The sequence below is a fragment of the Narcine bancroftii genome, chromosome 1, assembly GCF_036971445.1.
Source record: "Narcine bancroftii isolate sNarBan1 chromosome 1, sNarBan1.hap1, whole genome shotgun sequence".
In the NCBI taxonomy this organism is placed as follows: domain Eukaryota; kingdom Metazoa; phylum Chordata; class Chondrichthyes; order Torpediniformes; family Narcinidae; genus Narcine; species Narcine bancroftii.
The window spans coordinates 159119964-159362156 of NC_091469.1; the positions used below are offsets into that span (position 1 = coordinate 159119964).

The 242193-nt window shown below is 44.6% G+C and overlaps 3 protein-coding genes across 21 annotated transcripts in view; 1 reads left to right on the top strand and 2 right to left on the bottom strand.

The window, feature by feature from the left end:
* hmgcs1 (3-hydroxy-3-methylglutaryl-CoA synthase 1 (soluble)) overlaps nt 1-31386 on the bottom strand; it is a 43330-nt gene extending 11944 nt beyond the window's left edge. Inside the window, exons 1-2 of one of the 2 annotated variants that reach the window (XM_069942464.1) lie at nt 31363-31386; nt 1832-2289 (exon numbers count right to left, since the gene is read on the bottom strand). In XM_069942464.1, the coding sequence (XP_069798565.1) occupies nt 1832-2279 (448 nt within the window). In that variant the 5' untranslated portion in view covers nt 2280-2289; nt 31363-31386. Of the gene's footprint in view, nt 1-1831; nt 2290-11683; nt 11872-31362 lie in introns of those variants that run through there. The other variant, XM_069942457.1, reaches the window with a different exon arrangement.
* Nucleotides 31387-74413: 43027 nt separating this feature from the next.
* On the top strand, nt 74414-128872 carry LOC138765529 (zinc finger protein 131-like). 5 transcript variants are annotated; one of them, XM_069942589.1, is made up of 9 exons: nt 74647-74942; nt 86493-86628; nt 98711-98812; nt 101950-102094; nt 107310-108034; nt 112109-112239; nt 114346-114588; nt 127282-127323; nt 128832-128872. In XM_069942589.1, exons 1-8 carry the CDS (start codon nt 74880-74882, stop codon nt 127294-127296), a joined length of 1560 nt encoding a protein of 519 aa, XP_069798690.1. In that variant the 5' UTR covers nt 74647-74879; the 3' UTR covers nt 127297-127323; nt 128832-128872. The 5 variants fall into 5 exon arrangements, with proteins under 5 accessions (XP_069798676.1, XP_069798690.1, XP_069798663.1 ...); XM_069942575.1 differs by lacking the exons at nt 74647-74942; nt 127282-127323; nt 128832-128872 and adding exons at nt 74414-74525; nt 115103-116750; XM_069942562.1 differs by lacking the exons at nt 127282-127323; nt 128832-128872 and adding an exon at nt 115103-116750.
* Nucleotides 128873-133597: 4725 nt separating this feature from the next.
* LOC138765441 (uncharacterized) lies at nt 133598-218006 on the bottom strand. Of its 14 annotated transcripts, XM_069942522.1 has the most exons (16): nt 217904-218006; nt 216153-216545; nt 207024-207419; nt 191518-191607; nt 186263-186302; nt 184433-184494; nt 181855-181902; nt 181422-181490; nt 179898-179948; nt 177951-177998; nt 174889-174936; nt 174456-174524; nt 172930-172980; nt 170996-171043; nt 138633-138735; nt 133598-133707 (listed from the first exon to the last, which is right to left on the bottom strand). In XM_069942522.1, exons 1-16 carry the CDS (start codon nt 217962-217964, stop codon nt 133701-133703), a joined length of 1584 nt encoding a protein of 527 aa, XP_069798623.1. In that variant the 5' UTR covers nt 217965-218006; the 3' UTR covers nt 133598-133700. The 14 variants fall into 14 exon arrangements, with proteins under 14 accessions (XP_069798623.1, XP_069798591.1, XP_069798597.1 ...); XM_069942490.1 differs by lacking the exon at nt 133598-133707 and having other exon boundaries at nt 136790-138735; nt 181855-181899; XM_069942496.1 differs by lacking the exon at nt 133598-133707 and having other exon boundaries at nt 136790-138735; nt 174889-174933.
* Between the last annotated feature and the right edge of the window lie 24187 nt (nt 218007-242193).

Below are 242193 nucleotides of genomic sequence, written 5' to 3' on the forward strand. Positions count from 1 at the left end.
AGCAAAAATAAAATCAAGGAAAATGCATTTTAAAATTTGAAATAACTATAAATAAAATAATAGGTTGAAAAATTTAAATTGTAAAAGTAAATATTCTCTGAAGCAACACAAACAGTTGGTGAAGATGGGAGCAAATATTCAGCCAGTGGAGGGCCTTGGTCGAGCTTTGCTTGTAGCAGCTGTTTAATAAAGTTGTGTGAAACAGCAATGGCGTCGGTCAGGTTGGAGCTGGTTGATGCTGCTGGCCGTTGGGGCGACTCTCTTAAAGTGACTCCTATCCCTGCTTAGTAAGATTCACCCTGGTCAGAGGCCTCATCTGTAAACTTGGGGGTGGGAAAGGGGGTTAGTTAATTATAATGTTATTGTCATCTCTCGGGCAGCTCCGTGGAGGGGGAGGAACCTGCAGATCCAGCAATGGTTAAATGTTTTCAAAGAGCACGACTGAAAATAAAGTAAAATGCTTTAAGGTTTATATTCATGCAAGTGAAGTTTGTTCAGTTTAAGTACAGTAGAGTACTTTTTAAACTATTTATTGTAAGGCATTTTAAGAGTAAGTTTCAAGCAACCAGAAAATACACTTACCCGGCATCTACCTAGCCCCATAGGTACCAGATACCAGGGGGTTCTCATGTATACCAATATAAATAAAATAAACCCTACCTACTTCAAAACCCCATTTTTCTTCCATCCATTGCCTAAGAATCTTTTAAATGTCCCTATTTTACCTTCCTCCACCAGCACCCTCGGCAAGGCATCCCAGGCACCCACAACACTCTGTGCAAAAAAAAAATGTACCCCTGACGTCTCCCCTAAACTTCCCTCCCTTCACTTTGTACACAGGTCCTCTGGTGTTTGCTGATCCTGCCCTGGGAAGCAGGTGCTGACTGTCCACCCTATCTATGCCTCTCAGAATCTTGTAGACCTCTATTAAGTCTCCTCTCACCCTGTGTAAGGCAGACAGAGTTATCATGAGAATTGCCTAGCGATTAGGGAAAGAGAAGCAAGAGAGTCCCTTCAGAGTCATCGAGGGTCAGTGGATTCAACTCCAGTGCTCCTCCAGCTGCATGGACTCCTGTTCAAACCAGTCCCACCCCAAATTATCGGCACGGCCTAAGATTCCATTTCACCCCCTCCTTCCTATGCTCATCCTTGTGACAGACAACAAATTAGGACATAGAGTGTTCCACGCAGAACATGCAAACTAAGAGAGCAGGCCCTCCGGCCCACAATGTGGTCCCGATCCATTTAAATCTACTCCACAGGAATCTACCCCTACCCTTAAAGCCATAATCCTCCATTTTACTTACAACCATGTGCCTATCTAAGAGTCTAAGTAATCAACAGAGAACATTACATGACAGTACAGGCCCTTCAGCCTGTGCTACCTTACTCCACAACAATCTAAACCTTCCCTATGTCACACCAGTAACTTACTTTTCCATGTGCCTATCCAAGAGTCTTTGGAATGTCCCTGTTGTACCAACCTCTATCACTACCCCCGGCAATGCATTCCACGCACTCTGTCCTCCACTCACCTTATTCAGGTGTCCTCTGGTGTTTGCTACTGTCACCCTAGGGAAAACAGGGGCTGGCTGCCTACCCTATCTATGCCTCTCAATCTTATAGACCTCTATTAAGTCACCCCTCATCCTTCTTGCAGGCACAATAGGTCAGACGGCTGAATAATTCTCCCATTCCGTACGCGTTTAGGATGTCCCAACAGTTTGGAATAGGAGGATCGTCCCACTTTGCCCATTGCTTGGGCCCATGAGGGAGCAGAGCTGATCCAGGGCCTGATAGAAATGGGCAGCACCCAGGGTGATGGACTCACCGTCCCAGGAGCTGGACTCTACCCAGTTGACAGAGTTAAAGAGGGCGGCTGTCCCTCCATAGCAGGCATTGGTGGTGTCGATGCCCTCGATGTCTGTGTTGCCCGACTCTTCGAAGAGCTGCATCAGCACGGTCTTGACGGACTTGGACTTGTCGATGATGGTCTCAGTGCCCACTTCCAGTCGCCCAATACTCTCATACGACAGGGAGTTGCGCTCCAGCAGCCGCTGCACTGCGGTCAGGCAGAGCGAGTTGATGTCCTCGCGGTCTGAGCAGAAGCCCATCCGCGACTGCCCCAAGCCCACTGTGTACTTGCCAGCGTCCACCCCATCAAACTTCTCCAGCTCTGTCTGCTCCACAAACTGTGCCGGGAAGTAGATCTCCATGGCAATGATGCCCACATCCTTGGGCCAGCAGGACTCAGCGACAGCAGGAAGGGATCCAGGCATCGTGGAAAGACTGTAGGCAGTAAGGGAAAAAAAAGTTCATCTGACTGTACGTACAACGTTACTCTGGACCACAGTGCGCGTGTACACACATGCACACAGAAGTAGCAGGTATAATATTTACATGTATATAACTTTTACACATACACATATATATACATTTAAAATCACACACAAATATAAAACGTGTGTGTAAAACAAACTGCATATAGATATGTACACACACACAGTACACTTTTACCAATTACGTACATGCGGTACACCTGTACCAACTACACACACAGTACACTTGTACCAATTACGTACATGCGGTGCACCTGTACCAACTACACACAGTACACTTGTACCAACTACATACATGCGGTACACCTGTACCAACTACACACACAGTACACTTGTACCAATTACGTACATGTGGTACACCTGTACCAACTACACACACAGCTCACTTGTACCAATTACGTACATGTGGTACACCTGTACCAACTACACAGAGTTCACTTGTACCAATTACGTACATGTGGTACACCTGTACCAAATACACACAGTACACTTGTACCAATTACGTACATGTAACCATATAACCACTTACAGCACAGAACAGGCCAGTTCGGCCCTACTAGTCCATGCCGTAACAAATTCCCACCCCCCTAGTCCTACTGACCAGCACCCGGTCCATACCCCTCTAGTCCCCTCCTATCCATGTAACTATCTAGTCTTTCCTTAAATGTAACCAATGATCCCGCCTCGACCATGTCTGTCGGAAGCTCATTCCACATCCCCACCACCCTTTGCGTAAAGAAATTTCCCCTCATGTTCCCCTTATAATTTTCCCCCTTCAATCTTAAACCATGTCCTCTAGTTTGAATCTCCCCCACACTTAATTGAAAAAGCCTATCCACATTTACTCTGTCCATTTTAAAATCTTAAACACCTCTATCAAGTCCCCTCTCAATCTTCTACGCTCCAGAGAAAAAAGCCCCAGACTGCACAACCTTTCCCTGTAACTCAGACCCTGAAATCCTGTCAACATTCTCGTGAACCTTCTCTGCACTCTCTCTATTTTGTTTATATCTTTCCTATAATTTGGTGACCAAAACTGTACACAGTACTCCAAATTTGGCCTCACCAATGCCTTGTACAATTTCATCATAACCTCCCTACTCTTGAATTCAATACTCCGATTTATGAAGGCCAACATTCCAAATGCCTTCTTCACCACACCATCTACCTGAGTATCAGCCTTGAGGGTACTATTTACCATAACTCCCAAATCCCTTTGTTGCTCTGCACTCCTCAACAGCCTACCATTCAATGTATATGACCTATTTAGATTTGCCTTTCCAAAATGTAACACCTCACACTTATCTGTAATAAATTCCATCAGCCATTTCTCAGCCCACACCTCCAGCCTTCCTAAATCACCTTTTAATCTATGGTAATCTACCTCACTGTCCACAACACCACCAATCTTTATATCATCCGCAAACTTGCTTATCCAATTCTCCACCCCTACTTCCAGATCGTTAATATATATAACAAACAATAGTGGACCCAGGACCGAACCCTGAGGAACTCCACTAGTCACCGGCCTCCAATTGGACAAACAATTTTCTACCACTACTCTCTGACACCTCCCATCCAACCACTGCTGAATCCATTTCACTACCTCCTTATTTATACCTAATGCCTCCACCTTTTTTCCTAACCTCCTGTGGGGAACTTTGTCAAAAGCTTTACTAAGTCCAAATAGACAACATCCACAGCTTTCCCTTCATCAACCTTTTTTGTAACCCCCTCGAAGAACTCAATCAGGTTTGTCAAGCATGATCTACCCCTGACAAAACCATGCTGATTACTCCCTATCAATCCTTGAACCTCCAAAAATTTGTAAATACCATCCCTCAGAACACTTTCCATCAACTTGCCCACCACAGACATTAGACTTACAGGCCTATAATTCCCAGGTTTGCATTTGGACCCTTTCTTAAACAGAGGAACCACGTGCGCCACCCTCCAATCCTTTGGCACTACCCCTGTGGCCAGTGACATCCTAAATATCTCTGTTAATGGCCCCACTAACTGTCCACTAGCCTCCCTGAGTGTCCTAGGGAATATTTTGACCGGTCCGGGAGATTTATCCACCTTTATCTTTTTCAACACAGCCATCACTACCTCCTCGGTTATCCTTATATGCTTCATGACCTCCCCCCTATTTTTCTTTACTTCAACTGGTTCAACATTTTTTTTCCCTAGTGAATACCGAGGCAAAGAAATCATTCAAAATTTCCCCCATTTCCTCTGACTTCTCACTCAGCCTACCCTCCCTATCTACAAGGGGTCCAATTTTATCCCTCACTAATCTTTTACTTTTAATGTACCTATAGAAACCCTTTGGATTTATTTTTACTCTGTCAGCCAAAGCCTCTTCGTGCCTTTTTTTGGCCTTTCTAATTTCTTTCTTAAGATTCCTTCTGCACTCCTTGTAGTCCTCCTTCAAATTCTCAGCTCCCTGCTATTTATATCTCTTGTACACCTCCCTTTTTCTCCTAACCAAATTTCCAATATTCCTCGAAAACCAAGCCTCCCTATGATTTCCAGCCGTTCCTTTGATCCTCACTGGGACATATCTACTCTGTACCCTCAAAATTTCTTTTTTGAATATCCTCCATTTTTCATTTACATCCTTACCTGAAAATATCCTGTCCCACTCAATACTTCTTATTCCTTCAAAATTTGCTCTTCTCCAATCTAGAACCTCAACTTTAGGCCCCTCCTTGCTCTTCCCTAAAACTACCCGAAAACACCTGTACCAACTACACACACACACACACACACACACACACACACACACACACAGTACACTTGTACCAATTATGTACATGTGGTACACCTGTACCAACTACACACACACAGTACACTTGTACCAATTAAGTACATGTGGTACACCTGTACCAACTACACACACAGTACACTTGTACCAATTATGTACATGTGGTACACCTGTACCAACTACACACACAGTACACTTGTACCAATTAAGTACATGTGGTACACCTGTACCAACTACACACACAGTACACTTGTACCAATTACGTACATGTGGTACACCTGTACCAACTTCACACACGGTACACTTGTACCAATTACGTACATGTGGTACACCTGTACCAACTACACACACACAGTACACTTGTACCAATTACGTACATGTGGTACACCTGTACCAACTACACACACACAGTTCTCTTTTCTCTTTGGCTTGGCTTCGCGGACGAAGATTTATGGAGGGGGTAAAAAGTCCACGTCAGCTGCAGGCTCGTTTGTGGCTGACAAGTCCGATGCGGGACAGGCAGACACGATTGCAGCGGTTGCAGGGGAAAATTGGTTGGTTGGGGTTGGGTGTTGGGTTTTTCCTCCTTTGCCTTTTGTCAATGAGGTGGGCTCTGCGGTCTTCTTCAAAGGAGGTTTCTGCCCGCCAAACTGTGAGGCGCCAAGATGCACGGTTTGAGGCGTTGTCAGCCCACTGGCGGTGGTCAATGTGGCAGGCACCAAGAGATTTCTTTAGGCAGTCCTTGTACCTTTTCTTTGGTGCACCTCTCTCACGGTGGCCAGTGGAGAGCTCGCCATATAACACGATCAACAACAGTACACTTGTACCAATTATGTACATGTGGTACACCTGTACCAACTACACACACAGTACACTTGTACCAATTATGTACATGTGGTACACCTGTACCAACTACACACACAGTACACTTGTACCAATTAAGTACATGTGGTACACCTGTACCAACTGCACACACACAGTACACTTGTACCAATTAAGTACATGTGGTACACCAGTACCAACTATACACACACAGTACACTTGTACCAATTACGTACATGTGGTACACCTGTACCAACTACACACACAGTACACTTGTACCAATTATGTACATGTGGTACACCTGTACCAACTACACACACAGTACACTTGTACCAATTACATACTTGTGGTACACCTGTACCAACTACACACACACAGTTCACTTATACCAATTATGTACATGTGGTACACTTGTACCAAATACACACACACAGTTACACTTAAAATAATTATACATATTCTGGAATTATTAACAAACCAAAGGGTGCACAAAGGTGTGTGTCTATTGAAAGGTCGATATGTTTAAAGAAGATAATTGAGTTATGGCGTGAAGTTTTGGGGAGCAGGGGTCCATGCCCCGTGGTGGTGGTGCGGATGGCCGGGATGCCCTGGAGTCTGTGGCTTGCGGGGGGGTGGGGGGGGAGAAAAGAGGGGGCAGTGGAGATAAATCAGGGCCTGTGTCCTCAGGGATCAGTGAACACCTCGGGGGGGGGGGGGGGGGGGGGTCCATGCCTTGGGGTATGTGAACACCTCCAGGTTTGTGTCCTGGGGTCTGCACCTTGAATGACCACACCTCTGAGATGTGCCAAAACGTCGTCCACTCTATCGATTTCCATTCTCTGCAGCACCAGGCACTGGAGTGATTAAACGGAGTCCAGTGCAACTCTCTCATAAATAAAGCCAGGAAATGCTCTGAATATTTTGTGGAGACAGTGAGCTAACACTTCAGAGCAAAGGCTGTCCCAACCACCCCATAGATGCCGGGAAGGGGCGTGAACACAGACTGCTCACAGTCTCCTCTCATTCCCAAAGGAGAGGCATGATGAATGAACAGGGGAGTGTCCGTGGCTTTACATCTTCTGGCACTCAGGTTAATCCAATGGCTGGGAAGTCACAAAGAAACAAGATTGTTTCACCCCAGACTACCAGCACAAGTATGTTCCTTCTGCACTGGCACCCTCTGGGCATCTCGTCTTACCCTCTCCTCTCATCTGACCAGCAGGCAGGGGCCCTGCACTCTCTGCTCTGAGCCAGACTGGACGCATTCAGAGGGACACTGCTGAGCCCTCGGTGCGGGGAACAGCCCCGGGACACGTGGCCTTGGTCAGTGCAGCTCCACTGCTGCGTCCACCCAGCGTGGCGCAGCAGCACTTGACCTTGGTGGGAGAGGTTCAGAGTCTGGATGCTGGACAGCGCTATCTCTGGTGCCCAGGGATAGTGGCGTAATCTGAGCAGCCAGATGATGGGGACGGGTGAGTTCTGGAGGATCGTGTCCATGCTGCAGGCAGAGGGGGCAGAGACCGAGCGGGGCAGCAGCAAAAGCTGCATGACAGAGATTTAGAGCAACAAGATACCACTTAGAACACACTCCAAGTACAATCCCTGACTCATCCATACCCACATCTCCATTTCCTTACTGTCACGGCGATCCCATTCTCTCAGAATCAGTGGGGATGTGAAAGGAAACCCCAGAAATGTCTCAAATTCCCAGCAAGCAAATCATCACAAACGTCAATCAGACCATGGTGCTTCCTCGCCCGCCAGTTACCAGAGGTTTGTTTCTGGCTTGTACATCAGTGGACGGGTCATTCTGCACCCCAGTACTCCCCCCCCACCCCCACAAACGGTCGCCTCCTCCTGTCGCCTGCTCACGCAAGGCACGGTGCCTGCAGGGTGCGAGAGTGGTGTGGTACCTAACAACATCAATGGGAAAAGCAGCAGCCACTCCGTGGGCAGGCAGCTGCGCATTCCTGGCTCTCCCACTGCATCAGGCCAGCACAGTGTGCTGACTGAGCCCTGGCCAATCAGCTCCCACTCCCGGCATGACGCAGCAGCTTCAGCTCACCGGCAGGAAGGGGGAGGGGGGTGTGGAAGCCACGTGGGCAGTCGATGTATGGGGAGCACCAACGACCCGGGATTCAAATCCAGCTCTGTCTGTCCCCGAGACCTGCGTGGATTCCCCCCCGGGTGCTCCTGTTTCCTCTCCCCTCCCCCCAAAGCGTTGTAGGTTAATCGGGTTTCAATGGCCGAAATCGGGCTCTACCGTGTTGTAAATAAAATTAAAAATTTTATTTCGGGAGTATTTAAACGAGAAATAGACAAGTATCTCATTAGTGAGGGTACCAAGGGATATGGGGAGAAGGCCGGAAAGTGGAACTAGTGTAGAGTAGCTTAGCACAGATTTACGGAACAGACTCGATGGGCCGAGTGGCCTGCTTCTGTTCCTTTGACTTTTGTGAATCTTGTGCGTGAATGAGCAGAGCAAGGAATGAAGGGTAGGAGTGAGGGAATGGGGAGAAACTCAGCAGGTCATGCTGCATCCGGGGAGGTGTAGGGCTCCTTACTTCGTCAGTTACCTGACGAAGGGCCCTAATCGAAACGCCGGTTACCCTTTACCTGTGTGACGTGCCGAGTTTCTCCCGCACGGTTGTGCACTGCACTTGACCCAGCGCTGCAGATTTTCTCATGTAACCTCATCCCTTGCCCACTCCCTGCAGGGAATCTGATCAAATGCAAGTAAATCCTACATCTGGCGTTAAGCAGTAAAAATTCAAGCCCTGCAAATTTTAGATGCAAGCCATCTATTAACTTTGCATGAAACAGCAATCTACGAGGGGAACTCAGCGGGTGTTTTGGACCATTTCTGACACTTCTCTGCCCTTTCTAGATCTCTCTGCCTCCATCTCAGGGGACAAGTTATCTCTTCACTCTTCCTCCAGCAGATAGTTCACTGCTCCCAAGTCTCTCATCGTCTCCACCTTGGTCTGGACCCTTTCCTAGTTCAACGCTGCCCTGTGTGCTTTTCATGAAAATACTATTGACAATCCCTAAGCAGTCTTCATCTTTCCATGTGCATGTTAATCCTATCCATGTTCTTGATTATGAGGGGAACATCTCGTACCAAATGTGGCGGGGAGACGGGATTGCTGGGGGACAAGTGGATAAAGGGAGTACACAGTGTTGGATATAGGTGCAGTGAACTGATTGCTCCAGGTGGGCCAAAAGGAAAACAAAATTCTGGGGGAACACTGTGAGTTAGCATCTGATGGGGTTGGAACCACAGCAACAGAGAAGGTTCAGAGCAGGAAGGCATGGCCTTGGCAGTTTGGGACGAGGGAAAGGGGCTAATCTGAAAAGCTCTGAAAATAACGCAGACTTCCCCTCCGCGGACTCCACCTACATCTCAGCGGCCGACACACTGAAGGACCCATCATTCTCTTCTCCCTCCTCCCGTCGGGGAGAAGGCTCAGAAGTGTAAAACCGAACATCAATAAGTTTGAGCCTTCAGGCTCCTGAATGAACCCCACAACGGTGCTACCATGCTACCCTTGCTTGGTGTTAAATGATTTGTTATCATTGTTAACTCAATAATCTGAATTGCGCTCATGATCTACTATATAAGCCTGTATGAATCCAAGAATTCGGAACTGGAATCTGCTGGACATTGCTGTCAGAAACGTTCCCCAAGGCCTCCAACCCACTGCCTTCTATGGTGAGCAGCTCGCTATCTTTATAGCACAAGACCATAAGATACAAGAGCAGAAATTGGCCATTCAGCCCATCGAGTCTGCCCCACCATTTAGTCATGAGCTGATCATTCTTCCACTCAGCTCCACTGCCCAGCCTTCTCCCCATAACCTTTGATGTTCTGGCTAATTAAGAACCTATCAATCTCAGTCTTAAATACACCCTTGGCCTCCTCAATTGCCTGTCACAACAAATTCAACAGATTCTCCACCCTTCAGCAAAAAAATCCCTCCGCATCTCTGTTCTAAGCGGATGCCCTTTGATCTTGATATCGTGTCCTCTGGCCCTAGACTCTCTCATAGGAGAACTAACCTTTCGACATCAACTCTGCCCATGCCTTTCAACATTCAAAATGTTTCAATGAGATATCCCCCCCCCCCCCGTTCTCCTAAATTCCAAGTGCAGGACAAGAGCTGTCAAATGCTCCTCATCAATTAACCCTTTCATTCCCGGAACTATCCTTGTGAACCCCCTCTGAATCCTCTCCGACATCCTTTCTCAAATCAGGAGCCCAAATCTCATAGGGCAGGCTAGTACACAGCACCTGATGGGATGTCCCAGAGCACTGCACATGCAGTCACCTAAGGTAGTGAAGACAGCTTGGCTGTCAAGCTGAACGAAGCAATATTTCAAAGAATATAGTCCTCAGGTGTCATAAAGGCTCTATTCCACTCCTAACCCTTCAGCCGATATTTTCTTCAGTCAGAAAAGTCCTTCATCTATAGTACCCACATCACATAGGTTTTCCATATCAAGCAACATTCTTTAATTACACTACCGTAATAGTAGAGTTTAGAGGACCAAATTATTGGGTCAAACTTGGAGGGGGGGGGAGGGGGGGTTAAACTCTTACTCAGACTGTGGGCAAGTACCTGCATTGTTCAAGGCGTCGGGAGCTCGAATGGCTGGAACTAGGTTGTAAGACCATGTTCAGGGCACCAAGTGCTCAAATGGGGCGAATGTCCACAGCCAGGGAGGGGGGGGTGGAGTCATGAGCACAGATGGGCAGGGGGGCCCAGGAACTCGGATGGGCGTGGGGGTGCTGGGGTGGCAGGAGCATGAGTGGATGGTCAGGGCGTCAGGATCCTGGATGGGCAGAGAGCCTGGGCCATAAAGGGAGTCAATAATTATATGGGTATATATGGAAATAGAATCTAGATGGTATCCAGTCATTAAAGACAAAGAAACATATTTATTACTAGCTTGAAGAACACTTTAATAATGTACGGGAGAATATGAGTAAAGTCGGATTTTGCAAGTGGGCTATTCCAGGGAGCCCTGTACATTAGAACATGGAATGGCCCTTCGGTCCACAATGTTGTGTTGACCCATATAACCTACTCCACAGTGGTTTTCAAACTTTTCTTTCCACTCAAATCTCACTAAGTATTCCCTGTGCCATCGGGGCTCTGTGATTAGTGAGGGATTGCTGAAGGTGGGATGTGAGTGGGAAGGGAAGGTTGAGAATCACTGCTCTAGATTTGGCTTGAGAAAAATGGTCATTGGCCCATTTCCTTTGGAGTTGTGAAAACCTGCACATAACGAGTCAATGAGGGACAATTAAAACCGTGATTTTCAACCTTTTTCTTTTCACCCACATCCCACCTTAAGCAATCCCTTACTAATCACAGAGCACCGATGGCATAGGGAATATTTAAGGTGGTATGAAAGTGGAAAGAAAAAGGTTGAAAACCACTGATCTAACCCTTCTCTCCCTTAGCCATAAACTGCATTTTTCTTACATTAAACATGATGCGGATGAAGTGTTGTTGGTGAGATCTCACTGCCCTTCGAAATGTCATGGGATTTTAGGTCCATGTGTCCTGAAGGGTGGCAGCAGAGGGTGCAACACTCTGTCAGAACCCCAGCCAGAGGATTAGCCAAGGATACGTGCCAAATCCCTGGAGAACGGGAACTGTTGCTACGTGGCTGAAGCAATTATCTGAGACCACCCACCCCAACCCCCCATCCCCCCCTCCCAACCTCTACTGCTGCAAAAACCTACCTCCTCAGGGCCGGGTACCTGACAGAAACCGTCACCTGCAGCAAAGCTGTGGAAGTGATGCGCGTGCTGTGCCCAATCCCCACACCCTCGGAGCACAGGAGGCGGCCGAGTCTGCCGATGGCACGGTACATGTCGCTCGTGTCCACCCGTGTGCACGGCAGAGACCAGCTGGGAGGTGAGACTGAGCATCCTGCGTTGCAGCCTGCATTTTATACAGTGACTGTGAGGGTGGGGGGGGGGGGGGGGGCAGTTTCACTACTGGTACATTCTGTGCACAATCATATCAAAGGTCAACAGACACCAGCCAACACAGCAACCAAATGAATCATTTACTCCAGGGACTTGGTAAGCATCCCACTGATTACTGCATGTCCTAACCTTTCCCCTACTTTCCACAAGTTATTCACCAGAATAACAACTTTGAAAATAAGTTGAATCTACCAACTCAGTTGTACTTGCTTTGCTTGGTAACCCTCTCGCCGCTGCTCCCCACACTCCCCAATCATAGAACATTATAGGGAAGTACAGGCCCTTCAGCCCTCAAAACCCTTGTGCCAACTCATATAGTCCTTCCCAAAAAAAAGTACTAAAATCTTCCTGCCTCATAACCCTCTATTTTCCTTTCATCTATGTGTCCCCTCCAAGAGTCTTTTAAAAACATGAGGGGAATAGATAGAGTAGATGCGAATAGGCTCTTCCCCTTGAGGGAAGATAAGATTGGAACGAGGGGTCACAAGCTAAGGGTTAGGCGGCAAAAGTTTAGAAGCAACATGAGAGGAGCTTCTTCACTCAGAGAGTGGTGGCTGAGTGGAATGACCTTCCGGAAGAGGTGGTTGCAGCAGGGTCAATTTTGTCATTTAAGAGGAGGATGGATAATTGATTGGATGTGAGGGGATTGGAGAGTCATGGACAGGGAGGTGAGATTAGAGGAATCACTTAAATCAGTGCGGTCTAGAGGGGCTGAGATGACCTGTTTCCATACTGTGATTATTATATGGTTATATAAAAGTCCACTCATAATCTTTAGACCTTCTTTGCTCCAAAGACAAAAGACTGAGCTCTGTAAACCTTGCTTCATAAGACACATTCTCCAAATGCCCCTAATGTTTCAGCCTCCACCACGATCTCTGGCAAGGCATTTCAGGCACTCACAACTCTGTAAAAAAAAAACTTGCCCCTGTTGTCTCCCCTAAACTTCCCTCCCTTCACCTTGTACACATGTCCTCTGGAGTTTGCTATTCCTTGGTCAATCTCCTCTGCACACTCTCCATAGCTTCTACATCCTTCCTATAATGAGGTGACCCCTTTGACTATTTCTGAACGCTGGTGTAATCTCTAATTCAATCCTGAATTATGCAGCTTCACAACCTTAAAATAGTTCCTCCAGCCTTTCTGTATAATCACATTGTCACTGACCAGACCAGACGATCCATTCGCAACAACTTCTCTCTATCGCCTTCTGCCTATTTACTTTGCATTCGTAATGCTTGCTATCAAATTAATCTTTTTTTGCTTTAATCTCCATCACCTTTATCAAGTGTTTGGGAATGCAGGAGTTGTGGGGAGGAAATGTCATCTCCACTGATACTGTCACAACTTGCACTTACAACGTTTCCCCCTCATTGACAATCTTTCTTTTTTTTCTTTTCTTTCTTTCTTTCTTTTGGCTTGGCTTCGCGGGCGAAGATTTATGGAGGGGTAAATGTCCACGTCAGCTGCAGGCTCGTTTGTGGCTGACAAGTCCGATGCGGGACAGGCAGACACGGTTGCAGCGGTTGCAAGGGAAAATTGGTGGGTTGGGGTTGGGTGTTGGGTTTTTCCTCCTTTGTCTTTTGTCAGTGAGGTGGGCTCTGCGGTCTTCTTCAAAGGAGCTTGCTGCCCGCCGAACTGTGAGGCGCCAAGATGCACGGTTGGAGGTGAGATCAGCCCACTGGTGGTGGTTGATGGGGCAGGCACCAAGAGATTTCTTTAGGCAGTCCTTGTACCTCTTCTTTGGTGCACCTCTGTCACGGTGGCCAGTGGAGAGCTCACCATATAACACGATCTTGGGAAGGCGATGGTCCTCCATTCTGGAGACGTGACCTAACCAGCACAGTTGGATCTTCAGCAGCGTGGGTTCGATGCTGTCAGCCTCTGCCATCTCGAGTACTTCGACGTTAGGGATGAAGTCGCTCCAATGAATGTTGAGGATGGAGCGGAGACAACGCTGGTGGAAGCGTTCTAGGAGTCGTAGGTGATGCCGGTAGAGGACCCATGATTCGGAGCCGAACAGGAGTGTGGGTATGACAACGGCTCTGTGTACGCTAATCTTTGTGAGGTTTTTCAGTTGGTTGTTTTTCCGGACTCTTTTGTGTAGTCTTCCAAAGGCGCTATTTGCCTTGGCGAGTCTGTTGTCTATCTCATTGTCGATCCTTGCATCCGATGAAATGGTGCAGCCGAGATAGGTAAACTGGTTGACCGTTTTGAGTTTTGTGTGCCCGATGGAGATGTAGGGGGGCTGGTAGTCACGGTGGGGAGCTGGCTGATGGAGGACCTCAGTTTTCTTCAGGCTGACTTCCAGGCCAAACATTTTGGCAGTTTCCGCAAAACAGGACATCAAGCGCTGAAGAGCTGGCTCTGAATGGGCAACTAAAGCGGCATCGTCTGCAAAGAGTAGTTCACGGACAAGTTGCTCTTGTGTCTTGGTGTGAGCTTGCAGGCGCCTCAGATTGAAGAGACTGCCATCTGTGCGGTACTGGATGTAAACAGCGTCTTCATTGTTGAGGTCTTTCATGGCTTGGTTCAGCATCATGCTGAAGAAGATTGAAAAGAGGGTTGGTGCGAGAACGCAGCCTTGCTTCATGCCATTGTTAATGGAGACAATCAACACAGGCATAAAAACACATATTAGGCCTTTTCAAGCTGCAGCACCCGGGTCGGCCTCAGAGGACCTGGGTGAGGTTACCAGGTCGTTAGCGCCTCCCAATCCTTCCGAACTGCAGGCCAACTTACTCGCTAAATCGATAAGGGGGATCCTGCCCCTGCAATGACAGGGTGAGTGATGCATCATGCACTCACCGGAAGTCAAATCGCGCAGTTCTAATGGCGGACAGAAGGGTTGTACAGATGCTGGCCCTGCAACTACATGGTGCAATAACAAAGCAGGCAAGTATTTTGAACATCGTTGTCAGTTGTATGCTGCATGCAATGGAGGAACAACAGCGTGTATACGCTGAGTGAATGAAGAAATGGATGGAGGAGGACAGGCAGGCCAAGGTGATCAGTCGCAGACGTAGGCAACTGGTTTATGTGCGCTTCTTTCAATGCCCAATGATGCCTTGGTGACGTATCGCTGACGTCACCAGGTTTACAGGGGAAGCCATTTTGTCCTTTCAAAGCAGCAGGGGAGGATGCCCTGGCAAGTTTTCATGGATTCCCAGACCACCTCGGAGGTAGATCTGGGACCTGGGTGGGTTTTGACTGGGCTTGCCCGGTTAGGACCTTTCAAACTGCCTGATCCCCAGGATCATTAACCGGGTAAATTGCCCAGTTAACCCCGTTTTACAGAGCAATTTGAAAGGGCTTACATGATAGGCTGCAGACGCCATGATTGTAGTAAGAAACACCAAAATGCTGGTCTTTTCAGCATCTGTAGGAGGACCAAAGATATATTGGCAACTTTTTCGGGGCCTGAGCCCTTCTTCAAGGGGGGAAAAAAAAACAATCAGAAAAGCAGGATATCAGAAAGGTCTCAGAATTCAATGGGGGGAGGGAATCGAGGGACCAACATAGTGGATATAACCTCACTTTCTCTTCTTTTCCACTCATTGATGTTTTTTAAAGTAATTTATAGCAATTTTTCAATCTGTAATGCTGACACAAGATGGAAGCTGCTCAGCTCAAGATGGAACAAGCTGCAGAAGGCAGAGAATGCAGTTCAGAACATCACACAAACTTCCCTCCCTTCTGCAGACCCCATCTACTGCCAAGGGCAGACAGGACAGCGTACTGAAGGAAGCCACCGCACCCCAGACCCATCTACATCTCGTGTTGCCAAGGACAAAAACCCAGCAGGATCCAGCCACGTTGTTTGCAACGCCAGTGGACCAGGGGTCGAATCCAGCTCTGCCTGTAAGGAGTTTGTGGGTTTCCTCCAGGTGCTCCAGTATCCTCCCACATTCCAAAGACTTACGGGGTTGTAGGTTTTTGAGCATGGGCCAGAAGGGCGCGTTTACTGTGCTGTACATCTAAATTAATACATTGAAACTAAAACAGTCCACATAAAAAGTCATAGATGCTGCGTGACCTGCTGAGTTGCTCCAGCGTATTTTGTGTACTGTGCTCGACTCCAATATCCGTAGAATTTTTTGTAAACTACAATTACAGTAGATCAGTCATTGATGTGAACCCCCTGGGCAAAGTGTGCAGAGTTTTGGTTTCTGCATCCAAAAAAGATATACTTGCAAATAGATGCAAAAGGTTTACTGGATTGACTCCTGGGAGGGAAGGATTTTTGTTCAGGGAGTGGCTGAGGCTAAACGTTGAAGAGCGCGAAGCAACTTGGAACACGGGGCACCGACGGGGGACTTCTCAGGCTGGATGGTAAGGGTGTGCTCTTGGGGGGTCCGTTTCGGAAGATAGGGCCACCCCGTTCTGACAAAGATGAAAAAGTTCTTTACAGAAGGACAATGGTCCTTCTGCAGGAGGCAAACCAGAGAATAGATTAAAGGTCAATAGGTTTTGAGTTCTGCAGGGGGAGTCTGTAGGTCGAGAGGGTGTCTAGGACAATGAGGGCTCCTGCAGGGCCTCGGCCACTGAAGGGCTTCCTGATGGGGTCAGTGATTTGGATCTGGAGCTCGGGCGGCCGATGGACCGAACAGGAGTGTGCAGCTGCAGGAGGTGAATCCACGGGACACTCGATCACTCTTAAGGGACTCTCTTTTGATTCTCTTTCTCGTATTGTTATGGGCGCTGGGCAATGTTTCATGACAACTCTTTGTTTACCTTACGGCAGAGAAAGCTTAATCATGGATGATGGGATAATAAAATGACCTTGAACCTTGAGTGAGGGAGTTGTGGGGAACAGGGTTTCAGGCACAATGCGGCTAACCTCTGCTTATGTTCTTAATCACAGAACTCTACGTCCCACTATGACGGTTTGCAGTCCTGCAAGGATAGATTTAGGTCCAAGGTAAATAAAAACACAAATGCTGGAGGAAGTCAGCTGGTCTCGCAGCGTCCATAGGAGATAAAGATACATAGCCGATGTTTCAGACCCAAACCCTTCTTCGAGGTATGAATGAAAAGCAGGCAGGCGGGAGACCCGAAACATCAGTTCTACATCTTTACCTCCTATGGACGCCGTGAGACCAGCCGAGTTCCTCCAGCATTTGTGTTTTGACTACCATCACAGCATCCGCAGACTTTCGTGTTTCACTCATAAGTAAGCGATTAGAAAGATCATCAGCTGCATATCTGACCCCTTGATTAAGTGACGTCCATCTGGAGGAGTTGGAAACTGCTGGGAGTCTCGGCAGACACTTTTGCACCTGATCTGCTGAGCCAAGACACCTCCAGCTCACTGCACCTCATGGACGTCTAACGTAAGGAGAAAATGATGGCCGATTTCAAGACTCCTCCAGCTCACTGCACCTCATGGACGTCTAACGCAAGGAGAAAAATGATGGCCGATTTCAAGACACCTCCAGCTTACTGCACCTCATGGACGACTAACGTAAGGAGAAAATGATGGCCGATTTCAAGACTCCTCCAGCTCACTGCACCTCGTGGACGTCTAACGTCAGGAGAAAAGGATGGCCGATTTCAAGACTCCTCCAGTTCACTGCACCTCGTGGACGTCTAAAGTCAGGAGAAAAGGATGGCCGATTTCAAGACACCTCCAGCTCACTGCACCTCGTGGACGTCTAACGTAAGGAGAAAAATGATGGCCGATTTCAAGACTCCTCCAGCTCACTGCACCTCATGGACGTCTAACATAAGGAGAAAATGATGGCCGATTTCAAGACTCCTCCAGCTCACTGCACCTCGTGGACGTCTAACGTCAGGAGAAAAGGATGGGCCGATTTCAAGACACCTCCAGCTCACTGCACCTCGTGGACGTCTAACGTCAGGAGAAAAGGGATGGCTGATTTCAGCTGCCTGACAAAAGTTGGGGCGAAGCATCTTCCTTCCTACAGGATGCGTGGTTATGATCTGGAATACGCTGCAGGTGAATGAGGACAGAAACGTGCACTTAGGCGCACCGTGCTGGCCATGATGCCGACCTAATTAATCCCATCTGCCTGCACAAGGTCTGTTAACCTCATGCTCGTCAATCCATCTAACTGCTTTCACCACCTCCCCCGGCAGGGTAATGCCACACATCTAGCACCATTTTTAAAAAAAAAAAACTGGACTCAAAATTCCCTTCAAACTTTCCCCACTCACCTTAAAGCTCAGCCTCTATATGTCATTTCCACCCAGGGAGACAGACTGCTTCTTATAATTTGATACATTTCCATCCAGTTGAAGGTGGTTTAATGAAGAGGGAGGGGAGAAACCCTCTCAACTACCATCCGTCATTTGCTTAGATGTCTCCAAACAATAACATCCGAGAGTTTAAACTCTACACTGATCCCCAGCCAGTAATCTGGCTGTTTGAGATGTTCACTGTCTAATGTTTACACTCTCCTGGATGTGACTGGCCACTGCTAGGCTTGAGAGGCTGGGACTCGTCTTCCTGGAGCTTAGGAGGAGTGACTTTAGAGAGGTTTATAAAATCATGAAAGACGTAGATAAGGTGAATAGCCGTGTCTTTTTTTCCAGGGTAGGGGAGCCTCAAAACTAGAGGTGAAAGATTTACAGGGGACTTGAGGGGCACTTTTCTCACAAAGGGAGAAGTGGGTCAACAGAACGAGCTGCCAGTGGGAGAAGTTTTTAAATGTTTAGATACACAGCAAGGTAAAAGGCCCTCTGGACCATGAGCATGTGCCCCCAAAATACACCAATTAACCTCCAATCACTGGCATTTTTGAAGGGTGAGAGGAAACCCGGAGGAAACTCAGACACGTGGAGAACATCCAAAACTCCTTACAGACAGCACCAGATTCGAACCAGGGTTTGCTGGCGCTATAATTGCATTGCGGTAACCAGGAGGCAGATAGAACTATGTTTAAAAGACATTCGGATAGGTATATAGATAGGAAAGGTTCAGGGGCATGAGCCAATCACAGGCAAATCGGACAAATCCAATGGCTCTCAACCTTTTCCTTTCCACTCACATCCCACTTTAAGTAATTTTCTATGCCATCGGTTCTCTGTGATCAGTAAGGGATTGCTTAAGATGGGATTGTGAGTGGGAAGGGAAGGTTAAGAATCACTGCTCTAGATCCAATTGTTACTGAAATATTTTGCTTGAGAAAAATGGTCACTGACCCATTACCTTTTGACTTGTTATGTGCAGTTTCAGAACTCCAATGAGGGGCAATTAAAACAGGAATCTTCAAACTTTTTTCTTTCCATCCACATACCACCTTAAGCAATCTCTTACTGATCACAGAGTACTGATGGCACAGTGAATACTTATGGTGAGTGGAAAGAAAAATGTTTGAAAAATCACAAGTCTACACCAGCCCTTTCTCAACCTTTTTTTGGCTAGTGCCCCCTTCAGACTCTGCTCAAAGTTTCCGGGCCCCTTCCCTGTGAAGCAGTCAAGTTTAGTTGATTTCTTCCATACTTCTTTCCTACCAACTACACATAAAAAACGTTATTATTTCAGTCCACGGCCCCCGCTTAAGTGTTTAAGTGTGCTGTGGCCCTTGTTGAGAATGGCTGGGTCTACACCATTTTAGGCCGAAGGGTTGGTATCTGTGCTGTAAACCTAGAGGGAATGATCTTCTGCTCGTTCTGCATGTACCCTAGCCCCACAGGCCCAGTAACGGTTGCCAGAGGTCTGTGCCTGCCCTGCTGTATATTGTGGACACTGGTTACCCGAGACAGGGAGATATCCTAAAAATACACAGAGATGCTGGAGGAACTCATCCTATCTTGCAGCGTCCTCCGGAGAGTCAGGATATATCACCATTTCAGGGCTGAGCCCTTCAAGGTATGAGCAAAGAACAGGAAGGCTCAGGATAAAGACAGTGCTGGGCTGAGGGTGGGGGTCCAAGCCAACAGAAGGGCATTTGGGGGGGGGGGGGGGGGGGGAGAGAGAGAGAGAGGAGAGAGAGAGAGGAGAGAGAGAGAGGAGAGAGAGAGGAGAGAGAGAGAGGAGAGAGAGAGAGGAGAGAGAGAGAGGAGAGAGAGAGAGGAGAGAGAGAGAGAGGAGAGAGAGAGAGGAGAGAGAGAGAGAGGAGAGAGAGAGAGAGAGAGAGAGAGGAGGAGAGAGAGAGGAGAGAGAGAGAGGAGAGAGAGAGAGGAGAGAGAGGAGAGAGAGAGAGGAGAGAGAGGAGAGGAGAGGAGAGAGAGGAGAGAGAGAGAGGGAGAGAGAGAGGAGAGGAGGAGAGGAGGAGGGAGAGAGGAGAGAGAGAGGAGAGAGGAGAGGAGAGAGAGAGGAGAGAGAGAGGAGAGAGAGAGGAGAGGAGAGAGGAGAGAGAGGAGAGAGAGAGGAGAGAGAGAGAGGGAGAGAGAGAGGAGGAGAGAGAGAGGAGAGAGAGAGAGGAGAGAGAGAGAGAGAGAGAGGAGGAGAGAGAGAGAGAGGAGAGAGAGAGAGAGACAGACCACACTGGGGAAAGGCGACGGCGGGGAAGAAAAGTGGGGTGTTTGACAAAAAGCCAGAGAACTCTCCGTTAATCCCATTCGGTTGCAAGGTTCCTGGTCGGAAGATAACGTGCTGTTTCTCCAATTTGTGGCGATCTCAGTCCTGGCGGAGCATGAGGACCATGGACAGTCATGTCAGCAAGAGAATGGGATGGGGAATTGAAATGGGGTGGCTCAGGCCCGAAACGTCGGCAATGTATTTTTTACCTCCTATGGACGCTACAAGACACGGCTGAGCTCCTCCTCCAGCATTTTGTGTGTGTTTTAACTACAATCACAGCATCTGCAGACTTTCATGTTTCACTCAGGAAGATGACCTGCCTCTTTGTGGAGTCCGCTTCATGGTCACCCACAGAGCGAGCAAGTTAGCACCTAATCAACAGCCTTGCACTATTTTCAATTACCAGCTCACAGCCCATGCACTTCCTGCAGTATTTACCCAGTTTATCAACAGATAAAAGTTACAAAGTTTGCAATAACAGCAAGCTGTCCACACAAAGCTGTTTACTTTGGACCATTCCACTTATAATGATCCCAGAGGAGGCAGACCAAAAAGTAGGTGAAAGGATGACTGAAGGCTTAGGCAATACCACTTTACAGTCACAATTTAGAGTGGATATTTAGATTCATTTATTATCGTCAGAGACACAGTGAAAGAATTTCTTTAGAGTAGCCTTCAAAGGCTGGCAGTGTCACCTGGCAAGCATGAGGTTTGGAGGAGTCTTTCTATCAGAGTGATGTCTTAACCATCTGTCCCCTTTCCCTTAGAATATTAAAGATCCTATTAGCAGGCAACATGCAGAAACTCTCTGTGATCTGGCTATCACTCCCATCTCAGAAGCACCACATAACAAAAGGCTCACAGTTCTGTTTTTTCCACATCCCTCCAAAACTGGAGAGAGATCCACAAGACTATAGATCAGCCATTCTCAATGCCAGCCCACGGCACATTTAAGACCTTAAGGCTGGAGCAAACCATCGAGTTTTCCTTGTCATTGAATCACGAGCAGATCCATTTCCCCCACTCAGCCCCACTGCCCAGGCTCTCCTCATAACCTTTGAGGCCCTGGGCTAATCAAGAACTTATCAATCTCTGCCTTAAATGCACCCAATGACCTGGCCTCCACAACCACCTGTGGTAATAAATTCCACAGATTCACTACCCTCTGGCTGAAGAAATCCCTCTGGCTGAAGAAATTCCTCTGCATCTTTGTTCTGAACGGACACGCTTCAATCCATAAGGTTGGGGGGGGGGGGGGGGGCACGGACTGAAACCCTACATAGTTTGTAGATTTCTTATTTCGTTGGTAGGAGAGAGAAGTACGGCAGAAAACCAACTAAATGACTGCTTCACAGGTAAGGGGCCCAAGGTGGGGAGCGGGGAGGCGGGGGGGGGAATCATATCTTAAAAAAAAGGTTGAGAATGGCTGGTGTCGATGTGGAAATCTGGAGCAAACAATCTGCTGGAGGAACTCTGGGTCGAGCAGCATCCGTGGGAGAAAATAAAACGGTCAGACCCTTCAAGGCGGGATGAAGAGACCGACTTCTCCCACAGATGCAGTTTGAGACATAAGGAGTTTTCTCCAGCCAATGTTTTTTGTTTTGCACTTCCAAAAACTACTGTTATGACAAGAATACTGTTGGATGTGGGATGAACGCAGAAGGTAGCAAACCCAGCCAGGTCCATCACAGGCTCCGATCTCCCGTCCGTTGCAGACATCTACGTGCGGCACAGCCTCAAGAAGGCAGCCAACATCAGAAAAGGACCCCCCATCAGCCCTGGTCACAGCCTCTGCTCCTTGCTCCCCTCGAAGACCAGTACCTCTTGGCTCAAGAGCAGTTTCTGGCTATCAGGCTCTTAAACGGCCCCTTGTTACATCCATCCTACTATTCAACACCATAACGAACCGGTCCTATACTACCGCAACACTATTTTTTTTCATTACACAATGATAACTCAATATTATCGATCTTTTGTATATATCTCTTTTTAATTTAATGTATAATATAGAATTTGATTTTTTTTTACAAAGTATCTGCTTTGAAGATAAAAGATTTATCGTCATTATTGAGATCAATCAAAACATTAAAAGGAACTTCTTCAAAGCACCAGCCATTAATTTTCACCTTTTTTAAAAAAAATAAATAAACTTGGAGTACCGTGTTCAGTTTGTCACCTCATTATAGAGGGATGTGGAAGCTTTGTCAAATTTATTGCCATCTGACTGCACAAGTCCAACAGGATGAAGAGGAGATTTACCAGATGTCTTATGGGACAAGAGCTGGCCTTTTCTCTTTGGAATAAATAAGAATGAGAGGTGTTAATAGACATCTACAAGATTATGATGGGCGGTCAGCACCTTTCCCACCCCCCAGTGCAAGACAAACACCAGAGGGCATCTGAACAAAGCGAGAGGAGGAATGTTGGAGGCGTCAGGAGCAAGTCTTTTGCACAGAGTAGTGGGTGCCTGGAATGCATTAAAATAGAGGGCATGTGTGTAAGCTGGGGAAGGTTTAGTTTATTGAATCGGTCTCTAGCAATCGTGGGCCAAAGAGTCTGTTCTGTGCTGGAATATTCTATGTATTCTTATCCAAATGGTGTGACCTCAGATAATCCAGTTCCCTCAGTTGTTCTCATAGGCACCACCTCAAGATTCAGGGGAGTCGGTTCAGGACAGAGGTGAGCAGGAACTACTTTTTCCCAGAGAGTGGTGAATCTGAGGAATTCTCTGCCCAAGGAAGCTGTAGAAGTTGCCTCATTGACTGCATTTAAGGTGCAGTTGGATAAGTTTATACATAGGAGGGCACAGTTAGCACAACAACGGCAGCAATCGAAGTTCAAATCCGCTGTAAGGCATTTGGATGCTCTCATACCTTGATGAAGGGCTCAGACCCGAAAAGTTGGTTAAATATCTTAGCTTCCTATGGATACTAGTGTGACCTAGAACCATAGAACACTACAGCACAGAAACAGACCACTTCAGCCCTTCTAGTCCGTGCCAAACCATTTTTTTTTGCATAATCCCACTGATCTGCTCCCAGCCCATAGCCCTCTACTTCTCTCCGATCCATAAATGTTAAAATTCACCACCTGAGCTTGCAGCTCATTCTATACTCCCACCACTCTGTGTGGGAAGAAGTTCCCCCTCATGTTCCTCCAAACCTTTCCCCTTTCACCCTTAATCCATGTCCCCGGTTTGTATCTTGCCTACCCTCAATGAAAAAAACCTATCTACATTTACTCTGTTTAGCCCCCTCAATTTTAAATACCTCTATCAAACTCCCTCATTCTTCTACACTCCCGGAAATAAAATCCTAACCTGCTGAGTTTTAAAAAAATGTAGACAGGCCATTTCGTTTCCCCCCCCCCGCCGAGTCTGAGCCGCCCAATTACACCCCATTAACATACAACCCCCCGGACATTCGAACAATGGGAGGTAACCAGAGTCCCCAGTGAAAACCCACACAAACCTGAGGAGGAACATACAAACTCCTTACAGGCAGCACAGGATTTGAATCCCAGTCTCTATTGCTGACGCTGTACAAACATTGCTCAAACCGCTGCACCAACCCAAGAGCCTTGGTATATTAAACTACAATCACAGCATCTGTTTCTTCCAAGTTCTCCAGTTTTCTCCCACCCTCCAAAACATATGGGGCTGGTAGGTCACCCTCACACTGAACTGGAGTGGAGGGGCACTCATTCCAGATACTGACTATGCCTCGTGCGAATAGTTTACCCCTCAGATCCTCTTCAAACGTCTTCCCCCTCTCCTAGTAGTAAATATACCTACTGTGGAAAACAGATTCTGGCCGTCAACTCTTTCTGCACCTATCAGTTTTCTACACCTTGTCACGCCATCCCTCAGCTTCCTTTGGTCCAGAGAAGTTGAGGCCAGGATGGTGCAGACCAGTCTCCTTCACACTCCAACCATCCCCATGCTCCAACCGTTTATCCAGGCCCAGCACACCAACCCCCTCAAAAAAAAAACATGCTCCCAGCAGGCCCACCCTGCAGGCCCCAATGTTCCCAGCAGCCCCCACCCCCACCCCCGTTCCTCGGTGTGCATGCAAAGGATGACTTATCCTGGACTCACACACCTCCTCGTTAGTCAGGAAAGCCCAGCAGTGCCTACACTTCCTCAGGAGGCTGAGGAGGGCAAGGTAACTGGCCACCATCTTTATTACCTTTTACAGGAGCATGATTGAGTGTCCTGTCTGGTTGCATCACTATGGGGGAAGGTGACTGCAAAACATTGGACTAGAAGGCAACACAGAGGACTATTAAAACAGTGAAGAACAATGGGGTCTCCTTGGTCTACTGATGAAATTTACCAAGAATGATGTTGAAAGAGGGTTCAAGTAATTATTGAGAACTCTTTCGATTCAGCACACAGTACATTTGACCCATGACCATCAGGAAGGAAGACAAAAATCAGGCCAGTCAGGCTGGCAAATAGCTTCTTCCTGCAGGCGGGGAGATTGATGAACAGGGAAGTGATACATATTTTGGGTGACACGATATTTTAACTCTGGTTCTCAACCTTTTTCTTTCCACTCACATCCCATTTTAAGTCATCCTTCTGCCATCGGTGCTCTGTGATCAGTAAGGGATTGCTTCAGGTGGGATGTGGGTGGGAAGGGAAGGTTAAGAATCTCTGCTCTAGACCCAATTGTTACTGAAATATTTTGCTTGAGAAAAACTGTCATTGGTCCATTTCTTTTAGAGTTATGAAACCGAGCACATAACGAGTCAATGAGGAACGATTATAACAGTGGGTTTCAAACTTTTTCTTCCCACCCACATCCCACCTGAACCAATCCCTTACTGATCACAGAGCACCAATGGCAGAGGGATGACTTAAAATGGGATGTGAGCGGAAAGAAAAAGGTTAATCTGTTTTAACTTGTATCTTTATGTATAGATGTGATTATGTACTGTGTATTGTGTGTGCACAGTGGTCTGGAAAAATGCTGTTGGGTTCGATGTGTACAGTCAGAGGATGATAAACTTGAACTACGACCGAGGTCTAACTGGGCTGCCCGCAAAACAACCTCCCTCGCTGCGTCTTGATTCAAATGGCAATAAATGTGAGTGTGGGTGATCACATCAGGAGTGACCAAAAAGGAAACAAAGGATTAAAGAAGTGAGGTAAAGCTAAACAGGAAAGTGTGCAGATGCTGTTAAGTGCAACATACAAAAGAGCAGGTCACATATCCCTTGGATGGAAAGCCTCATGCACTGCCTAACCAAGGCTACCTGCAACCTGGAGGAACCGCTAATATTCTGCCTGGGCACTCTCTAACCTCCCTCTCTCCTTTCCTTGATATTGGCTTTGTCTAAAGATACTCCACCCTACTTGTATAACATATGGAGATGATTTTCCCACTGGCCAGTTAGAGGTGGTTTAATTCTGTTAAGTCCTGTATTGGCATAACACTTGACTAGTCCATGTCGAGGGAATATCACACCAGCTGTCATCTCCCAGCCTTTTTCTCTTCTACCTTCCTATCCATATCTCACCTGTTCATCTGTGCCCCTGCCCCCAGCCTGTCAGCTTTTGGCTCGTACTCTGACGAAGGGCCCAGGCCCGAAACATTGGCCACCCTTTACTTCCCATGGCTGCTGCGTGACCTGCTGAGCTTCTCCAACACGTTTGTTTGCTGTGAGTGAGGCAACCTGGCCAGATGTATTGTTGCAGCTATTATGTGTTTTAATTTACTACGGTAACAGGCCCTTCCTCTGCAGCCCAATCAACCCATGACCCTGATATGTTTTTGAAGGGTGGGAGAAAACCCTTACAGAAACAGGGAGAACGCATAAACTCCTCACGACGGCGCCAGATTCAGCAGGAGAAAGGACGCTGGGGCTGTAACAGCGTTGTGCTAACCGCTACACTAACCCAATGAGAATAAATGTTTCGTGATCTCACATTGCAGAGCATGCAATGAAATCGGTTCCCAAACTGAAACGTAATCTGCAGAAGTTTGCTTTGACCTGCAGGAACAGCAAACTGAATGGGCGTTTGTGAACTGATCACAAACCAGGCCCGAACCTTCAGCGCATTTCATCCACCTCAGCAGAAATTTGGCCTTTGCTCCCTCTAGAGAGGAGCTGCGTCGCCTGCCTGTCAGCTTCCACTTGACCAGTGTGGCAGATCTCCAAATGGAAAAAGACGGCTTCGCATTGAAACAGTGTTGTTGCAATAAACAAGGCAGTGCAGCTGGTGGAATCGTTGCCTCACAGTTCCAACGACCCAAGGTCTGAGTCTGACCTCGGGTACTGCATTTGCGAAGTTTGCACGCTCTCCTCGAGACTGTCCCGAGTTTCCTCAAGGTGCTCTCTTCGCACATCCCTCACCATGGAGGGGTGGATATGTTGGCCATTATAAGTAGTCCCACGTGCGTCGGGGGGGGGGGGTTTGGATTCGTAAGAGTTAAATGGGAATTCAGTCAGAATTTGAGCACAGAAAAAGGCACATCTTTACGGTCTTCCTGAGTTTGTTCCACCTGCCTGTGTTTACCCCTTACCCTCTAAACCAGCCATTCTCATCCTTTTCTTGGCTATGGCCCGCCCCCACCCCAGAACTGAAAGTTAAATAAATGGGACCCAACAGTGTCAGACAGATGTTTTCGCTGTAAGGAGGAAACGGGAACAACAGGACATGCAATTAGGGCATGTGAGAAAGTGGAAAAGTTTTGGGAAGATATAAACCAGATATTAAATAAAATCACAAAAAGCTACATACCAAAAAATCCAGAGATCTTTCTTCTAAGTAACATAAGAAGTAAAGAACTTAGCCTCAATTTGGATGGAGCACAAAAAAGATTTATTATGATAGCCTTAGCTGTAGCAAAAAAATGTATTATGTCAACTTGGAAATCAGAAGAGAGCCTGAGAATACAGCAATGGTACCTGGAAATGAATAAATGTATTCCATTGGAAAAAAATAACATAATTTAAAAAATAAAGTCACATTATTTGAACAAATTTGGGAACCGTACATGGAACATAACAGAGAGGGCCTACCGCGGACCTCCACCCCCTAAAATGACAGAATGAGAAGACAAAATGACCTGATCCAGTGTGTAAAAGTAGATGACACCATTTTTTTATTGTGTGATATTGTTTATTGGGTTTATTGTACTGTATATGTTAAATGTTTAATGGGTTTGGAGGGGGATGGGAAGGAGGGAGGGGGGAAAAATGGGGAGAAAATGCCACCGTTCAAGAGGGAAATGTTTGTGTGTATTTTGATTATATGGTTGATAGTGTGAAAAATAAAATTAAAAACAACACAGGTACTTTCTGCGGACAAAAGTAAGACCCGTGTAAAAGTCAACCACACCACCCCACACAAATTTGACTAAAGAAAAACTGGTCCCAAAAGATTCAACGATGATGTGAGTATATACAGTATGTTAGAAAAATAGAAAATTACAGCATAGAAACAGGCCCCTTCAGCCCTTCTAGTCTGTGCCAAACCTTTTTTTTTTTGCTTAGTGCCACCGAACTGGACCCAGTCCATAGCCCTCCCATCCAAATTCCTCTTAAATGTTAAAATTGCATTCACCACCTCAGCTTGTTCCACACCCCCACCACTCTCTGTGTAAAGAAGTTCCCCTAAACTTTTCCCCTTTTACCCTTAATCTATGTAGTCTGGTTTGTATCTCACCTACCCTCAGTGGAAAAAGCCCACCTACATTTACTCTGTCAATCCCCCTGAATCTTAAATACCTCAGTCAAATCTCCCCTCATTCTTCTGTACCTCAGGGAATAAAGTCCGAACCTGTTATGTGAGGTGAAAAGATTTTTTACGTGCTGTGGCCCCCAGGAGGCCCGTAGGGATCCATTGAGAATGGCTGCTGTAAACCATTCCTTTCTTTGAACCGATTTGAGAATGGCTGCTGTAAACCATTCCTTTCTTTGAACCGATCCAAATGACATTTAAACACAACCTCTTCCTCTTCCACTAGCAGCTTGTTCCACAGACCCATCACCCTCTGTGCAGAAACTCTTGTCCCCCAGGATCCTTTTAAATCTTTTCACTTTCAACCTATGCCCTTTCAGATTTATTGTCCGAGAACATACATGACATCACATACCTTTTTCCTGCGGGCCAGGCAGAATTACCACTTATTGGCGGTGCAAAAAAAACTATACACATCAACATGTAAACAAACAAAAACTGTAAACAGATAATGAACGTAAACAAACTGCAATACAGAGGGAACAAAAGAAAATCAATAAAGTGCACAAGTACGAGTCCTTAAATGAGTCCCTGATTGAATTTGTGGTTGAGGAGTCTGATGGCAGAGGGGTAGCGGCTGTTCCTGAACCTGGTGGTGCGAGTCTTGAGAGACCTCTTCCCTGATGGCAGCAGCGAGAACAGAGCGTGTGGTGGGTGGTGAGGGTCTTTGATGACTATTGCACCTCTCCAATGGCATCATTTCTCGCAGATGTACTCATGAGTGGGGAGGGTTTTGCCTGTGATGTCCTGGGCTGCATCTGTAACCTTTTGATGGGCTTTACACTTGGGTATATTGGTGTCCCCATACTAGACAATGATGCAGCCAGTCAGCATATCCTGGGATAAAGACTGTGACCATACTCATGCCCTTTATCATTTTATAAACATTTATGACTGCCACTCCAGGATAAGTTCCAGGCTTTCTTATAACTCAAATCCTTGGGTCCCTCCAAAATCCCTGCAAATCTTTCCTGTACCCTCTCAAGTTTAACCACTTCCCTCCTTTAGTAGGAGGACTAGAACTATTTATGGTATTCCAGGTGTGGACTCATTGGCCTCTTCACTCTGCTACCATCGGGAAAAAGGTACAGGAGCCTAAAGACAAACAATCAGTGGCACAAGGACAGCTTCTTCCCACTGCCATCTGATTCCTGAATAATCAATGAACCAACGACACTGCCTGACTTTGACTGTTGCTTCTTGTACTATTTTATTTACTTATTTTGCAAGTAAACATTTGCACAGTGAGGCTGCCGCAAGACAGAGAATTTTGCGACATGTTCATGACAGTAGATTTTGAAATTCTAATCTTTCATTCCCACTCATCAACACACAACTATCCCATCATCCCTGTTCAAAACTATGACTGGCCAAAGTCAAACTCATTGCCAACAGTTATAGGCCAACCTAACATATTAACAGGAGGAGGGGGGGGTGGAGGAGGAGGGGGGGTGGAGGTGGGAGGGGGGGTGGAGGTGGGAGGAGGGGGAGGTGGGAGGAGGGGGAGGTGGGAGGAGGGGGAGGTGGGAGGAGGGGGAGGTGGGAGGAGGGGGAGGTGGGAGGAGGGGGAGGTGGGAGGAGGGGGAGGTGGGAGGAGGGGGAGGTGGGAGGAGGGGGAGGTGGGAGGAGGGGGAGGTGGGAGGAGGGGGAGGTGGGAGGAGGGGGAGGTGGGAGGAGGGGGAGGTGGGAGGAGGGGGAGGTGGGAGGAGGGGGAGGTGGGAGGAGGGGGAGGTGGGAGGAGGGGGAGGTGGGAGGAGGGGGAGGTGGGAGGAGGGGAGGTGGGAGGAGGGGGAGGTGGGAGGAGGGGGAGGTGGGAGGAGGGGGAGGAGGGAGGAGGGGGAGGAGGAGGAGGGGGAGGAGGGAGGAGGGGGAGGAGGGAGGAGGGGGAGGAGGAGGAGGGGGAGGAGGGAGGAGGGGGAGGAGGGAGGAGGGGAGGAGGGAGGAGGGGGAGGAGGGAGGAGGGGGAGGTGGGAGGAGGGGGAGGTGGGAGGAGGGGGAGGTGGGAGGAGGGGGAGGTGGGAGGAGGGGGAGGTGGGAGGAGGGGGAGGTGGGAGGAGGGGGAGGTGGGAGGAGGGGGAGGTGGGAGGAGGGGGAGGTGGGAGGAGGGGGAGGTGGGAGGAGGGGGAGGTGGGAGGAGGGGGAGGTGGGAGGAGGGGGAGGTGGGAGGAGGGGGAGGTGGGAGGAGGGGGAGGTGGGAGGAGGGGGAGGTGGGAGGAGGGGGAGGTGGGAGGAGGGGGGAGGTGGGAGGAGGGGGAGGTGGGAGGAGGGGGAGGTGGGAGGAGGGGGAGGTGGGAGGAGGGGGAGGTGGGAGGAGGGGGAGGTGGGAGGAGGGGGAGGTGGGAGGAGGGGGAGGTGGGAGGAGGGGGAGGTGGGAGGAGGGGGAGGTGGGAGGAGGGGGAGGTGGGAGGAGGGGGAGGTGGGAGGAGGGGGAGGTGGGAGGAGGGGGAGGTGGGAGGAGGGGGAGGTGGGAGGAGGGGAGGTGGAGGAGGGGGAGGTGGGAGGAGGGGGAGGTGGGAGGAGGGGGAGGTGGGAGGAGGGGGAGGTGGGAGGAGGGGGGAGGTGGGAGGAGGGGGAGGTGGGAGGAGGGGGAGGTGGGAGGAGGGGGAGGTGGGAGGAGGGGGAGGTGGGAGGAGGGGGAGGTGGGAGGAGGGGGAGGTGGGAGGAGGGGGAGGTGGGAGGAGGGGGAGGTGGGAGGAGGGGGAGGTGGGAGGAGGGGGAGGTGGGAGGAGGGGGAGGTGGGAGGAGGGGGAGGTGGGAGGAGGGGGAGGTGGGAGGAGGGGGAGGTGGGAGGAGGGGGAGGTGGGAGGAGGGGGAGGTGGGAGGAGGGGGAGGTGGGAGGAGGGGGAGGTGGGAGGAGGGGGAGGTGGGAGGAGGGGGAGGTGGGAGGAGGGGGAGGTGGGAGGAGGGGGAGGTGGGAGGAGGGGGAGGTGGGAGGAGGGGGAGGTGGGAGGAGGGGGAGGTGGGAGGAGGGGGAGGTGGGAGGAGGGGGAGGTGGGAGGAGGGGGAGGTGGGAGGAGGGGGAGGTGGGAGGAGGGGGAGGTGGGAGGAGGGGGAGGTGGGAGGAGGGGGAGGTGGGAGGGGTCCCGGCCCGGCTTCCTGTCCCCAAGGGAGCTGCGGCCTAACCCCCCCCCCCCCCACTCCCCCATCCCCCCCTCACCTCGGCCCCGTCCCTGGGCGCCCGCTGACGCTCACCCGCCGGCTCCTTCAACCCCGACGGGCCGCTCACTCGGGCCCCGCCGCCCGCGACCTCCGACTGCTCGCACTGGGCGCCGCCATCTTCGGGAGGAGGGGGGAAGAACTGCGCGTGCGCCAACCCACACACCCCCTGCAGGAGCGGACGGGGTAGAGCGAGGAGCGGCACCACCAGCAGGGGAAAGGGTCCCAGCAGAGCAAACCAGCGGGGGAGACCCACTCCAGCAGGAAGGGGAGCAGCAATTAATTCCTGCAGGATGCTGGGGAATAGAGAAAGACTTCCAGCAGAGAAAAATTCCAGGATAAAAATATCAGCTGATAAAACCAGCAGGAGTAAGAATACAAATGGGCTTGGGGGGAAATTCCAGGAGAAAATACCAGCAGGAGCATTGCTCAGCTGGTCATTTCCATGTGGGTACAGTGAAAGGTTACACGAGAAAGTCTGAAGGCGCTGGGATCAAGCACAACACACAAAATGTGCTGGAGAAACTCAGCAAGTCACACAGCATCCATGGGAGGTAAAGGGGAACTAGTGTTTGGGGGGCCCGAGCCCTTCATCAAGTACAAGCTAAAAGCAGGCAGGTCCCTGAGTGAAAAGGGTGGTGGGGAAGGAAGAGGTAGGAGGGGAGGGAGGGATATAGGTAAGAGGTCACAAGGGTGGGAAAGTCGAGGAGAAAAAAAGCTGATGGTTGGAGGGGGTAGACTCTGCTCGGTGCAGGAAGGGGCTAAGAAGTTGGAGGAAAGGAGACAGAGGGATGGGGAAAGGGAGAGAGACGGGGGACGGTGTTAATAGAAATCAGAAGTCGATGATAATTGACCAGGCCAATTATCGGGACAAAGGTACAGAAGCTGGCAGATGAGCACTCAGGGGCACAAGGACAGCTTCTTCCCACTGCCATCAGTTTCCTGAATGATCAATTAACCAAAGACATTACCTTACCTTTCGTAATTTTAATTTTTTTTATTTTAATGTCATAAGATGGTTATGTTTGCTCTATGATGCTGCCATAAAACACCAAATGCCATAACTTGTTCATGACAATAAATCTGGATTGGGGGTGGGGTGTAGTCAGTTTGGGGGTGGGGTGTAGTCAGTCCCACTTTCGAATCACGCGCTGTCTGTAATGTAATGGGCTCAGAGGACCCCAAAACCCAGCACCAATAGAAATTCACCAAGACAAATAGTTACTTAAACAGTTCATTTTAATCATCTTTAAAGATGAAACCAGGATCAAACTATCAAACTTTAACATTACTATTAACTTAACCCCCTTCAAATTCTGTGTGTGTGGTGTGTGTGTGTGCGCGCAACTTCAAAAAAAGTTCTTTGATTCACTGTCCAATCTCACTTCTCACTCCTCTAAGTTCACCAGAATCAAGCAATTCTTATACTGTGCACAGAATTTTACATCTATCAAGTTCACCAGGCTTTGGTGCTTAAAGTTAAATTGTTACCGCTCAGGAAGGTTCTTGTTGGTTTTCAAAGGGAGATTTGTTGCTTGTTGGACACACACAACTGATTCTTTCCGATCAGCCACTTCAGTGTTTTGCTGAAGAAACTTGCCCCATCGGGGTTTTCTAAATGTTAACTTCTTCTGCAGGTCACCACAAAGTTCCTTTTGTTTCCCTTATTTTGGGTGAATTCAGGAGTAGGGAGGTCATGTTGCAACTGTATAAGGTACTGGTGAGACCGCACCTGGAGTACTGTGTCCAGTTCTGGTCTCCATATTTGAGGAAGGATATACTGGCTTTGGAGATGGTCCAGAGGAGGTTTACTAGGTTGATCCCTGGGATGAAGGGGTTGACTTATGATGAAAGATTAAATCGTCTAGGATTGTATTCGCTCAAGTTCAGAAGAATGAGAGGAGATCTTATAGAAACATATAGGATTATGAAGGGTATGGATAGGATAGATGTAGGAAGGTTTTTTGAGCTGGCCGGGGAAACTAAAACGAGAGGACACAGTCTCAAGATTCAGGGTAGTAGATTTAGGACAGAGATGAGGAAAAATAGTTTTTTCCCAGAGAGTAGTGAATGTTTGGAATTCTCTAACCAGGGAAGTGGTTGAGGCTGCCTCATTAAACATATTTAAATTTCGGTTAGGTAAATTTCTACATGATAGAGGAATTAGGGGATATGGGGAGAAGGCAGGTAGGTGGAGTTAGGTGATAAATTAGATCAACCATGATCATATTGAATGGCGGAGCAGGCTCGATGGGCCATTTTTGGCCGACTCCTGTTCCTACTTCCTATGTTCCTACTGACCCAAGGAAGGGGGAGAAAAAATACCAGCAGAGACAAAGGGCCTGAAGGACAAGTAACAACATCAGCAGGGAGAGGTGGAAATCCAGATGGAGGAGGCAAACCAGTCGGAGGAATAGTTCCTCCTGAAACAGAGAGCAGGAGAGACCAAGTCCAGCATATTATCTATTTACTTTTTAAAAATTTAGACGTACAGCATGGTAACAGACCCTTTTGGTCCACGAGCCTCTGGTGCCCACTTACACCCGAATGACCTACAACCCCAGTACACATTTCAGATTTATTGTCAAGTGCTTGACATCACACACAACCCAGAGATTCCTTTATCCTGCGGGCCCGGCAAAATTACCACTAATTGGCAGTGCAAAATGTAAATGTGCACATGTAAACAAATAAACAAATGTAAACAACTGTACAATACAGAGAGGGAAAGAAGTCCTTAAATGAGTCCCTGATGGAGTTTGTCGCTGAGTCTGATGGTGGAAGGGTAGTGGCTGTTCCTGAACCTGGTAGTGAAAGTCTTGTGACACTGAATCCGCTTTCCTGACGGCAGCAGTGAGAAAAGAGGAAGGTCATGGGGAGAGCTTGCAAATTCATTGCAGACAGCGCTGGGTCCAAACCTGGGTCACGACTGCTGTAGTAGTGTTGTGCTAATCAAGCCTGCGAGCTTTTTTCCCCAGGGCAGCAACGGCCAACATACCAGAGAACAGGTGTTCTGCACAAGGTGAGGAGAGGAAAGTTTAAGGGAGATGTTAGAGCTAAGTGTTTTCTTTTTACAGTGGTAAGTGCCTGGGACGCATCACCTGGGATGGTGGTGGAAGCTAGTACAGTAGGGGCATTCAAAGACTCGAAGGCATCTGGATGCAAGGAAAAGAGCAGGTTATGGGGGTGAGGGAAGGGGAAGATTAGATTGATGTGGTTTAATTTGAGCAGTATGGTTGGCACGACACTATTTCCCGGGTTTGAATCCGTTCCTGTCTTAAGGAGTTTGTACGCTCTCCCTGGGATCTGCGTGGGGTTTCCTCCTGGTGCTCCAGCTTCCTCCCAGCCTCCAAAAACATATAGGGTTAATTGGTTGGCTGCAGACTTCGTAGACCAAAATCTGTTTCTGGGCTGAAGGGCCCACACTGTGTTGTAGTGTTCCATATTCAGTCTAACATAGGGATCTCCAAAGTGGGGGGGGGGGGTTGTTGACGGAACTATCCAAGGCTTCTCAAAATGCCGGGGGAGGAGGGGGGGGATAGTCGATAAATACTGGGGGGAGGTTGATTGAACGTTTTGGGGGGTGGGTCGAAAGAATTGTAGAGCCTGACGGCACCGCACCCGATGTTGAGAATAGAGTCACCGTGGCTGATGCTGAAGACTTGGACCCTGCTCCTTTTAGCATTTTCCCGGCCAGAAGCAACAGTGTTGTTTTTTAAATATAAACTGTTATTGTCATCATTTGCTTGCTTAATTTACAGATCTGTCACCTGGCAATGGGGGTGCATTGTAAGAAAGCTTGGGTTGTTGCTGTGGGGGCCCGGGCACCGTGCTGTGGGGGCCCGGGCACCGTGCTGTGGGGGCCCGGGCACCGTGCTGTGGGGGCCCGGGCACCGTGCTGTGGGGGCCCGGGCACCGTGCTGTGGGGGAAGGCAGTTCCCCTCACTAATGCACATGGAAACTGCACGTCTATTTATTTAGTTATTTGTACGTGCCTGGGGGTCTATGAGGGATCAAGGATTCTATGAAGGGGTTGATGGTCTAAAAGGTCAATTCCAACACTCATGCAGATATAGCGAACAAAAGAACAATTACAGAAGCCCCCTTCACACTTGTGTCCCACTAAACTGGCCGTTCGGTGCCCCGGGATAGGAATGGGGTGGGGGGGTGTTTGGCTTTTCACACCTGACCACTCCTAACTGGGACACTGAATGCTTCAGACTTGCAACCTGGGGTTAATACTGTTCTACCTTCTACCGGCGACATCATGACACATCGAGCAATGGTGGACCTGCCCTAAATCCTAATCAGTATATCTTATATTTGAACAAAATAAATCATGCCTAATTAAACTTTATGTACAGCCCAGTATGAGCCCTTTAGCCCCTGTTGTTGTTGTGCCGACCTGTGAGAACGGAACTGTGAGAAAGTGCTCGCAATAAATAGCAATAGCGAACAATTTTTAAACAAGGTGGGAAAGTTGGTAGCTCTATAGCATTCAATTTATAAATAATGTAGGAAAAAGCAATGGCGAACCTGCCCTCCCAGAATTCCATGCAGCAGAGAAAGGGCTGTATGCCCAAATGCATACATGGAGCTTCAATGGAGGGGTTTCTTGGCCGCACAGCATTCTGGGTAGTCAGTTCTGCTATTACTCCCCCCCCCACAGTCTTTATGAATTGTGCGCTATAGTGCTACCAATTTTCCCTCACTGTTTAAAAATTGTCCGCTGTTGCTATTTATTTCCTCTCTCTCTCACACAGCGACATCCCATGACAAAGTTTATACCTTTATTTTAGTCTTTACTTCCTGCACTCATGAAAAATCGGAGATCATTTCAATCCCATACTGCAATTACCCGTTTCACACTTGCCTGATCGCAACGCTGGCGTCTGCAGAGGCCGGGGATTGTACCAGGGGCTGAGGCCGTCAATCCCCGGTGTGAGATGACATCATCTGACGCTGGCGTCGAGCTGATTTTGCTTTCACACTTGTCACTTTAAAGGCAGATTGGAGTTTGATTCCTGGCAAGTGTGAAAGGGGCTGGAGAATAATGTTACACTGCAAAAAAAACTTTGAAAAAAAGTTTGATTTGTACCGACAGGGACAGGAGAGTGATAGATGCAAGCAAGGCACGTACCAAAAACAGTACTGGGGGTTATCTGCAGGCAGACCAGTTAGATATCTCATACATAGTACAAGCGTGACACAGTACAAAGTACAGAGTCAGAGAGGGATCAGTTTTAATCGTGTGAAATTCTAAAATTTAAACATACAGTACAGTAACAGGCCATTTCGGTCCACGAGTCCGTGCCACCCAATTAACCAACAACTCCCGGTACGTTGAAGGGTGGGAGTAAACTGGAGCCCCCAGGGAAACCCCACACAGACACAGGGAGGATGTACAAACTCCTCACAGACAGCGTGGGATTCGACCTCCGGTCCCAGTCACTGGCACTGTAATGGCGGAGTGGGAACCACTACTCTAAGTGGGCTGCCCGTACATTCATTCAGGAGTCTGATAACAGAGGGAAGAAAACGGTCTTTGAATCTGGTGGCTGTGTCCCCTAGTTCTCGACGCACCCACCAGTGGAAACAACCACCCCTACTTTTATCTGACCTGTCCCTTCCATTGTTAGATGTCTCTATAATATCCCCCAACTCCATCCTTTTGAACTCCAACGAGTAGCCCCAGGCTACTCTCCATAAGCCCTCACCTCCAGAAACAACCTGGTGAACCTCCTCCAAAGCCCTTTTCTCAAGTAAGAAGACCTCAGTACTTCAGGTGCGGCTTCACCAGAGCCCAGTACAGTTGCAGCAAAACCTCCCTGTGTGGCGGCCCGCAAATGCGGAGATCGGGCTGGCACATTGCGCGGCAGCAGATGGGGGTCAGAGATTGCTAAAGCGACTCCCAGGACAATGAACCAGCCGGGGCAGAAGCCGGGGCAGAAGCCGGGGCAGAAGCCGGGGCAGAAGCCGGGGCAGAAGCCGGGGCAGAAGCCGGGGCAGAAGCCGGGGCAGAAGCCGGGGCAGAAGCCGGGGCAGAAGCCGGGGCAGAAGCCGGGGCAGAAGCCGGGGCAGAAGCCGGGGCAGAAGCCGGGGCAGAAGCCGGGGCAGAAGCCGGGGCAGAAGCCGGGGCAGAAGCCGGGGCAGAAGCCGGGGCAGAAGCCGGGGCAGAAGCCGGGGCAGAAGCCGGGGCAGAAGCCGGGGCAGAAGCCGGGGCAGAAGCCGGGGCAGAAGCCGGGGCAGAAGCCGGGGCAGAAGCCGGGGCAGAAGCCGGGGCAGAAGCCGGGGCAGAAGCCGGGGCAGAAGCCGGGGCAGAAGCCGGGGCAGAAGCCGGGGCAGAAGCCGGGGCAGAAGCCGGGGCAGAAGCCGGGGCAGAAGCCGGGGCAGAAGCCGGGGCAGAAGCCGGGGCAGAAGCCGGGGCAGAAGCCGGGGCAGAAGCCGGGGCAGAAGCCGGGGCAGAAGCCGGGGCAGAAGCCGGGGCAGAAGCCGGGGCAGAAGCCGGGGCAGAAGCCGGGGCAGAAGCCGGGGCAGAAGCCGGGGCAGAAGCCGGGGCAGAAGCCGGGGCAGAAGCCGGGGCAGAAGCCGGGGCAGAAGCCGGGGCAGAAGCCGGGGCAGAAGCCGGGGCAGAAGCCGGGGCAGAAGCCGGGGCAGAAGCCGGGGCAGAAGCCGGGGCAGAAGCCGGGGCAGAAGCCGGGGCAGAAGCCGGGGCAGAAGCCGGGGCAGAAGCCGGGGCAGAAGCCGGGGCAGAAGCCGGGGCAGAAGCCGGGGCAGAAGCCGGGGCAGAAGCCGGGGCAGAAGCCGGGGCAGAAGCCGGGGCAGAAGCCGGGGCAGAAGCCGGGGCAGAAGCCGGGGCAGAAGCCGGGGCAGAAGCCGGGGCAGAAGCCGGGGCAGAAGCCGGGGCAGAAGCCGGGGCAGAAGCCGGGGCAGAAGCCGGGGCAGAAGCCGGGGCAGAAGCCGGGGCAGAAGCCGGGGCAGAAGCCGGGGCAGAAGCCGGGGCAGAAGCCGGGGCAGAAGCCGGGGCAGAAGCCGGGGCAGAAGCCGGGGCAGAAGCCGGGGCAGAAGCCGGGGCAGAAGCCGGGGCAGAAGCCGGGGCAGAAGCCGGGGCAGAAGCCGGGGCAGAAGCCGGGGCAGAAGCCGGGGCAGAAGCCGGGGCAGAAGCCGGGGCAGAAGCCGGGGCAGAAGCCGGGGCAGAAGCCGGGGCAGAAGCCGGGGCAGAAGCCGGGGCAGAAGCCGGGGCAGAAGCCGGGGCAGAAGCCGGGGCAGAAGCCGGGGCAGAAGCCGGGGCAGAAGCCGGGGCAGAAGCCGGGGCAGAAGCCGGGGCAGAAGCCGGGGCAGAAGCCGGGGCAGAAGCCGGGGCAGAAGCCGGGGCAGAAGCCGGGGCAGAAGCCGGGGCAGAAGCCGGGGCAGAAGCCGGGGCAGAAGCCGGGGCAGAAGCCGGGGCAGAAGCCGGGGCAGAAGCCGGGGCAGAAGCCGGGGCAGAAGCCGGGGCAGAAGCCGGGGCAGAAGCCGGGGCAGAAGAACATTGAAAAGAGGGTTGGTGCGAGAACACAGCCTTGCTTCACGCCATTGTTAATGGAGAAGGGTTCAGAGAGCTCATTGCTGTATCTGACCCGACCTTGTTGGTTTTCGTGCAGTTGGATAATCATGTTGAGGAACTAATCAAAGAGCACCGATGGCAGAGGGATTACTTAGTGGGATGTGAGTGGAAAGAAAAAGGTTGAGAACCACTGATGTAAGTGATCTTTATGACTCTCCTTTTAATTTAAGCAGGACGCTGCAATCAAAACCCAACCAAAAAAACATTGAGCTGCTCAATAAAAGAGCTGAGTTTTCATGAGAATAAGAAAATAAACACAAACTGTAAAGAGAGAAAAACCTTTGTCAAGGGCTGGCATGGCAGAAGGAAAAAAAAGGCCTCAAACCCAGAACCAAGTCAAGGCCTGGGCCCACGCCCTACTGCGATATTCTCTTCTTTTGCATTAAATTATTGATTTTTTATTTAAAAATGTAATTTATGGAGATTTTTGCACCTGTGACGCTGTCACAAAACAACGAATATCTTGCCACGTTAATGACAATAAATTCTGATTCTGACAAGATGCAAGAGATCATTTTTGTCATGAGCTGGCACTGAAGAAAATCGCGATGGGGAGAATTTTCTGGAAGAGAGAACGCCTCCATAATGCAGAGGTGTCCTGCTTAAATTAAAAGGAGAGTCATAAAGATCACTTCGATCAGTGGTTCTCAACCTTTTTCTTTCCACTCACATCCCACTGTAAGTAATCCCTCTGCCATCGGTGCACTTTGATTAGTAAGGGATTGCTTCAGGTGAAATGTGGATGGAAAGAAAAATTTTGAAAACCACTGTTTTAATCATTCCAAATTGACTTGTTATGTGCACCGTTTCAGAACTCCAAAGGAAGTGGGCCAATGACCATTTTTCTCAAGCAAAATATTTCAGTAACAATTGGGTCTAGAGCAGTGATTCTCAACCTTCCCTCCCACCCACATCCCACCTTCAGCAATCCCTTACTAATCACAGAGCACTGATGGCAGAGGGATTACTTAAATGGGATGTGAGTGGAAAGAAAAAGGTTGAGAACCATTGATGGAAACAAAGAACTGTGAACAGATAATGAATGTAAACAAACTGACTGTGCAATTTAGAGAGAATAAAAATCTATAAAGTACAAATGTAAGAGACCTTAAATGAGTCCCTAATTGAGTTTGCCATTGAGGAGTCTGATGGTGGAAGGGTAGCAGCTGTTCCTGAACCTGGTGGTGCGAGTTTTGTGGCACCGACACCCCTTTCCTAATGGCAGTAGTGAGAACAGAGCATGTGCTGGGTGGTGTGGGTCTTTGATAATTGCTGCTGCTCTCCAAAGGCAGCATTCCCTGTAATAATGAGGGTTTTGCCTGTGATGTCCTGGGCTGTGTCCACTACCTTTTGGAGGGCTTTACGCTCAGGGATATTGATGTTCCCCATACCAGACAGTGATGCAGCCGGTCAGCACACTTTCCACCACACACCTGCAGAAATTTGCTAGAATTTCCGGTGTCATGCCAAACCCCCCACAAACTCCTGAGGAAGTAGAGGCTCTGATGTGCTTTCTTCAGAATGCCATTGGAGTGTTGGTGCCAGGAAGGATCCTCCAAGAACTTAAATTTGGTCACACCTCGGATCCCCCAATAATTACAGGGAAGGGGGCCCATAAACTTTGAACAGAGTCCCTGGGGTGGGGCCAGAGCCAAAAAAAATTTATGAGAATGGCTGGCCTGGAGGGAGTCATGTGATGAGGTAGTGGCCGGTAGGAAAATACCAGTACTCTTCAGAAAAGAAGAAATAAAGGAAGAAAATACAAAGTTCAATATAACAAATAAAAGATAAAGTAGAGAAAAGAAAGAAAATGACACCCAAGAAGGAAAAAGAAGCCAGAAGAGAAAGGAGAAGGCCTTACCTGCATAAAGAAAGAGGGAGTCATCGTGGAGAAGAAAGCCCGTTCTCCGAGGTTGGTGACGACCCCGCAGAGTCGCGACCCCTCGACCGCTGGACTGCAAAAAAATGGCTCTCGGAACCAAACAAAAGGACCAACAGCAAGAAGCCAAACAAGAAGAAGCCCAGCAAAGTGAGACAAGCAACTCATCAGGAAAGTCAGAAGAGACATAGATACAAGGAAGAGAAGTAGAAGACAAACACAGGTGCAGACACAGAAGAGGAAGAAGAAGACCAAGATCTACACAGAGAAATAGAGGGTAAAACAGATGGACAGAATATAGATAAAGCTTTTTTCCAAGAACAAATGAGAACATTAAAAGAATGGTTGACATTAGAATTTAGTGAAATTAAAAGAAAAATGAAAAGAACAGAAGATAAAATGCAGAGATTAGAACTGGTCATGACAGAAATAGGGAAAAGATTAGAAAATGTGGAAGAACGAGAAACGGCTGTAGAAATGGAAGTGAACGACTTAAGAAAATTGGAAGAAAGTGATAAAAGAGTCACAGGAGTTGTTAGCTCAGAAAATTGATATGTTGGAAAATTATAGTAGATCATAAAATTATAGGAAGATGAAGAAGGCACAGATATGAAGGAATTTATAAAAGAATGGATCCCAAAGGTCCTGGGAATGCCAGAAATCCAGGAAGGAATAGAAATAGAAAGGGCACAGAGAACATTAGCCCCGAAACCACAGACACATCAAAAACCAAGATCCGTTTTTGTAAAATTTTTGAGATACACGACAAGAGAAAATATATTGGAGCAGGCAATGAATAAAATTAGAGAAGAGAATAAACCATTGGAATACAAGGGTCAAAACATATTTTTTTACCCAGACATAAGTTTTGAACTCTTAAAGAGGAAGGAGTTTAACACAGCAAAATCGATCCTATGGAAAAAAGGTGATAAATTTATGTTAGGATATCCAGCTGTGCTTAAAATATTTATCCCTGGGGAGCAAAACGGACTGTTCTCGGATCTGGAGGAAGCACGAGAATTTGCAGAAAGCCTGCAGGACAGGAGAGATGAAGAGATGTAACAAGAATGAAGAACGGCGATAAAATACATATAAAGATATTAAAATAAGGTATATGTAAGAACTAAAGAAGGGAAAGAGAAGGGAAGAAAGGAAGTAAGGGGAGAAAAAAAAGGATGAGCTTTGTTATGTGTTAAAAAATGTCCTACATTGAGTTTAAAAAGGGAAAACAGATGAAAATGGGGAAAAGGGGGATGGTGGTGGTGAGGAAGCAGAAATGACATGTAAACAGGGTATGAGATGGCCATGTTGAATTATATGACTATAAATATTAATGGAATACATAACCAAATTAAACGGAGGAGGCTATTAAATTTACTGAAGAAAAAATAGACATAGCGTTTGTGCAGGAACCGCATCTAACTGAAGTGGAACACAATAAATGAAGGAGAGACTGGGTAGGGCACGTAACAGTAGCATCATATAATTCAAAAGCCAGAGGTGTAGCTATATTAATCAATAAAAATGTACCAATCAAAATAGAGGAGGAAATAATAGATCCAGCAGGGAGGTATGTAATGATAAAGTGTCAGATATATTCAGAACTCTGGAATTTGGTCAATATATATGCACCTAATGAAGAGGATCAAAAGTTTATGCAAGATATTTTTTGAAGATTGTAGTAACGCGGGGGAATATATCAATAGGAGGAGACTTTAACCTTAATTTGAATCCAATGTTGGATAAAACCGGACAAAAGACGAGCAAAAAGAATAAAGTGGCCAAATTTATGGTTAAATCAATGCAGGAAATGAAACTTATGGATATATGGAGGAGGCAGCACCCAAGAGAGAAGGAATATTCATATTATTCAAGTAGGCATAAAACATACTTGTGATAGTCCAGATTCTATCACCAATGTGTCTATGTACAGATGATCGTGTAGGATGACTGTGACTGGCTGAGAGTGTAGCCACACCTACTGGCAGGTCTTAAAGGTTTGCTCCAAACCAGACCAGGTCATTCTGCACTGGTCGACCTACTTGTGATATGCTCCAGTCTTTTAGTTAATAAAAGCCTTGGTTTGGATCGACAAGTCTTTGGTTCTTTCGACGCACATTACAATACTCAAGGATTGATATGTTTTTGTTGTCGGCCCATATTCAAGGGAGAGTTAGGAAAACTGAGCATAAAGCTAGATTACTATCAGATCATTCACTCCTGTTATTAGCCATAGAACTGGAGGACATCCCACCAAGAACATATCCCACCAAGAACATATCCCACCAAGAACATATCCCACCAAGAACATATCCCACCAAGAACATATCCCACCAAGAACATATCCCACCAAGAACATATCCCACCAAGAACATATCCCACCAAGAACATATCCCACCAAGAACATATCCCACCAAGAACATATCCCACCAAGAACATATCCCACCAAGAACATATCCCACCAAGAACATATCCCACCAAGAACATATCCCACCAAGAACATATCCCACCAAGAACATATCCCACCAAGAACATATCCCACCAAGAACATATCCCACCAAGAACATATCCCACCAAGAACATATCCCACCAAGAACATATCCCACCAAGAACATATCCCACCAAGAACATATCCCACCAAGAACATATCCCACCAAGAACATATCCCACCAAGAACATATCCCACCAAGAACATATCCCACCAAGAACATATCCCACCAAGAACATATCCCACCAAGAACATATCCCACCAAGAACATATCCCACCAAGAACATATCCCACCAAGAACATATCCCACCAAGAACATATCCCACCAAGAACATATCCCACCAAGAACATATCCCACCAAGAACATATCCCACCAAGAACATATCCCACCAAGAACATATCCCACCAAGAACATATCCCACCAAGAACATATCCCACCAAGAACATATCCCACCAAGAACATATCCCACCAAGAACATATCCCACCAAGAACATATCCCACCAAGAACATATCCCACCAAGAACATAAGATGGAGATTAAACTCCATGCTACTTAAAAGGCAGGAATTTAGAGAGTTTATTGAACGCCAAATTAAAATGTACTTTGAAATAAACACAGAATCAGTGAAAGACAAATTTATTCTATGGGATGCAATGAAAGCTTTCATTAGGGGGCAGATAACAAGTTATGTAACTAAGATGAAAAAGGACTACAATCGGGAAATAGAACAGCTGGAAAGGGAGATAGTAAGTACAGAAAAGGAACTAGCAACAAGGGAAGATACAACAAAAAGAGAATTGGCGGACAATAAAAATAAAATACGAAACATTACAAATGTATAAAGTGGAGAAGAACATAATGAAAATAAAGCAAAAGTATTATGAGCTAGGGGGGAAAAAAAAGCACATAAAATACTAGCCTGGCAACTTAAAACAGAACAAGCTAAAAGAACTGTATTGGCATCAAGGAAAATGGAGATTAATGAAAACTTTAAGGAATTTTATGAATAATTACACCAAACTGAGAATGAGGGGAAAGATGATAAAATAGAAGAGTTTTTAGCTAAAATTGAACTGCCGAAATTGCAAGAAGAGGAGCAAAACAAACTGATAAAACCATTTGAAACAGGATATATTAAAAAAGCTGTTGAACAATAAAACGCCTGGAGAGGTTGGATTACCAATAGAATTCTATAAAACATTTAAAGTGTTATTAATTCCTCCTCTCTTGGAAGTAATGAACCAGATAGAAGAAACACAAAACTTGCCAGATTCATGTAAGACAGCAATAATTACAGTAATACCAAAGACGGGGAAGGATCCACCAACACCAGCATCAAATAGACCAATATCTCTACTTAGAATATAAGATAATAGCAAAATTATTAGCAAACAGATTGGCCGACTGTGTATCAAAAATAGTAAAACAAGATCAAACTGGATTTATTAAGAAAAAACAAACAGCGGATGATGTCTGTAAATTTATTAATCTAATTCATGCAGTTCAAGGAAATAAGAAGCCAACAGTGGCTGTTGCTTTAGACACAGAAAAAGCTTTTGAGAATGGCTGGCCTGGAGGATAAGGTGAGGGAGAAGTTTAAATTTAAATTTTTAATTTAGACGTACAGAACAGTAACAGGACCTTTTAGGCCCACGATCCCATGCCATCCAATTTACACCCAATTAACTTACATGCCTTCTACATTTTGGAGGGTGGGAGGAAACCAGAGCGCCTGGGGAAAATCCACAGGGAGAACGTACAAACTCCTTACAGTCAGCGCAGGATTCTAACCTCAGTCCCAACTGGCGCAGTAACAGCGTTGCGCTAACCATGCCATGTGTGGGCCAAGTTTTTTTTTAAATACACAGAGAACAAGCTGCCTGGGGTAGTGGTGGAAGCAGATGTGACAGTAGCATTTAGGAAACTTCAAGATGGACTGTACAACAGTACATGCAATTTGGGAATGTGAAAAAGTGAAAAAGTTTTGGGAAGATCTAAATCAGGTATTAAATAAAATCACAAAAAGCAACAAACCAAAAAATCCAGAGATCTTCCTTCTAAGAAATACAAGAAGTAAAGAATTAGGCCTCAAACTGGATGAAGTGCAAAAAAGATTTATTATGATAGCCTCAGCTGTAGCAAAAAAATGTATAATGTCAACCTGGAAATCAGAAGAGAGCCTGAGAATACAGCAATGGTACATGGAAATGAATAAATGGATTCCATTGGAAAAAATAATTTAAAAATTAAAGTCACAGTATTTGAACAAGTTTGGGAACCGTACATGGAACACATCAGAGAGGGCTTGCCTCGGACCTCCACCCCCTAAAATGATAGAATGAGAAGAAGACTAAATGAACCGACCCAGTGTGTAAAAGTAGATGACACAATTTTCTTGTTTATTTTCATTGTGTGATGACATTGTTTACTGGTTTTATTGTACTGTATATGTTGAATGTATAATGGGTGTGGAGGGGGGTGGGAAGGAGGGAGGCAAGGTAGGGAAGGAAAAAAGGGGAGAAAATGCCACTGTATATTTAAGAGGGAAATGTTTGTATGTATTTTGATTGATTATGGTTCATAGTGTGAAAAATTTAAAAAAATTTTAAAAATGGACTGTGAGGGAATTGTTATTATTAATGTTTTGTTATAAAATGTATCTTTTTAGAAAAGTTATTTTTGTGGGTTTGGACACAGGGAAGCTGTTACCAGAGGCCAGAGGACTCCAAAACCCAGCAGCAATAGATATTCACCAAGACAAATGGTTACTTAAACAAAAGTTGCTCTTAATTATGTTTAAACGTGAAAATAGAATCAAACTTTAACTTATCACTATTAAGTTATTTAACCTAACTTAACCCCCTTCTATTTCTAAGTGCACATGTATATAATGTGTGTGTAAGTTCAGAAGAGTTCTTTGGTTCACAGTCCAATCTCACTTCTCATTCCTCCAAGTTCACTGGTTGCAGGTAATTGTTAGACTGTGCACAGAATTTAACATTTATAAAGTTCACCAGACTTTGGTGCTTGAAAGGTAAATGGTTACCGCTCAGGAAGGTTCTTGTCTGTTTTCAGAGAGAGTTTTGTTGTTCACTGGACATCCACAACTGATGTACTTCCATCAGCCACTCCAGTGTCTTGTTGATGAAACTTGTCCCCTCAGGGTTCTCCAGATGATCACCTCTTTCTTTCAGGTCACCACAGAGTTCCTTCTGGTTTCCCTTATTCCAAGTGAAGCATTAGACAGCCAATCCTCTCCTCTTGCATGAACCACAAGGGCTTTGACCAGACTGTCTTCCAAGTAGGCTTGCCAGCTTGTCCTGTTCCAGTCCCAGCTGCTGTCTGCAACACTGTACAAATCGTCGGTGTCCGTCGGTGTCCGAAAGCCTATCTGACTCTCTCTGCTTGCAAAACCACATGAAGTTCCCTTCCAGACAGCAGTGGCTCCAACAATCTCTCATCTGTTGCCTTTTGCAAACAACAATCCATTAATGAAGTCTCTTGAGCAGTCTTCAAAGATCTTGCAAAAGCTCTGGAGCCGATATGTCTAGCATGGGGCAAAGCTCCAGTATTTTAAATAAGATCTGTTTTAAAGTATTTGTATGTATCCTACTCTAACAAATCTTTCCCAATTTATCTCCCAAAGACATAATCTATATACTTTGTCACAACACAGAATTACACTTAGAGAGAAGCCATTTTCGGAGTTGGAAAATGTGGTAAGAAACCACAATAAAAAACTAGAACTGTTTGTTCATTGGATTATCTCAAAGAATAGGGTTGCTCAAGGAGGCCATCTAATTAAACAAAAGGCTCTTGGCTTGTTTACCGATGTTGTTAGAATGGAAACTCAAATGGCAGCTGTGTATACAAGGCTGCTTTTCAGATGGCTGTTCAGCAGACAATGCAAAGCCACATCCACCCATAAACCTTTGGAATTTAAACTTCAAAGACAAGAATTATGAGAGAGAGAGCATTCTCCTGATCACGGGAGATACACAAACTCAGTAGCCATGAAGAAGAGCCACTTCACCATTGTTCTGCAAAAGAGGGTGGTTCTATTGTGTCCATTTCTACATGGGCACTTCATGTTACCGTTGCCTGAGTTTGTGAAATCATCGCAGAAGAAAAACAAGCATTGAAACTCCCATGCAAGGGGGGGGGGGGGGCGCAATCATTCGTATGAAGAAACAATTCTCTGAAAACTACTCGACAAGAACTTTGTGAGTTTTGATAAGTCTGATGCTGCACACCTACTCCATAATTGCTGTTGAACAACAATTTAAAGAATCAGTTTCAAAACAAAACAATGAATTTTAAAATCATCTCCAGAATTTTGCCTGAGCTGCAATGGTTTTTCTTTAGACACACAGACACACCCACCCCCACTATGCGCATGTGCGTGTAAGTTAGCGTAAAGTGAGAAGTGAGAAGACTCTGATCGCTCAGTGGTTAGACCACTGGGTCGCGAATTTATTCCTCACTGGGGCCTCATTTCGGTGAGGGGCACCGAACAAAGTGGCGACTCTCTGTCTTCCTTACATTAGACAAAAAGTTAAAGAATTTCATCTATGTTACATTCTAAATGTAGAACTATGTGACAATAATGGAACCTTTATGTTATTAATAATTGTCTTGGTGAATTTCCATCGCTGCTGGTCTTGTACGAAACATGGGCATAGAGGGTCATGGATATCTAGTTTAACATGGGCATCAGAGCACATACTAGTGGCCCGAAGGGCCTATTCCTGTGCAGAACTGCTTCCCATCCCATACAGGTTGCTGAATTTCTTCTCCAAACATTTGGTTGATTGATAGGTATCTGAACTGTCAGGGTATCAAAGGTTATGGGGAGAAAGCAGAGGAGTGGGAGAATGGTGGAGTGGACTGACAGGCCAAATGGCCCACTTCTGCTCCTACCTTGCGGCTTTAACACAGGAAGGTTTCGTTAGCAGAGACAGGAAATGGATTCCCTCTGCCCACCCCCCCTCAGCCACAACGAAAACACGTGTCCAGGCTGACAGAGGGATAGTCTCACCGAAGGAGGGTGGAATGGCCAGGCACCCGGCCATCCAGCACCTCGTGGAGGAGAATTATTTGAGCGCGAGGACAAAGGCGAGAGGGCGCAGCCTCAGGACCGGAGGGGGCCCGTTTAAAACAGAGGTGCGGAGGAATTCCTTCAGCCGGAGTGCGGTGGACCGCTGGAATTTCCTACTGCGGGCGGCCGGGTGCTGGGGCCCAAGTCGCTGGGGCCCAAGTCGCTGGGGCCCAAGTGGCTGGGGCCCAAGTGGCTGGGGCCCAAGTGGCTGGGGCCCAAGTGGCTGGGGCCCAAGTGGCTGGGGCCCAAGTGGCTGGGGCCCAAGTGGCTGGGGCCCAAGTGGCTGGGGCCCAAGTGGCTGGGGCCCAAGTGGCTGGGGCCCAAGTGGCTGGGGCCCAAGTGGCTGGGGCCCAAGTGGCTGGGGCCCAAGTGGCTGGGGCCCAAGTGGCTGGGGCCCAAGTGGCTGGGGCCCAAGTCGCTGGGGCCCAAGTCGCTGGGGCCCAAGTCGCTGGGGCCCAAGTCGCTGGGGCCCAAGTCGCTGGGGCCCAAGTCGCTGGGGCCCAAGTCGCTGGGGCCCAAGTCGCTGGGGCCCAAGTCGCTGGGGCCCAAGTCGCTGGGGCCCAAGTCGCTGGGGCCCAAGTCGCTGGGGCCCAAGTCGCTGGGGCCCAAGTCGCTGGGGCCCAAGTCGCTGGGGCCCAAGTCGCTGGGGCCCAAGTCGCTGGGGCCCAAGTCGCTGGGGCCCAAGTCGCTGGGGCCCAAGTCGCTGGGGCCCAAGTCGCTGGGGCCCAAGTCGCTGGGGCCCAAGTCGCTGGGTGAATTTAAGGCAGAGATGGATGGGTATCAAAAGAGGGGGGGGGGGAAAAGAAGAGGATGAATGATGGAACAGGGGAGCAGACCTTGATGGGCTGAATGGCCTTCTGTACTGTACCTTACTGCAGGCAATGTACATTTAACACTTCTTCCCACATTCTGGACTGGGCAAACCTCTGAGAAAATACAGAAGAGTCTGCCCTTTATTCAAAAGTTACATAAATCCTAAAATTGCAATCTCCACAGCAAGAAAGCTGCCAATTCATTCATTTCTGATAAAGACTGAATAAAATAATAGATTGGACCCTCACAATGAAGATAAAACGAAACCAATGAAAAGGCATTTAAATGCATGTGAACTTGACATCCTGGATTAAAATACTTTTGCAAAATTTCTAAATAACTTATTCATTTACGGAGTGCAATGCATGCGAATTAACAGCTTGGAAACTATTGCCTCTTTGTCAAAGAAGGGTTTGTGCACGTACCTGAGTGAGAGTCTGGGCGCAGTCAGCTCAACTCAGCCTGCGATCCACTCGCGACTCCAGCGGCAACCCGCCACCTAGCTTTATAGACCACAAGCAAACTTGCTGCCTGCGGAATGGGTGTCAATCCGCCGGAGCGACGGGCGGACCGTCCAATGGAAAGGCGGATGGCCCGGCTGGCGCGATGGGTAGCGCGCGGGGGGCTGCGGCCAATCGACGCCTGCCCGCCCGCTTTGTGAATGGGCCGGCGATGGTGTGAGCGAGGCCGTCATCTGGTGAGAGGGGACGGCGGCCAATCGGAGAGCCGGGCTTCCCGGTCTTCCCGCCCGCCGTTCCAGCGTTCGGGGCTGGCGGTCGCCCCTGGAGATGGTTGCCCTGGTGACAAGATGAGGCCTGCCATTCAAAGCACCCCACCTCAGCCCAGACCAAAGGACCATTGATGCAGGGGCTGATGTGTATATTAATGCAGTGCAGGGGTGTCAAATGTTCCCCTTTTACTCAGAAATTGTTATGGAGCCTCTCCCCTCCCTTTAGCAGCAGTTTCCTGCCGCACTGGGGTCTGACTCCCTCCCGACACAACCTTGGCCATCCCTGAACCAACACGTTAAGTTGATTGTCGTCTGATTGCACAAAGATCAGAAAAGAGTTTATAAACAAGTCACGAAATTCAAAGTTCGCTGTTTTGTGGCAGCATCACAGGGCCAACATTCATATAAACCTCCTTACGACAATCAATAAAAAGAGGGCACAAAAAGTCAATGGAAGGCCGTGTCCTTGGTTCATTGATCATTCAGGAATCTGATGACGGAGGGGAAGAAGCTGTCCTTGTGCCGCTGAATCCTCGTCTTTAGTCTCCTCTACCTTTTTCCCGATGGTAGCAGAGTGAAGAAGGCATGCCCTGGGGGATGGGGGTCTTTAAGGATAGAGGCTGCTATTTTAAGACACCATCTCATGTCGAAGTCCTCGATGGAGTGAAGTCTGGCACCTGTGATGTCGCAGGCCGAGTGAACAACCCTCTGGAGTTTATTCTGGACATACTGAATGTCCTCAAACACCCCACAAAGTATAGCCACTGGCGAGCCTTCTTTGTGATTGCGTCGACATGCAGGACAACCCGACAAAGCAGCGTTCTCCGGTCCTCTGTGCAAAACATGCAGACACACAACCCAACATAACAGTAAGGACAAGTATTCATCTTTACAAATACATAAATATTGTTTCATGAATCTTCCAGTCATCTGTTGCCAGCTCCTCTAGAACACAGAACATTCAGCTCAGTACAGTCCCTTCGGCCCATGATGTTGTGCCAGCCCATATATTCCTACCAAAATAAATACTATCCCCCTTCCTACCTCTTAATCTCTTTTTCTTTCATCCATGTGCCTGTCTATGAGCCTCTTAAATCCCCCTAATGTTCCACCCTCCACCAGCACTCCTGGCAAGGCATTCCAGGCACTCACAACTCTGTGTAAAAACACTTACCCCTGATGTCTCCCCTAAACTTTCTTCCCTTCACTTTGTGCAGATGTGCTCTGGTGTTTGCTATTCCTGCCCTGGGAAACAGGCACTGGCTGTCCACCTCTCTGAATTTTGTAGACCTCTATGAAGTCTCCTCTCATCCTTCTACGCTCCAAACAGAAAAGTCTTCACTCTGCTAACCTTGCCGAATAAGACTTATTTTTCAACACAGACAATATCATGGTAAAACTCCTCTCCAGAGCTTCCACATCCTTCCTGTAATGAGGTGACCAAAATTGAGTGTGGTCTCACCAGGGATTTCTAGAGTTGCAACATGACCTTTCGACTCTTGAACTCAATCCCCCATTATTGAAACCCAGTATCTCCTAGGCCTTCTTAACTATCATATCAACCTGTGAGTCAACCCTGAGGAATGTATGGATTTGGACCCCAAGGTCCCTCTGTTCATCCACACTCTTAAGTAACCAACCATTAACCCTGTACTCAGCCTTCTGGTTTGTCCTTCCAAAACACATCACCTAACACTTAGCCAGACTGAACTCCATCTGACACTTTTCCACCCAACCCGGTATCCTGCCTATATCCTTTTGTAACCTACGACAACCTTCAGCATCATCCACAACTCCTCCAACCTTTGTATCATCCATAAACTTACCAACCCATCCTTCCGCCTCTTTATCCAGGTCCTTGATAAAAATCACAAAGAGCAGGCGTCCCAGAGCAGATCCCTGTGGATCTCCACTGGCCACTGACCTACAGGCAGGATACCTTCCGCCCACTACTGGATGGAAAGTGGCAGCATATTGGTACAGTACGCGGGATACTGAGGTTCAATAAGGAGTCTGCAGGTGCTGGAGATGTGGAGCGACACACAAACCTGTGTGAGGAACTCAGCGGGTGGCACCGCATCCGTGGCAGCCAGCGTTGCGGGGCTGAGCCCTTCTGCACCTTCATGTTCAAGGCCAATTGGTAGGCAACACTCCGAGGGGCACTGACAGAGTTTATCAGGATGTGAATTTATTTTCATGAACACGCCACGACATTTGTTGTTTTGTGGCAGCATTGCAGTGCAAGCCCTTGTACAAAATAAATAAAAACAGCACAAGATAAAGTCAAAGTGAGGCTGTGTCTGTGGCTCATTGTCCGTTCAGGAATCTCATGACAGAGGGGAAGAAGCTGTCCTTGTGCCATTGGGTGCTTGACTTCAGGCTCCTGGACCTCCTCCCTGACGGTGGCAGTGAGAAGAGGGCACAGCCTGGGTGGTGGGGGTCCTCGAGGATAGAGGCTGCTTTCTTGAGGCACCACCTCTTGTAGACGTCCTCGGTGGAGTGAAGACTGGTGCCCGTGATGTCGCTGGCGGGGTTAGCAGAGCCCGCTATTGAACAAGAAGATAGAGTACAAAGGTACCCAGTGGCAGAAAGATACTTGGCACGGTGGAAAGGCAACGTGATTTTAACATTCAGGAGACTGATAACAGTGGGAAAGAAACTGTCCTTCAGTCTGGTGATGTGTGATAGAGCCATGGAACACTGCAGCACAGAAAGGGGCCCTTCAGCCCTTCTAGTCTACGCCAAACTATTATATTGTCTCGTCCCATTGACCCAGACCAAGCGTAAAACTGTTATAGCACCACAAGGGCTCGAATCCCATGCCGTCCGTAAGGAGAACTGTATGTTCTCCCCGAGTCTGCATGGGTTTACTCCAAGGCGCTCCAGTTTCTTCCCACCCTTCAAAACATATGGGTGGGGGGGTGGGTTTGTAGGTTAATTGGGGTATTTGGGCAGTACGAGCTTGAAAGCTCTCATGACTGGAGGGAGAACAAATGCTTTTATTAGCTTATAACTAAGAGTAGGGTCTCACAAGAGTCTTCGGAAGGGTTCTGAGTTTAGGCAAGAAACCAGGATTATATGTGAGCAGATGGGGACGGAGCCAGCGATCAGCACAACACACGACCAGTGAATCCCAGTTGACTACTGAGTTCATGCACTGGAAGGGCCTGTTACCGTGCTGTATGCCTAAAACTTTTAATTTATACCTCTCTCATCCATGTACCTGTCCAAATTTTTCCTCAATGTCAAAATCGAGCCTGCATTCACCACTTCAGCTGGCAGCTCGTTAAACACCCCCACCACTCTCTGTGTGAAAATGTTCTCCCTAAACTTTTTCCCCTTTCACTTGAATCCACATCCTCTCATTTTTTCCCTAACCTCAGAAAAAACCTGCTTGCATTTACTCTCTCGTGATCTCATACTCGTGAATCTTCCTAACGGAATGGGGAGGGGCCAGAGTAAGTGGTTGGGCCATGGAGACTTTTACTATGTTGGCTGCTTTTCCAAGTTACCGTGCTGCCAAGAGGACCTCCTTCAGATTAATGGGCACATGTTAAACTAATTTGTCTCTGTCTCTGTAGCTCTTCTGCCTTAGACCTCTGAGTCTAGTGGTGGGCCTCAGGGGACAGTGCTGGGACCATTGTTGTTTGATATCAATGTTCTGGATGATAATGTGGTAAACTGGATCAGCAAATTTGCATATGGCTCTATGGTGCACACAATAATCACACTGACATGATGAGGTGATTAAATGGCTTTAATTATCAAACACCTGAGCATTACTGAATCACTACTTGGCCAGGTTTCAGATGCAGGAACAAGTGGGGACAAGTTCGTGCACGCCAGCCTTTACTGGGAAATCCGGGGAGATGCCAAGGGAGGGGTTAGGGAAGTGGGTGGGCGCTGTGTCGATTGACCGTCTGGTTCTTATTTGGTCACCTGATCAGTGTTAGTGTATCCTGCCCAGGCCTTGTACTGACACCATGTCCTCCCTCCCGTCCTGGTACCGCAAAAATGCATATTGTGGGTTCATGTGTACCAGATGCACTTTTTCCACCAGGGGATCTATCTTATGGGGTCTATTATGTCTGTAAAGAAGTACCGGCCCCGTGTCGTCAGCCAGACTGGCATAGTGGTTCCGAATGCTGACCTCCTGGGAAAAGAAGAGTCTCTCATGGGGGGTGGCATTAGTAGCCGTGTACAGCAGGGACCTGGTAGCATGCAGCATGTCTGGTAGTGCCTCTTGCCACTGGGAGATGGGCATCCCTTTTGATGTGAGGGCCAGCAGGATTGCTCTCCAGATTGTACCATTCTCCCTCTCCACTTGCCCATTCCTGCAGGGGTTCTAGCTAGTAGTTTTGCTCATGGCTATCCCCACCGCCTGGCGCAGTTCCTGACTCATGAAGGAGGAACCCCTGTCACTGTATGTAGCCAAACATAGTGAATATGGTGCGGAGTGCTTTGATGACCGTGACTCCAGTCATGTCCAAACAAGGGATAACAAACGGGAAGCGGGAGTACTCATCCACTACATTCAGGAAATAGAGATTCCTGTTATTGGATGGGAGGGGACCTTTGAAGTCCACACTAAGATGTTCGAAGTGACAGGTTGCCTTAATCAGTTGGGCTGTATCTGGTCTGTAAAAATGCAACCTGCATTTGGCACAGACTGAGCAGTTATGGGACATTTCTTGAAACTCCTCAGCTGAGTAGGGTGAATTTCTGGCCCTCACAAAGTGATACAGGCTTGTGACCCCAGGGTGGCAGAGCTTGTCATGCAGGATCTGCTTGTGTGCTGGCACACGTTCCCTGGGACAGAGCATTGGGTGGCTCATTTAGCTTCCCGAGCCGGTATAGGATCTCCACCACATGATCTAATCATTTTTTATTTTATCCCACTGCTTGTTGTTAAACTTAAATGTGATGGCCCTCTGGTCTGTCAGCAGGGTAAATGGTCTCCCAGCCAAATAATACCTCCAGTGGCGCACAGCTTCCACTATGGCCTGGGTCTCTTTCTCAACTGCCAAGTGCTTGAGGTCTGGGCCCTGGAGAAAAATGTCACTGGCTTACCTGCCTGATTCCGTGTGGCTGCTAGGGCAACATCCGAGGCATCACTTTCCACTTGGAATGGGATGGATTCATCAATGGCCTGCATCGCCGCCTTGGTGCCCTCAAAGGATTTACGAGCCTCCACTGATGGGGAAAAGTCTATTGTCTTCACTAATGGCCGGGCCTTGTCTATGTAATTGGGGGACCCATTAGGCATAACAGGAAAAGAGCCCGAAGCACCTTGTCAGGGCTTTGAGGTTCTGGGGCAATAAGGGGACGCATTCTCTCGGGGTCTGGGGACATGATCCCTCCCTCCACCACATACCCTAGTATCGCCAGCCGTGATGCGGACCACGCACTTCTTCTGATTGTACGTCAGGTTTAAAGCTCGCAGAGGGGTCTGGACCAGCTGGAAAAATGGCAAATGGAATTTAATGCAGACAAGTGTGAGGTGTTGCATTTTGGAAGGACAAACCAAGAAAGAACATACACAATGTATGGCAGGGCACTGAGGAGTGCGGTAGAACAGAGGGATCTGGGAATCTAGAGACAGATAGATAGGTCACAGGTGGATAGGGTTGTCAAGAGACCTTTTGGCATCTTGGCCTTCATAAATCCAAGTATTGAGTACAGGAGTTGGGATGTTATGGTAAAGTTGCATAAGACATTGTTGAGGCCAAATTTGGAGTATTGTGTGCAGTTTTGGTCACCTAATTACAGGAATGATATCAATAAGATAGAAAGACGGGAGGAGTCACGTGATGGAGTAGTGGCCGGTCAAGGAATCCAGCCCTCTCCCGAAAAGTTAAAAAAAACACACAAAGCACAAAGGTACAAGATTAAAATTTATAATAAAGTAAAAATAAAGGTAAGAAGAAAACGGCAGCAAAGAGAGAAAAGTCGAAAACAACGGGAAGAAAAGAGGAAGAAAGAATGTTGGAAGAAGAAGGTGAAGGCCTTACCTGTCCGAAGAGGCCCGCCGCAGAGAGAGAAGACCGCTCCCTCAGGTCAGTGGAAGTCCCGGGCTCGGGACTACAAAAATGGCTCGCAGAACCGAATAAAAGTGCGCAACCGCGCATGCGCAAGGAGTCGCTAACCCAGGTGCAGAACACAGACAATAACGACAACAAGAAAGAAGAAGGTAAAAAGAAAACAAGGAAACAACAGATGGTCAATCCAGAGGAAGAAGAAGAACAGAAAGAAGTGGAAGAAGAAAAGAAAGGCAAGACAATGGATGTATCTTTTTTTTAAAGAATATATGGAATCAGTGAAAGAATGGCAATGAGATAAAAAGAAGAATTAAGAATGCAGAAGAAAAAATGAATAAAATGGAAATGGCCATATCAGAGATAGGAAAAAGAGTGGAAAATATGGAAAATATGGAAGAACGAGAAACAATTGTAGAAATGGAAGTAGAGGAATTAAAAGAGAAATTAGAAGAATCTAATAAAAAAGTTAAAGAGGCACATGAGCTGTTAGCTCAGAAGATAGATATAATAGAAAACTATAATAGAAGAAATAATATAAAGATAATGGGCCTTAAGGAAGATGAAGAAGGCAAGAATATGAGAGAATTTATAAAAGATTGGATCCCCAGGGTCCTAGGAAGACCAGAATTACAGGAAGAAATGGAAATAGAGAGGGCACATAGAACTTTAGCCCCGAAACTACAACCGCAGCAAAAACCAAGATCCATTTTAGTAAAATTCTTAAGATATACAACAAGAGAAAATATATTGGAGAAAGCAATGAAGAAAGTAAGAGAAGACAAAAAGCCACTGGAATATAAAGGTCAAAAAATTTTTTTCTATCCAGACATAAGTTTTGAACTCCTGAAGAAGAGGAAGGAGTTCAATACAGCAAAAATGATCTTATGAAAAAAAAGATATAAATTTATGTTAAAGTACCCAGCGGTACTTAAAATAGTTATTCCAGGGCAACAAAACAGACTATTCTCGGATCCAGAGGAAGCAAGGAAATTTGCAGAACAACTACAAAACAAGCAGAGAGATGAAGACATGTAATGAGAGTAAAAATTGACCACGAACTATATGTATGTGTGTAAAGGGGTATATGTGTATATATATATATATATATATATATATATATTAGTCTGTATACATGAATGTATCCGTATTTAGAGGAAAATATATAGAGTATAGACAAGAATTAATAAGGGAGGGAAAGGGAATAGAGGGAATAAGGAGAGAATTAAAAGAGTGACCTTTGTTACATATGAAAATTGAAATCTTTTCTGGGGGGGGCTGGGTGGGGAGGAGTTACGGTCACTACAAAATCAGTTGACGTTTGCGAGTGAATTCGCAAATCCAAATGGAGAGGGGAGATGTGGTTGCCCGACAAGGGATAAAGGGCAACTCAGGAGGGTGAGGGGAGAATGGGGTGAAAGAAGTTTTAAATAGGAGAATAAGGAAAATGTTTGATGTTTTAGAAATGTTGTCTTATAAAGTGCTCAAAACAAGAAAGCAGAAATGGATAAGAAGGAAAGGTGATGATGGAGAAACAGAAAGGGAAGATAAACAAAGTATGAAATGGCTACGCTGAACTATATGACTTTAAATATTAATGGAATACATAACCAAATTAAAAGGAAGAAACTGCTAAATTTACTGAAAAAAGAAAAAATTGATATAGCATTTGTGCAAGAAACACATTTAACTGAATTGGAGCACAAGAAATTAAAGAGAGATTGGGTAGGACATGTAACAGCAGCGTCGTATAATTCAAAAGCAAGAGTAGCAGCTATATTAATTAGTAAAAATGTGCCAATTAAAATAGAAGAGGAAATAATAGATCCAGCAGGGAGATATGTAATGATAAAATGTCAGATATATTCGGAGTTTTGGAATCTACTCAATGTATATTCACCTAACAAAGAATATCAAAAGTTTATGCAAGATATTTTTTTGAAGATAGCAGATACGCAAGGGAACATATTAATAGGAGGGGATTTCAACCTGAATTTGGATTCAAATATGGACAAAACTGGGAAAAAAATTAACAGAAAGAATAAAGTAACCAAATTTATAATTAAATCGATGGAAGAAATGCAACTTTTGGATATATGGTGGAAACAACACCCAAATGAAAAGGAATATTCATATTACTCGGGTAGACATAAAACATACTCAAGAATAGACCTATTTTGTTATCAGCTCGTATGCAAGATAGAGTTAAAAAAACAGAATATAAAGCTAGAATATTATCGGACCATTCACCCTTAATATTGACAATAGAGTTAGAGGACATCCCTCCAAGAATGTATAGATGGAGATTAAACTCCATGCTACTCAAAAGGCAGGATTTTAGAGAATTAATTGAAAGACAAATTAAAATGTATTTTGAAATAAATACGGAATCAGTGAAAGATAAGTTTATACTATGGGATGCAATGAAAGTGTTCATTAGAAGGCAAATAATAAGTTATGTAACCAAGATGAAGGACTATAATCAGGAAAAAGAGCAGTTGGAAAGGGAAATAGTAAATATAGAAAAAGAATTAGCAATGAAGGAAGATACAACTAAAAGAAGAGAATTGGCAGATAAAAAAATAAAATATGAAACATTACAAACATATAAGGTAGAGAAGAATATAATGAAGACAAAACAGAAATATTATGAACTAGGGGAAAAAACGCACAAAATTCTAGCATGGCAGCTTAAGACAGAACAAGCTAAGAAAATGGTATTGGCATCAAGAAAAAAAGAGAAACAAATCACATATAATCCAAAGGAGATCAAGAAAAATTTTAGAGAATTCTATGAACAATTATACCAAACTGAAAACGAAGGGAAAGAAGGGAAAATAGATGAATTTTTAACTAAAATTGAACTACCAAAATTACAAATAGAGGAACAAAATAAATTAACAGAACCATTTGAAATAGTAGAAATACAAGAGATAATAAAAAAATTACCAAATAATAAAACACCAGGAGAGGATGGATTCTCAATAGAAGTCTCTAAAACATTTAAAGATTTATTAATTCCTCCCCTCCTGGAAATAATCAACCAGATTGATAAAACACAAAGCTTACCAGATTCATGTAAAACAGCAATAATTACAGTAATACTAAAGCAAGGGAAAGATCCACTCGCACCAGCGTCATATAGACCAATATCATTACTTAACACAGATTATAAGATAATAGCTAAACTATTAGCAAACAGATTAGCAGAACAGGTACCGAAAATGGTAAATTTAGACCAAACTGGATTTATCAAAAAAAGACGCACAACAGACAATATTTGTAAATTTATTAACTTAATTCATGCAGTAGTAGGAAATAAAGCACCTGCAGTAGCAGTTGCTTTAGACGCAGAGAAGGCCTTTGACAGAGTAGAATGGAATTATTTGTTCAAAGTATTGCAAAAATTCAGTTTACCAGAGAAGTATATTAATTGGATTAAAGCATTATATAAGGGGCCATTGGCGAAAGTGACAGTAAATGGATATATATCAAAGCAATTTAACTTAAGCAGGTCAACACAGCAGGGATGCCCACTATCACCCTTATTGTTCACGTTAGCTATAGAACCACTAGCAGAATTGATAAGAACAGAAAATAATATAAAAGGGATAAAAATGAAAGACAAGGAATATAAAATCAGTTTATTTGCGGATGATGTTATAGTATACTTAACAGAACCAGAACTATCAATAAAAGAATTATATAAGAAATTGAAGGAATATGGAGAAGTGTCGGGTTACAAGATTAACGTAAATAAAAGTGAAGCAATGCCAATGAATAATGCGGATTTCTCAAAATTTAAGAAGGAATCACCATTCAGATGGCAAATACAAGCAATAAGATACCTCGGTATACAAATAAATAAAACTCTCGGCCATCTATATAAACTCAATTATTATCCACTAATGAAAAAATTACAGGACGATTTAGAGCATTGGAAAGATTTACCATTAACACTAATAGGAAGGATAAACTGTATTAAAATGAACATTTTCCCAAGGATATTATACCTATTTCAGGCATTGCCAATACACTTGACAGAGAAATTCTTCAAGGAGTTAAAGAAAATAATAAGGAAATTTTTATGGAAAGGGGGGAAACCGAGGATAGCACTAGATAAATTAACAGAATGGTATAAACAAGGAGGCTTACAACTGCCAAACTTTAAAAATTATTATAGAGCCGCACAATTAAGATACCTATCAGATTTTTATCAAACAAGGGAAAAGCCAGATTGGACTAGATTAGAATGAGATAAAATAGGGGAAAAGATACCTGAACACATATTATATAAATGGGATGAAAAATTGGTACAACGTAGGAGTTCTCCAGTATTACATCATCTACTCAATATTTGGAAAAAGATTCATGTAGAAAGGAATAAAACAAATTATCAATTACCAAAACTAATATTGACGCAAATAAGTTACTCCCTTTTACAATCGATAACCTTTCCTTTAGAGAATGGGAGAAAAAAGGGATCAAAAGAATAGAAAATTGTTTTTCAGGAAATAGATTATTATCCTTTGAACAAATGAAAGATAAATACAATATAACTCAAGATACAGTGCTGGCATATTACCAATTGAGATCCTACTTGAAGGACAAATTAGGAAGCAGTCTGAGGTTACCAGAGGGAAGTAACTTTGAATATGTGATTACAGATACAATGATAATCAAAAGATTTATAACAAACATGTATATTAAACTGCAAGAAAAGGAGAATGAGGAAACAAATGGTAAAACTAAACAAAAATGGGAACAAGATTTAAATATAAAGATAAAAAAGGAAACATGGGAGAAGTTATGTTCTGGAACAATGAGAAATACAATAAATACGAGGTTACATATGATACAATATAACTGGATACACAGGCTATACATTACACCTCAAAAGTTAAATAAATAGGACCCAACAGCATCTGATAGATGTTTTCGATGTAAAAAAGAAATGGGAACAACAATTCATGCAATCTGGACATGTGAGAAAGTAGAAAAATTTTGGGAAGATCTAAACCAAATATTAAATAAAATTACAGAAAACAATATACCAAAAAAACCAGAGATCTTCCTCCTAAGTAACATAAAAAACAAAGAATTTGGACTTGATTTGGAGGATGCACAAAAAAGATTTGTTAGGATAGCCCTAGCCGTAGCAAAAAAATGTATTATGTCAACCTGGAAATTGGAAGATAATTTGAAAATACAACAATGGTATATAGAAATGAATAAATGTATTCCATTAGAAAAAATAACATATAGTTTAAGAAATAATATTGAAATATTTGAACAAATATGGGAGCCTTACATGAAACACAATAGAAAAAACCTACCGGGGACATTCACTACCTAAATTAACGAAAGGAGAAGGAAATGAAAAGAATTGACTCAGTGGGATTTCTTGTTTATTTTTATTGAATGACATTGTTTGACTGGTTTAATGTATCCTAGATTTTGTACTTTAAATGGATGGGGGGGGGGAGGTAGGGAGGGTGGGATGGGAGGAGGGAGGGGGGGGAGAAAATGGCACTGTATATATTTGAAAAGGAAAATGTATGTATCATGGTCAATGTGGTTTATGATGTGAAAAATAAAAAATAAAAAAAAGATAGAAAGACTTCAGAGAAGATTTACTAGGGGGTTGCCTGGACTTCAGGAACTGAGTTACAGGGAAAGGTTAAACAGGTAAGGAGTTTATTCCCTGGAGTGTAGAAGAATGAGGGGAGATTTGATAGAGGTATTTAAAATTATGAGGGGGACAGACAGAGTAAATGTAGGTCGGCTTTTTCCACTGAGGGTGGGTGAGATACAAACCAGAGGACATGGGTTAAGGGTGAAATGAGAAAAGTTTAGGGGGAACCTCTTCACACAGAGAGTGGTGGGAGTGTGGAACAAGCTGCCACCTGAAGTGGGGAATGTGGGCTCAATTTTAACATTTAAGAAGAATTTGGACAGGTACATGGATGAGAGAGGTCTGGAGGGCTATGGTCAGTGGGACGAGGCAGAAAAATGGTTCGACACAGACTAGAAAGGCCGAATGGTTTTAAAGAAGATAAATGCAATGTGAGAATTTTGAAAGGACTAAAATACAGAGGTAAAGATCTAATGATGGGGCTTTATGTGCTATAGGGCAGTTTTGGGCTCTATATCTAAGGAAGGATGTGCTGGCATTGAAGAGGGTGCAGAGAAGGTTTCTGGAAATGATCCTGGGGATAAGAGGATTAACGTACAAGGAGCATTTGATTGCTCTGTGCCTGGATGAGGGGGTGGAACGCATTGAAACATGCAAAATATTGGGGCTGGATAGAGTGGACGTGGAAAAGATACTTTCAGTTGTGGGAGTGACCAGGACCAGAGGGCACAGACTCAGAATAAAAGGATGTCCCTTTTGAACAGAGGTTTTTTAGCCAGAGAGCGGTGAATTTGTGGAATTCGTTGCCACAGGCAGCATTGGAGGCCAGGTCATTGGGTAGATTTAAAGTGGAGGTTGATAGGTTCTTGCTTTGATAGGTTATGGGGTGAAGGCAGGAGAATGGGATTGAAATGATAAATAGATCAGCCATGATCTAAATGGCAGAGACTTGATGGGCCAGTTGACCAAATTCTGCTCCTTTCTCTTGCAGCCTTGATGGCGAGATGTGCGCTACACTGATACTGTTATTTGCTCCAGATTTGAGCATCTGACCCCACACCCAGAAGAGCGATGAACAGAGACACCGCATTGCTCCTCAGGGTTTTGCCGTCTGGTCTTTATGCCGGTGGGTCAGCATAGACTTTAAATGGCCTGTTATAGGAGCTGACGGCATTTTTAATTAAAATCCTGCATCTTCTGTGGGGCCTGTGCCCAAGGTGGCAGCATCTGTGCTAGGTAGAGTACCACAAGGATTTTCAGACTCAGGTTGTGGGGTGGGGGGGGGGGGGTGTGGAGTGGTCCAGTGCAGGGAGGGAGTGTCATGTTTGTTCTTTCAAGATGAACGTGGGTTTAACACTTAACTGACTTTACTTTCCTTGAGCTGCTTCAACTGGCTTCCAGGGACACCACCCGTGACTCCTGTCATATACCACTACTGCTTTCTGGCCAACTGTGCACATTGCATGCTGGGAATTATAATTCTTATTTACGTGCATAATAACACACTTTAAAAAAACAAAAACACAATACTCTGTCTGCATAACAAAAGTATCTACATCCGTGGCCAATCTCCTTCAACTCAGCAGCTTTCAATCAGTAGGCCATTTCAAATTGCTGTGTAAAAATGGGGCTAACTGGGCCCGGTTAGCCTCCCCAGTTATGCAGCAGTTAGATAGGGTTCGACCCAATCAACCCTGTCAGAATCCAACTGGGTCCCTGACTTTCCTAGGTCGTGTCCACAGGCGATTTGGTAAATGGCCGACCCACTTATTCCGATGATGTCAGCGCTTGCGTATGTGCGTCACCAGGCAGCTAACAACTGAAAAAGTGCATTGCAGCGGCGCGATCCCCCTTAAATCTCTGGGTTGGTGATTTAATAGGTCGATCCCCCTGCAGTTTAAAAAGATGCTTCCAGCACTTTTATCCTAGTAATCACATCCAGGCCCCAGGAGGGCGACCCAGGTGCTGCAATTTAAAAGGGGCTTGTCTCTGAGGTTGTTTAAGAGTCCTTTTTGGTCTTGTATGTGTTTCCACAGGTGGTACCACTTGCATTTGCTGTGTTAGACGGTGTCTTTCTGTGAACTCTGGACAACTTGTTCTTTTTCTTCCTGTGCTGGACCCTTTTGTACACTGACAGTGACAGGTCACAACTATGGTGTTGTAGCATGAATAAAAGCTCGCAATAACAATATAACAATATAACAATTACAGCACGGAAACAGGCCATTAGGCCATTCTAGTCCGCACCGAACCAAACACCCCTTTCTAGTCCCACCTCCCTGCACAATGCCCATCACCCTCCATCTTCTTCTCATCCATATACCTGTCCAACCTTTTCTTAAATAATACAATTGACTCCGCCGCCACTATTTCTCCCGGAAGATCATTCCACACGGCTACCACTCTCTGAGTAAAGAAGTTCCCCCTCATGTTACCTCTAAACCTCTGCCCCTTAATTCTTAACTCATGTCCTCTTGTTTTAATCTTTCCTCCACTTAACGGAAATAGTCTATCCACATCCATTCTGTCTATCCCTTTCATAATCTTAAATACTTCTATCAAATCCCCTCTCAACCTTCTACGCTCCAAAGAATAAAGACCCAATCTGTCCAATCTCTCTCCATACTCCAGATGCTTAAACCCAGGCAACATTCTGGTAAACCTTCTCTGCACTCTCTCCACTCTGTTTATATCCTTCCTATAATTAGGCGACCAGAACTGCACACAGAACTCCAAATTAGGCCGCACCAACGTCTTATACAATCTCAACATCACCTCCCAACTCCTATATTCCATGCAATGATTGATAAAGGCCAGCATACTAAAAGCCTTCTTCACCACCCTATTCACGTGAGTTTCTACCTTCAGGGAACGATGTACCGTTACTCCTAAATCTTTCTGCTCTTCTGTATTCCTCAATGCTCTCCCATTTACCATGTATGTCCTATTCTGATTCTTCTTACCAAAATGAAGCACCTCACACTTATCAGCATTAAATACCATCTGCCATTTTTCAGCCCACTTTTCTAAGCAGCCCAAATCCCTCTGCAATCCTTGAAAACCTTCTTCATTATCCACTATTCCACCTATCTTAGTATCGTCTGCATATTTACTAATCCAATTCACCACCCCATCATCTAGATCATTAATGTATATAACGAACAACAATGGGCCCAATACAGATCCTTGAGGCACACCACTGGTCACCGGCCTCCAACCTGACAGACAATTATCCACTACCACCCTTTGGCCTCTCCCTTTAGGCCAATGTTCAATCCATTTGACTATCTTAAAATTTATACCTAAAGACTGCACCTTCCTAACTAACCTTCCATGTGGTACCTTATCGAAGGCCTTACTGAAGTCCATATAGACAACATCCACTGCGCTACCCTCATCCACATTCCTAGTCACCTCTTCAAAAAATTCAATCAGATTGGTCAAACATGACCTTCCTCCCACAAATCCATGTTGAGTGCTCCTGATCAGACCCTGTCTATCCAGATGTTTATAAGTACTATCTTTAAGAATTTTCTCCATTAATTTACCTACCACAGACGTCAAACTTACAGGCCGATAGTTGCCAGGCTTCCTCCTTGAACCCTTTCACAACTGGAGGGAGAGCAAATGCTTATATTAGCATATAACTGAGGGTAGGGTCTTCAGAAGGGTTCTGGGTTTAGGCGGGAAAGCAGATGAAGCGGAGCCAGCCATCAGCACAATGTACTACCAGTGAATTCCAGTTCATTGCAGGGATGGAGCTTGTGGTCGTAGATCCACGCGGTTCCTTCTCAGAGGTGTCACTCCCTCTGGGAGGATCTATTAGGAACGTAGATCTATTTCTCAGATTCACACTGGAACTCCAGGCTTCAGAACTGGTCAGCTTTTCATGATATTGTTTCTGTTTTACTTTCTCTTCCACTTTAGCCTGTTTGACTTTGTGTTGCTCCTTTAGGCGCCAACAGATTTTCATGCATTGGAAGGTTGGTCCGTATGTGTCGACCTATCAGCATTTGGGCAGAAGAAAGGCCATTCTGTAGTGGTGGACTTCTGTGAATCCTTAAACTTCTGTGGAAATTCTCTCATCCATCAGGTGCTTTCTTTATGAGGCTCTTCACCACCCTGACAGAACTCTCTGCAAGGCCATTAGACCCTGGGTGATGTGGGCTTGAAGTTATATGTCGAAACCCCAAGTATTGGCAAAGGACTCAAATTTACTGCTCAAAAATTGTAGACCATTGTCTGATACGACTTCACAAGGAACTCCATGTCTCGCAAACACACTTTTTGTCAAAGTGATAACTGCTTTGCTGAATGTTGATTGCAGTGTTGCTCCCTCGGGGTAATTAGAAAAATAGTCTTACTACTATATGACTCTTCCCATTACACTCAAACAAATGTACACTAACTGTGAAGTTCGGCCTGTCTGGTACAGAATGTGGTGTAAGCTGTTCTGCTTGCTGCTTTGGTCTATAGGTAAGGTATATTTCACATGAAGCAGTGGTCTTGCTTTTGCCTTGCTTCATTCTTGGCCAGTACATCACCTCTCGAGCTCTATGTTTGCCTTTTTCCTCACCAAAATGTCCTTTGTATATCTTCTGGAGCATTTTCTGTGTAGCAACATTGGAATCACAAACCTGTTCCCTTTGAAGACCATATCTTTCACAACTGTCAGTTCATCTCTGCATGCCCAGTAATCCCGCATACCCATTGGGCAGTCATTCTTAGCTGCTGGCCATCCTTTCTGTATTGTACCTTTGAACTCTTTCATTGTTTCATCTGTCTCTGTTGCTTTCCTGGTCTGCTCTGTTCTATCCTGGGATACTGAAAATGAGGGGATAACCATGTCAACATTAACCTCTTGGTCACACTTCTCCTTCGTGTCAACTGCTTGAGACAGAGCATCGACTGCAAATATGTCTTTTCCTGCCGTGTCGGTCATTTTCACATCGTATTTCTGCAACCTTATCAATATACACTGTAGTCTCATGGAACAGTCATTGAGTGGTTTGGACATAAATGAGACCAGTGGTTTATGGTCTGTGTCCACTTCGAGAGTTTGTCCATAAATATACCGATGGAACCTTTTGCAGAAGCTCTTTTTCGATCTGTGCATAGTTGGCAAGTGCACTTGTTGAAGCCCTTGATATTTTGGCCACAGGTGTCCTCAGGCTGCTGCTGTAGTAAACTGCTCCAAGGCCACGTTGGGATGCATCAACCGAGATCCTGGTGTGCATCTTTGGATCATAAATTTAGTACAGGCTCTTCTGTTAGGACTTTTTTTTTGAGAGCCTGGAAGCACACCTCTTGTTCATTTTTCTGCCCAAGGAGTGATCTAAATGGTGCTGACACGGTCGACAGGCGAGGGATGAAATTAGCCAGGTTCATCTCCAAGAAGCGTCTCACCTCCTCTTTGGTTTGGGGCCTCACAAAATTCTCGATGGCTGATGTCTTTCTTGGATCAGGCTTCACTCCCTGTTCAGATATGACATCTCCTATGAAGGTCAGTATTTTTACGCCAAACTCACATTTTTCTTTATACGTTCTGTGTCATGTCAAGCACTTGCCTTAGTCATGTATCATGTTCATTCTTGGTGGACCCCCATACAATGATGTCATCCATCATGGACTCAAAGATCATATGGATGGTTTTATGGTAGACTTCTGGTGCAGAAAAGATCCCATATGGTAGCCGAAGAGAGCGGTATCTTCTTTGTGGAGTATTGAAAGTCTTGAATTTACCTCATTGAACTTCATCTGCCAAAACCCCTATGAGGCATTGAGCTTGCTAAACCACTTGACTCCTACAAATCGGGACATAATTTCCTCCCCTGTTGACAATTTAAAGTGCTCTCTCTTGATGGCTTTATTGAGATCTCTTGGGTCCAGACATGGAGCAATGGTCCATTTTTCTTATAACAAGATAAAGGAACATTCGGCCCATCGAGTCTTCTCCGCAAATCCATCCTGAGCTAACCTGTTGTCATATCTAGTTCCTAATTCTGGCCTTTCCCCATATCCCTTGATACCCTGACTAATTAGATACCTATCAATATCCCCCTTAAACTCCAGTGACTGAGCCTCCAAAGCTGTACATGGTAACAAATTCCACATATCCATGACCCTCTGATGAAATAAATTTCTCCTCATCTGTTTGAAATGGGTCCCTTCTAATTCTAAGACTGTGCCCTCTTGTCCTAGATTCACTCACCAAGGGAAACAAATTATTCATGACTCTGTCCATTCCTTTCAACATTCAAAATGTTCCTATGAGATCCTCTCTCATTCTTCTATACTCCTTTTGGACGATGACCAGTAAGCTGACCCAATCTACAGATTCGTCCAGTTTCAAGATGACATTCATCCATTCCATGTGCAGTAGTTCTTGTTTAAGTGTGTCTCTAAGCGGAAATAGAACTGTCCTGCATATATGAACAGGAGCCACTCTTTCATCTACGTGGATGTTGTATACACCAGATCCTGCAGTGAACTGGGATTCACTGGGAGAGTGCTGTATTGATGACTGGCTTCCGGCTCCACCCCCGTTTACCCATATATTACCCTGGTTTCCTGCCTACACCTAGAACACCTCCAAAGCCTACTAGTGAACACTACCTGTTGTTGAAAGCTAATAAGTGTTTGTTCTCCCTCCAGTCATGTGAGAGCTTTTATCTAGGCTACAATTTTATTAGCTTTCAAAACAGTCCCCCGACATGGCTGAGGAGTTTGCATATTGGCTAGACTGCTTCCAGACCTACCTGGATGCAGCCAGGGATGTCTTCCACACAGACAAACTCCAGAGGTTGGCACTCATCTCCAGGGTAGGAATGAAGGGGTATGCAGTCACCAGAGACTGCCAGACATATGAAGCTGCCATCAAGGCACTGAAGACTCGCTACATGAAGGCCATGAACGAGGTCCTAGCGAGGCACCGACTCACTCTACGTCGCCAATGGCCCGGAGAGTCGGTCGATGACTACCTGCTGGATCTGTGGATGGTTGCTAAGAAGTGCAGGTAGGAAGCGGCTTTGGGCCACATCCGAGAAGACGAGCAGATCTGGAACACTCTGGTCACAGGAGTCCACACGAGGTATGTGAGGTAGCAACTACTTGAGTGAGGAAAGAGGGACCTCAAACTGGCCAAATCACTGGAACAGGCCAGGCTCGAAAATGGCAATCTCAATGCCAGTGAACTCACTTTCAGGTGAGCACCTCCAAGGACCGGCTGCTTCCATTATGGCTACCCCTGCTCTAACGGCTGTCGCTTCCTGCGCCAGCGAGGCACAAAAGGTCAACACCTCCAAGCTGATGCCCCGCTAAAGACTCAGCATGCTCCAGCTGCAGAAAGAAGGGACATTGGGCGAGGGTCTGCTGTGCAATGGGAGGTCCATGGAAGTCCACAGCCTGCACTGCTCCTGGATCCAATTCCAGCCCCAAGCTGTCTGTCCTGAACTCGCCTGAGTTTGCCTTCTGTGCAAACCGCCACGTTCGGAAATGGCGTAAAATGGCTGGGCGGCCATCTTGCAGTGGCCCGAATTCAAATTCGGCACTATAAGGTCGGCACCATTTTATCTGCACAGGTCGACTCAGGACAGAGGGGGCCATGTGAGAGAGGAACAAAGCATCTCCGGTGAACTGGCATTGCTGGTCCTCGACCAGAACAGACCTCACCAGCTCAGTAACTCTATGGTAACGGTGAAGGTAAATGGACATTCTACCAAGTGCCTAATCGACACGGGCTCCACGGAAAGTTTTATAGACTCATGGTCTGTACTAAAGTATAACTTAAAAATGTATCCTTCTAATTATTGAATCTTCCTCGCATCTCAGTCCCATTAGGCACGTGTACAAAAACATTGTATAGTTTATTTATCATTCGAGGGGGGAATATTGTAAATTTGGTCTGTATATTTTGTATGAGTTGTGTGCTCCAGTACTGTTGGGTCAAGACTTCCTGTGAACCCTTAAAAGCGTGACCTTGGAGTTTTCTGGACCCCTCCCTCCGGTAGTGGATCGCAACACAGGGCCTTCAAAATCAGGACCCACTTGTAGTCTCTCCACATTGAACATCGACCCTCCCCCTCTATTCCCAAACCTGTCTGCTGACTGTGAGCCCATCGCCACCAAGAGCAGGAGGTACAGCTTGGCAGACAGGGAGATTATAAAAACAGAGACCCAGTGCCTGCAGGAGGAGGGGATCATTGACCCCAGAACCAGCCCATGGAGAGTGCAACTGGTGGTTGTAAAGGATGAAAACAAGTTCAGGCTAGTAATTGACTATAGCCAAACTATTAACTGATACTCACTCCTGGACTCATACCCCCAACTCGCATTTTGGATATGGTGAATGATATCGCGCTGTATTGGGTCTATTCGACTATCGACCTGAAAGCTGCCTATCACTAGCTGCCAATACATTCCCAGGATGGCCCGACCCTGGCATTTGATATGACTATCAGTTCTGGAGGGTCCCTTTCGGTATTACCAATGGCAGATGGACAGGATGGTGGACGAGTATGGGTTGAAGGCTACCTTTCCCTATCTCAATAATGTCACCATCTGTGGCCACACTGTGGAAGACCATGACACCAATCTCCAGAGCTTTCTCCGTGCTGCGAGAGGCCTGAACCTCACTTACAATTCTGACAAGTGTGTATTCAGGACTACACAACTGGCTATCCTTGGCTTCGTGGTGGAGAATGGCGTCATTGGCCCCGATAGCGTGCGCCCCATGTTAGAGCTCCCCCTCATTGGGACCACAAAGACTTTGAGGAGATGCCTGGGTTTTTTGTCATATTACGCCCAGTGGTTCCCTCAATACGCCAACAACATTTGCCCACTGTCAAAGGCCACTAATTTCCCCCTCTTGGCTGAAGCCCAGACAGCTTTCAAAGACCTCCAAAGCCACATTGCGAAAGCTGCCATGCACTCAGTGGATAAGAATGTACCTTTCCAAGTGGAAAGTGACGCTTTGGACATAGCCCTAGATGCTACCCTCAATCAGGCAGGCAGGCTGGTTGCATTTTTTTCACGGACGTTACAAGGCCATGAGCTCCAGAACCCGTCAGTGGAAAAGGAAACTCAGGTCATTGTAGAAGGCAGAAGGCACTACCTGGCTGGTAAAAGATTTATGCTCCTCATGGACCAGCGCTGTCACATTCATGTTCAGCAATGTCAAGAGGGGAAAAATCAAGAATGACAAAATTGCTAGGTGGAGGATTGAACTCTCCACCTACAATTATTACATAGCCTATCGGTCAGGAGCACTTAATGACCCTCCAGATGCCTTGTCCAGGGGATGCCGTGCCTCTGAGCACAATGGCCAACTGCGGACCATACATAATGAACTCTGCCATCCAGGGGTCACCTGCATGGCTTATTTTGTCAAGCCCCTTCTCGTCATTTTCCCTACTCGGTAGATGTCAGGAACATGACCAGGTCATGCCAGGTCTGCGCTGAGTGCAAGCTGCACTTTTATTGACCTGGAAAAGTGCACCGGATCACGTCATTCAGGCCATTTGAATGGCTCAGCATCAATTTTAAGGGACCTCCACCTCCACAAACAGGAATCTTCTTTCTCTCGGTCATCGATGAGTACTCCCACTTCCTGTGCCCAGACACATCTTCCTCATCAATTATAAAGGCCCTAGACTCCATTTTCACCCTGTTCGGGTATCTCAGCTATATTCATAGTAACCGGGGCTCATCCTTCATGAGCTACGAGCTGCACCAGTACCTGCTGGTGAGAGGCATCACGTCCAACAGGACTACCAGTTACAACCCCCAGGGAAATGGGCAGATTGTAAAAGAGAAAACCACAATCTGAAAGACTATTAAACTCACCCTGAAGCAAAGAGGCCTTCCAGACTCACGCTGGCAGGATGTCTTCCCTATCACACTCCACTCCATTCGGTTGCTACTCTGTACTGCATCCAATGCTACTCCTCATGAGCTACTGGTCACGTTCGACAGAAGGTCAGCATTGGAGACTACACTCCCAGCCTGGCTCACTAGTCCTGGTCTGATCCTTCTTAAGAAGCACGCGAGGAGAAGCAAGACCGGCCTCCTGGTGGAGAGGGTGAAACTGCTCCAAGCCAATCCCACATACACCTATGTGGAGTACCCAGACGGCAGGGAGGACACCATCTCCATCAGGGACCTGGCACCCACCAGAACAGAGGTTCCGTTGCCTCAGGAGCTCCATGAACTACCAAGCGCTTTCTCTCCACCCCACTCAGGGCCTCAGGGGACCAGATTCAGGAGGAGAGTGAACCCCCCTCCATCGTCGAGCCAGAGTCCCAGCCCACTACTCCTCCATCACAGGGAGACCAGGAGTCCCAAGGAGCCAAAGGCTCCCTGGTGCTAAAATGCTCCACCAGGATCTCTCAGACCCCCTAAATTTGTAAATGGTGTATGTACTGTATATTCTTTTTTTTACTGCTGGCTTGTGATTCCATGTTCTCTTAATTCTGTAGGAAGAGGTGAATGCATTGAACTGGGATTCAATGAGAGGGTGCTGTATTGATGACTGGCCTTGCCTCTCGGATCCACCCATTTACCCTGGTTTCCTGCCTAAACCCGAACCTCTCTGAAGCCTACTTGTGAACCCTACCTATTGTTGAAAGCTAATAAAAGTGTTTGTTCTCCCTCCAGTTGTGTGAGAGCTTTTATCTATGCTATGTCCCTCAAAGAAATTTGCGTAATCTTCTATGAGTGTTGTGTGCTTATCTTCAGTCTGTGAAGCCACTATGACAACTCTTTTCACCAGGTCGAGCATTTCACTTGCTCTCAGACCTAATATTGGCCATACTCTCCTTTCTACAATCAGTAGCTGTGACTTTAGATGCCACACTTTGCGATTGAAGGTCCCCAAACGGCCCCCTTTTACTGTAAAGATCTCTCCAGTGTAGCCTGTCACTTTTAATTTCACAGGATAAATCTTGCTCTTTACAGTGAGGGTCTTGTAATCATCCATAGATAACAGAATCACCTGGGCTCCGGTGTTGAAGTTAAATGGAATTACCACCTCATTCACAGTCACTGGAATGATCCTTTCTGGTTGGCCAGCAGCAGTGTAGTGAATCCATGAAGTATTCCTCCATTTCTTCGTCCACTGTGTGTACCTTCCTATTAGTATCCCCTGCTTTGCAGCACTTTGCAAAATGATTCTTCTTCCCACATTTATAGAAGGACTTTCCATAGTCAGGATACATCTTTGGACTACGTCTACCTCCACACCTGCTTGAGTTTACCACTTTGCTTTGTTGTTGCTTTGGAAAACTCCTGGTGCTGTTTATGTTTTCACCGCATGCACTATTGTGTCTGATCTGTGCAGCTCCTTAGATTGTGCTCGTGTGGTCTCTGCTGCCCTACGCATATTCACAACCTTTTCCAGAGTAAAATCTTTTTCACGCCAGTCTTTCTCTAAGCCCATTATCTGAGACACTGCAAACTATTCTGCCTTTAATGAGTGAATCTTTCAAATCTCCAACTTCACCAGACTTATTCCGTGTGTGAAGCTTGGCTAAGGGGAGATAACCCTATATGACGGTGACCACAGCAGCGGACCAGCGGCTGAGGGACCCACACAGGCTGCGGGCGACTTGCTGTTGGGGAAACCGCAAGGGCTGCTGGAGACTGGCTCATGGGAACCAGGTATCAGACCCAGGATTTGAGAGGGTGCTGAGGTTTAGTAAGGGCTCCCGAAGGGCATCGGGTGCCAAAGACTTCCTGATTGGAGGTTTAGGTCTGGAACTCGGGTTGTCAGCTAAACAAACAGTCTGTGGGACTGCAGAGGCCGTGGGAGGACTGGAGGCGAATCAAACAGGAGTCTGTGGGATGGCAGAGGCTGTGGGAGTGCTGGAGGTGAATCAAACAGGAGTCTGTGGGACTGCAGAGGCTGTGGGAGGGCTGGAGGTGAATCAAACAGGAGTATGTGGGACGGCAGAGGCTGCAGGAGGGCTGGAGTCAAATCTACAGACACTCAGTGACTCTGAAGGGACTTTCATTTGCTATTCTTTCTCCCTTACTGTAAGGCAGTGGTTCTCAACCTTTTTCTTTCCACCCACGTACCACCTGAGGCAATCCTTTATAATCACAGAGCACCGATGGCACAGGATTTACTTAAAGTGGGATGTGAATGGGAAGTAAAAGGTTGATCTAAGGGGTGCCAGACAACTGATCACTGATCTAAGGGGTGCCAGACAACACTAATGGCGACCCTTTGCCTTATGGCAGGGAGATGACAATATCATGTTCTGTACTATGTCCACCTCACTGACAAAAGACAAAGGAGGAAAAACCCAACACCCAACCCCAACCCACCAATTTTCCCTCACAACCGCTGCAACCGTATCTGCCTGTCCCGCATCGGACTCATCAGCCACCAATGAGCCTGCAGCTGACGTGGACTTTTACCCCCTCCATAAATCTTCGTCCGCGAAGCCAAGCCAAAGAAAGAAACTATGTCATAGCAGTAAAGGGACTCTCTTTTGCTTCCCCTTCTATCGTTAGGGATGCCGGGCAATGTTCATGGCAACTCTTTGTTCACTGGACGACAGGAATCTCGAAGCATCCTTGTGAATCTTTTCTACAGCCTTTCCAACTCCCTTCTTGCAGCCAGGTAACCAGAACTGCTGCACATTGCAAACTCCTCTCCCATTGCTGCTGACAATAAGCAACCATTGCCTTGGTTTGGCTTTCTCTTCAGGCTCTAGGGTCTCTACCATCAATACTAGGCCGTGTTGCCATGACGACCAACCGCGTCTCTCTGTCTCTCTCCCTCGCTTCCTCCGCGGCCGAGGTGAAAGGTCAGCGGCGCGCGCAGGGGCTGACGGGAAAGCGTGGCCTCCTCCTTGTCACACGGGATCGGCGGCGGCCGGGGGAGACGCAAAGAGCGGAGGGCGCCCCGGCAACAGGTCAGGTCCTGGGAGCCCGCAACCGGGCGAGGCAAATGATGGCGGCGGCGGCGGCGGTCCGGCGTCGAGGGGAGAGCGAAATGCGCGATATGATGACGTAACGGGTGTCGCCGCCGCCATGAGGCGCCGCCAGCCCCACCGCGGCACATTCCCGCCGCATTGCCCTCCCCTCCGGGGTTGCTCAACCCGGGGATGGGCGAGGGAGAACCTTTCACGTCGAACAACGGCGTCGGCTGCGTTTACTCTAAACGTTTCTCCGTGATAATCATCTGGTTATCAGACCCGGGTGAAACCCCAGAAGTAGGCCTTCCGATGCCGCGGTGGCGTTAGCCCCGCCCTCCTGATCGGAAGCCAATGGTTACTGGTCAAATGAGGGCAGTCTTGGTCCGTTATTGGCTCGTTGATTTGAGATCGAAGGTGGGTTAAGAGGATGATTGACATCAGGCTCTTGTCTGCAGTTGGCTGATTCATCATTGATTGATGGAAGGGCTTGGATTGCCATTGGTGAGTTCGGAGGATGATTGGCACTGTTGGCTGATTGAACTGATTCATAGAAGCATAGAAAATAGGTGTAGGAGGAGGCCATTTGGCCCTTCATGCCTTTACCGCCATTCATTTTGATCATGGCTGATCATCCACTCAGTGCCCTGTTCCAGCTCTCTCTCCATACCCCTTAGTCACAAGTACTAAATCTAACTCTCTTAAATATAGACGTGGAACCAGCCTCCATCACTTCCTGTGGCAGAGAATTCCATAAATTCACCACCCTCTGAGTGAAAAAATTCTTCCTCACCTCAGTCCTAAAGGACTTCCCCTTTATCCTTAAACTGTGACCCCTGGTTCTAGACTTGCTCAGCATCTAGCCTGTCAAATCCCTTAAGAATTTTGAATGTTTCTATTAAATCTCCTCCTAATCGTCTCAACTCCAGCGAGTACAAACCCGGTCGTTCTAGCCTTTCTTCATATGCAACTCCCGCCATCCCTGGTATCAATCTGGTCAACCTCTTCTGCACTCTCTCCATGGCAATGATGTCCTTCCTCAGATAAGGAGACCAAAACTGAACACAATACTCCCTTTTTCCTGCCAAAATGGATAACCTCACATTTGCCAACATTGGACTTCACCTGCCAGACCCTTGCCCACTCACTTAACCTATCAATATCTCTCTGCAGACTCTCCAGATCCTCTGCACTTGGTGTTTTTGGGGTTGCCATTGGTGGATTAGGGCACCAACCATGGGACGTAGACCAGAGAATTTATCAATGGGAATGATGAAGTGAAAGAAATGAGGCACATTTTTAGACTGGTTACTTGTGTGATACAAGATTTTGTGTTCAATGACATTTGTATCATTTTATATTTACATTCTCTCCCAGTTATACAAATGGAGGGTACAATAGTTCGGACTGGAACCATTCAAGATTCAATTTATTGTCGTGCTATAAAAATAATGTCATAGTCCACAAAATTGCCTTTTGTTGGCTTTAAGGCGGACAGATTTGCCATCAGCAGAAATTGCCTGAAGCGCTTCTTACAGCCAGAGAAAAGAGAAGCAAAGGAGAGCCCCCCCCCACTTCCCCAGAGACACTGAGTGTCTGTGGATTTGCCTTCAGCGCTTCCTCAGCCTGAGCTCCAGATCCGATCCTCCGACACTGTCAGGAACACTTTAGCGCCCCATCGCGTCCCGGTTCCTATACCTGGTATGACGCTTAAACAGCGGGAGCTACAAAAGGGATGATGGAGAGATTGGCCAGGGTAGACTGGGAACAACAGCTATATGCAGGACTTTCAGACATTTTTCACGCTGCTCAACCAAAGTATATTCCAGTTAAAAGCAAAAAGAGGAAGGGTGGGGACAGCCAGCCCTAGATAACTAAGGAGATCAAGGAAGGAGTCAGTTTATAAACCTGAGCATTCAAAGTTGCCAGAAGCAGTGGGGAAACTACAAGATTGAGAAACCTTTAAGAAACACGAAGCGAGTCTTAAAGAGAGAAGAGGATCACAAAATATAAAAATGGGCAGAAAATGTTTTTATTATATAAAGTGAAAAAGGGAGTCCAAAATGATCCTTGGAGGATGAGAAGAGGGAGTTGCTATTGGTTAATGAGGAAATGGCTGAGGCTTTGAATGACTATTTTGTGTCGGTGTTCACGGTGGAGGACACGTTGAACGTGCCAAAGACATATGTTATGGATGTGATGGGAGGTCAGGATCTGGATGTAATAGCTACGTACTCAAAAAAACTTGAGGGTCTAAATATGGATAAATCCACTTGTCCTGATGGAAAGCATCCCAGGGTACTTAAAGAAATGGCAGAAGATATAGGGCTTTGTTGATAATTTACCAAAATTCTCTGGACTTTGGGCAGGTCTCAGTATGTTTAAAGATGGCAGCTGCCACTCTCCTGTTCAAAAAACTGATGTAGGCAAAAGGCAGGGAACTGCAGGCCAGTTAGTTTAACATCTTTCTTTGGGGAAATGCCTCAAACTCATTAAAGAAGGAAGAGTGAGGCATCTGGAGCAAAATGGATCCATCAAGCAGACGCAGCGGAGATTATGTTGGACAAATTGGTCTGGCAGGTGGAGTCCAATGTTGGCAAATGTGAGGTTATCCATTTTGGAAGGAAAAAGGGAAGATCAGGTTATTATTTAAATGGCAAGTGATTGCAGCTTGTTGCCGTGCAGAAGGACCTGGGAGGGCTTGTGCATGAATCACAAAATGTTGGTTTGCAGGTGCAGCAGGTTATCAAGTAGGCAAATGGAATGTTGGTCTTCATTGTGAGAGGGATGACATTTAAGAGCAGGGAGGTTATGCTGGAACTGTACAAGGAACTGATGTGGCTGCATCTAGAGAACTGTATGCAGATCGGTCTTCTTTCTTGAGGGAGGTGGTGCAGAGGTTCACTTGGTGAATTCCAGAGATGAGGGGGTTAGCCTATGAGGAGAGATTGAGTCATCTGGGGATGTACTCGCTGGAATTTAGAAGAATGAGAGGGGATCTTGTAGAAGCATAAAATTATGAAAGGCATAGATAATTTGGGGGTGGAACAGCAGTTGATTGAGGAGGAGAATTGGAGAGCATTCAAGAGTGAGATTTTTAGAGTACAGAAAGGCAAGGCCACATGTTCAAGGGAGCCATGGTTTTCTAGAGAGATAAGAGGGAGGCCTACGTTAAATACAAGAAGCAAAGGATGGATGAGATGTTTGAACGATACATAGATTGTAGAAGGAAACTCAAGAGGGACATTAGAAAGGCAAAAAGAAGGTACGAGGGGGCTATAGCAAATAGTGTGAAAGCAAATCCGAAGGGTTTCACAGATATGTGAACAGCAAAAGGAAAGTTAAGGATAGAGTAAGTCCACTGTAAAATTAGAGCGGTGGAATGTCTGAGGAACCATATGAGATGGGGGAAATTGAATAAATTCTTCTCGTCGGTGTTCACGAGGGAAAGGGATATTGAATTGTGTAAGATAAGCGAGACAAAAGGGTGAGTTTTGGAAAAGATAGGGATTAGTAAAGAGGGGATATTTGAACTCTGGGGTGTATAAAGGTAGATAAGTCTCCTGGTCCTGATGGGATTTTTTTCCAGGACCTTAAGAGAGGTCAGGAAGGAAATAGCAGAGGCTCTGATAGTGATTTTTCAACGGTCACTGGAGGAGGGTATAGTTTCACAGGATTGGCGGGTTGCAAAAATGGTTCCGTTGGTTAAAAAAGGCGCAAGGTGTAGGACAAACAATTATTGGCCAGTAAGTTTGACAATGATGGTGGGGAAACTAATGGAAGGAATTCTTAGGAATAATATGTATAAATATCTGGATAGGCAAGGATTGATCAGGGACACCCAACATGGGTTTGTGATGGGAAAGTTGTGTTTGACGAATCTTGTTGAAGTTTTTGAAGAGGTGACCAGAAAGGTTGATGAAGGTCGAGCAGTTGATGTGGTCTATTTGGATTTTAGTAAGGCATTCGATAAGGTTCCACATGAAAGGTTAGTGAGGAAGGTTCAGTCTCTGGGGATTAATATAAAGATAGTCAGATGGGTTCAGCAGTGGCTGAATGATAGGCACCAGAGAGTCATGGTGGACAACTGTCTGTCAGGATGGAGGCCAGTGACGAGCGGTGTGCCTCAGGGATCGGTGTTAGGTCTTTTGTTGTTCGTCATTTATATTAATGATTTGGATGACGGGTGGTAAATTGGGTGAGTTAATATGCAGATAATACAAAAATAGGGGGAGTTGTGGATAGTGAGGATGGTTTTCATGGACTACAGAAGGATCTGGACTGTTTGGAAAGGTGGCAGATGGAGTTTAATGTAGATAAGTGTGAGGTGCTTCTTTTTGGGAGGAATAACCAAAATAGGGCACATGCAGTGAAGGGGAGGGGATTGAGCAATGCAGAGGAACAGAGGGATCTTGGAATAATGGTTCAGCGTTCCTCGAAGGTGGATTCCCATGTAGATAGGGTGGTGAAGAAGGCTTTTGGTATGCTGGCCTTTATAAATCATAGCATAGAATATAGGAGGGGGATGATGGTGAGACTGTTTAAGGCTTTGGTGAGACCAAGTTGCCCTATTGCCCTGCTGAGTTTCTCCAGCATTGCGTTTTTAATTTAAGGTGAGAGATGTAAAAGGGGCCTGAGGGGCAACGTTTGCTTCAGGGGGTGGTTCGAATCTGGAATGACCTGCCAGAGGAAGGTGTAGAAGTGTTCAAAAGGATAAAATATGCTGAATGATGTGGACCAATGTTTGGGTAGATATATGGATAAGAAAGATTTAGATATTTGGATAAGCAACATTTGGGAGGATGTGAACCAAATGTAGGTAAATGGGTTTAGCCCAGAATGCCAACCTGGCTAGCATGGCCAAGTTGGGCTGAAGGGTCTGTTCCATGCTGTTTAATTCCATGACTGAAGGACGTTAGCTTTTTTTATTTATTGCAAAGTTGATCATCTTGTTCCTGCCTCTCATTTTATTGGCAAATGCACAGAGTGGGTGGTGAAACCACTGATTTATTTTCAGCTGCTGAAGTCATTGGGAGTCACATTTTATTCTCAAATCAACCTTGTGCAATATAGCAAATCTCTTACTCCTGTTCCTGCATCAATATTATTTCTTTTTCCAACTGTAGCACAATGTGCTTTGCCATTCTGCTTTTCCAGTCCAGCTGTAATCAAATAACACAGATCGGTTTCTTCATCCAAAAATGATTCATCCGTTTCCTTCAGTAGCATAGAACATTGAAAACAGAGCAGCACAAGAACAGGTCCTTCAATCCACGTGTCTGAGTCAAACACCATGTCGAAATCAAACTGAACCTCTGCTGCTTGCATGTGCCCTTCTTGTGGTTTATCCAGAAGCTTCTTCAGCATGACAACTGTTCACCATTCCTGGCAGCCAGTATCAGGCCCCCACATAGAATCATAGAACATTACAGCACTGAACCAGGCCCCTTGGCTCTTCTAGTCTGTGCTGAACCATTTTTCTGCCTAGTCTCACTGACTAGTCCATAGCCCTCCATTACCCCTCCCATCCATGTATCTTTCCAAATTCTTCTTCAGTGTTAAAATTGAGCCCACATTCACCACCTCAGCTGGCAGTTCATTCCACACTCCCACCACTTTCTGTGTGAAGAAGTTCCCCCTAGACTTTTCCACTTTCACCCTTACCCCATGTCCTCTGGTTTGTATCTCACCTACCCCCAGTAGGAAAAAGCCTATTTACATTTAATCTGCCTGTTCCCCTCATAATTTTAAATACCTCTATTAAATCTCCCCTTATTCTTCTACGCTCCAGGGAATAAAGTCCTGACCTGTTTACCCTTTCCTGAAGTCCGGGCAATGTCCTAGTAAATCTTCTCTGCCCTCTTTCCATCTTATTGATATCTCCCCTTATTCTTCTATGCTCCCTGGAACTTTCTCCCCCTCACCTTAAACCCTATCCTTTTGTGTTTGACGTTTTCACCCTGGGAGGGGAAAAAGATTCTGATTGCGCACCCTATCAATTTAAATTTAATTTTAAAGGTAGACTTACACGATGGTAACAGGAACACAAGCCCTTGCCCACCCAAGTATCCCAATTGGATTGCAAACCCCAAACGCTTTTGAAGGGTGGGAGGAAACCCATGTCGACATGCGGAGAACATACACATTCAAACCCAGGTCACTGGCGCTGTAATATCGCCGCACTAACCTTGCATCTCATGATCTTATAAACCTCTTATCAAGTCGTCCCTCAGCCTCCTGAGATCCAGAGAAAACAACCCAAATTTTTCCAATCTTTCGCCATAATCCATTCCCCTTGAACCAGGCAACACTCTGCAAATTTTGTCTGTACCTTTTTCAAAGTCTCCACATGGAGCGAGCAGAATTGCATGAAGGGCAACGTCTCACATCTGCCCTTTCCTCCCTCCTCTCCTCCCTCCACCTTTTTATTCAGACCCCTGCTCATACCTTGATGAAGGGCCCAGACTTGAAACTGGCCTTTTGCGTTGTTCCACCGAGACCACAATTTGGAGGAGCAGCACCTGATTCTCCTTCTGGGCACTCTCCAGCCTGCTGGCATTCACATCGACTTCTCCGGTTTCTACTAACCTGCTCTCCTCTTTCCTCCCCACCCCCCCCTTACCCTATCCAGTTCTCCTCCCTCCCATCCCCTAGCCATCCCTCCTCCCCTTGATCGCTACGGTCCCTTCCCTCCCATCTCCATCTATCACCTCCTGCCTTTGTGATCACCCCTCTCCTCCCCCCCACCCATTCTTTTGTTCGGACGCCTGCTGTCATTGTTCAAAACCTTGATGAAGGGCTCAAGCCCGAAACGTCGGTTATGTATTTTTACCTTTATTGTTTGACCTGCTGAGTTTCTCCAGCTTTGTGTTTTTACTAGAAAAATTGGTTACCCTTTACTTCCTATAGACACTGCATGACCTGCCGCATTTAATTTCTTCAAAATTAGTCGTACAGCTCGGTAACAGGCCCTTCCAGCCCACGAGCCTGTGCCACCCAAATTACCTTGGCTGTTTTTAAAGGAAACCGGAGCGCCCGGAAGAAATCCGTGCAGATATGGGGCGAATGTACAAAGTCCTCACAGGCAGCGGGGGATTCGAACCCGGGTTTCTGGCACAGTAACAGCGTCGTGCTAACCTCTACACTAACCATGCCATTTCTCCAGCACATTTGGGTATTGCACATGACCCCATCGTCTACAGCAGTGGTTCACAACCTTTTTCTTTCCACTCACATCCCACTTTAAGTAATCCCTATGCTATCGGTGCTCTCTGATTAGTAAGGGATTGCTTCAGGTGAAATGTGGATGGAAAGAAAAATTTTGAAAACTACTGTTTTAATCATCCCTCATTGACTCATTATGTGCAGGGTTTCAGAACTCCAAAGGAAATGGGCCAATGACAATTTTTCTCATGCCAAATATTTCAGTAACAATTGTGTTTTTAACAAAAGAAATGGTCAAACTGGAAAGTTGGAGTTAATCAGGAAAATCTGTACAGTAGTGATTGTCAACCTTTTTCTTCCCACTCACATCCCACCTTAAGCAATCCCTTACTTATCACAGAGCACCAAGGGTATAGGGAAAGTGAGTGGAAAGACCTAATTGTCACTGAAATATTTGGCTTGAGAAAAATAGTCACTGTCAAATTTCCTTTGGAGTTCTGAAACCGTGCACATAACGAGTCAATGAGGGACAATTAAAATAGTGGTTTTAAACCTTCCCTTCCCACCCACACACCACCTTAAGAAATCCCTTACTAATCACAGAGCACCGATTGCAGAGGGATTACTTAAAGCGGGATGTGAGTGGAAAGAAAAAGGTTGACAATCACTACTGTACAGATTTTCCTGATTAACTCCACATTTCCAGTTTGACCATTTCTTTTGTTAAAAACACAATGTCCCCAATCCCACCAGGAGAGTTATCCCACGTGTTTCCCTGCCCTTGTGCCCACCACCACCTACATCGATCGCTCCACCCTTGGTAGCCTGGACCTGGATGCACTCTTTACAGCTCTTTACTCTTCTCACCTGCTGCTAAAAACTACCTTTGGCCAATATCGCCACCTCCTGTCCAATACATCCACCTTAGCCTTGATATCATCTGGTTTTCAGTTACTCTGCTTTGAGGGGCCTGGAATTATTAATTGCATAAAAATTGTAAGCCGTTGGTGTAATTGATGGCAAAAGGGGGCCATTTAGCCACGTCTCCATTCAGCGATATGGTGGGTGGTCTGTAGCCCCGGACTCCAGTTACCCATCTGAAGTCCATCAATCTCACTAGATCACAAGGGGCACAGCCTCTTTCCCAGGGTGGGGGTGTCTAAAACTAGAGGGTACAAGTTAGAGGGGGGCATGGTTGGCGTAGCAGTTAACACAACACCTTTACAGCACCAGCGATTTGGACTGGGGGTTCAAATCCCACGCTGTCTGAAAGGGGTTTGTTCGCCCAATTTATAACCTATTAACCTACATTCCTGGTATGTTTTTGAACAGTGGGAGGAAACCGGAGCCCCCGGAGAAAACCTACGCAGTACCCTCCGACAATAACTTTGAACTTTTACAATTAAAAAAAAAATTAGACAGGCCATTTTGGCCCATGAGTTCGTGCCGGCCAATTACACCCAATTAACTTACATCCCTGTTACATTTTGAATGGTGGGAGGAAACCGGAGCCCCCAAGGAAAACTCACGCCGACACAGGAAGAAACAGTATCAGATTCGAATCCTGGTCCAGATCGCTGGTGCTGTAAAGGCGGTAACCACTATGCCAAATGTGCCACCCTCTTATTAGGATAGTCTAGAAGTTATTTTGTGGATGACACCAACAATGCTAGTATAGTGGACAATGAGGATGGCTGTGTGGCATTAAAAAGGATCTGGATCAGCTGGGGAAGTGGGGTGCTTTTACATGAAGCCACGTGGCCTGCGTCATCCGCTGGACATTGAGTACATGAGGTGAGTTTTGTGGTACAATTTACACTGCAGGCTTCCCCTGAAAAGTTGTAGACGTTCTGCAGGATAAATCGGGATGTAGGAATTGACTAAAATTTCCTGCACTTTTCTTTTTAGACTGCCCTGTGTAGTGGCAAAAACTGAAAACCATACATAATGTTATTAGTTTCAAGTTAATTGTGGATAAGGATAGGCCTGGCCCTCGAGTTGAGATTCTAAATTGGAGAAAGGCCAATTTTGTTGAAATGAGAAGAGATCTAGGAAGAGTGGATGGGATAAGTTGTTTTCTGTCAAGGATGTGTTCAGTAAGTGGAAGGCCTTCAAAGGCGAAATTTTGAGAGCGCAGAGCTCGCACGTTCCTGTCAGAATTAAAGATAAAGTTAACAGGCCTAGGGAACCTTGGTTTTCAAGGAATATTAACAATCTGGTAAATAGGAAGCAAGAGGTGTAGAGCAGGTACAGGCAACAAGGAGCGATTGGGACTCAAGAAGAGTAGAGAAAATACTTAAGAAGGAAATCAGGAAGGCAAAAAGAAGACATGAGATTGCTTTGGCAGATAATGTGAAGTTAAACCCGAAGGGTTTCCACAAGTATATTAAGAGTAAAAGGATAGTCAGGGGCAAAATTGGTCCCCTAGAAGATCAGAGTGGTCGTCTATGTGTGGAGCTTCATAAGATGGGGGAGATCTTAATAATTTTTTGCATCAGTATTTACTCAGGAAATAAGCACAGAGTCGTGGGAAGTAAGGAAAACAAGCAGTGAGGTCATGGAACCGAAACAGATTAAAGAGGAGAAGGCGCTTGTTGTCTTAAAACAAATAAGGGTGGATAAATTCTCAGGCCCTGACAAAATATTCCCTTGGACGTTGAGGAAGGCTACTGCAGAAATTGCAGGGGCTCTGGCAGAAATATATAAAATGTCCTTAGCCACAGGTGAGGCGCTGGAGGATTAGAGGGAAGCTCACGTTGTTCCACTGCTTAAAAAAGGCTCCAAAGGTAACGCTGGAAATTATAGGGTGGTGAGCCTGACATCAGTGGGGGGTAAATTTATCTAGATAGTCAGAAACTGATTAGGGATAGTCGACGTGGCATTGAGCATGGTTGGTCGTGTTTAACCAACCTTAGAGAGTTTTTCGAGGAGGTTACCAGGAAAGTAGAAAGGCTGTGTAGGATGAACAGACTTAAAGTGAAATTTTGTGCACCATCCGATACGACGGTGTGTACGGTAATAGTTTCACTGTCTTTGCCAGATAGGGAGTTGTTGTTGTACTTCATAATCAGCTTTAACCTCGCTGAAACACACCATGGAATGTCCTCTGCCATACAATTTTGGTCGCTATGCTCCAACTTGTATTCTCAGTGGTCCACGAATGCGGTACACCCCTCCTTCCCCACGATGATCATGGAGGGGTAATAAATGCTGGTCATGATCTTCATCCACCCCGCCTAGAGTTTGAAAATCAGATAAAGGCACAAGTTGCAGGGTTGGAGCCTGCAATGGTACATGGTGGACACTGCAGGGTGGGAGGATGAGAATTTATTGTCCAGTGCACATATATTTCCATGTCGTATGCAGGTGCACTGAAAAACTTGCTTGCTTCAGATCACACCAACTCCGAATGTTCTGTATGAATCAAATTACCACATGCCATGAAAAATAAAAGGATAGATAAATAAATATTCACCTTGTTGGTCGTCCGGCGCTGAGGCGAGGGTCTGCATGAAACAAGTTGGGAGCTCCAATGGGCGGGTAGCTGGGACCAGGTAGGAAGTCCGTGGTCAAGGTGTCGGGAGCTCTGATGGGTGGACGGCCGAGGCTGAGGCATGAGTTCGCGATCAAGGCATTGGTAGCTCCAGCCTGTGGGCAGGTTGTTGCAAACAAAGTTAAGGTTGAAGAGTGCAGGGAGATCCCTTGTCCTTTCTCAGCGTTTGCACCATGTTGGACCTTGTCCGTGAGTCAGGTCTGATGCTTTAAACCAGCCATTCTCAATGAGGGCCCTTCAGATATTTCTTTTCCCCTCACGTAACAGAAATATTTGGGTTTTTTAATATTTTCGTTAGAAGTACAGAAGTAAACTTCAGTATTTCACAGGGTAGGGTGTGGCATGGTTAGCACAGCATTAGCGGAATACTATTACTGTACCAGCGATCGGGGTTTGAATCTGGTGTAGTGTGTAAGGAGTATGTACGTACTCCCTGTGACTGCATGGGTTTCCACTCCGTGTTCCTGTTTCTTCCCACCCTCCCACCAAGGATTTAGGCTCATTTGGGTGTAACTGAGCGGCACGATATTCCTCAACTTATGTCTGTGTTCCATTCTGGCCAACCGGTTGCATCTTGGAATGGACGGATGTTGGAATTGCACTGTATCCATGTTATAGTTCATCAAATTCAACATGGCTGCTACCAAGACTGGCTCTTGCGAGAGGTTGACCGCCAGTCAGGTCTCACAAAAGGTTTTATTTTCCACAGATAGGCCCAACTTTCACCCATAAATGTGACATTTATATATTTTTTTCTTTATTTTAAAAAATACAACAGTAACATGTACAGATAAGTCGCATAGGTGATAAGTTAGGGAATACCTGTACTCGAATTATGAAAATTCACTTTTGCGAAGAAAGCCGTGTTTGCTTTTACGAAAGGACTTGAATGGGAATTTGCATTTAAGGATGCACTAGTTTTGAAAAATGGGGTATACTCGGTACTGTGGTGTAAATAAAATTTAAATGGCCAGAATCTGCTTCTGCTGTGTTCTAAGTAAGATTAATTTAACATGTAAACTTTGAGCGGGGGTGGGGGGGGGGGGGCAGGGGAAATAACTATAAAAAGGTTAAGAATGGCTGCTTCCTCTGTCCTCGTTATAAATAAACTTCTACAACCATTAGAATAATTAAATGGATGGAGACCGTGCACGACACTTAAAAGTGGACAGACACTCAAGCAACATTTGTAGGAAAACCTCCCATCATGCAATTTATTTCAACATGGGCCTGTGTGCTTTGTTTCCCAGTTTCCTGACATGGAAACAGAAGAGGTGTTGATGGACACTGTTCACGAGGTACCAAGCCACTACAAGGTCGTACTGGACCGACTGAATGAGCAGCGGCAGCAGGAGCAGTTCACAGACATCACCCTCATTGTGGACGGTCAGTATTCCAATTGCTCTGTGCATGCGGTTTGGGTGGACTCCGTCCTGATGGGGAAATGTTACTTGCACTGTAAAACAGCAAAACACCATTGTTCTGGAGAATGCTCGAATCTTGAGCATTCTAAATGGATGGTCATTGTTTTGGGTGGAGACCTTGTCAATGGGAAGAAAGTGGAAGGGGAGATAGCAAATATAAAAAGGAAGGGCTAGCAAGGGTATAAACTCATGTTAAGGTCCATTTTTTTGACGTCAAATCTATGGGGTCGACTATCACGTGGATACTACTTTTTACCATTGAAGGCCTCGGCAACTCCGAGGGCAGGCGGCTGGGACCAGGAGGGAAGTCCGCGTTAAAGGCATTGGGAGCGCAGATGGGCGGGTGGCCGGCCGGCGCTGAGGCAAGGGTCTGCGTTAAACAAGTTGGGAGCTCCGATGGGCGGGTGGCTGGGACCAGGTAGGAAGTCCGTGATCAAGGTGTCGTGAGCTCCGATGGATGGACGGGCGAGGCTGAGCCATGAGTTCACAATCAAGGCATTGGTAGCTCCAGCCTGCGAGCAGGTTTTTACACTAGATATATGGAAAATGCCAGATTTTTTTGGCCAAAAATAGGGGGTCGACTTGTACATGGTATCAACTTTTACAGGTCATACAGTCATAGGGTGTTAGACAGATGAAGATGGAAGTGGGGAGACAGGCAAAGGGGTGAGGGGGGTTGGTGAAGACCACTGGGGTGGATGTTGGAAAGGTGTGAGTGAAAAGCAGTACTGGAAGAATGGGAACAGGTAAAAGAAAGATGGAAAACGTGGAAAACTGGAATTGTCAACATCATTCCTCTGGGTTGGAGGCTATCCAGGGAGTGATATGAGGTGCTGTTCAAAACACAGACGTGCTGGAAGAGCTCAGCAGGTCAGGCAGCATCCACAGAAGGTAATAGGCAGTTGATGTTTTGACCCTGAGCCCTTCTTCAGGGATAGAGATGTTGCTCTTCAAGCCCTGGAAATGGGTGAGGCCGAAGAGAGACCAATTTGTATAGGTATGAGGAGTGGAATTGAGATGGATGGCAAACACTTGGTCAAGCACCTGTGCTCTGCTCTTGTGCGAGAGCTGAAACTCCCAATTGCTAGCTCTTTTAATTCCCCTACCTGAATCCACTTCTTCCACCTTCATTTGTCCAGTGTTCTACTGGTCTGTCCCACTCCCAACCACTCCCCACCCCCTCCCCACTCCACCATGCATTTGAGTATTTCTTTTTGAATATTTTATTGAAAATTTTAAAACCACAATACATTTCAATTAATAATGAATTATATATATATATATATATATATATATATATATAAGAAAATACATGTGATCTATAAACCTAATCCCTCCCCACCACCCCCCTCCCTCCCAAGTACCCCTAAGAAAGAAAGAAGAAAAGGAGATTTTCAAACAGGTATATAAATTCAAATCAACCACCACCAGCATGAACTATTGAGAGTTTAAATTTTCAAACCAACATGTTGTAGATATGGGCTCCATATTTTTAAAAAAGTGGTATTTATTACATAAACTATGTTATTTTCTCAAGAGGAATACAAGTTCTCATTTTGATATGCCATCTCTGCATCCCCAAATTCATATCCAACTTCCAAGTAATAGCAATACATTTCCTTGAAAAAGCCAAAGCCAATCGTAAAAATTCAATTTGATACATAGTTAACCATAATTTTAAACTAAACTTTTTAAGGTTTCCCAACAAAAATAAGATTGGATCCAAAGGAAGTTTAATCTTTAATAATTTCTCCAAAAATACTTTAATTTGTATCCAAAACGGCTTAACCTTAGTAGACTGCCAAGTTGAATGAAAAAAAGCATCCTATTTCTTTAAAACATAACTGAGGATACTAAACTAAATCTTTTTTTAATTTTTGAGATGTTAAATATAATTTAAATCTTACATCAATAATTTTCATCATATTATCTTTACATAACATTCTCCAATCATCTTGATCTATTGGTCTACCTAAATCATTTTCCCACTTTAATCTTGATATATGAATATCTGATTTGGACATTTTCCTTTGAAGTAATTTATACATTTCTGAAATAAATTTATTTATACCTTCTTTAGTAAGCAAAATTTCTACTTTAGACTGTCAAGGTAATCTTAAATGTTGGCCTAATTTATCAAATTTAATTCATTTAGATCAATCTGGATTTATTAAAAAATGGTATTCTGCAGATAATGTTGCTAAGTTCATTAGTTTAATTCATATTTCTCATAAAAAAATCTGATTTAGCAATGGTTTTATCATTAGATGCTGAAAGGGCGTTTGATAGATTAGAATGGAATTTTTTAATTAAGGTGTTAGAAAAATTTGGATTTGGATCTGTGTTTATTAGTTGGATTTTTTATAGAAAGATCCTTCCACTAAAGTGGTGACAAATGGACAAATATCTCCTGCCTTTCCATCAACTAGACAAGGATGTCCTTTGTCCCCAGCTTTATTTGTTTTAGCAATTGAACATTTAGCACAATTAATGAGAAAAAGATATTAATACTAAAGGAATTAAAGTTAATTCTGATGAATTTAAGATTAATTTATTTGCTAATGATGATTTGATTTATATAACAGACCCTTAAAATTGTTTGCGTTCATTGTATATGAGATTAAATGAATATGGTGAAATATCAGGTTATAAAATTAATTGGGATAAAAGTGAAATTATGCCTTTGGTTGAGGGCGATTATAGTCAATGTAAAATGATTGTTCAATTTAGGTGGTCTGATAATGGAATTAAATATTTCAGTATTAAAACTGATAAAAATTTGGATAATTTATACAAGTTGAATTATTTACCATTATTTAATAAAATTAGAGAATTTGAATAGATGGAATGATTTACCTATAACTTTAATAGGTAGAGTGAATTGTATTAAAATGAATATTTTTCCAAGGATCCATTATCCTTTTCAATCTATTCCTTGTAATATTCCTCAAATTTTTAAAAAGGATTTAAATTTAATAATAGGAAATTTTTATGCAAAGGGAAAATGGTAAGAGTATGTTTGGAGAAGTTAACTTGAAAATTTGAATTAGGAGGTTTACAACTTCCACATTTTCAAAATTATAAAAATAGTTAAAATTTATTAATGGAATGTCTGACTTAGATAAATCTTTAATGTGGGCTAAGATAGAATTAACAAAAATAGATGAAAAGTCTACACAAGAATTTATTTATGAATGGAACACCAGATTATTAATTGGTAATAAGGACCCACCTATACTGAAACATTTAATTGAATTATGGAATAAAATAGGGAAAGGTAAGATTTTGCCTAAAACACCTTAATATTAAAATAAACTTTTTCCTATTACTGTTAATAATCAATTTTTAAAGATATGAAATCAAATGTGGATAAAAACAACAGAAGATTATTTTGAAGCAGGTTATTTTATTTCTTTTCAACAAATGAAAGAAAAATATAATGTTCGAAATAATACCCTTTTTCACTATTATCAAGTTAAAACCTTTTTAATGCATTTGATAAAGAGTCCTGAACTAAATGTTGACTGGCCATTTTTAAAAAATTTTTTAAATTTTTTATTTTTCACACCATAAATCACATTAGCCATGATACACACTTTTTCTTTTTCACACATATACAGTGACTTTTTCTCCCCCCCCTCCCTCCTCCCAAGCCACCCCCCCACCCCCCCCCATCCATTTTAGGTATACAATCTAGGTTACATTAAACCAGTCAGACAATGTTGTCATTCAACAAAAATACACCAGAAATTCTACTGAGTCCATTCTTTTCTTTCCTTCTCCTTCCATCAACTTAGGTAATGTTTGTCCCCGGTAGGTTTTCGCTATTGTATTTAATGTAAGGCTCCCATATTTGTTCGAATATTTCAATATTATTTCTTAAACTATATGTTATTTTTTCTAATGGAATACATTTATTCATTTCTATATACCATTGTTGTATTTTCAAATTATCTTCCAATTTCCAGGTTGACATAATACATTTTTTTGCTACGGCTAGAGCTATCTTAACAAATATTTTTTGTGCATCCTCCAAATCAATTCCAAATTCTTTGTTTTTTATGTTACTTAGGAGAAAGATCTCTGGATTCTTTGGTATATTGTTTTCTGTTATTTTATTTAATATCTGATTGAGATCTTCCCAAAATTTTTCTACTCTCTCACATGTCCAGATTGCATGAATTGTTGTTCCCATTTCTTTTTTACATCGAAAACATCTATCAGATACTGTTGGGTCCCATTTATTTAACTTTTGCGGTGTAATGTATAGTCTGTGTAACCAATTATATTGTATCATACGTAGCCTCGTATTTATTGTATTTCTCATCGTTCCAGAACATAATTTCTCCCATGTTTCCTTTTTTATCTTTATATTTAAATCTTGTTCCCATTTTTGTTTAGTTTTAGCATTTGTTTCCTCATTCTCCTTTTCTTGCAGTTTAATATACATATTTGTTATAAATCTTTTGATTAACATTGTATCTGTAATCACATATTCAAGGTTACTTCCCTCTGGCAAACTCAAATTGCTTCCTAATTTATCCTTCAAGTAGGATCTCAGTTGGTAATATGCCAGCGCTGTATCTCCAGTTATATTGTACTTATCTCTCATTTGTTCAAAGGATAAGAATCTACTTCCTGAAAAACAATTTTCTATTCTTTTAATCCCTTTTTTTTCCCATTCTCTAAAGGAAAGGTTATCTATTGTAAAAGGGAGTAACTTATTTTGCGTCAATTTTATTTTTGGTAATTGATAATTTGTTTTATTTCTTTCTACATGAATCTTCTTCCAAATATTGAGGAGATGATGTAATACTGGAGAAGTTCTATGTTGTACCAATTTTTCATCCCATTTATATAATATATGTTCAGGTATCTTTTCCCCTATTTTATCTAATTCTAATCTCGTCCAGTCTGGTTTTTCCCTTGTTCGATAAAAATCTGATAGGTATCTTAATTGTGCGGCTCTATAATAATTTTTAAAGTTTGGCAATTGTAAGCCTCCTTGTTTATACCATTCTGTTAATTTATCTAGTGCTATCCTCAGTTTCCCCCCTCTCCATAAAAATTTCCTTATTATTTTCTTTAACTCTTTGAAGAATTTTTCTGTCAGTTGTATTGGCAATGCCTGAAATAAGTATAATATCCTTCGAAAAATGTTCATTTTAATACAGTTTATCTTTCCTATTAGTGTTAGTGGTAAATTACAGGAATCGTCTTGTAATTTTTTCATTAGTGGATAATAATTGAGTTTATATAATTGGCCGAGATTTTTGTTTATTTGTACACCTAGGTATCTTATTGCCTGCATTTGCCATCTAAATGGAGATTCCTTCTTAAATTTTGAGAAATCCGCATTATTCATAGGCATTGCTTCACTATTATTTACTTTTATCTTGTAACCCGACACTTCTCCATATTCCTTCAATTTCTTATATAATTCTTTTATTGATAGTTCTGGTTCTGTTAAGTACACTATAACATCATCCGCAAATAGACTGATTTTATATTCCTTGTCTTTTGTTTTTATTCCTTTTATATTATTATCTATTCTTATCAATTCTGCTAGTGGTTCTATAGCTAACGCAAACAATAAAGGTGATAGTGGGCATCCCTGCCGCGTTGACCTGCTTAAGTTAAATTGCTTTGATACATGTCCATTTACTGTCACTTTCGCTAACGGTCCCTTATATAATGCTTTAATCCAATTAATATACTTCTCCGGTAAACTGAATTTTTGCAATACTTTGAACAAATAATTCCATTCTACTCTGTCGAAGGCCTTCTCTGCGTCTAAAGCAACTGCTACTGCAGGTGCTTTATTTCCTACTACTGCATGAATTAAGTTAATAAATTTACAAATATTGTCTGTTGTGCGTCTTTTTTTGATAAATCCAGTTTGGTCTAAATTTACCATTTTCGGTACCTGTTCTGCTAATCTGTTTGCTAATAGTTTAGCTATTATCTTATAATCTGTGTTTAGCAAAGATATTGGTCAATATGACGCTGGTGAGAGTGGATCTTTCCCTTGTTTTAGTATTATTGTAATTATTGCTGTTTTACATGAATCTGGTAAGCTTTGTGTTTCATCAATCTGGTTGATTACATCCAGGAGGGGCGGAATTAATAAGTCTTTAAATGTTTTGTAGAATTCTATTGGAAATCCATCCTCTCCTGGTGTCTTATTATTTGGTAATTTTTTTATTATCTCTTGTATTTCTACTGTTCCAAATGGTTCTGTTAATTTATTTTGTTCCTCTATTTGTCGTTTTGGTAGTTCAATTTTAGTCAAAAATTCATCTATTTTCCCTTCGTTTTCAGTTCGGTATAATTGTTCATAGAAATCTCTAAAGTTTTCCTTAATTTCTTTTGGATTATATGTAATTTGTTTGTCTTTTTTCTTTGATGCCAATACCATTTTCTTAGCTTGTTCTGTCTTAAGCTGCCATGCTAGGATTTTGTGCGTTTTTTCACCCAGTTCATAATATTTCTGTTTTGTCTTCATTATATTCTTCTCTACCTTATATGTTTGTAATGTTTCATGTTTTATTTTTTTATCCGCCAATTCTCTTCTTTTAGTTGTATCTTCCTTCATTGCTAATTTTTTTTCTATATTTACTATTTCCCTTTCCAACTGCTCTGTTTCCTGATTATAGTCCTTCTTCATCTTGGTTACATAACTTATTATTTGCCCTCTAATGAATGCTTTCATTGCATCCCATAGTATAAACTTATCTTCCACTGATTCCGTATTTATTTCAAAATACATTTTTAATTGTTTTTCAATAAATTCTCTAAAATCCTGCCTTTTAAGTAGCATCGGGTTTAATCTCCATCTATACATTCTTGGAGGGATGTCCTCTAGCTTTACTGTCAATATTAAGGGTGAATGGTCCGATAGTATTCTAGCTTTATATTCTGTTTTTCTTACTCTATCTTGCATACGAGCTGATAACAAAAATAGGTCTATTCTTGAGTATGTTTTATGTCTACCCGAGTAATATGAATATTCCTTTTCTTTTGGGTTTTGTTTCCTCCATATATCCAAAAGTTGCATTTCTTGCATTGATTTAATTATAAATTTGCATACTTTGTTCTTTCTGTTAATTTTTTTCCCAGTTTTATCCATATTTGAATCCAAATTCAGGTTGAAATCCCCTCCTATTAGTATGTTCCCTTGCGTATTAGCTACCTTCAAAAAGATATCTTGCATAAACTTTTGATCTTCTTCGTTAGGTGAATATACATTAAGTAGATTCCAAAACTCCGAATATATCTGACATTTTATCATAACATATCTCCCTGCTGGATCTATTATTTCCTCTTCTATTTTAAATGGCACATTTTTACTAATTAATATAGCCACTCCTCTTGCTTTTGAATTATACGATGCTGCTGTTACATGTCCTACCCAATCTCTCTTTAATTTCTTGTGCTCCAATTTTGTTAAGTGTGTTTCTTGGACAAATGCTATATCAATTTTTTCTTTTTTCAGTAAATTTAGTAGTTTCTTCCTTTTAATTTGGTTATGTATTCCATTAATATTTAATGTCATATAGTTCAACGTAGCCATTTTATACTTTGTTTATCTTCCCTTTCCGTTTTTCCATCATTACCTTTCTTCCTTTTCCATTTCTGTTTTCTTATTTTAAACCCTTTATAAGACAACATTCCTAAAACATCAAACATTTTCCTTATTCTCCTATTTATACCTTCTTTAGCCTCAATCTCCCCTTCCCCTCCTGAGTTGTCCTTTATCCCTTGTCGGACAACCACATCTCCCCTCTCCATTTGGGTTTGCGAATTCACTCGCAAGCGTCAACTGATTTTGCAGTGACCGCTATTCCCCCCCACCCAGCCCCCCCCAGAAAAGATTTCACTTTTCATATGTAACAAAGGTCACTCTTTTAATTCCCTCCTTATTCTCTCTATTCCATTACCTTCCCTTATTAATTCTTGTCTATACTATCTATATTTTCCTCTAAGTACAGATACATTCACGTATGCACATTATACCTATACACTCTTATACCTCTTTACCCACATACATATCAATCGTGATCATTTTTACTCTCATTACACGTCTTCATCCCTCAGTCTATTTTGTAATTGTTCTGCAAATTTTCGTGCTTCTTCTGGATCCGAGAATAGTCTGTTTTGTTGTCCTGGAATAAATATTTTCAATACCGCTGGATGCTTTAGTATAAATTTATACCCTTTCTTCCATAAAATCGCCTTTGCTGTATTGAACTCCTTTCTCTTCTTTAGGAGTTCAAAACTTATATCTGGATAAATGAAGATTTTTTGCCCTTTATACTCCAGTGGCTTGTTGCCCTCTCTTACTTTTCCATTGTCTTCTCCAGTACCTTTTCTCTTGTAGTATATCTTAGGAATTTTACTAAAATAGATCTTGGTTTTTGTTGTGTTTGTGGTTTAAAGGCCAATGCTCTATGTGCCCTTTCTATTTCCATTTCTTGCTGTAGTTCTGGACATCCTAGGATCCGGGGCATCCAATCTTTTATAAACTCTCTCATATTCTTGCCTTTGTCATCTTCCTTAAGGCCCACTATCTTTATGTTATTTCTTCTGTTATAATTTTCCATTATATCTATTTTCTGAGCTAACAGTTCTTGTGTCTCTATAACTTTTTTATTAGATTCCTCTAATTTCTTTTTTACGTCCTCTACCTCCATTTCTACTGCTACTTCCCGCTCTTCCATCTTGTCCATTCTTTTTCCCATTTCTGTTAAGGTCATATCTATTTTATTCATTTTCTCTTCTGTGTTGTTTATTCTTCTTCTTAAATCATTAAATTCTTGCGCTTGCCATTCTTTAAATGACTCCATGTATTCTTTAATAAGAGAAAGTATATCCTTTACCTTGCCTTTCCCTTCTTCTTCTATTTCACTGTACTCTTCCTCTTCTTCTTCCTCTGGGTTGGCCATCTGTTGTTTCTTTGTTGCCCTTTTCTTCTCTTCTTTCTTGTTTTCGTTGTCTTCTGTGTTCTCCTCTTGCTGCAGGTGTTCTGCAGCTGTCATTGCCGGCTGTGGAGATCAACTCCCCAGCTGGTCACCCCTCCCGTCGATGTGTTTTTTTTCATGCGCGGTTGCGCACTTTTACTCGGCTCAGCGAGCCATTTTTGTAGTCCAATTTCTACCGACCTGAGGGAGCGGGTTTCTCTCTCCACCGCGGGCCTCTTCGAACAGGTAAGGCCTTCTCCTTCTTCCTCCGTTGTCTTCTCTTCCTCTCTTCTTACTGTTGCTTTCGATTTTTCTTTTTTTGTCGCCATCTTCTTTCCACCTTTATACTCACTTTTCTTTAACTTTTATTTCTGTGCCTTTGTGTTTTCCTTTGTTTTTCCCGACTTTTCTGGAGAGGGCTGGAGTTCACCGTCCGGCCACTACTCCATCACGTGACTCCCTTGATGTTGACTGGCCATTTCATTCCATGGAGAGCCTCCACTTCCTTGGAAGTCTGAGGATATCTGGCATCTCACCTGCATCCCCAACAACCTCGACAGGTGCACCATTGAAAACATCCAGTCAGGGGTTGTCATTGTGTGGGATGGGCACTACCCTGCCTAAGAATCCACAGAGGGTGGTGAACATGGCTCAGACCTTCACACACGCTCTCCCTCCATTGATCCCACAGCCTCGGAAAAGAAGCCAACATATTAAAAGACCCATCCCACCTGGTGACACTCTCTTCACCACCACCACCACCACCACCCACCCACCCCCATCAGGAAGAAAATTCAGGAGCTTGAGATTATGCACAAACATATTAGAGGACAGTTTCTTTTCCACTGTTATCAGACTCCTGAATGAACCCCACATTGGTAACATTATAGAACATTACAGCATAGTGCAAGCCTTTTGCCCCTTGATGTTGTACCAACCCATATATTAAAAAATATACTAAACCTTCTCTATCCCGTAACCCTCTATTTTTCTTCCATCCATGTGCCTGTCTAATAGTCTCTTCAATGCTCATATTTCAGCCTCCACCACCATCCCCAGCAAGGCATTCCAGGCACCCAAAACTCTGTTTTAAAAAAAAAACCTACCCCTGACATCTCCCCTAAACCTTTCTCCCTTCATTTTGTACAGAGGATCTCTGGTGTTTACAATTCCTGCCCTAAGAAAAAAGATGTCAGTTGTTTCACCTTATCTAGGCCTCTTATAATCTTGTAGTATTCTATTAGGTCTCCTCTCATTCTTCTACACTCCAAAGAGAAAAGCCCCAGCTTTTCTAACCTCGCCTCACAAGACTTATTTTCCAATCCAGGCTACATCCTGGTAAATATCCTTTGCACCTTCTCCACATCCACATCCTTCCTGTAATGAGGTGATCAGAACTGAACACAATACTCTAAGTGTGGTCTCACCAGAGATTTGTAGAGCTGCAACTTGACCTCTTGACTCTTGAGCTCAATCCCCCTTTTAATGAATCCCAGCATCCCATAGGCCTTGTTATGCTGCCTTTGCTCCATCCCAAATAATCTCTCTGCATAAACTTGCACTTGTATACTATGGATGAGATGCCTGGCTGGGCTGCTCGCCAAACAAACTCGACCTGGTGCATATGACAATAACTTTGAATTTGAACTTGTTGCCTGACCTCCAGAGTCTCTGCAGCTTCTCTTTGTTTAAACATCAGGGACGTGTGATTTTCTGTTTTTTGACGTGAGCAACATTATTCGTATAAAAGTGCAAGAGCGAAAACTGGAATAAAAATGTGGAGGGGGATAAAGGAAAGGGGGACAGGCTAACAAGTAGAGGTCATAGGTGGATGCAGCTGCTCCTTCCCCTTCCTCCATCCTCTCCTCACCCCTCCCTCTTAATCAGATGTCTGTTTTCCAGATCCATGACGAAGGTCTCAGGCCCCAAACATTGGGCACCTTTTACTTGCTGTGCGACCTGCCGAGTTTCTCCAGCACTTTTGTGTGTTGCACTTGACCCCAGCTTCTGCAGATTTTCTTGTTTAACTCAAGGCATTGTTACAATAGTGCACTGCAGTTTCGTAAACCGAAGCAATAGACCAGATACCGGTCCAACAAGTCTTTTAAACAGTGGTTCCAAAAACTGGCAAATGCTCCACCAAAAATACCTCCAGGCATTGGCTAAATAGCCCTCAACCTGCGGCTCTTGTTTTGCAGCCGTCCCTGAATGCTTTGTGCTGCCACAGACTTGTGGCTGACCAGGTGTAATTAATGCTCCTGGCAAACTGTTTGTCAAGTCAAGTTTATTGTCATCTGATTTCACAAGTAAAATCCAACGAAACAGCGTTCTCTGGTCCTCAGTGCAAAACACGCAGACACGCTACCAAACATAACTCTCGTACAGACAAAGTATACACATGCAGAACAAGTATTTCATCTGTACAAATACAATGGGGTGGCAAGGTTGGCATAGTAGTTAGCACAATGTCTTTATAGCACCAGCAATTGGGACTGGGTTTCAAATCCCACACTGCAAGGAGTTTGTACGTTCTCCCCGTGTCTGTGTGGATTTTCTCTGGGGGCTCTGGTTTCCTCCCACCGTTTGAAATGTACTGGGGTTGCAGGTTAATTGAATGTTATTGGGCGGCACGGCCTCCTGGGCTGAAATGGCCTGTTACCACACCGCTGGTCTAATTTAAAATTTAAATAAATAATTATTGCTTTGTACATATGAGAGTCTCGGAGGGTCAGTGTGAGCAGTTCCTTTGATTGTTCAGCACTCTCACTGCCCGTGGGAAAAAGCTGTTCCTCAGCCTGGTGGTGCCGGCTCTGATCCTCCCGTATCTCTTTTCCGACGGGAGCAGCTGAAAGATTCTGTGTGTAGAGTCAATGATTTTGCGTGGCCTCTTCAAGTAGATCACGTCGATTGGGGTTTGGGGTGGGGGGGGGGTGTTGAGGGAGGCTCCAGTGATCCTCTCTGCCACTCTTATGGTCCTGTGGATTGACCTCCAATCTATTTCACCGGAGCAACCGTTTGTGTGTTGGAACATGTGATTAAAGCAATGCCTGTGTCTCAAGAGTGAAATGGAGTTGTGTTCCACAGGTCACCATTTCAAAGCACACAAAGCTGTCCTTGCTGCCTGCAGCCAGTTCTTCTGTCGCTTTTTCCAGGATTTTAGGGAGGAACCGTTGGTCGAGATTGAAGGTAAGCTTTTGCACAAACGTCAGTGGCATCACATTGAAGGGTACAGATAGAATAAATTCAAGCAGGGTTTTATCTTTGAGGTTAGGTAAGACAAAAACTAGTGGTCATGGGTAAAGGGTAAAAGTGGAAATTTAAGGGGAACATTAGGGTGAACTTCTTTGCGCAGAGAGTAGTGAGATTATGGAACTAGTTGCCAGAAGAAGTGGTGAATGCTGGCTCAATTTTTGATATTTAGATCACAAGATATAGGAGCAGAAATAGGCCATTTTGCCCACCCAGTCTGCTCTGCCATTCCATCACAAGCTGATCCATTCTCCCACTCAGCCCCACTTCCCAGCCTTCTCCCCATTCCCTTTGATGCCCTGACTATTCAGATACCTATCAATCTCTGCCTTAACTACACCCAGCGACCTGGCCTCCACAGCCGCTCATTGCAGCAAATTCCAGACGTTCACCACTTTGACTAAAGAAACTCCTCCGCATGTCTTTTAAATGAACCCCCAAAGAAAAATTTGGATAGCGACATGGATGGGAGGGGTACGGAGGGCGATAATCTGGGGGAAGGTCTTTGCCAGCTTTATGGTGCTTTCCCACATTATGGTCATTGCACTTATGGAAATTCAGCCTGACAGAATTCACAAATCACGACTCAGAAAATTTGAGATGAGAAAGAAAAATTTGCTTCCTGAAAGTTACGCGGGGGAAAATCAAAGTAAATAAATCCAGGCAAAATGTTTTTCTTTTCCTTCATCTGGCATTCCGTGACGCTTGTGTACAGCAAATCACGAGTGGGGCAGTTTGTGGGGAACTCGAACGCTCCCTATCCCTCCTTGACCTGGGATGAGATCTACTTGTGCACAGGGGAAGGAACAGAATGAAATGTTGGGGGTTTAAGAGCTGGGAGGAACTGTAAGCAGAACTTGTTGTATTTGACTGGGCTGTTGGTTTGTTCCTGTGGTGCAAGTTCTTTCTGAGAAAATTCCAATGCAATTTCCCACTGCTATTTTTAGAGCGAAGGTGACACCTTTTCTTTTAGCAGGAAGGTTGCAGAGAGTGCAAGATGTCCAACCTCACTCAGTTTCAACCTTAAAACAATGATAATAAGCTCATTGTAATACATACAAGTACAATAGGGTGTATTTATTGCCACAGGTGGTTGTGGAGGCCGTGTATTTAAGGCAGAGATTGATAAGTTCTTGATTAACCAGGGCATCAAAGATTATGGGGAGAAGGCCAGGCAGTGGGGCTGAGTGGGGAAATGGATCAGCTCATGATTGAATAATAGAGCAGACTCGATGGGGTGAATGGCCTATGTCTGCTCCTGTGTCTTATGGTCTTAATATATATGTAAACCACCACATTTTTTAACTTGCTGCAGCCAAACAGGTACTTTTAAACAAAAATCTCCAATATTATACAATTACTGTACTGAACTAAATAATACACTTAAGAGCTAGATAATTATTCACAGTTACAGTGGTGCAAACAAAATCAAAAATGGTGTTTCAGTAGTACAGAGAGTCCTTCTATGGTGTCAGAGCAGTCCCTGATCAGTGGAACCAGGGGAGGTACAAGAGCTTTTGGAAAGAAACTGTTCTTGAACCTGGAGGGGCTGGTCTTCAGGCTTCTGTACCATCTGCCCAAAGGGAGCAGTGAGAAGAGGTTATGACCAGGCTGGTGGGGGTCCGTTATGTCAGTACCTCACATAGATGTCTTCAGTGGATGGGAGGTCAGAGTCTATGATGGACCTGGCTCTATTTGCAGCCTTCTGTGTTCCTGGTGACTTGGGTACCCAAATCAGGTTGCGATGCAACTATCCAGTGCATTCCATGACATGTCAAATCTCCTCAGAACGCTGAGAAAGAGAAGGCGTCGGTGTGTGGCTCCTTCATGTTTTCCTTGAGGTGCTGTCTCCAGGATTCGTTCCTGCCCTTCCACTTGAAGGTTCTTCGTCTTTCTTACTGGCCGCCTGTGAACTTGATGACCTCCAGCTCGGATGTGTATGAAGGTGCCCGCTCACTGTCCTGGGCTGGACAACGAACAGGTCATGAGAGCGTGCCCCACCTCATTGCAGATGTGGCACCATCCCCTGCCTGAGGTCCGCGGGGCACATGGGCAACTCCGTGGTGCTCCCACTTGGCCCCCTGCCACCCAGACCCCATTCTGACCAAGTAAACGACCGGCCGTGAAGGGGTGCGAGGTGCTGGCATCTGCTCTGCAGACAACTGAGCAGGATTAATCTCTGCCCTCTCCTCATCCTCAAGCAGTTGGTGCAGAAAAAAGGGACAGTGAGTCCTCCAGGTGCAAAAAGTAATACTGAGTGAAACATGGAAGTCTGCGGGTGCTGTGATTGTAGTAAAATCACACAGTAAATGCTGGAGGAACTCAGCCAGTCTCACCGTGCCCATAGGAGGTAATGATAAATTACGGAGGTTTGGGGCCTGAGGCCTTTCTCAAGGTGTAAGCAAAGAAGGCGTCAGAATAAAGACCAAACAGTGGCTGGGGGAGGAGCCCACACTAACGTATTAGATATGAGAAGAAGAAAGGTGAGAATTGATCTTGTCTCTGTGAAAAGAGACAATAAAGGAGGGAGAGAGAGAGAGAAAGAGAGCTGGGGTGAAGAAGTAGGGTGGGGATTGTTGGTGGAACAATGGACCAGACCATATCTAGAGGGAAATGGAGTGAGGAAGGATGAAATGTGAAGGATAGAAGTGTTTAGGTTATAGATTGGGTGGACAGCCAGCACCTTTTTCCCAGGGCGGCAAATCTGTTGCTGAGGACATTTGTTTAAGGTGAGGGGAGGGAGGTTTAGGGAGATGTTAGAGGTAAGTTTTTTTAACTCTGTAAATGATGGATGCCAGGAATGCCTTTGCCAGGGGTGGTGATGGAGGATGGTACAATAGGGGCCATTAAAAGACTCTTGGACAGAAGCATGGATGTAATAAAATTAGAGGGTTATGGGAAGGATTAGATTGATGTGGGAAGGAATAGGTTGATGTGGTCAGCACAACATTGTGGGCTGAAGGGCCCATACTGTGTGGTAGTCTTTTATGTTCTGTTCATGGTTCAAGCATGATTGGGATGTGGTGAGGCTGACGAGGTTTGAGATCCACTGACCTTTCGCTGCCTGGTTTCAGGGGTGAGCAACCTGGCATTCCAGCACCTGATCGAGTTCACCTACACGGCCAAGCTGATGGTGCTGCAGGAGGAGGAGGCGAGCGATGTGTGGAAGGCAGCAGAGTACCTGCAGATGGAGGAGGCCATGAAAGCACTCAACAACCGGTAAAGACGCGCTGGCCTCTCTCTCTCTCTGCATCTCTGCAGCCTAGTGCTGCCATGGTGGGGTGGGTGGGGACTGAATGGTCTCCATCTTAGTCTGTTTATTTGTCACAATATACCTAGTCCAATGAGAAGGGTTCATCTGCAAGCAGTACAACAGGTCAGCTCTAACATTCACACAGCCACATAAAGTCAAAGAGTTGCAATAAGAAAAAGATTAGCTCTGCTGTGGGGTCCATTCGTGAAGCTGACGGCTGCGGCAAAGAAACTGCCAATGCTTTCACACTCTTGAATCTGGAGCATCGTGAGCAGTTTTGGGCTCATATGAAAATGGACCTGGTGTCGTTGGAGAGGGTTCTCTGGGGTGATTCTAGGAAGGAAATGGTTATCAGATGAGGGGTGTTTGACAGCAGAGGGGCTCTGTGCTTACAGTGGTTTAGTAAGGGATTACTTAAGGTGGAATGTGAGTGGGTAAAAAGGTCGAGAACTACTGTCCTAGCCTCTTCCAGCATGGGAAACAACCTTTCTACATCTACTCTGTTCATACCTTTTGACATTCAAAATGTTTCAATGAGATTCCCCCCACCCCGAGGACAGGCTGTCATATACTCCTTTATTTTCTAACCCCTCTCTCTAATCAAGGCAACAAGAAAAAAAGACAAAGATGGTTCAAGTCGCGACCTCATCACTAATGCACCCAAAACTAAAACTACCAATTATGATTAATATTCTATAAATGGGCCACGTAACCTTGTTGAACTGAAACTTTTTATCTTTAATAATATTCCTAATTTTCTCTAAACTTAGATATGACGTTACATCCTGTAGCCACTGTGTATGAGCTGGAGAGAGTTCATCTTTCTGTTTCATAAAGCTGCTCGTCTGGCTATCAACGTGCTAAAAAGCTAAAACTTTCTCTGGAGATGCTGATAAATGTTTATCTGGTGCACGTGAAAAACCTGGTGCAGTGAAAGGGCGTGGATCTAATTTGATCGTTGACAAATCATGAAAAATATTCTCCCAAAATCTTCCTCATTTAGAACATGTGAATCAGTGAGGCTTCAAATATTTTACGCTTTTCACAAAATGGATCACCACCTGCATGAAAACAGGATAATTTGAGTTTAGACGTGTGTATTCTATGCATTGCCTTAAATTGTAATAAACTGGGCCGTGCACAAAATGAAGATTCATTGATCAGACTAAGAGTGGAATATCAATCCTCATCTGAAAACATTATATTAAGATCACACTCCAAGTCATTTTTAATCTTAGCCATTGGGGCTGATCTTAAATCTAATAAATCAATATAAATATGTGCTATCAGTCCTCTGTGAACAAATTGTAGATCAGAAAGTATGTCAAGTATATTCAAATCTGCGATTCGAGCAAAAGTGTTCAATTCAGACTGAACAAAATTCCTAACTTGCAAATATCTAAAAAAAATGTCTATTAGAAAGCTTAAATTTAACCGGCAATTGTTCAAAAGAAGCAAAGTTATTGCAAATAAATAAATCTTTTTAACATTTTTAATACCAAAACTGTACCATTCCTTACAGCCTCATCTAATACTGAAGGTGGGAAGGTTCTCTAATAGAACCAGCCAGATAAAAATGATTATAACCAAAAAATGTCCTAAATTGAGCCCATATTCTCAGTCTAATTCTCATCATCGGATTATGTGTCAATTTAGAAAATGGAAAAGGTAAAGAGGAACCTAAAATTGCTAACATAGACGATTTCTTAGAAACATTCAGTTAATTTTCTGCCCAAAATTTTATAACAGAAGTAAACTGCATATATTAATCACCCAGTAATAAAATGGAAAATTTGGAAGTGACATTCCCCAATTCCTAATAGTTTTCTGAAGATAAGCTTTACTTATATGCAATTGTTTTCCCTGTCATATATATGAAGAAATGATCAAATCTAATGAATTTAAAAAAGGATTGAAGAATAAAAATTGATATGGCTTGAAAAAGATATGAACATTTAGGTAGGATGTTCATCTTAATCGAATTAATATTTTAATCTGATTAAGTAATAGTACAAAATTTTCCCTGGGATTGATCCCTGGGATGAAGGGGTTGACTTATGATGAAAGATTAAATCGTCTAGGATTGTATTCGCCTGAGTTCAGAAGAATGAGAGGAGATCTTATAGAAACATATAAGATTAGGAAGGGTATGGAGAGGATAGATGTAGGAAAGTTTTTTGAGCTGGCCGGGGAAACTAAAACGAGAGGACACAGTCTCAAGATTCGGCGGAGTAGATTTAGGACAGAGATGAGGAAAAATAGTTTTTCCCAGAGAGTAGTGAATGTTTGGAATTCTCTAACCAGGGAAGTGGTTGAGACTGCCTCATTAAACATATTTAAAATTCGGTTAGATGAATTTTTACATGATAGAGGAATTAGGGGATATGGGGAGAAGGCAGGTAGGTGGAGTTAGGTCATAAATTAGATCAGCCATGATCGTATTGAATGGCGGAGCAGGCTCGATGGGCCATTTTTGGCCGACTCCTCTTCCTACTTCCTATGTTCCTATGTAAAATTTTCTTTCATAAGTTTCTCATGACTTTTTGTAATAGTGATTCCTAAATATTGAAATTGATTATTAACTGTTTTGTATGGAAATTTAGAATATATAGAAAGAGATTCTTTTAAAGGTAAAGGCTCACTCATGTAAATTTATTTTATATCCCGAAAATTGTCCAAACACTCCTCATATGATAACCCTTTCATTCCCGGAACCATCCTTGTGAACCTCTTTTGAACCCTTTCCAACGTCAGCACCTCCTTTCTTAAACAAGGAGCCCAAAACTGCTCACAGTACTCCACGTGAGGTCTCTCCAGTGCCTCAGCATCACATCCCTGCTCTTGTATTTGATTCCTCTTGAAATTAACGCCAGCATCGCATTGGCCTTCTTCACCACCGCCTCAACCTGCAAGTTCACCTTCAGACGATACTGCACGAGGACTCCCCATTTAGAAAATAACCTGCCAGTTTATTTCTCTACCAAGGGGCATGATTTTCCAACATTGTATTTCATTTGCGGATTTTTATTTTTTGCCCATTCTTCTAAACTGTCAAAGTCCTTCTGCAACCTCCCTGCTTCCTCTACACTACCTGCTCCTCCACTTACCATCCGCAAACTTTTTTTTGAAAATTTTATTTAGTTTCACTTATGCATTAAAAAAAACTTATACATAAATTCTTTACTTGAGAATAGTGAAAAATTAATACATAGTGATTCAAAAAAAATCCTCCTTCCCCCAACAACCTGATAGAAAAGAAGGGAGAAATTAAAAAGAAAGAAAACATGGATAATATTTTTAAAACTTACTAAAACTATCAAATGTTACGAGCCCAGAGACCCCAAAACTCAGCAGCAATAGAAATTCACCAAGACAAATGGTTACTTAAACAGGGCTGTTACTGTCACCATGCTTGAAAATGGGATTAGGTTCAGCATGGACATGGGGGTTGAGTGGCCTGCTCCTGTGCTGTATGACATTGGAAGGTAATGCCCGGGCTCTTAGCTTTGTCTGCCGGAGCACCTGATAGTGTGGCAAACTCCCAGCAACAGCCGATGTCGGCACAGAGAGAGCCCACAGGAACCTGTGGGTACGAATTCGTCCTTGCCTTGTGAGGCTCTTGTCACTGCAATATTGTAACAGAGATCTGCGAGCAGTAGCTCAAAGGCAATAAAGTGCAGGGATGTGACATTTCATCACTAAAGTCTTGATCAGGTCCCAATTTAGTTGAAGATATAAAGTGACAGAGCATGGAAAACTTCCCTTCGGCCCATCCAGTCCACACTAACCACAAACCACCCATTTATACTGATCCATCATTAGTACCATTCAGGCTAGGGATAACTCTCAGCTGCCAAATAACCCCTCTGTCTTCACACCTTTGGGATGTGGGAGGAAGGAGAGGCCTCCCGTGGGATAAATCCAGCTGGTCGCAGGAAGAGATTGCAAACTCCACTCACAGAGAGCGCAATACACAAATGTGCTGGCGGTACACTCAGCAGGTAAATTGGGCAGCACAGACTTGTGGGCCGAAATGGCCCTATTACCATTGCTGTATGTCTAAATTAAATTTAAATTAAAAAAAAGTCACACAGCATCCATAGAAAGTAAAGAGTCACCAACATTTCACGCCTGAGCTCTTTGTCAAGATTTGAGCAAAAATAGGCAGGGACAAGAATAAAAAGGTGAAGGGAGTAGAGGATGAGAGGAAAGGGCCAGGTGGAGGAGCACAGGCTAACAGGTAAGAGATTATAGGTGGGAGGATAGATGAGGTGAGGTGATGGGGGAAGAGGAACCTCTCTGAATGGAAAGGAAAGGGGATGGTAAGTTGGAGGAAAGGGGACTGAGGAATAGGGAAAGTGAGAGACTCTTGTCAGGCAGTTAACGGAAATGGGAGAAGTCAGTGTTAAGAGCTGCATGGTTATCACCAAGCTATCACAGCTCCAGCAACCGGGGTTCAAATCCGGTGCTCTCCGTAAGGAGTTTGTACATCCTCCCCGTGTCTGTTCACCTGGGTGCTCCAGTTTCCTCCCACCCTCCAAAACGTACGGGTGGGGGGGGGGGGGTTAGAGATTGCTGAGAGGGAGTACAAGGTGCAGTTCCTCCGATTTGTGGGTGGCCTCGGTCGGCAGTGCATGAGGCCAGGGACAGACAAGTCAGTGTGGAAGTGTTTGGCCACTGGAAAGTCCTTGCTGTTAGAGTGGGCCACAGGTCAGGATTGAAGTTGGGTCTCTGGGGCACCACTACTCCCTGTTCCGCTGCGGGCTTTTAAATTCAGTGATGTTCTCCCTCCATCTCCCAGGAACAGTTGGCGTAGTAGTTAGCTCAGCACTATTACAGCGCCAGCAACCCAGCTTTTAATCCGGCGCTGTCTATAAGGAGTTTGTATGTTCTCCCTGTGTCTGCATGGGTTTCCTCTGGGGGCTCCTCCCGTCCATCAAAATATATGGGGGTTGTAGGTCAGTTGGGTGTAATTGGGCGGCATGGGCTCATGGGCTGGAATGGCCTGTTACTGTGCTGTATGTCTAAATTTAAAATTAATTTTAACATTTAAAAATTTCAGAGCCTTTGTGCCTGTCCTGAGCTGGCCTCCCCACCTGCTGTGCATCCTGGCACTTTCTCTTGCCCACATCGCTCTGGCTTCCCTTCTCCCCCACCGCTGACCCTGTTCTATTCTCTCAGGCCCAATGCCGAGTCTCCGGCAGACAAAGCTAAGAGCCCGGGCATGAGGAAGCCCAAGAAGTGGACGATCGCGGAGACATCGAACGTGATCACGGAGACACTGCCCTCCATCCAGGAGACGGAGACGGTGGAGATCGACCAGGTGAACGTGTTCACGGTGGAGATCGACGGCGAGGCAGAGCGGTTGGCAGAGGAGGGTGGAGGGGCCGGGGTGGGCGAAACCCCGGTGGCGCGGCTGCCCGGCGGCGCAGCCAGCGCGGAGCAGCCTGCCGAGTCGGCGCTGGCGCTGCTGGCTGACATCACCAGCAAGTACCAGCAGGATAGCTTGGACAAAGAGCCGGAACGGGAGGGGGACCCAGAGGCCGCTGCCCAGCCCCAGGAGGAGGCTGAGCCGGCCGTCTCGCCAGAGGACGGCATCCATATCGTGGAGGTTCTGTCTCAGGGCGACAAGGTGTTCTGCTGCGAGAAGTGTGGCCGCACCTTCAGACTCTTCTACCACTTCAAGGAGCACTTGAAGGTGCACTCGGGGGAGAACTACGTGTGCCACCTCTGCAGCAAGCAGTACACCCGGGAGAGTGCCTGGAAACAGCACCTCTCTTCCCACCGCGAGGAGGAAGGCGGCAACAAAAAGCCACGATGTGTCCGAAAGGTGCATGTGTGCCAGTACTGCGAGAAACAGTTCGACCACTTTGGGCACTTCAAGGAGCATCTCCGAAAACACACGGGTAAGACATGGTCGTTCAGCAGGAATGATGTACAGCTTGGTAACAGGCCCTTCTGAGTGGAACACAAAATTCTGCAGATGCTGTGATTGCAGGAAAAACACTCCAAAATGCTCTTCTCCCCTCTCTGCCTTCTGAAGGGACCGCTCCCTCAGTGACTCCCTCATTCACTCATTCCTCCCTGCCAACCAGCCCCCGGCACCTTCCCCTGTGCCTGCAGAAGATGCCACACTTGCGGCCCACACCTCCTCCCTCACCGTAGTCCAGGGCCCCAAGCAGGAAAGACTGGGAGATCGCTTCGCTGAGCATCTTTGCTCTGCCCGCACCAGTGACAGGGATCTCCCATTGGCAACCATTTCAGTTCTGCGGCTCACTCATATACTCACATGTCTGTCCATAGCCTCATGTACCATCCCATCAGGACCACCTGTGAATTGAAGGAAGAACACTTGATTTTCCGCCTGGGCACTCTCCAGCTGGGTGGCATTGATATCAACTTCTCCTGTTTCTGCTAACCCTCCCTCTCTTCCCACTGTCTTCTTTCCCTCCGCTCTCCACCTCTTTCCCTCTCTATTCACCTCGCCATCCCTCCTCGGCTTGATTACTGCTGGCCCCTCCCTCCCTCTCCTGGGTCCGCATCAGCAGCAGGGCTAATGTTTCAATTTTCTGTCCCAAGTTTTAAGTTTATTTCACTTGTCACAGTGGGAAGTTATCTGGAACAAGAAAAGGAAGATCATTTAGCACCAGGCAAGGGCAGCGGGAGAACACTGTTGCTGGGGTTCATTCGGGAGCCTGATGGCTGCGGGGAAGAAACTCTTTGAGCCTGTCGGCGCATGATTTCATACTCTTGAGCCTTCTCCCCGACGGAAGGAGGGAGTAGAGCGTGTGCCCGGGGTGTGATGGGTCTGACAGAGTGTCGGCTGCCTTTCCCAGGCAGCGGGAGGTGTCGATGCAGTCCGTGCAGGGGAGGGAGGCTCGCGTGATATTCTGAACTGCATTCACCGCCCCCTTGCAGCTTCTCCCGATCTCGAGCAGAGCAGCTCCCGCCCTGCGCTGTGATGCACCCAGCAAGTCTGCTCTCGATGCTTCCCCTGCAGATGTTGTTGAGGAAGTTTGCGATCTTCCTTAGTCTTCTTGGTAAATAAAGGCATAGTGTGCTCTCTTCACCATCGCCTTACCATGGCTGGTCCAGCTCGGGTATTGGAGAAGTTTACTGCAAAAAACCTGAAGCTCTCCACTGTCTTTACTTCAGCACCACAGGTGCTTACAGGGGTATGGACACTGCCTCCTCTTCAGAAGCCAGTGAACATCTCTTTTGTCTCATTGATGCTGAGAGAGAGCCTTTTACCTTGGCACCATTGCCATTGGACTTTCAATCTCTTCCCTGAGTTTCAACACACTAGTGGCCCATAACCATGGTGTTGAGAGCAAATTTGAAGATGGAGTTGGAACAGTGTCAGTGCACTAATGAATGGAGGAATACACATCCTTGGTCAGCGTGGAGGAGATGTTGCTGCCCATCTTCACTGATCACGCCCCAGGGATGAGCGTAGAGCCAGGCATCTGCTGTGTAGTAATTGGATTGGAGATGAGATTTACAAGGATGTTCCCAGGACTTGAAGAACAGGTTAAGCAGATAGGACTTTATTCCCTGGAATGCAGGAGAATGAGGGGGAGATTTGACAGAGGTATACACAATTATGAGGGGTATCATTCATTCGGGTGTCTTGCTGTTGGGCGTCATTTCTCTCCATCCGACACGATCTCTGACCCTGCAAATTGCAGTTGTTGCCTCCCCTGTTCTCTTTTGGAGAAGGCTCCATCTTTGAGCTGAGACCGTAGTCGATGTTGGGTTCATGATTATACAAGGGAAAAATAATGAAGTGGTTTCCCGTTGCCTTCTTCAGTTGCAGGGTCCACACTGGACGGGTAGCCCTGGCCATTGATCTCAGTAGATTCATCTGCCCGGCATTTTTAGTTTCACAACCATAAATTCCAATTTGTAGAATCTACTTGTAAAACCATCCATCACCTGCAATCCATGACCCTGATTGGGAGGCTAAACAGGTACTACACCTTGCCTAAGGGTGACCTGTAGGCTGTCGGACAGAAGGAGTGCCTTCCACCTCCTCTTGCTCAGCAATTGCACAGCATCGACACTGACATGAGGGGTATGGACAGAGTAAATGTAGATAGGCTTTTTCCACTGAGGTTTGGAGAGATAAAAACGAGAGGACGTGGGTTAAGAGTGAACATGAGGGGGAACTTTTTTCACAAAGAGTGGTGGGAGTGTGACACCAGCTGCCAGCTGAAGTGGTGAATGTGGGCTCAATTTTGGCGGCACGATTAGTGTTGAGGTTAGTGCAACGCTGTTGCAGAGTCAGCGGGGTTCAAAACCACCGCTGTTTGTAAATAGTTTGTACATTCTCCTCTTGTCTGCATGGGTTTCCTCTGGGTACTCCTGTTTCCTCCCACGTGGGAATGTACCAGGTTGTCGGTTAATTGGGCGGCATGAGCCCGTGGGCCAGAAGGGCCTGTTACCATGCTGTATGTCTGTGTCTATATTTAAATTAAAAAATTTGGACTGGTACATGGACAGGAGGAGCATGGAGGGCTAATGTCTGGATGCAGGTCAGTGGAAATAGTTTGTCACAGGCTAGAAGGGCCTGTTTCAGTGCTGTGTTCTATTGTACTTTGAAGTGAGTTAAGAGGCGGATGGTAGGCTGGAGTTAACATGAGTCACGACCAACCACTTGAAGGAGTTCACAACGGTGAATGTTAGACAGGAAGTTTGCTCAAGCCTCGAACCGGAAGTTTGGAAATGAGTTTGCAGGAGACTAGGGTATTGAAGGCAGGGCAGTAGACCATAGGCTAGCATTCGGTTCAAGAGGACTAGGATATAAAAGGAAAGATGTAATACTGAGGCTTCAAATCCAGCATCTGCTCTCTCGCTGAGTGTCTCAATCTCAGCACTAACTTCTGAGGAAGGGCCGTTGACCCAAGGACTGTTTCTCTTTCCCACAGTCTGAGACCTGCTGAGTTTTTACAGAAATTTCCGTTGCTGTTTCAAGTTCCCAGAATTTGAAGGTTGGCCGACATTTTATTTCCCGTTAATGGGAACTTTGGAATCCTCTAACCCAACCGGGGGGGGGGGGTGGGAGGGGTGAAATACATTCTCCTGGGGGACACAGCATGTTTAAGGGGGAGCCATGGACTGAAATCATAAATTTTTTAAATGTTTTTATGTGTAGTTAAACCCCTGGCACCTATGGGGATTGGGAGATGCCAGAGAAGTGCATTTTCTGGTTGCTTGAGAGTGCATGATTATATGATTGGCAAATGAATATGTCTTTGACTTGAAAATATTGCTCAGTCATTGCCACTAGTGGGCCATGTCATGTTAGGCCGGAAGCCAGGTGAACCTTAGACCGAAGAAGGATGACAACCACTGCCTGACAGTCAGAGCTGGTTTTGAGTCACCGGCACTGCAGTATCTTTGTGTTAACCGTGCCGTCCAGTTGGGAGATAAACTATATTTTTGATGCCATTATTTCTCTTTACTGCAAAAGTCGTTGCACAGGGCGATGCTGAAACGTAAGACTTCACTTGAAACTTAGGGTCTAAAATTCTTCCCTTGATAATGAAGTCTCAACACCGCTGCCATCTTCCTGCCGGCTCTGATGCAAACTTGCGCATGCCCCATTGGTTATCAGCGAAGTCTCAATGCTCCCCTCGCGGGCTCCATCCGGCTGATATGTCTGCCTTCGGCTCTGTACAGGCTTTAAACGGCCAGTTACAGGAGCCGACTCTGGTTTATTTTAAAATATCCAAATAAAATTGAAACCTTTAACTGATAATTTGTTATTAAAATACTGAAATTTGCTTTTAACAGCATCCACTGTTCAGATTTTTGGAGGTGGGGGGGGTTTTCTTATGTTGTCGTGTACATGAGTCCTTCTGTATGACGGTCATTCGGTATAATTAAGGTAACCTATTACTTTGGGAGGGAGATTCAGAGACCAAGTGACTGCACTGATGAACTCTGGGACATAACGAGCCTTCTCTCTACTTACACAGGCGAGAAGCCGTTTGAGTGCCCGAACTGCCACGAGCGCTTTGCCAGGAACAGCACTCTGAAATGTCACCTGGTGGCCTGTCGCACGGGCCTGGGGGCAAAGAAAGGGCGCAAGAAGCTGTACGAGTGCCAGGTACGGTGCCCGGGGCCGCTGGAGAAACTTAGAAGGTCAAACAGCGTACTTTATATTGCAGAGATATCGCCAATGTTTCGGGTTTGATCAAGGTATGAGCAAAATGTAGGCAGGTGCCTGAATAAAATGTTGGGGTGAAGGGGCAGGGGGAGGAGCACAAGGAAGAAGTCATATGTGGATAAGGGAGAGAGGGCACAAGAGAAAATGGGGGGGGAGGAGGATGGCTGTGTGAATGGAGAGGGAATGGAGTGGAGAGCTGGAGGAAAGGAGACAGAGGGATGGGGCAGAGAGGGAGTGGTCCACCCGGTTGTAGAGTGCCCAGACATAATATTGGCTGTTGCTCTTCCATTTTCCCGGTGGCCCTGGTTTGGCAGTGCGGGAGGCCATGAACAAACATGTCAGTGTGGGAGTAGTCCCTGACCAGAATTGGTCCCTGATACTGATGCTGACCACCTGATATCAGTTTAGTTGATGGAAATGACTTATTACCACATGCATCAAGGGGGAAAATTTTTGAACAGCGAGTTAGACATACAACACGGTAACAGCCATTTCTCTCCATGTGCCCTTGCCGCCCAATTACACTCCATTGACTTTCAACCCACGGTACATTTTGAAGGGTGGGAGGAAACCGGAGCCCCTGGGGAAAACCCATGCAGACACGGGGAGAACGTACAAACTGTGCGGGATTCGAACCCCAGTCTTGATAGCTGATGTAACACCGTTGCTGCAACACTGTTGCGCTAAGCGTAACCGTGAAATGTTCCAAGTGTGCTCTAGCAGTTTTTTTTAAAAGAGTTGCAACATTACCTCACGGCTCTCAACCCCGACTCATGAAGGCCAACACACCAAACACCTTCTCGACCACCCTATCCACTTGCACAGCAACCTTAAGGGATTTATGGACCCGGAGCCCGAGATCTCTCTGTTCCTCCACACTTAAGAATCCGACCATTGACCATGTACTCCGCCTTCCAGTTCGACCTCCAAAGTGCATCATTTCATACTTATCCAGATTGAACTCCATCTGCCACTTCTCCGCCCAACTCTGCATCCTGTTGTAACCTACGGCCACCTTTGCCACTCTCCACAACACATCCAACTGTTGAATGATCTGCAATCTTAGAACCATAGAATGCGACAACACAGGAAAACAGGCCACTCAGCCCCTCTAGTCTGTGCTGACCATCATCTCGCTCGTTTTGACCGGGTTAAATTCCATCGCCATTCATATCACCTCACTACAGAAAGGATATAGATGTTCTAGAGAGGGGAGAGGAAATTGGTGAGGAGGCTGTCTGGATTGGAGAGCATTATTGAGGAGAGGTTGAGTGAACTTGGTCTTTTCTTCTTGGAATGATGGAGGATGAGGGGTGACCTGATAGAGGTGTATAAGATGAACTATAGAAGCATAGAATGCTACAGCAGAGAGACTGGTCCTTCGATGAGGGGCATTGATTGTATGGACGGCCAGAGGCTTTTTCCCAGGGCTGAAATAGCTAACACGAGAGGGCATATTTTTAAAGTGCTTGGAATTAAGTGGGGGGGGGGGGGGGGTGAGAAATGTTCTTCACACAGAAAGTGATGGTGGTGGAGACAGGTACAATGGGATCTTTTAAGAGATTATTAGATAGGTACATGGAACTGAGGAAAATGGAGGGTTTTGCAGTCGGAAAATTCTTGGCAGCTGTTATGAGGTCAGCACAACACTGGGCCGAACATAGTTCTAAAACTGTGTAGCGAGTGGCTATGTAAATACAGGAGGGTTTTTTAAATGGAGGAGGGCACGTAAATGCTGGAGGGCCATGGAAATGCAGGAGGTTTAGCTGAAGGCGAGAGGGCCATGTAAATGCAGGAGGTCTGCGTAAATGTGAGGGGTGGCGTGTAAATGCAGGAGGGCTGTGTGAATGTGGGGGGACATAATGCAGGGGGGCTGCATAAATGGGGGGTGTGTAAATGCAGGGGGGCTGCATAAATGGGGGGTGTGTAAATGCAGGAAGGTTGTGTAAGCACCCTTGCGGTGTGAATGTGTGAAGACCCACTTTCCCAGCTGGTCTGGACCTTGTTGTACCCCATGGCCTGACGACTGCTGTGCTTGCCCCCCAGGTCTGCTCCAGCGTCTTCCCTAGCTGGGACCAGTTCAAGCACCACCTGGCAGTGCACACGGGCGAGAAGCCCAACCACTGTACCGTCTGTGACATGTGGTTCATGCGGGCCGGCGAGCTAAGGCAGCACATCAAGGAGAAACACGGCACGGCCGAGCCTCCGGCGGCTGAGATGACGGAGATCATGGTACCCGTGGTGATGATCGACACCGAGGCCATCGAGGAGGAGACCATCATAGAGCAGGTGACGGTGTAGGAGACGGTGTCCTGGGGGTGGGGAGGGAGTGTGGGAGGGGGGAATTCCGGCCCAGATCGGGCCCTGCCACACCTGGCTGTTGGGGGAATGGGGCGATCAGTGCCCAGAACATGGCCAGAGACTGTGGTAATCGTGCCAGGCCTATGGAAGTTGCTTTCCTGGACTTCTCTGGATCATCACCCTGAATGGGACTGCAGTTCTAGATTGTGAAATCAAGGCCACCTTGCCCATGCCCATCAAGAACCCCTGACAGGTGCTTCCTCCAACCAGCAGCCTTCGTCCCGTCCACGAACATGCAGGTGATCAGGAATCATAAGGGACACGAGCCTGCTGTTGGCCAGTGGCCGGAAGATCCAGCTCTTCACTTCGAGGGTCAGCACCGTTCCCACACACACACACACACACGGACCACTGCCAGGAATCTCCTGTTGCAGCTGAGGATCTGATGCCTGTGTCACGGTGGCCGTCAATGACCTGCATTTTGTCCTATTTGCACTGTCAGATCGCTGTGGCACAAAACAGTGGACCTCTTGTTATCGGGCAACTAAAAGTCCTGCACCTCTGCCAGAGTTATTCCAGGCACCAGTCTCATTTGACTTGCGAAGATGTTTGGAGAGAATGCATAGCAGTTTCATCTATTTACAGGCCTGTTAATAAAAAGACAAGCCTTGGCTGATTCTGGAGACCTCATTAATTGATGTTATTCCCTGTAACTCCGCGGTCCCCTTCCATTCCTCCTCCACTGGCCCTCCCCCCCCCCCCCCCCCAGCTTGTCTTGCCTGCGGGAGACAATGGACAGCAGATAATATGAGCGGCAGACAGGGTTTGATCCCTGTGCTGCCTCCAGCTGCGACTGTGACAGGGAAAGTCCGAGATCAGTCAGCCCTCGTGCTCCTGTTCCCTGCCCGGTGACTATAGTTGGGATGTGCATGAGTGTAATGTACATGTTGAGACTAAAAGCATAAAAATCCTAAATTTACTGACTTTTGCCTTCATTGTTTGTCAAATTTTGTGTCAATTTGTGTGCATCAAGGTAAAGAGCATCATAAGACCACTAAACAGGAGCAGAAATAGGCCATTCAGCCTATCGAGTCAGCCCTGCCGTTTAATCATGAGCTGATCCATTTTCTCACTCAGGCCCCACTGCCTTTTTCCCATAATCTTTGATGCCCTGGCTAATCAAGAACCTATCGATCTCTGCTTTAAATACACCCAATTACCTGGCTTCCACAACTGCCTGTGGCAACAAATTCGACAGCTTCACTCTGGCTGAAGACATTTATTGATTCCAATGAACGTCCTTGAACCCTGAAGTTGTGCCCTCTTGTCCTAGGCTCTCCCACTGTGGGAAACAACTTTTCTACATCTACTCTGTCCATGCCTTTCAACATTCAAAATGTTTCAATAAGATCCCTCCATCATTCTCCACCGAGTGCAGGCCAAGAGCCGTCAAATGTCCATAATGATGCCTTTCCATTCAAGAGACCCTGAAAACCTATGGGGATTGGTAGATGCTGCAGAAGTGAATTTGGCAAACTGACCACTAGGGGGCACAAGTTTTAAACTTTCCTATTTTGTACCTACAGTATTTATTTTCTGTGATTTGTTTTTCCTGGTTGCTTGAGGCTGCCGATTGCTTACTGGATAACAGGGATTTTACTGTATATAACACAAAGATATGGAGGAAAAGCTCTCCCTCCACTTTCCCGTCACGTAATCTAAGGCCAGGGTCAGCTCGATGTAAAACAAAGCTTGTTCCACACTCTCCCAGGATAGAAACAGTGTAAACCATCCACTTTTAAGGGGTAGAAACAGGCCATTTAACCCATAGTCAATGCTGATCGAGTCATCTACCCAAGCTAGACCCATTTCCTTGCGTGAGTTCATTATTACTCTCAATCTTTCTATTCCTTGTACCTATCTAAATATTTCATTTAACTGTACGATTGTACCTGTCAATGAAATTAACCGATCGGAGACCTTGAGGATTGTTTCACAAACTTTATTTCACAAGGTACATCATGGAGACTAGGCTGCAGTCTCCATTGCTGCCCACCTCTGAAATCTACCTGTACAAGCATGTATATTTTTACAGAGAGCTGTTACAGAAAGTAAGATTACATTATGGAATAAACCTGTTGAAAACTGCATCAAGGCCTTTAATACAATGTTTATGTATTAAAATCTTAGTATCGTCTAATTTGAAGGAGAATGCCTCAATGTCTACTGTTAGTGTCGCACACAGAGTGTGGAACGAGCTGCCGGCTGAAGTGGTGAATGTGGGCTCAATTTTAACATTTAAGAGGAATTTGGACAAGTCCATAGATGGAGACTTATGGAGGGCAAAAAAAAAAGTTTGGCACAGACTAGAAGGGCCGAAGGGGCCTCTTCCTGTGCTGTAGTGTTCTATGGTTCTAGTGTCCTTGACCAGGGTAAAGGCTACAACTTAGCTTCTGAATCCTATCTTGTTGAACAGCTGATGTATTAAAACCTGCACAGTGTCAATACTTCGTAAAGTTTCTTCCACAGTATCCACCTCCACTACTTCTGGCGGTTCATTCCAGAATGCCCCTCTAGTTCCTATTAAGTTTTAAATGTTTGAATAAATTTTAAATTTAGTCATACAGCACGGTGACAGGCCCTTCTGGGCCACGAGCTTGTGTCACCAAAATACCCCAATATACATACATTTTCCTGCTCAAATTTATGTCTCTTAGTTTTCGATTTCCCCTGCCCTGGGAAAAAGACAATGATCTTCTATCCGCCCTCTCCTGATTATATAAACTTCTATAAGGACCTACGCCTCCTTCAATCAATTGAGAAAAGACTTGCCTTTTGTTTAGACGTACAGCATGGTAACAGGCCTTTCCAGCCCATGAGCCTGTGCCCACGATTACACCAATTAACCTGCAGCTCCTGTACATTGTTGAAGGATGGGAGGAAACTGGAGCTTGCGGGGAAAGCCTGCAGATACGGGAAGAAGGTGCAAACTTCTTACAGCGCTGGGTTTGAACCTGGGTGTGGTGCTAACTGCTATACTAACAATGCTCCTCGTGTTCTGTGATCTATGATCGGTGTTTACAGATGCAATGAACCTCTGGCTGGCTGGAGTTGCATAGTAACATGTATATAAATCAATACTAGTCACCACTAAAAGGAAAAATTGTGAAAGGTTAAATATGGGAGATGGACAGAATCCCTGCCCGTATATGAATGAACACAATTCCCAAGCCAATGTATTGATGAACAGAAACGCCATGCTGTGTTTGGGTGGACACTATCCCCCTGCCTGTGAATGGGTGAACACAAACCCCCTCCCTTTGCTTGGCTGAACACTAACCCCCTGCCTTTGTACAGATGAACACTAACCCCCTTCCTGTGTATAGGTGAACACTAATCCCCTTCCTGTGTATGGGTGTGCATGAACCCTTGCCTGTGTATGGGTGAACACAAACCCCCCCCCCCCCTGCCTATGTATGTATCAACACAAACCCCCCCCCCCTTCCTGTGAATGGGTGAACACAAACCCCCTCCCTTTGCTTGGCTGAACACAAGCCCCCTGCCTGTGTATGGGTGAACATTTAACCCCCTTAGGTATGGGTGAATGCTAATCCCCTGCCTATGCATGAATGAACATTAACCAGGTGCCTGTGAATGGGTGAACACAAACCCCCTGCTTGTGTATGGATGAATGCTAACCCCCTGCCTGTGTATGAATGAACACGACCCATGTGACTGTATGGGCGAACATAAACCCGTGCCTCATGTACAGGTGAACACCATCTCCACTGCCCGTGCACTGGTGACAATCACCGTCTTCCCTTCCATCAGCCTTTGCTGCTGTGGGTCCCCCCCCCCCCCACCCCACCCCAACCTTCTCAAACCTCACGTGTGGCCGCCTTTCAGGCCACGATCTTCCTTGCTCCCTCCAGGTGCTCGAATCAGAACCCTGGTGGGGGGAGGGGGGGGAAGGGGAGCGTGAATCCAAAATCCAACCGCAGCCCTCTAGAGCCCAGCTGATGAACCCTGAATGCCCCTCGAAATCCTGACTGCAACTTCTGATTCGGTGAGTCGATACTATTCTGTCCCATCGGAAGCTGACAAAACTGTGTGCACCTCGAGTCAATGTTTCCCGCTTTGCAAAAATGTCTTTGCAGCTTGAAATGTAAGTGAATACCAGACATTGCTTCCTATTCTTGGGCACCATTTCTTGAACATTTGGGAATTGCTTTCTAGAACTTTCCTGAAAACATATTCTCGTGGTAAAATGCGGTTCAGGCTGTCGTGGATGAAAAATCGCAATTATCTCTAACTTCCTAATTTTGGATTCAAATCCAAAACACAGAATTGCTGGAGGAACTCAGCAGGTCTCGCATCGCCCATAGGTGGCAAAATTACATATTTTTTTTAATTTAAAAAAGCATATACCTACAGCACAGTAACAGGCCATTTCGGCCCCTGAGTCCATGCTGCCCAATTACACCACATTAACCTACACTCCCGGTACGTTTTGAGTGGTGAGAGGAAACCGGAGCCCTCAGGGAAAACCCACGCAGACACGGGTAGAATGTGCAAACTCTTTAGGGATGGCGTGGGATTCGAACCCCTGTCCTGATCACTGGCGCTGTAAAGGCATTGCACTAACCACCATGCTAACTGCTCCGCCCCATGGTTTCGGGCGTATAACAACGTTTTACACCTGAGCCTTTCCTCAAGGTATGAGCCAAAAGCAGGCAGGTGTTATGACTAAAAGGCTGGGGAGGAGGGAAGCAGGGGGGGGGGGGAGGAACACAGACCCACAGACAGGATGGCCCACTTATTGTAGTGGTTAGTGTTAACTAGAAGAGGCCAGAAGAGAGGAAAGGTGAGAATTGATTGGGGGGAGGGATTTTTTTGGCTTGTGAATGCAGAGCTGTGAGAAAGGAGATAGAGGGAAAAGAGAAGAGGGAGAGAGAGATGGAGGAAAGGAGACATTGGGAAACATGGGAGGTGTTGATGTGTTCTAACAGAAACTGGAGATGTCAATGTTAATGCATCCAGTTGGAGGGTGCCCAGAGAGAAGATGAGATGTTCCTCCAATTTGCGGGTAGTCTTAGTCTGGCAGTGCATGAGACCATGGACAGACACGTCGGCAAGGAATGGGGAATTAAAATGGGTGGCACTGGAAGATCCCCACTACATTCTCAGATCTATGCATGATCTCACACAATACTGCAGTTTGCATTAACGCTTTGATTGTTTATTTCACGGTCATGCTGGACAGGAATTTTCCTCCGAGTTTAAAACTGTAAATAACCACGTTTGGATCTATGCATAGAGTTGAGAGGTTTGGTGATTTAATAAAATGTTGATTGATTCCCAGCATGGAGGTTGCTTGACCCATCACTTCCATGCAGCAAATTAAATTTCCTCTGGCTCTTAATTTGTCAAACAATTTACTTGGAAGTAAAAGCCGCTTTCACGTGCTCAGACGCAGATAACGGGCTGGCAGACGCGTCCGGGGGAGTGCAGCTATGACGTTTAGGTGCCCACGGAGAAGATGCCTTTCTGTCACCTGAACATGCTGGCTGAAGGAGAGCCGCGTCTGAGTGAACGCCGACTCCTGTGAACTATGGCCGCAGTCCCACTGATGCTTTCAGGTGCAACGGGGGATTCTCCAAGCTGGAGCATATACCTACAGGAGGAGGGTTGGGTAAGTACTCCTCCTGGCTGGGTTCTCCACTTTTAGGTGGCCACCCGACAGCTGCATTGGGGTAGAATAGGCGGCTTTACAGTCGGGTATTCTGGCCAACTGAAAGTGGCTAATGACACAAGAAGATGCAGACAGTGGGACTGTGAATCAGAATCAGGTTTATTGTCATGAATCTGTGTCACAGAATTTCTTGTTCTGCGGCAGAATTACAGATGCAAAAGTTACTATATTTTTTAAAAGAATGAATCAGTGCAAATGGAAAAATGAGGTAATGTCTGTGGAATATTGCATGTTCAGGAATCTGATGGTGGAGGGGAATAAGCTGTTTTTGTACCACTGGGCATTCGTCTTCAGGCTCCTGTACCTCCTTCCTGATCGTAGCAGTGAGAAGAGGACATGACCTGGGTGGTGGAGGTCCTCGAGGACAGAGGCTGCTTTGTTAAGACACCGTCTCTTGGAGATGTTCTAAATGGAACGAGGACTGGTACTCGTGATGGTGCTGGCCGAGTTTACAACCCTCTGTAACTTTTCCCTGTCCTGTGCTTTGGTACCTCCAGACCCGACAGTGATGCACTAAGTTAGAAAGCTCTCCATGGTACAGCTGTAGAAATTTGCAAGACCCTTTGTTTACACACAGAATCTCCTCAAACACGTCATGAAATATAGCTGCTTCTTCGTGCTTGCATCGACGTGGAAGCCCCAGGACAGATCTTCAGAGATGTTAACTCCCAAGAATTTGAAGTTCTTTACCATCGCTGACCCCGTAATGAGACCTGATTTCCCCCTCATGAAGTCCACAATCAGTTCTTTAGTTTTGCTGATGTCCACAGCAAAGACAGAGGGATAGGGCAGCATCGGCAGAGAGAGATGGTCCATCTTTTGGGTGGAGACCCTATAAAACCATGGAACGCTCCAGCACTGAAACGGACCCTGTTCTCTCCCTTTTGCTTCGCCCTCCTCTCCACCTTTATTTTATTCAGCCAACTACCTGATTCTCGGTACTCCTGAAGAAGGGCTGACTAGATTATATTTCCCATGGATGCTGCCTGCACTACACTTGGCCAGAGTAAAGATGAGTTGTGAAGCTGAGTGTGGTCTCCAATCTGGACATTGGTGAGCAGGGGGAACAACCCGACAGCAGCCGGAGGGGGGGGGGGGGGAGGTGGGGAATGGGGTGGGTCACCCTGTGGGGATCTGCCCAGCATTTTGTGGACAGGACAGACCTGAGCAATCTAATGATGGGATCATTTTGTAGTTGTACAGCACAGCAACAGGCCTTTGTGGCCCATCACGGGCACCAGTCTTCATTCTGTACCCCTCAAAAGCACCAATTCACCGACAACCTTCAGTACATTTCGAACGGTGGGAGGAAACTGGATCTCCCGGGAAAAACCCACGCAGACACGGGGAGAACGTACAATCTCCTGATAAGCAGTGCCAGATTTGAACCTGGGTTCCCAGCCCTGTATTAGTGTTGCACTAAGCATACTGCCCGCACGGTTACTGTACAGTTTCCCCTGACCTCACTCTTGTCCAGATTAAACTCCATCTGCCATTTCTCTCTCCCCATGCCTAGAACTGATCCATATCATATGGCATCCTTTGAGATCCTCTTTGAAACTAAGGCACAACATGAGTCTCCCTCCAGCCTCCAGCGAACTCACCCTTGCTTAATTATTTTTTATTAATTTACCACACGGAAGATGCTGATTCTGGCCATTTAAAGCCGAGGTGTTCAATTTAACCTACAATCCCGTATGTTTGTGGAGGGTGGGTGGAAACCGGAGCACTCGGAGGAAACCCACGCAGACACGGGGAGAACATTACAAATCCCTTGCGGACAGTGCTGGATCGGATCTGGGTCGCTGGTGTTGTAACGGTGCCGTGCTAACATGCCACCCACGATGAGGTTCATTGTTATACACAGGAGCACAATGCATATTTGCACCAAAGTTCTGACTTGCTGCAGCCACCAGTTAAATGACCCCAGAACAGAAAAAAATAATGAATATCAAGGATAAAGAGACAAATAAATATTCAATGTTAGGGTTAGCGGAAGAAGAGGAGGTGGCTTTCCACTTTCCAAGTTGCCCACTGGATCCCAGCGTTGTAACATCACTGGAACAGCTTGGTTGGAACCACAGCTAGTGCTGGAGCACCGCATGTCTAGACGGCAAGTGGAATATTGTCCAGTCCTGTGGCCTTCAGAAGAGACCCATTTAAAAGCATACACCTCCAGTCTGGAGGGCGTTTTCAGTCCTGCTGTTATCAGGCTCTTGAACGGACCTCCCATAAGTATAAGATGGCATCCTGCACTGTTTTACTGTACTTCTCTCCATAACACTACAGCCTTCACTTCTGTCATACGGACATGCTGGTTTTTATTCTACTCTTGTACAACCTGCTCTGCTGTACCGCTGCTACTGGATCCCACAGGCACATTCCATCACCCCTACCACTGCCACTCCACAGAACCATAGAACTTCCAGCTCTTCTAGTCTGTGCCTAATTAAATCTGCCCAGTCTCACTGACCTGCACCCAGTTCACAGACCCCAATACCTCTCCCATCCATGAACTTTCCAAATTCTTCTTATGTAGCAACTGTGTTGCAGTGTGAAATGAAGCATGTTTGGGTGTGGCAGTGAAGATCTTGGGATTGACAGCGTCTGGAAACTCAGCAAGAAGTTTGGCGAATTTATTGTTCAAATATTCCATGGCATCTAGGGGTGGGTAGTTTGGCTTTTCCAAGACGGAAAGTCTGGAATGTTGTGGTGTTCACCAATGGCACCCTTTTAAGTCCACCATCAGTGAATGGGCTCTGAGGAAGTCGGCACCCAGCAGCAGCCGGGACACAGCAGCAAGAATGAACTTCCATGTGGACTGTCGCCGAATTTCATGGATATAGTCTATGTGCCATATGTACGAATCGAACTATTATTCATCACAGTGAGTGCCAGACCCTCGCTCCTCGTACGAGTATCAAAGCCTGAAGGAGGAAGAACATTAACCTCTGCACCGTGTCAACTAGAAACTTATGCTGGGAAATGTAAAGTAGGCTGTTACGGTGGCCAGGCGCCATAGCCATTAGCGACAACTGGCCATGGCATTATGCCAGAAAAATGCAAGGGGGTTGGCAGCAGCAAGCTGATGGTTGTATTCATTATAATATTTTGGGGAATTTGGTAAGATTTAGAGTAGGTTACATACATACACACATTTTAAAACAGATCTTATTTGAAAGACTGAAGAATTTACATTGCAGGATCTATGTTATTTCACCAGATGTCCTTCCCAAGATTGTGTTATATGGCGAGCTCTCCACTGGCCACCGTGACAGAGGTGCACCAAAGAAGAGGTACAAGGACTGCCTAAAGAAATCTCTTGGTGCCTGCCACATTGACCATCGCCAGAGATATCACCTCAAACTGTGCAACTTGGCGCCTCACAGTTCGGCGGGCAGCAACCTCCTTTGAAGAAGACCGCAGAGCCCACCTCACTGACAAAAGGCAAAGGAGGAAAAACCCAACACCCAACCCCAACCCACCAATTTTCCCCTGCAACCGCTGCAACCGTGTCTGCCTGTCCCGCATTGGACTTGTCAGTCACAAACTCCACATAAATCTTCGTCCGCGAAGACAAGCCAAAGAAGAATGGCTCATAAAATGCTTGACCATTGTCCTGCTGGAGTCAGGCTGTCTATCAGTACCCTTTATGCAAAATGCTTACAGAAAGCTCACTTCTGGGTTTTGTTTATACTTAAGATAACAACTTGGAGCTGAAGGAAGAACCTCTTGTTGTTTGCTGAAGAAGGGGGGGATTTCGCAAGTGAGTCACATGGGCTTTCTGGAAGCCAGTTGGAGAGAGAGAGAGAGAGAAGAGAAGCTCTCTCAATCAGTGTGTGTGGGACACTGAACAGTGCAATCCAGGAAGAACTGATGAAAAGTTCCAAAAGCAGTGGATGGCTGGAAGTGCTGTCTGTCGGATGTTTATTTTGGAATAAGAAGAACAGAAGGAGCTCTGTTGTAACCTGAAAGAAAGAGGCTACCATCTGGAAAACCCTGATGGGCAAGTTTCATCAGTAAGATCTTGAGGTGACTAATGGTGGTACCTCAGTTGTGGAAATCCTGAAACAACAAATCTCTCTCTGCAAACTGACAAGAACCTTCCTGAGTGGTAAACATTTACCTTTCAAGCACCAAAGCCTGGTGAACTTTATATATGTTAAATTCTGTGCACAGTCTAAGAATTGCTTGCATTCAGAGAACTTGAAAGAAGAAGTGAGATCGAACTGTGAAACAAAGAACTTTTCTTGAATGTACACACACATTGCATACATGTGCGCTTAGAATTAGAAAAGGGTTAATTTGGGTTAGTATAGAGTAGAGTTAAAGTTTGATTCTATTTTCATGTTTAAAGTTGATTAAAAATAACTTTTGTTTTAAAAACCACTTGTCTTGGTGAATGTCTATTGCTGCTGGGTTTTGGGGTCCTTTGGGCTCGTAACATGGTAAAAACACCAGGTGGTTGTCATGGAGTCATGCTTGTCTGGGAGAATGTGTGCCTTTGTTGGCGGTACTCGTGAAGCCTGGGCTCTTGGGTGTGATACAGCAATAATTTCTGTGGACCTTGTGCCTTGCTGTTTCACACACCACAGAATATCTGCATGGGTGACCACTATTCAAGGGTTATCAAAGTCCTTGTCAGCCAACTTGAGGCGGATGTCTTCTGGCATATGCTCTAAAAACTTTGGAGAGTAAAGGCCTACGGCCGTCTGCCAGTGCCAACATGTTGTTCATTAACTCTGAAGGGTCATGGTTCCCCTAGGCCTTTGTTTTGGAGGAGTCTTGCAGCTCATCCAAGCTGTGAAAGACTGTAAATCTGGAGCAGGAGGGGGGCTTTTAGTGCTTCATACATGCCGAGAACTGGTGGGTCCGGAAGGAAATCCACTACTCGACCGGTCATGTCCTGATCGAGGGCGCTTACTACGTGATAGTACTGAGTGGCATCCACTTCTATCTTGAGAATGTGGAACTGCGCCTCAGCCTGCCTGAACCAAACTTCAGGCTGAGGGGTCCAAAGGGCAGGCAGTTTGAGGGAAACAGCTGTGTTGTCCATGTTGAGTCCAAAATCCGTTTGGGCCCGTTGGGGTCACCAATGTATCAACATTGGAGTGCAAAATGAAGAATGAAAAAATGATCAGACGTAGTTAAATCAAAGTTATTTACTCAAACAGTCACGTGCAGCTTTTTTAAAACCTGCACGTTTCAAATGACATCATCGCATTGTCACATCATGAAGTCACTCAGAATCTCCCAAGACGGTTCGATTAAGTCTCCGGTGATTGAGCCCACATTCACCATTTCAAATGGCAGCTTCCTCCACATTCCCACCACTCTCTGTGTGAAGAAGTTCCCCCTCATTCCCTTTAAACTTTTCCCCTTTCACCCTTAACCCATGTCCTCTGGTTTGTATCTCGACTACCCTCAGTGGAAAAAGCCGATCTACATTTACTCTGTCTGTCCCCCTCATAATTTTAAATACCTCTATCAAATCTCCCCTCATCCTTCTACGCTCCTTTCCCTACCCACATCCATGATTTCCTCCCTGGTCCAGTCTCTCCCTACCTACATCCGCAATTTCCTCCCTGGCCCAGTCTCTCCCTACCAACATCTGCGATCCCTACATGCCAATTCCCTGAACATGACCCCCTCATTTTTACCATGGGCATCCGATCTCTCTACACCTCCATCCCCATACAGAAGGTCTCAAAGCCCTTTGTTTGTTTCCACACAACAGATTGAACCAGTCCCCCCTCCCACCACCGCCCTCCTCCAACTGGCAGAATTTGTCTTCACCCTCAATAACCTCCTTTGACTCATCCCATTTTCTCCAAGTCAAGGGAGTAGCATGTGGATCCCAGCTATGCCATCTTCCTTAAGGCCCACTATCTTTATATTATTTCTTCTATTATAATTTTCCATTATATCTATCTTCTGAGCTAACAGCTCTTGTGTCTCTTTAACTTTTTTATTAGATTCTTCTAATTTCTCTTTTAAGTCCTCTACTTCCATTTCTACGGCTGTTTCTCGTTCTTCCACCTTGTCCACTCTTTTTCCTATCTCTGACATGACCATCTCTAATCTATTCATTTTTTCTTCTGCACTTTTAATTCTTTTTATTTCACTAAATTCTTGTAATTGTCATTCTTTTACTGATTCCATATATTCTTTAAAAAAAATATCCATTGTCCTGCCTTTCCCTTCTTCTTCCATTTCTCTATGTTCTTCTTCTTCTTCTTCCTCTGGGTTGGTCATCTGTTGTTTCCTTGTTTTCTTTTTACTCTCTTCTTTCTTTTCCTCTTTATTTTCTATGTTCTCTTCCTGTTGTTGTGCTGTGGCTGTCATTCTCAGCTGTGGAGATCGACTCCCCAGCTGGTCCCCCCTCCCGTCAGTGTTTTTTTTGTCATGCGCATGCGCGGTTGCGCACTTTTACTTGGCTCCGAGAGCCATTTTTGTAGTCCCGAGCTCAGGACTTCAACTGACCTTAGGGAGCGGGCTTCTCTCTCCGCGGCGGGCCTCCTCGGACAGGTAAGGCCTTCACTTTCTTCTTCCGACGTTCTTTCTTCTTCTCTTCTTCCCGTTGCTTTCAACTTTTCTATCTTCGCTGCCATTTTCTTCCCACCTTTACTTTCACTTTGTTTTAATTTTTATGTTTGTGCCTTTTTGTGTATTTTTTTTAAACTTTTCCGGAGAGGGCTGGAGTTCCCTGACTGGCCACTACTCCATCACGTGACTCCTTGTCCATATTTCTTATGTTCTGATTTTTTTTCCACATTCCAAAGAACCATAGTGTTCGTAGGTTAATCAGTAAATCGGATGTAGATGGGCAGCATGGGTTCGTGGGCTGGAAGTATCTGTTACCATACTGTATCTTTCAATTAATTAAAACAATTAATAAATGAATAAATTAAATTCACATTCTCCTTCAGGTCCAGGTGGCCTGAAGATTGGAGTCAGAGCTTCAGAAGAGGGTGAGTCAACTCTATCCTTGAAGAAACTCTTGAATGTGTTCACCTAGCAAAACACCCACTTCCCCTTCCCCTCCCCATAGTGCCTCCCTTCCTCCCTCCCCAACCCCCCTCACCATTATATTTAGGGACCTGCTTTTTGATCATACCTGATGAAGGGCACATGCCTCAAACATTGGTTACTCTTTGCTTTCTGTGGTCACTGCATGGCCTGCTGAGTTTGTCCAGCACGTTGGTGGACAGCACCACAGGCACACTCTCTGCAGAATTTCCCATTAACACCAGTGAATATCAGGCCCTGCCTCCTCCAGTATCAGACCCCGCCTCCTGTAGTATCAGGCCCCACCTCTTCTAAGTATCAGGCCATGCCTCCTTCATTATCAGGCCACGCCTCCTCTCAGTATCAGGTTCCACCTCCAGTCAGTATCAGGCACCGCCTCCTGTCAGTATCAGGCCCATCCTCCTGTCAGTATCAGGTTCCACCTCCTGTCTTTATCAGGCCCGGCCTCCGTCAGTATCAGGCCCCACCTCCTTCAGTGTCAGGCTCCACCTCCTGAAGGTATCAGGCCCCAACACCCATCAAACTGGCAACCTGAGGCTCCCCACAAATTTATTCTCCTGTTTGAATGTTGGGACTATGGGAAGAAACTGGAGTAAAGATATAATGAAGCTGGAAAGGGTGCAGATAAGACCCCTGAGCATGTTACTGGGACTGGAAGGCTCGGAGGGTGAAGTTGGATCGGCGGGGAACTTTCCCTGTGGAGGGTAGGGGGCTGAGGGGGGCCCTTATTAAGGTTTCTAACACCATGATATGGTTATGGTAAATAGTCCGAGTTCTATTTCCCAGGGCAGGACAATCTAAAACTGGGGCCCATACATTTAAGGTGAGGGGCGGGAGGAAGATTTAAAAGTGACCTGAGTGGGTCTTCTTCAGGTGGTGGGTGTGAGGAACAAGCTGCCAGAGGAATATTGTGTTCACTCTTGGTCTCCTCAGTGGAGGAAGGATGGGGAAGCTTTGGAGCGGGCGCAGAGGAGATTTACCAGGATGTTACCTGGATTGGAGAACGTGTCTTATGGGGCAGGGTTAACAGAGCTGGGGCTTTTCTCTTTGGAATGAAGAAGGATGAGAGGAGTCTTAATGAGGGTCTACAAGGTTATGAGATGCCTGGATATGGTGGACAGCCAGTACCTTTTACCCCGGGGCAAGAGTAGCAAATACAAGAGGACATGAGGACAAGGTGAGGGGAGGAAAGTTTAGGGGAGACATCAGGAATAAATGTTTTGCACAGGGGTGCCTGGAATGCCTTGCTAGAAGTGATGGTGGAGGCTGATACAAAAGGGACATTTAAAAACCTCTTGGATAGGCTCATGGATACAAGGAAAATAGAGGGTTCTATGTGTGAGTTGGGAAGGGTTAGATTGTTGAGTTGTTTATATGGGCCAGCACAACATCATGGGCTGAAGGGCCTGCAATGTGTTGTAATATTCTATGTTCCATGTTCCAAGTGTAGATGTAGCATCTAAAATACATTTAGAGGGAGGAGTCATGTGATGGAGTAGTGGCCGGACGGTGAACTCCAGCCCTCTCCAGAAAAGTCGGGAAAAACAAAGGAAAACACAAAGGCACAAAAATAAAAATTAAAGAAAAGTGAGTATAAAGGTGGAAAGAAGATGGCGACGAAAAAAGAAAAATCGAAATTAATGGTAAGAAGAGAGGAAGAGAAGACAACGGAAGAAGAAGGAGAAGGCCTTACCTGTCCGAAGAGGCCCGCGGTGGAGAGAGAAACCCGCTCCCTCAGGTCGGTAAAAAGTGGACTACAAAAATGGCTCGCTGAGCCGAGTAAAAGTGCGCAATGCGCATGCAAAAAAACACACCGACTGGAGGGGTGACCAGCTGGGGAGTCGATCTCCACAGCCGGCAATGACAGCTGCAGAACACCTGCAGCAAGAGGAGAACATAGAAGACAACGAAAACAAGAAAGAAGAGAAGAAAAGGGCAACAAAGAAACAACAGATGGCCAACCCAGAGGAAGAAGAAGAGGAAGAGTACAGTGAAATAGAAGAAGAAGGGAAAGGCAAGATAAAGGATATACTTTCTCTTATTAAAGAATACATGGAGTCATTTAAAGAATGGCAAGCGCAAGAATTTAATGATTTAAGAAGAAGAATAAACAATACAGAAGAGAAAGTGAATAAAATAGATATGACCTTAACAGAAATGGAAAAAAGAATGGACAAGGTGCAAGAACGAGAAGCAGCAGTAGAAATGGAGGTAGAGGACGTAAAAAAGAAATTAGAGGAATCTAATAAAAAAGCGATAGAGACACAAGAACTGTTAGCTCAGAAAATAGATATAATGGAAAATTATAACAGAAGAAATAACATAAAGATAGTGGGCCTTAAGGAAGATGAAGAAGGCAAGAATATGAGAGAGTTTATAAAAGATTGGATCCCCAGGATCCTAGGATGTCCAGAACTACAGCAAGATATGGAAATAGAAAGGGCACATAGAGCATTGGCCTTTAAACCACAACCACAACAAAAGCCAAGATCTGTTTTAGTAAAATTCCTAAGATATACTACAAGAGAAAAGGTACTGGAGAAGACAATGGAAAAAGTAAGAGAGGGCAACAAGCCACTGGAGTATAAAGGGCAAAAAATCTTCATTTATCCAGATATAAGTTTTGAACTCCTGAAGAAGAGAAAGGAATTCAATACAGCAAAGGCGATTTTATGGAAGAAAGGGTATAAATTTATACTAAAGCACCCAGCGGTATTGAAAATATTTATTCCAGGACAACAAAACAGACTATTCTCGGATCCAGAGGAAGCACGAAAATTTGCAGAACAATTACAAAATAGACTGAGGGATGAAGACGTGTAACGAGAGTACAAAAGACTGCGAACTAAAAAGACACATAAGTTTTGAACTCCTGAAGAAGAGAAAGGAGTTCAATACATCGAAAACGATCTTATGGGGAAAAAAAAAACTATTCTCGGATCCAGAGGAAGCAAGGAAATTTGCAGAACAACTACAAAACAACCAGAGAGATGAAGATATGTAATAAGAGTAAAAATGACCACGATTTATATGTATGTGGGTAAAGAGGTATATGTGTGTATATGTATAATGTGCATACATAAATGTATCCATATTTAGAGGAAAATATAGATAGTATAGACAAGAATTAATAAGGGAAGGAAATGGAATAGAGGGAATAAGGAGGGAACTAAAAGAATGACCTTTGTTACATATGAAAAGTGAAATCTTTTCTGGGGGGGGCTGGGTGGGGAGGAGTTGCGGTCAATGCAAAATCAGCTGACGCTTGCGAGTGAATTCGCAAATCCAAATGGAGAGGGGAGATGTGGTTGTCCGACAAGGGATAAAGGACAACTCAGGAGGGGAAGGGGAGATTGGGGCTAAAGAAGTTTTAAATAGGAGAATAAGGAAAATGTTTGATGTTTTAGGAATGTTGTCTTATAAAGGGTTCAAAACAAGAAAACAGAAATGGATAAGAAGGAAAGGTAATGATGGAGAAACGGAAAGGGAAGATAAACAAAGTATAAAATGGCTACGTTGAACTATATGACTTTAAATATTAATGGAATACATAACCAAATTAAAAGGAAGAAACTGCTAAATTTACTGAAAAAAGAAAAAATTGATATAGCATTTGTGCAAGAAACACACTTAACTGAATTGGAGCACAAGAAATTAAAGAGAGATTGGGTAGGACACGTAACAGCAGCATCGTATAATTCAAAAGCAAGAGGAGTAGCTATATTAATTAGTAAAAATGTGCCATTTAAAATAGAAGAGGAAATAATAGATCCAGCAGGCAACATCTCCATGGGCACCCCACGACCAGTGGTTCCCCAGCAGTGGCACAGGCTGGTCTTCCATCACATCTACGTCCTTTCACATCCGTCCATCACGTCCACGGTCCAGATGGTGGCAGAATGGTTCATATGGCATGGGCTGCGGAAGCAGATCATGGGCTGAGTCAGGGCATGCACCCATTGCCAGACGTCGAAGGTACACAAGCACACCAGGGCACCCGTACAGGAGTTCGAGCACATCCGGGAATGGTTCAGCCACTTTCACATGGACATCATCAGGCCCTTACTGTTTCCAGGGGCAACCATTACCTGTTTACGATGGTGGACTGCACCACTTGCTGGCCTGAGGCGATCCCATTGCCAGACGCCTCCACCGACTCCTGCTCCCGAGCACTGTTGCATGTTTGGGTTGCCCGGTTCGGTGTGCCGGGTCACCTCACCAGTGATCGGGGCACTCATTTCACATCTGCACTCTGGGCACAACTCGCCAACAGGTTGGAGATCCAGCTACACCACACCACAGCCTACTACCCGCAGGCCAATGGACTGGTCGAACATCTGCACCACCACCATAAGTCAGCGCTCATGGCCCACCTCACCGGTCCTGACTGGGTGGACGAACTGGCTTGGGTGCTCCTGGGCAGCTGCTCCACTCCCAAGGAAGATCTGCAGGCGTCATCTGCTGAGCTGGTCTATGGTGAGCCTCTGGCACTACCTGGTGAGTTCATCAATGGACCTCACAATCCCCAGCAGTCACTGCACGAACTACTTGGACTCCTTCGAACCCCCACCACCGCCCAGGCATGGCACCCGCCCGCCTCACATTCTTGGCGAACTGCTTTCCGTGAAGTACATTTTTGTTCAGCGACACATCTGCAGCGACCGTACGAGGCGCTGAACAGGATTGTACAGTGTTCCAGCTCCATGTTCACGCTGGACATTGGCAGCAGGCGGGAGCTGTTTACTGTGGACAGGCTGAAGCCAGCGCACCTCGATCCCACTGAGCCCGTGGTCGTAGCCCAGCCCAAGAAGCGAGGCCTCCTGATGAAAAAGGACATTGGCGCCGGTTCTGCGGGGGGTGCTTTGTGACGGCAGGCGAACTAGCCCCACTTGTAAGCCATGCGGCAGGGGAGCCGGCCAAAATGGCACCATCGGGACTGTTCCCTTCCTCCCAGCACGTGGCTCAGAAGTCCGCGCTGGGGGAGCACGTGATGCCTGGGTGACGTCAGCACCCTCCAGCATGGTTCTCAGCCAGGTCTGGGCTGGGAGTATAAGTACAGCCCAGCAGCCTGCAATAAACCAGTCTGCTCACTGAACTCAACCCGTCTGGTTGTGTGTGTTCTTCCAAGAGCAGTGGAGCTGCCGCTACAAGTGTTTGGTTGTTTAACTTTTACCACCAATTGATCAAAGAAAGCAAAATGGTCTTGAATAAAATGATCTTTAAAACATTTAATCCCTAATCTACATCAGTCCCTTAAAACAGGGTCCCTTAAAGATTGAAAAAGATGGTTAGATGTAATAGGGCTGGCAAAAGGAAAACTCTGAAATCCAAAAATATGCCCAAATTCTTAAATGTTGTCCCATCATCAGATGGTCAATCAGTTTATAAAAAGAAAAGGGTAAAAAAGACCCCAAAATTTCCAACATTTATATATTTTTAGTAAAATTCAATTCCATTTCTACCCAAGAAGGATGGTCAACGAATTTATCAATGTAACAAAAGAAGCAGATTTTGTGTATTCACTGACCAAAAATAAAATCTAAAATGAGGAAATGCCAACCCACCATTCCTATTAGCCTTTTCAAGATGAGGTTTATTTAAGCGAGGGTTTTTCCTTGGCATATGTAAGAAGAGATAAGTAAATCCACTAAATGCAAAAAGGATATAGAAATAAAAATTGGTAAAGATTGGAAAAGAAACAAAAATGTAGGTTAAAATGTTCATTTTAATACAATTAATATGCCCAATCATAGTAGATAAAAGTGACCAGCTCATTACCAATGATTTGACCTGATTAAATAATACAGAAACATTTCCTTAAATAGGTGCTAGTAATTGTAATTCCAAGATAGATAAATTGATCTTTCACAATCTTTAAAAGGGAAATTAGAATATTGTAATAAGGAACCATTTAAGGGTCATGGGTCACTTTTATACAGATTTAATTTAAAGCCAGAGAAGTACCTAATATGAGCAAATAAAGTTAATATGTTTGGGATAGAAACATCAGGATAGGATATAAAGAGCAAAATATCATCTGCATGTACATAAATCTTATGTTTGATTCCATTCCCTGTGAAATCTACTTTCCCAAAGGGCGATTGCAAGAGGATCTAGTACCAGGTCAAAAGGACCCAAAGGATAACTTTGACAGGTACCCCACTGAAGCCTAATAAGTTTTGATTGCTGTGAATTGTTAAGAATTGAGGCAGTAGGTCATAAATATAATAATTTAATCCATTTAATAAAACATGGTCCAAAATCAAATTTTTCTAAAATGGCAAATAAATAGTTCCATTCCACCCGATCAAAAGCCTTCTCAGCATCTAAAGAAAGAACAAATTTGGGGGCAGGAATAGAAGGTGAATATAAATTTTTAAATAACCGATGAATATTAAAATAAGAATAACAATTCTTAACAAAAATGGTTTGGTCCACTGAAATAATTAATGATAAAATATTCTCTAATCTATAGGCAAAAACTTTGGACAGTATCTTCATATCCACATGAAGTAACAAAATATGCTGCACATTCAGCAATGTCCTTCCCTTTTTTACAAAATAACTGAGATACCAGCCTCTAAAAAAGAAAATAGAAGATCCCCATTTTTAAATGAATCATCAAACACAGACGTTAAGTGATGTGAAGCCATTTGGAAAAAGCTTTATAAAATTTGACAGGATGTCCATCTGGTCCTGGAGATTTGCCAGTTTGAAAGGAGGAAATTGCTGGTAATATTTTTTCATGAGAAATATGAGCGTCCAGAATTCTCAGAAAACATAGGCAGATTTGGGCAGTCCAGGAAATCTAACACTGAACCATGGAACGCTGCAGCACACAAAGCAGGCCATTCGTCCCCTTTAGATTGTGCTGACCATCATCTGCATAGTCCCACTGACCTGCTCCCATTCCATCACCCTCTAGACATCTCCTATCCATGTATCTATCAATTTATTCTATAAACACACGACCAAGCCAGCATTCACCACATCGGATGGGTGCTTATTCTACAGTCCCACCCCTCTCTGAGTGAAGAATGTCACCCTAAGGTTCCCCCTCAACCTATCCCCATTCAGCTTAAAACTATGATCTATTGTATTTATCTTGCCCAATCTAAGTGGTCTGATGGGATGTATTATATTATATATTAATATGTCTTTAAAAGAGATAGATTGTGGGGGCTTTAGTTATGTCATTTCACAAATAGAGTAATGCTTCACATCTCATTTAAAATGCAAGAGCTTGGCTGAAGCCAGTCATACAGGCATCAGTGGCTTTGCAAAAGACAATGGGACTGTTGTGGAAGGAATTTTAAAAAATCAGGTGCTAGTAAAGAGTCCAGGCTCCAAGATCTTTCAAGGATTGGGTTAGCCCTGCAAGAGGATCTGGTTTTTACAAGTAGAGAGGGAGAGGAAAGGGAGTGAGTGAGAGAGAGAGAGAGAGAATTCAGTTTGAGTTCTGCAGTAGCTTTTAAGGCTCAACATGACGAGCTGGCAGTGGCTCTTGGAAGCTTGTTGAAAACCCCATTTTGAAGGTGGGTTGTGAGTTCTGAGTTCAGCCTGTTCAAAACCCGTCTAGTCCTTACAAGAGGAAATGCCTGGCTAGAGGGTTTCTCCTGAAATAAGGGAAAGAAGAGGAACTCTGTGGTGACCTGGAAGAAGAGGTTATCATTTGGAAAACCCAAGATGGGGGAAGTTTCTTTGGCTCATCACTGAAATGAATAATCAGAGGAAATCAGTTTGTGTATGTGTCCAATGAGCAACAAATCTCTCTCTGAAACCAACAAGAACCTTCCTGAGTGGTAACCATTTACCTTTACTCTAGAGCCTGGTGGAAATTCATAAATATTAAATTCTGTGCACAGTGTAAGAATTGCCTGATACTGGTGAACTTAGAGGAGTGAGAAGTAAGATTGGACTGTGAAATAAAGAACTTTCCTGAACATATAAATATTGCATGCACGTGGTTAGTATTAGAAGGGGGTTTTAGGTTAAAGTCAATAGTGATAAGATAATTAAAAGCAAATTTTGTCTAAGTAACCATTCGTCTTGGTGGTTTTCTATTGCTGCTAGGATTTGGGGTCCTCTGGACTCATAACAGTAGGAAAAGCCTACTCATATCCATTCTGTTTGCACCTCTCATAATCTTGTAAACCTCTGTCAAATCTCTCCTCTTTAATTTTCACTCCAAGGAATGAAGTCCTAACCTCTTTAATCTTTCCCTGTAACTCCAAAACTTCAACATAACATCCCTACTGCTATACTCAATACTTTGATTTAGAATGGCTAAGATACCAAAAGCTTTCTTTACAACCCTGTCCACATGATGCCACCTTCAGGGAATAATGTATTTGAATTCCCAGATCTCTCTGCTCCTCCACACTCCACAGTGCCCTATCATTAACTGTGCACCTCCTTCCTTGGTTTGTCCTTTCAAAATGCATCACCTCACACTAGCCTGCATTAACCTCCATCTGCCATTTATTGGCCCAGTCTCCCAGTTGGTCCAGATCCCTCTGCAAGCTTTGAAAATCTTTCTTTCTGTCCACAACACCTCCTAGCTTTATGTCATCAGCAAACTGGCTGATCCAATTCACCACATTAATATCCATATGATTGATACAGACAAAAAACAACAAAGGTTCCAATACAGACCCCTGAGACACAACCACTAGTCACAGGCCTCCACGTTGAGAAGCAACCATCCACTACCTCTCTGACTTCTCCCACTCAGCCAATTTCAAATTCAGTTTACAACCTTTCCTTGAATGCCCAGTGTCTTAACCTTCTGAACTAACCTCCCATGTGGGACTTCGTCAAAGGCTTTACTTATGTCCACGTAGACAACATCTACAGCCGTTCCTTCATCTATCTTCCTGGTAACCTCCTCGAAAAAAATCTCAACAAGATTCGTAAAACACATCACAAAAGTTACATAATAGCTTTATCTGCTTCAAAGGCTCCAGTGCTTCCTCATTCTTAATCACTAGAGTCTCCATAATGACCCTCTTTGCTTCCTTTACCCTGCACAATTCAATATCCTTCTCCTTAGTGAATACTGAAGAAATGAAATTGTTCAAGATCTCCCCCATCTCTTTTGGCTCCACACACAGTTGTCCGCTTTGATTCTCTTGGGGACTGATTTTATCCCACTTTCCCCTTTTCTATTAACATATTTGTAGAAACCATTTTGATTTATTTTCACCCTACTTGCTACAGCCACCTTGTACCTTTTAGCTCTTCTAATTTCTTTCTTAAGATTCTAATTATATTCAATGTATTCACCAAACATCTCCTTTATTCCTTCTTTTTTATATATATTGAATGTCTCCCTCTTTTTCAAACTGTTTCCAATATCCCTTGAAAACCATGGCTCTCTCAAACTTTTAACTCTGCCTTTTAACCTAACTGGAATATAAAGATTTTGTAGACTCAAAATCTCCCCTTTAAAGGATCTTCACTTCTCTACTACATCCTGCACATAAAACAAATTGTCCTAATCCACTCCTTGTAAATCCTTTTGCATCTCCTCAAGTCTAGCTTTTCCCCACTCGAAAACCTCAACCCCAGGCCCTGACCTATCCCTTTCCATAATTACATTGAAGCTAATGGCACCATGATCACTGGACCCGAAGTGCTCCAGACCAGATACCTCCGTCACCTGATCTATCTCATTCCCCAACAGTAGATCCAACACTGACCCTTCCCTAGTCGGTACCTTTATGTATAGCTGTAGAAAACTATCCTGCACACATTTTACAAACTCCAACCCATCCAGCCCTATCACAGAATGCGTTTCCCAATCTATATCTGGAAAATTAAAACCTCCCACAATCACAACCCTGTGCTTATTACAAATCTCTGCGATCTCCTTACAAATTTGCTCCTCTAGTTCTCATTTCCCATTAGGTGGTCTATAATACACCCCTAGAAGAGTAACTACCCCTTTCCCATTCCTCAATTCAACCCCTTGATGATCCCTCTAATCTATCCTGCCTGAGCACCGCTGTAATATTTTCTCTGACAAGCAAGGCAATGCGCCCCCTCTTGTCCCTCCGATTCTATGAATGAAATCCAGGAATAGTTGGCTGCCAATCACACCCCTCCTGAAGCAATGTTTCGCTAATCACTACCACGTCATACTGCTGAGTGTCAATCCCCACCCTCAGCTCATCCACCTTCCACACAATGCTCCGAGCATTAAAATAGATGCATTTCAGACATTTCCCACTTCTCACTGTTTGTACCCATCTTTACAAACAACTCCATTATGTTCTTTTTCTATCATCTCCCCTCCATCTTCGTACCAAGCATCTCCCTTCTTTATCACCTGCCTTTGCACACTCAAACACTGTCTACAAGTTTTCTCGGTTGGCAATTAACCTCTCCATGCTGTTCTCTTCCGTTTTGTTCCCTCCCCCCAAACATTCTAGTCTAAAGTCTCCTGAGTAGCCTTGGTCAGTGTCCTCACCAGAGTCCAGGTCCCCCTGGGATTCAAGTGCAACCCGTCCATCCTGTACAGATCACATTTACCCCAAAAAGGTCCTAGTGTTACAGAAACTTGTATCCCTGCCCTTTGCTTCATGCCTTCAGCCACGCATTTATCCTCCACCTCATTCTATTCCTGCTCTCACTATCACGTGGTCCAGGCAGTAATCCCAAGGTGACTCCCTTTGCAATCCTTCCTTTTAGCTCCCACCTAACTCCGTGTGCTCACTTTTCAGGTCCTCCTCTCTTCCTCCCTACCTTATTGGTACTTTCATGTACCATGATCTCTGGCTCATCTCCCTCCCAATTTAGGATGTCTTGGACATGAGCAGCAACATCCTGGACTATGGCACCTGGGAGACAAACCACCATCTGGTTCTCCTTACTGCATCCACAGAATCCCCTATCTGTCCTCCCAACTATTGAGTCCCTATGACTACTGCCCTTCTCTTCCTTTCTCTCCCCTTCTGGCCCATAGGGGCTGACCCTGTGCCAGAGGTACAGCCACTGTTGCTTTCCCTAGCTAGATGGTCCCCCCAACAGTACTCAAAGAGGATTACAGCCACAGGGGTCCTCTCTAGCACCTTACTCTTCCCCTTCCCTCTCCTAACTATGACTACTCTCCTCCTCCCGTGGGCCTGGTGTGACCACCTGGCTGTAACTCCTGTCTATGATGTCCTCACTCTCCCTGACCAGAGTGAGGTCATCGAGCTGCAGCTCCAGTTCCCTTATACAGCCCCTGAGAAGCCGCAGCTCAGCATACCTGGCACAGATATGGATGTCCGTGAGGCTAGAAGACTTCAGGACCTCCCACATCCGACACTGAGAACAGGAAACTGCCCTCACACTCATCCTTTCTCTCTTGACTGCAGTGGAAAAAAATTAAAAAAAACAAATAAATAACTAACCAGCCTTATCTTAATGTAAACAACCTCGAACTCAGCCTCTGCTAAACGAAGCCTCACGAGCCAAAGCCTCTAAGCCCCACTCCTTCACTGGCCACCCCTTTACCTTACCCTCCTTTTATTGGCCCTCTACCAATGAACCCCGTCACTCTCTTCTCGCCCCTCCTCCACTGGATACCTCCAACTCCTCCGGAGCCTCGCCCAATCAGCTGATGTATAATATTATAGTGGACTAATCTATATCTCACATTGACAAGCTTAGTCATACTCTCCCTACATATAGATCTCCAACCATCTCGATCAATGCAGATCTCAATCAATTATTATCCCCAAATCTTTTTCCCATTTTAATCTCAATTTATGAATATCTAATTGAGGCATCTTACTTTGGTATAAATTAGACATTTATGAAATATATCTTTTGTACAACCTGTAAACAAAATTTTATTTTTTTAGTAATCTTAAAGTATGTGCAAAATTGTCCAATATTAAACCCTTAACTTGATAATAACAAAAAAGGGTATTATTTGGAATTTCATATTTTCTTTCATTCATTGAAAAGAAATGAAATAACCAACTTCATAACAATCTTGTACAGTTTTAATTCATTTCTGATTCCATGTTTTCAAAACTTGATTATTTAGAGTAAAAGGAAGAAGTTTATTCTGATATAAAGGTGAAAATTTTCGCTGTGTACCTATCTCATCATTTATCTGTTCCGTAATTCAATTAAATGTCTCAAAATAGACTTACACGGAAGGTAAAGATTTACCCAGAAAAGAGGAAAGTAAAAAAGATAAACAGTGAATAGATAGAGAATATTTTGATGAACAAATGAAGACATTAAAAGACATTTTAACAATAGAATTGAACACAGTAAAAATAAAAATGGAAAATTTTTATAGGAAAAAGAACAGATGAAGTGGATGAAAGTCAGACAGCTGTGGAATTAGAAATTAATGAACTAAAAGAAAAGCTGAAAGATAGAGACAAAGAAATTAAAGAGATACAAGATTGTTAATTCAAAAAGTTGATGTGTTAGAGAATTATAGCAAAGAACTAATATAAAAATAGCAGGTGTACAAGAAGGTGAATAAGGATCAGACATAAAGGGATTCATAAAAAGTTGGATCCCACAAGTCTTGGAAGGAGAATAACTACAAGACAAAATAGAAATTGAAAGAGCTCATAGAACATCAGCACCAAAGTCTTATTCAAACCAAGAACCACGTTCCATATTAATAAAGTTACTAAGACACACAATGAGAGAAAAAAATATTAGAGCAGGTAAAGGATAAAGTAAAAAAAAACAACCACTGGAATATAAAGGGCAAAAAAATATTTTTCTATCCAGACATCAGCTTCGAGCTCTTAAAGAAACAGAAAGAATTTAACTCAACAAAGCAGATATTATGGAAGAAAGGCTATAATTTAACTCTACAACATCCAGCAATATTAAAAGTATTCATTCCTGGGGAAGGAAATAGACTGTTCTCAGACCCAAAGGATGTTCATTACTTTGCTGAACAATTGCTGAACAGACAATGAAATGAGAAGTATTAAAAAAAGACTATCAAAATAATGTATAGAAATAAATTGTAAAGATAATAATGTAAATATAAAGATGAAGAAAAAAGATCAGAAAAAATGGGAAAAAAAGCTTTGTTACATTTTTGGAAAATATATAGTGTTTCTCTGGTGGGGGGCTAGTGAGGGAAAAAGAACTGCTACTGCAAAATCTGTTGAATCTTGTGATTATTACCGCAACCCAAATAGATAAGAGAATTGTGATTATCTGGCAAGGAGTCAAAGACAGCCTAATACAGTGGGGGGGGGGGGGGGGGACTCTCACTATTTAGGGTAGGAATATTTTATGTGTTAATTTTAGTAGGGGTTTCTAGGATAATTTGTTTTTTTTTAACCGTGTTATCATGTATTGAGATGTGCAAAAATATTTTAAAAAATATTGGAATAAAAAGAGATGGAAGAGTTGAAGAGATGGGAGAGAATTTAAAAAAGAGGTATAAGATGGGTACATTAAATTTCATGACTGTAAATATTAATGGAATACACAATCAATTTAAAAGGAAGAGGTTACTGACATTACAAAAAAAGAGAAAATCGACATTGCTTTTGTACAAGAAATACACTTAACTGAGATAGAACCCAGTAAGTTGAAGAGAGACTGGATCAGCCATGTAGTGGCATCATCATACAATTCAAAATCCAGGGGAATATCTATATTAGTCAACAAAAATCTACCAATCAATATAAAAGAAATAACAGATCCAGCAAGTAGATACGTAATGACAAAGTATCAGATTTATTCTGAATTTTGTAATTTACTAAACATCTCTTCTTTTTCTTTTCTTTCTTTCTTCTTTGGCTTGGCTTTGCAGATGAAGATTTATGGAGGAGTATGTCCATGTCTGCTGCAGGCTCGTTGGTGACTGACAAGTCTGATGCGGGACAGGCAGGCACGGTTGCAGCGGTTGCAGGGGAAAATTGGTGGGTTGGGGTTTGGTGTTGGGTTTTGCCTCCTTTGTCTTTTGTCAGTGAGGTGGACTCTGTGGTCTTCTTCAAAGGAGGTTGCTGCCCGCCGAACTGTGAGGCGCCAAGATGCACGATTGGAGGCGAGATCAGCCCACTGGTGGTAGTCAATGTGGCAGGCACCAAGAGATTTCTTTAAGTAATCCTTGAACCTCTTCTTGGGTGCACCTCTGTCTCAGTGGCCAGTGGAGAGCTCGCCATAGAACACGATGTTGGGAAGGCAATGGTCCTCCATTCTGGAGACGTGACCCACCCAGCACAGTTGGATCTTCAGCAGCGTGGATTCAATGCTTGCGGACTCTGCCAGCTCGAGTACTTCGATGTTGGTGATGAAGTCACTCCAATGAATGTTGAGGATGGAGCGGAGACAGCGCTGATGGAAGCGTTCTAGGAGCCGTAGGTGATCTATGCATCTAATAAAGACCAACTCTTCATGCAAAACATCTTCCTAATGATAGCAGATACACAAGGACATATTTTGCTTGGAGGAGATTTCAACTTCAACCTGGACCCAATGATGGTCAAAACTGGGAAGACAATTAACAATAAGAATAAAGTAACTAAATTTTCTGCTAAAAGCAATGGAGGATATGAAACAAATCGATATATGGAGGAAACAACACCAAAAAGAGAGATAATAGTCATACTACTCAAATAGATATAAGACCTACTCAAGAATTGACATTTTTGTTATTAGCACAGATCCAAGGAAGAGTTTTAAAAAATGGAATATAAAGCAAGATTATTATCAGATCACTGTAATGGAAGATTTAAACTTTTTAAAAAACTTTTGCAGCCTTTGCTTCTGCTTGTGTTTTAGAATCAGCAGACATAAGTTAAATTCCACCGAGGGGCCAGAGATGCTGTTATCTGACGAAGGGACATCTGTGTACCAAGAACATTTAATCTTCCTGCTTGTTTTGGTCACAGACTGTCAGAGGCCTAGCCTTGATGCAAAATAAACAATTGTATTCAAAGTGATAAGCTGAAAATTATGTTATTCAATAGAAGCCTAGCATGCTAGCTTGCTCGCTTATCTTTCTTGCTGTGCTGGGAATAGGTGCTTGGGTAAGCAGTTTTTGGGTAATATAAGCCATGGTCCCGCTGCTGAAGTTTGAGACTCTCCGAGAGGTGGCAACATCTCTCAGCAAGAAGAAGAACTTTTAGTCCCGGTCGGGGGAGGTGCAGAAGCTGCTATCAGTGCCCTGACAACCTACTACAAGTGTGCAGTCGTTGCCTCACTTCGGCAGTTGGGACCAGTCCAGGCATTGATAAGTAGAGTTGGGAAGGGCTTGCATATTGTAGTTTGAAATCAGCTTTTGAATTTGTAATAAACATTTGTATAAACTGAAATGCTCTTGGTGTGTGTGTATCTATTTTCTTTCGGTAGCTCGAACACTGTGACCAATCTAAAATGAACAAAATGAGAGGTATAAGTTTATCCAAGACAATCACTCTCCCCTGTTATTAACAATCAAATTAGAGGATGCCCCGTGTCGCCGAGAATATTCTCCCAGAATCACAGTGCGGCTTTCGCGCAAACAGAGGAACTACTGACATGGTCTTTGCCCTCAGACAGCTCCAAGAAAAGTGCAGAGAACAAAACAAAGGACTCTACATCACCTTTGTTGACCTCACCAAAGCCTTCGACACCGTGAGCAGGAAAGGGCTTTGGCAAATACTAGAGTGCATCGGATGTCCCCCAAAGTTCCTCAACATGATTATCCAACTGCACGAAAACCAACAAGGTCGGGTCAGATACAGCAATGAGCTCTCTGAACCCTTCTCCATTAACAATGGCGTGAAGCAAGGCTGCGTTCTCGCACCAACCCTCTTTTCAATCTTCTTCAGCATGATGCTGAACCAAGCCATGAAAGACCTCAACAATGAAGACGCTGTTTACATCCGGTACCGCACGGATGGCAGTCTCTTCAGTCTGAGGCGCCTGCAAGCTCACACCAAGACACAAGAGAAACTTGTCCGTGAACTACTCTTTGCAGACGATGCTGCTTTAGTTGCCCATTCAGAGCCAGCTCTTCAGCGCTTGACGTCCTGTTTTGCGGAAACTGCCAAAATGTTTGGCCTGGAAGTCAGCCTGAAGAAAACTGAGGTCCTCCATCAGCCAGCTCCCCACCATGACTACCAGCCCCCCCACATCTCCATCGGGCACACAAAACTCAAAACGGTCAACCAGTTTACCTATCTCGGCTGCACCATTTCATCAGATGCAAGGATCGACAACGAGATAGACAACAGACTCGCCAAGGCAAATAGCGCCTTTGGAAGACTACACAAAAGAGTTTGGAAAAACAACCAACTGAAAAACCTCACAAAGATAAGCATATACAGAACCGTTGTCATACCCACACTCCTGTTCGGCTCCGAATCATGGGTCCTCTACCGGCATCACCTACAGCTCCTAGAACGCTTCCACCAGCGTTGTCTCCGCTCCATCCTCAACATCCATTGGAGCGCTTTCATCCCTAATGTCGAAGTACTCGAGATGGCAGAGGTCAACAGCATCGAGTCCACGCTGCTGAAGATCCAGCTGCGCTGGGTGGGTCACGTCTCCAGAATGGAGGACCATCGCCTTCCCAAGATCGTGTTATATGGCGAGCTCTCCACTGGCCACCGTGACAGAGGTGCACCAAAGAAAAGGTAGAAGGACTGCCTAAAGAAATCACTTGGTGCCTGCCACATTGACCACCGCCAGTGGGCTGATATCGCCTCAAACCGTGCATCTTGGCGCCTCACAGTGTGGCGGGCAGCAACCTCCTTTGAAGAAGCCCGCAGAGCCCACCTCGCTGACAAAAGGCAAAGGAGGAAAAACCCAACACCCAACCCCAACCAACCAATTTTCCCCTGCAGCCGCTGCAACCGTGTCTGCCTGTCCTGCATCGGACTTGTCAGCCACAAATGAGCCTGCAGCTGATGTGGACTTTTACCCCCTCCATAAATCTTCGTCCGCGAAGCCAAGCCAAAGAGAGAGAGGATGCCCCACCAAAGACATATAGATGGAGACTAAATCCTACACTGTTAAAAAGACAAGATTTCAAAGAATATATTGAACATCAAATTAAAATGTACTTCGAGATAAATATGGAATCAGTAAAAGATAAATTCATTTTATGGGATCAATGAAGGCCTTTATTAGAGGACAAAAAAAAAGAATATAATTGGGAAATAGAAGAGTTGGAAAAAGAGATAACAATCATAGAAAAGGAATTAGTGGAAAGAGAAGATACAGAGAAAAAGGGAGAACTGGCAGAGAAAAAAGTTAAAATATGAAGCATTACAAAAGCATAAAGTAGAGAAAAATATAATGAAAACAAATCAAAAATATTTTGAACTGGGAGAGAAAACACACAAAATATTGGCCTGGCAACTTAAAACAGAACAAGCTAAAAGAACCATTCTAGCGACAAGAAAAGATGATAAGTAGATCACATATAATCCATTGGAGAGTAATGAAAATTTTCAAAGATTCTATAAACAATGATACCAAACTGAAAATAAAGAAAAAATGACAAAATTAATGAATTTTCATCTAACATTGAACTACCACATCTAAAAATAGAAGAACAAAATAAACTGTCAGAACCTTTTAAGACTGAAGAAATACAGGATATATTAATAAAACTACCAAACAATAAAACACCAGGTGAAGATGGATTCCCTATAGAGTTTTATAAAGTTTTTAGGGATCTATTAATCCCTCCCCTCCTAGAAGTAATGATTCAAGTAGAAGAGACCCAAAACTTACCAGAATCATGTAAAACACCAATAATTTCAGTAATTCCGAAAGAGGGAAAAGACCCGCTATTGCCATCTTCATACAGACCGATATCATTATTGAATACAGATTATAAATTAATAGCAAAATTACTAGCAAACAGACTGTGTACCAAAACTAGTAAGGCAAGATCAAACTGGATTTGTTAAAAAAAAAAGATGGGCACCTGATAATGTTTGTAAACTTATTAATTTAATTCATGCAGCACAAATAAATAAAACACCAATGGTAGCTGTTATGTTAGATGCAGAGAAAGCCTTTGATAGGCTAGAGTGGAATGATTTGTTTCAAGTCTTACAGAAATTTAAACTAACGGAAAAATGAATTAACTGGATTAGAGCATTATATAATGAACCATTAGCAAAGGTAGTAATAAATGGATATGTATCAGATCACTTTAAATTAAGCAGGGCAACAAGACAGGGATGCCCAACTTCACTGTTCACTTTGGTTATTGAACCACAAGTGGAAAAAGGAATAAAAATAAAAGAGAAACAATATAAAATCAGCCTATTAGCAGATGATATCATAGTTTATTTAACAGAACCAGATAAGTCAATACAAAAATTACATATTACACTGAAAGAGTATGGAGAGATAGCAGGGTACAAGATTAAAACCAATGAAAGGGAAGATATGCCAATAAATAAAGTTGATTATTCAGAATTTAAAAAGGAAACCCTTTTTAAATGGCAATCTCAGGTGATACGTTACCTTGATATCAAAATAGATAACAACCTAAAACATTTATACAAATTAAACTATGAACCATTAATTAAAAAATATAGTAAGATTGGGAGAATTGGAAATAATTATTGTTAACTTTAATAGGAAGAGTAAACTGTATTAAGACGAATGTGTTCCCACGAGTACAATATCTATTCCAAACTTTTCCAAATCCCCTGACAGAATTTTTTTTTTACAAAAGTGAAGAAAACAGTAAGGAAATTTTTATGGAAAGGTAATGAATCAAGAATAGCACTAGAAAAATTAACATGGAGGGTTACAGTTACCAAACTTCAAAAATTACTACAGGGCAGCCAGTTAAGGTACTTATCAGATTTTTATCAGAGAGGAGAAAAACCGGACTGGACTAAGAAAGAATTAGACAAATTGGGATAAAATATCCCAGAACACATACTTTATAAATGGGATGAAAATTGGTGCAATATACCAATTCACCAGTACTACATCACATACTTAAATTATGGAAAAGAATACACCTGGAAGAAAAAAAAGATAAATGATCAAATACCAAAAATGATATTAACACAAAACCCATGAATCCCTTTTACAATAGACAATTTATTTTTTAAGGAATGGGATAGAAAAGGAATCAAGAAAATAGAAGATTGCTTTTTGGGAAATAATTTATTAACATTTGAGCAATTAAAAGATAAATATGGAAAAACACAAGGCACAATGTTTACATATTACCAATTGAAAACTTACTTAAAGATAAACTGGGAAATAGCTTGAGATTACCAGAAAGTAGCAACTATGAATATTTAATCACAGATTTAATGATAATTTAAAAAATTATTACCAAAATACACATCAAATTGCAATATAAGGAAGAGGATGAAATAAACTATAAACCCAAACAAAGTTGGGAAAAAGATTTAAACAGAGAAATAAAGAATGAAACAAGGGAGAAGTTATGTACAGGAACAATGATGAACACGATAAATAGTAGATTATGTATGATTCAATATAACTGGCTACACAGATTATATATTATCCTCAGAAATTAAAAGAGTAGGACCCAACTGCATCGGATAGATGCTTTTGTTGTAAACAAGAGAATGGATCAACACTACATGCAATTTGGACATGCTCCAAAGTAAAACCTTTCTGGGAAGATCTAAACCTAATATTAAAAAAAAATCACAAAAACATAATATACCAAAAGATCCCAAAAAAATTCTGTTAAATAATATGAGACAAAAAATTAGGACTAAAATTAGACAGAGCCCAAATAAGATTTATTATGATAGCGCGGGCAGTAGCAAAAAAATGTATTATGACAACCTGAAAAATAGAAACAAACCTTAAAATGCCACAGTGGTTTACAGAAATAAACAAGTGTATTCCATTAGAAAAAAATTGCATACAATCTGAAAGACAAGTGTACATTATTTGAACAAATTTGGGAACCGTACATAAAATATGTTGGAGAATGCTGACCACAAACCCCCATCTCTTAAAACAACATAATTCTAAGCACAATAAGATTTAAATATGTGAAAGTGGATAATACAACATTTTTTCTTTTTTGCTTTTTGTTATTTCTTTGTTTTTTGTGTTTTATTATTTATTGATTTTTGAAGGGGGTGGGGAAGGAGAGAGGGATGAAAGGGGGGAAGGGGGGAAAGAGGAAACATCACTGTGTATATATTGATAATGATCATTTGTGGATGTTGTTTTTGATATGACTCAGTGCATCATTATTAATAATTAATAACTTTAGTATTCCATTTATAGATAAATTGTGCCATATTTTTCTCACTCAATATTATCCCATATTAACAGATTATCCAAATCAAACATTCTATTAATAAACCTCAATTGTTCTGCTTTATAATAATTTTGAAAATTCAGAAATTGTAAAACTCACAATTCATATTTCCAAGTTAATTTTTGTTGGGATACTCCAACCATTTAACCTTTCCACAAAAATGTTCTAATTATAGAATTCAAATCTTTAAAACATTTCTGAGGAACTTTACAAGGAATTGATTGCAAAAGATATGGATTTGTATGAAAAATATTCATCTTAATACAATTATCTCTACCTATTAATGTTTTAGGTAAATCTTTCCATCTATTTAGATCATCTTTAATTTTATGAAATAAAGGTAAATAATTTAACTTATATAAATGATCGAAACCATTATCAATTCTAATGACTAAATATTTGATTTGATCTGACCATTTAAATTGAACAATTTCCTTACATTGAGTGTAATTACCATCAATCAATGGGATAGTATCACTTTTATTGCAATTAATTTTATAACCTGATATTACTCCATATTGTTTCATTCTCTTGTACAATGGATCTTAATGAAATTTGTGGTTCTATAAAATAAATCAAAACATCATCAGCAAATAAATCAATCTTAAATTCTTCAGAATTATCTCTAATACCCTAAATATTACCCTCCTGTCTTATCAATTGTGCTTAAGGTCCAATAACTAATACAAACAGTGTTGGGGACAAAGGCGATCCTTGTCTAGTAGATCCGTTAATAGAAATTATGATGATATTTGGCCATTCGTCACCACTTTGGCAGAACAGTTTTTATATAAAGATTTAATCCAACTAATAAACATTGGTCCAAACCTAAATTTTTCAACACTTTAAATAAGAAACTCCATTCTAACCTATCAAATGCCATTTCCCCATCAAATGATCAGACCATCAGTAAGTTCTTCTGAGAAGTAGGAATCAAACTAATTAATTTTGCAATATTGTCTGAAGAATAATGATTTTTCATAAATCCTGACTGATCCAAATGAATTAAACTTGGTAAGTACTTTGCCAATCTATTTGATAAAAACTTAACTACAATTTTATAATCAACATTTAACAAAGAAATAGGCCTATCTGATTCAGTTTTTAATGGGTCTCTATCTTTCTTGAGAATGACTGTTATAATTGAATTAGGAAAAGAATCTGGTAAAGAATGAACCTTCCCTGCTTGTTTCAACACATCCATTAAAAAAGGCAATAATAAATCCTGAATTTTTCAATAAAATTCCAACGTAAATCCATCTTCACCATGAGACAGACCATTCGGCATTGACTTAAGTGCATCTATAATTTCTCTAAATGTAAAAGGGAAATCTAACTCATCACAACCTCGAGTATTAAAAAAATGTAGCTGATGTTCAGGTAAAAGATATCACACGCATGCACGGAGATCTGTGCATGTGTGGTCAATCTTGTAGTTCCAACAGATGAAGCTGCCTTTTTCTGTTGCCAGTGCCATCTTCCTCAGTTCCACGGGGAGGTGGCGCTGGAGTAACCTGAAACTTTGCTGGGAATTGCCAAGTCAATCTCGGAGGGAGAGGAAGCGAGTCCCCAAGATCCACTTCTAAGGTAGGCCCCAATTCCTCAGTACTTGTCATTTCTTTCAGATTCGTTTTCTTCATTGTCTGTGTCCTCATTTTGTTTTTCATAGTTGCAATTATAATATGTTTTAAAAAGTTTTAATACTGTTGTTTTATTTTAAAAAAATATCTGCAGTCATGTTGTGACAGAGTATGATTTTGGGAGATAAATTGGGAAAGGTTTCCACATCCTTTCCAAGAGATTTTGAGAGTGCCCAAGAGACTTCACTAATGGATTGTTGTTTACAAAAAGCAACAGATGAAAGAACACGTTGGAGCTGTCTTCTGTCTGGAGTGGAGCTTGCTGTTCTCAGAGAGTCATGTGATTTTGCAAGCAGAAAGAGTCAAACAGGTTTCTCTCTGAGAGAGAGAGAGAGAGAGAGAGACACACACACACACACACACACACACACACACACACACACACACACACACACACACACACACACAGACAGATCAGTTCTACAGTATTACAGGCAGCAACAGCAGTTGTGACTGGAACAGGACAAGCTGACAAGCTTGTAGAAAACCCCATTTGGAAGACAGGTTGTGAGTGCTTAGTTCAGTCTGGTTGGTCAAAGCCCTCATGCAAGAGGAGAGGACAGGCAGTCTAATGTTTCACATGGAATGTGAAAAACAAGAAGGAACTCTGTGGTGACCTGAAAGAAATAGGTTCTCATCCGGAGAACCCTGAGGGGGAAAGTTTCTTCAGCAAGACACTGAAATGGCTGGGTGTCTAGTGCTTTTATTAGGGAATGATTTGGCAGAGGATAAAGTTGGGTCAGTTTTGAGATTAACAAATTGGCCTATAAAGGATGACATTGAAGAGGATTGTGAGATATATCTTGCATGTGATGGAACAAGGTTTTTGTCTATGAAAATGTTGAGAGCTGAAGAAGATCCAGTTGATAGAGACTTGCTCAGTGGTTCTGAAATAGGTTTGAAAGAGCAGGGTCATTGTGAGAGTGAGGATTTCTCTTTGTCAAGGGAAGAGTTAATTCAACAACAGAAAACCAGATACAGATCATGTTGACTTAAAGGACAAAGCAGTAAGTGAACAGGAGATTAAAGAAATGGCTTGTGGATATTACTTGAGGGGTGATTTGTTGATGAGGAAATGGAGACCTCTTGATATTCCTGCTAATGAAGAGTTGGGGGGGGGGGGTGATTCATCAGGTAGTTGTTCCTAGAAATTACCAAATGAAATTTTAAATCTAGCCCATAGTACACCTTTGGGTGGTGATCTTGGTGTAAAGAAAACCATGAATAAGATTTTGAAACAATTTTTCTGCCCTGGTTTGAGCTGTAAATTGCTGCCAGACATCTCACTTCTGACTGGTTGTGGGGAAACCTATCCAGGGTCATCCAGTAGCTCCATTGTACCCTATTCCTGTTGTTGGGGAACCTTTCACTAGGGTTATTGTAGATCGTGTAGGTCGCCCACTGAAAACTAAGTCTGGGAATCAGTACTTATTAACAATTATGTGTACAGCGTCAAGATTTCCAGAAGCTATACCATTAAGAAATATTAAAGCTAAAACAGTGGTAAAGGTTCTGGAAAGATTTTTCACAGTTTTTGGATTATCTAAAGAGATCCAGAGTGTTCAAGGATCTAATTTTATGTCTGGGTTGTTTCAACAATTAATTTGAGTTGGGAATAAAACAGATCACTTCATCTGTGTACCATCCTGAAACTCAGGGAGCTTTGGAAAAATTTAATTCTACTTTTAAAAATATGATGAGGATTTATTGTTTGGAGAATGGGAAAGATTGGGATGAAGGGATTCATTTATTGTAACTTGCAGGAGTCATTAGGGTTCAGCCCTTTTGAAATTGTGTTTGGACATCAGGTTAGAGGACCTTTGATCTTATTAAAAGAACAGTGGGTTAATGAGGATGTGCAGTTGAACTTGCTGGATTATGTTTCTAAATGTAAAGATAGATTACAAAAAGTGTGGACTTTGGCTCAAGAGAATTTAGAAATAGCTCAGGGTAAAATGAAGCGTTTATTTATCAGGAAAGCTCAAGTGAGGAATTTTAAGACAGGAAGTAAAGTATTAATTTTGTTCCCAACACATGACAATCCTTTGAGAGCTAAATTTTCTGGACCGTATGTAGTTAAATCAAAACTGAATGATGTTAACTATGTTGTTAACACTCCAAACTCGGTTTGTCACATAAATATGTAGAAACCATGTTATGCAGATAAGGGTAGTGGAGAACAGTCTGTATCAGAGGTGTTAGTTGTTGACAGGGTTGAGGAAGTAATGGATCATGAGATTATGGAAACAGAATCTTGTGAGGGTAACCTTAATGAAACCATGGTTCCTATGCGCCTGTCTAACTCAGCAATTCTGGAAAATTTGGAGGAAAAGTTCGGCCATCTTAAATCACAAGAACAGATGCAGTTGAAAGAATTAATTTTGAACTATACAAATTTGTTTCCAGATGTTCCAAAAAGACATCAGTGATTTACCATGATGTAGATGTTGGAGAAGCAAGTGCCATAAAACAGCCCCCATAAAGAATAAACATTCAAGAGTAAAATCATGGATCAGGAGGTGGAATTTATGTTGAAAAATGATATTGTTGGACCTTCGAACTGAGATTGGAGTTCTTCTCGTATTCTGGTACTGAAACCAGATGGAACTGGTACAGATTACAGGAAAAGTGCAGAGAATAAAACAAAGGACTATACATCACCTTTGTTGACCTCACCAAAGCCTTCGACACCGTGAGCAGGAAAGGGCTTTGGCAAATACTAGAGCACCTCGGATGCCCCCAAAGTTCCTCAACATGGTTATCCAACTGCACGAAAACCAACAAGGTCGGGTCAGATACAGCAATGAGCTCTCTGAACCCTTCTCCATTAACAATGGCGTGAAGCAAGGCTGTGTTCTCGCACCAACCCTCTTTTCAATCTTCTTCAGCATGATGCTGAACCAAGCCATGAAAGACCTCAACAATGAAGACGCTGTTTACATCCGGTACCGCACAGATGGCAGTCTCTTCAGTCTGAGGCGCCTGCAAGCTCACACCAAGACACAAAAGCAACTTGTCCGTGAACTACTCTTTGCAGACGATGCCACTTTAGTTGCCCATTCAGAGCCAGCTCTTCAGCGCTTGACATCCTGTTTGCGGAAACTGCCAAAATGTTTGGCCTGGAAGTCAGCCTGAAGAAAACTGAGGTCCTCCATCAGCCAGCTCCCCACCCATGACTACCAGCCCCCCCACATCTCCATCGGGCACACAAAACTAAAAACGATCAACCAGTTTACCTATCTCGGCTGCATTATTTCATCAGATGCAAGGATCGACAACGAGATAGACAACAGACTCGCCAAGGCAAATAGTGCCTTTGGAAGACTACACAAAAGAGTCTGGAAAAACAACCAACTGAAAAACCTCACAAAGATAAGCGTATACAGAGCCGTTGTCATACCCACACTCCTGTTCGGCTCCGAATCATGGGTCCTCTACCGGCATCACCTACGGCTCCTAGAACGCTTCCACCAGCGTTGTCTCCGCTCCATCCTCAACATCCATTGGAGCGCTTTCATCCCTAATGTCGAAGTACTCGAGATGGCAGAGGTCGACAGCATCGAGTCCACGCTGCTGAAGATCCAGCTGCGCTGGATGGGTCACGTCTCCAGAATGGAGGACCATCGCCTTCCCAAGATCGTGTTATATGGCGAGCTCTCCACTGGCCACCGTGACAGAGGTGCACCAAAGAAAAGGTACAGGACTGCCTAAAGAAATCTCTTGGTGCCTGCCACATTGACCACCGCCAGTGGGCTGATATCGCCTCAAACCGTGCATCTTGGTGCCTCACAGTTTGGCGGGCAGCTACCTCCTTTGAAGACCGCAGAGCCCACCTCACTGACAAAAGGCAAAGGAGGAAAAACCCAACACCCAACCCCAACCAACCAATTTTCCCCTGCAACCACTGCAACCGTGTCTGCCTGTCCCACATCGGACTTGTCAGCCACAAACAAGCCTGCAGCTGATGTGGACTTTTACCCCTCTATAAATCTTCGTCCGTGAAGCCAAGCCAAATAATTCAATAACTAAAACAGATGCTTATCCTAATCCGAGAATAGATGACTGTATTGATAAAATTGGCAAAGCTAAATTTCTTACTAAATTTTATTTGTTGAAGGGTTACTGGTGTGTGCCTCTAACTGGGAGAGGAAAGAAGATTTTGTCTTTTGTAACTCCATCTGGTTTTTATGAGTATAATGTGTTACTTTGTGTTAAAAAAAATGCACCTGCAACATTTCAAAGGATGATTAATTCGGTAATCCAAGGGTTAACACATAGAGGTGTTTATATTGATAACTTGATCACAAAAATTGACACATGGGAAGAAAATCTAAGGGAATTGGACAAATTGTTTGCAAGATTATCCAAAGCAAACTTAACTGTTAATTTAGCAAAGAGTCAATTTGCAAATGCCACGGTAACATACTTGGGTTATGTAGTTGGCCATGGCAAAGTTGCACCTATTCAAGCTAAGGTGAATGCAATTTCTGAGTTTCCTATTCCCAATGACAAGAAAGCAGTGAGAAGGTTTTTAGGAATGATAGGATATTCTAGGAAATTTTGCAGAAATTTTGCTGAGGTTTCTCTTCCTTTAACCAATCTTTTGAAGAAACGGGAGAAATTTGTGTGGACTAAACTTTGTTAGACAGCTTTGGAAAATTTAAAGGAGATGCTATGCCATTGCCCTGTGTTAAAATCTCCTGATTTTGACAGACCATTTTCTGTAGCAGTGGATGCCAGTGAGGGAGCAGGAGGTGCAGTTTTATTACAAAAACATAATGAAATTCACCATCCAGTTGCCTACATTTCAAAAAAACTCAATGTTCATCAAAGGAACTATTCTACTATTGAGAAAGAACTGTTGTCTGTAGTATTTGCTCTGCAGAATTTTGATGTATATCTCGGTACCTCTCAGGAACCAATTGTGATATTTACTGACCACAATCCTCTGGTTTTTAGAATAAAACGAAGAATAAAAACAGAAGATTGTTAAACTGTAGTTTGATATTACAGAATATAATCTGCAAATTAATCATATCAGAGGTACAAATAATGTGATAGCAGATTGTCAAGATATTAAAATTGAGGGAGGAGTCACGTGATGGAGTAGTGGCCAGTCAGGGAATTCCAGCCCTCTCCCGAAAAGTTTAAAAAAAACACACAAAGCACAAAGGTACAAGATTAAAATTTATAATAAAGTAAAAATAAAGGTGAGAAGAAAATGGCAGCGAAGAGAGAAAAGTCGAAAACAACGGGAAGAAAAGAGGAAGAAAGAATGTCGGAAGAAGAAGGTGAAGGCCTTACCTGTCCGAAGAGGCCCGCCGCGGAGAGAGAAGTTCGCTCCCGCAGGTCAGTGGAAGTCCCGGGCTCGGGACTACAAAAATGGCTCACAGAGCCGAGTAAAAGTGCGCAACCGCGCATGAAAAAAAAACACACTGACGGGAGGGGGGAACAGCTGCGGAGTCGATCTCCACAGCTGAGAGAGACACCTGCAGCACAGCAGCAGGTGCAGAACACAGACAATAACGACAACAAGAAAGAAGAGGGTAAAAAGAAAACAAGGAAACAACAGATGGTCAATCCAGAGGAAGAAGAAGAAGAACAGAAAGAAATAGAAGAAGAAGAGAAAAGCAAGACAATGGATGTATCTTTTTTAAAGAATATATGGAATCAGTGAAAGAATGGCAATTACAAGAATTTAATGAGATAAAAAGAATTAAGAATGCAGAAGAAAAAATGAATAAAATGGAAGTGGCCATATCAGAGATAGGAAAAAGAGTGGAAAATATGGAAAAACGAGAAATAATTGTAGATATGGAAGTAGAGGAATTAAAAGAGAAATTAGAAGAATCTAATAAAAAAGTTAGAGGCACATGAGCTGTTAGCTCAGAAGATAGATAATGGAAAACTATAATAGAAGAAATAATATAAAGATAGTGGGCCTTAAGGAAGATGAAGAAGGCAAGAATATGAGAGAATTTATAAAAGATTGGATCCACAGGGTCCTAGGAAGACCAGAATTACAGGAAGAAATGGAAATAGAGAGGGCACATAGAACACTAGCCCCAAAACCACAACCGCAGCAAAAACCAAGATCCATTTTAGAAAATTCTTAAGATATACAACAAGAGAAAATATATTGGAGAAAGCAATGAAGAAAGTAAGAGAAGACAAAAAGCCACTGGAATATAAAGGTCAAAAAATTTTTTTCTATCCAGACATAAGTTTTGAACTCCTGAAGAAGAGGAAAGAGTTCAATACACAAAAATGATCTTATGGAAAATAGGATATAAATTTATGTTAAAGTACTCAGCGGTACTTAAAATAATTATTCCAGGGCAACAAAACAGACTATTCTCGGATCCAGAGGAAGCACGAAAATTTGCAGAACAACTACAAAACAGGCAGAGAGATGAAGACATGTAATGAGAGTAAAAATGACCACGAACTATATGTATGTGTGTATATATATAGTGTGTATACATGAATGTATCCGTATTTAGAGGAAAATATATAGAGTATAGACAAGAATTAATAAGGGAAGGAAAGGGAATAGAGGGAATAAGAGGGAATTGAAAGAGTGACCTTTGTTACATATGAAAACTGAAATTTTTTCTGGGGGTCTGGGTGGGGAGGAGGTACGGTCACTACAAAATCAGCTGACGTTTGCGAGTGAATTCGCAAATCCAAATGGAGAGGGGAGATGTGGTTGTCCGACAAGGGATAAAGGGCAACTCAGGAGGGGGAGGGGAGAATGGGGTTAAATAAGTTTTAAATAGGAGAATAAGGAAAATGTTTGATGTTTTAGAAATGTTGTCTTATAAAGTGTTCAAAACAAGAAAGCAGAAATGGATAAGAAGGAAAGGTGATGATGGAGAAACGGAAAGGGAAGATAAACAAAGTATGAAATGGCTACGCTGAACTATATGATTTTAAATATTGACGGAATACATAACCAAATCAAAAGGAAGAAACTGCTAAATTTACTGAAAAAAGAAAAAATTGATATAGCATTTGTGCAAGAAACACATTTAACTGAATTGGAGCACAAGAAATTAAAGAGAGATTGGGTAGGACACGTAACAGCAGCGTCGTATAATTCAAAAGCAAGAGTAGCTATATTAATTAGTAAAAATGTGCCAACTAAAATAGAAGAGGAAATAATAGATCCAGCAGGGAGATATGTAATGATAAAATGTCAGATATATTTGGAGTTTTGGAATCTACTCAATGTATATTCACCTAATGAAGAAGATCAAAAGTTTATGCAAAATATTTTTTTGAAGGTAGCAGATACACAAGGGAACATATTAATAGGAGGGGATTTCAACCTGAATTTGGATTCAAATACGGACAAAACTGGGAAAAAATTAACAGAAAGAACAAAGTAACCAAATTTATAATTAAATCGATGGAAGAAATGCAACTTTTGGATATATGGAGGAAACAACACCCAAAGGAAAAGGAATATTCATATTACTCGGCTAGACATAAAACATACTCAAGAATAGACCTATTTCTGTTATCAGCTCGTATGCAAGATATTTTTTTTTATTATATAAATTTTTTTATTTTTCACACCATAAATCACAATAGCCATGATATACACTTTTTCTTTTCCACACATTTATAGTGATTTTTTCTCCCCCCCCCCACTCCTCCCAAGCCACCCCCCCACCCCCCCCCTCTCATCCATTTTAGGTATACAATCTAGGTTGCATTAATTCAGTCAGACAATGTTGTCATTCAACAAAAATACACCAGAAATTCTACTGAGTCCATTCTTTTCTTTTCTTCTCCTTCCATCAACTTAGGTAATGTTTGTTCCCGGTAGGTTTTCGCTATTGTATTTAATGTAAGGCTCCCATACTTGTTCGAATATTTCAATATTATTTCTTAAACTATATGTTATTTTTTCTAATGGAATACATTTATTCATTTCTATATACCATTGTTGTATTTTCAAATTATCTTCCAATTTCCAGGTTGACATAATACATTTTTTTGCTACGGCTAGGGCTATCTTGACAAATCTTTTTTGTGCATCTTCCAAGTCAATTCCAAATTCTTTATTTTTTATGTTACTTAGGAGAAAGATCTCTGGATTCTTTGGTATATTGTTTTCTGTTATTTTATTTAATATCTGATTGAGATCATCCCAAAATTTTTCTACTCTCTCACATGTCCAGATTGCATGAATTGTTGTTCCCCTTTCTTTTTTACATCGAAAACATCTATCAGATACTGTTGGGTCCCATTTATTTAACTTTTGCGGTGTAATGTATAGTCTGTGTAACCAATTATATTGTATCATACGCAGCCTCGTATTTATTGTATTTCTCATCGTTCCAGAACATAATTTCTCCCATGTTTCCTTTTTTATCTTTATATTTAAATCTTGTTCCCATTTTTGTTTAGTTTTACCATTTGTTTCCTCATTCTCCTTTTCTTACAGTTTGATATACATATTTGTTATAAATCTTTTGATTAACATTGTATCTGTAATCACATATTCAAGGTTACTTCCCTCTGGTAAACTCAAATTGCTTCCTAATTTATCTTTCAAGTAGGATCTCAGTTGGTAATATGCCAGCGCTGTATCTCCAGTTATATTGTACTTATCTCTCATTTGTTCAAAGGATAAGAATCTGCTTCCTGAAAAACAATTTTCTATTCTTTTAATCCCTTTTTTTTCCCATTTTCTAAAGGAAAGGTTGTCTATTGTAAAAGGGAGTAGCTTATTTTGCGTCAATATTAGTTTTGGTATTTGATAATTTATTTTATTTCTTTCTACATGAATCTTCTTCCATATATTGAGGAGATGGTGTAATACTGGAGAAGTTCTATGTTGTACCAATTTTTCGTCCCATTTATATAATATGTGTTCAGGTATCTTTTCCCCTATTTTATCTAATTCTAGTCTCGTCCAGTCTGGTTTTTCCCTTGTTTGATAAAAATCTGATAGGTACCTTAATTGTGCGGCTCTATAATAATTTTTGAAGTTTGGCAATTGTAAGCCTCCTTGTTTATACCATTCTGTTAATTTATCTAGTGCTATCCTCGGTTTCCCCCCTCTCCATAAAAATCTCCTTATTATTTTCTTTAACTCTTTGAAGAATTTTTCTGTCAGTTGTATTGGCAATGCCTGAAATAAGTATAGTATCCTTGGAAAAATGTTCATTTTAATACAGTTTATCCTTCCTATCAGTGTTAGTGGTAGCTCTTTCCAATGCTCTAAATCGTCCTGTAATTTTTTCATTAGTGGATTGTAATTGAGTTTATATAATTGGCCTAGATTTTTGTTTATTTGCACACCTAGGTATCTTATTGCCTGCATTTGCCATCTGAATGGGGATTCCTCCTTAAATTTTGAGAAATCCGCGTTATTCATAGGCATTGCTTCACTTTTATTTACGTTTATCTTGTATCCCGACACTTCTCCATATTCCTTCAATTTCTTATATAGTTCTTTTATTGATAGTTCTGGTTCTGTTAAGTACACTATCACATCATCCGCAAATAGACTGATTTTATATTCCCTGTCTTTTATTTTTATTCCTTTTATATTATTATCTATTCTTATCGATTCTGCTAGTGGTTCTATAGCTAGCGCAAACAATAATGGTGATAGTGGGCATCCCTGCCGCGTTGACCTGCTTAAGTTAAATTGCTTTGATACATGTCCATTTACTGTCACGTTCGCTAACGGTCCCTCATATAATGCTTTAATCCAATTAATATACTTCTCCGGTAAACTGAATTTTTGCAATACTTTGAACAAGTAATTCCATTCTACTCTGTCGAAGGCCTTCTCTGCGTCTAAAGCAACTGCTACTGCCGGTGCTTTATTTCCTTCTACTGCATGAATTAAGTTAATAAATTTACAAATATTGTCTGTTGTGCGTCTTTTTTTGATAAATCCAGTTTGGTCTAAATTTACCATTTTCGGTACCTGTTCTGCTAATCTGTTTGCTAATAGTTTAGGTATTATCTTATAATCTGTGTTTAGCAGCGATATTGGTCTATATGACGCTGGTGAGAGTGGATCTTTCCCTTGTTTTAGTATCACTGTAATTATTGCTGTTTTACATGAATCTGGTAAGTTTTGTGTCTCATCAATCTGGTTGATTACATCCAGGAGGGGCGGTATTATTAGATCTTTAAATGTTTTGTAGAATTCTATTGGGAGTCCATCCTCTCCTGGTGTCTTATTATTTGGTAATTTTTTTATTATCTCTTGTATTTCTACTGTTCCAAATGGTTCTGTTAATTTATTTTGTTCCTCTATTTGTAGTTTTGGTAGTTCAATTTTAGTCAAAAATTCATCCATTTTCCCTTCTTTCCCTTCGTTTTCAGTTCGGTATAATTGTTCATAGAATTCTCTGAAGTTTTCCTTAATTTCTTTTGGATTATATGTAATTTGTTTGTCTTTTTTCCTTGTTGCCAATACCATTTTCTTAGTTTGCTCTGTCTTAAGCTGCCATGCTAAGATTTTGTGTGTTTTTTCACCTAGTTCATAATATTTCTGTTTTGTCTTCATTATATTCTTCTCCACCTTATATGTTTGTAATGTTTCATATTTTATTTTTTTATCCGCCAATTCTCTTCTTTTGGTTGTATCTTCCTTTATTGCTAATTTTTTTTCTATATTTATTATTTCCCTTTCCAACTGCTCTGTTTCCTGATTATAGTCCTTCTTCATCTTGGTTGCATAACTTATTATTTGTCCTCTAATGAATGCTTTCATTGCGTCCCATAGTATAAACTTATCTTCCACTGATTCCGTATTTACTTCAAAGTACATTTTTAATTGTTTTTCAATAAATTCTCTAAAATCCTGTCTTTTAAGTAGCATGGGGTTTAATCTCCATCTATACATTCTTGGAGGGATGTCCTCTAGCTCTATTGCCAATAACAGGGGTGAGTGGTCCGATAATAGTCTAGCTTTATATTCCGTTTTCCTAACTCTCCCTTGAATGTGGGCTGATAACAGGAATAGGTCTATCCTTGAGTATGTTTTATGTCTAGTCGAGTAGTATGAGTATTCCTTTTCCTTTGGGTTTTGTTTCCTCCATATGTCCACAAGTTTCATTTCTTGCATTGATTTAATTATAAATTTGGTTACTTTGTTCTTCCTGTTAATTTTTTTCCCCGTTTTATCCATATTTGGATCCAAATTCAGATTGAAATCCCCTCCTATTAGTATGTTCCCTTGCGTATTAGCTACCTTCAAAAAGATATCTTGCATAAACTTTTGATCTTCTTCGTTAGGTGAATATATATTAAGTAGATTCCAAAGCTCCGAATATATCTGACATTTTATCATAACATATCTCCCTGCTGGATCTATTATTTCCTCTTCTATTTTAAATGGCACATTTTTGCTAATTAATATAGCCACTCCTTTTGCTTTTGAATTATACGATGCTGCTGTTACATGTCCTACCCAATCTCTCTTTAATTTCTTGTGCTCCAATTCAGTTAAGTGTGTTTCTTGGACAAATGCTATATCTATTTTTTCCTTTTTCAGTAAATTTAGTAGTTTCTTCCTTTTAATTTGGTTATGTATTCCATTAATATTTAGAGTCATATAGTTCAGCGTAGCCATTTTATATTTTGTTTATCTTCTCTTTCCGTTTTTCCATCATTACCTTTCCTCCTTTTCCATTTCTGTTTTCTTATTTTCAACTCTTTACCAGACAACATTCCTACAACATCCAACATTTTCCTTATTCTCCTATTTCTATCTTCTTTATCCCCAATCTCCCCTTCCCCTCCTGAGTTGTCCTTTATCCCTTGTCGGACAACCACATCTCCCCTCTCCATTTGGATTTGCGAATCCACTCGCAAGCGTCAACTGATTTTGCAGTGACCGCTCATTTCCTCCACCCAGCCCCCCCCAGAAAAGATTTCACTTTTTATATGTCACAAAGGTCACTCTTTTAATTCCCTCCTTATTCTCTCTATTCCATTACCTTCCCTTATTAATTCTTGTCTATACTATCTATGTTTTCCTCTAATTACAGATACTTTCATGATTGCCCATTGTCTCTATTCACTCTTATACCTCTTTACCCGCATACATATCAATCGTGGTCATTTTTACCCTCATTACCCGTCTTCATCACTCAGTCTATTTTTGTCTTTACCCACATACATATCAATCGTGATCAATTTTGCTCTCATTACCCGTCTTCATCCCTCAGTCTATTTTTGTAATTGTTCTGCAAATTTTCGTGCTTCTTCTGGATCCGAGAACAGTCTGTTTTGTTGTCCTGGAATAAATATTTTCAATACCGCAGGATGCTTCAGTGTAAATTTATATCCTTTCTTCCATAAAATCGCTTTTGCTGTATTGAACTCTTTTCTCTTCTTTAGGATTTCAAGGCTTATATCTGGATAAATGAAGATTTTTTGCCCTTTATACTCCAGTGGTATGTTGCCCTCTCTTACTTTTTCCATTGTCTTCTCCAGTACCTTTTCTCTTGTAGTATATCTTAGGAATTTTACTACAATAGATCTTGGTTTTTGTTGTGGTTGTGGTTTAGGGGCCAATGCTCTATGTGCCCTTTCTATTTCCATTTCTTGCTGTAGTTCTGGACATCCTAGGGCCTTAGGGATCCATTCTTTTATAAACTCCCTCATATTCTTGCCTTCTTCATCTTCCTTAAGGCCTACTATCTTTATGTTATTTCTTCTGTTATAATTTTCCATTATATCTATTTTTTGGGCTAGTAATTCTTGTGTCTCTTTAGTTTTTTTATTAGATACCTCCAATTTCTTTTTTAAGTCTTCTACCTCCATTTCTGCTGCTATTGCCCGTTCTTCCATCTTGTCCATTTTTTTCCCCATTTCTGTTAAGGTCATATCCATTTTATTTATTTTCTTTTCTGTGTTGTTTATTCTTTTTCTTAAATCATTGAATTCCTGTGTTTGCCATTCTTTAAATGACTCCATGTATCCTCTAACAAGAGCAAGTATATCCTTTACCTTGCCTTTCCCTGTATCTATTTCACTGTATTCTTCCTCTTCTTCTTCCTCTGGGTTGACCATCTGTTGTTTCTTTGATGCCCTTTCCTCCTCTTCTTTCTTGTTTCCATTGTCTTCTGTGGTCTCTTCTTGCTGCAGGTGTTCTGCAGCTGTCGTTGCCGGCTGTGGAGATCGACTCCCCAGCTGGTCCCCCCTCCCGTCGGTGTGTTTTTTTTCATGCGTGGTTGCGCACTTTTACTCGGCTCTGTGAGCCATTGTTGTAGTTCTTTTTCTACCGACCTGAGGTAGTGGGGTCCTCTCTCCACAGCGGGCCTCTTCGGACAGGTAAGGCCTTCACCTTTTTCCTCCGTTGTCTTCTCTTCCTCTCTTCTTTCCGTTGATTTTGATTTTTCTCCTTTTGTCTCCATCTTCTTTCCACCTTAAAACTCACTTTTCTTTAACTTGTATTTCTGTGCCTTTGTATTTTCTCTTGTTTTTCCCGACTTTTCTGGAGAGGGCTGGAGTTCTCCGTCCGGCCACTACTCCATCACGTGACTCCTCAGCTCGTATGCAAGATAGAGTAAGAAAAACAGAATATAAAGCTAGAATATTATCGGACCATTCACCCTTAATATTGACAGTAGAGTTAGAGGACATCCCTCCAAGAATGTATAGATGGAGATTAAACTCCATGCTACTCAAAAGGCAGGATTTTAGAGAATTCATTGAAAGACAAATTAAAATGTATTTTGAAATAAATACGGAATCAATGAAAGATGTTTATATTATGGGATGCAATGAAAGCATTCATTAGAGGGCAAATAATAAGTTATGTAACCAAGATGAAGAAGGACTATAATCAGGAAACAGAGCAGTTGGAAAGGGAAATAGTAAATATAGAAAAAGAATTAGCAATGAAGGAAGATACAACTAAAAGAAAAGAATTGGCAGATAAAAAAATAAAATATGAAACATTACAAACATATAAGGTGGAGAAGAACATAATGAAGACAAAACAGAAATATTATGAACTTGGGGAAAAAACGCACAAAATTCTAGCATGGCAGCTTAAGACAGAACAAGCTAAGAAAATGGTATTGGCATCAAGGAAAAAAGAGAAACAAATCACATATAATCCAAAGGAGATCAAGAAAAATTTTAGAGAATTCTATGAACAATTATACCAAACTGAAAACGAAGGGAAAGAAGGGAAAATAGATGAACTTTTAACTAAAATTGAACTACCAAAATTACAAATAGAGGAACAAAATAAATTAACAGAACCATTTGAAATAGTAGAAATACAAGAGATAATAAAAAAACTACCAAATAATAAAACACCAGGAGAGGATGGATGCCCAATAGAATTCTCTAAAACATTTAAAGATTTATTAATTCCGCCCCTCCTGGAAGTAATCCACCAGATTGATAAAACACAAAGCTTACCAGATTCATGTAAAACAGCAATAATTACAGTAATACTAAAGCAAGGGAAAGATCCACTCGCACCAGCGTCATATAGACCAATATCATTACTTAACACAGATTATAAGATAATAGCTAAACTATTAGCAAACAGATTAGCAGAGTATGTACCGAAAATGGTAAATCTAGACCAAACTGGATTTATCAAAAAAAGACGCACAACAGACAATATTTGTAAATCTATTAACTTAATTCATGCAGTAGAAGGGAGTAAAGCGCCAACAGTAGCAGTTGCATTAGACACAGAGAAGGCCTTTGACAGAGTAGAATGGAATTATTTATTCAAAGTATTGCAAAAATTCAGTTTACCAGAGAAGTATATTAATTGGATTAAAGCATTATATAAGGGACCATTGGCGAAAGTGACAGTAAATGGATATATATCAAAGCAATTTAACTTAAGCAGATCAACAAGGCAGGGATGCCCACTATCACCCTTACTGTTTGCGTTAGCTATAGAACCACTAGCAGAATTGATAAGAACAGAAAATAATATAAAAGGGATAAAAATAAAAGACAAGGAATATAACATAACATAACATAACAATTACAGCACGGAAACAGGCCATTAGGCCCTTCTAGTCCGCACTGAACCAAACACCCCTTTCTCGTCCCACCTCCCTGCACAATGCCCATAACCCTCCATCTTCTTCTCATCCATATACCTGTCCAACCTTTTCTTAAATAATACAATTGACTCCGCCGCCACTATTTCTCCCGGAAGATCATTCCACACGGCTACCACTCTCTGAGTAAAGAGGTTCCCCCTCATGTTACCTCTAAACCTCTGCCCCTTAATTCTTAACTCATGTCCTCTTGTTTTAATCTTTCCTCCTCTTAACGGAAATAGTCTATCCACATCCACTCTGTCTATCCCTTTCATAATCTTAAATACTTCTATCAAATCCCCTCTCAACCTTCTACGCTCCAAAGAATAAAGACCCAATCTGTCCAAGCTCTCCCCATACTCCAGATGCTTAAACCCAGGCAACATTCTGGTAAACCTTCTCTGCACTCTCTCCACTCTGTTTATATCCTTCCTATAATTAGGCGACCAGAACTGCACACAGAACTCCAAATGAGGCCGCACCAACGTCTTATACAATCTCAACATCACCTCCCAACTCCTATATTCCATGCAATGATTGATAAAGGCCAGCATACTAAAAGCCTTCTTCACCACCCTATTCACGTGAGTTTCTACCTTCAGGGAACGATGTACCGTTACTCCTAAATCTTTCTGCTCTTCTGTATTCCTCAATACTCTCCCATTTACCACATATGTCCTATTCTGATTCTTCTTACCAAAATGAAGCACCTCACACTTATCAGCATTAAATTCCATCTGCCATTTTTCAGCCCACTTTTCTAAGCAGCCCAAATCCCTCTGCAATCCTTGAAAACCTTCTTCATTATCAGTTTATTTGTGGATGATGTTATAGTATACTTAATAGAACCAGAACTATCAATAAAAGAATTATATAAGAAATTGAAGGAATATGGAGAAGTGTCGGGTTACAAGATCAACGTAAATAAAAGTGAAGCAATGCCAATGAATAATGCGGATTTCTCAAAATTTAAGAAGGAATCACCATTCAGATGGCAAATGCAAGCAATAAGATACCTAGGTATACAAATAAATAAAAATCTCGGCCATCTATATAAACTCAATTATTATCCACTAATGAAAAAATTACAGGACAATTTAGAGCATTGGAAAGATTTACCATTAACACTAATAGGAAGGATAAACTGTATTAAAATGTACATTTTCCAAAGGATATTATACCTATTTCAGGCATTGCCAATATACTTGACAGAGAAATTCTTCAAGGAGTTAAAGAAAATAATAAGGAAATTTTTATGGAAAGGGGGCAAACCGAGGATAGCACTAGATAAATTAACAGAATGAGAAACTTGTCCGTGAACTACTCTTTGCAGACGATGCCGCTTTAGTTGCCCATTCAGGCCCAGCTCTTCAGCGTTTGACGTCCTGTTTTGCGGAAACTGCCAAAATGTTTGGCCTGGAAGTCAGCCTGAAGAAAACGGAGGTCCTCCATCAGCCAGCTTCCCACCATGACTACCAGCCCCCCCACATCTCCATTGGGCACACAAAACTCAAAACGGTCAACCAGTTTACCTATCTCGGCTGCACCATTTCATCAGATGCAAGGATCGACAATGAGATAGACAACAGACTCGCCAAGGCAAATAGCGCCTTTGGAAGACTACACAAAAGAGTCTGGAAAAACAACCAACTGAAAAACCTCACAAAGATAAGCGTATACAGAGCCGTTGTCATACTCCTGTTGTTCGTTGTCGAACTCCTGTTCGGCTCCGAATCATGGGTCCTCTACCGGCATCACCTACGGCTCCTAGAACGCTTCCACCAGCGTTGTCTCCGCTCCATCCTCAACATTCATTGGAGCGCTTTCATCCCTAACGTCGAAGTACTCGAGATGGCCGAGGTCGACAGCATCGAGTCCACGCTGCTGAAGATCCAGCTGTGCTGGGTGGGTAACGTCTCCAGAATGGAGGACCATCGCCTTCCCAAGATCGTGTTATATGGCGAGCTCTCCACTGGCCACCGTGACAGAGGTGCACCAAAGAAAAGGTACAAGGACTGCCTAAAGAAATCTCTTGGTGCCTGCCACATTGACCACCGCCAGTGGGCTGATATCGCCTCAAACCGTGCATCTTGGCGCCTCACAGTTTGGCGGGCAGCAACCTCCTTTGAAGAAGACCGCAGAGCCCACCTCACTGACAAAAGGCAAAGGAGGAAAAACCCAACACCCAACCCCAACCAACCAATTTTCCCCTGCAACCATGTCTGCCTGTCCCACATCGGACTTGTCAGCCACCAACGAGCCTGCAGCTGACGTGGACATTTACCCCCTCCATAAATCTTCGTCCACGAAGCCAAGCCAAAGATAAACAAGGAGGCTTACAACTGCCAAACTTTAAAAATTATTATAGAGCCGCACAATTAAGATACCTATCAGATATTTATCAAACAAGGGAAAAGCCAGATTGGACTAGATTAGAATTAGATAAAATAGGGGAAAAGATCCTGAACACATATTATATAAATGGGATGAAAAATTGGTACAACATAGAAGTTCTCCAGTATTACATCATCTACTCAATATTTGGAAAAAGATTCATGTAGAATGGAATAAAACAAATTATCAATTACCAAAACTAATAATGACGCAAAATAATTTACTCCCTTTTACAATAGATAACCTTTCCTTTAGAGAATGGGAAAAAAAAGGGATCAAAAGAATAGAAAATTGTTTTTCAGGAAATAGATTATTATCCTTTGAACAAATGAAAGATAAATACGATATAACTCAAGATACAGGGCTGGCATATTACCAACTGAGATCCTACTTGAAGGACAAATTAGGAAGTAGTCTGAGGTCACCAGAGGGAAGTAATTTTGAATATGTGATTACAGATACAATGATAATCAAAAGATTTATAACAAATATGTATATTAAACTGCAAGAAAAGGAGAATGAGGAAACAAATGGTAAAACTAAACAAAAATGGGAACAAGATTTAAATATAAAGATAAAGAAGGAAACATGGGAGAAATTATGTTCTGGAACGATGAGAAATACAATAAATACGAGGTTACGTATGATACAATATAACTGGATACACAGGCTATACATTACACCTCAAAAGTTAAATAAATGGGACCCAACAGTATCTGATAGACATTTTCGATGTAAAAAAGAAATGGGAACAACAATTCATGCAATCTGGACATGTGAGAAATTAGAAAAATTTTGGGATGATCTCAATCAGATATTAAATAAAATAACAGAAAACAATATACCAAAGAATCCAGAGATCTTCCTCCTAAGTAACATAAAAAACAAAGAATTTGGACTTGATTTGGAGGATGCACAAAAAAGATTTGTTAGGATAGCTCTAGCCGTAGCAAAAAAATGTATTATGTCAACCTGGAAATTGGAAGATAATTTGAAAATACAACAATGGTATATAGAAATGAATAAATGTATTCCATTAGAAAAAATAACATGTAGTTTAAGAAATAATATTGAAATATTCGAACAAATATGGGAGCCTTACATGAAACACAATAGAGAAAACCTACCAGGGACATTCACTACCTAAATTAATGAAAGGAGAAGGAAATGAAAAGAATTGACTCAGTGGGATTTCTTGTTTATTTTTATTGAATGACATTGTTTGACTGGTTTAATGTATCCTAGATTTTGTACTTTAAATGGATGGGTGGGTGGGGAGGTAGGGAGGGTGGGATGGGAGGGGGGTGAGAAAATGGCACTGTATATATTTGAAAAGGAAAAAGTATGTATCATGGTCAATGTGGTTTATGGTGTGAAAAATAAAAAATTTAAAAAAAAAGATATTAAAATTGATCATGTGTAGAAATATTCACAACATTGTGTTACATTATTTTATTGTGTATTGTAATCTCTTTCGTGAATTTAAAACAGTTTAGTTATAACTGAATTTTAATTCAAGAGTTAAAATTCCTCTGAAGGGAAAAATGTGACCGATATATAGATTTGTTTTTGGGAGATAAATTGGGAAAGGTTTGTCAGTGTAGGTCATGTAAAAATATTTTTAAGCAGATCTCATTTGAAATACTGGAGCTCTGCTAATGCTAGACATATCAGCCCCACATCCTTTCCAAGAGCTTTGAGAGTGCCCAAGAGACTTCACTAATGGATTGTTTATTTACAAAAGGCAACAGATGAAAGAACACGTTGGAGCCATCTTCTGTCTGGAGTGGAGCTTACTGATCTCGGAGAGTCATGTGATTTTGTAAGCAGAGAGAGTCAAACAGGTTTCTCTCTGAGACACACACACACACACACACACACACACACACACACACACACACACACACACAGATCAGTTCTACAGTGTTACAGGCAGCAACAGCAGCTGGGACTGGAACAGGACAAGCTGGCAAGTTTGTGGAAAACCCCATTTGGAAGATAGTCTGTGAGTGTTTAGTTCAGCCTGGTCAAAGCCCTTATGGTTCATGCAAAGGGAGAGGACTGGCTGCCTAATGTTTTACTTAAAGTACGAGAAATAAAAAGGAACTCTGTGGTGACCTGAAAGAAATAAGTTATCATCTGGAGAACCTTGAGGGGGTAACTTTCTCCGGCAAGACACTGAAGTGGCTGGGTGTCGAGCATACAACAAATCTCTCTGAAAACCAACAAGAACCTCTCTGAGTGGTAACTATTTACCTTTCAAGCACAAAAACATGGTGAACTTTATAAATGATAAATTCTGTGCACAGTATAAGAATTACCTGCAACCAGTGAACTTGGAGGAATGAGAAGTGAGATTGGACTGTGAATCAAAGAACTTTTCTGAACTTCCACACACATTACATACACATGCACTTAGAATGAGAAGGAGGTTAAGTTAGGTTAGTTAAGTCAATAGTGATAAGTTAAAATGTGATTCTGTTTTCATGTTTAAAGATAATTAAAAGCAAATTTGGTTTAAGTAACCATTTGCCTTGGTGAATATCTATTGCTGCTGGGTTTTGGGGTCCTCTGGGCTCATAACAGCGTTTTAATTAATTCTGTTGGGAGAGGCGTCTTGTTCATGTTTCACACCTACACCATCACGCCACAACCCCCTGTATAGACAAATATTAAATGAACACTATTACAAATATTTCACCCACTCCCTCCCCCCAATACTTACAAGTTCATTCATCACAGCTCTCAGACGTTTTCTGTGCACTGATGCCCCTCTGGCGACCCTGTAACAGCCACTCCGTCTGCCCTATGACATCCCCTCTGACCATCCTGTGCCAACATCTCTGGCACCCCTGTGACATCCCCTCCAGCCACCCTGTGACAGCTGCTCAAGCCTTCCCTGTGACAGACCCTCCAGCTGCCCTGTGACAGCCCCTCTGGTCATCTTGTGCTGGCACCTATGGCCACCCTGTGCTAGCCCCTATGGCCCATCCCTGTGAAAGTCCCTCTGTCACCCTGTGGCAGCCCTTCCACCCCCCCCCCCCCATGACAGTCCCGCCGACCGCATTGTGACATCCCCTCTGGCCGCCCTGTGACAGCCCCTTAGACCGCCTTGTGCCAGCCACTCTGGCCACCCTATAACAGCCCTCCAACTATCTGTAACAGTTTCCCTATGAAAAATCATATAACCACAACTCTGACATTGGTGCCCCTTCAAGTGGAGCCCAGGGCACGTGCCCTCTCTGCCATACCCTAGATATGTTTATGCATGATACTAATGGAGGGTGGGAACTGATACTGAATGGTGTGGGGTCTAATGATACTTATGGGGATATGGCCAGATACTGATGGGTGTATCATCCTGATACTGAGGGGAAGTTTGGTGAGGAGAGGAGAGGAGAGGGTGGGGGCAGGGGAAGGAGTGCAGGCCAATAGGTAAGAGGTCAGAGGTGAACATAGGAGGAAGGGCAGAAGAAACAAATGTTGAGGTGATGAGGGCGTGAGGGAGGATCTCTGGTAGGAGAGGGAAGGGAAGGGGGTGGGGAACTGGATGGAAGGAGACAGAGGAGTAGTGAGAGAGAGAGACGGAGCAGTGGGGGGGGGGTGAAGTGGGGGCTGCTACTAGGCATTGACCTCCAAAATAATCCCTCTCTCCAGATCCCCACCCTTGCTTCTATCAGAGAGCATCACTCTCACCCCTCAGTCCCCTCCCCGATCACCTCTCTGCTCCTTCCCCCTCCAGCCTTTATCCACCCATCACCTGGACCTCGTTCCCCTCCCCTCCTTCACATCCCCACTCAGACATTGACCTGATGAAGGGCTCACTCCCCGAATGGTGACTGCCTGACCTGCTGAGTTCCTATGGCACTTTGTATCCTACACCCATCCCTCACCTTCTGTTGACTCAGGGGAGGGGGAGAGAGCCCTGGGAGGGGAGAGGGAGGTAGAAGTGACAAGGGAGCAGGTAGAGAAGAGAAGGGATGGAAACTGTGGAACCGGATGGGTAAGTGTGTGGGTGTGGAGGGTGGGCTGTGTTACCTAAAGCTGGGAACATGGATGATGGTGATGTTGAATTGGAGGGTGTCAGGGAGAAGATGATGAGTCGTTCTGCATGATCCCCGGAAGTGGATGAGGCCAAAGACAGACATATCCGTGCAGGAATGCTGAGGGGATGGATACAGCAGGGAGTTCAAGCTGGGATCTGTTGGCCAGGTGATTCGGAACCGGACATAGAGGTCTCGACCAGTAAGATGCTGACGTTTACCTGTCTCCTCGTAGGTCACCAGACCTACGTATGAGCTGTCGATGTCTCCTGGAACACACATCAGAGAATCGTGAAGGAGCTGGAGGGAGACATTTGTCCCATCCTGGTGGGGATAGAGCCTTGTGGGGTGGGACCTGATGGGGATGCACATAATAATGATTGGGCGGGGCCAGACACTGATGGGGTAAGGCCTGATACAGACAGGAGTCGAGTCCTGATACTGATGAGGCGGGGCCTGATACTGATGGGGTGGGGCCTGATACTGATGGGGGCGGGGCCTGATACTGATGGGGGCGGGGCCTGTTACTGATGGTGGTGCGGCCTGATATTGATAGGGGTGGGGCCTTTTACTGAAGGGGTGGGGCCTTTTACTGATGAGGCGGTGCCTGATACTGATGGTGGTGGGGCCTGTTACTGATGGGGCATGGCCTGATACTGATGGGGTGGGGCCTGATACTGATGGTGGTGGGGCCTATTACTGATGGGGTGGGACCTGATACTGATGGGGCGGGGCCTGGTACAGATGGGGTGGGGCTTGATACTGATGGCGCAGGGCCTGATACTGATTGGCTGGGGCCTGATACTGATGGTGGTGGGGCCTGGTACAGATGGGGTGGAGCCTGATACTGATGGGGTGGGGCCTGATACTGATGGGGTGGGGGCTGATACTGATGGTGGTGGGGCCTGTTACTGATGGTGATTGGACTTGATACTGATAGGGGTGGGGCCTTTTACTGAAAAGACGGGGCCTGTTACTGATGGGGCAGGGCCTGTTTCTGTTGGGCGTGGGGCCTGATACTGAAGGGGTGGGGACTGATACTGATGGGGCGGGGCCTGGTACAGATGGGGTGGGGCCTGATACTGATGGGGTGGGGCCTGATACTGATGGGGTGGCACCTGATGCTGATGGGGGCAGGGTCTGATACTGATGGGGTGGGGCCTGATACTGATGGGGTGGGCCTGATACTGATGGGGTGGAGCCTGATACTAATGGTGGTTGGGTGGGGCCTGATACTGATGGTGGTGGGACTGATATTGATGGTGGTGGGACCTGATACTGATGTGGATCATCACTGAGGAAATTCATTCATTTATCTGCCCAGATACTTCTTCTCACTCCCACATTTGGGAAAATTCTCAACCTCCATTAACCCTGTGACCCACACACCAATGGGACGTGACACACTTTCCACCACACGCCTGTCGATGTGTCAGTGAATTTCTAGATGGTGTTGTTGTACTGAGTCACACAGTCAAGGTGCGTAGCAAGTAGAGCAGGTGGCTAAGGACACGGCCCTGTGGTGCTCCCGTACTGATGGGGATTGTGTTCTTACAAATCCTCAGATTGTGGTCTGGAGGTGGGAAAATCCAAGATCCAATTACACAGTGGGGTGTTGAGTCCCAGGTGCTGGAGTTTGCTGAACAGTTTTGAGGGGCTGGTAGTGTTCAATTCGGAAATGTAGTCGATAAAGAGCATCCTGATGTTTGCACTTTTGCTGTCCAGGGGTTCCAGGGCTTGGTGGAGAGACAGTGAGAGGGTATCTGCTACGATAGGTGAATTGGAACCGATCCATGTCACCGTTCAGACAGGCATTGAGATGTTACAACACCAGCCTTCATCTCTGTGGATACCTTACCTGTAGTTAGGTGACTAAAACTGCAGTAAATACTGCAAATTTCACCTCACCAATATCTAATACAATTTATCATAACATCCCAACTCCTACACTCAATACGTTAATTTATGAAGGCCAAACACTCTCGCTACATCCCCATCTACCTGTGATAGCAGAACGTTTACGTTTGGCATCAGATGAAACCTTTAGAGCTGGATATAGAATTGAAGTCCGACACGCCCAGTTTTTTTTTTTGGCAACGTTTAGTCCAACTTTTTAGATAAAAAGTTCTCCAGCAATAAGGTGCTAACATTTTACCTTTCTCACTGTTATTGGGCCCTGCATTGTCGTAGGTGCTGCAATTGTCTCCTGTAACGCAAAGATTCAAAGCTTCTTTTTACTGTCACATCATCATACATTCAAAATGCTCTCTACGTGATATATGACAACCTTTGCCTGCCAAAAGGCACAGAGTTGTCATGAACGTTGCCCAGCACTGAGACACTGAGTGTCCGTGGATTCTCCTCCCGTCCTCCTGCAGCCTCTTCAGCCACACAGACTCCCGTTCGATCCATCGGCCGCTCGAGCTCCAGATCCAAACCCCCGACGCGATCGGGAAGCCTTCAACACAAAAGGCCTCTTCACGAGCCCTTCTTGCCCTCAGCTACCTCTCGAATCCTAGTTCATAGACCTGGTTCCCATGATTGGCCCAGGGCAGCAGAAAATGAGGTGACTACCCCGCCCCCCCCCCACCACCCACCACCCAATCCCCGGCTGAGGAGGAGAAGCAGAGGAGAAGACAGAGAGATGGTGACCAGTGAGGGCTTCTGCAGCTGAAGGAACCACTGTAACGCGACTGAATGCACTCAGAGACAATGAGGAGGACAAATACGTTTTTAATAGGTTCCAATCAATGGCCAGTAGATACAGTCGAACTCAGGTGACCTGAGGTGAGGCTGTAAAACCAGGGTTTATATTGGGGTGGGTGAGGGTGGAGCCACTGTTTCAATGGGTAGTGAATTCCACAGATTCACTGCCCTCTGGGATAAGCAGATCCACCTCATCTCTGTCCTAAATCTATGGCCCTGAATCTTGAGGCTACATCCCCCAGTTCTAGTCTCCCCCACCAATGGGAACAACTTACCTACCTCTATCTGATCAATGCCTGTCATAATTTTATACATTTCTACAACATCCTCTCTCATTCCTCTAAATTCCAGCAAATACAGTCCCAGACATTTCAGACTCTCCTCATAGGCTCACCCTTTCATCCCTGGAATCAACCTGCTGGACTTCTTCTGCACCGTCTCCAAAGCCAGGACATCCTTCCTCAAGTAGGGAGACCAGATCTGAATGCAGTTCTCCAGATGCAGCCTCACCAGGACCTTGTCCAGTTGCAGCACAACCTCCCTGCTCCTAAATTCAATTCCTCTGGCAATAAAGGTCGAAGTTCCATTTACCTTCCTGATAACCTGCTACACCTGCAAACCAACCTTTTGCGATTCATGCACAAACACTCCCAAGTTCTTCTGCACGGCAACATGCTGCAATCACTTTCCATTTAAATAATATTCTTATCTTCCATTTTTCCTTCCAACGAGGATAACCTCACATTTACCAACACTGGACTCCGCCGGACAGCCGTTTGCCCACTCACTTAACCTATCGATATCTCCCTGCAGACTCTCCGTATCCTCTGTACAGTTTGTGTTTCCATTCTATTCAGTGTCATCACCAAACAGATACATCCCGCTCTGTCCCCTCTTCCACGTCATTAATGTACATCGTGAACAGTTGCAGGCCCAGCACTGATCCCTGCGGTAACCTGCTTACATTGAACTTACCTGCACTGTGAGCTTCAGGTGCTTGGGCTTCTCCACCACCGATCACAAGGCTGGCGTACGTCCAGTTATCTGTAAGACAGGCAGAATTTACTGCCAAGGTGCAGGTTGTCTGCAGACGTCCAACTCCACAGACACAGAATCTCACTAAGTGGGAAGGTGTGGCTGAAACTGATGGGGGTGCTGAGAGTGACAGGAGGTGGGTGTTACCTAAAGCTGGGAACGTGGATGTTGGTGCTGTTGGGTTGGAGGGTGTCGGGGAGTAGATGACGTGTTGGTCCACACGATCCCCAGCAGTGGGTAAGGCCAAGGACAAACCTGTCCATGTGGGAATGCTGAGGTGATGGATATAGCCACGAGTTCAAGCTGATATCTGATGGTCAGGTGTCCCAGTACTGGACACAGGCTTGTTGATCAATAAGGTGCTGGAGTTTACCTGTCTCCATGTTGGTCATCAGGGTTTCATACGTCCTGTCATTGTCTGCTGGAACACACATCAGAGAATCGTTAAGCTGCATGAGGGAGACATTTGGCCCATCCTGGTGGAAGCAGGAATTGGTGGGGGCAGGGCTTCATTGTGGTGGGATTGTAGCCTGTGTGGGTGTGTTCTGGTGGGGCAGGGACCTGGTGGGAGCTCCGGAAGCTACCTGCTGCCAATCCATTTCCCCATCCTGTAATGATACAGATTCTGGATCTTAACATATCCATGGTTTATTAGGTCTGCACAGCATTGTGGGCCGAAGGGCCCACATTGTGCTGGAACATTCTATGTTCTATAACAGCTCTGACATGGCCCTCTGACCCTTCTCACTTTCTCAGTCTTAATGCTGAATTTCACGGGTCTGATAGAAACAGTATCCCTCCATTTAAAACTTTTCCCTCTGTGTTTGGAGTGAGACAATGTGACTGAATATAGATATGTTATGGTGAGATAAATTGTGGCAGGGTTTTTAGTGAAGGTCACATGCAAACACTTTGAAAGAGATCTTATTTAAAATACTGAAGCTCTGCTCATGCAAGACATATTGGGACCAATAGTCTTTGCAAAAGCTTTGGAGAGTGCCCAAGATACTTCACTAATGGATTGTTGTTTACAAAAAGGCAACATGTGAAAGAGCTTGTCGGAGCCACAATCTGTCTGGAGTGGAACTTGCACTTCTTGGAGGGTCATGTTGTTTGGCAAGCAGAGAGATCAAGAAGTTTTTCTGTGTGTGTGTTTGTCTCTCTCTCTGTGTGTGTGTGTGTGTGTGTGTGTGTGTGTGTGTGTGTGTGTGTGTGTGTGTGTGTGTGTGTGTGTGTGTGTGTGTGTGTGTGTGTGTGTGTATGAGAGAGAGAGAGAGAGAGACAAACACAGAGATCAGTTCTACAATTAGGTAGCAGCAACAAGAACTGGAACAGGATAAGCTGGAAAGCTTGTGGAAAACCCCATTTGGAAGACCTGTTGTGAGGTTGTGAGTGCTTAGTTCAGCCTGGTCAAAGCCCTTGTGGTTCATGCAAGAGGAGACATCTGGCTGTCTAATGTTTCACTTGGAATAAGAGAAACAAAAAGGAACTCTGTGGTAATCTGAAAAAAAGAGATTATCATCTGGAAAACCCTGATGGGCAGGTTTATTCGGCAAGAAACTGAAGTACGTGATTAAAAGAAGAATCAGTTGTGGGTGTCACTGAACCACGAATCTCTCTCTGAAAACCAACAAGAACCTTCCAGTGTGGTAACCATTTACATTTCAAGCACCACAAGCTGGTGAACTTTATAAATGTTAAATTCTCTGCACAGTATAAGAATTGCTTGCAACCAGTGAACTTGGAGGAATGAAAAGTGAGATTGGACTGTGAACGAAATAACTTTTCTGAACTTACACACACATTACATACAGGTGCACTTAGATTTAGAAGGGGGTTAAGTTAGGTTTGTTAAGTTAATAGTGATAAGTTAAAGTTTGATTCTGTTTTCATTGTTTAAAGATAATTAAAAGCAACTTTTGTTTATGTAACCATTTGTCTTGGTGAATATCTATTGCTGCTGGGTTTTGGGGTCCTCTGGGCTCATAACAGCATTTTAATTAATTCTGTTGGTAGAGGCGTCTTGGTCATGTCTCACACCTACACCATCATGCCACAACCCCCTGTATAGACAAATATTAAATGAACACTATTACAAATATTTCACCCACTCCCTCCCTCCAATACTTACAAGTTCATTCATCACAGCTCTCAGATGTTTTCTGTGCACTGATGCCCCTTTGGCCGCCCTGTGACATTCCCTCCAGCTGCCCTGTAACAGCCACTCAGCCCATCCTATGACATCCCCTCTGACCATCCTGTTCCAACACCTCTGGCCCCCTGTGACATCCCCCCGGCCACCTTGTGACAGCTGCTCCAGCCCCTCCCTGTGACAGACCCTCCATCTGTCCTGTGACAGCCCCTCTGGCTATCCTGTGCTAGAACATTCGGCGCCCTGTGCTAGCCCCTATGGCCCTTCCCTGTGAAAGTCCCTCTGTCACCCTGTGGCAGCCCCTTCGCCGCCCCCCATGACAACCCCTTAGATTGCCCTGTGCCAGCACCTCCGGCCACCCTGTGCCAACCCGTTCTGGCCGCCCTATACCAGCCCTCCAACCACCTGTAACAGTTTCCTTATGAAAAATCATACAACCACATCCCTGCCATTGGTACAGAAGTGAACATAGGAAGAAGGGCTGAAGAAACAAATGTTGAGGTGATGAGGGTGTGTGGGAGGATCTCTGGTAGGTGAGGGATGGGAAGAGGGTGGGGAACTGGATGGAAGGAGACAGAGGGGTAGTGAGAGAGAGAGACTTGGAGCAGTGGGGGGGGGTGAAGTGGGGGCTGCTACTAGACATTGACCTCCAAAATAATCCCTCTCTCCAGATCCCCACCCTTGCTTCTATCAGAGAGCATCCCTCTCACCCCTCAGTCCCCTCCCCGATCACCTCTCTGCTCCTTCCCCCTCCAGCCTGTATCCACCCATCACCTGGACCTCGTTCCCCTCCCCTCCTTCACATCCCCACTCAGACATTGACCTGATGAAGGGCTCACTCCCCGAATGGTGACTGCCTGACTTGCTGAGTTCCTCTGGCACTTTGTATCCTACACCCATCTCTCACCTTCTGTTGACCCAGGGGAGGGGGAGAGAGCCCTGGGAGGGGAGAGGGAGATAGAAGTGACAAGGGAGCAGGTAGAGAAGAGAAGGGAAGGGATGGAAACTGTGGAACCGGATGGGTAGGTGTGTGGGTGTGGAGGGTGGGCTGTGTTACCTAAAGCTGGGAACATGGATGATGGTGATGTTGAATTGGAGGGTGTCAGGGAGAAGATGATGAGTCGTTCCGCATGATCCCCAGAAGTGGATGAGGCCAAAGACAGACATATCCATGCAGGAATGCTGAGGGGATGGATATAGCAGGGAGTTCAAGCTGGGATCTGTTGGCCAGGTGATTCAGAACCGGACATAGAGGTCTCGACCAGTAAGGTGCTGACGTTTACCTGTCTCCTCGTCGGTCACCAGGTTTTCGTATGAGCTGTCGATGTCTCCTGGAACACACATCAGAGAATCGTGAAGGAGCTGGAGGGAGACATTTGTCCCATCCTGGTGGGGATAGAGCCTTGTGGGGGGGGGACCTGATGGGGATGCACATAATAATGATGGGGCGGGGCCTGAGACTGATGGGGTAAGGCCTGATACAGACAGGAGTCGAGTCCTGATACTGATGAGGCGGGGCCTGATACTGATGGGGTGGGGCCTGATACTGATGGGGGCGGGGCCTGTTACTGATGATGGTGCGGCCTGATAGTGATAGGGGTGGGGCCTTTTACTGAAGGGGTGGGGCCTGTTACTGATGAGGCGGTGCCTGATACTGATGGTGGTGGGGCCTGTTACTGATGGGGGCAGGGCCTGATACTGATGGGGTGGGGCCTGTTACTGATGGTGGTTGGACTTGATACTGATAGGGGTGGGGCCTTTTACTGAAAAGACGGGGCCTGTTACTGATGTGGCAGGGCCTGTTTCTGTTGGGCGTGGGGCTTGATACTGAAGGGGTGGGGCCTGATACTGATGGGGCGGGGCCTGGTACAAATGGGGTGGGGCCTGATACTGATGGGGCGGGGCCTGATACTGATGGGGTGGGGCCTGATACTGATGGGGTGGCACCTGATACTGATGGGGACAGGGCCTGATACTAATGGGGTGGGGCCTGATACTGATGGGGCGAGGCATGATACTGATTGGGCGGGACCTGATACTGATGGGGGCAGGGCCTGATACTGATGGTGGTGGGGCCTGGTACAGATGGGGGAGGGGCCTGGTACAGATGGGGTGGGTCCTGATACTGATGGGGTTGGACCTGATACTGATGGGGTGGGGTCTGATACTGATGGGGTGGGACCTGATACTTATGGGGTGGGGCCTGATACTGATGGGATGGGGCCTGATACTGATGGGGTGGGCCTGATACTGATGGGGTGGAGCCTGATACTAATGGTGGTTGGGTGGAGCCTGATACTGATGGTGGTGGGACTGATATTGATGGTGGTGGGACCTGATACTGATGTGGATCATCACTGAGGAAATTCATTCATTTATCTGCCCAGATACTTCTTCTCACTCCCACATTTGGGAAAATTCTCAACCTCCATTAACCCTGTGACCCACACGCCAATGGGACGTGACACACTTTCCACCACACGCCTGTCGATGTGTCAGTGAATTTCTAGATGGTGTTGTTGTACTGAGTCACACAGTCAAGGTGCGTAGCAAGTAGAGCAGGTGGCTAAGGACACGGCCCTGTGGTGCTCCCGTACTGATGGGGATTGTGTTCTTACAAATCCTCAGATTGTGGTCTGGAGGTGGGAAAATCCAAGATCCAATTACACAGTGGGGTGTTGAGTCCCAGGCGCTGGAGTTTGCTGAACAGTTTTGAGGGGCTGGTAGTGTTCAATTCGGAAATGTAGTCGATAAAGAGCATCCTGATGTTTGCACTTTTGCTGTCCAGGGGTTCCAGGGCTTGGTGGAGAGACAGTGAGAGGGTATCTGCTACGATAGGTGAATTGGAACCGATCCATGTCACCGTTCAGACAGGCATTGAGATGTTACAACACCAGCCTTCATCTCTGTGGATACCTTACCTGTAGTTAGGTGACTAAAACTGCAGTAAATACTGCAAATTTGACCTCACCAATATCTAATACAATTTATCATAACATCCCAACTCCTACACTCAATACGTTAATTTATGAAGGCCAAACACTCTCGTTACAACTCCATCTACCTGTGATAGTAGAACGTTTACGTTTGGCATCAGTTTAAACCTTTAGAACTGGATATATTTTTTTGGCAACGTTTAGTCAAACAGAAAAATACTTTTGGCAGCTTTTCCAAATTCAGAACATAAATTAGATAAAAAGTTCTCCAGCAATAAGGTGCTAACATTTTACCTTTCTCACTGTTATTGGGCCCTGCATTGTCGTAGGTGCTGCAATTGTCTCCTGTAACGCAAAGATTCAAAGCTTCTTTTTACTGTCACATCATAATACATTCAAAATGCTCTGTACGTGATATATGCCAAACTTTGCCTGCCATAAGGCACAGAGTTGTCATGAACGTTGCCCTGCACCGAGACACTGAGTGTCCGTGGATTCTCCTCCCGTCCTCCCGCAGCCTCTGCAGCCGCACAGACTCCTGTTCGATCCATCGGTCGCCTGAGCTCCAGATCCAAACCCCCGACACGATCAGGAAGCCTTCAACACCCAAGGCCTCTTTACGAGCCCTTCTTGCCCTCAGCTACCTCTCGAATCCTGGTTCATAGACCTGGTTCCCATGATTGGCCCAGGGCAGCAGAAAATGAGGAGACCACCCCGCACCCCCCCACCACCCACCACCCAATCCCCGGCTGAGGAGGAGAAGCAGAGGAGAAGACAGAGGGATGGTGACCAGTGAGGGCTTTTGCAGCTGAAGGAACCACTGTAACACGACTGAATGCACTCAGAGACAATGAGGAGGACAAATACGCTTTTAATAGCTTCCAATCAATGGCCAGTAGATACAGTCGAACTCAGGTGATCTGAGGTGAGGCTGTAAAACCAGGGTTTATATTGGGGTGGGTGAGGGTGGAGCCACTGCTTCAATGGGTAGCGAATTTCACAGATTCACCGCCCTCTGGGATAAGCAGATCCACCTCATCTCTGTCCTAAATCTATGGCCCTGAATCTTGAGGCTACATCCCCCAGTTCTAGTCTCCCCCACCAATGGGAACAACTTACCTACCTCTATCTGATCAATGCCTGTCATAATTTTATACATATCTACAACATCCTCTCTCATTCCTCTAAATTCCAGCGAATCCAGTCCCAGACATCTCAGACTCTCCTCATAGGCTCACCCTTTCATCCCTGGAATCAACCTGCTGGACTTCTTCTGCACCGTCTCCAAAGCCAGGACATCCTTCCTCAAGTAGGGAGACCAGATCTGAACGCAGTTCTCCAGATGCAGCCTCACCAGGACCTTGTCCAGTTGCAGCACAACCTCCCTGCTCCTAAATTCAATTCCTCTGGCAATAAAGGTCAAAGTTCCATTTACCTTCCTGATAACCTGTTGCACCTGCAAACCAACCTTTTGCGATTCATGCACAAACACTCCCAAGTTCTTCTGCACGGCAACATGCTGCAATCACTTTCCATTTAAATAATATTCTGATCTTCCATTTTTACTTCCAACGAGGATAACCTCACATTTACCAACACTGGACTCCGCCGGCCAGCCGTTTGCCCACTCACTTAACCTATCGATATCTCCCTGCAGACTCTCTGTATCCTCTGTACAGTTTGTGTTTCCATTCTATTCAGTGTCATGACCAAACAGATACATCCCGCTCTGTCCCCTCTTCCACGTCGTTAATGTACATCGTGAACAGTTGCAGGCCAGCACCGACCCCTGCGGTATCCTGCTTACATTGAACTTACCTGCACTGTGGGCTTCAGGTGCTTGGGCTTCTCCACCACCGATCACAAGGCTGGCGTACGTGCAGGTATCTGTAAGATAGGCAGGAATTACTGCCAAGGTGCAGGTTGTCTGCAGACGTCCAACTCCACAGACACAGAATCTCACTAAGTGGGAAGGTGTGGCTGAAACTGATGGGGGTGCTGAGAGTGACAGGAGGTGGGTGTTACCTAAAGCTGGGAACGTGGATGTTGGTGCTGTTGGGTTGGAGGGTGTCGGGGAGTAGATGACGTGTTGTTCCACATGATCCCCAGCAGTGGGTGAGGCCAAGGACAAACCTGTCCATGTGGGAATGCTGAGGTGATGGATACGGCCACGAGTTCAAGCTGATATCTGATGGTCAGGTGTCCCAGTACTGGACACAGGCTTGTTGATCAATAAGGTGCTGGAGTTTACCTGTCTCCATGTTGGTCATCAGGGTTTCATACGTCCTGTCATTGTCTGCTGGAACACACATCAGAGAATCGTTAAGCTGCATGAGGGAGACATTTGGCCCATCCTGGTGGAAGCAGGAATCGGTGGGGGCAGGGCTTCATTGCGGTGGGATTGTAGCCTGTGTGGGTGTGTTCTTGTGGGGCAGGGACCTGGTGGGAGCTCTGGAAGCTACATGCTGCCAATCCATTTCCCCATCCTGTAATGATACAGATTCTGGATCTTAACATATCCATGGTTTATTAGGTCTGCACAGCATTGTGGGCCAAAGGGCCAACGCTGTGCTGGAACATTCTATGTTCTATAACAGCTCTAACATGGCCCTCTGACCTTTCTCACTTTCTCAATCTTAATGCTGAATTTCACGGGTCTGATAGAAACAGTATCCCTCTATTTAAAACTTTTCCCTTTGTGTTTGGAGAGAGATAGTGTGACTGAATGTTTTGGAGAGATAAATTGTGGCAGGGTTTTTAGTGAAGGTCACATACAAACACTTTGAAACAGATCTTATTTAAAATACTGAAGTTCTGCTCATGCAAGACATATTGGGACCAATAGTCTTTTCAAAAGCTTTGGAGAGTGCCCAAGATACTTCACTAATGGATTGTTGTTTATAAAAAGGTAACAGATGAAAGAGCTTGTCGGAGCCACATTCTGTCTGGAGTGGAACATGCAGTTTGGCAAGCAGAGAGAGTCAAGAAGGCTTTCTGTGTGTGTGTGTGTGTGTGTGTGTGTGTGTGTGTGTGTGTGTGTGTGTGTGTGTGTGTGTGTGTGTGTGTGTGTGTGTGTGTGTGTGTGTGTGTGTGTGTGTGTGTGTGTGTGTGTGTGTGTGGGTGGGTGGGTGGATGTGTGGGTGTGTATGAGAGAGAGAGAGACAAACACAGAGATCAATTCTACAGTTAGGCAGTAGCAACAAGAACTGGAACAGGACAAGCTGGAAAGCTTGTGGAAAACCCCATTTGGAAGACCTGTTGTGGGTGCTTAGTTCAGCCTGGTCAAAGCCCTTGTGGTTCATGCAAGAGGAGACATCTTGTAATAAGAGAAACAAAAAAGAACTCTGGTAAACTGAAAAAAAAAGAAGTTATCATCTGGAAAACCCTGATGGGCAGGTTTATTCGGCAAGACACTGAAGTACGTGATTAAAAAAGGAATCAGTTGTGGGTGTCAGTGAACCACGAATCTCTCTCTGAAAACCAACAAGAACCTTCCTGTGTGGTAACCATTTACATTTCAAGCACCAAAAACCTGCTGAACTTTATAAATGTTAAATTCTGTGCACAGTAAAAGAATTGCCTGCAACTAATGAACTTGGAGGAATGAGAAGTGAGATTGGACTGTGAACCAAAGAACTTTTCTGAACTTACATAGAGGTACACTTAGATTTAGAAGGGGGTTAAGTTAGGTTTGTTAAGTTAATAGTGATAAGTTAAAGTTTGATTCTGTTTTCATTGTTTAAAGATAATTAAAAGCAACTTTTGTTTATGTAAACTTTTGTCTTGGTGAATATCTATTGCTGCTTGGTTTTGGGGTCCATTGGGCTCGTAACAACAGGAAGTGGAGGACATGGTGTCTGGGGGAAGGTGAAAAGAAATTCCTGTGACTATGGGGTCTACGGTGGAGATGGCAGTGCCACTGATCAGCAGTATCAATGAGGAGTTGCATACTCCAGGGAAGCGGAGGGGATGGGTGCAGGGCAGATAAAATGGAGAGACCCCCATCCCCCCGTCTGAGAATGAGAAGCGGAGATGACCCATGGGGCGGTGACCAAAAAGGGGTTCTGCAGCTGAGGGACACACACAGGCTGCGGATGCTGGATACTCGAGGCGAGGAATCAATGCATGCTGCGGGCTGTTGGAGACTGTGGTCAAGGGACTCGTTCCAGGCTGTGGGATGCTAGAGGCCACGGTCAAGGGACTTGGTCTAGGCTGCTGGAGACTGGCTCGAGACTGGCTGAAGAGGAACCAAGTATCGGAACTGATTCCTAATTGTGATGGAGGTTTGGATCTCGAGCTCAAGTTGCTGATGGTTTGGACTGGACTCTGTGGCTGTGCGGGGGGCGGAAGTGGTGGAGGCGAATCTACGGACACTTGGTGACTCTGTGGAGGTGGGTGGTGGGGGGACACTCTCCTTTGCTTCTCTTTCTCTGCCTGTAAGAGACGCTTCAGGCAATTTCTGCCGATAGGGAATCTGTCTGCCTTACAGCAGGCAAAAGGAAATTTTGTGGACCATGACACTGTTTTATGACATGAAAGTAAATTGAACCTTGAATCCTTGATGAAATGCAGTGACCTTGTCAAATGCCTTACGAAATTCTGTGGTTCCCCTTCCTTCCTCTCTACACCATCCACTCCCATTCTTATTTCTCACTTTAACCTTCCCATGCTCCCATCACCTCTCCCTCTTCCTGCCTCTCCATGTTCTGTCACCTATCACCTCCTGCCACCCCCCACCTCCTTCCCCACTGGTAACGTGGATATCGCCCTATCCCACTCATCTCAATAGACGGTCTCGACCTAAAACATTGCCTGTTCCAACTCCGTACCTGACGCAGACTGTTGCTTCTTCTCCCCTCTCCCAGCAGGGCTGGTAGAACTTGGAGCGTTCCTGTTGAAAATGGAACCGAGGTTAAGAGATCACAGCACCATCCCACTTGTGACCTTCCTCCACCCTCACTCACCGTGACCCCTCGCCCCCACACACCAAACAAAGGCAAATGTTGGAGGGTAATTTACAGAGATTCAATATGACACAAAATCCATGACACTCAGTGACTCTGAAAGAGCTATAAATGTTTAAAGTGTAGACATACAGCATGGAAACAGGCCCTTCGGCCCATGAGCCCATGCTGCCCAAACACACCTAATTAACTTACAACCCTGTACATTTTGAACGGAGAACTGGAGCCCCTGGGGAAACCCACTGAGACATGGGGAGAACGTACAAACTCCTTACTGATAGCACGGGATTCGAACCTGGGTCACTTATACCTGGGTCTCTTATACCGTAAGGGGCACCAGGAGAACTCATGGTGACTATTTGCTTGTTTTCCACCAGGCAGAAGCCAATTGCATGTAATATTACATGATCTGTACTATTACATGACAATAAACGAACTTTGAATCAGCTCCAGTAAAAATACCAACATCTCTACTTTTTGAGAAAATTTGGGATGTCCACAAGACGATAAGACACGGAGGTATCTGTGCTGTAATGTTCTGTGGTTCTATGGTTAACTCAGCAGGTCTTGCAGGATCCAGAAGAGGTAAATGTGTAGAACCATATTTCAGGCCTGAGCCCTTCCTCAAGGTATGAGCAAATTCCAGGCAGGCGAAACCTGCTGAATTCCTCCCACACTTTTGTGTTGTTACTATAATTACAACGCCAGCAGACGTTCGTGTTTCATTGGGGAAAGTTCACTGACTGGTTGCATCACAGCCTGGTTGGGGGATTCAAGTGCCCTGTAATGCAAAAGGCTGTACATGGTAGCAAGCACAGCCAGGTACAAAAGTCTGAAGACCATCCAACAGCTGTCAGTGCCCTTGATCTTCAATGTACTGCCCTAACCCTGAAGCCATAGAACATGACAGCACAGGCACAGGCCCTTCAGCCCATCTGGTCCATGCGGAACTATTTATTCAACAGGGTCCCATTGATGAGCACCCAGACATATCCCCCTCTACTCACATCCATGTACCTGTCCAAATTGTCCTTAAATGCTGAATTAAGCCCTCAGTCACCACTTCAGCTGGCAGCTTGTTCAACACCCCCACCACCCTCTGTGTGAAGAAGTTCCCCCTCATGTTCCCACTAAACATTTCCCCTTTCATCATGAACCATGTCCTCATGTTCTTGTCTCACTCAACCTTGGTGGAGAAAGCTGCTTGCATTTACTCTATCCAAACCCCAAATCATTTTGTACACCTCTATCATTCTTCTACACCTAGGGAATAAATCCAAACCAGTTTACTCTTTCCCTGTAACTCAGTTCCTGAAGTCCAGGCAACATCCTAGTAAATCTTCTCTGCCCTCTTTCTGTCTTATTGATATAATTCCTGTGGTTAGGTGACCAAAATTGCATACAATTCTCCAAATTTGGCCTCACCAATGTCTTAGTGAACTTCAACACAACATCCCAACTCTTACACACAAAACCTTGATTTATGAAGGCCATTGTGCCCAGATCTCTCTTCACAACCATCTTGTTTAATCAGCTTAATTGTCCCTGATCTTCACCACGACTTCAGCTTACACAATGACTGAAGAAATGAGTCGTTCAAAGGGTGGATCACTTTGGAAATGAGGTCAGGGGTCCCAGAGGCCCACGGGGTCACATTGGGGAAGTTACCCTTGGCCTAATATCCGATAATCTTACCTTTTTGGACCACTTGTACATATCATCAGACACAGATTCACTGAAGGAATAAAAAGGTGATGAAGTATTAACCATCAAACCTGAAAACCACCCCGTGTTCCAAGAGGGGAAAAATAAAACAGGTCAAATCAGAGGCTCAGAGGATCTCCCCCGTCACCCACTCTCCCCACGGACACTCTCCCCCGTCACCCACTCTCCCCACGGACATTCTCCCCCGTCACCCACTCTCCCCACGGACACTCTCCCCCGTCACCCACTCTCCTCACGGACACTCTCCCCCGTCACCCACTCTCCCCACGGACACTCTCCCCCGTCACCCACTCTCCCCACGGACACTCTCCCCCGTCACCCACTCTCCCCACGGACACTCTCCCCCGTCACCCACTCTCCCCACGGACACTCTCCCCCGTCACCCACTCTCCCCACGGACACTCTCCCCCGTCACCCACTCTCCCCACGGACACTCTCCCCCGTCACCCACTCTCCCCACGGACACTCTCCCCCGTCACCCACTCTCCCCACGGACACTCTCCCCCGTCACCCACTCTCCCCACGGACACTCTCCCCCGTCACCCACTCTCCCCACGGACACTCTCCCCCGTCACCCACTCTCCCCACGGACACTCTCCCCCGTCACCCACTCTCCCCACGGACACTCTCCCCCGTCACCCACTCTCCCCACGGACACTCTCCCCCGTCACCCACTCTCCCCACGGACACTCTCCCCCGTCACCCACTCTCCCCACGGACACTCTCCCCCGTCACCCACTCTCCCCACGGACACTCTCCCCCGTCACCCACTATCCCCACGGACACTCTCCCCCGTCACCCACTCTCCCCACGGACACTCTCCCCCGTCACCCACTCTCCCCATGGACACTCTCCCCCGTCACCCACTCTCCCCACGGACATTCTCCCCCGTCACCCACTCTCCCCACGGACACTCTCCCCCGTCACCCACTCTCCCCACGGACATTCTCCCCCGTCACCCACTCACCCCACGGACACTCTCCCCCGTCACCCACTATCCCCACGGACACTCTCCCCCGTCACCCACTCTCCCCATGGACATTTCCCCCATCACCCTCTCTCCCCACGGACATTCTCCCCCGTCACCCACTCTCCCCACGGACATTCTCCCCCGTCACTCACTCTCCCCACGGACACTCTCCCCACGGACACTCTCCCCCGTCACCCACTCTCCCCACGGACACTCTACCCCGTCACCCACTCTTCCCACGGACACTCTCCCCCGTCACCCACTCTCCCCACGGACACTCTCCCCCGTCACCCACTCTCCCCACGGACATTCTCCCCCGTCACTCACACTCCCCACGGACACTCTCCCCACGGACATTCTCCCCGTCACCCACTCTCCCCACGGACACTCTCCCCGTCACCCACTCTCCCCATGGACATTCTCCCCCGTCACCCACTCTCCCCACGGACACTCTCCCCCGTCACCCACTATCCCCACGGACACTCTCCCCCGTCACCCACTCTCCCCATGGACATTTCCCCCATCACCCTCTCTCCCCACGGACATTCTCCCCCGTCACCCACTCTCCCCACGGACATTCTCCCCCGTCACTCACTCTCCCCACGGACACTCTCCCCACGGACACTCTCCCCCGTCACCCACTCTCCCCACGGACACTCTACCCCGTCACCCACTCTTCCCACGGACACTCTCCCCCGTCACCCACTCTCCCCACGGACACTCTCCCCCGTCACCCACTCTCCCCACGGACATTCTCCCCCGTCACTCACACTCCCCACGGACACTCTCCCCACGGACATTCTCCCCGTCACCCACTCTCCCCACGGACACTCTCCCCGTCACCCACTCTCCCCATGGACATTCTCCCCCGTCACCCACTCTCCCCACGGACACTCTCCCCCGTCACCCACACTCCCCATGGTCACTCTCCCCCATCACCCACTCTCCCCACGGACACTCTCCCCGTCACCCACACTCCCCATGGACATTCTCCCCCGTCACCCACTCTCCCCACGGACACTCCTCCCCATCACCCACTCTCCCCATGGTCACACTCCCTCGACATTCACTCTCCCCACGGACACTCTCCCTGTCACCCACTCTCCCCATTGTCACTCTCCCCCGTCACCCACTCTCCCCATGGTCACTCTCCCCCGTCACCCACTCTCCCCACAGACACTCTCCCCGTCACCCACTCTACCCATGGTCACTCTCCCCCGTCACCCACTCTCCCCACGGACATTCTCCCCCGTCACCCACTCTCCCCATGGTCACTCTCCCCCATCACCCACTCTCCCCATGGTCACTCTCCCCCGTCACCCACTCTCCCCACGGACACTCTTCCCGTCACCCACTCTCCCCACGGATATTCTCCCCCATCACCCACTCTCCCCACGGACACTCCTCCCCATCACCCACTCTCCCCATGGTCACACTCCCTCGACATTCACTATCCCCATGGACATTCTCGCCCATCACCCACTCTCCCCACGGACACTCTCCCCCATCATCCACTCTCCCCATGGTCTCACTCCCTCAATATTCACTCTCCCCATGGACACTCTTCCCCATCACCCACTCTCCCCACGGAAACTCTCTCCCGTCACCCACTCTCCTCACGGACACTCTCCCCCATCATCCACTCTCCCCATGGTCACACTCCCTCGATATTCACTCTCCCCATGGTCACTCTCCCCCGTCACCCACTCTCCCCACGGACACTCCTCCCCATCACCCACTCTCCCCATGGTCACACTCCCTCGACATTCACTCTCCCCATGGACATTCTCGCCCGTCATCCACTCTCCCCACGGACACTCTTCCCCGTCATCCACTCTCCACATGGTCACACTCCCTCGATATTCACTCTCCCCATGGACATTCTCGCCCGTCACCCACTCTCCCCACGGACACTCTCCCCCGTCACCCACTCTCCTCACGGACACTCTCCCCCATCACCCACTCTCCCCACGGACACTCTCCCCCGTCATTCACTCTCCCCATGGTCACACTCCCTCGATATTCACTCTCCCCATAGACATTCTCCCCCACCTCCCACTCTCCCCATGGACATTCTCCCCCACCTCCCACTCTCCCCATGGACATTCTCCCCCACCTCCCACTCTCCCCATGGACATTCTCCCCCACCTCCCACTCTCCCCATGGACATTCTCGCCCGTCACTCACTCTCCCCATGGTCACTCTCCCCCATCACCCACTCTCCCCACGGACACTCTCCCCCATCACCCACTCTCCCCATGGACATTCTCCCCCATCTCCCACTCTCCCCATGGACATTCTCCCCATCACCCACTCTCCCCATGGACATTCTCCCCCACCTCCCACTCTCCCCATGGACATTCTCCCCCATCACCCACTCTCCCCATGGTCACACTCCCTCAACATCCACTCTCCCCATGGACATTCTCCCCCATCTCCCACTCTCCCCATGGACATTCTCCCCATCACCCACTCTCCCCATGGACATTCTCCCCCACCTCTCACTCTCCCCATGGACATTCTCCCCCACCTCCCACTCTCCCCATGGACATTCTCCCCCACCTCCCACTCTCGCCATGGACATTCTCCCCCACCTCCCACTCTCCCCAAGGACATTCTCCCCCACCTCCCACTCTTGCCATGGACATTCTCCCCCACCTCCCACTCTCCCCATGGACATTCTCCCCCATCACCCACTCTCCCCAAAGACACTATCCAACATGAACACTCATCCCCATCACTGACCCCCTCCCCATTGAATCCCCTCCAACACCATGGAGTCACATGACAAATGCTGCACGATATTTATAACCTCGCTCACCAAGCTGTAATTACACCTTTTGGCAACATGAATGGATCAGAATGGAACAGAGATTTATCACAATGGCAGTGAAGAATGAGGCCATTCGGCCCATGCTATCCATGCTAACTTCAGATCCAGTCTTTTCAAAGTTCCCCGCCAGTCCCTGAGATTCAACTCTTGTTTGAACCAGCTGATGGTTTGAGTGGGCAAGGAGTGGACCAGTGGGACTCGCCACAGCACAAGTGGGCGGGAACTGCAGGTCATGTGACATGTGCAGGAAGTAAAGGGTGGCCAACATTTCGGGTCTTGACGCTTGGTCAAGATACGAGCAAAAAGGAGGTAGGTGCCTGAATAAAAAAGTGGGGAGGAGAAAGGAGGAGAGGAGGGAGGAAAGGGAAGGGGGTGGGAAACACAGGCTGACAGGTGAAAGATGGAGACGGGTGGGAGGGGAGAAGAGGAAGAAACTGAGAAGTGATGGGGGAGGGTAACTCTCCAAATGGAGAGGGAAGGGGGAAAGGAGACAGAGGGAGAGGGAAAGAAAGTCTCAGGGAATGGGGTTCATGGAAATTGAAGGTTGTCTCTGGTTGTGGGGGGTGGGGGGAGCAGATGGAATATTAGGTATTATTCCTCCAATTTGTAGGTGCCCTTGGTTTGGCCATGTGTCAGGACATGGACAGACATGTCAGTGTTGGAATGGTGCAGGAAATTAAAATGGTTGGCCACTGGGTGGTCCTTGCTGTAGACAGAGTGAAGATGCTCAGCGAAGCCATGTCTCTGTCTATGCCCCATCTCTCTGATGTAGAGGAGACCACAATGGGAGCACCGGATGCAGTAGATAACCCCTGTAGATTCACAAGAGAAGTGTTGCTTCACTTGGAAGGACTGTTTGGGGCCCGAAATGGTGCTGAGGGAGGAGGTGTGGGTGCAGGTGGAGCATCTCCTGCGGTCATAGGGGCAGGTGCCAAGGAGGCGATCGGGTGGGAAGGGAGGAGTGGACTAGGGTGTCACGGAGGGATTGGTCCCTGGGGAAAGTGAAGGGAGGTTTGAATGGGGTGTTGGGAAACCAGGCAACTGGGGAGGGGCAGCAGAGATCACCCAACTTAATTTAAATTGGGACATGCAGCACAGTAACAGGCCCTTCCAGCCCACGAGCCCGTGCCTCCAAAATACCTCAATTACCCTAGAGCACCTGGGAAAAACCCAACACAGGTCATAGGGAGAACGTGCAAACTCCTTACAGACAGCGCTGGATTTGAACCCGGGTGTCTTCCGCTGTTACAATGTTGCCCTAGCCACTATGCCAACTGTGCCATTCAACCTTTGTTGGACAACTCACTCCCACTTCACCCCCCTGCATCCAGCACCGCCAGTAAAATAGAGATTAGTTAGTGAGCTGATCAGTTCGTCATCCTTCAGAGAGAGATGTGTTTGGTCAGTGAGAGAGGAGCTCACCTTTTTTCTGGAAGATGAGAAGGATGATGCCAAGTGTCATCAGGAGAACCAGGAGAACCGGCACATAAATGAAGATGGGGTTCAACGAGACTGGGAAAGAGAGTGAGAACAATGTTGGTGCATTGAACGTTGAGTCCTTGCCCCTCAAAGGACGGAGGACAAATGAGACTGCTGCACCCCCCAACACCCACCAGGTTCCATCTGGTCATCTCCCCCTCCTCACCCAATTCCCCCATCAATTACCTAACCCCCTTCTCCTCCACCTGGTATCCCATCCCTTACCTGTCCCACCCCTCTCTTGGCCACCTGGTTCACTCCATCACCGACCTGTCTCACCCCCCTCCCCGCCACCTGGTTCCCCCATCACTTAACTGTTCCCTTTTCCCCCCACCTGGTTCTATCTGCCCAGAATCCACCCTCACTTTGTTTACGAGGATGTTGCCGGAACTTGAGGAACTGAGTTACAGGGAAAGGTTAAACAGGATAGGACTTTTTTCCTTGGAGCGTAGAAGAATGATTAGGGCCAGGGAGCCATTCAGATAATAGATAAGGACATGGAAAAAGAGGGAGAGCTGTTAAAGCAGCCAGTGATGGGGGGCGGTGGAGGGGTGGGGGTGGGGGGTGAGAGGGGCATGGTGGCCTTATCTGCGGTGGCTGAGGAAGAATTTGCTCCCAGTAAGGGAAGAGTGGAAAGTTTCTTTCATTAAGCTAGTTAATTAACTGAGGAATTGGGTAATAGAGGCAGTTGTTAGGCCAGTCCAGTGTTCCGGCTGCAGGATGTGGGAAGTCAGGGACAACACTTTGTTGCCAATGACGACACCTGCAAGAGGTGCATCCAGCTGCAGCTCCTGATAAACGGAGTTAGGGAACTGGAGCTGCAGCTGGATGAACTTTGGATCATTGGGTTGGCAGAGGCAGTGATGGAGAGGAGTTTGAGGGAGGCAGGAACCCCTAAGAGTCAGGAGGCAGGCAGCTGGGTGACAGTTGGGAAGGCAAGGGGAAGGGGTAGAAGAACCCCTGTGGCTGTTCCCATCACCAATCATTGTGCTGTATTGGATACAGTTGGTGGAAAGGAAATGATCTCTGCATCTATTTCAATGTGAGGAGTATTGTCGGTAAGGTAGATGAGCTGAGGGAGTGGATGGGCACGTGGGATTATGATGTTATTGCTTGAGTGAGACTTGGTTGCAGGGCTGGCAGTTGCATGTTCTGGAGTTCCATTGTTTCAGATGGATAGAGGGGGAGGGCTGAGAGGGGGAGGAGTGGTGTTGCAAGTCAGGGAAATTATCACAGCTGAGCTTAGACAGGACAGACCAGAGGTCTCGTCTACAGAAGCCATTTGGGTGGAACAATGGAATTGGAAAGGTGTGAACACACTAATAGGCTTGTATTATAGACCACCCAATAGTTTGTGAGAATTGGAGGCACAAATCGGTCAGGAGCTGGCAGACCATTGTAAGAAACAAAGTTGTGGTAGTAGGCGATTTTAATTTTCCACATATTGATTGGAACTCCCATACTGTAAAAGGACTGGGTGGCTTAGGAGTTTGTCAGATGTGTACAGGAAAGTTTTCAAAATCAATGTATAGATGAATCAATGAGAGAGGATGCAATACTCGACATGGAGAATGAAGAAATTAAAACTGAGACTAAGGTCCTGAATTTAAATAAATGGAATTATGATGGTATGAGACGGGTGTTGTGTAAGATTGATTGGGTGGTGTTTCTGGGGGAGTTGACAGTGGATAGACAATGGAAAGCATTAGCAGATCTAATGGAGAAATTGCAGAAATCATTTATACCGGTTTGGCATAAAAAATAAACCAAAAAAGGTGACTCAACCGTGGATAACAAGGGAAATTAGAGACACCATTAGGTCCAAAGAGAGAGCATATCAATTGGCCAAAAAAAGTACCAAATCCGAAAACTGGGAACAGTTCAAGATGCACCAAAGGGGGACAAAAGGATTAATCAAGAGGGCAAAAATAAATTACGAAAGTAAGCTTGCGGCAAACATAAAAACCAACTGCAAAAGCTTTTATAAATATGTCAAGAGGAAAATATTGGTGAAATCCAGAGTAGGTCCTTTGCAGTCGGAATCAGGGGAATATATAATGGGGAATAAGGAAATGGCAGACCAATTAAATTCTTACTTTAGTTCTGTTTTCACAAGAGAGGATACAAATAACCTCCCAAGGATGTTGGGAAACATAGAGACTAATACAAGGGAGGAACTGAAAGAAATCAGTATCTCTAAGGACATGGTCTTGGGGAAATTGAAGGGATTGAAGGCAGATAAATCCCAAGGGCCTGATAATTTACATCCTAGGGTACTTAAGGAAATGGCCATTCAGATAGCAGATGCTTTAAGAATTATTTTCCAGAATTCAATTGACTCAGGATCAGTACCCATGGATTGGAGGGTAGCTAATGTTACCCCACTATTTAAAAAGGGGGTAGAGAAAAAACGGGGAATTATCGGCCGGTGAGCCTTACATCAGTAGTGGGCAAAATGAAGGAATCCATTATTAAGGATGTAATAGCAGAGCATATGACTAGCAGAGAAGGGATCGGACGGAGTCAACATGGATTTACAAAAGGTAAATCGTGCTTGACAAATCTATTGGAATTCTTTGAGATGGTTGTGATATAGAGAATTTAGGTTAAAAAGACTTAAGTTAAAATGTGATGATTAATCATAAACAGGGAAGCCAGAACGGACAGAGAGTTTACTAGCAGTCAAGGACAGAAGGAGCTGCTGAATATGTTTTTTTAAACCTATCTTTTCATGGTCATAGTGAGAGACATGCAGGAGACAAAGGATTGATAAGAAGTGTGAGAAACAGAATTCAGTGAATGTAGAGTTCACAGCGTACGTAACGAACGTGATAATTAATAATGCAGTTATACTTAGAATGTTTTTGTAATACTAACCAATTAAAACAGTATTAATAAGAAGGGGAAGGGCAAATAATAAAGGTATAAAAATCAATGCACTGTATGTATCGGGGCTTAACTGGTGAGAAACCAGTTGAGTCCAACTCTGCAGACTTGTAAATAAAGCTTGTCGTGTCATCAGTTTTAAAGAGACTCATGTGTGAGAAGTTTTATTTCTGACAAATGGGGGCTCGTCCGGGATCTACACTCCGGCCGTGAGGGGAGGCGAGAAGAGGGACATCGGAGGCGGTGCACCCCGCTGAGTTCAGCGGCTCCTAGTCCCTTGCTCGTCGCTTCGGGCGGCTTGAGCGAGTGGTATCCGGACAGGGTGACACGACAAGACGGAGAGGAGAAGGGTGACGGTTCAATCCCCGGGAAGACACCGGTAAGTGACGACTTACGATTGTGGTGTGGGGATTGGGTAACAGGTGTAACGGGATACACCTGTTTGGATAAAAACCTAACGGAATAGATTAAGTATAGATCTTTTGTCGTTGTGTGAGGACCCTGTCGCGGGACTCTAGGATAGACCCCAGGGAAACCTCGGCGGTAACCGAAGGAGGGATAGCACCTCCGACGAAGTGCCGAGAAGAGAGGGGTCAACCCCAGGAAAACCTCAGCGGTAACCGAAGGAGGGACAGCACCTCCGACGAGGCGTCTGAGAGGAAGGGAGTAGGGTCCAGAGCGAGAGGGTCCTCAGCAACGATAAACAGATCTAGGTGGGAAAATGGGAGGATCAAAATCTAAGGGCTCGTCTGAAAATTCAGGACAATTCCTGGGAGTACCCCTTGACAGCCCTTTGGGGAGAATGTTTGAAAATTGGGATAGTAAAAGATATCGGGACAAAAACAAGAAAAAGATGGTCCAATATTGTCTCCTTTGGTCAAAACAACCTATTAAAGGTTCCTCGGTCTGGTGGCCGAAATTTGGATCTGATGAGGATTGGGTTAGACAAGCATTAAACATATATGTAAATTCGAGACCAAAGGTGAATCAAGAAGAGTCAGCATATGCATTTTGTTGGGTTCCCTGGCCAGGATCCTTAACAGAATGTTTTAAATTGAGAGTGGCAGGAGAAAAGAAATGGGAACCTCTGGACAACCTTCCCCCTCCTTATATTCCCCCGGTGCCTACTGCGCCCGAGGAAAGCTTATTACCGGAGGGGAAAGGTGATGAATCTGATTGCCCCGAAGGGGGCCGGGATAAAAAGGATGAATTAAGGGAGTCGGACCCTAAACTTCCACCGGTAAACCGACCCTGGACAAGATCCCAGACTGGTCCAGGACCATCAAAGTTTTCAATAAACCTAAATCCCCTGAGACAAGTTCCTATGGGAGGACCGGGAGGGGGAACGGGATATGTGAATGTTCCCCTAACTAGTACAGAGGTGCGGGGATTTAAGAAAGAAATGAAAAAGTTATTGGAAGATCCTATAGGACTGGCTGAACAGCTTGACCAATTCTTGGGACCAAACACATATACGTGGGAAGAGATGCAGGCAATAATGGGAACATTATTTTCACCCCAGGAGAGGCAGATGATTCGACGGGCTGCCCTCCTCATGTGGGAATATGAACAACCTGGGGACCCTAGACCCCATGAACAAAAATATCCCTTAAATGAACCCAGGTGGGACAAACGAACACCCGAGGGATTGGCAAGTATGAGACAATATAGAGAGTGGACAATTAAAGGGATACGGGAGGCTGTGCCAAAGGGTCACAATTTTACCAAGGCATTTGGGAACCACCAGGGGAAAGACGAGTCCCCTACTGATTTTTTGGAGAGGGTGAGAAAGAATGTCCAACAGTATGCTGGTGTGGACCCTAGTACACCAATGGGTGAACAGCTTATTCGAATTGAATTTGTTTCCAAATCATGGCAAGACATTAGAAAGAAACTAGAAAAGGAGGAGGACTGGAGTGAAAAACCCCTAAGTGAACTGTTAAAAAAGGCACAAAAAGTATATGTGCAGAGAGAAGAAGAAGATCAAAAGAAGGCGACAAAGGTTATGGTACAGACTATCCGACAGATGAATGCTGAATCCAGAGGGGAAAGAAAACAAAACCTTCCTCTAAACAATCCAAAATATCCAAGAGAGGGAAGACCCCGGAGATTCGTTAAGTGCTATTACTGCAATGAGGAAGGACACTTTAAGAGGGAATTCCCCCGATACAAGAGGGAATTGCGTGCCCTCGAACTTATGGAAGAAGATTAGGGGTGTCAGGGGTTCCAAATGTTAGGGACCAAATATAAGAGGGAACCCCTGGTAAAACTAAAAATTGGTCCCAAGGGAGAAGAGGTGGTGTTTATGGTGGACACAGGAGTGGAACGAAGTAGTGTAATAACTGTGCCAATCGGAACTGAGCCTATAAAAAGTAATTTGACAATTTCTGGGATAGAAGGAGCTCCCAGAATGGTATCAATAATTCCCCAAGTAACAGTGAAACTGGAAGAAAGAGAAGGGGTACAAGACCTCTTGTTATTACCTTCGGCTGGATTTAACCTCCTAGGAAGGGACTTACAGGCTCTCCTAGGTTTGGGTGCTCTCCCTGTGGACGGAGAAGTGCGAGTCCACCTCTGCGCTTTAAAGGAAGAGGATGAACGGCAGATTGACGAGAGAGTCTGGTATAAGGAGGGAAATCGAGGAGGTCTGGACATCCCACCTTTACATGTCACATTAATACCAGGTCATCAGCCGGTAAGGAAACGTCAGTATCCTATTTCTTTGGAAGGGAGAAAAGGGCTACAGCCGGTAATTGAGACTTTAATACGAGACGGACTATTAGAAGAATGCATGTCACCTTATAACACCCCTATACTCCCAGTAAAAAAGTCAGATGGATCCTATCGCCTAGTTCAGGATCTAAGAAGTTTGAATGCTATTGTTCAGACCCGCCACCCAGTGGTGCCTAATCCCTATACTATTATGAGTCGGATTCCCCCAGACCATGAGTGGTTTAGTGTTATCGACTTGAAGGATGCCTTCTGGACTTGTCCGTTAGAAGAGGAAAGTAGAGATATGTTTGTGTTTGAATGGGAAAATCCATGGACAGGTAGACGGAGACAGTTTCGGTGGACTGTATTGCCCCAAGGGTTCACTGAATCTCCAAACCTGTTTGGACAAATGCTAGAACAAATCCTGATGGACTATCCACAATCTGATGATTCCCAACTAATGCAGTATGTGGATGATTTACTATTATCAGGACCCAAGGAACAAGAAATGAGGAGAGAGACCATTAGACTCTTGAATTATCTGGGGAAAAAGGGTCTACGAGTGTCCAGAAACAAGTTACAGTTTGTTGAGAAAACTGTGATATATCTGGGACACCAGATAAGTAAAGGACAGAAACGGATTACCCCTGAACGAATTGCGGGAATCACTAGAATGCCTTTACCCCGTAATAAGAAGGAAATAAGACAATTCCTGGGACTCTTAGGATACTGTAGGTTATGGATAGAGGACTACTCAGTTTTGGTGAAGTTTATGTATGATAAACTGACAAATGAAAATGACTATCCATTGAAATGGACCCAGGAGGAGGAGGGATGGTTCGAGGACTTGAAACATCGCCTAACACGAGCCCCAGTGCTCACTCTGCCCTCTTTAAAATAGCCCTTCCAGCTATTTTTCACTCATAACCAAGGAACAGCTGTGGGAGTTTTAACACAAGAAAAAGGCGGTCAGCGACACCCAGTAGCTTTCCTTTCCAAAATGATGGACCCAGTGTCTCGCGGATGGCCGACGTGTATCCAGGGAGTAGCGGCTGCTGCTCTGTTGGTAGAGGAAGCACGTAAACTTACTTTTGGAGGAAAGATGACTGTGTACACCTCCCATTCTGTAAGTGTTTTATTAACACAAACTGCCCATCGATGGCTGACTGATTCTCGCATATTAAAGTATGAAACCATTTTAATGGTTGGAGAAGATTTACAGTTTGCAAAAATTAATAGCTGCAACCCAGCTCAATTTTTATACGGCAGTGAAACAGAGAAAGAGGTGGAGCATGACTGTGTCGAGTTGACAGATCTTCAGACCAAGACCCGAGAAGACCTTTGCGATACTCCGCTGGGAGAAGGATATGAATTCTACATTGACGGCTCCGCCAGATGTGTTGACGGAATGAGAAGAAATGGGTATGCTATAATAGAAGGAAATACTTGGAAAGTAGTAGAATCCACGAGACTACCCGGAAGCTGGTCAGCACAATCCTGTGAACTATATGCCTTGCAGAGAGCCCTCAGAATACTGGCAAAGAAAATTGGAACAATTTACACAGATTCCAAATACGCATACGGAGTAGTGCATACCTTTGGTAAGATCTGGAAGGAGCGTGGTCTAATTACATCAAGAGGAAAGGAATTGGCACACGAACAGATGATTACTCTGACTCTAGAAGCCTTAACATTACCCCAAGAAATAGCAGTGGTCTACATACCAAGCCATCAAAGGGGAGATAACCCGACAGCAATTGGAAACAGACTGGCTGATGAAGAAGCCAAAAGAGCAGCCATGCAACAAGAAGTCCGTTTGCTGACTTTAATCCCAATAAGGCAAGGCATAAAGACAGCTCCCATTTTCACTGCTAAAGAAGAAAAGAACATGGATCAGCTGGGCGCAAGCCAGTTACCTGATGGAACATGGAAAACACCAGATGGAAGAATTGTTCTAAATAAAGAAATAACTCGCAATATTTTAAAACACCTGCATCAACAGAGCCACTGGGGCACCCAAGCCTTATGTGACACAGTGCTTCGAGAATATGTGTGTAAGGGAATCTACACCTTGGCCCAACAAGAGGTGCAAAATTGTTACCTATGCACAAAAATTAATAAGAAGATAATGAGGACAGGGACCATGGGAGGTCAACCATTAGCCATACGCCCTTTTCAACGTATCCAGATCGACTTCACAGAGTTACCTCAAGTTCAAAGATGGAAATATCTGTTGGTGATAATAGATCACTTTACCCGATGGGTAGAAGCCTTCCCAACAATAAATACTACAGCCTCTACAGTAGCTCGCCTCCTCCTAGAGCAGATAATCCCCAGATATGGTATAATGGATTCTATAGACTCAGACAGGGGTCCACATTTTTCTTCAAAAATCCAGCAATTGATTTGTGATGCATTACAGGTCTCTTGGAAATTACATACCCCTTGGCATCCACAAAGCTCAGGGAAGGTCGAACGTATGAATGGAACACTAAAAATCCAATTGACAAAGTTAATGGTGGAAACTAAAATGCCTTGGATAAAGTGTCTGCCCCTAGCCTTATTAAGAATTCGTACTGCCCCACGAAAAGATGTAGGGCTGTCCCCTTATGAAATGATGTTTGGGCTTCCCATCTGGAGTACAGTTGAGGGGTGTCCCACCTTGGGGGAAGGGGATATATTTGTTAGGAACTATTTACAGGCACTGTCACGCTCTCTTACAGATTTACGAAAGAGAGGACTATTGGCACAAACACCGCCTCTAGACTTTTCTTTACACAAAGTGGAACCAGGAGACTGGATTCTTATCAAGACCTGGAAGACTGAAAAACTCCAGCCCCAGTGGGAAGGTCCATACCAAGTTCTCTTAACTACAGAAGCTGCAGCACGAACAAGAGAGAAGGGGTGGACACACGCATCCAGATTTAAGGGACCTGTAGAGGCGCCTCAGGACCCTGATACGAACTCAGATTGGACTTGTATTCCTGGAGAAAAACCTCTTACCTTACGATTTCGCAAAAAGACTTAATTCACAATGTTATTGTTATGTTCTTTGATTTTTCTTAGTTTGCCTATGTCTTTATCAGGTGTGAAATGTAAGAAATGCAGAGATACAGTGGTCCTGTTTCAGGACCACATTTGGGGAAGAAAGGAAGGTAATTTCATTTCCCATACCTCAGTTCCTGAGAAATGCTGGGCAGAAAATACCACCCAACATCCATATACCCCTTGTGTGGAAAAAGAAGGAAATAATATGAGTCATTATATACAGATTCCTAATACCACTCCTTTCCCTCTTAACGGTTGGAAAGGTGACTCAAGCCCACCATGCCCTGATGGACTCTGGTTTTGCATACACCAACGTACTGTTCCAATGAGAAGTTACACTCCACACTCGAAATTGCCTGTCCCTTTAAGACAGCCGGACTTAGTTCGAGTCCATCCAAATAACCATGTAAGTTTCGGTAATGTAATTGAGGAAGATAACCTTTTTGTAGATCTGGCAACTAAAATTGCAGGAACTTTTAATGTAACCAATTGTTGGGTCTGCGGGGGTCCACGGATGTCAGAACAATGGCCTTGGTGGGGAGAACCTCTCAATTCATTGACCATGATTTCCCGCATTTGGACAACTAACCGAACGAGATCAAGAGAAACCTGGTCTCTCTCTAATGTCCCCTCTGGTTTTTATTGTCTCTCACGAGCCGGCAAATACCCAGTAGGAGAAAGTCCCTGCAAGGCTGTATGGATTCGCATTTCGCCTGGTGTTTTCACTTGGTTTCCTAAACCTCAGACTTGGTTCTTATCCACTGTTTTTAAAACTAATTGCCTACCCCTGTCTAATAGCAGTATTCAGTTTTGGAATTGTACCACTTCCACCATCACAGGACCATGCCAATCAAATCCTGTTCTTAAAAGAGTTTGGGAAAGGGGGTATGGAGTATCCCCAAATGGATTATTCTGGGTATGTGGTAATAAAGCTTATACTCGTCTTCCCTCACAGTGGAGTGGAACTTGTTTCCTAGGAATAATCCGCCCAGAATTTTTCCTTCTACCCCACGATCACGGTCATAAATTAGGCGTGAAGGTCTTTGATACATTACATCGTGAACCCCGCTCTACCACGGTACATTTGGGAGAATGGAGAGATGATTGGCCTCCAGAGCGCATAATTCAATATTATGGTCCCGCTACATGGGCTCAAGATGGATCTTGGGGTTATCGTACTCCTATATATATGTTAAATCGCATAATTCGCTTACAAGCAGTGCTTGAAATTGTTACAAATCAAACAGCTATAGCCCTGCAATTACTTGCATCCCAGCAAGGTCAAATGCGCTCTGCTATATATCAGAACCGTCTAGCCCTAGACTATCTCCTAGCCACGGAAGGAGGTGTATGTGGCAAACTTAATTTGACTACTGCTGCTTACAGATTGATGATAATGGAAAAGCCGTTCGTAAAATCGCTGATAATATTCGTACATTGTCCCATGTACCGGTTCAAACCTGGCATCCTTTCCCACAATTTAATTGGATGGACAAATGGTTTGGAGGAACCTGGTGGCGTACCTTCTTGTGGGTCATCGGAGGTATTTTATTCCTCCTACTTATTTTGCCCTGTATTATTCCCTGTCTACGCAGCCTGGTGATTTCCATGGTCGAACAAGCTATGCAACCAGGGGGGATGGGAGACCCTGTAAGACTTTTATTTCAGCGTGAGATTAATGTATCATAAAACATTTCTCTTCCCTAGCTTAGAATCCCCATTCATATCTATACATATATTCAACACATTTTAAAGAGAGAAAGGGGTGGATTGTGATATAGAGAATTTAGGTTAAAAAGACTTAAGTTAAAATGTGATGATTAATCATAAACAGGGAAGCCAGAACGGACAGAGAGTTTACTAGCAGTCAAGGACAGAAGGAGCTGCTGAATATGTTTTTTTAAACCTATCTTTTCATGGTCATAGTGAGAGACATGCAGGAGACAAAGGATTGATAAGAAGTGTGAGAAACAGAATTCAGTGAATGTAGAGTTCACAGCGTACGTAACGAACGTGATAATTAATAATGCAGTTATACTTAGAATGTTTTTGTAATACTAACCAATTAAAACAGTATTAATAAGAAGGGGAAGGGCAAATAATAAAGGTATAAAAATCAATGCACTGTATGTATCGGGGCTTAACTGGTGAGAAACCAGTTGAGTCCAACTCTGCAGACTTGTAAATAAAGCTTGTCGTGTCATCAGTTTTAAAGAGACTCATGTGTGAGAAGTTTTATTTCTGACAATGGTGACAGGTAAAATAGATAGGGGAGAGCCAGTGGATGTGGTGTACCTGGACTTCCAAAAGGCCTTCGATAAGGTCCCACATAAATGACTGGCTTCCAAAATCAAGGCTCATGGGATTGGGGGCAAAGTATTGATGTGGTTTGAGAACTGGCTGGCAGGTAGAAGACAGAGAGTTGGGATAAATGGCTTGTTTTCTGAGTGGCAGGCGGTGACCAGTGGGGTGCCACAGGGATCTGTACTGGGACCCCAGCTGTTCACAATTTACATTAATGATCTGGATGAGGGGATTGGATGTAATATCTCCAAATTTGCAGACGACACTGAGCTAGGAGGGGTTGTGTGCACGGAAGAGGGGGTCAGGAAGCTCCAGTGTGATTTGGATAAATTGAGGGACTGGGCAGATCCATGGCAAATGCACTACAATGTGGATAAATGTGAGGTTATCCACTTTGGTAATACAAACCGGAGGGCAGATTACTATTTGAATGGCAATAGATTGGGAGATTGGGAAGTGCAGAGAGACCTAAGGGTTCTTATGCACCAGTCACTGAAGGCGAGCATGCAGGTACAGCAGGCGGTTAAAAAGGCAAATGGTATGTTGGCCTTCATATCAAGAGAGTTTGAGTATAGGAATAAGGATACCTTACTGCAGCTGTACAGGGCCTTGGTGAGACCCCACCTAGAGTATTGTGTGCAGTTTTGGTCACCTTATCTAAGGAAGGATGTTCTTGCAATGGAGGGAGTGCAGAGGCGATTCACCAGGCTGATACCTGGAATGGCAGGAATGACTTAGGAGGAAAGATTGCGCAAATTGGGATTGTACTCGCTGGAGTTTAGAAGATTGAGATGGGATCTCATAGAGACATATAAAATTCTGGCAGGACTGGGCAGAATGGATGCAGAAGGGATGTTTCCAATGGTGGGGAATCCAGAACCCGGGGCCATGGATCAAGGATAATAGTCAAACCATTTAGAGCCGAGATGAGGAGGAATTTCTTTACCCAGAGGGTGGTGAATCTGTGGAATTCATTGCCACAGAGGGCAGTAGAGGCAGGTTCACTGAATATATTTAAGAGGGAATTAGATATATTTCTTCAGTATAAGGGAATTAGGGGTTACGGAGAGAAGGCGGGGACGGAGTACTGAAATTTATGATCAGCCATGATCTCATTGAATGCGGAGCAGGCTCGAACGGCCAAATGACCTACTCCTGCTCCTATTTTCTATGTTTCTATGATACAATTGGTGGGGACAACCTTCTAGGGACAGGTTATAGTGGCACTGAGACTGGGTCCTCAGCTCAGAAGGGAAAGAGGGAAGAGAGGAGAGCAGTGGGATGGGGGATTTGATAGGAGGACAGATAGGAAGTTCTGTGGGAAAGATTGAGTATCTCAGATGGTCTGTTGCCTCCCTGGTGCCAGGGTCTAAGATATCTCAGATTGAGTTCTTCTGATTCTAAGGAGGGAGGGTGAGCTGCCAGATGTTGTGGTCCATGAATGGACCAATTTTCTAGGGTTCCATTATTTCAGACATGATAGAGGGAGAGGGATGAAAGTGGGAGGAGTGGTGTTGCACTGGACAGTCCAGAAGACTCAGCTTCAGAAGCCATTTGGGTGGAGCTATGGAACGGGAAAGGTGTGAACACACTAATAGGCTTATATTTTAATCTGCCCAATAGTTTGAGAGAATTGGAGGCACAAATCTGTCGGGAGCTGGCAGACCATTGTAAGAAACAAAGTTGTGGTAGTCGGAGATCTTAACTTTCCGCATATTGAATGGGACTCCCATACTGTAAAAGGACTGGGTGGCTTGGGAGTAGATGAACCAATGAGAGAGGATGCAATACTTGATGTCCTGTTAGGGAATCAGGCAGGTCAGGATTCAGAAGCCTGTATTGGTGAGCATTTTGAGTCCAGTGACCATAATATCATTTGGTTCAAGTTACTTATGGATAAGGATAGATCTGGTCCTCGATTTGAGGTTCTACATTGGAGAAAGGACAATTTTGTGGAAATGAGAAAGGATCTTGGAGGAGTCAATTGGAATAAGCTATTTTCTGGCAAGGATGCGTCCAACAAGTGGAAGGCATTCAAGGGGGAGATTTTGAGGTGCATTCCTACCAGGATTAAAGGGAAAGTTAACAGGCATAGGGAATCTTGGTTTTCAAGGGACATTGGTGATAGGATTAAAAGAGAGAGGTGTATAACTCGTTAAAAAAAAACAAGGAGGAAATGAGGTAGTCGCAGAGTATCGAAAATGTAAGGGAATACTAACAAATAAAATCAGGAAGGGAAAAATGGTCCCCGGGAGGATCAGAGTGGTCAACGATGTGTGGAGCCTCACTAAATGCGGGAGGAATTAAACAGTTTATTTTTACATCAGTATATCTTCAGGAAACTGACATCGTGCATATGGATGGAAGGGAAACGAATAGAAGTGACATGAAATGAATGGAGATTTAAGGAGGAGGAGGTGATTTCTGCCTGACAGCAAATGAAGGTAGACAGATCCCCTGGGCCAGATTGAATATTCTCTCGGACCTTGAGGGAGACAAGTGTTGAAATTGCAGGGGCCCTGACAAATGTTCTTGGCCACCAGAGAGGTGCTGGGGGAATTGGAGAGTGGCTCCTGTTGTCCACCTGTTTAAGAAAGGTAACTATAGGCCAGTGAGTCTGACGTCAGTAGTGGTTAAATTATTAGGAGTTCTGAGAGATAGGATGTTTAGGTATTTGGACAGACATAGACTGATTAAGGACCGTCAGTATGGCTTTGTGTGTGGTAGGTTGTGTTTAACGAGTCTTGTCGAGTTTTTGAGGAAGTAACCAAGAAGGTAGATGAAGGAAACATTGCACAATGGAGGTTAGTTCAGAAGGTTAAGACACTTAAGGTTAAGAATTGTTAGAATAGTAATGGATAAAATATGTCTTTAAAAGTGATGGATAGTATACTTCACAGAGTAACACTTCACAAAAGACGTCTCTTTTAAAATGCAAGAGCTTTGCTGAATCTGGACGTTGAGGCTCCGGTTAATTTTACAGAAGCAATGAAGATGCTGATCTATTGTGCACAGGCGATAAAGTCCAGGCTCCGAGATACTGATAAGATCTTTCGACGATTATGTTTGGAACCCTGGAAGAGGTCATGTGTTTTTTTACAAGCAGAGATAGGATAAACAAACAGGTGATTTCTTTTTGTGTGTGTGTGTGTGTGTGTGTGTGTGTGTGTGTGTGTGTGTGTGTGTGTGTGTGTGTGTGTGTGTGTGTGTGTGAGAGAGAGAGAGAGAGAGGTCAGTTCTACAGTAGCAGTTGAGGGTGTGACATGGAAAGCTGGCAGCTTGTTGAAAACCTCATTTTGAAGACTGGTTGTGAGTTCAGAGTTCAGCCTGTTCAAAACCCTTATGAGGAAATGGCTGGTTAGAGTTTCTCCTGAAATAAGGGAAATAAGAGGAACTCTGTGCTCACCTGGAAGAAGAGGTTATCATTTGGAAAACCCATGATGGGGGAAGTTTCTTTGGCAAGACATTGAAGTGACTGATTGGAGGAAATCAGTTTGTGCGTGTCCAATAAGCAACAAATATCTCTGAAACCAACAAGAACCTTCCTGAGCAATAACTATTTAACTTTAAGCACCAAAACCTGGTGAAGATTCATAAATGTTAAATTCTGTGCACAGTATGAGAATTGCCTGATAACGGTGAACTTGGAGAAGGGAAAAGTGAATGATTGGACAGTGAATCAGAGAACTTACTTGAACACAAACTCATTACCTACACGTGCACTTAGAATTAGAAGGGGATTAAGTTAAGTTAAGCTATTAGTAATAAGTTAAAATTTGATCGTCTTTTTATGCTTAAAGAAAATTAAAAGCAAATTTGCTGCACGACTTTGGTTGGGGGACTCACATGGGTTGCTGGAGACTGAATCTCGGGAACAAGATATTGGAACCTGGATTTAAGAGGGTGCTGAGGGCAAGAGGGGCTCCTAAATGGCCTCGGGTGCTGAAGGCTTCCTGATTGGATCAGGGGTTTGGATCTGGAGCTCGGGTTGTCGATTGATTGAGTCTGTGCAGCTGCAGAGGCTGCGGGAGGGCTGGAGGTGAATCCACGGACACTCAGTGACTCTAAAGGGACTCTCCTTTGCTTCTTCTCCTTGGGTGACACTAATGGCCACTTTTCACCTTATGGAAACTGATTTCATGTAATATTAGGTTCTGTAAATTACATGACAATAAAGGAATCTTAATAATTAAGTCAGGGTGGAAGGGGTTTGGCAGGAGCCAGCGAAGAATTGGTGGATCAGGGAAGGGTCATGGTTGCTGGAGAGAGGCCGTTGATTGGCCGGTGCCGGACAAGAGGTGAAATAAAATGGATGTCAAAGAAGGGTATTGGTTGAAGTCCAGCAGTGACAAATCTGAAGTTCAGCTCAAGATTCAGGACATGGGGCGCAGGTCGCAGCTAAATGCCTGGCATGTCCAAGCCTGTGACAGACTCTCCGCCCCTCCCTCCACCTTGCTCTTCCCCTCACCACACACTGGAGAAAGTTGCAATGTTATTACCGGGAGAGACCACTAAGTGGGCCTTGCACTGGGTCAGATGAATAAACAGAGTCTTCATGGGACCATAATTTCCATTTTTATAACGGAAGTGAGCTGGTTTACTGGACTCCACCAGACACAGGTAGGTGTGACTGTCTTCCACGCTCAGCTGGTTTATCTGGGTTGAGGCGTTTCCGTGTTCGGGGTCCCCGACGAGCTCATATCGAGTTACATTGCTTTCTGCCACCCACGATCCACCAGATCTCTGCCTGAATGTGACGATGTGCCGATAGGGATCCTTCACCATCCAGGTGACCGTGTGCAGGGTGAGGTCAGACAGAGGCCATTTGAACACACAGGGTAAGGTGACTGAATCTCCCTCAGTCCCACTCACCATTGAGCAATTCCCGTCAGGAGCTGAGGGACAGACACCAGAATATATTAGTCAACATTCCCCGTCTTCACGGTCAATTCCTGCCAAAATTTCCACCTTGTAAAATAATAGTCGTGAGGTTATAGAGCACAGAACAGGTCCTTCGACCTGACACCTTCAAACTGACCCAGCTGGTGTTCTGGGCCAATCCCATTTGCCTGCATTTGACCCATATCTTTCAGACCTTCTCATCTGTTTGCTGGACCAAATGTCTTTGGGATGTTGCATTTGAACCCATTTCTACAGGATCCTCTGGCAGCTCATTCCAGATACAAACAACTCTGTTTTTTAAATTGAGACATACAACACGCTTACAGGCCCTTTCAGCCCACGAGCCTGCGCTGCCCAATTGACCTACAACCCCCAGTACATTTTGAAGGGTTGGAGGAAACCAGAGCCCCAGAGGTAACCCGCACAGACATGGAGAGAACGGGAGCGTGGCAAGATGGCGTAGAAGAAAGACATGTATTCCACCTCTCCCCAGCTGGATCATTAAATACCCAGTTTTTTCATAGCATAAAAGTGGTTAAAAATAAGATTTACAGTTATTTAAATAACAGTGCTTTATGATGGCATCCAATGTGAAAAAAATTAAACCTCAGCTTCAGAAAAAACTACCATATAAAAGTGCGGAAGAATTGAGGCCTACCTGCATAACTGAATCCACGGAGTCATCACTGGGAGTCTCCAAGCCTCAGAGGACTCCAGCCCAATTGAGTCTGTCTCCGGCGCCGATAATGCATCCGCAAGATGGCGCCAGCACATTGGTGAGCTCGGCCGTTGCTGACCTGCATTCACGTGAAGCTGTGAGTGCAGGCGGCACGGCAAATAAGGGGACCCATGAACCCGTGACCTCGCTGGGCGGCCCAGTGGCGTGCAATGTAGCATCTGAGGGCACTTACGCGCGTCCGACGGCTTTGCCTGGCCTGCGTGGGGCATTGCAGGTCCGAGAGCTGCTGGAGAAAGTTGGGGCTGTGGGGGAGCCTGAACACTGGCGTCCTGAAGAGGTCGGGGTGCTGGCGTTTGGTGTCCAGACCCACAGCTGTTCAGTCAAAGGATCTATGATGACTGAGGAAGAAGAGGAACTTACCTTGTTGGAATTCGTCCAGGAGGAGGAGCTTGCAGTTAAAGAAAGTAGATCTCAAAAAATGGAAGTAGAATCTGGACTGGATTCAGTGTTCACTGTTTTGGAAGGGATAGCTTGTTAAATGCATAATATGTCAAAACAAATATCAACTCAAGTGAATCAAGGATTTATGGAGATAAAAATAAAAATGAATACCTTGTGTGATGAAATGTCAACTGTGAAACAGGAAATGACTGTTGTTAAAACTGATATTAATAAATGTATAAAATCAGTTGATACTGTGCAAGATAATTTAAAGAAAATTGAAACAGCTTTCTCTGAGTGTAGAACGTAATAGAGAAAAAATGGGAAAAGTGGAAGGTTCTTTTGTAGATTGGGGAATTCAGAAAAGAGATTTAATGAAGAAGATTGATTCTTTGGAAAATCAAAGTTGAAGGAATAATGTCCAGAGGATATGGAAGGCGTTGACCCTATAAAAAATTTTAAGCACTGGATCCCAGATGTGCTGAGTAAAGAGCTTTTCCCTGAAGGTTTGGAATTGGATAGGGCTCACAGAGCTCTGAGAAGAAGACCACTTCCAGGACAAACACTGAGAGCGGACTTGATTCGTTGTTTAAAGTATCAAGATCGAGGAATGATTTTACTTATGGGCAGTGCAGAACGCAAGGCAGAATCGATCTCCATTAATGGTTCAACACTTTAGAGTGTTTTTTTATGCTGATTTGAGTCAAGAGGTTATTAGAAGACAACGAGAAATCAATACAGCTAAAGATGTTTTGTGGCGAAAAGGCTACAAGTTTGCTTTTCATTATCTTGCAATTTTGAAGGTTTTCTATGGAAATTTTCAATCTCAATTTTTTTGAGAATGATCACGATGCCTTGGGTTTTGCTAATTCTTTGCCGGAATTGCAAATAAATGGGTGTTCTCCTCCATTATCTCCTAAGAGGAGAGTAAATGGGAATGGACATGGGAATGGAAAGGATAGAAAGAAAGAAGAGTTGACACAAAGTCTTCTTGATGTTGAAGATCCAGAGCAGTCGTTGGGCTTGGGCTGAATATATGGACTATATTCGATTGTGTCTGATTAGATAATAAATATGTATCTGGTTGGGGGGGGGGGTGGATGACACTGAAAACTTTGATAATCATCTGCCGCTAGTGGGTTCATCACACCCAGATTTTTAGGGTTTTACTACCTTTGGGTGGTTTGTTTTGGTTTATTTTTTGTTAATTTTAAATAAAATTTTGAGGGGGTTTTAATTTCATGGAAGAATTATAGAGGGGAGCATTATTTTATAGTATGTAAATATATTAGTGGTTAAAGAAGATGTCTAAATTGAATTTTGCAACTTTTAATGTTCAGGGGTTAAATAATCCAATTAAGAGAAAGAGAATATTGGCTTATATAAAAGAAATGAAAATTGATATTGCATTTGACTGAGAAAGGACATCTGAAATTGAAAAGAGATTGGGTTGGTCATGTTTTCTCTTCTTCATTTAATTCTAAGGCAAGAGCTGTAGCAATTTTGATTCATAAAAATTTACCCTTTGAATTGGAATCTTCAGAGGATATGCCGACAGAGTATTAAAAGTGAACTGTAAAATTTTTGCTGAATCTTTATGCCCCTAATGTAGATGATGAGAAGTTTATTTCAGAAGCTTTTTTATTGTTAACTCAAACTAATGAAAATGTTTTAGTTGGTGGTGATTTTAATTGTGTTCTCAACCCTTTACTGGTCAGAAATCCAAAAAATTGTAAAGAAATCAAAGATGGCAACACAAATTAATGCGTTAATGAAAGATTTAAATTTGGTGGATATTTGGAGAAAAGTTAATCCTACAGAGAAAGATTTCTCTTTTTATTCTTCAAGACATGATTCATTTTCTAGAATTGATTTATTTTTGGTATCAGCACATTTACAAGGTAGAGTATTATTAGTTGAATATAAAAGTAGAGTTATATCAGATCATTCATTATTACTTTTTTCCTGTGAAAGTTCGGAGATAGTACGTCCGTCATTTAGATGGAGGTTATTGAAAAAACCAAAGTTTGTTACTTTTGTTAAAGAGCAGATTTCTTTATTTTTGACTGAAAATGTTAATTCTGTGGATAGTCATTTTGTAATATAGGATGCTTTAAAAGCTTATTTAAGAGGGCAAATCATTAGTTATTCTATGAAAGTTAAGAAACAATATATGGCAGAAAGTTTAGATTTAGAAAATAAGATTGCTGAGTTAGAGAAGGATTTTCAGAAAGGTGTAACAGAAGATAAAAAAGTTGCATTAGCGAGGTTAAAATTATGTTATAATACTTTACAAACTTATCAGTTTGACCACTTAATTAATTGATCTAAACAATGTTATTATGAGTTGGGGGAAAGAGCTCACAAGGTAATTTATATTGCCTGGCAATTGAAAGCTGAACAGACATTTCGGACTATTAATGCTGTTAAAAAGAATTCAATAATAACTTATAAGCCTCAGGAAATTAATGACCAGTTTTATTTATTTTATCAAAAATTATATACTTCTGAGGGGAAACAGGATAATGGTTCTATTGATTCTTACATATCTAAATTAAAGTTACCGGTATTAGATGGGAATGATATTCAGGAACTGGAATCTCCATTTACGGATTTTAAAATTAAGGAAGCTATTCAGGAAATGCCTAATGGAAAGTCCCCAGGGGACTTTCCTGTGGAATTTTATAAACTTTTTTATGATGATTTTTCTAACAAATTTGGAGAAGTGTTGAATCAAGTTACTGAAGATCAGAACTTACTAGAATCATGTTCAAGTGCTTTAATAACTGTCATTCCAAAAAAGATAGAGTTCCATTAAAAGTGTCTTCATATAGACCTACCTCTTTATTAAATGTAGATTATAAAATTATAGTGAAAGTATTAACTAATAGACTTGCTAAATATTTGCCTAAATTGGTACACATTGATCAAACAGGTTTTATTAAGAATAGAAAAGCATCAGATAATATATTTTGATTAATTACTTTGGTCAACGCATATCGAAAGCAACCTAACTGTCCTATGGTGGTTGCATTAGATGCAGAAAAAGCTTTTGATAGGGTTGAGTGGGATTTTTTATTTAAAGTGTTAGAGAAATTTAAATTCGGTCCTTTTTTATTGGTTGGGTTAAGGCTTTATATACGAACCCAATTGCTAGGGTGGCAACAAATGGACAAATTTCTTCACCATTTAAATTGACTCGTTCAACTCGACAGGGCTGCCCATTGTCACCAGCCCTATTTGCATTGGTTATTGAACTGTTAGCTCAGGTTATTAGACAAAATTAAGAAATTAGAGGGATGAGGGTTAAGAATGAAGAATATAAAATTAATTTATTTGCGGATAATGTGTTGGTATATTTGATGGAACCGGAATGGTCATTGAAAGAATTGCAAGAGTGTTTGTTGAAATTTGGAGAATGATTGGGATATAAAGTTAATTGGGATAAAATTGAAATTTTACCAGTTGGAGTGGGAGATTATTCTGAATTTAAAACATTTACAAAATTAAGGTGGACAAGTAAAATTAAATATTTAGGTGTGTTTATGTATAAAAATTATCAATCATTATATCAATGAAATTATATACCTATATTAAGATGGATTAAAGCAGATTTAACTAAGTGGAAAGATCATCTATTAACTTTGATTGGTGGGGTTAATTGTATTAAAATGAATATTTTTTCTTGAATTCAATATTTATTTCAGTCACTACCTTGTTTACTTTCTAAGGGCTTTTTTAAAGATTTGAATAAAGCAGTGTGAGAGTTTTTATGGAAAGGTAAACTAGCTCAAATGGCGTGGCATAGACTTACATGGAAGTATATATTGGGCGGTCTACAATTACCACATTTTCAAAATTATTATGAAGCGGCCCAGTTGAAGTTTATTAGTAGATTGATGGATTTAGATCAGCCTCCTAGCTGGGCCAAAGTGGAGATGGCGTGTATTCCTAGGGTTGAAATATATGAATTTATATTTCGTTGGAATCTGATTTTGTTACAGCAATATGATATGCTGATATTGAAGCATTTGTTAAAGATTTAGTTAAAAAAATAGGGTGTTAAGGTCGAAAGATAAATTATCCATTTTAACTCCATTGTGTAACAATCAGCTTATTCCTTTTTCAATGTTTAATAATCATTTAAAGATTTGGGACTCAAAAGGTATAAAGATAATACAAGATTGTTTTGTAGAGGGGCAATTTCTTTCTTTTAATCAATCGAGAGAAAGATTAGATATACCTGTAAATTTCTTGTTTGTGTATTATCAACTTAGAGCTTTGATAAAAGATAATTATGGTAGAGAAATGATTTTACCTACTTTGTTGAGATTTGAATCTTTGATTTCCTTTATACATAAAAAGGGTTATATTTCAGTTATGTATAATTTGTTACAAGAGAGTATGGATAAAGCAGATTGGGAGAAATCGAAACTTAAATGGGAGAGTGATTTATTATTTATTTTTCCCGAAGATGATTGGGCGAATATGTGTCAGGACAATGTAATTAAATTGACTAATGTGCGACATGGAATGGTTAATTATAAATTTTTATATAAATTATATTTTACCCTGGAAAAGTTAAAAAAATATGGGTTTAGTAATTCAGATTCTTGTTTTAGATATGGTTCATGTATTGGTACTTTTTTTACATGCTGTATGGAATTGTGTTAAAGTTCAATAATTTTGGCAAGGAATTAAAGTAGTTTTGGAGAAATTATATAATTTTATATTACTGTTAGATCCAACGATTTTCTTGTTGGAAAATTTGTATTCGTTAAGGGGAATGGGATTGGATAAAATTCAAATTGCCTTTGTACATTTGGTGTTATCAGTAGCTCGTAAATGTGTTGCTAGTACCTGGAAAGATGATACTGAGATTAATATAGCACGTTGGCATAATGAATTGAAAGTATGTGTGGTTATGGATAAAATTATGTATAATTTACATGTTAATTATTCTTTCTTTGTTATTAAGTGGTCTCCGTATTTGAAATATACTTTGAAATGTTTTAACATTTACAATAATCTTTTAATATATATAATCTATATTTTTTTTGCTCCCCTTAAGGGAGTTGGCTGTAGGGGTGGGAGGGTGGAATGGATGTTAATGAAAAAATTTCTTTGATTATTTCTACTGTATGCTATGTTTTTGTTATCTTTTAAATAAAATTTGCAAAAAACTAAGACATGGAGAGAACATGCAAACTCCTGACAGACAGGGAGGGTTTTAAACCCCAGTCCCAATTGCTGATGTTGTAACCACAACGCCAACCTTGGAGCCCATCTCTGTGTGAAAAGATGGCCATCAGGTCCCTCTTGTGTCTTTCCCTTCTTACCTCCAACTAAGGCCCTCTGGGTTCAGGATCGTCTACACTGGGGACAATTCTGTGAGCATTCACTTCATCCAGGTCCCTCATCATCCTCTGCTCCAGGGAATAAACACCCTGACTATCCAAAGTCCCGTTTTACTCAACCTTTCCAGTCCTGGCAACATCCTGGTCAATCTCCTCTTCTTCCTTTCCGATGTATTGAACAAACATAGAACATTCCATCACTGTACAAGCCCTTCAGCACACGATGTTGTGCCGACCATATAAACCTACTCAACAATCTAAGCTTTCCCTCCCTCACACACACAACCCTCAATTTTTCTTGCATCCCTGAGTCTAAGAGTCTTTTAAATGTCCCTATTATACCCACCTCCACCACCACCCCTGGCAAGGTGTTCCAGGCACCCACTGTAATGCGACTGATTACACTCAGAGATTTGAGAGGAGCACAGACACACTTTTAATAGCTTACAATCAATGGCCGGTAGATACAATAGTCCCTGGGTGAATCTGAGGTAAGGTGGGAAATCCAGGGCTTATATTGGGGGGGGGTGGAGTGAGGGTAGAGCCAAGGGAGGAGCCAGGCATCTGAACTCCACACAGTCAGTGAATTCCAGTTCACTGCACCCACCAGTCTCTGTATAAAAACAGACTTACCCCTGACGTTTCCCCTAAACTTCCCTCCCCTCACCTTGTACACATGTCCTCTGGTGTTTGCTGATCATGCCCTGGAGAACAGGTGCTGGCTGTTCACCTAATCTTGTCTAATCTATGTCTCTCCTAATCTTGTCAACCTTGGTCAAGTCTCCTCTCATCCTTCTTTGCATCAAAGAGAAAAGTCCCAGCTCTGCTAAACTTGCCTCATAAGACTTGTTTTTCCACTCCAGGCTACATCCTGGTCAATCTCCTCTCCATAGCTTCCACATCCTTCCTGTAATGCAGTGACCAGAACTGAACACAATATTCGATGTGTGGTCTAACCGGATATTTATCGAGCTGTGACATTACCTCATGACTCCTGAGCTCAATCCCCAACTAATAAAGGCCAATGTACCACAGGCCTTCTGAACTACCCCATCACCTGCGGCTGGTTTCTGAAGGACCAGATCCTGTCCAACTGCCGATGATACTCCTCGCTCAAGGAATGTGCATGAAGGGAACCCTGATGTGACCTGAGAGGGAAAATGGATCCTCATCTCAGAAAAAACTCAGCAGGTCACTGAGCATCGACAGGAAGTAAAAGGAAGCCATTGTTTTGGGCCTGAGCCACTTGGATATAATAGTGGGGGGAGGAGAGGAGGGAGGAAGGAGCATGGGGAGGGGCACAGTCCCACAGGCAAGAGGTTAAAGGTGGGTGGGCAGCATGTGTTGGCGTAACGGTTAGCACAACGCTGTTACAATGCCAGTGATCTGGATCAGGGTTCGAATCCTACGTTGTTTGTAAGGAGTTTGCATGTTCTCCCCACATCATCATTGGATTTCCCCGGGGTCTCTAGTTTCCTCCCACCATTCAAAACTGTACTGGGAGTGTAGGTTAATTGGGTTTAAATTGGGCGGCATGGAGACGTGGGCCGAAAGGGCCAGTTACCACACTGTACGTCTAAATTTAATTAAAAATTAAATTAAGGGAAAAATGCTGAGAAGTGATAAGAGGAGGGGATTCCTCTCTGAATGTAGAAGGAAGGGGGGTTCCCTCTCTAAATGGAGAGGGCAGTGGGGTGGGGAGCTAAGGAAAGGAGACAGAGGGACGGGGAAAGAGAAAGAGAGACAGGGGTGGGTGGGTGTTAACGGAAATTGGAGAAGTCGGCATTAACGCCGTCTGATTGGAGGGGGCTCTAATGGAATATGTGGGGTTGTTCCTCCAATTTGCGGGTAGCCTCGGTCTGGCAGTGCACGAGGCCAGGGACAGACATGTCAGTGCGGGAGTGGGGAGGGGAATTGAAATGATTTGTCACTGGGAGCTCCTTGCTGTGGTAGTGAAGGTGCTCAACGGTCTTCATCCAGTCTCCCTGATGTAGAGGAGACCACAGCGGGAGCACCAGATGCAGTAGATGACCCCTGCAGATTCGCAAGTGAAGTGTTGCTTCATTGGGAAGGACTGTTTGTGGCCCCGAATGTTGGGGGTCTCAACTCAGCCATGTGCAGACTTAGGTTGTGAATGACCACGAAGAATTATCCTGCTTTATTCCACTTGTAAGTTATGAAAACAATATGATTAGTTGGGGGAGGAGTGAAGATTGTGACTCACTGCAGCAGGTGGGCTCTTTGCTCACCTCTCACTTTCAGGTTCGTTGTAACCAAAGTAATAAAATTAATGATGTTGAGCTCCATGCGGCACCAATACTGAGCTTCGTCCTCCCGGCTCAGACGATCCACCATGACCGAGGCGTCTCTCTGGCTCAGGTTCCCCACGAACGTGAAACGACCCCCTCCGACCTCCTGTGTTGCCCGATCACATCGGGAGGATCCAAGGCTGGGATATGTACAGTTAAACACAACTTGACGAGTTGATTTAACTCCTGGTTTAATCTTGTACCACATGATGGTACCAGTGAGGGTCTCCTCCGTGGGTGGGTGGGTGAAACGACACGGCAACATGGCAGAGGCCCCTTCCACGGCTGACACCACATCAGCACCAGACATTGTCCAACCGTAGTAGGAATAATCTGCAGGGAGAGAGGGGAGGGGGGATCAGTATTGGAAGAGGAGAAAACACTGGGAATTTCAGGATGCGAATCTGCTCATTACACATCATCAGTTGCTACTGGGTCTGGTTGAGACATAAACACAGTTGAAAAGGGTGTTACAGGCTCCAATGAGCATCATTCCAGTTGATCAATCTACCTTATAGACACATGATACTGTGTGATAGGTAAACGTTGACCCCCCCCCCACCCCACCTGATTTGGCCTCGACCACCTGCCCATCCGGGCTCCCGACCTCCTACCATCCAAGCCCCTGACACCATGACCGAGGATGATTGCCCAGGCGTCCCAACCACCGAAGCTCCTGATGCCATTACCGTGGACCCTCACCCAGCTGTCTGCCCACCTGAGCTTTTGATGCCCCAGCTGCTGACATTCTCCCCGAGTGCCCACACTTTCAAAGGCCTGACACCCCAACTGCAGACCCTCGCCCAGGCCGCCTGCCCACCCAAGCTCCTGACACCCCGAACACAGGCTAACTACCCTGTCCCGGCCATCTGAGCTCCCACAACTAGGTCTCTGCTGCCAGGGACTTGATAACTTGAGCTAAACAGTGCCCCCCAAACTGGTTTTCCCATTAAAGACTTTCGGTCCCCCACCCCTGCTGTGGAATGTCCCAAGGTCTGAACTGTATCATTAAAAGAAATGAGACAACATGAGGCAAGGGAGGTCACTAGGAAACACCTACTGTACCCCTGGATGGGGACTGACTGCAGGAGGCCTTGAACGACATTGTTGCCTACCACAGTCAAGGATGTATGACCCACGTAAAGGTCAACAAACCCAAATTTGATTTGAAAATTTGTACCAAAAATGTGGACCGTTACACAAGTATATACAGTAATTTTATTTTATTCTTGCACGACCTGCTGAGCTATGTCAATGGATACCATGTAAATAAAAGCTTTTCACTGAATCTGGGAACATTGGAGATATTAATTTAATGCGCTGTAGCCAAGAGCCTTCCCCATAACCAGGGAGGACCAAGGCAGGAAGCCTGAAGACGAACACCCAGTGGTACAGAAATAGCTTCTTCCCCTCCACCATCAGATTTCTGAACGGACAAAGATCCACAGACACGGCCTCACTTTCTCCTCTTGTCCACTAATTTATTTATTGTTTAAATTTAATTTGTAGCAATATGTGCAACTAATGCTGCCCCAATACAACAAATTTCTTCACATTCATGACATTATAGCATGACCAAAACAGGGCCACCCTCCTCACCCCAGTTTTCCAGTCAAGGCCTTTTCCCCACCATGGAATTACCCAAAGTCCAAACTGCAACATTAATAGAGACGATACAGAAAAAGACCTACTGTAACCCTGGACAGAGATCGTCAGCAGGACCCCGCAGAGACAGACCCAATGAGAACTCATCACCAACGTTTCAGTGTCGACTTCTCTCAGCAAAATACTTCTTATTTTCCCACTGTCAAAAATAGATGTGGCTGCAAATGTTACTTCACTTCCTGCAACCGTGTCAGCAGAAAGTAATTTCACTCTGAGAAGGGTCAGGCAGTAACCATTGGAGTTAGGATTTATTCCCCAGAGGCTGGTGGAGAAACTCTCCTCGCTGGGACCCAACATCCCTCCATGTAACTGGATCCTGCACTTCCTAATGGAAAGACCATGATCTGTCCGGGTCAGTAACAGAATATCCAGCACTGTCACACTGAGCACTGGCGCACCTCAGGGCTACGGGCTCAACCCACTCCTGTTCACGCTACTGGCTCATGACTGCATCACCAGATCCAGCTCCAACAGTGTCAAAAAGTTTGGAGATGACTCGACAGTCGTCGGCCTCATCAGCAACAACGACGAGTCGCACTTCAGAGAAGAGGCGGAAAATCTCGTGACGCGGTGCGAGAGGAACAACCTGAGTCTCAACATGAACAAGATGAAGGAGATGATTGTTTACTTCAGGAGGACCAGGAACAACCACCCTCCACTACACATCAATAACTCTGTAGTGGAGAGAGTGGAGACACCAAGTTCCTTGGAGTTCACTTAACTAGTGACCTATCATGGACACTCAACATCTTCTCGTGTATTCAGGAAGGAAGACTGAAGTGGGCAAGGCTACTGGCCACCATCTATAGGAGCTCTATCGAGGGCATCCTGGCCAGATTTATCACAATATGGGGTACGGATGTTGCAGAGAAATGGATTGGAGGTTAATCCACAGGATCGTAAGAGGATCACTGGAGTCTCCTTACCCCCGCCACCAGCAGCACCCATTGATGTGATCTACCAAAATTGTTGTATAAAGAGGGTGCACAAAATCACTGAGGACCCCTTCCACCCTGCACACAACATCTTCCAGCTACTCCCATCAGGGAAAAGATACAGGAGGATCAGAGCCAGTGCCACCAGGCTGAGGAGCAGCTTCTTCCAACGGGCAGAGAGAATGCTGAATGACCAAAGGAACTGGTCACATTAACCATCCAAGTCTCTCATTTATACACAACAATATTTATCAAGGAAATACTTGTCATGCATATGTATCGTTTGTCTGTAGGTGTGTTGCGTCTGGTTGTGTGTCTGTGTGCCTTGCATCGAGGACCGGAGAACACTGTTTAGTTGGGTTCTACTTGTACAATCAGACAACAATAAACTTGACTTGACGAGACTTATCTTTGCCATATAAAGGAAACTCATTGACCAGCTGAGTTTCTCCAGCATCGGGTTTTTACTTCAACTGCGGTGTCTGCACTTTTGTGTTTTCCCTCTGATTGAGTTTGTGGTTGAGGAGTCTGATGGTGGAGGGGGAGCAGCTGTTCCTGAACCTGGTGGAGCGGGACTTGTGGCACCGAGACCTCTCTCCTGATGGCAGCAGAGAGAACAGAGCATGTGCTGGGTGGTGTGGACCCTCGATGACTGCTGCTCCTCTCTGACGGAAGCGTTCCCTGTAGATTTTGAAGTGGGTGGGGAGTGTTTGGCCTGTGACGTGCTGGGTCCAAGATCTTTTACGGGGCTTTCCACTCAGAGTTCTTGGTGTCCCAATACCAGACCATGATCCGACTTCCAAAAAAGCATCACGGTGCACTTTAGCGGATCCACCTGTCAAATCTCCACCCGACTTTCCAATTGTTTTACCTCCTGATGTCTCCTTCAACAGCCTTTCATGGAAAAGTTGTTGAACCAGAGACAATGGTTGGGGTAGCGGTTAGCGTAATGCTGTTACAGCACCAGTTATTGTGATCGGGGTTCAAATCCCACGCAGTCTGTAAGGGCTTTGTACTTTCTCCCCATGTCTGCTTGGGTTTTCCCCGGGGTCTCTGGTTTTCTCCCACCATTCAAAATGTACCAGGGGTGTAGGTTAATTTGGTGTAAATTAGGTGGCACGGACTTGTGGGCTGAAATGGCCTGTTACTGTGCTCTATGTCTATTAAAAATAAAAAAATTACTAACCAGCCATTAAAGAAATGTGAGGGGGTACATAGAGGAGAAAGGTCAGTTAAGATCTCAGGATAGGAGCAGAATTAGGCCATTCAGCCTATTGAATCTGCCCCACCATTTAATAATGAACTGATCCATTTTCCCACTCGGGCCCACTGCCCATCCTTTCCCCATAACCTTTAATACCCGGGCTAATCAAGAACCAGTCAATCTCTGCCTTAAATGCACCCAATTATGTTCAAAAGCAGAAATGCATTTAAAAACAAACAGGATGTTAAATTTAATTTCATCTGTGGAACTGTTTTAAGAGGAAATCAGAAGAGAAATTGGGTCTGCCAGGAATGAGCTGAGAAAGCACTTGGAACATCAAAGAATGAATCCCCAAAAGGAACAAAGGGCCACGTTGCTTCATCAATTGATGTTTGTCACACAAGCTACAAGAGCAGAAGTAGGTCATGTTCCACAGACCCTCTGGCTAAAGACATTTCTCCGCATCTCGGTTTTAAACTGATGCCCTTTTATCCTGAAGTTGTGGCCTCTTGTCCTAGACTCCCCAGGATGGGAAACATCCTTTGCACATCTACTCTGTTCAGGCCTTTCCACATTGAAAATGTCTATGAATCCCCACTCCTCCTTCTGTACTCCAACGAGTGCCGTCCAAGAGCTGACAAACGCTCCTCATTTGCTAACCCTTTAATTCCTGGTAAATCTGCCTTGAATCCTCTCAAATGCTAGCACATCCTTGTGGTGTGCTGTTAGCCAGAATCAGACACACACAAGGTAAAGACTGTACAACAGGCTTTAATCAATAAAGACTTCTACAGAGCCAGGCTGGCTGTGGCTGCAGCACCTCTGAGTGAGGCCTCAGGTGGCCGGCGCAGGCTTATATCCCGGAGGATGATTGACACCCGACCGGGTGGGGCTTGATCCATTCAGGCCGTCTGAGTGACAGTCGGCCAGGTGTTGCCTGTCCCCTTACACTCCTACAGGTACAGAGATTTCCCCCTGCAGTAGGCAGGTGGTGCACCATCACAATCCTTTCTCAAATAAGGTACCCAAAATTGTACACAGTACAGGTAGACCCTGACCCATGACTCTCCCCACTAATGAGCGAATTTTAAAAAATTTATCCACATTAAAAAAACATAACATTTACATGGTTTATGTTGTATTTCACAAACTATATCAGGGATACAAGAGCCAAGATGTGCGTACTTACCTTATTAGTAAGCGTTCCAGATACTGAGGTTGGGCGTGCAAATATGCGAGCCTTCAGAAGGTGCATGCGCTGTGGGGTTCGCGTATCGGAGTTCAGTTGGCGCATGTGGGAGAGTTAAGGATGTAATTTCAATATCGTTAGAGTGATTAGCTCTCCCGCATGCGCCAACCGAACTCCGATACGCGAACCCAACAAAGGCTCACTCATTTGCCAATTGAAGACTTGTGCATGGGTACAGGAATCGAGATATCCGCACCCAGCCCTGTGGCCCCAACTTGGGCCAGAATGTGGAGAGATTTGTTGCCAGGTTTTGGGGTCTTCTGGGCCGGTCATATTAGCCATAAAGTTGAAGTGGTTTCTTAATTGAAACTCACGAACAATGGGTGTTGGCTTAAAAGCATTTGTGTGTACACACAGCATTCTACTGGCAGTTGGACAAAAGAGCAGGACTTTTAATTCAATGACTAACAGACCATCTGGAGTCACATTCACTTATAAGTGGACAGAAATGCTTTTAACATTTAAATATGAATTAGCTTTGGAAGTAAGTTCAAAAGGCCATCTGCTGTGGTTCATGCTTTTGGAAAAATGAAACAGAAATGATGTCATGTGGCAGGTGGTGAGAATTTTCGGAGAAACATATCACTGTAAGGAGAGGCATTTTGAAACCAGAAGGAAGTTGAGCATCCTGGAAAAGGCAGGACTGAAAGACAGTCGCCTCTATCGAGAGAGAGCAATGCTGTTCTGGATTGTATTATCCTTATCATAGGAGATAGCCCCAATCAGTGGCCATGAAGAAGAGTCACTTCACTGTCTCTTTGACAAAAGAAGCCAGTTTCAGGATTGAAGATACAGTGATCAGAAAAGATCATGTTGTGTGTTACTCCTGGACAAAGGGGACACAGAATAAGTGGCTTCTGAAATAAGGAAACCACTTCCTGTCACTTGGTGAGGGGCCTTCAGCCTCGAGAGCTGCTGGTTATCTGTGAGCAGTCATGGGTGTTCGTAGATAGTGAATAATTTATTTAATTAATTCAAAGGGTCGGTCTTTTGTTTGTTTATTTATTTTCCCGGGGTGATTTTGAAAGTTGGGTGGGGGCCTCGCGCAGGTGCGTGATGTTGGGCAGGCAGGAGAATTTATAAAGGGAAGGCCAGCTTACCCTGCTGTTCACTTGGTGAGGAGCCTTTAGCCACGAGAGTCTGGTGCCTGCTGGGAATTGATGATTGTGAGAGGGATTAATTGGGAAATTAAGTAAATTATCAGGGACCAATAAAAAGGAGGGTTCACTAAAGGAGGGGCCAGTGAGTAAGCGGCCTAGTGAAGGAGAGAGACTTCAAGGCTTTGACTCGAGAGGCTTTTGCGAGCTGAGGAAGAGCCCTCTGTGAGGTCAGGTTTGGTAAGTCTCTTTTGAAGTTGATCTAAATTAATCTAATGTAAATTGAAGAGCAGGTGATAGATGCAGTTAGGGCAGGTGAGTGCAGGATGTGGGAGGTCAGGGGCAGCACAGATGTTCCTGATGATGACACATGCAAAAATGCATCCAGTTGCAACTCATGGAAGCCTGGGTTAGGGAGCTGGAGTTACAGCTGGATGAACTGTGGATCATAAGGGAGGGAGAGGCAGTGATAGATAGGAGTGATGGGGAGGCAGTCATCCCCAGCAGTCAGGAGTCAGGGAAATGGGTGTCTGTGAGGAAAGGGAAAGGAGGGGAGAGAGGCAGTGCTGAGAACTCTTTTGGCTGTTACCCTCAACATCAAGTATACTGCTTTGGATACTGTTGGATACTGATGATCTACAGGGGACAAGTCATGGAGATCGGGTCTCTGGCACAGGGGCTGGACCCTTGGCTCAGAAGGGAAGGCGGGGAAAAGAGTAGGGCTCTTGAAGTTGGCGACTTGCTGGTTAGGGGAGCAGATAGAAGGTTTGCTGGATGTGATCGCTAATACAAAAATACCAACCAATCGCCTGATTGGTATATTGCTTCCCAGGTGCTAGGGTCAGGGATGTCTCTGATCATGTCCACAGCATTCTGGAGAGGAAGGGCGAGCATACAGAAATTGTGGTCCATATGGGGACCAATGACATAGTTAAAAATGGGGATGAGGTCCTGAAAAGGGATTACATAGATTTAGGGGAGAAGATGAAAAGCAGGACCTCAAGAATGGCAATCTTGGGATTGCCGCCTGTACCATGTGCTAGTGAGGGTAGGAATAGGAAATTGTGGAGGATGACTGTGTGGCTCAGGAGCTGGGGCAGGGGTTCACATTTCTAGATCATTGGGATCTCTTCTGAGGCAAGTCTGACCTGAACAAAAGGGATGGGCTGTACTTGAACTGGAGGGGGACCAATATCCTGGCGGGCAGGTTTGTTAGAGCTGATGGGGAGGGTTTAAACTAGTTTGGCAGGGGGATGGGAATCAGAATGAGAGTACGGAGATGAGGGAGGAAGTACACCTAGATTGGAAGGAACAGAACATAAATATAAATGAAGGAGGGAGGACGGTAAAGGTAGTTAGTCACACAAGGAGTACATGTGGAGGAAAGTCTCTCTAGGACATGTATTTTAATGCAAGGAGCCTAGTAAATAAGGAGAATGAGCTTAAGGCATGGACGGCCATGTGGAAATACGATATTGTGGTCATCAGTGAAGCTTAGTTGCAGGACCCAGGTTTGGCAGTTAAATATTCCAGGATTCTGTTGTTTTACGCATGGTAGGACAGGGGGGATAAAAGATGGGTGGGGGGGGGGTTGCATTGCTTATTAGAGAGAACATTACAGCAGTGCTGTGGCAGGATGGTTCGGTGGGATCGTCCAGCGAGGCTATTTGGGTGGAATTGAGGAATGGCAGAGGCATGAATATATTAATGGGAGTGACCAGCTAATGGGCTGAGGGAATTAGAGGAGCAAATTTGTAAGGAGATTGCATATACGTGTAATAAACACAAAGTGGTAGTTGTGGGAGATTTCAACTTTCCTAACATTAACTGGAACACCCATACAGTAAGGGGGCTGGATGGGGTAGAGTTTATTAATATGTTCAGGCAAGTTTTCTGAATCAATACGTAGAAGAACTGACTTGAGAAGGGGCAGAATTGGATCTCCTATTAGGGAACAAGGTAGGTCAGGTGACAGAGGTTTGTGTTGGGGAACACTTTGGGTCTAGTGATCACAATACTATTAGTTTTAGACTAGTAATGGAAAAGAATAGAGGTGGGCCAAAGGTGGAGATTCTTGACTGGAAGAAAGCAAATGTCAAGGGGATGAGAAAAGATTTGGAGGGTGTGGAATGGGATAAGTTATTTTCAGGGAAGAATGTAGCTGATAAATGGAGGATATTCAAAGGAGAAGTTCTGAGAGGGTAAAGTTGGTCTGTCCCTGTGAGGATTAAAGGAAAGGTTAGAAACTGTAGGGAGCCTTGGTTTTTCAAAAGATATTGGGGACTTGTGGTAGGTAAATTAATGGAGAAAATTCTTAGAGATAGTACTTATAAACATCTGGATAGACAGGGTCTGATCAGGAGCACTCAACATGGATTTGTGGGAGGAAGGTCATGTTTGACCAATCTGATTGAATTTTTTGAAGAGGTGACTAGGAATGTGGATGAGGGTAGCGCAGTGGATGTTGTCTATATGGACTTCAGTAAGGCCTTCGATAAGGTACCACATGGAAGGTTAGTTAGGAAGGTGCAGTCTTTAGGTATAAATTTTAAGATAGTCAAATGGATTGAACATTGGCTGAAAGGGAGAGGCCAGAGAGTGGTAGTGGATAATTGTCTGTCAGGTTGGAGGCCGGTGACCAGTGGTGTGCCTCAAGGATCTGTATTGGGCCCATTGTTGTTCGTTAAATACATTAATGATCTAGATGATGGGGTGGTGAATTGGATTAGTAAATATGCAGACGATACTAAGATAGGTGGAATAGTGGATAATGAAGAAGGTTTTCAAGGATTGCAGAGGGATTTGGGCTGCTTAGAAAAGTGGGCTGAAAAATGGCAGATGGAATTTAATGCTGATAAGTGTGAGGTGCTTCATTTTGGTAAGAAGAATCAGAATAGGACATACGTGGTAAATGGGAGAGCATTGAGAAATACAGAAGAGCAGAAAGATTTAGGAGTGACGGTACATCGTTCCCTGAAGGTAGAAACTCATGTGAATAGGGTGGTGAAGAAGGCTTTTAGTATGCTGGCCTTTATCAATCATTGCATGGAATATAGGAGTTGGGAGGTGATGTTGAGATTGTATAAGACGTTGGTGCGGCCTCATTTGGAGTTCTGTGTGCAGTTCTGGTCGCCTAATTATAGGAAGGATATAAACAGAGTGGAGAGAGTGCAGAGAAGGTTTACCAGAATGTTACCTGGGTTTAAGCCTCTAGAGTATAGGGAGAGATTGGGCAGATTAGGTCTTTATTCTTTGGAGCGTAGAAGGTTGAGAGGGGATTTGATAGAAGTATTTAAGATTATGAAAGGGATAGACAGAGTGGATGTGGATAGACTATTTCCGTTAAGAGGAGGAAAGATTAAAACAAGAGGACATGAGTTAAGAATTAAGGGGCAGAGGTTTAGAGGTAACATGAGGGGGAACTTCTTTACTCAGAGAGTGGTAGCCGTGTGGAATGAGCTTCCAGGAGAAATAGTGGCGGCGGAGTCAATTGTATTATTTAAGAAAAGGTTGGACAGGTATATGGATGAGAAGAAGATGGAGGGTTATGGGCATTGTGCAGGGAGGTGGGACTAGAAAGGGGTGTTTGGTTCGGTGCGGACTAGAAGGGCCTAATGGCCTGTTTCCGTGCTGTAATTGTTATGTTATGTTATGTTATGACTTGGTTTGGAGGAAGAGGGATGTGTACAACGGGTATAAACAGCAGGGAATGGATGAAGTGATTGAGGAATATAAGTGTAAAAATAAAACAGACATAATTCTCTGAAAGTTGAATCACATGTGGACAGGGTGGTGAAGAAGGCATTTATTATGTTGGCTTCATAAATCAGAGTATAGAACACAAGAGTTGGGATGTTATGTTGAAGTTGTACAAGGCATTGGTGAGGCCAAATTTGGAATATTGTGTGCAGTTTTGGTTGCCAAATTACAGGAAGGATAGAAACAGTATCGAGAGAGGGCAGAGGAGGTTTACGAGAATGTTGCTGGGGTTTCAGGGAATGGTTAAGCAGGCTGGGATTTTATTCCCTGGAGCATAGAAGGTTGAGGGGTTATTTGATAGAGGTATTCATAATTATAAGGGGGAATGGAGAAAGTCAATGTGGACAGGCTTTTCCCACTGAGAGTGGGGGAGATTCAAACAAGAGGGTGTGGATTGAGAGTAAAAGGGGAAAAGTTTAAGGGAAACATTAGGGGAAGTTTCTTCATGCAGAGGATGGTGGGGATATGGAATGAACTTCTGGCAGTGGTGGTAGAAGCAAGGTCGATGTTAATATTGTTGGTCGTACACACACAAACACACAAACACCCACCCACACTCACCCACCCACACCCACCCACACCCACCCACCCACACCCACACTGAAGTGCCAGTTGATGAAGTAGACAAAGACGATGTGGTCAAACAATAATCATGGCTTTTATTAGCAGAAACTCGGTACAATAATGAAAGACAATAGGTGCATTAACAGTTATACCCAAGGGGAGTGTCCTTAACAGTAGAGATAATGCACAGCCAATGTTAGCACAGCAAGGCTCGCAAGAGGGGAGACAGGCAGCTTGGCAGACATTCACCACAGTGTTCTCCACCATAGACCTGAAGGCAGCATACCACCAACTGCCCATGAGAAACAGCGATCACATTTACATGGCATTTGAGGCAGACAGCAGGCTGTTTCAATTTCTGCGACTCCTCTTCGGTGTCACTAATGGAGTGTCCCTGTTTCAGAGAGAAATGGACCGAAGAGTAGATGAGTTCCAACTGAAAGTGGTGTTCCCCTACTTAGACAACGTGACAATCTGTGGCCACACTCAGGAGGATCATGACACGAATTTAAAAACACTTCTTCCAGGCAGCCGAGGAAAGGAACCTAACATACAACAGAGACAAATGTGTCTTTAGCACCAGGAAGTTGCCAATCCTGGGCTACATAGTGCAGAACGGGTATATCAGCCCAGACCCAGCCCTCTCCTAGACCTCCCAGTGCCACACACGCTGAAAGCACTAAAAAGGTGTTTGGGATTGTTCGCTTATTACCCAATGGGTCCCCAACTACGCCGACAGGGCCCGCCCACTTATAAAAGCCTCAGTTTTCCCACTGTGTCCAGCAGCCACCAGATCATTCAGGGACATTAGGGACCATATCGCTAAAGCTACCATGCGGTCCATAGATGAGTCGATCCCATTTCAAGTAGAAACAGATGCATCCAATGTGGCTCTGGCAGCCACCCCAAACCAAGGCAGATGACCGGTGGCCTTTTAAATCATGATCCTTACAGGGGTCAGAGGTAAGACACTCAGCAGTAGAGAAGGAGGCCCTAGCCATTGTGGAAGCAGTAAGGCACTGGCGACATTATCTGGCGTCCAAACACTTCACCCTTGTCACGGACCAACGGTCTGTGGGTCTTATGTTCGATAACCAGAACAGGGGGAGAATTAAGAATGACAAAATCCTGCGCTGGCGGATAGAATTGTCTACATTTAACTATGACATTCTATACCGCCCTGGGAAACTCAACGAGCCCCCGGACGCACTGTCCAGAGGCACTTGTACCATCCTTAACCCCACGTCCCAGTTGCAGAGCTTGCACAATGAGCTGGGCCATCCGGGGGTCGCTAGACTGTTTCACTTCATTAAAACCCAAAACCTCCCATTTTCGGTCGAGGAAGTGAGGTCAGTGAACAAGAGCTGCCCCATCTGTGTGGAATTTGCAAACTGCAATTTTACCGGCCAGACAAAGCCACCCTGATAAAAGCTACCAAACCTTTTGAGTGCCTCAGCCTTGATTTTAAAGGCCCACTCCCGTCCAATAATAGAAATGTCTATTTCCTAAACGTACTAGATGAATATTCCCGTTTCCCCTTCGCAATCCCGTGTTCTGATGGATCAACAGCCACTGTTATAAAATGCCTCCAACCCATCTTCAGCATATTTGGGTACCCGAACTACATACACACAGACAGGGGGGCTGCGTTCATGAGCGCAGAAGTACCTCAGTACCTGCATGAGAGAGGGATTGCTACCAGCCGCACTACAAGTTACAATCGCAGGGGAATGGACAAGTCGAAAGGGAAAATGCCACTATCTGGAAAACGGTCCTCTTGACCTTAAAAGCAAAAGACCTGCCTGTTACTAGATGGCAAGAAGTGTTGCCAGAAGCCCTACACTCTAGACCAGGGGTGTCAAACTCAAATTCACGAAGGGCCAAAATTAAAAACTTGGACGAAGTCGAGGGTCGAACTAAATATTTATTGAAAATTTTCAACACCATCTGCATGTTTTCTCTTCTTTCAACATATGTAATGTTAAACTTTTTCTTATTAAAATAAATGTTTAATAATAGTTTTGGATAAACTCTTTCCAGAAGCATAAACAAATGAGAAATAAAATATTCAATAAATAATATTTCTCTATAGAGGATTTGTCAAATGTTGCTAGTGTGCTGTCGAATAGTAAAATCTGAGGGCCATTGAGAATGTGGGAGAATAACATGATTCCTGAAACAATCCAATGGGTGACTGATTGTGGGCATGAACTCTAGCAGGGTTATTTGCCATGCCCTTTTTCCATTGGTACAGATATCCTTTCATTTACACACTTTTCAAGTTTTATGCCTAATGAGCTTGTATCCAGGTGCAGGACCATTTTTAACCAGGAATATATTTATCACTGTGACATGAAACTATTGGAAGATCGTTTTATCCTGAGATTAAAGTTCATAATCCTTACTCAGGCCTGTGTGCGGGAGGGCGGGGTTTGCGGGCGATCGGGTTGGACAACGACAGTGCGGGGGCATCGGCTCTCACTACAGGGCGGCATCTCGGCAGATCAGCGGCCCCGTCACCGTGAGTCGTGGGTCGGCCTGCGGCAGGGAGGGGGAGTGGGCAACGGTCCTGGCGAGGTCAGGCTCAAGGCCTCCGGTTCCGGGCGCTGGGAAGCGGCCTTGGCTTCCCCTGACTCCGGCCAGGCCCCAAAACCAGAGTCCACGGTGAGACCCTGCAACGTAAACAGAGGAGGTGGGGGTGATTAGCGGGCTGACGCCAATGCATTCTGGGATTTGTTGTATTACTGTGCATGCGCTATACTGGCGCGGCGGCCAGCGGGCCACCTCTAATACATTTTTGAAATGATCTTGCGGGCCAAATATAATTATGTTGCGGGCCAAATTTGGCCCGCGGGCCAGAGTTTGACATGTGTGCTCTATTCGTTCTTTGTTGTGTACTGCCACTAACATAACCCCACATGACCATATCTTTTCTTTCATAAGGAAAGCCACGACGGGCACAGTTCTGCCTAAATGGATGATAACACCGGGACCTGTTCTCCTCTGGAAGCACTGCAGACCCCACAAAGCGGACCCGTTGGTGGATCAAGTGGAGTTGAGGCACGCGAACCCTCAGTACACCTTCGTCACATTCCCAGATGGAAGAGAAGACTCAGTGGCCGCCAGGGATCTCGCACCGGCCGGATGTGTGAACAACGCGGAGGAAACACAGATGCCTACAGATCAACAAGGAGCCCAGCAGCAGTCACTAGAACAGTCGTCCATCGAGTCACCCCAGAGGACTATACCACCCACCCCGGAAATCAGGACCCTGTGGGTACGCCCGCCCCACAAAATATCACCACCCTAGACTTGATGGCAGGACCTAATCCCATACAAGAGGATCCCCAGCCCAAACGGCCACATTACCAACCAGTACTTCCCACTCCTACACTTCCACCAAGAAAGGCCAAAAGGCAGACCGCACTCCCCACCCCTACACCACTACCGAGGAGGTCCAGAAGGCAACGGAAGCCACGAAAAATTTTGGACTTATGAACTTACAAACAAGGGAAGGAAGACGGGGGGGGGTGGGGGGGGGTAAACAATTTTTTAAGGGGGGGTGAATGTGGTGATATGTAATTACACCACTAGGCCACCAGGGGTCATCCTGGTGACCTGTATATAAAGCAGTCCGGAGCTACAGTCGAGCTTTCCAGGTTCATCTTGCAGAGACAAGACCTCTTAGTGTACATATTAGTTTATTAAAGCTGTCTTATAGTCGCACTCTTTGGCTTGGCTTCGCGGACGAAGATTTATGGAGGGGGTAAAAAGTCCACGTCAGCTGCAGGCTCGTTTGTGGCTGACAAGTCCGATGCGGGACAGGCAGACACGATTGCAGCGGTTGCAAGGGAAAATTGGTTGGTTGGGGTTGGGTGTTGGGTTTTTCCTCCTTTGCCTTTTGTCAGTGAGGTGGGCTCTGCGGTCTTCTTCAAAGGAGGTTGCTGCCCGCCAAACTGTGAGGCGCCAAGATGCACGGTTCGAGGCGTTATCAGCCCACTGGCGGTGGTCAATGTGGCAGGCACCAAGAGATTTCTTTAGGCAGTCCTTGTACCTTTTCTTTGGTGCACCTCTGTCACGGTGGCCAGTGGAGAGCTCGCCATATAACACAATCTTGGGAAGGCGACGGTCCTCCATTCTGGAGACGTGACCCATCCAGCGCAGCTGGATCTTCAGCAGCGTGGACTCGATGCTGTCGACCTCTGCCATCTCGAGTACTTCGACGTTAGGGGTGTAAGCGCTCCAATGGATGTTGAGGTTGGAGCGGAGACAACGCTGGTGGAAGCGTTCTAGGAGCCGTAGGTGGTGCCGGTAGAGGACCCATGATTCGGAGCCGAACAGGAGTGTGGGTATGACAACGGCTCTGTATACGCTTATCTTTGTGAGGTTTTTCAGTTGGTTGTTTTTCCAGACTCTTTTGTGTAGTCTTCCAAAGGCGCTATTTGCCTTGGCGAGTCTGTTGTCTATCTCATTGTCGATCCTATCATCTGATGAAATGGTGCAGCCGAGATAGGTAAACTGGTTGACCGTTTTGAGTTTTGTGTGCCCGATGGAGATGTGGGGGGGCTGGTAGTCATGGTGGGGAGCTGGCTGATGGAGGACCTCAGTTTTCTTCAGGCTGACTTCCAGGCCAAACATTTTGGCAGTTTCCGCAAAGCAGGACGTCAAGCGCTGAAGAGCTGGCTCTGAATGGGCAACTAAAGCGGCATCGTCTGCAAAGAGTAGTTCACGGACAAGTTTCTCTTGTGTCTTGGTGTGAGCTCGCACTGCTGGTGTGGTTATTGTCAGTACACTGTCTCCAGCCGATTCATTGGTGACATCATTTCAATTAGTACCTACTTGTGAAATGTACATAGCATTCTCCATAGTTTATATAAAGTCACTGAGTATGAATTCTTCAGTATTTCAAATAAAAGCTGTTTTAAAATGTGTGTATGTGTGTAACCTACTCTAATTTTACCAAATTCTCCCAATATTTATCTACATTACAACCTCAAAATCCGGCAGCAACAGAAATTCACCAAGACAAATGGTTAATTAAACAAAAGTTGCTTTTAATTATCTTTAAACATGAAAACAAGATCAAACTCTAACTGATTACTATTAACTTTACTTACCCTAACTTAACCCCCTTCTAATTCTAAGCACACGTGTGTGTGTAATGTGTGTTTTTAAGTTCAAAACAAGTTATTTGATTCACAGTCAAATCTCACTTCTCACTTCTTCAAGTTCACCGGTATCAGGCAATTCTTATAGTGTGCCCAGAATTTAACATTTAAGAATTTTCACCAAGCTTTTGTTCTTGGAAGGTAAATAGTTACTGCTCAGGAAGGTTCTTGTCGGTTTTCAGAGAGAGATTTGTGGCTTGTTGGACATACATAAACTCCTTCCCATCAGCCACTTCCATGTCTTGCCAAAGAAACTTGACTCATCAAGGTTTTCCAGATGATCAACACTTTCTTCCAGGTTACCACAGGTCATTTTGTGTCCCTTATTTCAGGCAAAACATTATACAGCCAGCCATTTCCTCTTGTATCAACCACAAGGATTCCAACAGGCTGAACTCAGAACTCACAACCCGTCTTCAAAATGGGCTTTCAACAAGCTTCCAAAACCCACTGCCCAAAGTCAGTTCTCTCTCTCTCTCTCTCTCTCTCTCTCTCTCTCTCTTTCTCTCTCTCTCTGAAAAATCCTGTTTGTCTCTCTCTGCTTCAACACCACAAAAAAATCAATTCCAACGACCCTGAGATGGGCCCTTCCATTTGCCAAAACATTTAGACTGGCCAAGCTCTTGTTTTTTAAATGGAATCTATTTTCACAGATCACAAGAAAAAGGAACAGAAGCAGGCCATTTGGCCCCTCGAGTCTGCTCCATGAAACCTCCCTGAGCTAAACTGTTTTGGTACATAGTCCCAAGTTCCAGCCTTGTCCCCATATCCCATGATACCCTGACTAATTAGATCCCTATCAATTTTCCCTTTAAATACCCCCAATGATCCGGCCTCCATGTGGCAACAAATTCCACAAATCCACAACTCTCTGGTTAAATTAATTTCTCCTCATATCTGTTCTAAATTGGTACTTTCTAATTCTAAGACTGTACCCTCTTGTCCTGGAATCACCCAACAGGGGAAACATCTTATTTACATCCACTCTGTCTAATCCATTATTATTTGAAATATTTCTGTGAGATCCCCTCTCATTCTTCTATATTCTAATGAATAGAATCCAAGAGCCACTAAGTGTTTCTCATATGTTATCCTCCTCATTCCCGGAATCATTCTGGTAAACCTCCTCTGTACCCTCTCCAACCTTGCTATATCCTTTCTAAGATATGGGGCCCAAAACTGCACAGTCTCCAAATGAGGTCACACCAGTGCCCCATCGAGCTTCATCACACCTCTTTATTATGCACAATGCCCTTTGAAATGAATGCCAACATAGCATTTGCCTTCTGTACCGCCGATCCAACCTGGCGGTCAATATTCAGGGTATCCTGCACGAGGACCCCCAAGTCCCTTTGTACTTCTGAGGTTTGAATTTTCTCCCCATCCAAATAATAATCTGACTGTTTATTTCCTTGAACAAAATGCACAAGTGTACATTTCTCAACATTATATCACATCTGCCATTTCTTCGCCCATTCTCTTAAGCTGTCCAAGTCTCTCTGCAAGCTTTCGATTTCTTCTACATTTCATACTCTACCACTTGGTCTCATCTGTAAACTTTACCACAAAACCATTTAATCCTCAGTCTAAATCATCAATATACATTGTCAAAAGAAGCAGTCCCAACACTGACCTTTACTGAACTCCACTAGTAACAGGCAACCAACCAGCACAGAATCCCATTATTCCCACCCTTTGCTTCCTGCCTATCAGCCAATGCTCCACCCAATCTATTATTTATCCGGTAATTCCATGGACTCTCATCTTACTAAGCAGCCTCTTATGTGGCACCTTTTCGAAGGCCTTTTGAAAATCCAAATACACAACTTCTACATCCTCTCTGTCCATCCTCCTTGAGATTTCCACAAAATATTCCATTGGGTTGGTCAGGCAAGATTGTCCCTTCATGAAACCATGCTGGCTTGGACCTACCCTGCCATGCACCTCAAAGTATTCCATAACTTCGTCCTTGAGGATCGATTCCAATATCTTTCCAACTGCTGAAGTCAGACTAATAGGCCTAGAATTTCTTTTTTTCTGCCTCCCTCCTTTCTTCAACAGCGGAACTAATTTGTGACCTTCCAGTCCTCGGGATCCATGCCGAGTCGATTGATTTCTGGAAAATCAATTCCAATGCCTCGACAATCTCCAAGGCCATGGATGCACCTCATCCGGTCCCGGAGACTAATCTACCTTTAGACGATTCATCTTACGAGGCACCATCTCTCTTGTAACCCTGACTGTACTAAATTCTATTCCTGGAGACCTTTGAATATCAAGTATATTGCTACTGTCCTCCACAGTGAAGACTGGTGGAAAATATCCATTTAGATCCTCTGCCATCTCCTTACCACCCTTAATAATTTCTCCAGCTTCATTTTCAATCGTCCCGATATCTACCCTTGTCTCTCTTTTACTTTTTGTATATTTGAAGGAACTCTTAGTATCCTTTAGTATGTTATTTGCCAATTTCCTTTCAGAATTCATCTGTTCTATCCTCGTGGCTTGCTTTGTCTCTCTCTGTACATTTTAAAAAATTTGCCATCAAACCTCAGTGATGGCCATAATGTCAGACCTTTCGCTTTGCATCTGCACAACTAGGCCGTCTACCTTATTCCTAATGCTCCATGCTGAAGAAGATTGAAAAGAGGATTGGTGCGAGAACACAGCCTTGCTTCACGCCATTGTTAATGGAGAAGGGTTCAGAGAGCTCGTTGCTGTATCTGACCCGACCTTGTTGGTTTTTGTGCAGTTGGATAACCATGTTGAGGAACTTTGGGAGGCATCCGAGGCGCTCTAGTATTTGCCAAATCCCTTTCCTGCTCACGGTGTCGAAGACTTTGGTGAGGTCAACAAAGGTGACGTAGAGTCCTTTGTTTTGTTCTCTGCACTTTTCTTGGAGCTGTCTGAGGGCAAAGACCATGTCAGTAGTTCCCTCTGTTTGCACGAAAGCCACACTGTGATTCTGGGAGAACATTCTCGGCGAGACTAGGTATTATTCTATTTAGGAGAATCCTAGCGAAGATTTTGCCTGCAATGGAGAGCAGCGTGATTCCCCTGTAGTTTGAGCAGTCTGATTTCTCGCCTTTGTTTTTGTACAGGGTGATGATGATGGCATCACGAAGGTCCTGAGGCAGTTTTCCTTGGTCCCAACAAAGCTTGAAAAACTCATGCAGTTTGGCATGCAGAGTTTTGCCGCCAGCCTTCCAGACCTCTGGGGGGGATTCCATCCATACCTGCTGCTTTGCCACTTTTCAGTTGTTCAATTGCCTTATATGTCTCTTCCCGGGTGAGGACCTCATCCAGCTCTAGCCTTAAGGGCTGTTGAGGGAACTGGAGCAGGGCGGATTCTTGGACTGAACGGTTGGCACTGAAAAGTGATTGGAAGTATTCTGACCATCGGTTGAGGATGGAGATCTTGTCGCTGAGGAGGACTTTGCCGTCTGAGCTGTGCAGTGGGCTTTGGACTTGGGGTGAGGGGCTGTACACAGCCTTTAGAGCCTCGTAAAAACCCCTGAAGTTACCAATGTCCGCGCTGAGCTGGGTTCGTTTGGCGAGGCTAGTCCACTACTCATTCTGGATCTCCCGGAATTTGCACTGAAGATGGCTGCATGCGCGACGGAAGGCTCGTTTTTTCTCTGGCCAGGACGGCTTTGCAAGGTGAGCCTGGTGGGCAGATTGCTTCTTTGCCAGCAGCTCCTGGATTTCCTGGTTGTTTTTGTCGAACCAGTCCTTGTTTTTCCTGGAGGAGAAGTCCAGTTCCTCTTCAGTGGATTGCAGTATGATACTGAAACAAGCCACGAAAGACCTCAACAATGAAGACGCTGTTTACATCCAGTACCGCATGGATGGCAGTCTCTTCAATCTGAGGTGCCTGCAAGCTCACACCAAGACACAAGAGCAACTTGTCCGTGAACTACTCTTTGCAGACGATGCCGCTTTAGTTGCCCATTCAGAGCCAGCTCTTCAGCACTTGACGTCCTGTTTTGCGGAAACTGCCAAAATGTTTGGCCTGGAAGTCAGTCTGAAGAAAACTGAGGTCCTCCATCAGCCAGCTCCCCACCATGACTACCAGCCCCCCTACATCTCCATCAGGCCCACAAAACTCAAGACGGTCAACCAGTTTACCTATCTTGGCTGCACCATTTCATCGGATGCAAGGATCGACAACGAGATAGACAACAGACTCGCCAAGGCAAATAGTGCCTTTGGAAGACTACACAAAAGAGTCTGGAAAAACAACCAACTGAAAAACCTCAAAAAGATTAGCGTATACAGAGCCGTTGTCATACCCACACTCCTGTTCAGCTCCGAATCATGTGTCCTCTACCGGCATCACCTACGGCTCCTAGAACGCTTCCACCAGCGTTGTCTCTGCTCCATCCTCAACATTCCTTGGAGTGACTTCATCACCAACATCGAAGTACTCGAGATGGCAGAGGCCGACAGCGTCGAATCCACGCTGCTGAAGATCCAACTGCGCTGGGTAGGTCACGTCTCCAGAATGGAGGACCATCGCCTTCCCAACATCGTGTTATATGGTGAGCTCTCCACTGGCCACCGAGACAGAGGTGCACCAAAGAAGAGATACAAGGACTGCCTAAAGAAATCTCTTGGTGCCTGCCACATTGACCACCGCCAATGGGCTGATATCGCCTCAAACTGTGCATCTTGGTGCCTCACAGTTCGGCGGACAGCAACCTCCTTTGAAGAAGACTGCAGAGCCCACCTCACTGACAAAAGACAAAGGAGGAAAAACCCAACACCCAACCCCAACCAACCAATTTTCCCTTGCAACCGCTGCAACCGTGTCTGCCTGTCCTGCATCGGACTTGTCAGCCACAAATGAGCCTGCAGCTGACGTGGACATTACCCCTCCATTAATCTCATCCGTGAAGCCAAGCCAAAGAATGCTCCATGCATTTAAGTCCAATCCCCTTAGACCGGGATCTGATTTCTCTGTTGTTCCATTGTTCACCAAATTATCTTGCCTTTCCCTTTGTTTTTTTTTTGCTGCAATCAATTTCCAATTTCACTTTGTCTACCATTACACCCTGGTTTCTTTCTACCCTAATCTCAGCACTAAGATTCAGATCCCTCCCCATCCCCCGCCAAACTCATTTAAGCCCTCCCCAACAGCTCTAGCAAACCCATCTTCCAGGATGTTTGTCCCCCTCCAGTTCAGGTGCAGCTCATCTTGTTTGTAGAGGTCAGACCTTCCCCAGAAGAGATTCTGATGATCTACAAATCTGAACTCCTACCCCCTACACTAACTCTTGAGCCACACATTCATCTACCACATCCTCCTATTTCTACCCTCTCTAGCACATGGCTCTGACAGCATCCCTAAGATCACCACCCTTGACGTCTTATTTCTTAACTTCCTACTTAACTCCCTGTATTCTCTTTTTAAAACCTCATCTCTACTCCTCTCTATGTCATTAGTCCCCACATGGACCACAATGTCTGTCTGCTCCCCTCCCCCCCCCCTCAGAATACTGTGAACTCGATTAGAGACCATGACCCTGGCACCTGGGAGGCAACACACCAGTTGGGACCCTCGAACTCATCCACAGAAACCCCTATCCACACACCCAATCAAAGACACCCCAATCGCTATCACACTTCTCTTTTTCCCCTTACCATCCCAGCCAGGGGTCCTGCCTCTGGACCGGAGACATCACCACCTTAACTCATCCCTGGACACTCATCTCCGTCAACTGTATCCAAAAGGCTCTACCTGTTATTGACTCGAAAGACCACAGGGGAATCCTGCACTGTCTGAGTCTTTCCCTTCCTTCTCCTGACAGTTGCCCATCTACTTGCTTCCTGAAATTTCAGGGTGACTGCCTCCCCAACACTCCTATCTGCAACAACCTCTGCCTCTCCCAAGATCCACACTTCATCCACCTCTAGCTCCAGTTCCCTACCTTGGGTTGTGAGGAGTTGGAGCTGAATGCATCGCCTGCAGGTGTAGTTATCAGTTTTGAACTGTTTGTGACCTTTCTAAAACCCCACAATTGATCTCCTCCAAAAACACATCTATGCACAATATAATAGAATACAGTCTGTCTGTGTGTTGGGTCTTCTTGTATATCTGTTTGCTTTGCTCCGAGGACAGGAGAACGCTGTTTCGTCAGGTTGTTCTTGTACAATCAGAACACAATAAACTTGAGTGGGATGAAGTGTGGCTGTTGGAAAGACAAATCTGGTTGATTCCGATCGCTAAAGCTTCAGGATTGTTTCTTGCACTTACCAACAATCAAGACGTGAACCATCTTGGCATCTTTCTTAAGGCAGTCAATAATTGCTGATCTATCAAAGGGTTCAATTTCTGCAAAATAAAAATGGCACTTTCCCAGCACGCTCTCTTCGTGGCTGTTTGGTTTCACAATTCAACACTTACTTGCTTTTGAGGAAGTAGAGAAAGAGGAAGGAGCTCAAAATATATTTCAGTGGATGTCATGGGGACCATGTGGGTAGAATGAACTCAGTTATGTCTATGGCAGAATCAGAATTTATTGCCTTGGACGTGTCATGAAATTTGTTGTTTTGTGGCTGCGACACAGTGCAAACATTGCTATAAAAATACCTTTGAAAATAAATAAATTAATGTGAAAAAGGCAAGAAAGTGAGGCTGTGTCTGTGGTTTATTGTCCTTTCAGAAATCTGACGGCAGAGGGGAAGAAGCTGCCCTTGACCATAATATCCAGCACCCCACAGCTTCCGTGGATTCCTCCCATCGAGCGACCAGCACTTCCTTCAGCCAGAGATTTCTAGAGATGCAACATGACCTCTTGGCCTTTGAACTCAATCCGCCCAATAATGAAGCCCAGCGTCTCATAGGCTAGTGGTTCTCAGCCTCACATCCCATCTTCAGTCATCCCTTACGAACCACAGAGCACTGGATGTCATCCTATGGCACTGACACCCCATGGTTCATAAGGGACTACTGAAAGTGGGATGTGAGCAGGAAAAAAGTTGGAGAAGCCCTGCCATGGACCTTCTTAACTCTCCCATCATCCTGCGTGGAAACTTTTCTTTGAATATTTATGATTTTCCCAATTTAAACTCAAATACTTCTCAACATGATCAGTGTCCGTTATAACAGATACCTTTATTATTTGAAGATTCATAACTACTATGTTTAATGAATTGCAAGAAATAAAGGAAAAGAAGGATTTGTATAAAACTAAATTGAAGTAGGAACAAGATTTAAATATACAAATTCAAGAAGAATATGGATGAAACTGTGTCGAGATAGTGGAACTAATACAATCAATGCTCGATATCAAATGGTTCAATATTATTTTTTGCTTCATATGTATTATACACCCTATCAGTTAAATAAATTTAATTTGAATTTCTCTGCTCAGTGTTTTCGATGTAAAAAAGAGGTTGGTAATTTTTTTGTATTCATTGTGGTCGTGTGAAAAGGTAAAAGATTTTTGGAGAGAAATATGTGTTATTGAAAAGAAGATATTAACACTGAAGGTTAAATTAGGTCCAAGAATTTTGTTTTTGTTGGGCAATATATATGATGAAGATATTAAGTTGGAATTAGATAAATATAACAAGAGATTTTTGAGTCTATCAACGGCCACAGCGAGAAAGTGTGTGGCTAAAATGTGGAAATTGGGAAACAATGTTAAAATAGAAGAATGGTTTAATGAAAGAAAATATTGTCTCCCATTAGAAAAACCTACTGAGAGAAGATTTTGATGAATTTTGTCAGATATGGGGGCCTTATGTGAGATTTATGAATATAGACTGATCCAGACCTTCTAATCCAATCCCCCCTGAAAATATGGTATTTGCATCCAGAAATATTATGGTGTTATTAATGTGGATTTAATTATTACGATGGATGTATTTTTTCTTTTTTATATCTTTTTTTCTATTCTGCAGGGGTTAGACATGGTGGGGGGGGAGGGCGAAGATTGAAAATTATTTAATATCTATTTGTAATGTTATCACAAGTCAATTAGTAATGTATGAAGACAATAATAAATAACATTTTCAACAAAAATACATGTTCAATGTCCGAGCATTAACCCTGTACTCACCCTTCAGGTTTGACCTTCCAAAATGCACCACCTCACACTTATCCGGATTGAACTAGATCTGTAAAGGGCAAAGTATATGAAGAGTATTTGGATAACCATGGACTAATTATGGATCTTCAACATGGCTTTGAGCATGGTATGTCACATTTAACCAATCTTACACAGATTTTCAAGGATGTTACTTGGAAGGTTGTAGATGTTGTCTACATGGACTTTAGTAAGGCCTTTGACAAGCTCCTGCATGGGAGGTTAGTCAGGAAGGTACAGGCAGTCGGTATTCATGGTGAGGTCGTGAACTGGATTTGACAGTGGCTGGACGGGAGAAGACAGAGAGTGATGGTGGTTGATTGCCTTTCTGATTGAAGGCCTGTGACCAGAGATGTGCCTCAGGGAATCATTGTTTGTCATCTATAGCAATGATCCAGATGGCAATATTGCAAACTGGATCAGCAGGCCCAAAGATCGGAGGTGTAGCACACAGAAAAGAGGGCATTCAAAGCTTGCAGAGGGAACTAGACCAGCTGGAAAAATGAGCTGGAATTTAACGCAGACAAGTTTGAGGTGTTGCATTTTGGAAAGATAAAGCAGGGTAGGACATACACGGTAAATGGTCGGGCACTGAGGAGTGCAGTAGAACAGAGGAACCTGGGAATACAGATACATAATTCCCTGAAAGTGGACAGGGTGGTAAAGAGAGCTTTTGGCCCAATGGCCTTCATAAATCTAAGTATTGCGTATAGGAAGAAGTTCGGATGTTTTGGTAAAGTTGTTTAAGACACGGGGGAGGCCAATTTTGGAGCATTGTGTGTAGTTCTGGCCACCGAACTACAGGAAAGTTATGAATAAGATAGAAAGAGTGCAAAGAAGATTTACACAAATGTTGCCGGATTTCAGGAACTGAGTTACAGGGAAAGGTTAAACAGGTTTGGACTTTATTCCCTGGAGTGTTAATGAATAAGTGGGGTGGGGGGGGGGGGTGGTAAATAAATAACAAACAGACTGGGCCTTCAAATTAATTAATTAAATAAATCTATATCTACAAACACCAATGACTGCTTACGGATAACCAGCGACTCTCGTGGCTAAAGGCTCCTCACCAAGTGAACAGCAGGGTAAGCTGGCCTTCCCTTTATAAATTCTCCTGCCTGCCCAACATCACGCACCTGCACATGAGTCCCCTGGCGAACTTTCATAATCACCCTGGGATAATAAATAAAGAAACAAACAGACAGACCCTTCAAATTAATTAAATAAATAAATCACTATCTACAAACACCCATGACTGCTCACGGATAACCAGCGACTCTCATGGCTGAAGGTCCCTCACCAAGGGACAGGGAAGTGGGTTCCCTTATTTCAGAAGCCACTTATTCTGTGTCCCCTTTGTCCAGGAATAACACACAACACGATCTTTTCTGATCACTGTATCTTCAATCCTGAAACTGGCCTCTTTTGTCAAAGAGACAGTGAAGTGACTCTTCTTCATGGCCACTGATTGGGGCTATCTCCTATGATAAGGATAATACAACCCAGAACAGCATTGCTCTCTCTCGATAGAGGTGACTGTCTTTCAGTCCTGCCTTTTCCAGGATGCTCAACTTCCTTCTGGTTTCAAAATGCCTCTCCTTACAGTGATATGTTTCTCCGAAAATTCTCACCACCTGCCACATGACATCATTTCTGTTTCATTTTTCCAAAAGCATGAACCATGCAGGGCAGATTGCCTTTTGAACTTATTTCCAAAGTTAATTCATATTTATATGTTGAAAGAATTTCTGTCCACTTATAAGTGAATGTGACTTCAGATGGTCTGTTAAAAGTCCTGCTCTTTTGTCCAACTGCCAGTAGAATGCTGTGTGTACACACAAATGCTTTTAAGCCAACACCCATTGTTTGTGAGTTTCAATTAAGAATCAATTTCAGCTTTATGGCTAATATGACCAGCCCAGAAGACCCCAAAACCCAGCAACAAATCTTTCCACATTCTGGCCCAGGCTTAGGGTTGGCGCATGCTGGAGAGTTAATCACTCTGACGATATTTAAATCACATCCTTAATTCTCCCGCATGCGCCAACCGAACTCCGATACGTGAACCCCACAGCACATGCACTTTCTAAAGACTCGCATATTCGCACTGGAATCAAGATGGCGGTGCCCAACCCCAGTACCTGGAATGCTGACTAACAAGGTAAGTACGCACATCTTGGTTCTTAAGTGCCCTGTATCCCTGTTATAGTTTGTGAAATACAACATAAACCATGTAAATGTTATGTT

Bases quoted from the DNA above. Each gene is read 5' to 3' on its own strand.
- LOC138765529 (XM_069942562.1), top strand. From the start codon at position 74,880: ATGGTTACTGGTCAAATGAGGGCAGTCTTGGTCCGTTATTGGCTCGTT. The intron at 102,095-107,309 runs GTAAAGACGCGC...CTATTCTCTCAG, and splicing joins ATGAAAGCACTCAACAACCG to GCCCAATGCCGAGTCTCCGG. The intron at 112,240-114,345 runs GTACGGTGCCCG...CTTGCCCCCCAG, and splicing joins AGAAGCTGTACGAGTGCCAG to GTCTGCTCCAGCGTCTTCCC.
- LOC138765441 (XM_069942484.1), bottom strand. From the start codon at position 217,964: ATGAGTTCTCATTGGGTCTGTCTCTGCGGGGTCCTGCTGACGATCTCT. The intron at 216,546-217,903 runs GTAGGTCTTTTT...CTCTCCCTGCAG, and splicing joins GATCTCTGTCCAGGGTTACA to ATTATTCCTACTACGGTTGG. The intron at 191,608-207,023 runs GTAATAACATTG...TCTCTTTCCCAG, and splicing joins CCACTTAGTGGTCTCTCCCG to TCTCGTTGAACCCCATCTTC.